Source organism: Manduca sexta, chromosome 18, assembly GCF_014839805.1.
Source record: "Manduca sexta isolate Smith_Timp_Sample1 chromosome 18, JHU_Msex_v1.0, whole genome shotgun sequence".
Lineage (NCBI taxonomy): Eukaryota > Metazoa > Arthropoda > Insecta > Lepidoptera > Sphingidae > Manduca > Manduca sexta.
The window spans coordinates 7,045,097-7,317,722 of record NC_051132.1 but is presented as its reverse complement, the minus strand read 5'-3'; the positions used below and the strand labels follow the sequence as shown (position 1 = coordinate 7,317,722).

The window sequence follows — 272,626 nt, the reverse complement described above, 5'->3', positions numbered from 1 at the left end:
ATTATATATTTAATATTATCTTCTGGAGGATAATCCTAACGAAGTATTTATTCCTCAATTTATGGAGAATAAATGATACATTTATATATGCTAAAACATTTTAATTTATTCCTATGTACTTATCACAGAAGTAGACAAAAATCTCAAAGAACATGCCGAGCAAAAGAAAAAAACAGTTTTGAAATGCCACGCGCCATTTTATGTATTCCATTTTATGAAAATGATTCCTCTGTAAATTTATTTTTAAAATAAAAATTATTTTTAAAATAAATTTTGCAACAAGCCCTTTAGCTATTTTGTCAATACGTTTTACACAACGCAAATATATTGCATAGCTATAGATTTACATAATAAAAAACAATAAAAATGAAGTATAAATAAACTCGATTATATAATAAAAAATAATATCCATATTTTATTTAATGTTGTGGAAGTATGTATAGCGGTTTTTTGTTTACGTAGCAAAAATAAGATAAATATAAGGAACTGATCAACATTATTTTGCATTAAAATAGTACACCTATGTCTTGGAGAACGCAAGAAGCAATCTTTGAAGACTACGCTATGTAAGTATTGTGTTAACTATGCTTTTGATTAATTTATGACTTAAAATATTACTAAGTAAATTATTAAAATAGCTCATTTGGACATTCAATTTTTTAAATTTATTGCTATACATTGTAGTTTGTACCTATATAATGAGTGTAGTTACCACATAGACTCCAAGATGCATATGCCTAGAATACCAAGGACCCAAGCAATTCTATATTTGATTTTAGACTTTAACACGCATTACCGAAGCGTCTAAATTCAGCGAATCTATAAAATTTACTGGTCTAAATTGTAAAAAACACATTAGTGCAAACACCATCAATTCTGCCCCCAAAACCCACTGTTATAAAATCAATCCATCTTACATTCATACAGATTTAGAAAAAAATATCTTACGCAATGGACGAAACGAGTGTTCACTTCCGGTATGTCAATAGACGAATGGAAACATGAACAATTTGTTATTTACAATATTTTGACTTCTGTGCTATTGTGTCTGCACTTGCGACCAGAATGGACTTTTAAGAAATTCCATAAAATATATCATTAGAATAATAGAATTTGTATAAATATTGTGCTATGGGCTTGACGTGTCTTACTTTAGTAAGAAGTTTCAATAACGTTAGGGGAATTAGCTTACAAAATAACTGTATAATAATGGAAGGACACCTCGACAACATCTTCGGATTCTACGGATAATAAAAATGTTTCTCCAAAAGCAATTTATGTAACAGGATTATTTTTAAATATTATCTCTAGATATCTGCTTATGACATTTTAATATTTTTACTATAGATACTTATAGTCTCATCTGTGTTCTACCAAGGCCAAGCCAATAATGGTTCGCCAATGATAGTTTTATACCATAATATAAGACATAAGCCTAACGGTGCATCATATTAGACATTAATTCCAGTACCAGGATTTTCTGCTTCGATAAACCTACTTTTTTGCCAGATGTTATTTTGACTAGACCAGTGATAATTCTGGAACGACTACTATCACCACATACTATAATTAAACATACTAAGTATTAACTCTCTATTAATCTATAGTCTCTGCCTACCCCTATGGGATAAAGGCGTGATACTATGTATGTATGTATGTATGTAAGTATTAACGATGGCTGTGGGATTATTCCCTGTTCGCTGTAATAAAGCAACACGAAACACTACGTATTAAACATTTATTCGTAACATTAGGTGCCCCGTTTACTCAATACCGGTTGTATTTTAAAATCTTTTCGCCCAAGGGTGAGACAGTATCAATAAATACCTTTTTGACATTGGTCTAAAATTAGTCACTTTCCCACGTCTTTGCCGTAAATTAAAAAGTCAATTCGGAAGTGATATTCGCTAAACGCAGCGTGATTCCGGACATATTGTAATCGAAGTGTTGTCGTTGCACGCAGCGTGACGCCTTATTTACGAAGATATTCTCAGTAGGTTAATGGGGATATCAGTCAACAGCTTTGTCATATCAAATAGCAAGTTGCAGCTTCGTTAAATGAATAAAAATATTATTATGATTGTAGAGCTATTAAAGGGCTTGCAAATAACAATACAAATATTTCATGTTTGGAAAACTAATTCGCCAGGACTTGTGTATCATATAAGCCTTGTGGTGGGCGGTGTTAAAAACTAAGAAACCTCTACGCAACGCCCAAAAATTTACATTTAGCTGAGAATACGGTTAATTATTGTATTTTTTATGTCAATATTACACGTTTCAGTTATTGTTAAAGTTTCGTTCTCACACCCAAACGCGACAATAAAAAACATAAATACATATCAACTGTAAAATTTAGTAGTTTTACCAGCATCAGAGTTTTTATTTTTTACTCTAAAATATACTAAACCCGCCTACAACCCGTACAAATTTGCTGAATAGATAATTTATTGGTCGCGTGTGAATCTCGCCAGTTTGTCTTTGGGATAAAAAGTATTTTGACGATGCGTGAATTCTTTAATAATCCTAATGGTTCTGTAGATTATGAAATGTAATATTACTTATAGAATATTAAGAATTACTTATTAAATTATAATAATATAAATATACAATGCGTTTACTTTATCGTTCTCTTCTATTAATTCTAAGAATGTGTATGCTATAAATAAGGTCAGGTGCCCTATTCCGTTTACGGAACCGAATCATTTTTTTGCAATTAGGTACGGGCGATCTAATCGAAGGAGAGCTTTGATAGATTTATCAGTAAATAGGGAATTTGTCAAGTCTACTATCACGTGGTTAATAATAATAATTATCTGTGGCTAGACGCATACGCTCCCGTAGACGGAATATGATATTACTATAATGTTTTGAGTTATCAGAGTGGCTAGATTTATGTTCTTACCTACATTACATATAAACCTTTTTCTATTACAACTTAAAGTAGACGGCGATAAATAAATTATGAGATACTATATTTAACTGTGGAACCCTAAAAGCAGATTGTACACTAAAACCTATTCATTATTTATTTTTTTAAAGTTTTTTTCCTAGTTTTAATCGCAGGTGGGGGATTCGCCCACTGAATGGACAAACATTAATGACCCAATGTAAACATTTATTGTTGTTTGTGAATCAATTTTTTGCCGGGAATAGATATTTTTTAGTATCGCAGCTACAATCGAAGAATATTCCACAATATTAATCAATGAGAGCCATGGGATATAAAAGTAGTAATTGAGATGGTAATAAAATCGATGCTTAATTTCAATTTGTTTAATCACACAAGTATTTAAAAATACATAATTATGTATATTTTCAACATGTCTTATTACAAAATTATTTTGCCAATATCAATATAAAAAACGCTGAGTTAAACATCAATAATAATGATCCGGTTTCGTCCATCCAAATCTGAAATATTACCCTTAATCTTGTTTAAAAACCACGCAAATATTAACATTAGTTAATCCAAATAACTGCACGATTGTCAAAAGATGTAATACAGAGGATAAAAAATAACCGTAACGAAGGTCTATCTCGTGGGAACTGACGTCAGGTGTCACGCCTGCGCTGTCTCTTTGTGCAATCACTACCTGCGGCCAGTCAGTTACTGTTCGTGGTGACCATAAAATAAGATTAAAAAAAAACAATATTTTTTACAAAATGTTCAAATATTTTGGCCCACAAAAGTTCCTCGTCTAAGCAGTGTAATGAGTATGAAACTAAAGAGTAATGACTAATTATTATATTAATTGAAAAAAATGTGACTAGGTCTTAAATTATTTTTTGTTGTCCATCTATATGAGTTTCATTCACTTCAATGTTATTGAAAGAATACTCCCTTATATGAATTTAATGAGATAGGTAATGAAAAATAATGCATATATTATAAATTAGTGATATTTATAAACGCAACATAGCTTGATGTAAAATGTGTAGTATAAAGTATTAACGTGTGGAAAATCTCTAAAAAATACAGTCATCCTACACTCCAAATTGTCCATTAAGACAGCTTTAACAATAAAACACGATTATTTACCGCCATGAGCTTCATTCATAGCTTCGAAGTCCTAAAGTAATGTATACATCGTGAGTAGGTGCTCGTACCCATTTTTGCGCAATTCGCTTCGGCAGGTTGGCGCACTTGACATTGACACTATGAATGAAACCTTTTCGGTGGTACTTGATCGATTTGACACGATTTTTGTGATTGCTCAATGTACAGACTACACGTTTTTTATAAATCACCGCGGTAAGACTCCCACGCATAAAATACTATAAAAACGCACCACGCATAAATTACTTTTAATATTGCTCCCTTTTGTCACGTTGTCGTATGATGGATTACTCTAACAGAAAATACTAAATCAAAGTCGATTAAATGGCCTGATGAATGTATACATAAAATATGCGCAATTCTCAATATATAGGAATAATAGAAAAAAAACGAATTTAAAATTTCCTTATTACTTCTCCTTACTTTCCTAATATGAGTTTACTTGAAATAATACCATATAAATTCTTTGCTATCATATTAAATAAATGTCGCATTCAGTAAGGTAAATTTAGACGTTACCGTCAGAGAATTATTCTACTATCGCATGTCATAAATATTAAAAAAAATACCTAATGATCCAGGGTCGGAAGGAAGTTCGGGAAAGGCAACAAAACCGAAATAGCCACCCATGGAGGAAGATTTGTTATCGTGCTAATTGACGCAACTCACCACATTCGTGTATTCTATGCGCATGTTATGGGATATCTGACAATTATATTACGAAATGATTATTATTAATATTAGCTAACGAGTCGTATGAATAGTGAAGACGAATTCAAAGAATATATAAGAAGATCTAAACATCTTTTTCGTAAACTTTAATACTGCGTACGTTGTCCTACGTTTATATTCAAGAATAAAATTTATTTACTTATAAAGAAAATTTACTTAAGAACTGATATTATGTGTCAGTAAATTTACTACATAATTATTTATTATTTTTAACCTACACAATCTCATCTCCTACATCAGTGACTTTGGATAGCTACAGCGTATATATTATTATTATGACTATCATTAAATATTGATTGCAATTCACTGATGAAGAAACCTTTTCTAGCCAATAAAATAACTTAAAAACATATCAAGAAAAGGATAAAGTACAAACACAGAATCCAAAAAATAATTCTTATATTACTAGCATACAGTAGTATTTGGTAGTAGCCATTTTTAATTTCCAAATAGAAAACTTTCGCATTCAGTAGTTTTGAATGACAAAGCCGAATATAATAAATTAAATTAAAGCTATCAACATACAAAATAAAATGGCGACAATAAATCAAAGTGCAACAATCGTCAGAGTTGCGCTGCGGTGCATTGTTAGTCGCTACCCATACCGTGGTCCCCTCGAAATATTGCACAATAGATATGCTCGTATTTGCGGTCGATCAGACCACATGTGGGGTCCCTGATTACATAAAACAACTCGATGGCATCTAGACTATTCATAAAGTTATCAAACCATAAGCTTCCTTAGCTATGTAAAATTTATGGTGTAGGCAGAGGTATATTACGGGCAAATTAGAGCTGAAAAACCCATTAATCCATTACTTGAACGTGGAATCAAACCAGATACGTCAGGACTCAGCACAGCAATCGCAGCGGGCACACAATAGAACTACACCACCGATACTGTATATTTTTTAAAACAAGCATAGCAATAAACATAAATATTGGGCCTGATGAAGACGTCTTCTCTCGACGTTGTATGTATATACCAGAGAATTCTTATTTTATTCGTTCTTCTCCTCTGCCTAGCTTTATTCCTAGTGTTTGAATACTTACTGTCTGAACTCCTCCTAGTCTTGAATATATTACTAGCTATAAAACTAGCAAAACTAGGTTACAAATTACAATGGTTAATAACCCATCTTTTATAATTACAATAAAAGAGTAGATATATAAACTTAAAATGTATTTTTATAGCTAAACAACAAATTAATATAAGGCTTTATAGTTCATCCCTTTTAGACGAAATTTTCGTGTTATTAACGTATTCTTCTATTACAGTTTCCAAATTAGTAACATTTACATTTTGCTCCCAAAGATAATCAATATTTTGTTCATTACGCACATACTTTAATAATGCATTGAAAAGTTCTACCGCCTTGATATTACCACCATATATTTTATTACAGAATTGTTTAATGTCTGTTATAATCTCAAAAACGGTTATTAAAACCTCATTATTATTGAAGTTCCAAGCAACTTCAAAAATATTCAACAAGCCGTTACATACCGTCGGTGTAGACATTCGTTCAAGCAAACCAATTCTTTGGTATAACCTTAACTTATCCAAATCCGCTTTAGTCCTTTGTATTTTTTCATTACGAGCACTTATATGTTCTTTTAGTATTTTATTGAATAAGTCGAGTAAAGTTTGTACAACTGAAATTTCCAATTTTGATACTTGGTAGTAAAATGGTTCCAAACCTTTGAGCTTCATTACCCGTGCTTGTATTACAGGGTTTTTAGGTAGCCATAGGCAAAGAACGTCTAAAGCGTGTGCCTTCAAAGCTAAATTTTTTTCATTCTCGAATATATCTAATAAGCCATCAACAACATTTTCAGGAATAAATGAAACTGTTGTAGGAGTGACTTCGAAAAGTCTTTTCGTTAAAAGAAGTAAATTCTTTCTGACATTATCGTGCGGTAACAAAAAATTGTCTGCAACTATGCGATGTAAGCCTTCTGCATTGAGAAACGTATATGCATTCTTAACGTCTTTGATCGAATCGATTAAGTCTTGGAGGATCCGAACCATCGCGTCGTATATTGCAGTATCTTCTATAGGAACAAATTCTCCACGCCGAGATTTCATAGCAAATTTTGCCAGATTTTCAAAGCTTTCAATATTCTTCAAGATGCCTATATTAGTTTCTGTGCCAAATTCTAGTGGAGATATATCCTCGTTTGCTGGAAAAAAATAATAATTTTATCTAATATTTTTATCATAAGGAGATAAACCCATTTTATTTATTTAATAAGAAATGTTGTGACTTGTGACACGGAACGGCAAAAGTAAACTGTGCGCACCATAGTATTAGGTATGCGTTATTTGGGAGTTTGAGCAGGAAATATAAAAAGAAAATACATTACTTGTATACTTTTCTTCTGTGACGTCGCCATCACAATATAACGTCATAATAATTATGAGAATGCAATTGACAAACAATACACGTAAACGTAACATACTATTCCCCATATTAACAAGGATTGCAATCCCGTATATTCTTGGTATTTATTAACTTTATGTAATGGAAATGTTCTTTCAGAATAATGAATATTTCAAAACTTAAAAATCAGAAGTGTTATAAATGCTCTTTGCTTCAAAATATTTTAAAATGATTCTGTATTCAGCAAAGCAGGTTTAATCAAAGAGAATATTATGACCTATAAGCATAGACGTATATAGGTATAGAAAAGTATATTATACAATGATAGTACTTTTGGTGTGATACATATGTATTCTCTTTATACGTCTATAATAAAGATCTCAGAAGTTTGTTTGCAAGTCTGGAGTTTTCCTAGTATGTATTAAGATTTTTATTTTTACTTCTATGTGCTGTTTGAACTATATATTCGGACTGAAGCTATGTTTACATACATGTAAAAAAAATGTCGAAGCACCGAAGCAGACTCATGGTATGGTTTTTCCAGAGATGTGCTAACTTGTGTACGTGTTTGATATCCACAAAAAAATATAATTTATCTTTATGAGCTTAGAACAGCTAAGTATGTCATCATACTTGCATTCAGGACATTTCAACTTGTACCTTGCATGTAATTTTACGTTTCTACTTAGACGTTCTAGAATCTAAACGTCTCCATTACTAAAATTGCATATACCTAAGTAATTAATATGAGTCTTCAAACACACGCAACTTGCGTATGGGGAACGGGGCGTTAAAATCTCAGTTAAAATACTCAGGTTAAAATAATGATTTTTGACACCCAATTATCAAAGCCCAATTTAAAAATCAATATCGTCACTATCCAATTTGTCAATATTTGACACTAGTGTAAACTACTGTATTATACAAAATATTTATTGTAATATTCATAGAATAAATGGATGATTCGTCAGTCATAACACCATGTGACGACGGCTCGTGCTGCTGCGTATCCAACAGGAGTACGGTTATAATCATTGCCACGCTTAGTTTGGTAGGACTTACTTTCAATTTGAAGGCATCTACTATGCCTTATAGTTGAGGGACTGCTTCGGTAGCGTTAGCGCGGAACGACTACCGTTCGGAGGTCTAGGGTTTGAAAACCGGATTGGACGGTGATATTGCGTTTTCTGCTCAACATCAGTTCGGAGTCTGGAATTTTGTCACAAAATATGGCGACAGGCTTACCACATACCGTTTTAAGGGTCGAAACATACATGGCGAAAATTGGGTGAATTGGTGTGGCACCTCTACCCCCATAAAAGGCGTATGTTGTAACTACTATCAATAGCAGCCTTAATCAACGCGAGGTTTCGGGCGGCAGATGTGTGCGAGGTCATCTTTCTTTGTGCTCCTTGCCTATGCCGGTCCGGGGCCTTAAAAAATTCCCCATTTCAACAATTTCTTAGGTAAGATACACAAAATGCGTTGGTAAACAAGGTAACCTAAAAAAGAAGTTCCGCAGTAGGACATCGCGCGAGGTCCACTAGCAAGGCTCCGGGTAATTGCCTAGATCGTTCATCTCTAAGGCCGCCATTGCCTTACATACCTGGCAAAATGTATTTATTACCTTTGATGTATCGAATAAATTTAGGGCTCTAGTCAATCACAAAAGGAACCTAAATTGTATTTTTTTTAGGCAGTAGCACTGATAGATATGTTGGCAAGTGAAGACAGTTGCGAATGCGACGAGCTGATGGAGTATGTTAACTCGATCAGGCAGCTACTCGTCACGCTGTTCCAGATGGCAAACACGCTGCTTCTTCTCGCCGCTATGGTTGTTAGTGCAGACGTACATTTATTTTTTGCACTGAATAATTCAGGAGAGCTAGTGATCGAATGTTGTTACTGCTTATGACTGTTCAATTCATTTTAAAAACCTTCTGGTATCTTAAAAGTTTGGTATTACATTTAATGCTAAGCAAATAGAATAAATGCCATAAATATGTGCAAAATACTCGATATAACTCGACCCTGAATGCAAGACCTGAAAACTTGCGTGCGGTCTTTAATCTTCGTATCAATTTATGATTCTATCGGGTAGGTATATCCAAGATTCAATAAACTACTAATTACTATAAGTAGGAATATCTCTAAATACGACCTTTGTTTACGCACTGTTGCACTTGGTTGTTTCACGTGTAAGATCGTCAGAAAATGTCCAACTAAATTGCTAACGGGTTTTTTAGTTCCTGTTATACTAAAAAGGGTACACCTATAATAATCTATTTTTCAGGAGAGCGCGTTTCTAGTACAAATATACATATGGTATGTCCTTGGTTTTGTCATAATGGGCCTCGTCGTGTCTCTACTTGGTTTCTTGTTCAAACTGAGGGTTGAGAAATTGTGGACTTCTATTAATTTTGTGTCGGAAGTCGCATTTCTTTTTGGTAATATATAATCCATATTACACGTTATTAGTACTAAGATGATTTATAGGGGCACTAAGCTGACCCCATTGTTCCTGATAGTAAGTGAAGTATGGTTCAGTTGTAATGCAGAGTTGTAATCGCACTCGCCAGTCGGCACGGTTATGTCGGCCTGTTTTGTGTTAAAATTTATGGGAAGAAATATTAAAAAAAAATAACCACTAAAAATACCACTGCCTGCATTAATTACTTATTAGTTCTAAAAACGCTAGACTGAAACTTCCTATTTGATTCTTTTACTAATAGAAAACGGCATGACATCGGGAAAATTAAAGACGTCATAGCCGTGAACAAAATCTATATAATATAAATACAAATTTAGAATTTAGGTACAGCAGTAACACATGAATACAAAATATAATTTCCTCTGTTATTCTTTTCAGTAATATTCCGATGTTTGCCGATAGTGGATTTGTACAGAAAACGCGTCGAAGTCAAGTGATTGAATGCAAAGATTTTTGTAAAAATTAACTATGTATTATTATCGAATAAATATTTTAAGTGTAGGTGCGTGTTTTCATTTCTATAATTATTATATTATTTGTTTCGCTGTATATTTAAGTCGGATGAAGTAGTAATTCAAATTATAAACATTTCGTGTGGCATAAAAAAATAATAAAAATTCAATATTATTTTTTAAATATTTTTCATTTAATATTTTTGTACTATCTACTATATACAAGGTGAATGTTAAATATCTATTGAAAAAAAAAACATTATCGTACAACAAACTTAAATCTAACTCAATACTAGACAACACTTCTGCAGACTTGCACACAAATCATAGTTTTAAAAAATATAACTTGTCTGTGGTTTAAAAGTTCCACAATACATTTTCGTGTAAATGATTTTTCTGTAACGGGCCGCATATTACGTAATTAGTATCTAGTTATAAAATTTATGTATTATTTATTAATTTAATTCATTCGTGTGGAATTGTAAGCTAGTACCACACAGTACGACCAATCGCGTAATTACATTATAAGGCAGGTTACACACAGTTTATTTCCGCCTTTGATGAAAGTTACAAGAAAGTTGGATGTCAAATCCGTGTTATAAAATATAAGGCTACCTAGAACGAGTCGCGAAACATCATTCAAAAATATTTTTGTTAGTTAAAATATTACAACTTAATGTTAGCTGTTTATGTAGCTTATATAGCTACAGCAATTGAAATGACATAAAATTTAATCCGTTGCAATTATGCGTATTAAACTCTGAAATACAGTGCAAATGACGTTTTGTATTCGTGATCGATTTTTTTTGATACATTGCAATGCTTGACACAAGGTCCTGTCATGTGTTTGTAGAATGCGCAGGATTCGCCATCGCATAAACTTTACTTGATGGTGTAACTATGCTATTTTAAAGCCAGCATATTGATTCAAGGCGATAAATCAATATTAAGAGGCATATATTCACTTGGCTAAAACTTTAAAAAGTATATAGACATTATAGCAGACAGTGTCTAGGTTGCCTTAATATTTTTCCAAACACAATTAGTTCTTTTGTAATATTTTGTCCTTCCTTCCACTGTAGCACAATTTTAAACGTTAGATCTAGATATTTTAATTTTACAAAAGCTTACTAACAAATAAGTATGAAGAGATAAGCGATAATATAAATGTTTAAAAATGCCTTTACAACACATTCATTGTAACAAGTTTTACGTGTAAATGCGGGCGTAAATAATATATTGTTGCGTAAAGTAACTGATGCAAGCAAATAACTACATAACGACGTAAATAATTCATAACTGTTATTCAACAGACTTAGATTCAATTTCACTGTAATTTACCGCCATTTTCAATAAGCGATCCCATTAGCTATTTCGATCTATCTCAAAAACGGACCAATCAGAACAAAGGATTTTCTGACATGCTTACAAATTAGTCATTTTGATTGGTTCATTCTCGCTATCAGATTGAAGATTAAGATTGGGATCATTTATTAAAAACGTAAGTTAGTTGTATTATTAAATTCGATTTTCGACATCGTAAGTGACGTGCATCCTTAATTTCAGGATCACATTATATTTATCAGCATTGTACACACAATACGCACCGCGCACGACAAATATTGGAATTTATCAATTGAATTATGTTGTATAACAAGCAGATAGTAACCAAAGCTCGGTGCGCATGAGTTGCCGACAAACACAACTTATTATAAATTAAAATGCTACACAAATAGTGTACGTGAAGGTATTTCTAGACATTTATGTGTAAGGCGATAAGTTAAATAAGTAGCGAAATTCGAATTGTCATTAATTGAACCGTTTTCTCCTTACAAGTGCCTTATAATCTTTTACCTTACATATATTTGAAGCTTACAATAAGCCGCTAGAACATTTTTCGTGAAGGCTACAATTTTATAAAATTGAAACACATTTTGGCACCAGTAACACTTATTCGTTTATGAAAATCGAAGTCATTTATGTTGCCACATGATAAGTAAATACAGATTGTGAAATTTAACGAAATATAAATAGAGACCAGATATGCAGTAGATTAATTGATTGACAAAAGAGGGAGCCTTAGGTGTGTTATTCAGGTGTGAGCAATATATATATATATATATATATATATATATATATATATATATATATATATATATATATATATATATATATATATATATATATATATGCCTGTAATATATTCTGTCCCTCTGCTGGGCACGGGCCTCCTCTACTACTGCGAGGGATTAGGCCTTAGTCAACCACGCTGCCCTAGGGCGGATTAGCAGACTTCACATACCTACAAAATTGTTATACAGAATTTCTCAGGTATGCAGATTTTTTCCTACAACGTGAAAGCAAACGATAATGAATGAACGCTCACATAATTTCAAAAAAGTCAGAGGTGTGAGCCCTTAGATGTGAGAACCTGAGGACAGTCGTATCGGTAGTCCGTTCCACTCCTAACTAAGTCTGTCGTCGCTTCAATATTTTTTGCAAATGAATGTGCCGCAGGAACGGCAATTAGACTTACTACACAATTCCAGTGGCGGCATTAAACTGCGGAAGTCTGGTAGATCTTTGTGAGGCCGTTTTTTTTTGTGCCCTTTGCCAATGCTAGCGCGAGGCCCCAGGCGGTATCACAATAAGAAATAAGACCCCGATTTCAACAATATAGGTAAATGCTTAAAATGTTAATGCCACAACTGTTGACAATTTCAACACTAATATGAATGAATAGCACCTGTGAGCACAGCACCACGTGCATACATGCCTATCTCATATTGCAACTGGTAATGGAGTTCTGCGAATTAACTCTTGCCCCTTCAATGAAATTGGCCATCTTATACACTCACACTAAGTCTGAAAATATGAAATTTATATATTAGAAAGAAAGAAACAGTTATTGCCACCGAGGATGAAACATGTAACAAATAAAGTGGAAAAAATAGAGTGGATTAGTTTCTAAAAGTAAAGAATACCCTCCAACGCAACAGTCTTCGATTTTCATCAACACACAAATTATAAAAATCGCCAATTACATTCATTTGGAAAATTTCACATGAGATCATATCTATATGAAAACGTTGTTTATTCCGCTAAAACACACGTAATCTCGTGGAAACTTATAAACAAAACATCGACAACTTATACCAACTAAACACTGATATCGATAAACATTTACGTCAATAGTTACATAAAAAAACAAATCCGTCTCATATGGCTCATGAAATAAAGATGGGTAGTGAACGGTGTTGTCGATATCGGTAATTAAATTATCGATAAGTACTAATAAAAAAAAAACTAGAAAAGTGCGTCAATCTGTTCTTACTTATGAGAATATTAAACTAGTGATGTCTAAATCAAAACATGAAATACATGATTAATCAACTTATCAGGTGTTAATTTGAAGTCGTACAGTACAAAAAATTTATTATTGGTTCTGTTCTTTCATTTATCGATATCGACAAACTCTCGATAAATCTTCTTTATGAAACATTTAGTTTGTGACGTCATAAACAGTCTGTTTCGCGTGCGGACATTACAACGGCGTACATCCATAAAACAAGCAGTAACATAGTGCATGCTAGATAATATTGAACTTTGGCTAAATATGAACAAAACAAACCATTTGACCAAATTATTATTTTGCGTACAATAAACTATGACTTATTTATCAGTTTGGGACTATTTGAAAACCAAAAATAACAAACAGTTGAATGCTTTTTGATATTGCTACAATATTTATAGGACAAAGTTCAAGTTTACCCAGCACATCAATAAACAATCTTCTAACACAATTACAGATTAAAACATCAACACTTTAGTCTGTAATCAATGCTAATAATATTTAATTAGCTACTAATATTGAATATATTACAAATATAGCTGAGTTCTTTTATCGGGTACTCCTAGGTTTAGTATTCTATACCCAATAAGAAAACCGTGCTCTTCACAGTGCGGGAATGAACAGTGAGTCTTATTAAAGTATTAATTTAGGCACATGTGTATCATAAGTCTCTGGCGTTGGCTTCATGGAATCGCCGGTAACCACAAACCATCAAATTATACTTCAATAGGGAATAACATTTGATGAATTGTTTCTCTAGAATCACTTTTAATTGAATAAGTCACTGTAACAATGAAATCTGTTGCAACTTACGTCTTCTATTGGTCATTTATAACACATTACATGATTTATCCTAACAAACTTAACCTTTTCAAGAAATCAACATTATCAATATTGTCACTAATGGAAGTGTTAAAACATTCACCTTTCCTATCACAATGCTCAATAAAACAATATATAGCATACAAAATATTGGTGAGACCAAGGCATATGATTACGAACACAGGATTACATACAGAGTCCACGAACTCGGAGACGACTCCCCGCCACAGTCGAGTGTACTCACTGTTCACACGCACACATATTTACACAACTTAACTAACACTCTGGTTGGCGATGGACACGACTGGCTGTTGATTTCCGGCGGATATGACGGTCGAGCCGGGCGGAATCTTCTGCGGCCGCATGCCGTCTATGTGCCGGTACTTCTTGAGCCTCGTCCATTGCCCATTGTTGTAGTTCATTTGGAAGTGCATCTCGGAGAGCATAGTGAGGTACGTGTCGTCAGATTGTAGAACATTCTCTATGTTCTCTGATAGTTTTATTGTCACTATGTTGCCAAGATTCGGACACGGATTGTCTGTGGAAGAAGTGAGATTCATAGTAAGTTTTAAGAAGTTTATGATTTCGCAGAAGGTGAAACATTCTGTTTAATGTTCACTTTTGCATTTCAAAATGTATGTGTGATAAAGATAAAACATTAGGGATATGTAATACTTGCCTCTGGATCCAGCCATGAAGCCGAGTATAAGCGCCTTCTCTGGCCGCGTCACGCGGTTCGCGTTTCTGAACATATCTTGTGCTTCTAACATTTGTTCTCGCTGAAATTAAATATCACTATTTAGTTTCAATGTTACTGGTGGCGGGTTTACTTCGTAGTCCTATAATGCTTTAATACTATTTAAAGCACAGATAACTAAGACTGTGAGAGCTAAGTCTAATTTTTACATTAAACTGTTATATTGGCATAAAACTTGGTGAATAAGTAAAAATAGTTTTCGAGGCGAGGTTGTGGTATAAATGCGAGCGAATAGTAACCGTGAGCGAGAGTCCTCGGCGCGGCAGCAGCGGCGTCTGCTGCGGCTGCGCGGGCGGCGACTGCAGCGCCGCGCTCGCCACCGGCGCCGGCGTCTGCACCGGGGCCGACATCTGCACCTGCATCAACATACACTCAGATTTATATACTACCATAATGGACACTAACAGTAACTAATTGATAGCTTTTGAAATTATTAATTATGTCTTTGCAGATAAAGCAGTAATGAAAATGTTGTATATTTGTAACTTATAATAACTTATAAAGCCAGATCCACTGTGCTCGTGCTATTATTACCCACTTCCTGAGCTAAAACATAAATTGATACAAAAGGTAGCAATAATGATTTATAAGAAAACTATAATGATGTAATAATAAGCAATGTATGCGGACCGTCTGCGGCAGCTGGTGCTGTAGCGGCGGCACGTGGTGCAGCGCGGGCACCGGCGCCGCCGCGCGCACCACCGTCTGCGACATCTGCACACACACAACCATAATAATAACTGCCTGTACCACTACAATTCACACATTCAACGAAATACCCAAATCCTGTTGCATAGAGGCTAGTGGTGTATTATTTGACAAATATTATTTTCGTTAATGGTCAAATCTGGTTAAACATGCATTTAGAACTTTAAAGCTATGCATAAGTGTCAGATAAACAATATTTGGCGCTGGGACTGTGTGTGATAGAAACTCCGTAGATAATAATTACATAGTATATCACTATTCACCGTAGTTTCCAAACAAACAACTATCCTTTTAAACACTAACGTAATATTACAAAACAGAGTTACGGGAAATGCTTTAGTCAATAAATTTACTTACAGGTTTGATATTCTGCAAGAGCACAGCCTTGCCGCCGGGCTGCAGTATAACCGCCGATGTGTTGATGAGGTTCTGTGCGGACAGTAGCACGGGTTTGCCGCCCGCCTGACCCGCTATTAGAAGTTTTGGCTGTTGTCCTATCACTATTGGCTTAGCAGCAGAGCCCTAGACAAAAAGTGTTTTTTTTTAGAAATCAGTAAATAATTTTCATGGTAACAAAATTGACATTTCAATTACTCGATTATTGTAAGGTTTAAATATTTTTAATTTTCTATATGGAGTTGATGCGCGTTCTAGACTACATAGCCCCATCCAATATGTACGTATACTCGGTAATGACGTGTATCGTTTTCTTGTACCTGGTGTACGAGTATGGGGCTGGCGAGCGGCGGCGGTTCGGTGCTGATCTGCGCGGGCTCGGAGGCGGGCGGTGCGGGGGCGCGGCGGGCGCGGGGGTGGGCGCGGGCGCGGGCGCCGCGGCGGGGGCGGGGGACGCGCCCGCCGCGCTCGGCGCCGGCGCCGGCTCTGTGCTCGCTGCAATAACATCACACAACATTTTAAATGGCTTGCAAAAAATGGGAACAGGTTCTCAATTCTTGAGTTTGTATATTTATGTGGTGTACATAAATATACAAACACATGTTCAAGGTATTTAGAAGTTAACATGGAACCGGTGACTATATGACAAAATCACCTTATTTCAAATAGTTTGTATGAGTTAATTTCAGGTAAAATCTATTATTAAGTATTATTAAGTATAGTTAATTTCAGGTAAAATCTATTTTTAAGTCAAATATTTTGTAAGATTTACCGGCCGGTTGTTCCTCTGTCTTGATGGGGAAGTTGTTGATGCCTTTGGCGTAGTCAGCCGGCGGTGGGGACGGTGGTGCGGCTGCCGGGGTCTTCTTTGCTCCCTCCTCCATTTCTAAAGGTATATTATAATAATTTTTGAGATGCATCACAAAATTTATTATATAAAAAATTGTGATTCATTGTTTTCTCTATGCATTAAATAGCAATAGTAGACATATGCCTAAATACAAAGTATTATTATACTACTATATCACATAATAGAAATATTTTAGAATAGAAATATATAATATTATAGTAGAATATTTGGCATCATTGGGTCTATCTGAACTATCCCAAGATAGTGTTATGTCGTGTCGTGACTGACCGAGCTTTCTCCTCTTCTTGATCTGCGCGTGCGTGGCGGGCTGCTCGGTGATGTCGAGCAGCTTGATGCCGGGGCGCTGCGCGGGGCGCGGCGCGGGCGCGGGCGGCGGCGGCGGCGCGCGGCTCGCCGACCGGCCCGCCCAGCGCGACGGCAGACCCTTCAGCGGAGCTGCACACAACACCAACGATATACTAAAGCTCGCTCAGTGCCACCATTTTCACACAGTTTTTAGGTGCCTCGTAATTACTGCTTTTAAAGTGTCACAAGAAACACGGGATAAACACAATAAAAGAAGTTTACTGGAATGTTCCAATGTTCGAAATTATACTTTTTTATTATTATTAAAGTTAAATGATTCTTTAGCTAATAAAAATCTATACTATTATATAAAGCTGAAGAGTTTGTTTGTTTGTTTGAACGCGCTAATCTCAGAAACTACCGGTCCAAACAGAAAAAATCTTTTTGCGTTGGATAGCCCTTTGTTCGTGGAGTGCTATAAGCTATATATCATCACGCTATACCCAATAGGAGCGGAGCAGTAATGGCTTATCTCAGGAACTACCGGTCCAAAGTGAAAAAATTTTTTTGCGTTGGATAGCCCTTTGTTCGTGGAGTGCTATAACCTATATATCATCACGTTATACCCAATAGGAGCGGAGCAGTAATGAAACATGTTGCAAAAACGGGGAAAATTATTAGTTTTGAGAGCTTCCGTTGCGTGCGCTGCGTAAACGGTTAAAGTTATGCAACAATGATGTATGACGGGATTGTTCCTCTTAAAAAGTTCTAAAAAATATATTATAAAACAAAGTCCCCCACTACATCTGTCTGCCTGAACGTGTTAAACTCAAAAACTATCCAACGTATTAAGATGAAATTTGGTATGGAGACAGTTTGAGACCCTGGGAAGAACATAGGCTCCCGGGAAACTACTACTTTTATAACGGAAAACTTTAGCCTGAAAAACTTTATAACGCGGGCGGAGCCGCGGGCAAAAGCTAGTCTATTTATATAGTCTGAGGGAAGTAATAATAAAATTATGTCCTTCAGAAAAAAAAATTATAAATTGTAATTTGAGCATAAAGTCTTTACTGGTATCAGTCATCTTCCTAGGCATGCCGCGACTGCGCACGGGCACAGTGGGCGCCTGCGCCTTCTTCTGGTTGGCTTGCGCCTCCGTCGCCTTCGCTAGCAACTCACTGCGAAGCGCCACTGACTTCGGCTTGCGTTTTAATGTGAAATGTTTAACTGGATTTGGTTGTTGGCCCACCTAAAAATGGAAGTATGAATATATTATCAAGGTCCCTATATGACCAGAGATGCTAGAAAAAAAAGTTACACCACCCACCTTTGAACTAACTATAAACTTCAGTGGATTCTAATGCATGTATTAAAATTATTGTACTCATAAAAAAAAACTGACAATAGTATTTCATATAGATACATATATACCTATTATATGACTGATATAAAACTGTTTATGTCATGGGCCACAAAGAGTGCAAAATTTTCGAAACATCGGGATAAAATAATAATATAAAGAACTGCAACAAATCTGTAAATTAGTTTTATTTGAATATCTAAAATTTGCATAAACATAAGAAATTACAAAATGACTCCACTGGTAGATAATGTTTTTGTATTATGTATATTATTATTGTTTATTGTATTATAGAAACACTGTCACCCAAAATACAGGTTAACCTAGTTTGGGTGCCAGGGGACACAAACCTTGGTGTATAAAACTATTTTAGGAAAATAAAATAAAAAATATTTTTTAAAAATATGTCCCAATGATTTAATTTACTTCACTATGGAATCCAATCCAGAAACTTATGGTATGTAATCATAATGCATAATTTAGATACTAGGATTACATTTAAATTTAATTTTGTAAATTAATAAGAAATCTTCATGTATATCAATTGAACTACTACTACTGAAACATTTAACATTCAATTTGACCAGGTATTCAGAAGTATCAGATCACATTATATCCCAGTTTTACAAATTTCCTATACTACCGTCTAGGATGTTAAGAAATATACACAATTTTTTTACTTAATACTTCAAGAGCAAGTTGAATATTAAATTAGAATCAGCTTTGATTCATTTTTATTACAATTATTTTTAATATAAAAAGCACTTTTATCTTGAAATTTAGTCAACCATATGAATATAACAAGAATTTTAGACCAATTTTACAGCTCTGTTTGCCCATCCATGTATCTATCAAAACAGCTTTAAAACTTCACATATAATGTTTAAACCAACTTACCACAGACACTAAAGCATTCTTATTCAAATATAGGCACTCAAGCGGTAATAGACCAAGTTCTGAATGTTTGGCCAAAGCCCTTCTCAGCTCTCCAATCATGTCACTGAATATTGGTCGGGTTTCATCAAACTGTGCTATCTCTGTATTAAGGGTGCCGGCAGAGGGAAAAGTCTTGAGAACCTCTGCCAGCATGGCCACCCACAAATCTGAGTCCACTGCAGCCACCTCAATGATTTCCTCCAGCTCATTTCTCCACTGAAAAGGTAATTTAAGATGTTTAATAAAATATATTAATATAATTTGACAGGATCCGTACAGTAGAAAGGTTAATAGAGTGAAGCAACATTTTTTATATTATTTAAACAATATTCGAAAAACACAGTAAAAATAGGGAGCTAAAATAAGTACATAAACCTCAATGTCACAGAAAATATTGTAGTCAATTAGCTTTGCAACTGTCAATAAGTTCTAAGGATTTTTAAATTGTTTCAATAGTTTTAACTAAAACCTTAAAAATATGGGGTTAAGAGGCATACAAAGAACACCACAGGAAAACAGTATTCAAATAAACAATTCAACATATTGGTATTGGACTTTCAGTTACATACATTTAATACTTTTGTTACTCTAATAAAGACCCCCATAAGGGTATATGTTTGCAATGTACAGACATGGGCCTGATACCATTTAACTATATGTAAAGACAAATCAGACTAAAATCTGTCTAAATCTTTTTGTCACATGTTTCAACAAGTATGTTTTTCACATGGAATTATGTGTAATATGTAAACTTTTAATTATTTAACAGAACTTATCAATTCACTAATAATAATTATGATTATGCTGATATTTCCTACTGCTGTAATCACTATACTGTCCTCAGTATTACAATATGCTACTTATACTTGACTATTTACTTAAAAGAGCAGTATTAGTATGTCTGTTTTATTTTACCCATATCATAGAGGAATTGAATCAATAATACTATGATGGGAGAAGTAGTGTGTAAATAAAAAATTCAAACATTGCATTTACAGTAGTAGTGTTATAAGAGTGTATCAAAAGGTTTGCTAGGTTTCAGACATAACTATAACTTCATAAGTTTATGGACTTTGGCTAATCAACTACTAATGTGTTTGTATCTAAATAAACATACGTGACAAAAACAAAAATAATAATAAACTAAATATAATTGTTTCTTTTAACTTCATTAACCTGTAGACATATTGTGCATTGAAAAATGCATTAATTATAGTTCGTCGTAATTGTATAATAATCAACAATATTGAAGTAAAAAGTAATTTTTATATGTAAATTTACTATATGACAACAAATAAAACTCCGACATACATATCTAAATCACACCTCTCACTCGAATTTATAATAATAAATGGGAATAGAAAAGGACAAAATACACAATACAGTTACGCAAAACCATAGAACATCAAAGAGAAAAGTTACCTCCTCAACATTTCTGCGCGGGATATGAAAGAAACTTAGCAATAATTTCAATTTCACTTGAGTTTGTAGATCTGGAAAACAATCCTTGATGTTTTTTAAAACTTCGGCATTTAATTGCGTACAAATTGAGCCACTTGTCCACGAATCATTCGATGTACCGAGTTTATTGTGGAGCCACAAAGATGTGTCACTATCCCGCACGTTCGCCATCTTGCAACTGAGATAGTGACGTAGTTGCCATGTGTCTTTTCAACTGATGAAGCAATAAAGAAAGAACTAGAATGAATTATTTTAGATTGCAATCAGGTCATTTTATTAATAGATTTTATTTATAAATTTATGGCATACGATGCCATAATTTGAATTTAATAGTGAAAACACTTGGTATTATATTTTGAAATAATATTCAGTAACAAATTAGTTACAAATTTAAAATATTTAAAATGAAATAAAAAACTCTAATGTTATATTGAAGTATGTAAATATTCAATTATACATTTAGGAATGTTATAATAAAATAGCTTTTGTGCACGGCTCTGCTGGTGGTAAAGTTTTTCAGGGATAAAAATTCAGCTTTACATTTTATGGGGGTAAAATAGAACCTATATTATAAGTTAAATATCTAGCAATACATCGGTGAAAACAACATTCCAGTTCCTGTAGTACTTTTTGCGTGATGCATGTATAAACATACAGATAAAATTTCAGAAAAAGGTATTTTAGTGTCTCTAAGAAAGACCTCAATATTTGTCTTTTTAAATATTTATAACGAACAGACAACGGCCTGTTGCAATGTGATTATATTATGTGAAGATATTTCTGACCTAAATCAATTTTATATATTTTTGTCACACATTTCACATGATAGTCAGTTTTACACTTAGAATTATGTGTACTACGTACAAGTTTTAATAATTCAATAGAATTAATCTCATCACTAATTATTCTCTATGGTTAGAGTGGATGACATTATATGTCGTCAACAAAATTTCAGGCCATATATACATGTATGTAATATATTTACAAACCCGTTTGTTTGTGCCTTTTCAATTATTACGTATCTAAATATAACAAGCTAGCCCTTATAGGTATTTGAAAATAAAAGACAAATATTCATGTGCAACGATTCTTATTTGACGTGGTATTCTCGAAGATGCGAATGAACGAAACAAGAACAATTTGAGCCAAAGATAATATTTTAATAAATAGCAACATTTAGATATTTTTGTTATTATGGTAATAATTTTGGGCGCCATATTCAAAATATTTACAATGACTAATGAGTAACATTTTGCTACGTAATTTTATTGATCAAACGTACCAAAGAGCATTATTACAAACGAACATAAATTTATTAAATATTACTTTAAATTCTTTCTAGGATTGATACGATTAGATAAACAATGTCAGAAACGTCAGATATATCTGTATCTTTGAATATTTACGAAGAGGATTTAAACGAGGACAAGACGTTAATATTATCGAACCAAGATCTGGAATCTGTGGCATCAATTAATAATAAATTGCTATGTGTAAGATCTAACAAGGAATTATTTAAAAAAAAATGGTTTAGTATATAATATTTTCAATTTTAAATATCAAAAGTTTCGAATTCACAAATAATATTGTCTGGAAAGTCCTTCAAACCGGAACACAGCATTTTTTTTTCAATTAAGTAATAACAAGAATAACGAGATGAGCATTCCGCTCCCTCGATGGTTAGCGAAACTACACCCAGAAATAGTAGCAACATCATATACAACTTTGTATTACCAAGTACTGACTGCGTGGCATGGTCGTGTCTCAAAATGACCAGTAATTTTGCAATATATACACGAAGTGCCTAGTTACCGGCAGAAATAGGCATCGCCTGATTCTATGTACCTAGCTATATATGGTGTGCAGCACAATATAATAATGTAACCAGAAAAAAAATAACAAAGCTATGTATTATGTAACCCTCTAAGGTAATTGCATCTAATAAGGGCCGGGTTTTTGGAAATCCTTATAAATCAAATTTGGGAAGTGAATTGCTATGTAAGACATTATGATCAAATAAACCGTTTTTATGTGAAGAGAATACATTGTACAAAAACAAGGCAGCAGTGGCCAGTTCCTTACAAAAAAAGTTCTTTGAAAGTTTGTCTATAGTTCTTATTGGGCACTGGAGCTCTAAATAAGGTCCATAATTAAACTGCAGGAACTTAGGCATTATATTCCAGAAAAATCACATCATAAGAAAGCATTGGTTTTAAACTACCATGAAGTTCGTGGATTTCGTATAATGAAAAGGAAATTATTATAAATTAGTGTCGTGGGCCTTATAAAGTATTAGGAAATGTATATATGTAACAACTATTTTATTTTCGAGTTATAGATGAAACAAATTGTAGTTTTATGCTATTTTTTATTGATTCTAGCTAAGAAAATCATAAAATGTACTAATCAATCAGTTTTTTCTGTTTTTGTCTTTGGACCTTATTGGGTATTACACTACTTTACTAACAGTCTGGACCTTATTAAGTGCTTGAAAATAACAAATATGACAACCACTGCACCTAGTAACCTAAAGATTAAAAATAAATATGCATGTATATTTTTATAGTACTTATATATTTTCTGCTTGGTTATCAACATAAATGTAATTAAAACAAACTTAAATAACTTAAACAATGGCAACGCTAAACTTATAATTTGTTCATCAAATAACTAAAAACTAAATTAAAGTTGTTAGAGAACATAATATATAACAATAATTATTATCATTTATAGCGGCGATAGCCTAGTTGGGTGTGGAACGGACTGCCGAGACGAATGTCTGCAGGTTCAAATCCCAAGGGCACACACCTCTGACTTTTCTAAAAAATCATGTGTGTATTCTTTGTAAATTTATCGTTCGCTTTAACGGTGAAGGAAAACATCGTGAGGAAACCTGCACATCTGAGAAGTTCTCTATAGGAATTTCGAAGGTGTGTGAAGTCTACTAACGCACACTAGGCCAACGTGGTGGACTAAGGCCTAATCCCTCTCAGTAGTAGAGGAGGCCCGTGCTCAGCAGTGGGCAAGTTATAATACAGGGCTGATATTAATATTACTTTTATGTAATTTTGGGCTTGGACCGTATGTTTCAGTTTAATTTTTTTGCTTGGATTTGAATCTATCTGGTTTAATCTTAAGAACTTTAGGCGACTTCTCTTGCCTTTAATTTTTGACCAGAGACGGCTCGTGAAATTATTTGATGGGTGTTCACAAAAAAATAATTGAAAACTAGAGCTTACTATTTATTTTATTTGTATATCTTATCTTTTCACACTTTTTAGTAAAAGATATACTGTATTGTTCCATTTTAACACAAAATATCGCGCACAAACTATTTTTTAATACTTATTTAAAAAAAAAAACTGCGAATTAACTGACGAAGTCGACGAGCTTGCTTGAAGTTGTTTGTGTACATAAGAACGACAACTGCGCATAAGTAGGATATTCCCTCGGCGCGCGCACGGAACGGCTGGCTGAACGACAACTGAGTGACGCGTGAGCGGCGCTCCGGATTACGCTAATTTCTCATACGATATCTTCTGTTTCACGCGTCAGCCCGAGCCGATTTATCTCTTTCGCACTCATTGAATACAGTACTAAGAGTCGTACTAAACTTCGTTTCATAGGAGCACAATCGCTGGCGCTCCACGCGTTACAAATTGACGCTACATGTACCTATATAGGTAATATAATAGACTTTTTATAGGCATAGTAAAATATAAAGAATGTAATGTAAGGATCTTATGTATTATAAATATATATAAATTATTAAATTAGCTAAGTATGTAATTTTCGTGGGAGTGCACTGCACCAGCGCTCTTTCGGATGAGCCGCCTCTGTTTTTGACCATTAGTATTGTTGTTATAATTTTTAGTCTGGCAGGGCTTTTTGTATTATTGCTTGACTTTTTTTGAATAAATCTTTGGTTATTTTCAGTCTGACGTAATTTAATGCTTTTCGTCTCGGCTTTGCCTTAGTTAGAAACTCTTTAAAAGTTGACTCTTGAGTATCAGATCTTTTTTTATTATTCTGATAGTGGCATGACATCATCAAAGCTAAGAAAACCATTTTCATCACCACGCTTCCAGATTTTATATGATTTTTTAATGTTCGCCGTGGTATGTTGTAGTTTATAGCTGTTGCACGCTCAGATATTTCGTTGTTTTTATATCATCTTGAAAATCAGTTTGAGACCATCCTGCGCCCCAATTTCTATTTTGCAAAGGTTCTATTCTTGCCTTTACTAAAAACAATATACTTATATTAATGGATGGACAATCATTAAAATAAAATGAAAAAATACTTTTGACAAAAGGTAGGTATTGTTAATTTGCGTAAATAAAATTTTATAAAACTTGAAAGCGAAAAAATCCAAAGCAAAAAAGATGTTTAGACAAGTGTTTTTTTTTGTGCATAGTGTACTGAACTGTCGTTATCGTAGCAAAAAAATGCCATGTGCTTATTTGCACTTATATAAATAATTGATCATGCTTATTTTAAAAATAAGTACCCCTAATAAAGTCCGGCCCTTATTGGGCCGAAAAAAGTGGACCTACATAGGCACTTAGATATGTCCTGAAAAACCAAACAAACTCGCGATAAAAAAGCAATAACTTTAGTAACTTACCTTGCCAATCCATGTTCTGAAAGTATGTTAACATTACTATTTCAGAATTATGACAAAACGACAGGGTTTTATTACTAAAACACAGAAAATTGAATCAGAACTTTTATAAATTGAGACACTTTGACCGCCTCTGAGGCTACGCTACACACAGTGCCACTGACAAAATGGTCGGCGCGAAAGCAATGAACGTCGGTGCACTTTTGTGATTGGTTACTGGGGAGGCGACGCGCGGTATCCGTTTTAATTTAAGTATTAACTGGGTAAAGTTTGAAAAGATGGACCTTATTTGGAACCGGCCCTTTTTAGACGCACCTACCTTATATAACAAACTCCTACAAAGTTGTCTTATACTGAAAGCTGATTATAAAATTTATGAAAACATATTAACATTTAATATAAATTCCAGGTACTTTACCTACAAAATAATAAATTAACATCGCTCACTGAGGACTTTTTTCCATCCCTTCCTAATCTGATGTACCTTGACTTGAGAGACAACCAGCTGACAGACATTCCGGTAACCATCCAAGGTCACCAGTGCCTTACACACCTGCTCCTGCAAAACAACAGACTTACATCACTACCCAACGAATTGGGATCTGTAGCCACCTTAAAAGTACTTCAACTTGCTGGCAATCCGTTAATGTTTCCACCCAGGGAAGTGATCAACAATGGAACAGCAGAAATAGTGCAGTACCTACACGATAAATACATTGAAAATATATTCGTGAAGTCTTTCGATGGGTCCGAGTCAATCACGAGTAGAAATGAAGAAGGCATCAGCTATAATTCAGTTGAACAAGAGCGTATGAAATCCAAGACTTTGTCGGTTCAGTTTAACGAAAAAGAATTCGAAGATTCTGACGACGAGTACTACTCTAAACTTAAAGGAAAGTGCCCTAAATTACCTAAAAGTCGAAAGAAGATATTGCCAGGGTACAGTCAAAGCGCGAAATGTTTGAAAGCGTTATATGCCGATAGTAAACACGTGCAAAATGAGAAGATCAAACAGAGTTATTTGAAGGACAAGGCTCTGACGAAGCACAAGGATTTGTTAGCGACCAGGGACAAAATTTTGCAAGACAGGAAGTATGTAATTTGGATCAAGTTACTCGATAATTGTGTACTATAGTGTGGGACGAGTGTACGTAATAATTTTTATTTTTCAGAAACTTAGAGCTGTTGAAAAACTGGCGGCAAAAATACCGACACAGACAATTAACAAATAATTCATCGTACAAATTGGAAGCTCAATCATTCCCTTACGATACAAATGCAGAACACATGAATTTCCTAACTCGAGAGGATATAGAGAAAGATCTTCCAGATAAATATAGAAGGAAACTAGTAAGGAAATGCAAACCAACAGTGCCTAGGAAGACTAATAACGATGTGCATTTAGCGATGAAAATCAAGCAACTGTTTGAAAATCTAGAGTCGATCGATTTGAATAGAGAAGGCATGACGCCGAGGACCGAGCAAAAAGTATTGCTTAATGAGATTCAGAAGGTGAGTTCGTAAGTCACTCGAGATATCGAGGGAGAGAATAGAGATCATAGATACGTGTCTACTGATCACTATAACAAGTCCATAGCCCTCTTAAGATTTGCTGGATTACATTTTATATGGCGTTTAGCAAAAACCATGGTTTCTATAATTATTTAATTTCTTCTTAAATTTTAATTTTACATGATAGTTTGACCAACGATATTTTTATTTTACAGATATCGGAAATAAAACAAAAGCTCATGGAACTTTCTACGACAAACAAAAATTCTGTTGTTACAGAATAATAATGAATACAATGTAAATAAACATAATTTATGGTATAAATCCCTTTTATTTGATGACTGACAAATCTGCCTTTATGCATATAAAAGACGAAAGATGTAGGAATTAATTGATATAAAAGAAAACAAATGATATTTTTTATATATTTATTAATGATTTGTCGCGACGGCCGGCACCATAAAATGTAATATAAATAACAAAAAAATACACGAATGAACTAAATAACTCTCGTTATATACGTGTACATATTCATAGCATTTATACACTGTAAGCAACATAAAGGAACACTTGTATATTTCAATGAATAATATTATGGTAGTCATAAATCAAATCAACCGGGTATTTATAGATTAATTTAAAAATGCTTATTAGCTGTCAGATAATACCCTTATATCTTTTAAAAACCTTTTGAATATTTGTTTTTCGTTATACAACATAATCGGAAGCGAAATCAAGATCCAAGTATAAGTTGTAAATCTTTATGCATTTTCATATACCAAAACAAAATAAGTAAGTAATAAACGACGGAATACTTGTAAGACGTAAGTAGTAAAACTATGGTCGTTAAAAAATTGGCTAAATATTAACATAGTATTAAAATTTTATTAATGTTCTATACACTTGAAACAAATAATAAAAATACAACATTTCATCGTGAGAATCTTTTGAACTTGTATATTATAATTACATATTATACTAACATGTCCTTGTTTTATTTTCTTAATCATTCCATTAATGCCAGAATATGTTTGGGGTAATACCTTTTTAGACATTAATAATCAAATTTTGGGTTTTACTAATAATCCAGATTAAAACGGGTGCTTAGATGGGAATTTTGCTCGTTTTTGTATAAAAGTTGCCATTAACAAAAATATTATCTTTACTTAACCATAGTTTCAAAAACAATACAATATGTGGACATAAACTTAAATCTAACAAAGCATAATCTCTTAAATGCGTTATTGTGCAACTAATATCTAATAGGATAATACTCTTAAACATAATATTTTACAAAAAAAATATATAATAAACACAATTATTATTCTACTACAGAAATAGGTTTTGAGGTTATCCGGTAAATGTAACACCAAAATATAAATGATTTAGAATAGTGATTGGCCGAATTGTAGCAAAAAGTATGATAGCTATTATTAGCACGTTGACTATGGCGTACACATCGGTCTAGTTTGGAAACAAGCACACAAGCTCGTCCGCGCACGCCATGCGTCGTGCGAGTACTAAATATATTCTTTACGCGTGCAATGACGCGATAAATTCGTATGCCCAACTACAAAAATGCCGATACGCACATTGTAAGGTTTCGCACCCGATTGTCTATCCATATGTGGCGTTGAATCAAATATAGTATTATCCTTGTTATGCCATGGTTGCTAAGCCGGGGGATCGGCTGTACACCATTAGCAGGGTACCCCAGGTGATAACCATGGCATTCCCAAAAAAAAATATTATCCTTGCAGATTTTTTCATTCTCTTGGCACGTCTTTAATAACTGGAAAGAATTTCATAAACGCCAACCAATAATATTTAGCATGGAGTATTATCCAATGTATCATAAGTCATAACAGTCAATATTATCTGAACTTGAATATATTGAACACAAGTTGAATATTCTTATTTTAAAAACTTCATGGGTACAGGTCATTAAACGAGCGACTAACACACCTACTGCATTACTTTGGCGCCAAAGTCAAATTATATTAACTCATGGTCTAATAAAGATATAGAAGCAGAACATGTAAACTATTATTTGTTCTTATAGTAAAACAATGGTAAGATATATGACGTAAGCAGCAGGGATGCAGATCGCGTTCTTGCGTAGCTGTTTAAATATTATGTTCTCTGACGCACCGTTCCATTGCCATCCCATGTCGCAAGACATACATAATAAACACAAAGCTTGTAAGCACCTTAGACGTTATGAATTAACGCGCTGTAATTATGCAATGTCTGCAATTATATAAGTTATTGCTGACATCGATACATGATTGCAATTAACAAAAATTGGAACAAATTCAAATTGCAAATTTATACTATCACACAAACGGCCATTTCAATAAATGATATTAAAAGCTTTTTCAATTCACCGCGAAAATGGACCAATCAGAAATCAGTTTACAAATGACTTATTTTGATTGGTTTATTCTCGTGATTGCATCGGTGAATAACATTTAGGTTGTTTATAGAAATCGGCCTTGATATTAAGCCGAGTTTTAAAAACCCATTCTGAGAATATTTCTAATATTTTTTTATGGACACATCATCCGTGGCATGCCCAAATAACCGGCGAAACAAATAGTCCCAACTTTATTTTGTACAAAGAAAATATTTAGTTACCAATCACAATCAATTTTATTCTTACAACCAATATTTATTTAATTTTTCTATTGCTTTCATTACTTAGCTTTACAATATTCGATTTAGAAAAATGTCACACAAACGATTATCGATATTATTTTCATTGTTTTATTACTATAATACAGCAGTTAATTATCCGATCTTATTCTTAGAAGATTATTTGGATATTCATTGCAACATGAATGCTAAGATCAGAGTATTATCACATTTAATCGTCAATTTCAATTCCAATATAGTCTTCACTTATATCGATATTTGTATCGACAGCAAAAATATAAATCTTTGCCTTCGTTTAACGGAAGCATTATTACTCTTTATGTCAAGGAATTTGCAATAGTTTTAATCGCTTGAGTAACATTAACTCACATCGTATTGTGAGAATGAAAATTTTTCTATATTAATAGAATTGAATTATATATACGTTATATTTATATCCATTTACATAGTAACCTAGTAACATCCACATTTCAATTTATTGTGTTTGCATATGAACTCTGTTTATCGACAAAATAAATTCAATAAAATGAAAATAGGACAGCTTAAAACACTTAAATTGGCCCCTTCCGAAACACAAAAACCTATCTCGTTTTTATTTCTTTGATGAAACACATATAATTAAAGCATAATTATCCTTATATTTAAACAACCTTTTAATTGCTTTACGATCATTACAAATATTTTATTTTTTTATCTGTTCAATATTCCACAACTACCAGTTTATATGCAATCACAATAGTACTTACATACGACGATACAAATAAAAGAACAAATAACGTCCCGAAAATGACTTCTGTATGAAATTCAATGTCCTAAAATATATATTTTTTAATTTGTTTAATTCATGACGCGCTTACTTGCGACGCACTATATGTCGAGTGTTTCGAAATATTTTTTCGCATATAATTATGTAAGTCGTATGTGTTTTACCCGTCATCCAGTTAAACAATCGTCAAGTCAGTCTTTATCCAAATATGACTAGGCTCGTTTGTCCACATTACCTCTCCAATTTCGCTATAAATATTGACGGTAATCCTTCACTTACGCTGTTTAATTTACCTAAGAAAATTTAAAAATGGGCAATTTTTTTATCTTTGTTGCTAACAAGTCCTTTTTATTAGTATAGCTATAAATCCGTGTAATCATAAATTAGATTTATTGCATAATAAGTTAGTTATAACAGTATTGCAAGGTTGCAATAAGCACTGATCCAATGATCGGAATTCGGGGACCGATAAGTGATTATAGCTTGCAATTCTTATTATAATCTACTGAAGTAAGCTAGTCATTATATGTACTAAATTGAAATTCATTAACTGCGGATTCTTAACTAGAAGCCAACTGATCACGGCATTAAGATATTTAAAAAAAAACGTGATTCAATATCCCGACTTGGTATTAACATTGCTTGGGAACTTGCAGCTTCATTTGCGTAGAGTTTATATCTCAGCGGTAAATGAGGGATTACGGCATTTTATAATACTAAATATTGTAATAAATTCCTAACTGTTAAAATGAAAGGTGAAAGCTGTACAAGGATGACTTAATGAACAAATAATAACAAGCCGTGTGATGTTGATATCTTAAAAATAACATTCCCATTTCAATAATGCAAGCTCTTAAATAATTTTTATATTTATTTTCTTTATTTTAATTGTTTTTCTTGATTTTCTACTTTTTCTTTACGTTTCTTACTATTTCACTATTATCAGAATTGCAATCAAAAAGCTAACAGCAAAGCCAAAATTATAATAGATATAAACAATACATGATTTATTTGTATCATAATTATTATAAATGCTTATAATTACAGATAGTTAGATGTAAATGTGTAGTAATACAATAACGTGCGCCTAATCGTTGCACGAATGAGAATTAACAAACCATTACAAAAACCGTTGATTCATTATTTTGTAACGAGAAATCGATACTAAAATATCGATGTTTTTACGGATTTAATCGATTAAATTGACATTTAAGTAATCGCACTTGAGTCATATTTTTAGATTGTCTGATTTTAACTTAATCGCATTTATTGCATTATTTAGAGTTAATAATGATTATGTCTCTAAATAACCTGAGGAAAGATTTAAAAATTACTGAACTAATAAATCAAAATCAGTCCGGGCATAATTCGTAAATGCATTTATTTATTTATGACATTTTCATAAAACTAATATAACCAGCGATAAATTTTACTAAATATGTTATACTTTAATATCGATACCAATTTCTTCCATATAAGATCTTAGACACCCGTTATTGTATTAGTCTCAGCTTCCTCCAGTCATTCACTTACATTAAAAGAGCAATTAGCTACTATCTACATATAACTTATTTATGGCCTATTTCTGACAAACAGTTGACAACAAAACTTTTTATTAGGTATCGATTCAAGAAAGCTGCAAAGCTAAAGTAAAAATATTAGTCTTCAAAACATAGTAACCATTTTCAACAGACTTTAGAAACTGGACATTAATCAGCTGCTTTATTACAGTTAAGTATAACACGATATGGATATCAGATCGATAGTATAAACTAACTTGCATAGCGATATGAACAACACATTATTGCTTTTATGTATATTTATTGCTTGTAGTTTGTGACCAGAAATGCAAAACTAGATTGAATTGTTTATTCTGATTTAGAATGTTCTATCGAATATAGGAATTTGCCTTATTCGTTTTACAAAATATAATAATTTTCTCATTTACTAACAAAGCTTTGTTTTTTTACTCTATATATTCTCGTCTCCTCTTCTTCCAAAATTTACTATGTCGATGTTAGTATACCATTCAACTACTAAAGATATATTTGTAGTCTTTTTCCAATCAATTAATCAAAATCGATGTTCTGTGAATATTTAAAAGTGCATTTTTGCTATGTAGGGTAGTGGAAAATATATATCCAACTCTTCTTTATACTTCTATCTGATTAATTCCGTTGCGGGTTAAGACTAATTAGTGCTGCCCAAGACTCGAAGAACTTCACCGCTCGGTGTCATAAAATGCGTGCAACTGTCGATCTTGGCTCACACACAAATAAGTTGCAGTGGTGTGTGTGTGAGGGCAGGATAGTCTCGTAAGTACACTTAAAAACATTCGGCTACTAATATAGAATTATTTTGCTGTCGAAGAATCGATATTGTAATTAAATAGGGTGTAAATATATTATGTATTTAAAAAATAGTGTATATTATTTTAATATGGCTATAGCCGATATGATTGAAGCTACTCGTAAAGATACAATTTAAAACAGTTGCGTTTTAGATTGTGATTGTAGATCTGAAAATATGTCAATATATTATAAAGTCAAAACTAAAGCTTTAAAATAAACGGATAATTTATCGATACGAATCAACAAACAATTATTAATTGGTATTAAATAGTAAAAACCATATTAAAATATTATACACCATTAATGGAACAATCGACATGTGTAGAAGAAGCATATTTCTGTCAAACTAAGCTCGATTATTAAGATTTCACATTCATAAATTATAAATATCAGCTTATAACTATTGACATGTTGAAATGTATATTAGCTATACTTTTTTTCAATCTGTATAGTAATATTGTTACATTCGAAAGTGACATTTGAATTAAGTTAGTATATTAACTAACAAGTAACCTTAAAAAGCCAACATAAATTGTATTATGTAGTATTACTCTATACGGGTATTTTTTTCCAAAACCTTATAATATGTGGCTACAGTTTAGGTACAGGTACAGAATGGAAGATGACGTAAGCCGTCCATGGAAGAGAAAATCAGCTAATGAGGGGTGTCATGGTAGACGAACCTGTCTAAGCTATTGTCAGTGTGCAAGCGGTCGGCGCCGCCTCGCGGGGGGCCTGGAGGGTCTGCTGGGGGGTCTGGTGAGAGGCCTGAGGAGGGGTCGCAGGGGGTGCAGCGTGCGCAGCAACAGCAGCGGGCGCTAGAAGGCGCGCGCGAGGTACACGCGCTCGGCCACGCGCTGCACCTCCACGAAGCCCAGCTTGCTATAGAACTGGTGCAGGTTCTGTTCGTGCGCGTTGATACACACGTGCGCACCGCTCGCACCTGTATAAAAAATACAGTTGTAATAATCTGTGTAGTATAGAAATGAAATGATTTATTTGAATCTGTAAAATGTTATACATTATTTAGATTCCGTCAATATTAACTCTACCACCAGTTCGGAAAGCAGTTTTCACCAGAGAAGAGCGGGCAAGAAACTCTGGTGTTGCTCTTTTCAATCAGTTTAGGGTAAAGACTACAGTACATGATAAAGTAAGAAGAAAAAAAAAAAAATTTAGAGCAGTTCATTTATAGGCTCGTGAAATAAGGAATAAATTAATTTAATTTTTTATATGACTGCACAACCCTCTCAGGAATCATGAAATTTCTCTATTATCCTTATAATTATTTCCTTCCAGTACCTCTAGCAATTAGAAATTAGAAATGTAAGCGAAATGGGCAGAACAGTCCACACAAGCAGCACCCGTTCACGAGTAGGACGCATTTGCCAGCCATCGGCCTCCTCAACTTCAATATTGTAGGGCCGACCCGTCACACGACGCCGCCGTAGGTACAGACAGTTAGAGAGTCATAATAATAGAGTATATGTAGTCAACTTGTACACAGTAGATTTAGTAAAAGTCTCTAAGCTTGGCTTTAAATTCGAGCAATATTTTAAATTGGATTTCATACATTAATGTCTGACATTTTGTAACCAGAGGGTCAGATGTAATAAGGAAGCTTAGTCCATGGTGAAACATGCGTGACATGCGCTAGTGTGGTGTTGGTGTTTAGGTACCGTGCGCGCGCAGGGCGGCGAGCAGGCAGGTGAGCAGGCGCGCCGGCGCGAGCGGGTCGCGCGGGCGGTCCGCGGCGCACACCACCAGCGCGCTGTGCGCACGCGCCACCGACTCCGGCGTGCGGCCCTGCACGCTCCACGCGTGCAGCTGGCGGACATACTCCTGGGAACGGGACAGTTACACTATATCACTGATTTCAACAATATAAACAAATTCACACCACCAGAGTAGTATCGTAGATGAACTGGGCCTCAAAAATTGAGGCACTTTTTTTTCGACATTGTTGAGGATTTCATACACCCTGACGAGCGTGTTTTTAATGCGCAATTTTGTATATAATTCAGCAATCCTAACTTTATTGCATTAACTTTGCGTATTAGTCGAGTTAAAAATTGCGTGTTGTCGGCGCATAAACACGACTAACTGGACTATATATATTGTTATTACCTTCATAAATCAATGCAGGATCTATATCCACATAATATGAACTTCAAGTTCTTGACCACAATTATAAAGCTAATAAATTAACTGGTCAAGTGGCCTACCTTGGCAGTGGGACTGAGGTCTTCCCTCTCTAACAAAGACTCGGGGTATTTGGCGCACATTTCGGGTATCCACGCGAGCTCCTGCCGCCTGTAGAACTCCTTGCTGTTGAGCACAGCGCACGCATATCCCACTATCTCGGGTTTGAGCCCTACACACAAAAAAGTAATGTAAAATGAAATCTATAATTTCTATTGAAAATTATAATAAAATTCCATGCACTACATAACATATATTTTAAATAAATAAATATATGTTATATCGACTTTCACACTAACAAAATAACGCGATTTTAAAAACAGTGTTACCTCAATTATTATGACATTTATAACTTAAAGAAATTTGTAGTTTAATTGTTAAATATATGTATATACGGTATGCATTATTAGTCAAGGGACCTATTTAAACACACTGCAGTTCATGGTTGTATGTATTTCCCCTTTATACTTACAACCTGGCTTAGCAGGGCAAAAATACCAAAGTTTTAACATTCCTGTAAAAATAAGATCATAATATATTTTATATATGTTTGGGATCAGAATCAATTATCGAACACTAAATACCCTCTTTAAACAGAACCCTCGACTAACTTCACACACACACACACGCGCGCGCGTGCGCTCTCGTGCACGCACGCACGCATTTATAATTTAACGACTACTTATTTATATCTTAATACACCCTGTATGTACAATCCATAATAAACGAATCCATCATACCGTTCACCCTCGGCTCAGGCGGTAGTTCCTTATCGTCGTCGCCGGGCTCCCCGTCGGGCGTGTTTGAGTCCACGTGCGGGCAGTCCTCGTCATCCTCGATCACCATGCAGAACTCCGGCGATAACGTAATGAAAGGTTGCACTAATCTGTCATGACGTAATTGTCTTTTAATACTAGGAACTTACAGTTACAACCGTTTTCAATAAACGACATCAATAGCTTTTTGGATCCATCGCGAAAATTTACCAATCGGAACAACAACAACAATTGCCTTATTTGTAATCAAGTCAAAAAAGCTTTGTTCTGATTGGTCCATTTTTAAGGTAGATCGAAAAAAGCGAATGAGATTGTTTATTGAAAACAGCCGTTGGATGCCGCATAAATCTTAAACGCATATCGTAATATTTATATGGCCGATGGTTGAAATTCTAAAGAAGGCGACGTAAAGTAACTCGTGGTAAACAAATCACCAAAAATACATAAAGATGTATAACGCTAATTATTTAAACATTATAAGAGTAGCTGGATAATATAAATATAATGGCTAAGTATCTAAGGAATCGACGCGATGGTGTAATTCATGTAAATATCTCACCTATCAGAAGGTAGCGACTGTAGGTCGCTGGGGAATAAGTCTGAGCCGTCGGCACCGTCACGACACGTCTTACGACAAATCGTACATACCTGTGGAAACATATAATATATTAAGTCATTTCAGGGAATTTAGATTATAATCTATTTTCAATCTTCAATTTGCTATGTTTAGCAATATTGACATAATAGCATAAGAATATTACTTCGATCGGTCTCACATTATAAAACCATGAGTCATGAACTAACTGACGCTTATTACATCAATACCAGTAGGAACTTCTTCGACTTTCAGAATTGCAGAGACATGCGTTTTATGACACCAAGAGGTGAAGCCTAGCGAGTCTCAGGGAACATTAATTTATCTTTATCCCCCAACGAAATTAACCAAATTAAAAGATAGAGAGGAGTTGGAAATATTAATCGTCAACTTCCCTCAAAAGCAAAGCAAGACATGGACTAATGATCTAAAAAGGTATTTAACTGCAAGTATAGGGACATTTACAACCAGATAAGCCAGTTGTAAAGCACCAGGGATACAAATTAATCGAAATGTAGAAGGAAATTTTATGTGTATCCGTACCGCGTCCTCGTCCTGGTGCGTGTAGGGGCGCACGCGCAGCGGCAGCGCGGAGGGCGCGGCGCCGGGCCGCAGCGCGTCCGCGCCGCACTCCAGCGGCAACAGGCGCCGCAGGTCCGCGCTCAGCCCGCCGCGGAACACCCACGGCTCCTGCGCGCCGCTCTCGAACGCCTCGCGCCACCCGCGGGAGAACCCTTACACATACACATACTCATTATATATTGCTACGCAAATTTAAACATAATATACATATTATTAAGATACCGACTCACTTTTATACCATTTAACTTCACATTTAAAACAATTATTGAGAGTTTTTGAGAAAGTCAAAACTGACATAAGTATAACAAATTTACTATTTGCACTAAACTGCGTATTTGGAATTGATAAATAGTTTAATAAAATATGGCAAAGAAATGAACTTACATGTATAGCTGCCTTGAATATTAGCTGCAATATTTGCGGGGAATTTTCCCAGTTCTGAAAGAAGAAAGTTTTTTTACGTGTCACACTTCCTAAATAGATGGCACCACTACCTCCATTATGTGTACTCTCATAAAATGCTGTTGTGACTCACCGATCCACGCAAGGAACGCGTCTAGCAGTGCGAGCACGGCGCACAGGTCCCACACGTAGGGCAGCAGCTCGGCCGCCAGCTCCTGGTTGTTGGCGCGGGCGAGTCGGCGGCACGCGCGCCGCGCCCGCCCCGTCCACCACGAGAACCGCCCGCGACGGCGACGCCATTCACTACTCTGTTGATGAACAGTTTTGTAATAATATTTCGATTAAGCATTTTGACATGTAACGTCATGATTTTTAACTTAAGTTTAATGGTACGACAGTTTTGGACGTATATAAAGTTGCATATTATATCCGAAAATATGAAAATTACACATGAAAATTATGATTGATTTTATACAAATGCGGCGAAAGCTTCTCGGTCTATTAAAAAAAAACGACATAAGTTAAGTACTCTCTGTACCTCGGTGCGGTTGGTCCTGGGCAGCAGCGTGGCGGCGTGCGTGGCGAGCCAGTTGAAGTCATGCAGCAGGCGCAGGCCGCGCGAGCCGTGCTCGAACGGTAAGTAGAACAGGTCGCACAGCAGCACCAGGTCCTCCGCCACCAGCGCGTGCGACTCCATGCTCTCCGAGCTGTCCAGCGCCCTGGACGAAAGCACGAGCTTATGAAGATCGATGGATGTTTGAATGTTTGTTAGAAGTATAATATACAGAGGCCACTGAACAAATTTATATGAAATTTGGTACACAAATAGACTATGCCCTGGATTAACATACAACAGACATTTTATCCCAGCAAACTGTTCCAACATTTGAATATCTTGATAAACTTGTCCATTTATAACTAAGATAGCACAAAGAGTCAAATCTTTTGCAATATCAATATAAATCACTCACTCGTCAGGTGTTTCTGTTTGTTCCACCATCATGTCTGAACTTATTGGGCTGTTACTCGGTTCCACTTGCATTGATCCATTCTGTAATAAAAAAAAGTGCATGTTATCTTACAATGATTAACTGCCAGAAATAAATTAAAACGTTTATTTATACAAGTAATAGCAGAATTAAGAAAAACAAAATTTCTTTGCAAGATACTTTTAAACACACTTATGTAACACTAATAGATATTTCAAAGACTGTGTAAGACTTACCTCACTAAGTCCATCATTCATGACAACATCAGGGTCTGTAGCGGTTGTTGAAGGTGGGTCCACATCAAGTGGTTCAACTCCTGGCTCTGGAATGGATGTTCGACTTGGGCTCAGAGTTTGAGGAGTATCTATGGAATTACGAAAAGTAAATTGATCAATAATATTATTATTTTGTATTAATTAATGTTCAATAATGATGTTACACTACAACTTCTAAAATGATGACATTAATAATTTAGCGATTATCTTTTTTTTCTATTAATGGTTCTAATCTCTATCTTTTTTAGATCGCTTGTACTAAAAGACTTTTCAAAATATTTTTTGATTAACAAGTTCACACATGACTTCTTTTTATTGGTTTACTTTTGCGATAAATTCAAAGATAACAATTGAATTCATTTACTGATTTCTTAAACAAATCAATTTTGGAGATTTTCCTGGCATATAGTTTATTAAGTCTCACCACCAACGCTCATCTCTCCATTCTGTTGCGTCTCGACCGTCGGCTCCAAATCATCAACCACAATTGTATCTTCATCCTCTTTCTTTTTCATTTCCTCCACAAAACTGGATGTTTCAAGTACACTGTCATTTAACAATGTTTCGTTAACGTTAATACTCTTATCGATATCTTTATCTCCATTCTCTTCAATCGCTTTCATTCCCAGTATAGGCACTGGTAAGGTAGAAACGGGTATCTCGGATGGTAAAGCCATGTTGGAGCTAGCGATCGGTATTATCGGATTCGGTATGGATTCGTTTAATATAACCTTCGTTGGCGAGACAAGCGAGTTCATGACCGGGTTCGATACAGGATTAAATGTTTCTATCGGCGATACCTGGAATAGAGAACAGAAAGGTACGGATGGTAATCAGATGCTTTCGCACCGCCATGAGCCGATAGCTAAACGTTTTAATTGCGAGTTAAAATATAATGAATTTGCGATATTTAACAACAAATTAAAAAGATTTCATCGAAATTATGATCAACAACGCAGTAAGTATTGTGGAAAAACGATCTGGATGTTCAAGCTGAATTAAACAAAGGAATTGACATTAGCCATGCGGCCGGTCCTAAAACGTAAGGCATACATTTCTTGCTACATGATTCAAACGAGTTATACCAATAAGGGCAGGTGAAAAAATTAAAATATAAATAAAAACATAATATGGATTCATGTACCATAAAGGTCCATCCATCACTTTTTACATGTCTGGTGGAGGTCATCTTTTTATCAAACAAGTGGTGACAATCAGGCGGACAGAACGAGAGAATCCCCTTGCATCCTTATCTATGCTATAGTCATAAAGGTGACTAACACTCACTCCTGAGGACAGTATGAGCCTGTCTATGGTCAAACAGTCCTCGGCCAGTGCCTGCACCTGGCTCATGGTCACAGTGGTTATGGTAAGGCCTAAGGACTATGTACGCCGAACTAGTTACGACCAGAAAAACTCCATAAATCCTTATCCATATAGTAGACATAAAGGTGACTAACACTCACTCCTGTGGACAGTATGGGCCTGTCTGTGGACGAGCAGACCTCGGCCAGTGCCTGCAGCTGGCTCGTGTTCACGGTGGGGATGGCGGGGCTCATCTCCGCCGTGCTGGTAGTCGACGTGTTGCTAGTAGAGGTCACGAGGGACATGCACGTGTTTACCGAGGGGAGGATCGGGATGATCGGCACTGGGGGAGCTGTGGACAATAACCATAATTGGCTTTCCTCAAATCATAATAGAAAACAGTTGAAAATAATATACTACGCCATATCGAGACGAGAAGGTCATACGAGAGATAATAATTATTGAATAGTGTTACCTGGTATAGCTGGCTGTGGTTTTATGACTGGTCCTTGAGCCGTCTTCGGTATCGAGAATTCTGGCAACCACTCGTTTATTGCTTGCCTGTAATTATGCACTGAATTTCTAAAACTTGTTATATCTCAATACAATTATATAAGTTAGATAGATTTTATAAAAAAAATGTTAGGTAAAAATAGTCTAATTAGGCATGTCAGTGTGATTTTTTATGATGTATAAAACAATAAAATAAAAGTAATAACAAATTTAAGATACTGATGAAAAATTAAAGTTTATACCTCAATGCTTGTCTATGATGGTAGACATGTTTGCCGAGTGTCACCGGCGTTTCATCTTCACACACGCCTTGCTCGCTTTCTCTTTCAAGTTTTATATCCCATGATACTGCCTCCACTGAAAAAATACTGCAGGGTGAGCAACATATCCGGCCAGTTTCATTTAAATTCCCATAAAAATATACTTACTGTGCGCAGGCGCGTCTAAGCTACAGCTCGCCCAATGTGCCAGAGTCCATATCGGTATCATATTAGCGTTGTACTCGCAGTTTGGGTTAGTAAGGACACCTCGTAATAAGGGTATTAATTCTGGAGACCTGCCGCAATATGGCCCTAAAATACAAGCAAAAACCAATCTTATGATGTGTGATCTGAGCAAAAAAATAAATGAATATCTACAACTTAAATTGTGAATATGCATAGTTCATTCATCAGTGAAAAACTACCTTCATTTTTATGAAATGCTTTAAAAACAGAAGTAATTTACCAAGGAAAATCCTTTTTTGATCGTAATCATTGGCATGCAGATTATCCCATATGACAGGCGGTCGTCGCAACACCTGCGTTATTTCCTCTATGCACTCTGTTGTCAGGGTTTTCGATATCACTTTCGGACCTGTGGATAAAAGTAACATTCATTTATGTATCACTAACTTTTGTTTATGACTCCGCCTTCGTAAAATAGTTTCTGGATTTTAAACTTTCTCTATATCAAATTTCATCGAAATAGGTTCTGTGGTATAGCCGTGAAAGCGTAACATACAGTCACACAGATTTACTTTCAGATTTATAATATAAGTATGGAATTTTGGGTAATCAGGCTGTCAACTAAATGTTACCAACGTACACATAATTCTAGCCCTAAGATACAGCTCTCATGTTGAAAGTAACAAATTACAATCAACTCTCGACAGCGCTCAGCGCCCTGGAAATACGAATGCATAACATTATGTAATAAGAACACAAAGACAGTTATGTGGGCAAAATAAGTGATATTTTGCCCATTCTAATTGTTTATACCTGCTTGTCCCTAAAATTCCTCAATATTCAAGGAATCTAAAGTATATTTTTATGTCAAAAAATGTTATGTTTCTCCTACAAACAGAATAGTAATCATAACCAAAGGATCTAATTATCACAAGTTTATTACTAATAGAAACACTGTAAATCAATGCTTGGACTTAACAGTTCATTAACATGTCAACATTTATTTTGCCATCACATCATTTATATTCATGAGTTGTCATGTTATTTTTCCATAGCCAGTAAAGCTATTTATAAGTTAAGCTTCAAACAGCATAATAATGAATAATTTAAAAGGTAAATTTGAATGAGATTTTTTTAACAGCCATGTTGTATTGTAATTTATGGCACAAATTGAATGCTATTTGTGCAACAGTTATTTATGCATATAATGATATGCATACATATATATAAGCCAAGTCTTCCATCTTTCTCGGGACAGGTATTTAGTGGATCCGTATTCAAATTGCCACCATAAGCTTATTATTAAATCTACACAATTGGCTTGTCTGCACCAATATTTTAAACTATAATAGGTAGTAAGCTAACGTTTTCACAGAGTAGTTATTATCGTGGTTTTACAGCAATCAATAATGAACAAAATAAATGATGAGATTTATTATCTACAAACATTACTTAGCTAAGTACAGAGCATAGCTGTGATGATAAGTCGGTTTCTCTCTTGACAAGTTTGACTTTTCAATTTATTAATCTTACTTCCACTTCAATAGGTTTATTGTTATTTGTTACCTGTCCACATGATGTCGATCTGCTGCGATAGTTTGGTGCCAAGCGTGTTGAGATACTCCGAGCTATTCACAGTGGGCACGGCGCGAGTGCTACAGTACTGCGTGGGACACAGCAGGAACCGACAACAACCCAGATGCTGGTGGATTTCATTTGTTATAGATACCTACAGAGAAATGGAATAAAATTCAAATCAGTGTCTTTATTTGCATACAATGTAAGACTTTGGTAAACCAATGGGAACACAATAATAAAAAAAATGGAGATTTGGTATATAGAAATAGGGGCCATATTAATAAATCAATCTCACCTTTGAGTAGGATCTTAAGTAGACATTTAATGTATTGAATTATTTAATTAACATAGCTTAAGTTGTTGTTTAAGAGTTTGTTAAACAAAACTCAGCTGTTAAATTCTTATGCTATGACTTAATATGTTTAAGAATGCAAATATGGCCCTTAGAGCAATTTCATTGAAGTGCCATGTCTAAGCTTAATTAAACCAGTCTTGAAAATATGTTACTTACTTGAGCATGAGCAAAGCTTTGAAATGTCTGTTTGTCTGCCTCACTCATTTCAGGTTCGATATCGTCAAATAGTAGAGCGAAACATGTACAACCAAACTGGGATACCTGAGAAAAAGTAATTGATCAGCTTATTTCCACCCATAAATAAAAAACATTTTAGTAATAATAAATTATGTGCAGTTCACAAATCTACCAGCTTGTGGTAGTTTCCATCATAGCTATAAGAAACTGGGAGATGCTTACTTTTATCCATTGACATACATGTTATTTACTATACTGAGACTTAATTTATCAAGCTGTCTTCAATTACAGTTACTCCATCAACTCAATATCTGAATTTACCTGTTCCAACTTCCGTTTCAAAGTCGTTATCTCCTTCTGACTGCTGTAAGTGATGTCCAAGCCTGGCGACAGGGCATAGCAAAAGATGATGCCCTGGGCCTTTGCTGCTGATATAAGCGATGTCAGGTGTTCCGCTTCCTCCACAGTGTACAATTCGCGCCAATACGCGCGGTGCTTGTAATCATCTTTTGGAGCATATACATACATATCCATGCCCCATTTTTTGAGTCTATAAATGTAAAACTTTAAGTAGGATTTTTTATTTTATAATTTATAATATAGGTCTTGCTTGTGATTTTGCAGATTGACCATCTTTCCTGGGATAAAAGACCCAAATCTATTATGTTAATCTAAAACATGCTATATTTTTTTAGGGCAATGACCCCATTGTACCCGATGGTAATTGGAGTGGGGTCCAGATAGAGTTAACTGATATAAGATATCTATGCCTTGCCTTTCGACACAATTATGCAGCTCTGTTTATGCCATGCTGATCATGAAATGTGACAAATTTACATGGGGCACTGTAACAGGTTTTACATCATCTGTATAGTGTTTGCTATCTAGACTGATATAAGTATGCTATCACCAGCAAGATTGTTTGTATGCTGAGATTTTATTCATTAATCCATTCAGAACTTTCTGTGTCTTACTTCTAATATCCAATTTTTAAGCTAAGAATCCTTTTCTACCAGTCAGATATACAGTTCACAGAATAATTTCAAGATTCCAATACCAATAATATATTCATAGTGAGGGTTTAGGACGAAATTTTGGTGTAGTTATGTACAATTACACTCTTATCCTATAGAGAAAATAAAATGAAACAAAATAAATAAAAAAAGCATTATATTTTTGTGCACTGTGTGGATATTACTACTTAGACTTTTTACTGTATATTGAGTATCTTATAACTTCGCTAAAATATTTCTTTAAAATATAACCTAATGTTATGATAAGTACATAAGTAATAGATAATATGAATGTAAATATTGTGATTATGTAAATACCAGACATAAACAATAACATGTAAGTACTCACTTTTGAAATAGATCCTTTCTTTGTTCCGTGGTCCATGGCCGACCGTAAAAGCCTGAAATAGTTAAGCTTAGGTCATTCACTTAGTTACAAACTTACTTTTATATATAGATATACTAAATCTATCACAGATCACATTTCACAAGTTTACACAAATAAGAAAAGATTTTCACCTTCAACAACGCCGCAAATGAAGTCCTTTCGCTTGGAACTTGGCTCATCTGGTGAACTTTCGGTCATATTTAGAAGAAAACTAAGTAAACTCTGAAATTACACAGTAAATGTAAAACGGTCACACGCTTGTAACTTTCCACGGGAATATCGCAGTATGTACCCAATGTTAGATGACTCACTAGTGGTCAATTGCAATATAACTAACTGTTTAACAATGTGTTTATCTATAAAAGCACCGTTTAGACCCGTAGCAGACGATAATGACCAAATTACTTTAGTCTCGGCATAGAAATATTGCGAAGAAATCATTCATGATGTGTCAAACAATTAGGTGTTTTCTGTAGCACATTTCAAAACGTTGCTTTGTGTAATCGTAATGTAATATAATTACAAGAATGAGTTAAGTAATATATTAGTATATTTTTGTGTAAGCATTTCAATTATTTTTGTTATAAAAAATTCATTGAATTTTTTGTTGTGATTTATTACTATCAATTCTTGGGAAGGAGAGTCCTTGATCCAATAAAAGACTTTTGTTTCGTGTAGATGCGTTCTGAAAATAAATATAACAAAAACATTTTTTTCGATATAAAATAAAAAATCTGCGTTTATATATTTTTAAAAAACAAATTAAATCATGGAAAATTCATTATGCTGTCTTTATGAAAATAATTTCACAACGTATCTGATTTTTAAGAGTTTATCGTAATTTTTAGGTAGTCTAACTTGGTATCACTAAAAAAGGCGGCAATATTCAAATGTTTTAATACATCTTTAGATAGTTTATAAATTATAATCCCTCAAGACAATGAATATTAAATAATATGCTAAAACATAGTTTTAATTTAAAAGAAAGCTTAAAAAGTCGGAATAATACGGAAAATAAATAATATCTAATTAAATTGGACAAAATTTGTATGTCGGGCCTCGAGAGGTTAGAAATGCGCTGCAGCACTTACGAAAGTAGATAATCACCTTAGATAACGACGTAATATCATAAAATGAAATATATGTAGTTTAATATAAACTTATTAGGAAATAAATACGAAAAAGTTGTTACGCAGAAAAAACTTAAAATAGGATGAGGTGATACAAAAACATTCAACAATAGCCAGTAGATATTTACGCAATTTTTTTATTTATTTTATAGTGCCTATGCTGGTAATAATGGCACAGGCGGCCTTACCGCGCTCCTATAATTATTTTTGCACTGGGTGATTACCGAAAAACAACTAAGTACCTACATGTTGTTTTTTTGTGAGACATTGGGGCACCTCGATCAAGTCAGCCCATTCGAACTGTGGACAAATAAGCAGGTAGGTACTTATTGTATGCCTAAAACGTGGCTTTACATCGTTGGTATCATAGTCGGTAGAAATGTGTAAAAAATGTAATTTAATAATTATTATAACATAAATAGCATCACACCTTTTCTCTTTTATGAAATAGAAGATACGAGTAAACAATAGACGAGTAACACACCAACATTTCGCTAAGAAGCTATGGTAAGTCCTACGTGATGGAGCGTTTACTGGTGGTAGAATATAGTTTATATCACCGTACACAAGGCGTTAAAACCTCCCATAGTGGCCCATGTGTGTCGCGTTTCGGGAACAGCCCGTGTTCATCCGGTTCCAATAGGCCGGCACAATTGTCGACTGCCGAGGGGTAAATATTTCCAGTCATTTGACATTCAATCGGACCTCACTTCACTTACCGTCAGGTGCAGTGGGGGCACTTTGCCGTACTGTATAAAAAAAGCGTGAGCTTGTTGCCATTTAATGGGACGATCGCACATTTAGAGCCGATACTGAGCAGAAAAACTTAATACCTCTTTGTCCGGCCCGGGAAACAAATCTAAGACTTCAACGCGATAAAAACGTATATGCATTAAATAATACTCAGGTACCAATGCCTACAGTTTTGGCAACGAGGCATGTATTTTACGAAAGGATATGTAATAAGTAAATGCTGTTTTGTTTTTATTTTTTAGTCTTTATTATATAACATTGCAAATGAGATATCGAGAGTAATATTTTGTAATACTGATATAATTAGTGATAGTAGGTATATTTTAAACTACAATTTTTTTATCTTTGCGTGTGCTCATTTTTCTTACTTAAAATAATGTTTTTACTTCGAGTAATGACTAGATGGTTACATTAAATACTGAAATGGTTTTTCCTATCCTACATTAGCTTTTTAAACACTGACCATATTTGAGCCTACATTAACAAATTCTATTCTTATAGATAATAACATTACTTATTTATTTACAAAGTCCGTATGTACATTATTTTTAATCACATGGGTATTTGATCTTTGATCTGATTTACCAGTATGGCAAAAAAGCGTCGTAAACTCCGAAATACCTAGCAAAGGAAATTATACCTACAAGACTTCATCTTCTTTCGATTTCTTCGCATTCGATTTACGATTTAACATTCTACATTTAATACAAACTCTGTGACTACCAAACTGCACAATTTTATCGATATTTTTTGTATACAATTTACGACATTTACTTACTTCTCATTTACTTTTATCTCAAATTTCATTACAAATTACATTTTGATTTTATAGTACCTAGGGATATGCGTTGTGTAATTTATATCTTATGCTAGTCACATTGTATTCCTGAAGATCATCAGCTCATGAAATCCTTAGCACGTCATGCTTTAGAATTCCATTCATTTTCCTCCATCGACTCTTCTCTTCTAGGAGTATACGGCGGATATGCCGCATCTTTGCAAATGTCAGCCGAGCATGCCGCCCGACATGTTGCCATGCACCCGCATGTGTCGGTTCAAGTTCCCCGATTGAGAGAACCTATTGAAAAAAAAAGTTAAAATAGTAGTTTATTGTCAGTTTGTTCGCGCATTACGTAAAGTTGTTGTGCGGTTTTACATAAAAGGCCCGTTAATGAACCTTTGGATATATTAAAGTTAAAAACATTACGAAAAGGAAATAATATGGAGTGTAGAATACTACTGCGCATTTCGGAACACACGCACCACGCATTAATTCCCGAAGGGATATGTAGAGGCGCATCCAGGGCACCCACTTTTCGCCAAATGTGTTCCGTCTCATGGTATGATAGGAGGCGAGCCTATCACCATGTCGGGCACAAATTCCAGATCCCGGTCTGATGAAAAACCCAAATATCACTTTGCCTGATCCGGGAATCGAACCCAGGACCTCAGAGCGCTGCCGTACCGCGCATGCAGTACAACTACGCCACCGAGGCAGTCTTCGTATTTTTATTTATTTATATTATGATTTTCGCAATAATAAAAGCAAATAAATAGACAAATATAGAATACAATGTGACCCACGATACAAACCTTAGTAAGCACAGTTTGCATTGGTATGGTTTTTCCCCGGAATGTATCCGGAGATGTTTTGTCAACGTCGAACTATCCGAGAAAGCCTTTTTGCAAGATCTGCATCTGTTCGAAGTAAAAGTAATGAAATATCTCATTGCAACACAAATCTTGTTGATGCGTGTCGTAAAACCTTATGCCAATAATTAATATTAAATCACGACGAATAATAATACCTATATTCGTGATATTAGGTTTAAATCTCATGTTGGGATAGTTTGTAAAAATGTTTGGATATTTGTAAGTAAACGCAGCATCAAATGAACGGATTTGGATAAAATTTGGCACACGAATGGACCATGTCTTGGTTTAACACATAGGCTTTTTACCCGCTAATTTGCTACCATGGGAAATAATGGAAATTATTATCTGATAATAAATTGGTGGTGTTGACCTCGTACAGATAGATAGTGCTATGAATAGCTAAAGAGTTTGAAGGATTTACGTAACGGGAAAGGCTTTTCATGCGGGCGAAACCGCGAGCAACACCTAACTTACGATAACTAGATCATATACCTATATAATTTACTAAAAATCACGTTAAAACAATTTTTATAATCAATAAGATGAGAATCTTTAGTAGAAGTTCGTAATAAATAATTGAACGCATTTTTATATGTAGAGTTTGTATTTCAGTAACACATTATGCTATCTGCGGTGGATCATCTTTGGCTTATTTATTGCCTTAATTTCGTCCTATATTTTTTTGGTTATAGATATCTGTAAGATAACATAATAAAATAAACTAATTTTTTAAAAGTTTTTGCCTTCCATTAATTTAATATAATATGTTCTAGTATTAAAACAAATCTCAAAAACTCTTAGTTTAGCCAAACATACTCACTGATAAGGTCTTTCACCAGAATGCGTCCTCATGTGTGTCGTCACACTAGAACTTTGACTAAATCTTCTATCGCAAATTGGACACCTGTAACAAAAAAAAATCAATCTAATGACGCTTGTAGAAAAATAATTACCTCCCCATAAATATTCATCGCGTATTCACAGTCCGTTAAAGCTCCCTTGCCAGGAGCATCCTTCTGTAATGTCACTCAAATTCCAGCTTTACTTTAATGAGTGGAAAATCGATCATTACAATGCTAAATTTGTAATCAGAGAATTCTAAGATAATATACAGCAGACATTGGGAAGATTGTCATACAATAATTTTACGCTCATGCGATGGTTACTCGATCTATCGTGAAACAGTAAAACACAAATGTAACTAACTGTACTGTTTAATATCTTTGTTTGTAATGATAGAACTATCAACAAAGGGGTCCGGTTATGCCTAAATCTATCAACCCACAAATTATGAAAAAATAAATTATTAATGTTAAACACAAATATTTCCCGCAACCCTCTTGATCACAATTGAGACTCGCCGCCATGGCCGAAATTCGCCTAGGAGGGATTTACATTTTGACATAACTCGGTGCCATTGTTAACATTATACCAGAGAATGAGAAAAAACCGGACAAAACAGTCCGCATGTAGAGTCGTAGCCGAGGCAGTACCATTATATATAATTCTCAATTGAATTATACATTATTACACTACAGGCGAACACTCCCGGTGTGGTCACTTTTACTAGATGAAATCACTAAAACATCTTTATAATTACCTAAAAGGCTTCTGTCCTGTATGAGTCCGAACATGCGCCGTAAGGTTGGCCGCTTGAGAAAAGCTTTTGTTGCAATCTCCGCAGCGGTACGGTCTTTCCCCGGAGTGGGTTCGGAGGTGGGTCTTGAGTGTGCTGGGACGTGCGTACGTCTTCCCGCATATACGGCATAGATTTGGTTTTTGTTCGTCGTCTTCTGAACAACCACTAAGTGCACCGACCTAACGTATAGAAACAATAAATTTAAATGTTAACTTAAATTACTTATAGTTTTTGGAATTATGCATACATAATAAAAAAAAACTCTCAAATGATGACATCTAAATCGTCCCATTCGAAGAATATTTATTTATTATAACATATATCAAAAATGACTTAGCTTATTTTCTTGTTTCCTAATTAACGTAATCTATCAATCGATAATATATTTTTATACGTGTGTTTTTTGAGTTTCAGCAATCCAATAATGTTTCGTCTGCATAAAGTACCTACAATAATGTCGCGCAATATCATAACGACTTATTTTCCGTTTTGATCTGGGGCCTTTTCTTCTATGGCGGTGTTAACAACACACAGGGCCGTGTTACATTATTTTTGTAAGATAAGCCTTGAATGATATCCTATATGCACGAATTTCTATTGTGTTAAACGCAACGCGGTGCGTTACGTCCTTGTTCCGTACTATTAAAATAATGTAAGGCATAGACAATAAGGCCCGAGACGCGTTTGTTCGAGCTGTTACATCCCTTGGATGTATGTATTATTGCTGACTTCGACGCGATCATCTGTCAGTATAATCACTTTTACTATAAGCCCGAACACTAGCCGAGTCCCTTAGTTTAAATTAATCTTAATACAAATTCGTCGCCACGCTGCCATTTTTCCGTCGGAACAGTAATTTGTGTTTTTTTAAAAAGCCCTTCACATTTCCTCTCTTAATAGCGCGCCCTATTTCACTTCATCACAAGTAACGTTATTTTTACGTAATGGTTATAGTCAAGTTCTTTGATATCGGCGATCAATATGGTAAGAAAGTATATAATTTTATTTATTTCATTAACATTTACCTATTCATGATGAAAACAACAGATTTAATCATACAAACCATTTTTATACAAGTTATTGTAAATGTACTTTAAAATAAGAATTAAGTTTAATTACTCATGATATAACAATATAGTTAGTATTCAATTTTTACGTATTTCTTACACGAATGTCACATAAAATATAATCTTAACCCTAGCATTCCGTACTACATTGTTTCGTATGCAGATGCAGATTAAACATTTCCGTCAAATAATGACCCATGTGCTTGTATAACATCTATGGAACGACTTTCTTCGGTAAAATAACGTTTCATGTGCACATACGACACGTAATATGATTATAGGCGTATTTTTAAAAATAAATAATAATAACAAATAAAATGGCTTCTCCTAATATCGCAAAAAAGAAATGACTGAAGAGCGCATTATCCAAGCTACAAGCAAATATCTGCACGCAAAACATATAGAGGCTCTAAAGAAAAGTTAACATTTTCCAGATGTAAGTTTATTCTTCTAATGGGTGGAAATAATTTAGAAACCTTTTTAATATTGTTGTGCATGTTTAAATTGCTTAATATAAAGTAATATATTAAATTCATTACTTTTTTATAATTATTACATATATTTGTTGTATTATTACGTTTATTATAAATTTACACATGCCTCCAACTATTTCCGCACCACCATAAGGTTGACTGGGAGAGAATGCCGTATTCTACAAATAATAACTTACCTGAACTTTCCCAGACGCATTGACACACGTCGTGTACCCATACTCTTGAGGATGCATCTGTCCCTGATGGTTCAGTAGATATCCGCCGCCTATATTCTGTTCCTTCTGACTCTCTTGCACACACATCTTCGGCCTTTTCATTGCTACTGACTTTTGATTGCTAAAGTTCGGTTTTTGCTGGAATATGTAGTTTGGATTTGGTTTCGGAGGGCTCTGGAGTAGTGGTTTGAATGTGGAAGTGGCAGTTATCAGGGGATCTGATTGGTTGGGCGTCCTAAAGTCAGCTGTGAAAGAGTAAGTCGCTGAAGGATATGAAGTTGGACTTATGACGTTTTGTGATTGAGGATATACTACATTCACTGACGGCGATGACGCATTCTGATTCCATTGTACCTGGAGAAAGAAACAATTTCAGAAAACAATATCTGAAATTAAAATTTCAATCGGATACTTTCTAGGCGATATGTCTACGCACAACTTCATAAGTATAAGTTTTATTTAACTTATTCTTGGGAATAATATTTTTTCTCTACGTTTCGAGTATTTGAATAATATTAGTGTTACTTTTTTATTAGGGAAGAATATGGCATATTGGCCTTTGACGAAGTTCTTAAATTTACAGGTTTATGTTACGATGATTATGAGTGTAACAAAAGAGCAGTGCCAAACGGCTAGATCTACACTCTATTCATCGTCAAGAACATCAATAATTGGGGCCTTTTTTAAGTACCTGAGAACACAGCTGATCTGGCGGACAGCCATGCATGGTCATGTTCATGGACACGTTGACGCTCATGGTGGGGAAGAGCGGCGCGGTGCCGTAGTGCTCGTAGTACGGATACCCGCTCCCACTGTTCACCATCACCTACCATCATACCGATAAGTAAATTTAAACCTTATTGTTATGGAACTAAAATACAAAATGTAAATCAATGTCTGTCCAATTTAATTTTATTTCATATTTAATCTTATAAATGCGAAAGTTTGTAAAAAAAATGCATATTTGTTGGAAATAAACGCAGAAACAGTTAAACGGATTTAAGTTAAAGGCTATTTATCCCAGTAACGTGTAGGAAAATATTAATATATTTGTTTATATAGATGATGCTATCGGAAAGCTTGACTGGGACTTGTCACGGGAAAAGCTTTTCACGTGAGCAAAGCCGCGAGCAACACCTAGTTAATTATACTGTCTATAAGAAGCTATATGTGTCAATTCGAAACAAAAATATTTTATAAGTATGTATCCGTTGTTTAAACATTTACTTTTTGATTTTCCTGATTATTTTAATAACATTCAAACAGATCCATAAAGAATATTACCGTAGTAAAAAAATAAGACTAAAATCCATACGGCGTAAAACCAATACAAGTTTTGTACGTGTATGAAGATTTCGTTTTCTAAAAGTATTCAATATTTATACTTTAATTTCAATCGTTTAAAATGAGTAAATAGTTATTATTAAAGCCTATTGGCTTTAATCCCGCAAGCTTTTGAACACTACATAGTATGTAACTCCATTTAATATCGCCACATATATTCCTATAAAAAATCCGCTACCCAGGATTCTTAGGTACACTTTATTTAAGAAATACAGGTATACTTCGCACAGATACTATTTACCTATACTATGGAAAAAAATAATTGTCTCTTATTGTGGGTATTGAGAATATTGAAAAAACGTGAGCATTCCGTTTTATAACTCTACTTGCTACCCATTTATACAATAGAAAAACATTATAAAACAATTGTACAGGTGTTTAATTATTGATTTATCTTTAATAAACAAATCGATAACATCATATTGTTCAAATTAATATTTTGCCAATTATTTATGCGAATTTATAAATCACAATAATATTTTGATAAATTAAAAGTGCTTACAAAGAACTCAAGAACTCTTTACCTAATGTAACCAACATGGCATTATGCAATCAAGGGCCCTCGACTCATTAGTAGTGTAAAACATTTTTTTTTTCAAAGAATGACTTCTTTAAGGTGACGCGGGTTTACAACTCGAACTCTAATGGCCACCTTCAGCCGCCGGCACTTGGAATTTATACTGTATACCCTTAAATTGCAGAAATGATTTACCAAATTCCATACACATTTATACTATTTAACTATCATCTTTACAAAAGAGATGCCATAGCAATAATAATAGACATTGGTTAAAGTTAAACCATTTCTACAAATAAAATTCTTACTAAATGGAAACTCGACATTGCTAGCTATTTTATTCAAGCGTTTCCGTTTTTAGAAATAAATAGTTTAAAATATCAGAACTTCATGTTTCTATGGTTAGCTTTTAAAATATTGTTATACCCTCTAAATGAATTGAATGTTAATAAAAATTCCTTACAGTACCCACTATTATTTTAGGTAAGCTCTTTATTCTTCTAAAAAAAATACTACTACTTCGAGTATTATAATTTTATATACCACATTTTACTACACTGTGATCTTAGCAAAAAGGCCGAGAAGCTACATATATATAATTATAAGCTGGCATAGTTATAAGTTACAACATTTGTACAAGATTTAATTTTAAAACTAATTGAAATATCACATTTTACATAAATTCTTACTAGTAAACTGTTTATGGGTATTTACGTATGAAAAGAAAATTACTTATATTTACAATACCCATCAGAATAAAATCCGTCAAATGAGATGTATCTAACAATAAAGAAGCCATATACCGATTCGATATTAATTACAATAATTTCAAACAGAAACCCAATATAGGGTCCCAGCTTTTCACAGATTTCCTTCGTAAATCAACGCGCACCCCTGGATCGTTAGAGAGGGATCAATGTACGAAAAGCTTAGTGTTGAAAAGAGATAGAGAGACAATAGAAAAGTTTAGTCGTCCCTTTTTGGCCTAACAGTTTGTGTGTGGGTATGAAAGGGAGAGTACCTGCGGGTGTACATTGTCGGAGGAGCAATCGCCGTGGACGACGGCGTGCTTGAGGGAAAGGAGGACGTCCGCCGCCTCACCCCCTCCCCGCTCACGACATTCTCCTGCGTTGTTCCTGTTGAAATTACGGAACTGTACGAACGGGTATACAAAGTACAGTATAGCATGATGTGGTTTTCATTCATGTGAAAATCCGTCGGATAACGCGTGGCGCGGCGCCGCGTCCGTCCGCGCCGCGAGTACAGGTTTTGTCGTATTATTTTGAAAACATTATATTATATTCCAAAACTCTTTTATTCCATCAGTGAGAAAATTCATAAATATATCCTGTACAGTAATATATTACCACAAGCATATCTATTCTGAATACCCAAAATTTAGCTAATAAATAAAGGAATAGATAAACAATGTAAAATAAAATCATAGGAAAAAAAATCCTGATTTGGGGGCGCCACTTTTGCTTTTTAATTTTAAAGTTAACATTGTCCGTACATTTACTTACTACAATGTTTATTACAACATGGCAAAGTATTTTATTTTTCTAATCCGGTTATATTTTATTTTACAACAAATGATAAACTAACTGCTGCTACACTGCATACTGATATATTTCAAAACAATACCAGGCACAAAACTATATTATTAAAGCAAAACTGCAAATCATGGCGGTTACAGCGAAACTGTAGCCCTTAAGTCAAGCCAGCCCATTCGAGTTATAGACGAAAATGTTATTTTATATATGCATGACACTACATAATGCCGACTAGAGTGTCGTTCAGTTTGAGTAGTTAGAACCAGTCAATATAATTATGCCGGTTTTTTCAACACCAGATGTCTACAACAATACTCTAAACTTAAAATATATTATATACTAGTGCTGCTACCAGTGGCGAAGGGTCAAACTATTCAAAAGGTAACCCAAGGCAGAAGAGAAAATGCCTTAGTTAACATATCGCAAACAATTTAACAGTAAACAAAAAGAATTACGTAAATAAACCTAAAAGTGAAGCCGGTAAGAATCGGGTTGTATGGACGCTTCACCACTGGCTGCTACTCTGCAGCTCAGTATTAATCCTGACGTCATCATTCTTTTGCACCGTCACCGGTCAAATTCTTATGCATAGCTAACCATAAAGCAACATTATTCGTTCTCTTAGATCCAGACAGTTTGTATAAAAACATTCAAATCAGTACCAGTTTCTAGGGGCAAAATGTGCTCTATGTTCTTTGGCATATTAGAGAGTTAATGCCCATACAGTCGCTTTGGCTCTTTCAGCAGAATGATCTTTTCTTTGCGATATCTATTAAGTTCATTCTGGAGATCTATTCTATGCGATGGATCCATACTAATATCATAATATTATAAATGTCAAAGTAACTCTCTACCCACATGTTATCTCTCACGATTAATCCGTTGAACTGATTTTGATGAAATTCGAAGTATGCTTGAACTTCAGAAAGGATGTAAGCTACTTTTCTTTTCGAAATGTACATAGTGGACCTTTTATCCCGGAAAAATCTTTTCACGCGGTCAAAACCGTGTCCAACACTAAGTTTAAAGTAATAATCCGTGAGGTTAATAAACAAGCACTAAATTGAATATTAATACTTATTTCCTATCAATGTTAGTAAGATTTATAATTAGACAGATTTTTAAAGTCGAGTATTATTTCAAAAAGCTAGGCACCCGTTGATGTCTATTTTACTGAAATGTGTAAGTAGCACTTGTATAAACTTAATTCTTAAAAAATTGAAAAATTATAACTTCACACTCGATTTATGATTTCTAACCAAAGAGTTAAATAATATTAGTCGTATTAATATTGGCAGTTATCACCTAAATACATTTAGTATTTTCCGACCTACATGCCTATTTATTGAAAAGACTTACTTATATCCCGGGCAAGGTGAGAATGGGAACAGCGAAGGCAGCGGGTCAAGCTCGAGCGACGGCAATGAGAACGAGCCCATGTCTTCCGTGGGCCAGCCGTCGCCAGCGCCTACTTCGCCTAGCACATCGCACGGCGCGATTCCGTCGCTTAGAGCGTTCAGCTCCGAGCCATTTTCCGGACAGCAGGTCTCGGCTTCTTGCTGCTAGAATTAAAGTTCAGTTTAGTGTGATTTGTATTTACAAACTCTTATTTTAGTGGTTATTGAAATTGCTATAGGTTCAGCTACTACTAAAATATATCTAATATAGGTGGCGTAATGCAGATAGGATATTACCTCCGCTTGTCCCTAAAAAGTATAAAGAGCGTGTTGCTTCATAGCATACTTATGTACTAAAACTAAAGACGTCCAATTTTCAGTTTTTAAAATGACTTGTTATGTAAGTGTGTCGACTTCAAATTTTCATTAAATGCCGGTCAAATTCTATTTTGCTCAAAAATATAGGTCCAAAAAGATATGAAGTCAAATCTATAACGAATTTGCGGTAATAGGTCTAACGTAGAGAGAAAGATATGACTGCAAAGCTTTTTTATAACAAAACCATGTACCAAAAGAAAAAAGCTCATGCTTTTGTTCATAGTTCAATTGCTATTATAACAAATATGGGGCAAAATGAGTAGCACCTAAATATCAGCACTTATTTGACTTCTAACATGAACTCTGATGTCATTAACCTTTACTAGCCCACACCAATGCGGTCCTCAGTACAATCATGCAATAATGTGAGATTTGGTACCTACCTAGCTCACAACGATCTGATTTTACTGGAGCAGCAGCTGCTCACAGCACAAATATCACAATCACCGTAAAGTCTTTACTGTTTAATACCTGACAGCACTGTTCGGGAAAGTCCCTGACCAGGCAGGAGCACTGCAGCGGGTCGCAGCACAGCCCGTGGCAGCCGCCCTGGCAGCACTCGCCCCCGCCGTACTGCGGGTTGTTGGGTACGTAGCATTCCATGGCCCCGCCTCTCGTGGCCGCGCATCTTCATAGCGCATGGGAGGATCCCATCTCGGATGCTGCCCCTCAGTGTTTCCGACGCTTGTAGTCGCGCAGCATTGCTATAATGCGATGAATGTTTTGCTAATGAGTATCCGAATGTGGTACAAAATATGTGATATTTCATGAAGAGCTGAGCATTTAAAATTGACTTCGCGGTGTTCGCTTCCAGAATGTAGCGATGCGATTGGTTATAAGTTTCTCATAAAATCAAACTAATCAACCAATTTAATCATTACCTATGTTGTATTGTGTAGATCAATCTGAGTATTTAATTCTCTATGAGTATGTACAAGTTCTGAGTAATATTTTACCCAATAAATTTATTATACAGGTATTGTTTTCTTATTCTGTGCCATAATTATTAGATCATGAGACAAACATAAGATAGGCAAGTTAAATAAATGGTTGCACTTTTGATAGTAACTACTATACGTACTACGCGACGAAAGCAACAGTTATAGTTCGCGTGAAAGGCGAATTAGTTGAAATCTTTTCCCGGGCGATATAACGATCATTAAGTCCGGAATTTAAATTCATGAATTAAATTTTCTTGTTAATTGTAATTTCGTTGATATTAGCAGATTTTTATCTGTTTCACATAGTTATGACCTATGCATAAGCACACAAAAACTTATTATATGAATATAATTTGAATCTCTCGGGCATCGTAAGTTTCCCGTCGCTACTGAGCGGTGTCAGGTCACATCTCATTCTGATTGCGTGAGGATTATACTCTTTAATTAACAATTATAGAATATAATATTTGTAGAAAATTATAATATAAAAAACTGCGATAAAATCTCTATAAATTATTATTAGACTAATTATCATGAATAATATAGTTTCCGGGCTAACGTTATAATAAAAATATATTGAAACAGTTTTTTTTCATTGCTTAACTATTTCTGCTTTGATTATATAATATATATTTCGATGTTTAACCAATGGAATAGATTTCGATATAATAAATTAGTTCTGTTTAACTAAAAATTTTCATTTTGAGGAATAATATAAATATTAATTAAAGCTAAGCCTTGCGTCGATGTCAGAAAAGAGTCATAATAAAAAACGACCAGTCCGACTTTAGGCCGACCAATCCTATTTAAAATCTAAATGAACCAATAGATTGTCTATAATTATTAACACCTACTAGTGACCGCGAGAAATATATAAATTTCACAATGGCGGTATTGTAGATCACTCGAGTGGTTTATTTTCATTTCAAGATGAATTTAAGTGAGGTAGCTGATGAAAATACGAATCATTGAAATTAAACTAATTTTCCGGATTCTATCGCGGTAAATTAGTTTAATTTCAATGTCTAACATTCGCGTAAATATAAGAAATCATAATACGAATCATTGATTAATAACGGGGCCAAGTCGTAAATGAAATTGGTAAGTGTTTATTTTATATTTTGTATTTTGGTGGCAGGCTTTCAAGAAGAATGTTGAAGAATGTGCAAGTGTTTTTAAGCGACACATTAATTGATTTAATAGGCATTGTTAAATCTTTTCAAGTGACATAAAAATTAGGTCTATGATTTGTACGGTCTTTGTACTGTGCAAGATAGTTTTTATATTTGATGAGTTTTATTAAAGAACATTATTACTAAGAATATAAAATTAAGATATTAAAATTTATTATTACGTAGAAACAAGCGAAAACCGTTTAATAGACGAATAAAATATACATGTAATAATTTTCTTTAAAATGTTTCGTTGTTTAATAACAAGTTAGGAAAGGGAATTAATAATTTTTATAGTAAAAAATATTTAAAACACTTTTCAACACCGTTTCCACCTGTGTCTAAGTTGTTTATTAGTGCTAAATAGATGCAGCATCACTCAGAAACGTAATTACGTTGATTATAATTTGACTAAATTCTAGAGGTATTCATACCTATGCCTCTATCAGAAACTTATTATTTGATAACTAACATAAGTCTCAACTTAAATAAGATTGACCTACACATTAAGATTTTTAAGAAAGCTTCATGTTGGAAAAATATCGTTTTTGTTATTCCAAATATTTTAAAATAATCGTAATAGACTTAACGTAGAACAACACTTGTACATCTAGAGAATTGAAGTCATAAGTAAAAATTTAATTATACGTATTTATACTATAGTCCGATCTTTAATTCTTGGTATAATTTCCGTACTCATTTACCCATTGGCATTGTCCTTCCTTCTTAAAGTTCTAGAAGACCTATTAGAAGTAAGACCTCGTAAGTATAAGGGTAAACAGGAAGCTAATGTCTTGTAATATACCACTACATATGTTTTTCATCAAAACCGATTCAATTCAAACTTTTTGTTGAAGGAATATTTTAGTTATTGTTACTTTCATCTTGTCTGTCTACTAACAATTGGTAAGAAAATATTTACCTTATACATTATGTACTTTAATATTTTAATGGTTTTTGTGATCCCTTATTATTATATTACTTAGGGTTGTATTAATAAATTAAATTTAGCTCTCATGTGTGATATCTCATAATCACTAACGTTGGCATCTTGAAATAGCCGCTATTAACATCACCTCAAATGATGTTTTTAAGTTATAATATGTTGCGGATTTTGACACCTGACTTTTGTTTATGTAACAACGCCGACTCAGCTGAGATTGTTCTCAGCCTTAAAGAGCTCTTAAAGAGAGCTTAAGCTTGAATTATCAAATAGTTCAATAAATCTATGAATCGACTTTCCCGAAAATATAATTCAAATTGACTGTAACTAAATCGCTTAGATAACCACATTTTTTAAAGCTATGTGTATACATAAACTTGAGTAGCAGGAAAATACTATTACTACTTCTATCACATTTTTTAAACAAATAACCGCAATAAACAAGAAATACTCAGATCTTAGCCAGTATAAATAAGTAAGTGTAAGCCCAGTTTTCATAAGTCCTTCTAAAACTTTACGAAACAATTTTAAATTATGCGGGCTTGTAATACATCTGCAAACAGAAACGAAATTGCATTTGCGACTGGGCCAAACTGCAATTTTGAATATACATATCTGACATTTATTCTGTAGTGCACCGTGACAGAGTTGTTAAGTTGTTATTTTCATAAAGTAAACTTTTTTAATTATAAGAAATTAAAGTATGCATTGTTTACACTATTGCAACTGTCTTGTTTGTTCAATATTGAATAATTATTAGTAGGTATGTTTTATTGTTTTTTACTTATACTTATTATTTCACAATATTTTACTGAACTAAGGTGAAATTTTCCAAAAATGATCCACCACAAGTTTTCCAAACAAACAAAAAATCAATGACTGAATACTCATCCACTTTATTTTTATATTGTTGCCAAATCCATACATTATGCTATATCTGACATTTTGTAATTCAAAGAGTAATATCTGTTTCTATACAATTTTTATTTTGAATACTATTATTAAAAGTTACGACCAAGTTTTTAAATATTTTGTTTACTTTTTTAATATTTCGGAAATATAATATCCGTCTGACAATACGATATAAAAATAAATAAATACTAACATGTCGATACCTAGCATACATACTATTATACATACATATTAATATAATTTTACGGTCTATGTTTAACGGTTTTACGGTCTATATCCCTAAGATGGACCACCAGCCATATTTTTGAAATCTTTTTTTGGGTTATAATGTAAAATACATGACGATATTGTTTTTATCCTTTTATTATTAAACATTTTGTAATATTTTCTTTATATTTTATCACGAAAGGACTTTATGAAAAAAATAAGATTAGGTGAACCATCAAGCATCCCATTACCTTATATTAACTGTCATAACGTACATGTTTAAATGTAAAAAAAAAGGGGGAGGGTCTCTTACAATGGCTGTAATATAGTAGTGGACTCAGTGTAAAATTTTCGGTTTTCCATTAAATATAACCTGCTAATGTAGATAGACAATTATTTTCACGATTTAGGCTCGAGCTACATTTTTATATTTGTATTATACAGTCTAGGTTAGAAGTCGCTTACGGAAAGTTTAGCAAATAATTTATATCTAAAAGGAATTTGGTATAAAATATTCTTTTAGAGCTATGTTTAATATGTTACATAATTTTAGTATCTAGTATATGCGATAATATTCAAGCGAACACGCATACATAGAGGGACTCGTTTAGAAAATATTACTCTGGCGTTGTAGTAGGGTTCTACCTATGTATATAGTTATGTTAACTAATGTACCTATTGATGATGGCTGTAGGGAAAATTAACAAATAGTTTTTCAACTTCCCACTAAATTAAAAAAGTTGATATTATTTGTGTATTTTAAATATTGAAATGTGCAATTCTATTTTATATGTAACCCTACTAGCTAATTGCGCCCGTTACACTCAAATTTACCAATTGTGTTAAGTAATTATGACTATTTATAATTAAAATAGAGACAAACATAATATGAATATATATAAGCGACTATAATGTTGATAATGAGTTTAACGTTTCGGCGAAAATTTAAGCCCGACCTGTGTCTGTGTCTGTGTGAAATCTCATTACTATTCCAATTCATTCTAGAAGTGTAAAATAGATTTGATATCAACTAGGTATTTACTTAAATATAATTATTACAAAAAATCTATAGTTACGGCAACTTTGAACCTTTTGTCAACAATAATTAAATTACCTACATGCGCGGAACTTAAATATTATTTGGAATCAAAATCCAACATACTAACCTTAATAAATAAATCCAAAAAATATAAAAAGGTAGATTATCCAAGTAGAATAACACTATAAAAACATTTAATAACACATCACAATTCACATTTTCACATTGTTCACTAATTGAATTATACATAACGAGGCATGCGCCATTGTAAGTAGCAGTCGAATTAAAAAAAAAATATGTAAAAATTTTATTTATATTTTAATTAACCATTTTGCGGAGAAGATGAGTCTTTAATGCTTTATCGATGGTGACTGGCTATCTTGCTAAGTGTGCACCCCGCCCCTGTAATTGGCTGTTTGTATCCAACCCCTCGGCCTCGTTAAAAAAAAACATAACATATTGTGCGCGGGAAAGTCGCCTGTCACCGGGTATCAAGTGAACATAGCCACTCGGTAGCTTTGTTATTGCGGTGAGGACCGTTTATGCGGTTCGATACTGTTTAGATAGTTAAATTGGATGATTAATTAGTCGAACTCGTTTTATTTTCACTGTTTACATATCTAATAGTCACTATATATAGCAATTATCCTATAAAAACATACTTTGAAATGAACTTACTTAGAAACCAATCTATCTTTATATTTATCCATATGCCGTACCTAAACGCCAATTCTTTCAGTTTTCCTGCTTTATGTTTTATTTACAATATTGTCCCCAAACAGTAGACAGAGCCGCACGCGCAGTTCTCTGTGGCTAAAAACATCTTTTCAGAAGTCGGGCTTAAATTTTTGTTTTGTGGCTCTATACTCATAAAGTAGCAGTAAGTATTTACTTAAATCCTACTATAATTTTATTGTTTATTTTTATAAAACGACAATTTTAAAAACAGCTCTCACTTTATTTAATATCGAGATCTTTTAAAAAAATATTTCATAAAGCATTTATTTTACTTATTTTCTTAATGGACGCGACTCTATTTTACGTAAATATATATTATACTATACTTTATATTTAAGTATTATTTATTAATTACATGAGGTATTACTGGTGGAAAATGTTTATAAAATTGAATCAGGCCGCTAGAATCTAAAACCACTGCGTACATACTTTCTCCATCTATTTTATTTATACCTACTGTAGGTAAATTTACCATTGTATCTTAAATTCAAAATAAGAACTAACAACGTGTTTAAGGGAGCAAAGACATTACTTGCATTTAGTTTATTGTCCTTATTTATATTATAATTTGAACTCAATAATATCATTACACATTCAGTTATTTTGTTAATCTAAGTAACTATAAGTTACTTTTCCTGGCTTAGTTTATCTAATAATAATTGTTACTGCTACCATTTCAATGCATGGTGTGGCAACTTTTAAAAGCAGTGCACTCAAAAATTTTGAGATTATATTGTGTACTATCCCTAATATAAGTAAAATTGTAATTCCTACGGGGTATTCATAAAGTATAAATATTATATTAATGTACCTACTTACATGACGTGCGTTATTTAAATCGTTATAATATTTAAATATTTCTACACAAATAAATAGAGGTATAATAAAAGCCTAATGCAATAAAGTAATGCAATTACGATATCTTTTATATATTATTTAATTATTCAAGTAAAAAAGTTATTGCACCTTATGGTCCGAATTCTGCTCATCACAGATCTGATGTCATCCATCCTCGTGGAGTATAACATGATACAACATCAATATGGATTAATTTGGGCAGGGTGATCACGCGGGCCCACCCAGGTAGCGGCGTAGCGCGCGCTCATGTGTGAGCCCGTCCTGCCAGCCCGAGGAGACGGCCCGTCTGCTGCATTGGATCTGCAATAAAAACTAGACCAAATATTGTTAGTAATAAGCTAGCGAATAGCTTATAGCGATTTTTAATAATAATAATCCTTAAAAAACACTAATGCTTATTATAATGAATAAATATGCGGCAAAAAAGGTTTTGTATGTTTGTTTCATGTTCATTAAAAATGTATATGAGGAGAGATTTATAATACATAGGTAGCGTTCTCCACGGTACTACTCTCATGGCCCATTTTTCCGTGCAGAAATCATGTAACTTATACCTTGCTTCCAAAACCGACGATATTGAATTAAGCTTACTCTTCGGTTGATTCATTACACACTAGGCATCGTTTATGGTTAGATCTACTTGTGTATTTTTAATGAACCTACTTTAATGACAATTTTATTTTATTTTTTTATTTTATTTATTTGGAAAACAAACAAATAGATGACAATTAAAATATTTTTTTTTTTTACAAAATTAAGATACTGTACACTCCACAACGTTACTTAAAATACTTAATGTAATTACTATAGGTACAGTGAGATTACAATACAATATATTTGCTTTACGTGTTTTGGAGCATCATTAATGCATCTACAATTTGTTTTTTAAATACTATATTTCTGTTAGCGAATATATATATGGTAGTAAAATGGTTATTATAAATTTTAACTAATCTATGAAGGGGCGCACGTTCACCCGCATTTGTACGACATGAAGATGTAGCAAATAGCGGATAATCGCGCGCCTCTCGCCTTATTATATGGTCCTGGGCACAATATAGAAAATATTATTAATTATTTCGACGATTGATGAATGATTACGACTGACATAAAGAGTTTTTTTTTGTTTTAAATTGATTACTGGAAAAGCTACAGAAACAGCGATAGCCATATAAATTATTCACAATGGAAATTAGCTACAACTTCGAAAATTAACGCTTTAAATTTTTCATCAATGTAATCCGTAAAACCAATCAAACGCAAACTTTTTTGCCCAAGAAGCCAAGTAACGAGCGGATACCCATACAAAAACTCTAAGTTCACGCGAAATTTCGTTAACATCGGAAAGTAGCACCGTGTGAATGGTACAGTTCGCGGATGCCTCGCGCCCACTCGGCTCACTGGGCAGCGGTGCCTGGGAGCCGCCGATATGGCCTGTAGGTGGTCTTACCCCACACGTAGCTAGAGCCTGCACTAACTCTTTTATTATATATATGTACATATTATTAATGTACTTCAGTAAGTATATCTCATGAGGTCAATTTTCATTTTTCTTTTTGTTGGAATTAATTCTGTTTCAAAATATAGAATATTCACGCAACAAACGTGTCATATTTCTGTGTGCAGTACAGGAGGTTTTCGTAAACTTACTAGAATTGGACCTATTAGAGAAAACTCTCTTTTTAATAAGGAAAAGTCTTAATGATTTGTTATGTTTACGCGAATGCTAGACATTAAAATAAAACTAGGCTGGCTGGTCTGACTGAGTACCACCGTGACCAGAAAGGCTGCAAAGTTTTCGAAACGGCGGGAGAAAATGATAATATAAAAAACCGGGATAAATCCGTAAAATAGTTGTATTTTAATGAGATAATCTTATCCGTAACAATCACTATGAGGCTGCAGTGTAACTGGATATACTGGTTGTTCCTGAAAACAACTTACAGAAAGTAGCCTGGACAGGATTGTAATCAAGCGATCAGTATCCTTCCACGAGCACGTAATAAGTAGGTTTTGGACGCTTCGGATAGAATACGTCTTAAACCCCTTTTTGAACAAATATTTTAACATAGGACTTGGCCTGTCTGCATGTTAAATAACTAAATCCATTTAGCGCTTTATGTCTGACTTCTAACACAAATCCAACTGCCATCAAAACTTTTCACTTTATTATAATAAGAGGAGGACGATATATAGTCAGTTTCCAGGACATGAATGACGCAAAGTTGAATTGACGTTATGGCAATTATTAGCCATTACCTCTGCTTTTTGTGTTTTATGTCGCATTCCTACGTTTTTATCAACGAATATTTCGAAACTAAATAATAATCCGACATACATATATGAATATTAATTCATGACTTAAGCAAATTAAATGGTCGTTGTCTTACTACATCTGTACATAACAAAATTCTAATTTGAAATCCGTTGATCTGTCTGAATCTTCCTGCTAGGTTCTTTATCATACTCCTCCGTTAGGATACGAGGAGTCCTCCCCTTTTCCCGTGACGTCATGTCACAGGGGATCATCCTCCGTGTCCGGTTACGGGCCGGATAGGACTCGACACCCGACACTTCCGTTTCCGAACGATCGGCTTTCCGACAGGTGAGCCTGGCGCGATCGATTTTACATTCAACGGTATGGGACATTTTAAAAAATTTTTCACATCCTCCTCTCTGGTATGTCTGGATGTGGACTAAAATAATGATAATTGTGTAAGTCTTTAATACTACTAAAATGTTGGTACTCATGTTAATAAACCGAATTATGATTGTTCGTCTCAAAGTTTTGGAATACAATAATGGGCGGAACCATTGAACGCTCACTTAATTTTAAAATACTCATAAAATCGTGTCATGAAGATATATAATGAAAGTCTTATAGATTGCAACATATCACTAAATATTATAAAATTTAGTAAAAAAAGAACTAACAAAAAACCGTAGCATATTTTTGCAAAAAAAACACATGGATGGTGGGCTATGTTAGGAACCGGGCTATCTTCGGTCACACTAATTCATAAAAGCTATTTGATGTAGCAAACAATGAGGCAATAGTGAAGCAATAGGCCGTGTGTGACCCTCGTACGAAAACAAATGATAGTGTCTTGTAGTTGCCGATACCAATGTCATAAGAATTTTGTCGTGATGTTAAATATATAGTGTGAATTACATATTGTACAGGGTATTTTGCACATTCCGTTATGAAATGAAAACTCTGCTAATTTTGTGTTAAAAATCATCCAGTAATAACGAATATTTTCACCAAAATCTCAGTTTTACTTTTCTTATTCCTTAAACTTGTTTCAAAGACCAAAAGTTTATCTATTCGTCGTATTTTTTTTTTGGGTTTGTTAAGCGATAATCGTTTTAAACCCTGTGGTTCTACTTAAAGTATCCTTTTTGGGTTCAATTTCGTATAGCTACGGGGTAACCTCATTTTAATTTCATTGGCGTTGGACCTTGAAGTTCCAAGATGCAGAGGGAAGCTCCTAAACTCAGATATCATTTTGATAATTCTATTTGTGTTGGATTCAATATTACTCCAAGATACTACTATAGCAAATATCATAACGTTGTTTGACCTTGAACTTCTAAGATGCAGAAAAGAATTCCTCAAAATGAAATAGGATGAGAATGATTCCTTTTGTATTGGGTGCAATTAGATGTTTTTTTAACTAACAAAAAAACATAATATGAAATATTTTATGACAAAAGAAAAACCGACTCCAAGAAACAGTACAATCCAATAAATTATTACATTTTACATACAGTATAAGCTATATAATCTTCTTCGTTTTTAATAATAATACTTTATTGAACACCAGTAAGGTTCCAATACCTTCATGTCATGTGGTAACGCCTTCCTTATCTCTAATTAATTTAACAATTATCTTTCGAAGTCGTGTTTGTATGTTTATATGCATATTATTATTTAATTTATAATTTTGGAGTAATATGCGTATATCGCATCTTTGCGGATGTTTTTCTGACTGAAATTGTGATGTTGTTGTTGCGAAGAATACTCTTAGAGTAGTCCTAGTGGCATTGGGAATTATAAAATAAAAATAACTTTTTATTTATATTAATTTGTTCAAGACATTGACTTATTTATTTTACATCTACGGTTCGATTAACTTCTCGTGTTATTTTTAAGAATATAGGTATGTGGTTTAATTTAGTAACGCAACGTTAAAATGACAATCAGTGTATGCATTTAATTACCAGATTTATGCAAATGATTATTTTCCTTGAGTGACTCACAAGTTCTCGCTTTCCCTGTAAAAACAAACTGCATCTAACGACTGGGAGAGTACTAGATGAAATAGCCCCCGTATCCTTACTCACAAAACGATTGATTGCGTGCTGCAGTTAGTATGCATCCAGCAAGGCTGGGCGATGTAATTCTGACTACTATCGTGATATGTAACATCTAATGTTATTTTTAGTCGACATTAAGTATAATAATTTTTTCCTCCAAAGTTCACTTAGGTTTCTCATTGCGTCTAGTACATAATTTTGAAGTGCGTCGCAAGATAAAAAATAAATTCGTGAGAATTTTACGTAATCAACCCCATCAACAATTTAGCAGCACGCTCTTACACAATTGTCAAAAGCCGCTGCACTTTTATAGAAACGCACCTGTGTTTGCCCTCGGGCTCAGCGGCAAGTGTTATTTGTAATTGTATAACAGGTAATAAGTTGTGTTTACTTATGGGGTCGTCAATTAATAGGAAGGTACATCAAACATATTTGCTAATGTGAAGTTACTCTATTGTACGAAATAATAAACATGTTTAATGATTATTTACATAATCATGATCCCCTCGCCAATAAATTGTATCTGTTCGTGTTACAGTGATTCACTGTTTCGACACTATGTTAGGTGAGACAAATATAAAAAACAATGAAAATTTTGTAATGTTCTGTTATTATTTTTCTTTTTTGTTCTTGCATACGTCATATATATAGTTGATTTGTTCTTTAGCGTTACAACAAGGCTACGATCAATTTAGTCGACCTGAAACAAAAACAAAAAAAAAATATGTTTAACGGTAAGTTCTGCTAGAATATTAAGTTTCAGAAGAAATAATTTTGTTTGGCAATTCCATTATCCTAGAGCCCATTTTTTGTTTTCCATTCGAAAGGCCTTTAGAAGCTTTTTATTATGTCTAAATAGATAAATACTATTTGATCTCTTCTCATACGGGAGCTTTTAAACTAAGTAGGGTAAATATGCGTAATTTTCACGCCTTTAAACCTATAAACACATACTCGAACCACGGTTACAATAAAATGACAATAATTATCCGGCTATTATATACTTCTCCCGCTAAAACCCGTCGTCAAATCTTCGACCGCACGCGACCGCCACGCGCCTTTCCCCTCACCGCGATTAAATGGAAATCTATCGAGAGTATCTTTAAAGATAAGTTATGAATCCACAAAGATATTAAATTACACACATTGGTATCTTTTATTTACGTTTCAGATTGACTGTATCATTTTACGCTCGGACGATTAGCGTGATTGTTTTCATTGTCTGTCTGGGAATATGAGTTCTGTTGTTTTTGCAAATGCATCTAATTTTAGCCTGTTTAGGGAAGGTAGATTATTTTAAGTCATTAAATGATACGTGGGTATATAGAATTATATATTTATATTTAATAGCTTACACTGAATATTGTCCACTTATAATTTTTTTTTGCCTTTACATAACTTTATTGCAAATATATTTATTTCATTAAATTAAAGATGTTCCTATAACGGCTCATATTATTTTACTCAACGGATAGCGACATGGTGATGTACTACACATCCCGATTCGGTGAGACTATGACGTGGCCTAACTACATATAAATAAATAAATCAAATTAAATAATGTATTCTTAGTCTAATTTAGTTGCATTTAATAATGAATTTAAAACAATTTATTAAATAATTATTTTTCGATACATATAAAAATATTTACGCATACGTAGCTTATAAACACTTTTGATTGAATAGTTTTCATAATATGGCGTATATAAAAGTGTATTAGAAATGTGAAAAATTATGAAAATTATGAAATGACTGCCTCGGTGGCGTAGTTGTACTGCATGCGCGGTACGACAGCGCTCTGAGGTCTTGGGTTCGAATCCTGGGTCGGGCAAAGTGATATTTGGGTTTTTCTGCTCAGTATCAGCTCGGAGTCTGGAATTTGTGGCCGATATGGCGATAGGCTCGCCCCCTATCACATCATGGGACGGAACACACTTGGCGAAAAGTGGGTGCCTTGGTTGCGCTTCTATATACCCCTTCGGGGATAAATGCGTAATGTTGTTGTGTGTATTAGAAATTTAAGTATATTATTTTTTTTTTTCATTCTTGAAACCGATTATTACCTTACCGTTATTGTATGCCATAAGCCGTCTCAACTCGACGCTCGGGGCCGCACGGCGTCCCCGCGAGATCAAAGCTCGCTTAGTGTGGACTGGACTTATGAATGATCGGACATGCGTATTTGTAGCTTGATGTTACGACTAACTATTACATTTAGCACGTATGATAACTTTTATCAATCGAGTAGCATTTAATTCGAGGCGTGGCGCCGAATTAAAAACTACATCTCTGCCCTATATCGAATTCAAGGACGGTTTGTTTATGCAAAAAACATTTCTCTGTACATGCCACTAATCTATATTAATGGATTCAAAAAAATATAATTGATTTGTAAAGAGTAGGTATTTATAACTGGTTTCGCGTCAGAAACACGAGGTCACCGAACAAGTTTATTTACAAGGTGGCTGAGGTATAGCTAAGGTTAAAAACTTGGAACAGTTTAAAACGCTACAGTCGCAGCAATGTGTACTTCGGAGAAATTTTTTTTTATGTTTTTAATACTACTTAAATATCGTTTATGTATTGATCACACGAGGCGAATAGGGCACATCTACGAACAGCATGTTGAAACGTTACAGATTTAATCTTAGTCCACACTATTGCGATAGAGCACATCATGAAATTGGCTTGAACAATATTTCAATGAACTCGTTCACTAACCTATAGTACGTACCGTGTCGGTATATACTATTAGACATTTCGGGCATATGGGTCTGACTCCACAATTTTAATGTTTTTAACGTAGAGTCGAGCAAGGTCCATGCTTGTTGGTAAGCATCACGACTACCAGTCGTGAAGGCAGTAGGTGGACAGGTACTCTTTATTTATACCAATAAAAGGTACATGTCCACCTAATTCAAATCCTAATTTACATAGCACTACACTGCTCTATGCTCGTCATTCAAAACATTAGATTTTAAGCCCAATAGAGCCCAGTCATTACGCTGGTTACAATTCTGCTTCGTGGAAGATATACAACACCGTGGATTGCAATTGATTACCTTCGTAATAAAATTATTCAAAATTAGTCTGTATTGGTCTAATGACAGTATTTACCTAGGTAGGCTTTGAATCGCGAGATTTCGGAAGTAGCCATAAAAAGGCAAAAAGTTAAACCAAAACTGCCATACCATGCTATTTTTCTACAAAATACATTGCAGTCCCGCTGGGTTACTTTAGTACATTAAATTGTAGTATTGAATTTTAATACAAAGCTATAATCGTTAAATGGAAAGTCAATATTAACAAAATATATAAAATCATACGACCATTGTAAGCCTTTGGCCGTAGCAACCGTTATGGCGATTCAGAAAGATACCATAAAATTAACCTACAAAGCTGATTAGTAATTGACATTTCTCGTGTGCGATTGTCCTTCTTATCTACTTTTTCCACTAAGCAGTTGTGTTCACGTTTAAAGGCATCTAATTCGGTGGTATTACTCTACTGGCCAAAAAAACGTATATTCAACTAAGCTGTAATACCTACATGAATAGGCAACCTAGCAGCTTAAATCTTTAAATAGGTATAATGGATTAAACTGCACCACATTGTTTAATGTATTACGCTCGCGTCGTCCACCCTCGAAAGTTTACCACAAAGCCCACACTCGCACAAAAACGGTACATCAGAACGTTTTTAATTTACCTACCTATGAACCGTTGAAGCCGTATCTTCGAAGCCTTACAAAATTCTCATCGATCCAAACGTGGACGGGAAGCTTTTTCAAAGTTTGTGAGATAGCTTTCTTCTGGAGTTCGTATAAGTTTAGAAGGATAGATACCAATAAAATAGCTAAGTAGAAGGCGTAAAAAGTATTTTATGTCTAAGTAGGTTTTTGTCTAATGTCAAAAAAGACGGGTGTGGTAACTAATTATATTATATTTTAATCCAAATCCTAATCAATGTGCACAGAGTTTATTATTCATTTTTTAAATTTCTTTAAAAAAAATTTTTTTTGTCCAATAAAGACTTGCTGCTAGAATTATATAAAAGACTATCTCAAGCTTACCGGCGGCGGAGAAATGAGTTTCTATTCGTACTCTATCGATTCTTCCAAGGGGAATGCTCTGAGTAACTGTTGGAACTGTCAGCGACATTTTATGATCTCAGTTTTACCATTGGACTACCCGTTCTCCGAGGAAAGTTCAGTACTACCTGAAAATATCTACTGCCTGCATTGCCCGTTTACAGGTATAATTTTTACCACGAAACTGTGTGCTCTGGATTGAACGTCCTCCCAGGGTGTTCCAGCATTATGACTTGTCCGTCTTTAAACGAAGTTTAAAAAAAGGGTTTTACGGCAGGCAGCAGCTTTGCCGACATCCATGAGCGACGGTGACCGCTTATCATCGGGTGGGCCATTACCTCGTCTAAATTCGGAGATAATAAAAAAATGCAGTGCCACGATAGAACGTTTCTAAAAAAACCGGCGTTTTTTATTATGAATAATATATAGCGTAGATACATAATAATGAAAGGACAATGCCCAAAACCAGGCTATCTTTGCGTCAGTCATGCGTCTTAACCAAATATCCACGAAAAATCATCATTTGAATTATTACTTCACTTGTATTTATATCAGTCATAAGCGAATGGGGGTTTAAAAGATATTAAAAAAAAAGTTGTTTAATTGTTGCAAATGAAACACCGGATAATTTACTGCCAATATGGGGAATTGGTACCAATTCATAACAAATTCCCTTTTTAAATGGAATAAAAAAGTAAATATTTTGTACAATAAATGTACCCGTACTTGAATCTATAATATATGTATTAAATATATTATTCATCTCAAATATATTGTTATAAAATAATATATTTTACTTAATAATTATGACCAAACTCCAAATAGCTGGTAAAAAAAGAGAAAATATTAATCGTTCCAATAACAAACAAATGGCGACATGTACTTGCATTGACAGAAATACAAAAGTCAGCTAAAACATGTCTGGACTTTATTTTTAATTAATGAATATATGGGTACAGATTTTTATTACACTGGCAACTGAAATTAATGACATATCGACACTTCAGATTTGTTTGAATGTTAACTCTTTATACATTATTATTTTATCATTAAAATATTTTAATATATTTTATCTTACTCAAGATCGGGGTGTTTTTCTAATGTATTTTAATGTTGAGTCGAAAAATCCTCTGTTAATCCTTAAAAAAAAAAAATAACGTGTATAGTGTGTGTTTCGAACTTTGAGACGGAAGGTATTTAGTAAGCAACACAATGTCGTCTAGAGCCTAGACCCAGGACAGTTAAGGTGGTAGCTCAAGGTCCATTTTCATACATTTTGTTTCGGCTTTAATCTGGGTAACTTTCAACTGCGAGAACTAATCACTAACTAGACGTGAATTTAAATTCTTTACTTGCCAATACTTGTTTAGTTACCCAGATTAAAGCCGAAACAAAATGTATGAAAATGGACCTTGAGCTACCACCTTAATCGAGACGGCATATCCCATCGGTGTATTAACTGCACCTTTGCGGCGCCACAGCGACGACACGTATATTTCTTGGACGAGCTGTCCAGTTTGTAAGTTATGTAGATTATTATTAACATACCCACAATGTGGGAAAAATCTTGCCAAAATTAAAGGAAACAGTTTAACAATAATAATAATCTGAACATGTTTACTCAACTTCTACATTATATTTTAGGTTTCAAGGCTGGAATGAGTTTGTGCTGCCTGCTGAAGATCAGCTAATAGATAGGTTCACAGACAACAACAACAGGACATGAACCGACCAGCGCTGCAAGAAGTTATACACTCACTTCAGGAGCATATGTAAACGTGCTGCAGCTATATCAAGTTCTTGTTTTTATTTTGGGATGCCAAGAATATATACCTCTATTAAAAATATACATCTATATAAAAATATGCATCGGATTTCGTATTTCTGGTTTTATTTATCTTTCCCTATGATAATTAACTATTAGCCTAATCAGGCTTTTAAGTGAGTTCCTGGGTTCGATTTCCAGGCCAAGCAACATTTTATCTCGGTATTTTTAACATGAGTTGCCTGTGATCGGAATCCTCCAAAGAGGGTTCGCGTCAGGCATACGGCCTATCATAAAAACTAAGCTGAATCTATTCTACAATATGTGTTGACCCCATATTGGAGTGAGATAATAGTAGGTGGAAATAAAGATTAGGTAATCCATGTAATAGAATAAGTCGTAAGTTAGAAAAACATATACACAAAAGGTCAGGCAACATATGTATGCTCTGTGAAAAAACTAATATTCCGCCATACTATCTTAGAAGTTTTATTGGAGTTTCGTCTTATCAGATATGTTAGTAGTTAGTACCTATCAGTTACTTATGAGGGCAATTAAAGCTAGGTGAAAAGACCGTCAAATAATCGCTTATAGCAATAACAAGTAGGTACTGCAATATTGAACTTAATTAGGCACGTAGTGTACTTTATACCTTACATTATTCCATACTTAACCTCAAAATAACCGCGCTATAAAAATTCTAATTACTCGAAACTCCCATCGAATATCTAATAGTTTTCAATTTGTATACAAATTAGGATATATTCCCTATAGTTTTGTGAAGTTTTTGTACAGACGCAAGCGTAGCCCAACTCTCATACAAAAATGGGCATTCTCCTTTAACTTTGAACCAAAAAAATTAAATCCTTGATATTATTCAAATCTTAAATGTCTTATTAAAGAATATCTTTACATATAACCTGGGGATAATAATCTAGGTAGTAATATATAAATACATTGTTTTAATAATATTTCAATTTTTTTTTCATGTTAAGTTCGATTTACGGTAATTATGTTCGTAAACAGTCTGAGTATTTTCCAACACCGGCACTTATGTAAAATCATTACAACAACGGAGGCGGACAAATAGTGTCAAATTAAAGCTCCACGGTAGCAAATAGTTGAATTCTAAAGATAGCGACAAAAGTTATTAAAGTACGACAGTTAATCTAACAGCAATTTTATAGCTTACTCATAATAAATTATTTTGGACTACATAAATAGCAAAGATTTTATATACTGCTGTTTTATCAACTACCCTAGTCACCAAAACTAATGACAAGCACCAAAGATATTATTGAATTATCCAACTCCCTTACATTGGCGGAACAGCTTCATAATCAAGCTCGTCGCCAGTAATCAAAGAAGAAGAAGAAGAAGGTCCAACTCCCCACACTTCGCTTCATCTACAACTGCTGACCAGAGACCACTGCTGACTTCATAACGTACTTTCGTGTAGTTAAACTCTTGAAGTTGATTTTTGAGTGGAAATTTGATGCTTCCTGCTGGACACTTTTTCATCTTGTCCCCTATATAAGGTGGTGTTATTTACTTTTACCCTCCATACCTAAAGTTTAAGTTATTGGTCTCTCGTACATAAGAGTTTATTTGATTACAGTACCTAATTACCGCCGCTTTGTCCATTACTGGGCGACAACCTTTTAAAATGTCAGTCTGAACAATACGGCTACTAGCTACCTTTAATTAATTTACCTAAGATATAATCGATTACCATAACAAGGTTTATATATTCTTGATGGTGATACTAATAATATTATGTTTTTAGTATGATTTTTTATAACTGAAATAAAACCTACAATCTACCATTCGTCTCTAAGATATTTATTTACTGTGTATATGGCAATACTTATCGAAATTAATTTTATTGGGCAACATCTAAATTTGTGATGTCAAATTTTTATTGTGGCAAAAATTTCAGTCATTATTATCGTATTATTATTACGTGACATCAAATATTAGAAAAAAAATCAACATCCACAAAACAATCCTGGTAAACATCTGGCTGTATGTATGTGACAGTGCGTGTGCGTAGTTCGGACCTTAGTGAAATTGAATGTGATAGATGCTTGAAGTTTTTGCATAAATGAATAATGTCGTTGAGGTCGAAGGCTCTGGCACTCGTGGAGGTGCTGCTGAGGGTGCCGCCTCTGTTTGTGGTGGATGAATTTCTTAAGATCAGCTTAGGACTGCCGGTGACGAGCGGCGAAGAAGTGCCCGTTCTAAACCTCATCACAGTGGACAATGGTGACGCTACGGATGGCAATTACTACGATGCCAATTTCTACAATGCGTTTTTCTTCACGCTGCTAAAGTTCCTCGTGTGTTGTATAGGTGAGTTGATATTTTGTACCTAAAATATAAGCGCCACAAGCAAGCGAGCGCCTTTCATTTTAGTTGTTTCGAAATTTCTCAGCGCGGCTGGCCAGTGACACGCTGTAGTTTTTTTTTTCAATTATTGCACTGATTGCAGTTTTAGAAATCATGTTGCAAGGCTGTACTTATATTTAACGCATGGTGGATGAGATAAGACCATGATAAGGTTTTGATTATTACCAATATTTAATGCCATATTGTAATATGTGATCACTATGATGTGATAAAACATGTCAATGACCTTACCATTTTTTGTCAGCACCCGGAATCAAAATCAATAGCAATGACAGACAAAAATACTAAAATGTAATTTTTGTTTAGGTCATTATATTAATAACACTGTCACAGAATACATCACTATGTTGTATAAACATTTACTGATGTATTACCTTTTCATTATACATTTATCATCACATGATTATAAGTTTACTGAATCTATATCTTTTTTGTATTGTTTTTCTGTTTTAACAAATCATCCAATATTTCTGTCTGTTTGTTATATTTGTTTCCTATTTTTATGTAGTTTTGTCTCATTGATAAGACTTAAGTCTGAATGTAATTTGCCTCCAAGATAGCACTACTTAAATTCACTTAGTGTTACAAAAGTAAGATCCACTTTTCACAATTGGCTTTTTTAGTTCAAAGAGTATGTGCCTTCATAGAAACCATCTCCAGTTTTCTAATATTAATTAAATTACATTACTAATATGCACAAATTAAATAACAAATGTTGAATTCAAGTATTGGTTTATGTGCATAGAATAGATAAAATAAAACAATACAATTATATTTATGAACAAACCAGCTAATATACTTTATTGATTTATGATACTGCAATACATTATCAAAGTATTTTTTAGAAGAAGTAGTGGCTTATGTTTTGTCATTTAAATTAAAAATATATGTTGAACTTTTTGTAAAATTTTCATTTAACATGGAATAATCAGTGTTAACAGTATTGATACATGATGTAACTAATGTCTTATGAAACTACAACATTGGTAATATTTATGATATCAAAAATATTGTTGTGTCATGCTTAGTTGCTGTGATTCGATAAAGGATTTATGTTATGCTATTATTTATGAAAAATAATTAATTTACAAAATCAATGTATTTCATATCGTTAGTATTAGGATCAGACTTAAGTTTAATAACCCAAGCATGTTTTTTCAACATTTAACACAATGGATGTAGTAGCGTTTACTTTTCTGACAACCATCATCTCAGTCCACATTGTGACTATGAAGGAAGCAAAGACTTTAAAAAGTTGAGAGAAAATAAAAATATAATAAAACCATAATAATCTAAGACTAGACTTGAAAATGAATATGGTCAAGGTGAAGTTAAACACCAAAATATGATTAATTGGTGTATAAAAATTTTAAGGAATTATAATATTTCAAAAAGCCATATATGTTGCAACCAATATTGAGTTAAAAAGTAAAAGATCTCTGGAATTGTCATCAAATTTAATTTATCACACATATTTCTTAAAGTATGTAGTCTTGAATGAAGTCTATGTATATATAAATACACTCATTCAATTTACTTTACACTTCAATTTACAAAAATCTCTTATGATAATATTCCTCCTTCGATCAAAAATCGTGACTCCACATATACTTCATGAGAAGCGCATTTCCACTACATTTAGTTGACTTTCAAACTTCTTCTGTGAAATCCAACATTCACTTCTGTACATAAGTATCTGTTCCACTCATGCCTGGGTCATTTTTCTCCAATCACATATCTTTACAGCCTTTATGTTTAAAAACATATATTGTAGTAAATACTTTTCTATTAGCATACAATATAAATAAGACTTGCATTTCTATCTTCATTACACCAAATTCGTATTCCTAGTTTCTTTATTTGCCTTTGTTCATATTATGAATGCTAATGTGATTCATAACTAAAGTTGGGTTTCATTTTGATTCAGTATTGCCATTTAATTTTGTTATACTTTGTTTATAATATCAGCCCTGTATTATATACTTGCCCACTGCTGAGCACGAGCCTGCTCTACTACTGAGAGGGATTAGGCCTTAGTCCACCACGCTGGCCTAGTGCGGATTGGTAGACTTCACACACCTTCGAAATTCCTATAGAGAATTTCTCAGATGTGCAGGTTTCCTCACGATGTTTTCCTTCACCGTTAAAGGAAACGATAAATTCACAAAGAATACACACATGATTTTTTAGAAAAGTCAGAGGTGTGTGCCTTTGGGATTTGAACCTGCGGACATTCGTCTCGGCAGTCCGTTCCACACCCAACTAGGCTATACTTTGTTTATATTTTTATATTTATTTTAAGTTGTGTATGAGTGAAATTATAGTCCAGCGCCTGTGAATTCCACCTTTTGAAGGCATTACGTGTTATAATTATGATATTTTACCCGAGATATAATTTTAGCCTTTTAAAACTTCTCTGTAGTTTTCAACAATTTCCAAAGATTATCTGACGATATTCTGACAAAATACCTTTTTAGCAAAATCTATATTATTGAGTTTTAAAGAAAATAGCTTAGTCCCCATATCACAAAATAGAATGGAATACACATAGAAAACAGTGGGTGCACCAGTTGCACCTCTGTCTTACGGTAATAAAAGTTGTACGTCCCAAAAAAGTTGGGAAGTTAGAAAAGAGGGTTTAAACATTTTTGGCCTAAGCCTCCAGCACATTAAACTTTATAGATAAATATTTGGAAAATTTGAAAAAAATCTAGTTTTCCAAAAAAAGCTATGATCTCTGGAGATTCTGCAGTTTTATTACAGCAAAATCCTATTTTATATTGATTTAATTATTATATGTATAATAATAGTATTGAGGTCTTTAATTGCTTCTTTTTTAACACATCAAAGTATAACAAATGTGAAATATGTTCAATGTTTATTTATATTGAGAAAAGGTGTTTTTCATTTCTGTGGTATTTCATTTATTATTATTGATTTTGAGGATAAAATGTAGCATATATTGTAGTTATTAAGGTGGTCTATATGAAATCCGACTCGTCAGACCAATTTTAGGATGAACACAATTCCAGCATGCTATGGCTATGGTCATAACAACAACTCAGAAACTAAACTTTTCCTAAATCTGTAGCCTTAATACAAACTAATAGTGAATATCACGTATCAACACTACCAAGTACCGGTTGAGATTGGTTAAAATCAAGGATCCATTTAATTCACACATCCTCTTTGCTATAATTTTCCCGACGCGCTCGTATAAACTACGTAATGTTAACTCTTACTGTTGTTTGGTAGACTCCGTAATGTGTACCGTTTATTACTTTGACGCAGTTGTTAGTAATAAATAGTCTACCTTCTTCAACATTCTCTTATCCTACTGTAACGTGAGTTCAGCGCGGCATATCGTTCAATATGATCTTGAAAGGATTTGACTTTGTTTTTACGATAGGCCGTTGGATAACGACCCTCTCCGGAGAATCCAGTCCTAGACAAATTAAAGAAAGTCTACGTGGAATGTTGCCCGGACTATGATTAGAATCAAAAACCTATGCGATCTTAAAAAAAAATATGTATTTGCTATGTTTAAGGAGATAAGGTTGGCCTTCGGGGAATTCCAGCCTGGTATTCCCTGTCTGTCGCAACAGGCGATTTACTGCGGCAACCTGGGCGCAACAGTGCAAAAAGTTAATGCACTATTTATTACTTAATGTACATTTTGTCGCTGATACTTATGGTGAACCATTGCCATTATCAAGTTGTACTTTTTTATTAAAGACAGATCTTAGTGGTATTGGTATGATTCTGAGTAAAAAATGAAACCAAATATTTTCTGCAAGATGCTCGAAAAATTATCGCACTACCTCACGGAGTACAATATGAACAAAGACAATTTCATTACGTAGTATTTGTCTCTAAACGTAGATTTTATATTATCTATGCCGTGATAAAGTAACAATTTTTTATCATAGATTATCGTCTAATTTGTACTTCTACAAAATCGATTTTCAGACATTTTAATGATACGTTAATAATATTCCCGGAGTATTTAAATAAATTAGTAAATGAAATCAATGAAATAAAATGTTTGTAACTTATAAGTGGATTTGTCGTGCTTGTATAATTTTACAAGACTGCCTCGGTGGCGTAGTTGTATTGCACGTCCGGTACAATAGCGCTCTGAGGTCCTGGGTTCAAATCCCGGGTCGGGCAAAGTGATATTTGGGTTTTTCTGCTCGGTACCAGCCCGGAGTCTGGAACTTGTGCCCGATATGCCGATAGGCTCGCCCCCTATCACATCATGGGACGGAACATACTTGGCGAAAAGTGGGTGCCCTAGTTGCGCCTCTGCATACCCCTTCGGGGATAAAATGCGTGATGTTATGTTATGTATGTATGTATAATTTTATTATTAAACCTTGGAAAAAACTGTGGAAAGATTGAGACAAGAGCATATGACGTGCACATCTTATAAAAAATCTGAATTCATTAATTTATTTCAATAGCAGAGACGTTAACTGTTGACGTCAATCATAAAAGTAATAAACTAGTTTTTGCTTGCAGCTCCGCCCGCGTAAAAGTTTTTCCGGGATGAAATGGAGCCTATATTTTAAGTTAGACCTCAAGTAATACATTGGTGAAAATTGCATTCAATTCTATAGAGAAGTTTTTGCGTGATGCGGATACAAACATACATACAGACAGGCAATAAACAAATAGCTCCCCCACCCCTTATTTATCTATAATGTATACACATCGGCCTGCATTAATTTTATTAGTATGTATACATAAGAAATGATGTTAGCTTCTAAGTGTTAATTCGACATATCAAGCATCAGTATGCCTGATACAGAATTAATGATGCTGTTCTATGTTCACAGGTATATTTTATGTATAACACAATTATAATGTATTTATGAACATTGATTATAGTCACTATTATTATTACTATGGTCAGATAATCCTCACTTGACATAAGAAAGCCTATTACATTCACTGAATGTGGCTATCTAGCATGAAATGGTTATCTGACGTCTGTCACGATTTAGATTCTCCTTCATGATTTAGATAACAATTAGTCTTACGTATAAACTTGTTTTAGCGTTAAGAGGTGATTAAGAATTGCTTAAATAGCTGTCAAACACATAATCAGTTTCCTAGTTTAAACCTTATTAAGAGGCAAGATGGTGGATTTTGGCTTACAGAGCTGATCGAGTAAATTTGCGTTTTAACTAAGCATAGCTTGCGAATTTTTTATAAGTATAACTGAATATTTATAACATATATTTCCTACAGTTATGTGTTTTCTACTCTATTTCCATAAAATAAGAAACACTACGTAATACAAAAAATGTTAAGCAGGTCAGGTATAAATTGGCATGAAAAGTAAACCCACTTACCATCAAGATAGAAACCAAATTAACGTAAAATAAAAACTCTTACACAATTTATTGATTAGTCCTTAACGTTTAATGTCCGAAAGCAAATACAGTGTTAAAACATGAAATCCTTAAAGCCTATCGCACACAGAGGCAGTTGCAAAATGTATCGCCACTAAAATATTGAACATACCAGTGCCGGAAAGTCCATTTAACCCGATTCCTGCCGGTTTCCCTTTCATATAATAATAATAATATCAGCCCTGTATTATATACTTGCCCACTCCTGAGCACGGGCCTCCTCTACTACTGAGAGGGATTAGGGCCTTAGTCCACCACGCTGGCCTAGTGCGGATTGGTAGACTTCACACACCTTCGAAATTCCTATAGACAACTTCTCAGATGTGCAGGTTTCCTAACGATGTTTTCCTTCACCGCCAAAGCGAACGATAAATTCACAAAGAATACACATGATTTTAGAAAAGTCAAAGGTGTGTGCACTTGGGATTTGAACCTGCGGATATTCGTCTTGGCAGTCCGTTCCACACCCAACTATGCTATCGCCGCTGTCATAATATATGTAAAATCTAAGTATTATTACAACGATTTGCAGACCACATTTATAGATATTAGTACCCGCATCTTGTGTCGGCATCCCTGAGGGAAATATTTCACCCTTCGTCACTGGAACATAAAAATCCTTTTTTTATCGAATTATTCCAATAATCAAACTGCCAGGGTAGATCTGAATAGGGTAGCAGGATAAAGATTTTTTTTAATTTTGAAAACACAGTTCAGCCACGGTCAATAAATGGGCGCAGCAGGCCATTGGCTTTGATTACGGTCAAATTGGCCCGCTCTATATTCATTGCAAGCGATTCCTTCATCATGCAGTATGATTGCAGTGTACAAATATAGTTTTCCTGAAGTTTTGTTGCAAGGTTCTATGCTACGACTGACCGCGCGAGGGGCTTTATAATCCGCTTTATAGGTCAAGAGAGGTCTCTCATCCGCCGGACTGGCGGATTGTTCAGGTTAAAAATGGAAAAATAAAACAAAAATAGTTTACCATGTCTTTATTTTGCCTGAAAATTACTGCAAGTGCTAAATTGCATTTTCAATTGGAAAATATTTTATGATTACTATTAACATTTTACCAATAAATTTTATGTTACATATATTTTTCTGCATTTAAAGACACACTATTTTATTTTGAGTATGGTAAACAAAGTTGTTCTGGACAAGTGTCCAGTCTAGCAGATCATTATTTCGGTATACTTTGTTTAAAAAATCTAAGATAGAAGACGAGCTTCTCACTGACCACTGTACTGAGTGGTAACTTCAGTCCCGAGCATATTTTAGATTCGGAAAACCTACTTATTATGTCCTCTTACATTACCGACTAAGAACGCTACCGGTACATAAATGTACTTACAACTTAAGTTAGTGAATATTTAAGGTTAATACTAATATTTTACTCTAATCATAAAATGAACACACATGCACACAATGCACATAATAATAATTATATGTAATTTAGTTACTTACTAATTTATTTCGTAGTTTTTTACAATAACTGTGTGAAATATTTTATAACGATGACCGCATCCTTATGATAAGAATGCTAAAAAAAATTATGTGTGAATTATATTTACGATTTTCATTTTGTATTTTACTAAGTGTTGCACGCGGCTTTGCCCACGTGTTAAGCCTTTCCCGCTACACAACATGCTTTAGATACTAGCGAATCATAGCGCCACTGGTAAGACACTAGCGCCATCAATTTAATATTAACCATTAACTTCCATGAGAGCGAACTATCGAGATAAAAATAGCCTGTTTGTTAATCCTGAACATGGTCTACCCTTATGCCAAATTACATCCAAATGCGTTCAGTTGTTTCTGCGTTTACTTCGGACAAACATCCAAATATATTTTTAATTTGATTTTTACAAACTTTCGCATATATTATATTAGTGCGATATTATAATGAGATAGTTATTGTTAATAAGAAGTAAGAAAGAAGTAACGGCCAATTTTACTTATAAATGCAAATGTTTGGATTTTTAATGTAAGCACAAAAATCGCTGAAAGGTTTTGGATGAAATTCGGCACACGGGTAGACCATGTTCTGGATTAGACTACTTTTTATTCCCGTAATTTACTCCCGTAGGAATAATTAAATTGTTTAATCTGATAGCGTTATCGATCATTAAAGTGATGTAGTGACTTCTGCGGCAGGAAACTCAAACCTCTATTATGATTACGGTTTTTATTGATACTTAATGATACCAACAAAATAATGCATTCATCTCTGTTCTTATAAAGCGTTACCTAAACTTAAATATTAAAAGAAAGTTATCACTATGGATTCTCTGTACACGTGGACTGTACATCATAGACAGTATGGTTTTCCTCTTTGCTCGTCATATTTATAATATCATATTAGAAACATCATTGTTATTTTACACTCGTATGCTATGCTTTCAATAGCACGACAAAAAGTATAAAATCCATTTGCACATATTTTATCAGGCACAAAGATGACAGACTGAAGTCACATACTATATAGCAAGCTTACATATTTAGATTTGAACTGATGTAAATTGAATGCTTTAGTCCGTGACCTACAAAAATCGCTAGTCTAAACTGCAATGGCCACTCAAATGTCTACGTGAATATAGCAAGTAAAAAGAACACTGCTGGATGACCTTTAGAGATCATTACCAAGGGTTGCATCCGATTAACCGGCTTTCGGCGCCAGCCGCAGCCACTGATAAATAAGCAAGATATTTAATGACGGGTTAAGCAATCGCATACTGTTAGCGATTGGTCAACGTAGCAGGCCACTTCGTTTACACGGCTGACTTTTTTGTGTACATATTATTGATTAAAATTTAAAATATAAAAGTTGGAGTAGTTTACGCCGATAGGCTTGTAACAATTATCGTGTTTAACTTATCTTTCATACGTATTTCAAAGTTGAAATATCTGTAAATAACTTTGTACATTTAATTATTTTCATTTCAGTTAATGTAGGCTGGTGATCATGCGCATTTTGACGTTTGACATGTAAATTTTTTTTTTATATTGCATTTAAAAAACCTGTGAAATAAAAATATCTTTTACTGATTCAATTAGGACACTTATTTTAAAATAGTAAAATTGCATGACTAAAAATAATTTTGTAATAGGTAAGCACCGTTGTTGTTTTTGTGGTTAACCATTGTAAATTACCCATTTCCTTTAAGCCAAAAAATATTTATGACTTGTAAATACAATTACCTGATTTTGTAAGGAGCAACACTAGAGTTTCTTACCCGTTCTCTTCTGATGTGAACTTTTTGAACTGATGGTAGAGTTGATATTGATGGCATCTAAGTAATGTATAACATTTTAAAGGTTCAAATAAATTATTTCATTAAATTATCCAAATACGCAAACTAAAGCCCATTAGCTTTCGTTGAGTATTATTTTAAGACATCACCTCATCTTTTATTGTCATCATGAAGTGTCGTCATCAAATCTCCCAAACCACAAAATGGCTGTTTTTGTATAGGTGTTGTCGAGAACATGACAAATTTTAGCTATTTTTTTTCGTACATATTGAAGAAAAGCTTTGGAAAGAGTTTTCTGGGATATCTTTTTTTCCGACTTACTTGATATGTATCATTATATTATGACCAATTTACCAAAAAGCATTATAAATTGTAGCCTATGTGCTATTCTGATGTATAACCAATATTACTATAAAGTTTAATCCAAATCCGTTCGGTAGTTTTTTCGTGAAAGATGAACAAACATACATACATCCATGCATCCATCGTTACAAACCTTCGCATTCATGATATTAGTAATATATGTCATGGCTTACCCAGTATTTGTGAAAAGAAAGGAGAATACTTCGGAGTCTGCGATCCACCGAAACGACAATTTCTCGGAAATCGAGCGTTTGGTCTGGCTTTTTGTACTGTAGTAAAAATTTAAAACAGGCTCCTTATAATAATGATACTTTTTATTAATTCTTAGAATCGATTATGGTATTATTAATGTCAATGATTGTTTACGGGGAATTTCATAAGCGAATGTCGCGCGGAGTCACGAAATATATTTCCTATCGTAATGGTGTCTTCAAGGTGGTGGTTATATATTTTTTGCAAAAAAAAATATTATCTTTTTTATCATTAGAATAAAAATGAGGAGCTAAAACACACAGTAAAATATATTTTACGATAATATTGTTTAAACATTAATTAGGAGTTAACGTTACAATAACAAATTCGATAGAAAAACTTCAATGTATCCCATGATTTCATATTATAGTCGACGTGATTCCAGTTATCGACAATGCCTAGTGATTGACATTATCGAGAAACTTCAGCGACGCGCTCTACTGCAGGGGGCTTGAATGTAACATCTTTAGTTTATTATATCCACCGAATAAAAGAGTAGAGAAAAATCTAACATGGTATCTACGTAATATAAAATTTAAAAAAAATAATGTGATTGTCATAATTCGTTGATTATTGAAGAAAAGCGGTTTGAGAGAAACAGTAATTAATATTTGCCTTGGCGCCAAAAATTATAATCTTGATCTAATAATAAAAATAATTTAACACGTGTTAGTACTAGAGGCCGGATTGTATGCATTTACATATGTGCATATACATTTGCATATTTAAGCCAGTCTTATCGTTAGTAGAATATTTTCTATAAATTATATTTATGATGCATATTATCGATACATTTTCAACATTTTTGCCAGAAACTATAACTGCCATTCAAACATCCTACCCTCTTAATTACAATATTGTAACTCGATGTAGACTACTACAGTATACATAGTACCCAAGTTCAAATTCTGCCCAGTTTCCTCAGTAGATGTGGAACGATAGTTTTCCACTTATAAAAATGTTTTGAATGTTCGAAGAGACAATCTTACTACTAAACTAAATCGAATGTTATTGTACTTATTATCATATAGGTATCAATGGATGATGGATACTTTACTAATCAATTATAGTATCCTGACTTTGAAATAAAAAATTAAAACATAGTTTTATTTGTGTTCTTCCTAAAACTTATCATATAATGTTGCATATTCTGATAGTGTTCGTGAATATTTGCATGCATAAAGCTTTTCATGTTGAATATAATCCGGTCTCTAGTTATGACAATGCAAATCAGTTTATTTATTTCAAATATATTTCATAATAAGTAAAACATTTTTTATAAAAAAAACATCACTTTCTTACATGTTTACGAAAAATAATTTTGTTGGCAAATACAGAAAGTGCGCGCTTAGTTTTTAGACCTCCTCTTTTTTATGAAAGAGTGGAATGCGTTGAGCTCTGTCTGAATAACAGTTGAAAGAACACTGATAATTTTCAATACCGTCCACATATAAAAAAACGCTTTATAATCAAGACAATTATAAGTTCATAATATATACTTATTTTTTTTTTATTATAGATAAAATGTAAATCATGAAATGCTTACCGAACATAGTAGTAGAACCACCGAATGTAGCGAACATTATACATAAAATTTGTTTAACACACAGCGTTGGCAAATAATTATTTCTTGTACGGTTTTCCTTACAATCATAACCCTAATGTACGAAAATCTTACATTATATTTTATCGTACTTCTTGTCAAGGTGTTGTATTCGGACTATTAATGTGAACTAACCAATTGTGTTCCTAAAATAACTAATTAAAGAAAATATGTACGTTTTATATTTTAAACATAATATTAAATATCGTCTAATGAGTTGAATGGTCAACCATTTCCCTTGTATGTTACATGTAGCTGTTATTTGTATGGAAATAGGATTATAAGATTACCTCGTAACAAAATCATGGATCCACAAGTAGACAGGTATCGCAATAGACTGGATACTTTTTAATGTTATGTTTTTGAAAGGCGTATGTGTTATTTCAATCGAAAATAACTGAAGAAAATCTTGAGGCCGGAACACCCTGCCCCCTTTTGTGTTCCTTCTCTTTCCTTCAAGGCTCCTCCCTAAGCAAACAGCCTTGAGCATTTCCGGGGCACGAGTCACGGGCGGAAATATGGAGATATACAAATATAAAAAAAAATAATTATTAGGACTTTTTGAAAAATTTTAACTATCAAAATATTCATTAATGTCTCGTAATGTTTAGGAGTGTTAATGTTTAGGCACTTTAGGAGATGCACGCAATCAACAGTATTAGGGGCTTTTGTATTATGAAATTAGGTAATGAAACAATATCCAATAATAAAACATTTTAAATAACCACAGTAAAGATAACATATTGCAGAAATAAGATTTCTATATGTGTTAAAAATACGTGTTAAAATCGTATAATGCTAACAACTAATCAGTTACTGCAAAATTGAACATTACTGACTTAACTTGAAATAATATACGTTATACATAAATCATTATGTATTTCACAATTGTCTGGTAATGAGTTTGTATCGATTAACTTAATTATATAGACAGTGTAGAAATGACAGTGGCCTTGAGAGTTGCGACTTTATTCGTTGTAAAGAAATAAACAATTTCACGATACATTTTATATAAATAATAATCCTTCTTTTGGGATTTAGAACTGATAATATAATTGAGTTATGATCTTAGAGAAATCTTTAAAACAAAATACAACGTTTGAACATGGTAATTCTGACAAACTTTAAATGATTTTGTACTATCAATATTTTTAAAATAAATCTTACAAAATAAAATAATGGGCGTGTTTAATCGTGGTTATTCTGACAAACTAAAATAAATAATTGAATTATTCGTTATCATTATTAATAAGCAGTAAAAGTATCCGATCAAGCCATATTTATATTGTGTAGAGTAGTATGTATAAGTCAAAACAAAGCTGTCTACAGCGGGACTAACACAAAAACTTGAGTGCCGATCTATTTCTACTGTACTACTTGCCTAACACATACAGGTCATTGACCAGGCACGACTATTTTTGTAGCAATAATAGCAAGTCATGTACACTAATAAAATGATAAATAATAACACATGACACTATGTACTTTTCAGAAATCGATTTATAAGTTTCTACGTGATATCATTCAATAAAAAGAAAACATTTAGTAATACTTCACTGTCCATATAACTGTAAACTGTATGATTTTGGTAAATAGTAAATTACAGTAAATTTTGCCCGACAACAGCGCACGCGCGCTAATCAATGCAGCCGTGGTCAAAGGCCTCGTTCGTTACCGTTTTTTCGATGTTTTTTATATTCGTTAACTTTTTCATTTGTCGTCCGATTGAGTACCCTTTTTGACTTCTGATAGTTTAGCAGTACCATAAGTGTTTCTTTTTTATATAGCAGGTCATTAAACTAGCAAATAGGCCACTTGAGGATAAGTGCTTACTTTCGCTGTGAAAACCGTAATGTCACACAAATCGTTATTCGTTGATGTAAAGCCGACCACTAAGTAAATGAATGTGAATCCCCAAACGGGTATTTCATTATCTTCGGCAAATTAATTCTTATACTTACTGATCGCAATTTATGCAAAAACAAAATTGTTATTTCTAAGCAGTTTGATGTTAGACTGTGGTTCCAACCCAGATGAGGCGCCTTATAACCATTCTGGGTTAAATTAGTGTAGTTTTAAGTATACCAAATTAATACATTTTAATATTGTAGCTTGACCAGAAAATGAAAAACCAGCTTGCGGGCACCACCACTTTTGCATTTTCGTTTGAAAGTTATGGTTTTCACCACAAGAAATTACTTCCATATTTTATCACAGTATTACTAATTATAATATATAATATTTAAAATTCAATTCTACGGAAGTACTTTTTTCATGTAAAATTATTTTAATAAAAAAATATTACCAATTATCTTTAATCAGATTACCGCAATGCAGGCCGAAATCATTAACATTGGATAATTGCAAACGATTTGTATAACACATCATTTGTATGCCTTATTAAAAACAAAACACATATTATTACGATACAATATGTCCTTTCATTACTTCCAATTTTCTTTCGGAACTCTCCGCTCAACGTTAACTAACTTTTGACAATAATTCTTAAGACGTTACAGTTGCTACCTGTATCCATGGTCTATTATACAACTTTATTATGTAACAAAAAAAAAAACTCAAGCATTGTCCTTTATATTACGCAATCATAAATTCTGCTTCCTTTTGTGTTGATTTCATCGTTTTTTTAATGACCTTTATGGTGTAGCTGATGATTACGCTGTTGTTTACAGTGAAAAATGTATATAGAGGATTCTTAGTAAGTAGACATTTTCATTCGATGTTCATGTTATATCGAAAAAAATCGGACAAGTCCGTATTGGTCTCGACAGCCGAAAATTCCGTACAAACTAGCTTTTTTCTTATTAAATCAATATTTACGGTTTTCAGATGTTTTCCTTTACATATACTGTAATTCATTTCCTCTTATTAAATTTAATGATTCTATACTAATGAAAACTATCCTATAGGTTTTGATCCCTTTGTGAAATTGTTAAATATGCTAGTTCAATAGTCATATCTTTTGATCTCGTTAAGTTACAAGTTTGATTTTTTCACAACTTAAAGACACTGTAGACCCGAGTGTCTGATGTAAATTTCACGCGTTCCTGAGAAAATGGGTCTTCACTGACGGGCAGTCAGACGATAAAGTGATTCTAGAAGGAAAAGGAACCCTTCCTTTTGAGGTACAGAATCCTATTAAAATGTCGGGTGTCGTATAAAAATCACTCAGTATTCTGTGTAATATATTTAATCCTAACGTACATATGGTCAATCCTAATTATTCTATTTATTACTAATTGCGGTTGACAACAATAAAACTTCGTGAAAATTATGGAACAAGATTTTATGTTACCGTTGTCTACATTATAGATGTAGAGGCGAATATTATAATTAATTAAAACCAAAAGTAATCAAGTATTTTCATGTGACCTTTACGAAAACAAAGATGAGAATTGGGTCTGTAATATTAAAATATTTCACCATCAAATGTAACCTTATATCACAATAGATGGATGCATTACTAAACGGAATTATTACGATTCATATATTAGTAATTTTATTAGTAATAAGATCAAAAAGTGATGTATTAAGGTGATTATTACCTTAAAATAAAAGACGTAATAAACTAAACATCTTTATAAAAACTACATCGCATAGCATAACCTAATTAATGATTTCTTATGTTTACGCGAATGTTAGACATCCGTCAATGTTAAAATTCGAAAATAGTTTTATTTCAATTACCTAATTAAATAAAAAAAAGTTGCAAAAAATCAGTCGCTATTTTTTGTCCTCATATTGTAAATTTTCTTCCAACGATTTCAGGTAGATTATATATCTTATTAATGTCGTTTATACCACTATAATAGTATTCCAATATTTTTACAATTTCACTATATGATTGAGATCCAAAATAAAAATTTTAATGGTCTAATTTTCAACGGCACCATGTTATTGCCGTAAATATGACATATTGGAGACAACAATTCCATTACTATGTTTTTCGTTCGATTATTTCGTTATCTTTTTATAATGGTACGGCAAAGTGTAAAGTGTATTTCGTCTTTGTTAATTATAATTATTGTTTTATTCTGTATCTAGAACATATAGGTGTTCTTATCTTTTTTATTTTTTGAACTTATTCACTCATCATGGATACGCTGTATTATGTTGTTATATTTAATATTGTTGTCTCTGTTCACTGCAGCTGTGATTTCTCATAATTTATTGAAGATCCTTCAATGAATAACTAAGGTGACCTAACTTTACCTGATGGTAAGCGAAATGGGCACTTATTAGAGTATCCACTAACGAGTGATAATGATCTTTCGCCAGGGTCCCATTGATTATAAAACATTCTAATAATATTAACTAGTGTTTTTTTTGTATTTTCAGGATGTTTGTCAGCGCTATGCATATTCGTGTTATACACGAAGCACCTAATCATCGTGTACCTCTACCTCACGTCGCTGGGTATCGTGTTCGTATCCTACTGGACCAATGTGTCCGCCATCAAGGAGATACAGGACCTCACACTAGTCTCTGCCTCGCCGCACTTCTCAACGAGCATCCTCGAAGACTTGCTCAACTTAAACATAAAGAACCTACTTGATCTCGATGGCCCTGCTATTTTGGTCACACAAAACTTTGCCATACAATTCATGCTAGCAATCATATTTAGAAGTGTGCACCTGGGTCCGCGACACCCGACTATCCAGAAATTACTACCGATAAGCTTCATGGCGCCGTCTTTTTTGGCAATGTTGCCGGTGCCGCCCAACTTGCTACATCATTCACCGGTATTCTCTGCACTCCTGCCCCTGATCCTGGTGAAGTACGTGCTATGGTCGTCGGCGTACAGTGTGGTACATGTGATCTACGCGGGATATCAACATGGAAGATTGTTCGTCAGTAATTACGGACTGTCAGCCCTGGTTGAAACAGAGTGGATGCGACTCAACGTGCCCTGTGTTCTGAGAGTTTTCTGGGTACTCAGAGTCGCTGAACACGCAATACTTCTTCTCATGGACAATTATGAGGACGACTCTGAAGACGGCTTGAAAGTTTCCACATTGCTAGCTGTACAATCGTTGGCATCTATGGCTAAATCACTGCTAGTGACTGGATGTGAGACAATAACGGCAGTCCTAGGCATGACGTCCGTGATTTCATTTTTCTGCCATTATATTGGCAACTTCTTCCAATGGATTCTTCTAACTGACGAAGAAGAAGACAAGAGCATTGGCACTGTGTCTGCTATTCTCTTCTACATATTGGCACTTCAAACTGGCTTGACATCACTGAACCCGGAGAAGAGGTTTATTAGATTATGCAGAAACTTTTGCTTACTCTTTACAGCTCTCTTACATTTCCTGCATAACATAGTAAATCCGATGCTCATGTCTTTGAGCGCATCACACAATCCGAGTATGCACCGACATATCAGGGCGTTGGGCGTATGTGCATTCCTTATTATATTCCCAATATCGCTCTTAGTGTACTTGTGGTCGCAGCATACGATATCGACATGGCTGCTTGCTGTGAGTGCCTTCAGCATTGAAGTAATCGTTAAAGTGGTGGTCAGTCTCATGATATACTCGCTATTTCTCATTGACGCGTACAGAAGTACCTTTTGGGAACAACTTGACGATTATGTTTATTACATCCGCGCCTTCGGAAACACCATAGAATTCTGCTTCGGCATATTCTTGTTCTTCAACGGCGCATGGATACTCCTCTTCGAATCGGGGGGAGCAATACGAGCCGTGATGATGTGCATACACGCGTACTTCAACATCTGGTGCGAGGCGAGAGCTGGCTGGTCCGTGTTCATGAAGCGCAGGACTGCGGTGAACAAAATAAACTCGCTGAAAGAGGCATCCGCGGACCAGCTGAACAGGCTGGACGACGTATGCGCGATATGCTACCAGGAGATGCATTCGGCGAAGATAACTCGCTGCAACCACTACTTCCACGGCGTGTGCCTCAGGAAGTGGCTGTATGTGCAGGACCGATGTCCACTCTGCCACGACATACTGTACAAGATCGATAGCGACGTGAACAAAGATAACTCGGATGCCGGCAACGAGGAGAACAGCAACAACCAGAACATGCTCCTCGAGGAGGAGCCCGACCTGCTGCTGGGTGACGGCGTCAGATGACTGATGGACGACGACCAAGACCACTTACATTAAAAACAATATACTTTGCAATCGACTAATTTGAGTGGTACACTTTCGACTTGTATAGTAAGTTATAGTTTTTTTTTTATGATGATCATGTTCGTATACATACCTGTGATTTTACGATTTAAAATTTGTCTTGTGATGAAATTTTTTATTTCAGTCACTGAGTGAACTGTTAGTGTAAGCTTAGTGATCCATTGGGACGCTTGATTTGTGATTTTCCACGTATTGTCCTATCTACGTTCCGTACTGTACTCGTTTGAAAATTTTCAAGTCCATTCATGTTTGTGTATTTAAAAAACTGTTTTCATGAAACATGAGGCGGATTAGATTTGAAGCTATTTGTAAATAGTTAAGGTGTTTAGAAATAGCTTTTAATATTTGGAAGTAACTTAACTGAAAAAATATAAAGGGATATAAACATAGTAATTTTTTTCATAATGAACTGTAAATAAACTGTTATTTTTAGTAGTAATTGTCGTTTCTTATCAGTAGTTTTGTTTATTTACCTCAAAGAAAATACGTATTACTAAGAAATTATAAACCACTCCCGTAATAGGTGTTGTCGCACGTCTAAATCATGTGAATAATAATATTAAAATGTTTCCCCTTAAAGATACATTATCATTAATTGGAAATGAGCTAGATTTCAAAAAACTATCCGTGTCCGATTAACATCGTAATGTTAGAATCTGCCATTTAAATAACTATATTATTTATATATTAGCGTAATCAAAAAGACTTTATTATAAAAGTGTTTTTATCGTATTTTGCAATCTAAATTTGATATTTTGTATATCTATTATAAATTAATTGTGATTTTTAAAATCTAAGCACTTTGCATACTCGGACTTCTGTTTTCTATGATAAAAGTAGATAAAACTTCTGGTGATTAAAGTTTGCATATTCTTTCGAAAGTTCTTTGAGATGATATAGGTAATCATTGTGTATGATAGCATAGTAATCATATTTTTAAACACAAATAGATTAACTTCTCATGTCTTACTAGTAAACTTAAAGTTTTATGTAATTATTTGTCATCGGTCTTACTTCAGTCATGTTTTAGGATAGGATACAAATGACTACTAAATGGATTTTTGGAGTAGCTATAACAAGTTTTTGTTCGCTTTTTATTAGTTGTTCCTCTTATAATAGGTCAACAGAGGTAAAGTGGGTAAAATGTTTAATTACAAATACAGTACCTTCTATCTACCTTCAGTTAATCGTGGTTAATTTCGTAGGTATTCAAGCCAAAAACAATACGCTAGCTATACGTAATCATTAGTTGACGACCTTATAAGGATTGTAGAATATGGTGAATACTAAAACAATATTTTTTAACAAGTTTCTTCTAAGAGTAAAAAATTGTTTTTCTGGTCCTTCGAACCAGCGTAATAGATTGAGTAGAACTCAAAAGGTTCTTGAACTATAAAACTTATAAAACATTTTAGGGTGCTCCATAATTCTAGCAAGTGTATTTTAATGATGCAATAAATTAGATTTGTTACAAACTTACTGAAATATTTGATATATTTTTTTGATCGTGTGAACTCCACGTCTTTGGCCCTGTAATGTTTGAGGCAGCGGTAATTATAATTGTCGCCTTAACGATAGGTATATTCGTTATCCATACATTTATTCGAGTACGATGTTGACTTTGACAAGTTCTTTTTTCTACATGATCAACAATAGTGGGTACATTGCCCCATACCATTGCTACGTAACAGTGACTCGAACAATTTGTATTCAGTATGTTTATGCTAAATTACTGGTGAGTCATATTTTTTTCCAAATTAAAGTTCAAATAAACGAGTTGCATATGTAAACACTTGTATTTTTAAAGAGGAAGCCATTTTAATAGGTATTCAAAAGGTTAGATTCATCAACAAGTAAAAATTACATTACTAATAGGCATTGGTATGTGACGCGTACATGTGACAAATAGCAAGGTAAACCATTATCACAATGTTGCAAGGTATTACTGTCTCACCAATGATTTCGAAACAGTGACCTTAGTTTTAATAAAACACCATATATTCAGCAATATGATTTGTCAAACACTAAGGCTTAGCAAACGAAGTATAAGAAACACATTCTTAAGAATTTTAAGAATTAGGGTAATCAGTTGTAAAAAAACATGACTATACTTTAAAGAAAGCTAGCGGAAAAGCAAACAAAGTGTATTTTATACAACATTTATTCCAAAATCAACACAAACTTAAACATGAAAAAGCACCTAGTACTAGTTGAATATAAGCTCTTTGTAGTTGGACAGAAGGTAGTAATTGGAGACGCGGCAGTTGGTGGAAGTGCGCACCACGGTGGTGCGGTCCGCGCGCTCGAAGTTAGCCTTCACGATCTCGTAGTACCGACCATCGCTGGAAGATGTAGATATAGAAATGAATACAGGTGTCAAAAATTTAAACGAGGCTCAATTGGTAAGTACATAATGACTGCCTCGGTGGCGTAGTTTTATTAGGATACGACTGCAGTGCTGAGTGCAATAATCATTTTGAGTTTTTATACTCAGTATTAGCCCGAAGTCAGTTTGTGCCCGATATGACGATAGAAAAACAGCATCACATATGACGGAATACACACTGCGGAAAGTGGGTGCACCAGTTGCGCCACTACCTACCCCTTCAGGTAAAAGGCGTGACCATACCATACCATATATGTAACTGGGTATGTATGTAAAGAATGACCATCATCCTTGTTATTAGATATTGTCTCCAGTCTAAAATAATATTCAGAGGAGGAATAAAGCGATATATAATCATAATAGTGCCTTTTAAATTAAACATAGCATTTGTTCTGATCCCCAATCCGATCCGATCGGTAGATTTATTATTGTAAAGCGGATATTTTTTTTTCTCTCAAATATATGGTATACTATAAATGAGACTATAGGCATTTATTGTTATAGTACAAAATGCTAGTAGTATGTAAAAATAATCCGATCTGAAGATGCAATTTTATCAATGAATTTGACTGAGAACAATCATAAACACTAAAGATATACTAACTGTAGCAAACATGTTCCTGAGATCAACCCTATGGCAATGACGGCTCTGTCACCATCTGCCTATATAAGTAGTAAAAATGTCTTTTCTTCTGCCATGAAAATCCGGAAATGGTCTTATAAACCAGTTTTGAAATTACTTACCTCAGTACCAAGCATTTGAGTTTGAGGCACTTCACACGCAGAATATCGATAGCCTTTTGACTCTTGTCACTAAAGCGGAGGTTCTCTGGATCCCAGCGTAGCTCCAGCCTTTCTAGATTTGGGCAGTTGTTCGCAATGCCGTCCATTAGCTGATAACGAACAGAATATTATTATTTCATCATGTAAGTTATAAATAGGTAATTTATAAATTAAATAATAAAAGTTCATTCGATATCTATTTATGAATGGTCTTTTTTTAAGGTTATGTTATCATGGCATATTTATATAATAGGTATTAGCACTTGCCTGATCAACGTGAATATTAACTCCCAAACGCTCCTGAGTTCCCATTATGAGTATCCTGAAATAACATTAAAGTTCCTTTTAAATATCGTCCAATAACGCTAACAACCTTCAAATCATTCAATAAATTGATGGCTCCTAAGTAAACTATAGCAAATAAAAAAAATAGCTGTATTCTTTTTTTTAACGTTTCGTTATCTAGGTACTGTTTACTACCAAAACACATTAAAAAAAAGTGTGTTAATATTTTTAAATGAAGTTTTTTTTCTCATATATTAACTTTTGAAACGTTAAACAATCCTTTAAACCTGAAGTCTTTTTTCACCGCAATTAAAGGATTTCTAGTGTTAAGATATTTGGATCCGCCCAAACGACCATCGTACACAAACATAGTAGCCCACGTAAGTGTGCTCCGTTGCAGGTTCCGCCTGTATATCCCAGATTTCAAACAGGCCGGCATAACTGTTTCGACTAGCGAGAGTCAGTCATCTCTCATCAATCGACACTATCTGGACCCGACTCCACTTACCATTAGGTGCAGTGGAGTCCCTGCCATGCCGATAAAAAAAAGTATCTCACTTTGTATTGGTAAGCAGTTGCATAACGCTCTGCCACAACTGGTCGGTGATGTGCGGCATGCCGCTGAGTACCAGCCCGTGTAGCTGGCTGCCGTGCCGCGACAGGAACCGGTGCAACGCCTCATCGGTCAGGTTGTCTGAGGAGTCCACGTCCAGCGCCACCAAATTCCTGGAATTGAGCGGTGCGTATTATTAGTTTCTTTCACATAATATACTAAAGACTAAGTGCAACAGATGCGAATTAGGTTGCAAACGTAATGTAACGTTATATCAAAACCTGTAGAGCGCGCAATTCTGAAATAAAACCGTGCCGCATCAACTAACTTAACCTAACATAAATAGCAACAAGGTTCATCATACTGCTACGTCGACGTCTCTAGGCCACATGTTGTCACCTGGGTTATAGAAATACACCACGCTATTTTCCGTAAGAGGTACAGTGTCTAATTCAATAGGCCTTGGCCTAGGGGCCGGTATAGTTACAATCGGGGACCATTTTATTTTCGATGCCGTAAAATAGGCACGCATGCATGCGGGACGACACAAACTGAGCTATATTTTATAGCCTATATTTTAGGAAGGTATAAATTCGGCACTGAAGGGGTGACAATTTCCAAAATTCATTATATGAACTTATGAGTGAAGTCTTGTCGCTCGCTTTGTAATAATTGCCTAAGATACTCAAACAGTAGCTTACCTAGCAGTACCAGCTTCAATCCAAGCTTTGAGCACTGAATCATTGAACCCGTTGATCTGACCGGCGCTCAAGAATCTTAAATTCTGTATCCTGGAGAGCATGTCGATGAGGCACTCGGTGGAGAGGTCCGTGGCTGTGACATCCAACTCTTGGATGGAAGACTTCTCCCACTCTACTTGCATTACGTATTCTGATTGAAGACCTGAATATTGACGAAATATTCATCTTTATAAGCTAATAAATTACATGACATACTTATACCAAAAAATTCAAAAGACCTTAATTCAAATTCTTAGGCACTCGAATAAAGTATGGTCAACATTATTTATTTAAAAATGAAAATATGTATTGTGGGTATGTAAGTACATAACAGACGTAAATATTTTACTTTTAAGTATGAACTAAATACAATTAAATATAATATAATCTACCTTATTGATTTGAACTTCGAAACACTCGTTATATTTTGTTAAGTAATAAAAAAAATAGATATCCATCTATTTTAGATATGTTCGTATAGTTGGAATGGAATGGACTCACTGCATCCGTTCATGAGAAGGCAGGTGAGACGCCTAGAGCGCTGGAACAGCGTCTTCATCGTGGAGCCCGTCACCTTGTTGCAGTAGTTTACTGCCAGGCACTCCAACTGAAGTGATTATAGAAAATTTACATGTAATTGGGATCTTTAGCATTAATCACCGCACTTATCCTAGTGACATTGTGGTACTGCTATAGAACCGATGACGTCAATTTCAGTCTTTAGTTGCGTTTATTAAGATTTTTAATAAGCACCACGTTAGTTACCACGGACTGATAATATTTAGTGTAGAACGTAGCAATAGAAATGAAAATACGCTCGGCGAACCGCTTGCTCTACAAATGTCTGCAGCGTACTGTGGTTTTTACCTCCCGCGCGGACAAAAAATTTGGCGCCACTAGGCGCCAGGGGAGAATAATAAAAAAAACTAGCTACTGGTACATAGGAGAGACTTCGAAGACATTTTGCCTCTAAGCACCTTCTCCCCCATACAAGTGGAGCCTGGGACGGACCACGCCTACCTGCTCCACTACGCTACACTACTGAAACAGTTCAGGATTAGGTACAGATAGATGCAAGCATATGTAATATTTTTTTTATTAATCAATTGCACCACAATAGATTGTTGCTCTGAACTAAAGGATGATCACTTAAATACTTGGATTTACACATAGACTAATTTTATCCCGGAAATTTGCTCTCACGAGTAATATTTGAATTTCTAGGTCTGATTTTTAAAATTTCCGCTATCGAGCAACGATCAGTATACTGATTTAAGGACTTTTCTTGAGCAACATCTAGTGAGCAAATTCTAAACAACTTGCCTGAATACAGTTAGAGCTGAAGGCGTCAATATGCGAGTCGTCCACGAAGTTGATTCCGTAGAGGTTGATGACGCGTAGATTGGGCGTTGCGGACTTGAGTTTGTGCACGTTTATAACCTCATAGATCTCCTCCTCTTCCTCTTCCACCTTTTCGTATGTACCTGAAAAATATTATGCAATCAATCAATCAATTATCTTGCAAAAGAGCTAAACGTTAAAATATAAAATATCAGGTAATATTATTGCGTCTCTTAAAAGTCCACTCCAACTTTTGAGCTCTTGTTTGTGATTCCCTTAGACATTAAACAATAAGACAAGACTTTGTTATACTTATGAAAACAAAATAGATATAGTATTCAATATAATATGTATGAGCTTACCAATAAGATGTAAAATCTCCAGGCCGTTTATAAAATTATATATTTTCCTCATAAAACCCTCCATGAAGATGACCTCCGAAAGACAAATACATAAGTACCGTAGTTTCGTTGGAAACGCTTGCATTTCGGAGAAATCGTGCAGTTGCATGGCTGAAAATGTGAATTAAGTAATCATATAAATGTTCAAAGTAACAATAAAGATAGTTAAGGCTCTAGCAAGAGTTAAAATGTTTGAATGTAATTTAAGTTGAGTCAGTCAGTTAAACAGAAAATAGATATATATGTAAAATTAAATAAAAACATTAAAACCCATTACATTTTGCAAGTTACAACCCATGGACAATATACAACCCACGATTTATGGTGAAAATATTCGTTACTCATGGATATTTTTTGGCAAAATGCAGAGTCAAAGTAGATTATGTGATTTCATTTATTAACGCAATACCAAAATGACCATATATGTTGTTTCATTTCCTCACATTGCGTACTGCATCAAAATTCTTAGTGTTATATTGAATGTCTATAAAAATCATATTTTTTTACATTCTACGTACCTGTACTGAAGTCAAGTAACATGTGTGTCAAATTAGGACATTTTGCCGCCAGTTCATGTAGCACTGTGTGTGTGATTAACTCTATAGGCAGCTCTATGTAACGCAGAGATGGTCCGAATCTTATTGAAATCAGCGCCAGCAAAGACTCGAGAGACCCTAGAACGTGAGATCAAATATTTATTACAAAGTAGTGATAGCTTTTGTATACCAAACAAAACTCAAAATGTAAACATACTGTTTCCGGAATACGCGTGGACCGGTCCAATTATGTCACGCGTGAAACAAAATAACATTACCAATAGGGGAGTGCGATAGAGACAAACAGCGCGCACTTCCAATTCAGTCTATATAGATTGTAAACAGGCAGTACTTAATGGTGCAAAATTACAAAATAATTCGTCTATCAATACTATATATATATATATATATATTTGGTAAACAGTTTTCCAAGAAATATAAACATACTAACCTACATGTAAGCCAGAAATTTCAGGTCTTAAACTGACATGAGTCCACAGCCGCGTATCGTATGCCACCATACGCCATCTTTTGCAAACAGTCGCCATACGACATATTTCTCTATGTGATAAATACGAAAATATATTTAGTAGAACTTTATCCGGAAGCTTTTCTATAGTCTGTAATAGAAAAAAAATTAAAAGATATTGTCCGAACTATTAAATTATCAAAACGGCGCCTGTGGGAGAAAAAAACATGTCTACTAATTTTGGAGGATTTAATTTAGAAAAGAAAATTTTGTGCCTAGGCTTAGAGCATATTTTACTCAATAGCCACAATAAAAAACTATATCGTTTAATGACTTTGATAGCTATACATAATAATATTAAGTCATAGATAATTTCTAGCAACATACATAACTCTACGTGAATCCCTATTAATACATATAAATCACTATTTATCAGACCTAGTTACAATTAGAGCTAGCCGTGATTATATGTACACTGCATGTGATGCAAGAAAACATCAAAGTATTTATGTAATAAAACACATTTCACATTACCGTATTGGCAAACGGACTCCTGACTTGGCCTCCCTCAGTCAGATATACTTGACTGGCCTCTAGAGCCAACTGGCCCCACACATCAGTGGGTATATCCATGTTTATTAACTTTTACACACTTTATATGCACTAAATATGCATTTGAAATACCAATTTGTAACAACTGCACTGTTTTTGTCTAAACCATACACGCTAAAAGTTGACCGCGAGCAAAGAATAAATGGAACGCTGAGGATAATTTTGGAATCATCTGGGAGTGTACGTCGAGCGTGAGCGCGACGAAATATTTTAAGAATCTGACAATTATTTGCTCTTTAGTATTTTGTAAATTGAAAACAACATATTAAATTTGATTCCATAATTATTTTACGTTATAACAGTATGACAATTTAAAAAAAACTTCATTATTCGTAAATTTATTTCTTTTAGTGTTAGCGGTAATCCGAATATTACGTGTATGTGTGTGTGTGTGTTATCCATTACGCATTATTCGTTATCGGATAAAGGTTCTTATGTATAATGTGTATTATTATCTAATTGGTAGTGTAATAACGGGTGTTATTATGTAAATTACGTAATACGCTATTGATGTAAAAAAAATAATTACATTAGGTTTACGTATAAGAAAAAAGTATAAGCTGTCACGTTTGTTGTGCATATTACATGAAACGTATTTTTTAAACTTAGGTTTAGGTATATTTTATTTTATTTAATTATAATTGGGAAACTTACAGCTACAATTCATAGTAAAGGATACAGTCAAAGAAGGTCAATATGTAGCTAATAAGTACATTTTGTTATTTTATAAAATATAATATGACCAAACTATTATTGACGAATTGTTTTTTTTTTACCTGACTATGCTTGTTAGCCTGGCAAAGCCTATTTATACAAACACACCGGACTATCAGGTGAGCGTTTTACGCTTACGGAACCCTTGAAAATTAAGCGACTATGACGAGGGCAACCCACTGACGTGTTACAAACCTGGACCCAGGACGGTCACTGGGAGAGGTTGAGATATCAACAATTATGTGACGGATACAACGAGATTAATAAATGATCGTGCTATCACGGTCCTATGACGTCACCGTCCTATGACGGTTCATGGAAGTCTACACTTTATAATTTACAAATTACGTTTTACTTAGCATCAAAGGGCCACACTAGGTACCTATTCAAATAAGGTAAGAAGAAGATAGACATCGAGTTACGGGAGTGTCACATAATGTAATTAAAATTCCAAAAAACCCTCGTTTTTATTTATAAAATTAAAATCATACACTTTGAATTTTTACGTTATAGTTAAAGTAATGCATAGCTTTAGGCGAAAAAATATTATTCAATATTGATATCATGTTGTTTTCATTATCTACTTATTCATCACTCAGAATGTTCATTTGCAGGCTCTTTACCTACGTTGTAGTACATATTAACTCCATGTTGCCTACATATTGATGATTACAACCCAATGCTTACGTTATTATGTAGTTAAGGTCACGTTTAGGCCCCTTCTTCATAATTTTGTGTTAAGGTCTTTAAGCATCAAAAAAGTCTGCTATGACTGTTGTTATTCAAGCACATCAACCAATCACGTTTCATCATAAGACTTACAATAGTCTTTCAGCTAGTTTACAAAAGGGCATGTTTAATTTTACATGTTTCTCAATAAACTTACTAAAATAGTTATGTATGTACGTACGTATATGAAATAACTATATACACAATGTTTTCAAATTTATATTTCATCTCCACATTTATTACTAATAACGATTTTATTAACATAAAATAATGCAAATTGTTAATACACTGGTTATTCAGATTAGAAACATAAAATGAAAAATTATTAATTAAGAGATGTAGTATGAGAAAATATACATTTTAATATATTGGGCTATGATAAATTATATTTATTTGAATAAATAAAACCCGGCTCTTCCCATAGCTATCACTTCTGAAAACCTCTCTCCTACACGAAGATGAAATCTGCAGTACCCAAATTATAAAACATGGTATTTAAAATGAATGCCTTCGAACATTACAATTTCTTTATAATAATATCAGCCCTGTATTATATATTTGCCCACTGCTGAGCACGGGCCTCCTCTACTACTGAGAGGGATTAGGCCTTAGTCCACCACGCTGGACTACTACGGATTGGTAGACTTTACACACCTTCGTGCAGGTTTCTTCACGATGTTTTCCTTCACCGTTAAAGCGAGCGATAAATTCACAAAGAATACACACATGATTTTTAAGAAAAGTCAAAGGTATTTGGGATTTGAACCTGCGTACATTCGTCTTGGCAGTCCGTTCCACACAAATTTCTTTAGATTTTAATATTATTTCGTGGCACCATTCATGCAGAATAATGTTTATTTGATAGGTTTTGGGTTGTTCATGTTGTTCGAAAAAATGCATCCATTCACCTACGTGATACAAGACTTATTTATCGATATTAATATTTTCTGCGTTGGAAATAATAATAATTTAATACAAAATAGTTTTATACAAACAACGCTTCAAACACGGTGATCTGTGCAACGATAAAATTTCTAGTCATATGATTATGTCTAAAACAGATGCCACTTAAAATCAACCTGGAATTACTAAACAGATCTCTACATTTTTGGCACTGTTTGATCCTTAGTACACGAAACTGCGCATGTGTTCAAGATTTAAATAGACAGGCAAATGATAATAATAATATCTACTCTCTATTTTGAATTAATTTACACGATGTACTTATTTATCTTTATATTTCTAAAAAAAATCGTATATTATAAAGAGTATAACATATAACAGGACCGTCTTGGTTATTCAATAAATAGAGTTTCATCGTACATAACAATAAGAAAACCACACGCGTCGTCTGAGAGCTTTTACCAACAACAATTTGGCAACCGTCGAGGTATTTCCTGGACCAGTGACTCATATATTTTGTCGTCTGGCAAGTTTATTGGATTGACAACAGCTTTTACACGATAATCCATGATGAGGTAAATATTTTACATTAATTATTTCTTATTGTTATTGTATAACGAAAAATATAATTATATGTGTGACGCACGCATTTTGAAATTGCTAATATTTAGCATCATCATGGATTTGCGTGTAAAAGCTGTTGTCAATGCAATAAACTGTTGCCAGACGATACGATCTAGTAGGTAGCTCTACTAACAATAGTAGAGCTGTCTACTAGATCGGCTTCGTCTCTACTTTATCTTGAAAGATAATTTCTTATGTTTACACGATTGTTTAGTCATCATCATTGAAATAAAAATAGATTAAGGATTTTATTGCGGTTTTTATTTTTCTGTTTTCTCCCTTTTTTGTAATAAAGCATAATTATAAATGTCAATTATAAGACTCGCAAAAGGGTATTTTATCAATTAAATTGTTTGATTTAAAACATGCGCATAACTACTGAATACAAGATTCTGGCATATACATAAATTGATACAAAGCATTGAGAAACAAAAGTCGTTCGGAAAAATTCTTCGAATTACACATGAGATATTTTCGCTAAAAATATATCTAAATGAATACGTTTTAATTAGATCACTAATGAGTCAGTCTGTTGGATGTGTTTAGATGGTCGGCATATATTGGAGTAAAACTGCGTGGAATTTTTGATATTTTATGTAGGTATGATTATTGTTATAGAGATATGAGAGAATCTGTTATAATGGAAGACAAAGTAAAAATTAACTTAAAAACTGAGACAGTGTAAGTAAGTATCTGCGGAATTTATGCCAACTGCGCGTTTGTATTCCGTATCAACAAATTAATACTAATACTTATGGAATCGACCTTACAGGTATTTTTTATGCAGATAGGTAATTTGCACAACTAGACCACTTCATCATATATAGTAATTGCACGCAAGGTAAGTCTATGTTCTTTACTTTTATTACTGTATCAGTAATTGTTCTCGTTTCAATAGTTAATATTTAATAATAAAAGTAGAAGGAAAAAGGCAAGAATGACTACCAAAACATAGTCGCATTTAAATTTATTGCTATTAAAAATCATAAGGCATTGAACAAACTTTGTGAACTTGTTGCCGAAAAAGTATTACAACATTTTACGACTAAAATTATTACAAGTGCACTTACTTGAATCTATAAAGGGTTAATTAAACGTAGTTTTTGTGTTCGTCATCCCATAAATGTTTGATTTAAAATATATTTATAATATATTAAATAAACAAGAGAATAAAACAACAACTATTGTAACATTAATTTTGAAACTGTTTCGCTTTATATTCGTGAACAATATAAGTACATTTTATTCTTAATATCAAAATAATATGTTTACAAACGTGCGTCTCCAATTCCCATAAATAACGTCAAGGAATAATCTTAAAAGCATCATGCATCAAACGGATTCGTACAAAGCGAATGGGCAAATTAGAGTGGCGCCCACAAACCTCGGCCAAGAGTCAGCATGACCTATTCAGAATTGCAAAGGATTCAATTTAAGAGTTCTTATTTTGTAATAAAGACCTTCCTGAATAATTATAATCGGGCTATGTATTGTCTGTGTGACGCAAAATAATGATAGTTAAGAAATAACTGACAAAACGGGGATAACTTCAAAAAAATAATAAACAATATTATTCGGTATTCAGTAAGCTTAATTTACCTAAATTCCTAATTAAATTTTAAAATAAAATTGAATAATAATTAATGATGTATTGGTATCATTAAACCTTCCTTAAGGCGATACCTCAAGGTCCATTTTCATACATTTTTTCAAATTTAGTATGACGAAATTTTAAAGGCTGAAATATCCATGATTATTAATTATTTTTACGTTTTTCTTTCAACTGCGAGAACTAATCACTAACTAGACGTGAATTTAAATTCTTAACTTGCCAATACTTGTTTAGTTACCCAGATTAAAGGTGAAACAAAATGTATGAAAATGGACCTTGAGGTATCGCCTTAAAGTAAGGAAACTAGATACTCTTTGTAATCGACAAACTTAACTCTTTTTATTTTATTATTTTAAATATTGATTATAATTAACACAAGTTACACATTAGACGTAATGGTCCTGCTTTTTCGTTACACACGTATTGCTTATTAGGTTATATTATACCTACATTGTAGCATTCCATTAAAACCTCGTAAAATAACGTTATTTTTTTAATGACGTCATTAAACTCTACATTAACAAGCTAAATTGTAAAAATGACCTCTTATACACTTATTAGGTGTTAATTCTATTGGGTTTCAAAATATTAAAAACATACGCTAACGTGTACATTATGTATGTATGTATGATTATGTACCTACTTGTATTTATACCATAGATTTATTCATCAAAATAAAACTTTTTTGCGGATATAATCGCGGTTTTTTATATTATAAATTTGCGTAAAAATTATATTATAAAAAACCGCCATATAATCGGCAAAAAAGTTTTCTTTTCATGTTTAATATTCGTGTAAACCTAAGAAATCATTAGATTTATTCAATTAAACTTATGGTATATAGCATAGTTTCAATAATAATATTAACGAAATTTATAATGATCAACTGTATCAACACGAATACTTACATATTTTTATAAAAAAAAAAAAAATTGTTTCCTACACTTGCAGACTATGGGCGACGATGAAAAATAAACACCAAATATGTATAAATTCTTCTTACCTTTATTTTCGACATATTGATGAATTATGAACTAATGAATAATTAGGCAAAACAACACTATCCGTAGTCCGTATTAGGTATAGAATTATGGATATACTCGGGACATGCGGACCTACCAACTCAACTGCTTGCTATGAGGTTGTAAAAACGATTTCACGTGTGTTACGCACAGGCGGTTCCTGAACATTGACGTATCGAGACTTCATATTGGGAGGCATTTTCATAAACAATAATTTCTGACTATATTCTATCAGCCATGTAAGAACCAGCTTCGTCAAATTAATACTTTTTCATGATTTCATGGCATTGTAATAGACTGGGGTTTGAAAGCACATGCGTTTTATTTCTCGATAAAGCAACAATTTGTAAGAATTTCTTAACACGCTTTGCCTGGGACTGAGCCCTCAAGGTGGATAGCAGTCGTAAAATCAAATCTATCCATCCATCAATACCTGCTTTCTATAACGCCAGATGGATTGACTTAAACTGAATAATAAACTTAGTTCTGTTTTGTGTAACTATCTTTGACCTTAGATAATTTATTGTTGTACCACTAACTGACAAAGTAAAATACTACAATTAGGGTGCTCAACTTTGAGGGCTGACCCCCTAGCTTACTAGATCTGAGCCTGGATTTAAGTTCACCTATAGAAATGTACTCACTTACAGGTTGATGGCAATGATGATGAATAGATGTATTAACGATATATGTTCCGACGCAAACGTATTAAATAAACATCATCTTTTAGTTCACATTTTGACATAACACATGGAAAATGTCGGTGTGTTATTAAAATAATGTGATTCATATTCATAAATATGCCGGTTAATTTCTGAGAATTCTTTTCGTACGTTTCAGGGTGTTGGCAATACAAACTCGGCTGGCGGGTGTTCGTATTACAATTCCGGCATTGAAAAACAATATTTCACTGCCCAAAAATATAAAAATGATACAACATGTCTAGAATATAACTATAAATATTTAAGAAGGCTTTTATTCTTATACAATATTGCGTATTGGGTGCAATATGTGTGTGTATTGTGAAATACAAAAATGTAAAAAGCCTGCACACCCTCTCATTTACATTATACATTTCCTCACATTTACATTATAAAAGTAACGACAAATTAGCTTATACCTACTGCACGCTATCGTAATTATTTTGAATTTCGGTTAGGTATTACATAAATTTACTGTCATTTTAATTGACAAATACTTGTCCTGCCTCCCTTATGCTAGAGCGCTGCTGGCTACCGGTACCTACCGCTACAATATGTATTTCTGCCACCAAGCACCATTGTGCTGTAAGCATTGTTATGTTTCAGGTTGAACATATAGACAGTATACTTATTGGGCATTCTGAGACTTATCATCTAATTTCTCAAGAAGACGAACACAGTGATTTGTTAGTCAAATGACCATTAGGTCATAATCCTAATGTTTATGACCGGTCGTGATGCTTACCATGGGTCTAACGGCTTAGTTATCTTGTCAAGTCGCCATTCAGTTGCATAAATAAAATGTAAAACAATGTAGAGTATGACTTGAGACGTAGCAGTAAGATTCACCTTTAGGTATCCATGACAATATACGCGTTTAAAATATAAAAAGTAGTTAAAAAAATTTAAAGCCTTGTTCAACGTCTATGGTGTATTTTATTCTTTGTCTGATACAGTGCGATACATCACGTAGATATCTTTGTGCGCGTTACCTAGAATAATATATTTTAGACTAAATATATAAGGTTATGATTTAACAATGTTCAATAAAGGCGGTATAGGTTTATAATATTTTACTAAGTATATTATATAGTATTATTTGTGATGACAAACGGACAAAACAACTTTCGCTGGCTGCATTCATAAATCCCGTCACTCATGTCCGCCCAACGCGCCAACGATCACTGTTTTGACATATTTATGAATTAGTATTTTAGTCTCATTTCCCCTCATCATTTCAAATTACTTTGTAAATTTATGCGAGAATATTTAAGTGTTAAATTATAAATTAAAGTATTTATTTTTCGTGTTACATTCCTCATTGTAATGGGTAGCTACTATACATGAACTATATAACAACTTTAATAATTGAATTACTGTTTTATTCAAATACATAATGGATTTGAAATTCTATCTAATCGATATCCAATTCTTTTATACATCCAATTTTTATTACACTCTAACATAGAGTATGGAAAATGTAGTTAAATGTATGGAACTTCAATCTATCAAAATATAATATTTTAAAACTCAGAAAACATTTTCAAATTCAACTACTTTTGGTACTTATCTTGACTTCTTTCACTTAAATTTTTTAAAGTACGTATTTACCACCATTTGCTTCCGACGAAAACTCGATGACATCTCATCTCTGGTGATAGCAATTGTGGCTGTGTCCACATTGATCATGCCCCACGAATCCATCGTTAATAAAATAACTTATCAACTTGTCCACAACTTATCACTTATCACACAATCACGATTTATTGGCGGTTCACTACACGAAAGCGGTTTGTCCGTCGGTCCACATGGACAAATGTGTTCTTGTAACACATGTACTATATTGTATATTCAATTTGGCAGGCCAAAATAAGTCCGGCATTTTGCTTGAACTGGGCGAGTGTGCGTAAGCGCTGCCAACAGGGCTCGCGTTGCATTCGTCTCGGGGACGACGGCCGAGAGACGACTTCAATCAATTCATGTTTCAGCAAAGTATATATATAGCTGTAGAGTATGTGTATAGGAAGTGGTAATTCATGAGGATTTCTGAGCATGGGCGCTGCTCTTCAGGAGTTTGAGCAAGAAGCCTAGAGAAACATACTGAAGACAAAAGATACACTTGCGGCTGGAAGACTTTGATTTCCTAAAAATTGTTACACGTACAAAGTATGTTAAATTTTTAACTCTTTGACTACTAATAGTATTGAGTTTTCATGTTACTGTAAGATTTTACTTGTGTTTGAGTTATCATGTTACTGTAAAATTTTACTCTAACTTAACCGATTTTACAGTCATCAGGCTCCTTCAAAAATACTGGATTCTGGATACCTACATTCCTTGATTTGAATGTATCTTTGCATTTAGCTTGATAAGTGTTTTTGGTACCAGTAATTTCATATTTGACCTCTAAACTTTAATTCACGGTCTGATGTGAACATGAATAATATTACAGATGCATGATACAATAATGTCAATATATTTTATGACTAATGTAAGTACTTATTGCAACAAATTTTGCTTATTCTATAAATTTCACCCTCAAACACCGACATTTCAGCCAGGATGTAATGATTTTCGACATACAACTCGACATGATTACGTAACATTGATAAATTATTCACATCATAAAAATGGACCATGGAATATGTATTGGTAATCAATAATCATTTTTCCATCAACCGTGAGAGTGACAAGATGTGATGAAGATAATATCACACCCAACATATATTTACGAACCAGCATGTTGAGTGATACGCGAGATCGTACCAAATGTTCTTAATCAATCAAGATGTCACTCAGTACTTATAATTAGATCGGTGACAATTGACTGTAACGACGTTGTTTTATTAATTGCTGGGAATTACCATTCTGATTATTTCTTATCTGTTCCGTCGTATACTAAAATTACAGCAGTCGACTGTACCAAACTATGTAGGAAGGTATTAATAAAATATAGATATTGGAAAACGCCTTAATTATATTAACTTGGCTACCGAAGAAATAAAACCATGTTTAATTAAAAACGATCTGAAATTATAATTCGAATTTGTTAGGTTTTATAAATAATATAATTATTGACTTCTCTACATATTATCTACTTATCCTCAAATCAAAATCATTCTTTTATCGTATATTTTAAGTACTTATATAAAAAAGCGGGATACTTATAAAAAAATCTAAGATATTACCATTTGTTTAATAAACCAATTAGATAGGGGATTTAAGACCTATAAGTTAAGCTATAACATTTATTACAAGCAATGTTATTAGACGAACTACAATTGGCATCAAGATATTAGGTGTTAGTTGGGGTTTTCTAACTTGTTATATTATCTATGTTTGTGATGATATAACAAGTTAGAACAAATAACTTCTAGCAAACAGGACGTGCTGTTGTTTGGCAACATAATTAGACAAAGCGGCGCTACTGATCCAGGCTTGCTCTCATATAATTATGAGAATACAATCTACTGGTAATAAAAAAAATATAAGTTAAGTAATTTATTTATTTGCAAATGAAGTTTTTTAGAAATCTAATATTATAAAGGTAGCCATGTTGTCTATCAATACAAAACAAAAAACTGTTGCCATAAAAAATGTCTCCGAGAAAAGCATGTAAGTTTTAAATTGCATACCTATTTAAATACCAGAAAGACGTTGCCCAAAGCGAACTGTCAATGACAGAAAGGAGGAAAACCATTTGAAAACAGTCCGATTGGCTCTTGAATCTTGGTAGGTAGGTACTCATGGTTTAAGTTCCCGGAAATTTAATGGGTAGGATAGAAATACTTAGCGTATTTTTAGAAGCATAACAGTTCAAATGTAGATGTAGGTACAGATACTATGAAACTGTTGGGAACGATCCTCCTCTACTACTGAAAGGGTTTAAACTTAAGAGTCTAAAGTTTAGCCATAGTCTACCACGCTGGGGTACTTAATAGAGGTTGACAAATTTATATAAGTGCCGTTAAAATTCTTATGAAGAATATTCTAGTAGGTACTCTATGTAGAGTAAGTAGAGTAGTAATAAGCTAAGTTTGATCGATAAAGCCAATTACTGACAAACAATCATGGAGTTAATATGTACCTGGAGAGCTTACTACGTTTGACATTAATACTGAAAAGATATTTTATGCCTATAATATAAAGTTCATTTTGCATTAGCAATAGATGTAAGGCAAAAACGGTCTCGAAAGAGAATCACTTTTTGGTAGCCGTGTCCCTCTCGCACATGTTGCCAACGTTCATTACCTTCTAAATTAATAATATTAATGGCAGTATTAGTACATAAATAAAAATCTATATTAGACTACAGTAATAAAAAATAAAATAAAATAATATTGTCTGCTTAAATCCTTAGATCCTATACTTTATTATGTTACAAATTTAATAAATGGAATTATTATAGCAGTCGTATAGTAGAAGTTATTGTAGTTTACGTTTCGGCAACACCGTGAACTGAAAAAATGAATGAATTCTATTGAACAAAATGGCGTTTGTTTACACTTGTGGTTTGATGATAAAGAAGGATTGAATAACTTTTAAGCTAGCTTTTTTTTATATCGTAGAAGTTACTGCGTAATTATGGTGAATACTTGTGTTGTAAGAGGATGTAAGCAAGAATCCTATCCAGGTTGTGGAATATCCTTTCATAGGTAAGTTTTATTGATAAATTGTGAATAGTGTAACCATATTTTTTATATAGTGGGATAAGATTATCCTATTATCTTTGTTTATATAATGTTTGATATGAGACGTAAAGGGTAAAAAAATTAAAATTTTGCAATGTCTTTATAAGAATCGTCACGTGATGTATTTATTACACTAAAATATGTCAGCTCAATGATTTTTTTGTACTTAAGGTGGTAGCTCAAGGTCCATTTTCATACATTTTGTTTCGGCTTTAATCTGGGTAACTAAACAAGTATTGGCAAGTAAAGAATTTAAATTCACGTCTAGTTAGTGATTAGTTCTCGCAGTTGAAGAAAAATGTAAAAATAATTAATAATCATGGATATTTCGGCCTTTAAAATTTAATATGACGAAATTTTAAAGGCAGAAATATCCATGATTATTAACTGCTAATCACTTAGACTTTCTACTGCTACCTAAAGATTAAAGCCGAAACAAAATGTATGAAAATGGACCTTGAGCTACCACCTTAACAGCAAACTGTCACTTCACCTTATCGGCCCATTCACGCTATAGACAAATATATAGCATTGATATGCCATCTAAAGATGCAAATGCAGTAAACACCATATTTATTAATAAATTAACATTTGCTGTCTGAATTAATTTCTCACAAAGTGTAAAAAACCATGCATCATTACTAGTTATTATATTATAGTCTAAATTGCGCGTTCTTTTTCAGGATTCCAGTTAATAAAGAGTGGAGGGCCTTGTGGGTTGATGCCATGAACCTTGACACTAATGTGACAAAAACTGCATGTGTTTGTAGCTTACATTTTACTGATGATGCGTATTTAACAGTAGCTAAGAATAAGTCAAAGACACAAGCAGTTCCTTCAGTATTGCCTAAGGTAGTATTTTGTGCTAACATACATATATTGTAAACCAAAACTTTGATATATTATAAATCTAATATGTTGCGAATGCACAAGTTACTGTCCTGTACATCATACAATTTAGCTCAAGGGATGTCTCATGTTTCTATGCATTTTATATTATGAATCTTAAGTTAATCTTAGTCAAATTCATATAACCGAATGCTTATAATTTTGTTATATCCATTTGTCAAACCTTATAATATCATAATTTGTACAACCTTCTCAAGAAAATAGTACGTAATATTTTTCCATATCTAAAGTTTGTTATGTTACAGATAGTTCCAGAAAGCAAAAAATTTACAGTTCTGCGTATTCAAAAGTTGAAAGGAGGATCTTTTGTACATACTTCATATTCTAGTCATATCACAGTAGTAGGAACTTCTTATGAACGAAGAGGACCTTCTAGTAAACGGGATGATGTAGAAATTTCTGGTGAACCGCCCAATAAAAAAAACAAAAAAGAAGAATCAAGCAATAAATATTATATATTGGTTACCCATTGTGTTTTATTTCCTACAATGTTGGTTACAGATATAAAAATCTTTAAATCTCAAATTTTATCGCATTTATAATTAAAACGGTAAGTGTAATCTATACAACAATAAATAATTTTGTCCTATATTTTAATGTCTCATTGTCACCATATTAGACAAGGACACAGCTACCAAAAAGTATTCTCTTTCGAGACCGTTTTTCCGGCATCAGTCAGCTCTCCAGGTGTACGTAGTACATATTAACTCCATGCAAACAATACACTCGTAACTTTCAAAAAGGCAGAGTTGTGCGTCTTGAGTTTTGAGCCCGAGGACATACACCTCGGCAGAGTAATTGCACATCTTAATGTCTCTTAATCTCTTCAGAAATAGGTAGATTTACTTACTAAAATTAGATGGCCAAGTGCTCATAACATAATTATTTAATAAAACGTAAGTAGTTTATTTTACCCCTTTCCATGAAAACTTCATCCAACAGTTGGTCTGTAAATAAAGATTTGGCAGGGAAGTAGCAGGGAAGGCAGGTACAGGTAGCAAGCAAACTACTTACTATGTTCATCAACCAGTATGGCTGTTACTGATTAGACATCAAAATAGAAAATCCTTTCTGCCATTAGTTTAATGTGCAGCAAAAACTTTCACGTGATGTATATCGTATCGTATAAGTATAGATGGTGTAAGTAGGCGGAAGAACTTTCTGGGAGAATTTTTTGTGTAGTGTATATAGCAAAAACCGAACAGGAGATCTGGCTGTAGACTAGATTATATCTTGATTGAATATAATATCAGAAACTTTAAGTACCTATTAGATTTTGCCAACTCTAATTTATGTAGATTTTATCAAAACTACAAAATATCCAAATTGAAACCGCAACAGATTAAACATATGTATATTATTGAATTTGATGAGGTACTGAATTTAAAAAAAAAAACTGCTGTAAATTTAAATGTATGCAATTTTATTACCACGACAACCTAAACAGACCACACACCTTGCGACGGTCGCATGGACTATATTTATGTCAAATTTCGTGTACGCTTTGCGCTGTGCGAACTACAGGTACAAACCGTATTCATAGATTTATCATGTCAAGGGATGAGCTTATAATGAAATTAGAATCGATTATTTCTATAAATGAATCATTATAGAATATTAAATAATTAAAAAATAATATATACTGCATAAAAACACTTTAAAACGAATATATCATATTCTGCTAGTTATTTTCTTTTAAATACTATTAGTTATGTACTATTAAATTATCAACTCAGACATGTGTTTGTTTTGCTTGCTAAATCGATAACTTGAAATCAATGGTAAGGACTCAGAGGTAAGGAAGTTACTATTACCGAAGTTGCATCAATAACGTATGGCGTTTTTTGTGCACGTCATATCTCTGAGATCATATCGTTCAAAAATATAAAATGTTTATAAGCGTGTTTTTAAGACCGCTGTCACACTGACAGGGCTGATGTAACAAAGTTTACAACGAAGACAAAATAAACTAGGCTATACTCTGAGGGCTATACATACTATTTTGATAATAATGACATTGGAAGAATAGTCGACATTTATACGCTTTCTCAGTCCTGCTCACCAGCCAGGAGTCCTACTTAGGGGTTGCCCCTAAATTTAGGGGGAAAATTTAAATTACGTTTTTTTAGGGGTAAAATATTTTTATGTGTATTGTTCAATTTTTATTTGACCTAGCGACTTGTAGTACAATTTCACGTTACGAAAAAGGCTGACTATTGACTATTGACTTTGTCTATGGTAAAACTAGATACATTGTTTCTAGTTTGTTTGTTTTGTAATGGTGACACACCCATAATATTCATAGAATCAACTACAATTATAAGTATTTTCCATATCCAAATATATCATTGAAAAATAAGAACAAGAAGAAAACGGTCGGGATTTTTCACTAAAATTAGTGGTAAATATATTAAGGAGTTGGTTATCCTGTCACTAGTCACTTCTCACTGGGCTCAATGAACTTGTCTCCAGAGCCGTAATAAATAAATAAAAAAAATATCACTTCTCACTCTCACAGTCGCATTTGTTTCAATTTGTTTTGCTTTCATCTTTGGCGGGTGTCGTTTGTTTTTATTATAAAAATTAATTGCGCATTTATGGATTAATAAGTAATAATGATATAAAGGTGCTGAGCGTGGTTGCTATCATATAATTATTGAGTAAAGATAAGAAACGCAACGAACGGACGTACTCAATCTCAGTGAAGATTAGTTCGTCTGGGCGGCATTTTTTTTATCTCGGAAACACGAACATCTCCAGTGATGCTGTTGTATTAGTTTGACGCAAGTTTCGTTACATTACAGTCGTGAAAAAATGTGCTACTGACATTTTTTGTAAACAAAATCCATAACTTATTAGTCTGACTGAATAGTGTTTTGTTAAAAGAAATAATTACAATAGAAGTGCCAATGGCGGGATATTTGCCGGAATATTTTCACACTTTTGTGGACGAGTTAGATGAGCACCCATGGCTTTTCGCTTCTCTAGGTTCGATGTTAGTTGGATTGAGTGGAATTTTGCCGCTACTTATTATTCCTTTGGACTCCACAGCTTCGTTTGAAAATGGACGTAAGTACATTTCAATATCATGTGTTAACTATTTATAGTTTTTCCAAATCATCTCAAGTCTCGTGTATATTACGTCTACGCTGGCGCATGCGCTTTGTGTACGCCTGTCGTCTACGTCTATAGTAAAAATTTAATAACAAAGAAACTTCGCATGATATACCTATGTACATTTATTTATTGTATTTTCCACAATACAATTTTAATGATAAATAATTATTGAATTATGTGTGAAGTTAGGACAAAGGAATTAGAATATTATATGCCTAAGTATTTAAAATAAATCTAATGGTGGCATGAAATTTACTCTTAATATATTTGTGTAAACTCTGCCAGTTCTATTGAAAAATATTTTATTTTATATTATGTCCTTTAAGTAACATGATATAGTCCCTACATTTACTATATCACATAATAAACTCAAACTATGGCTTAGCACTGCAATTTAAATTACTGATTTAAAATATTAATTCTCAGTCATATAAATTTCTTTTTTTTTTAAAGTGTACTGGTCATACATTCATAACTCAAATCATTTTCTTAATTTAAATAGAGAACAAACTTTTCTAATGAATAAAAAAATGGCTAACTTTGTAACATTGTTGAGACAATTTTGTTAAAAACTTTATTCTTCGAATGAAAGAAATGATTCCTAGTTCTTTAGAGTTTCTTAGTAATTGCTTAACTTTGTAATGCAGACAAAGTTATTTTTTTTGCTGCAGTCTAGTTTTAGTAACTGTATTGGAATCTGATTCTTATAGCAATTGTCTGTTTAGAAAATAATAAATAACATAATAAACATAAGTTGGGAGGTATTTTTAAAATATTAGTTTTTTTAACAAATATTATACACATATGTGGATATTGTAGCTAAACATGTCTGCAAATTAATGACTTAATAGGAAAAAATACAAATATAATCATATTTTTTAAATATTAAACTGTTGATATTCTTACCACATTCTATTACATTGAAATAAACCTACTTTTCTGGTTTTATTGTGGTTATTTATATTAAATTTTTCTCGCAATATTTTGTAGACTTTACAACCTTTGTGATTACGAGGGAATGAGGTGTTGATTGTCCAAAAAGACAAAGTTACAATGTCAACCTGACATATTCTTTGTTAACTCCAAACATTCTATTTTAATATTTGTTCTTTGTTATAAATAATGATGACTTATTTCAACATTTAATATTGAAAGGAATACATATTATCAATGTAATCTTTTGTTCATGATGACTTGACTATTAGTTCAAATACAAATAAATTCATTGTACAATAATGATGTTGCTTCTTTATTCTGTAGATAACTAGTTAATAAAGTTAAATCCACCAAGTTAAAAAGTTAATGGTTCCTTCTTTGGATTATGCATATTAAATAAAAAAAAGTAACATATATTTATTAAATAAAATTATAATAACATTTAGTATGTAATAGAGTTGTTATATGATTTCTAGTCAATTATATGGTTATACACAAACTAATATATTAATAAAAACTATGTTTACTGGAAAAAAAATCTGAATCATCCAAGATAATGTAAACTCATATCTCTATCCATGAACAATTGCAGAGATGCTAATACTAATGTATCCACACAACACCCAGCTTATACTTATTCTGTAATGTGCTTGAAGACAAGTCAGTGCTTTTTTTGTTGCTCTACCATGGTATCAAACCCAGGGCCTCACAGTTTAAAGCCAATAGTAATCAATGCTGCCCTGAATTAAAGAGGCATCACAGAATATTGCTTTTATGCTCATCCAACAGGAACACAATAATTAATAATTAAGAGCGTTTACGTGCCGCGCGTGATGTCAACTATAGGTAATTCTTCGCAAAATTCACTCACACAGAGCCGTTGCGTAGCTGTGTGCGTAGAGTTAGCGCGTCGGCTATCTTTATAGTCAGACCAACCAATTTTGATCTTTTCGCTTTAATTATCTAATTGGAATGTAACTTATGATATATGAATTTATGATAAATGAAGAATTCTATTATTAAATATATAAGAATTCATCATGAAATAGTTTATATGTATCATTTTGTAATTATAAAAAAATAAACATTTTTAACAAATTTTAACGGCAATTTTACAAATTGTTTTTTCACTTTTAAATGCAAATGCATTTGCATTTAGAAAGTACCCTTTAGTAAAGTGGAGCTCATCATGAAGCCGAAAGATAGGCACCAGAACTCCGTAATCAGACAATAAATCAGGAAAATTACTGTGCTACGATGTTTATAATGGACCACATAATTACTCCATAGATCTGTAGTTTTTAATATTTAGCGTATTGAAAGTTTAAATTAAGTCATTAGAAATTACATATTGGAATTTATATTTTGAGTCAGAAGGTGTATGTAATGGGATGTCATTTTTAGGTGTATAACTAAAAGTGAGAAATAAAAACTTCTTTTTCGGAAGTTGGTTATATTTTTGGATAGTTTTTTTTAATAGGTATTGCTATATATCATATCAGAAACGATCACGATGGAGGAAAATGGCGTCAGATTTCTGTAACCACCCCTCCCCTACCGACTACTGCAGTCGCCCACCTACTAACCACAGAGCGCGCTGGTGCTACCGTGGCCCGCACGATTCTAATAGTTGGCCGCCAATACAGCGGGTACCGCATACAACCGCGCACCCCGCGGGCGTAAAACGAGTTTTGAAATGTGCGTTTAGTCCATTGAAATGTTACAATTTAAGGACCGAATATTGCATTTCTTGGAGGACACAATTTTATTTTTGGGCCATGTGTGGGGGTCAATAGAAGCTTAACCTCAAGTTTGTGGGGTCGCCACCCTTGTCCTCCGGCCGCCATCTTGGAAAAGGGTTGAAAACACTTTTTTCGCGATATCTCGGAAACTATACGTCTTACAAAATTTTTGTAAAGCCATACTTAATTTGTAGCAAATTGTTTTGCCTGCAAATATGTTTTTTTTTCTCCTTTATCCCCAAATGGTAACTCATACCTTTTCTACCTGCATAACATTCGATAAGTTAAATTTGGTAAGTTCTATGGCAAAGAAAAGAGTTAGGAATAAATAAGTAAAGTTGTACGAATTTAACAAAAAAATCGTAATAATATATTTACAATAAAAAAATCAAAAATAAGTTAAACATTTTGTTTCGACCGGATTCTCATGAGCATTGACGAACCCGGTAAACTTTGGAGCGCTGTAACAGCGTTTTAAATGAATGAAATAAAAAAATATAGGGAACAATTTTCCTCAAAAGATCATTTACAAGTTAGTTTGAGGTAATTTTTTGTAAAATGTAAAAAAAGTTATAGAGCAAAAAAGAAAACTTTTATAAACATTTTCTCACATTTTTGCTTATAACTTCTTTAATTTTTAATTTAGGGCAAAAAGTTATATAAACATATTTGTAGGCAAAACAATTTGCTACAAATTATCACTTTACAAAATTTATGTAAGACGCATAGTTTCTGAGATATCGCGAAAAAAGTGTTTTCACCCCTTTTTCCATGATGGCGGCCAGGGGACAAGGGGGCGACCTCACAAACTTGAGATTAAGCTTCTATTGACCCCCGACACATGGTCTAAAAATAAAATTGGGTCCTCTAAAAAATACAAAGCTCATGTAACATTTCAATGGGCTAATTGTTTTTAGCTTAAGGTTCAATTTTTTTCCTTCGAGTAACTATGCTCAAGTGTTTAATGAGTTTAGTACATCAATCTTTTAGCTTTTGCTTTAGCCGAAGTTTCAGCGTTGTTACGTTTCCTTTTCTTGCCTAGAAATAGCTTTACTTCCCATTGTGTCTGAAACATAATAATATAATAATAATTTATAGTAACTACTAAAATTATAGTCAATTATTAAAGAAAAAAATATTTTACTTACTAAAGTACTAAGATGTGGCAATCACTGTATACACGTGACTATTTTTCTACGCACAGCAAAGTCCAACCGGAGTCTCGCCGGAGCGACGAGCGATACGTCCTCTCTCTAGAAAGCCTCAAGGCGGACTAATTTGAAACGATTTGCGCGTTGCGTTTTATAGTGGTATTTAAAATATTTATAGAAAAATAACAGAACTAATTTTGTAGAATTTTTAAATTGTATGTTTTTAAGGAGATGTTCTTCTATTATAGTAATCCAATATTATATTCAATTAAGTAAGATATAGTGATAAAAAAAAATCATTTAAATGACCAACATTTTTGAAATTTTCGAATTCTTTGAATTTTTATTTCTCATGAATTAAACATAAAAAGATATTTTTTCTTTTTTCTTCAGGATCTTTTTAGTTAGATAAAAATAACATATTGTTATGTTCCTTAGTGGTTTAAGATATTTTGAGCTTCGAAATAGACGTTCGAAGCGCAAATTTGAAAACCTCTGTTCAGTAATCATTAAACAATTTACAAATACTCAATAAATCTAAAAATTTTCTCTACTAACTTTTTAGACAACAAAATTTTCTATAATAATTACTAATTCATATGTTTTTAAAATAATGTTTTGATGGATATTATCTCCTTCGAAAAGTGCTGTTTTTGAGACATACGGCGCGCGGATGCGTAAACGCTCTTAATATAAATAAAACTATTGGTTGTACTGATTTTTTTGCATCTGCGAAATGTTTCCACATTGTACAGAGGTTATTGACATGATTAAGCAGTGGTGTGAGAAACATTGTTAACTTCACATTGCATTAAGCTGTTTGTATCTTCAAAATGTTACCATAAGCTAAAAAACTAACAGGTTTTAAATAGCTATCTTTAACATAGATAATCTTTTTTATTATGTCTACTGATTCCAATGTGATGTTAATGAATACTAATAATATTATTAGTATAGATAAGGCTAAAACTTTGTTGGCTAATATCATGATCTACTTAACCTATTTTGAATGTCTTTTCACTAATAGGAAGCCATATTATAATGATTTCTTATGTTTACGCGAATGTTAAATATTTAAATTAAACTATTTTACGGATTTTATCGTGGTTTTAATATTTTACTTTAACTCCCGACGTTTCGAAGACTTTGCAGCCTTTATAGTCACAGGGAGAACTGCTATATAGCTATATTACTCCCAAGAGCTAGAGGCAACTTATTATCCTGGGAAAATATTTAAGTATCCTGGATACATTTGAAGCGGACTGAGCTGCAGTAAAAAAAAAAATCATACTCATTCAGCTATTTTTGGTAAAAATGTTATCAGTGATTGATAAACAGCTGACACTCTTTAGATTTGAACCTCACAAACATGTTCTCATTTCAATTAATTAATCTTAATGCATCTACATATAAAGACAATAAATTATAAATAACGTCAGCTACATTACTGATTGAATTTTCATAAACTGAGCAATAATCCTAGAACATAGCTCTTTCATACAAACATTATGTTAGAATTATACTAAATTGAAATGTGAAAATTTTATTAAACAAAATTGTATTTAAAAATAATCTGTGATACAAGCCAATGCATAGGAATCCAGTAATAGGATTAAGAAAAAAAAATTAAATTCAGATAAATCTAATCCTGTTTTACTTTTATTCTTTTATATCGAAGTGGTGTGCAATGGTGCACCTATTCAAAAAGAAAATCTGGTTAGTAAAAATGTTATAAATTGACTTCGATCAAAAACGAACAATAACTTCGTTATCGGGCATCTCAAAATATCGTTTTTATCTAGTTGTCGAGTTGTCTGCTCGTCGCGTGTTACGAAACTTTTTACTAAATCGTTTTGCAATTGTTGGACAGGTGACTGATTTCACTAGTATAGATAAAATAAAATTAGGTATCAATCATTTCAGAACTAAGTGTATATTATAAACTAGCTGGAGGATCGAAATATCTGTAAATATTTATTATCTACAGCAACCACGATTCCTATTACAAAATACGTGGGTACTAGTGGCGGTGGCGTTCATTTACCGTCCGACCGACTTGTTTTTTTTTTTCTACATATAAATTGGCTATAATTAAGTATAATAAACTCAAGACTATTACATTTGCGTAGAGTGCTGTCATCGAAAAATATCTCATAGATACAAAAACATACAACCTTTATACTAGCTAGCTATATAAATACAATACAGAAACACATCCTTCACACTAGGTATAAACCACAATCAATTTACCAGCTGGTTGCATCGCACAGGCCAGCTGCGTTTGCGAGATAAGGGTGAATTCCCTCCGGTAATTTATTTACTACATAATTAGAGCAACCTAGTGTTTACGTCGGCTGACATAGCACCGTGACCTGCCTGGATCATCTTACATAATATTTCGCAACCTTCTTATCATTTTCACTGAATAATGAAATATTGATTCGGTAGTATTTGATAGATATGAGTAAGCTATCAGAGAGTGTATGTTTTAATAAGTAATTTTTATTATTTATGTATGTATCATGTTTACAAAATGATTATATTTAAAATATCACATAATAAGCATTAAAAACACCACTATTATGTCATTCCCAAATTATAAAGATTGTAAGACAAAATACTTCTCCGACTTCTTGTTAAATAATTAAGTGTAGCGCCGGACTCCATACCATAGCACATTAAGGCGCTCCCAGAGCAAACGGCCTTGAGTATTTGTTTCATACATATACGGCGCAAGAACACGAATATGAAAAAATTACAAAAAAAAATCTTAAAAAAAATATTTTTAGGTCTCTTTGAAAATTTTAAACTACAAAAATATTCTTTCCTTCCTATAAACTGTCTATTTAAGTTTTGGTTGTAAATTAAAATGATGTATACCTTAGATGTACAGAATCAACAGTATCAGTGGGATTGTCATTATAAAGTTAATGAAACAATATCCACATCATAAAGCTTCTAAAAATAGGGTTAGCACGACGTTTTACTGGGGGTGGCGTCTTAAGTCATTAGCTAAAATCCTAGAAAAATAAGCTACAGTGAAACAAATATTCTAGAAACTATAAATATTTTAGTTTCATGCTTTAGGTATGTTTGTTCGTGCTGGAATTACTAATAAAAATAACACATGGCGATCGCATCAATGATATCAATTAGAACGATGGCGCGATGATGCAAGCATCGTAAACTTACTGCTCTACATTCTACTGTATTTAATGTGAATTATTGTAGACAGACAGACAGAGTGTTCAGACAAAATAAAATATAAGTAATCCACGTAAAGATTCTTTAAACTTCCGTATATAGATAGCCGTGTTGTACCAGAATTGTTATACCGAGTGAAATTTAAATTAAATGTAATTATAATATTAAGTTGTTTGTATAAATATATAAGATGAAGGATACTATGTTTACACTTTATTCACGGTAAACATATTCTTCTGTTTCGAAAGTTCATTAAAATAAAATCCTAAATTTCATTTCATATGTACATTCCTACGAAGTCATAATTTCGACTCCTTGAAATCATCTGTAATATCTACTTTACTTTTTCTTACAATATAATATTAATGTTGTATTTGTATATATTTATACCATCTTTTTCTGATGCCAGGCAGGCGTACTTAGTTGGAATAAAATTGCAATTTTGCACGATCAATAATAAATACACTGACCTAACTCAAGAAAACAGTTTTTTGGTCAAATCGCAAAAAAATGTTTTGCCAGTCATTACCTGCCTTACGAAATGGCATATAACTGGATAAAAAAACAACACAATAACAAAGAAATGACGTGGCGTACTAATAGTTTATGAAATAATTATTGCTACAAAAATGAGTTTTTGATGAATTTGACATCAAGTTAGACTCCATAATATGTAAAGTTCATATTAAACGTATATAAAATAAAAATATTTTTTAGTTTGAAGTGGGTTTTTGTATGTATGTATAATTCTTGATACAGAGAATAAAAAATACAGTTGTTTTGCTGAATATATTGATTCAACTGTTGGCAAGGCTTCAAATGCGTAAAATGATGTACTATCTTCGTGCATGTACAACTTTGTCATCGTTAAGGAAAATTGTTTCGTCTTTGAAATTTGGCTCTCCATAGTAGCAATTAATGACATGAACTGTGTAGTCTATACATATTGGGTGCATGTCGCGTTTTACCAAATTTAGTATGACTATGGTGAAAGATTTACCCCCTTATTCATAGACGTTTTTTATCTACGGACGGAGCATTGCTGTGTTAACAAGTCTGTTTCTCAGCTTTGTTCATCTGACAGCTTGCTGTTTATTCAGCTTTCTTTATCTGACAACCAATTAGATTCAAGTTGTATCTCAAAATTAGCCAATCACAACGGTCCTATGTCTACGCACTGCGAAGGCTGCCATGCCGTCAGCACTGAGATCTTGAAATCACTGAAATCTTTCCTCTTAATCAGTGTGCCATTTATATTTATTAAGTAAGAGTAGGTATCGTCTGCACCTCGGGTATGTTTTGCAGAAATATCATATCACTTAGTCAACTTTTGTTTTTTGTACATTCTTGTGACTTGACACGAGAATGATGCCTGGATTCCACTAAACAAAACAAAACTAAATGTAATATTTTAAATATGGAATGATAAATAAACAATGAATAAACGTGATGGCACGTTTAAATGTAACCAAATTTATTTATTCGAGAGACTTACTGAACACAAATATTTTGGCAGATTAGTAATACCCAGTTTATATGCATCGTGCATGGGAGACCGCTGTGCCATGCCATTCCTCCAATAACTCCAATTATGCTATGCCAGACTAGGGATGGCGAAACAATAAGGCAAAAAACCGGCCCGTCAATAATTAAACGTGTAAAGCTACAAACACGTTGGGTCCTTAAAAATGTCGCCAGCTTCCGAATAGCTGAGGCTTATAAATGTTAGGAATCTCTGGTATAGACGACTTCTAGTTGGGGTTCCGTAGGTAAATGAACCTTGCACATGTTCTGAATTAATTCTCAAACATAAAGAAATATTTAATCATAGTAAATGTTTTCTATGGAATATGATAATAGCTACAAAACTTTAACGATCAATACTTTCGAAAGAAATAAATTTCTCTATAAAAGCAATGTAAACATATTTTAATGAATTATGGTTTAAAACACAAAAATGTACAAGTAATGTTCGTAATATTAATTCCCCTTTGTTCCCAGCGCATTATCAGCCATTATCGCTCGCGCACGATTTATCTGAATACGTGAGCGGAGGCACTAGTCTCAGATACCGATGGCTGTACTCTAAAGTAACTCTGTCGTACAATGACAGTTGACCGATTGGCTAACTTAGTATCACACCACGTGTATCTATAAACCAATGCACATGTATTGTATATAATTTTATTAACTTGAACCAAATGGACAGACCATTTAGTTATTTCATGCTTTAGAAAATGTAGTCATGAGGAAATATAAAATTTAAAGTGATAGAGTAGCGTTCTCGTATGTTGGATCGAGGTAATTCGGGTCGGGACTCTAGTGAAAAACCAACATAAAGGAACAAACTGGTTGTCGCGTTTCATCTATTAGTTACATAAGCATAGATTCTTCAAAGAATCGAGTGGTTCATCTGGGCGCTTAGTTGGCTTAATTGGCAATAGGGATCATTAAACAATTATCCCTATTGCCAATTATAGTTTGACCAGGGAAACAAAAGCTTGTTTAGGGGCGTCACTTTTGCTTTTTCGTTTTAAAGTTAATGTTAGTACAAGAAATTAGTTCCTTTTTACCACATATGGCCAGGATTTTTATTTACCTAATCAGACTATAACATTCAAAATACTAACAGAATAATGGGAGCGCTACCTGTATCGGCAACAAGGATTACCGAATAAAGGCGGGTGTTTATGGCTCTCGATATTTTCAGAACCATAAGATTTTTTTAGAACTTTCTTATTTTATTACTTCATTAAAAATGCTCTAATAATATAGCTTATGTTCTTTTTATATTTAATTACAATAATTGCTTTAATGTAGTGTAAGTGTAGAGAATTTGTTCTTTATAAGCTATATAACTTATCAGTAAACGGTTATTTAAAATAGCGTATAATTATTTGCCTGTTAGTCGCATACTGTAAAGTAAATAAGACAAAAACTATATTACAATATGTTATCGTATGCCGTTGATATGAAGTATCAATTTAAAGTGCACGTTAATCAATCATAGCGATTCATGCATGTTTATCAATATTTATAACAATTTGTAGTTACGGTATACATAACCAAGCAACTCGTAAAAAAATCTATAATTTAATAGTTGTATGCGTAAAAATTGTGTTCAATACTACTCATATTGTTCTACTTAACAATTACAGATAGACAGCGAACAGCTGAAAACGGTGTACATGACATTCTGCGCGTAATTTTATAGTCGAGTACTAATAAAGTATTTTCAATATTCATCTCTTAATACGGTTAAATCCCGTCAGATACAATAATACAATGAATAATACGTAATAAACTATAAATTGGACTTAATTCCAATAAGTTTGCAAGAATACTACGTATAAGTGTTACCTGGGTAAATCTTTATACTATGTTTTATGTAAAATTAAAATGGATTTTGATACAACAAATACGTGATAACGGTATCCACGTCATGAAATGAATAACCTGCGTCACTGTTTAGGAGCTGCTTAAAATCGGACTAATAATATTAAATACAACAAACCATCCGGCTGACCGGAGCGGTTCCTCCTTAGCCTGCTAAGCTAATAAAAAAAGATAAATAATTAAAAACCTATTGACTCATAATCTAATGATAAAAGCAATCGATGCTATCACTAAGCAATCACTACACCGAATTATCCCTCAATCACTTCATTGCCTTGTTAAAAGATAAATATATAAACAGTTTTAAGCTCCATAATAAATTACTGATAGTGTAAAATAGTGGCGATTTAACTCTTTAATATAATAAATCTGTAATGTTTTCGCATACAGTTACCTTAAGGCTAATATCATGTTCATTTAGATGTTAAATGAACCATAAATTAATGTATTATTTAACTATAGAATTAGTTCTTTTTATTATCTCCATAATATGTATTGAAATTGAAACCTTAAATGACCTCTATTTTGACATTCATCAATCCGATAACAGGTGATGCTATTGACGTGTCATTGTTACTAACCAACATGTGTCATATCAAGCTATCAGCGATAAGTTATTTAAAATATATGTACATACATTACAAAGTCACAAATCAGAAATCATGACAAATTTTGAATTATTTTCAATTACTATTAACAATAATGACTATTACAGACCTCATATAGGGGGTCTTATTTGAAATATAATTATATTTACTTAGGAAAAACATATTTACTAACTTATATAGCTTTTACTCGCGGCTTCGCCCGCGCGAAGGAGTTTTTTGGGATACATTTATTTCCGACTTAATTGCTATGTATCGTTATATTATGACCAAAGTACACAAAATCATTATAAATTATAGCTTATGTGTAATTCAGGTTTATAACTAATATACTGTTAAGTTTCATCTAAATCCTTTCAATAGTATATTCGTGAAAGAAGAACAAACATACATACATACGTCCATCCTCACAATATTTCGCATTTATATAATAATATTAGTAGGATAATACAACACGTGTGCAGTCCGTGGTTATAAGTTCAATAAATATATTTTTATTGTTTACACATACGCTTAGTGTTATATTAATAATGTTTGTTTTAGCCGGTGCCGACACGCTACAAATTCTACTCAGCTTCGCTGTCGGTGGTTTATTGGGCGACGTGTTCCTGCATTTACTACCAGAAGCCTGGGAGCATGACTTAGCCAATGCGAAAGGTAAGAATTCAGACGAAACCATGTATGATTCTAAGAGATGTATCTCTCAGGAAACATATTTTAATTAATTATACAGAGTCATTTTGACATTGCGTTACTAAATGAAACCACATACTTATCTACTTGGAAATAACACTTTACAATATGTTACTTGAGCCGTGGATGTAAAATAAAAATGTGTAAGTTTCGATAAAAAAAAAACAACAAAATGATCAAAAAATTTGAAAACTAAAACCAGGATTTTTGGTGAAATTATTTGATATTAATGGATGATTTTTGGCACAATGTCAGCAAAGGTGAAGACGAGTATGTGGTTACATTTTGTAACGCAATGTCAAAATGACCCAGTATAAGCACTACAAATATGAGAATTTTTCACTATTTGTTTTATTCGCAATAAATTTCATTTTGAAACGTGATATGGTTATAATCTTTATGTTTTAGTTGTGTATTAAACACAAGGACAAATAGTACATTACTTAGTCAATATAAATACAAAGAACCTTTTCTCTTACTAATCTGATAAGAATGATACTAATATTATAAATGTGTCGGTCTGAAAATGTTTGAATGCTTTTGGATGATGTTTGGTACACTGAGAATAGACCCAAGTACTAGATAACTATAGAGACTATATTTACATATTACTTTTATTCGTAACAAGAACTTTCAAGTCAGTACTATCACGAATACTGAATAATACTAAGTTTATTATAATAATAGTATAATAAGTATTTTTTGATCTATGAGACTGTCACACTGCAAAGTCGAGTGTGAGCAGGGAATATGATATCTATGCTATAAGTCATTGGCGGAGGGTCCATATAATCCTGCCGGCTTCCGTTCAGTAATTTATGTAAAATCTAATGATCGTTAGAACGATTTGCAGACCGCATTTATTCACATAAGTAGCCATATCTCGAGTCAGGTTACCTTTAGGTAAACTTCACCCTTCGCCACTGCTATAGATTATATAGAATCCGGTAACACGAGTAAATTATTCAACCCGATCGGCCTTAACACCAGACATTGAAGAGTAGGAAATAAATGCATGTGGCATTGTACTGCTGCGACCTGCGTTCGTGTATTATTGTATTGATTTACATTTAATAGCTTTGGAAACATGCGTGGCTGTAGTGTTTAACTATCATTCATGTTTGAATGAAAAATATAGAGTTACTATAGTTAATAAACGTTATCGCATTAAGTATAAGTTATACTGTTTGAAATTACAATATAAACAAAAGATACTTCTCACTTGCAGTTAAATAAAAAAGGTTATCTCATAAATTATGAGGTATCTTCGAAGTTCCAGGAAATACGAATAACTATAAAACAGGACCTTGGTATTACAGTAAAAGTAAAACGAATCATGTCCATCTTTGTCGAAAACATCTCGTAAAAAATATCATAAATAAAATGTCAGTTTGAGGATTGTCTTCTTGTTTGAAGATAATTAAAAAAGTACTGTGCCGTGTGCGGCATTTGTACTACACTAGTCTAACTGCTAGAAGCTAGTTAAAAGACGTTAGTTCCGAAATCTATAAAATCGTGTGTATCGACTACATCGATATGTGGTTAATAATTTGATTTTTTAAAGTTCTGTACAAAAATACAGATGACAGATGTACCAATTGAAAAGATCCGGAACACTTCCTTAACAAAATATTGATTCAACAGTTCAATGCTGCCGCTACAAAACACGTCAAACGTAAACACAATGCTTACAATGACGTATTGTTTGTAAATACATTGCCGCCTTGACAGACGATACGACACAAAGAAATCGATCTTTTCCTCAACTATATTGTGACTAATCCAAGAAACTTTCAGTGTAGTTAATTGGAATCGTAATTATACTAAGAAATGGATCTTCCACGTAATTTCGAATGATAGTTGGTTGTCTTGATTATGGTAGGTGCTTGGATAAATGAAAAGGATAATTTTCCCTCAAAAAAGTAAGAGAGGATTTTTTAGGCTCCCAAATGCCAAAAATCGCATCGACACCACGAAACAACAGCACCCAAACTTGACTGTTCTACTTTCAAATGATGTCTATTACTCATATTAACAAAGACTGATAATTCTTATCACAGCTATAACATGGTAGCCAAAATAAGACACGACCTTAATAACTGACATTCATGGTTTTATTTATTTACCGATGGTATTTCTAATTATTACAATAAAAAATAATAATTAATTAGTTATTCAAAATAAACTCAACTTTATCGAAATATTTAACTGTAAACTAAAGTTCAATGTTCTGTTTTTTCTTTTGTCTCCATAATGATAACTCGGTTTATGATTATTTATTTAATAACTCATTTCAATACGTTCGCGCAATACTTTTTTTTACTGTTTCGTTCTGATTTTCATCCTTTTCATTGACCAGGAGAGCCCCGTAATCTTAAATCCGGGAAGAGCTCTAGTCTCCCACATGTCATTATTCAACTAATAGGGTATGCCATGCCGCAACTCGTTTTTTATAAACCAGCTATAGCCGTCTGTCTGAACTCCCTCGGGCAATCCAATCCAATTACAGAAATCAACCAACAAATTTTTCCTCTAGAGACAATCACGGCAAAGTAACTTCTGAGAATTTTTTTAGCATGCAGGACTTGGCAAATTGTATCTTTATATAAGTAGTGAATTATTGCCGCTAATGTAAACGCATTTGGAAGTTCTTCCGCAATATCTCGCTGCGAGAACTTGCTAGACCAAACTTGCATATACAAAAAAATCCAATACTTGGAATCTAACCCAAGACCTCACAGTACACACACGCGGCCACAAGACCAACAAAGCGATCAGGAAAAACGCTTCTAGTTATTATATAATCGTAAAGTATAAATACCCGTGTTATTTGTGTGAAGTTCATTTACACACGACGTCCTTGATGTGTGTTTAGTCGGACAAGTTCGCGGTTTTTCTTCTGACCTTTGTTTGATGGTAATGTAACTTTATCTTTATATATAGAGGTGGGTACATGAATGCTTTTATTATTCCTTTCTTAACGATCATACACGAATTTAGTAATGAAATCTTAAGTATCTGCAATTAATAGATATATGTATAATTTCATAATTGTAATGTTAGTAGAACATCATAAAGCGGTAAATTAGGCAAGAAATTAAATTATGAATATGAAACATATACCGTAAAACAGCCCATTACTAATTCAAACAATGCAATTAACTATTCATATAATAATATAAAATTCTAAACTCATTGACTATCGTTTTCCTCATAAACATACATACTGACCTGTTTATAATGTTTACATCGTTGAGGTTTTGTGTTATCAATACTACTCGCGTATAGAACAATGGCAACGTATTTTATGCCTTATTTGCTTTCGTATGAAGCAGAAATTGTCATAGCAATATTTACGTTGAGGTTTAGCGTTCTGAGATTGATGTTGTGACCGAGTGCCGGTGGAAATGGTAAACACTAGTGAATCATGGCTTCTGGTAATCTGTATGTATGTGTCTAATCAATTAAAAGGAACTTGAATAACTCTTGAGTCGTGATGTGAAGGGTAATGTGAAAATACAACAAGGATAATTATTATAAAATAAGTACATGATAGTATATAAGTATCTCAATTAATGACAAAGCAGCGCGCGTGGAAGTCTTAGAAAAATTTACGCAGGCACCATAATTTTTGCAGGCTAAGTAGGCTGTTTCATTCTGGAGCCTTATAAGCTATCTAATACAATAAAAAAATAGCATAGAAATATGATATTTTGGAAGTTATGGTCAATATTTTATAAATTAGGGCGAGAAAGACCTAGGTTTAAATGACGGAAGATTACTTGCGTGAGGTTTTCAAAGTTTTTAGAACATAAAATTTTAGTCTATCTTATATTTTTCCGGTATTAACCAAGAAAGTTCTAATTTGATTTATGTTGTAAACATAAATGAAAACACTAAAATTTAGAAGAATTACGAACGTAGAGTTTGCCGAAACAAAGAGTTGTACAAAAACGAATTTGAGGAATGTCTTGGCTACCAACTAAATCGGCACTTTAATCATTAATTTGCCTTCAAAGTGGCTATTTTAAATTTAACTGTCGTAAGGAACTACAATATTATATACTTATAATATTGCCTGTATATGCCTAGTTTAAAATCTGTGATATACTAATTTATTCCATTTTTTTATATATTTTTAACAATATTAATTTACATCATTTTCAGATGGCCAACACATATCACTAAAAAGCGGGCTGTGGTGTCTGTGCGGGATGTTAGTGTTCATAGTGGTGGAGAAACTCTTCGCCACGACAGAAGAAGCCGACGAAGAGAAAGAAGAATACGATATAATGAAGCACAACGGCTCCATACAGCAGATAGAGATCGAGGAGATAGAGAAACTGCTAGCAATAGAGCGGAAACACCGCGGGCTGCCGAAGGGCGAGGGCATCTGCGGCAGCAACGGCACCGTCACGGCAAAGCAGCTCTACGACTCGTGCGTCTTCAACAATAATACTAAAGGTAAACCAACTGCTACTAGATTAAAATATTCTTTAATGATATTCAGTTAGGTACCTGCAACTGAAGCCTATAATGTGGCCTGTATTTAGGCTTGTTGAAAATTATATGCCAAAGACGTTTTGTGTATTAAATTTACAAGGAAAGAGATTCGAACTCACGGAGGTTAATATTCAAGCTTGATACAGCGTATCGATAGGACGCTTTATTTACGATTGAACATGGTCTACTGACGGAATGTCTCGGAGTGGGTGTTATGTGATAGGGCACGGCTTGTAGACTCGTGTCGTCATACTAATCATAACATATTACACAAGACAAGCGCATTGCAGTGTCGTTTAGTTTTATTTCTTTGCGTGACATACAAAACATACAATATTATTCATGTTTAAATGTATATTTAACATGAAAAAACATTCGTTCACACGTTAAATAAATTATTTATGGAACTAGGAATAGCAGTTTCAAAATCCTCATATTATAATACGGTTTCTTTGCGAATTTGTCAAATTGGTCCTAAGAATTTGTTTATTTTACTTCTTTACCCCATCATATATAAATAAATACGAGGTTTTGTACAGACGTTACGATGGTGATAAGTTTATTAGAAGTCAGCGCAGCAATAGGGTACCGGACTCATTTTTGTTCTTTACTGTTAACAAATATTTACATAATATAAATTATAACACAGAAGGAATTATTGAAATCCGGTAAAAAATTAACAAGTTATAAGTCTTTGAATTTCGGTGGAAGGGGTAATTAACAAGAAACAGAAAAGAGACGAAATACACACATGTGACGTCATCGGGAATTACTACGCGTGCAAAAGAAAGAGATGAAGCGATATCCCCACATCGCGCCCACTTCTGCACATTACAATATTTTAAAAATGAATTACTCGCTCATTTTTTAACCAATATTTATGCAGTTTTCGCAGCAGTGCTTCTTTTTCGTATTATTAACCATTACATATAGATTAATGTACAAAATCAAGCATAGGCCGGTCCCCTATCGCTGTACGGATTTGGGTGAAATTTACACGTGTACACAATGTCCAGAATTAACACACAAACCACATTTATTCCAAAAAATACACTATAGGCCTTTTATCTGTCAATCTGCGAGAGAAGCCGTAAGTCACACCTAGTACCTACTTAATAATAGATGTTTCTGCATCAGACATCCCTTTGAAGTATGTTGGTCGTTGGTTGGTGGTTGGTGGTTGGTACGTTGGTCACTAAGCGATAGTGTGAATGCGTCAGGTGAGGGCCTGTGCTGCAGCGCGCCGGCGGAGGGCGGCGGCGCGGCGCGGTGCGGGGCGCGCGGCACGCGCTGGGTGGGGCGCTGTCTGCTGCGCGAGGCGCGCGAGAAGGCGCACCAGGCCAGCAAGGAGAAGACGGACAAGAAGGATGTGAGTCACGTGTCCTTTGCTTGTCGATACATACACACCAGGCGAAGGGCCATATAACCCGATTCCTGCCGACTTCCCTTTCTAAATTCATATCAATTTAATTGTTATTAAAACGATTTTCAAACAGTTACCTATATGTCGTGTCGGGTTCCCTTTCCGAAAAATTTTCCCTTCGCCACTGATACACATCACTTTATCCCTAAAGGATCAGGTGGAATTGGTAAAGCTACAAAGCCGTGTGTATATGCCATACTATATTCCATTAATTTTTATTACGTACTATAATACTTATGTGCTTTTTACTTTAGTGAAATTGATTCTTACAACATCATACTTTCTCTGTCCCTTCCACTTATAAACTTTCATATCCAGCGTCATTAATTACAAATACTGGTAAAGCTGTTTATTATTAAATAACTGTCGTCACTTGCAGTCATAATTTACTAAAAAGTAAATGTTATAACAGGTAGCGGGATACCTGAACTTGATGGCGAACTCCATCGACAACTTCACGCACGGGCTCGCTGTGGGCGGGTCGTTCCTGGTCGGCTTCAGGGTGGGAATGCTCACAACTTTCGCTATACTCGGTAAGTAACACATTGTAGATTCTTAATTCTTCAATGTTTGAAAGTAGTTAAGTGTGTAAAATAACAAAACAAAAGATTTAAGAAAAGAATCACCAAATGACGGGCACAAGGCTACCTCATAGGATCATGATAATTGATCTTAGCCATATCATGCCCATTAATAACGTTATTTTTTATGAACCTTTGGTTAGGTGAAAACACACCGAAAATTATAAGGTTGATGCAGCCTAGAAATATTACAATATTGTTCTGTTTGTTCCAGTGCACGAAATCCCGCACGAAGTGGGAGATTTCGCTATACTACTGAAGAGCGGCTTCTCAAGATGGGAGGCGGCGAAAGCGCAGTTGGTGAGTTTTTAAGAATAATTATAATCAAACACAAGGAAACCAATTCTAGGAATTAGTTTCATATTTATGTTTTTAATTTAATATTTATGTGCAGTACAGTATATCAGTGTAAATTATGTTGTACTTAATCATAAAACAAACATAATAAATTATATGTATCTGGTATTCACTGTATTAAAAATACTATAATATACAGATTAAATTTAAGTATACAAAATGATAATAGCATGCTGAGGAGTGTAATTATTAGGTGTTCAACTCCAATTACTTGGTAATTTTTGGTTTAATTTTTCAGGCGACAGCGTCTGCTGGTTTGATTGGCGCAATGACAGCTGTTATCTTCAGTGGTGCTAGGAATTCTATTGGTAAATATTTTTTGCGTCATATTGTTGAAATCATTATAATATATTGTCGAGTTATCATTAACACGATAATTTGTAAAATATGTGTTGAATTGTGTTAATTCGAATTGAATGAGTAAGTTGGAAAAGAAAAAACAATATGGGTAATGAATGCTCGCTATAGGTATTTGGTAAGCTTCGTTACGTATATTATACGTGGAAGCATGAAGTAAGTTGTCATTGTGTCGTGCAGAGGCGCGCACGTCGTGGATCGCGCCGTTCACGGCGGGCGGGTTCCTGCACATCGCGCTGGTGACGGTGCTGCCGGCGCTGGCGCGCGACCCGCGCCGCGCGCACGCGCTCGCGCACGGCGCCGCGCTGCTCGCCGGCCTGCTGCTCATGCACGCGCTCAACACTTACTGCCAGTAGCACCGCCCACCGACCACCGCCCTCCACCGACGACGAACTAACCCTCTACCATCTACCGTTTTAAGGTATTGATAACAAATACATAGTTTTGTAATCAAAGATCCGGATATAGACTTGTATCATGTTTGCCAATACATTAAAAACATAAAAACTAAATTAACATATTTAAAAACTATTTTCTCTGTGGAACTGTTATTACTATTCACTTAGTCATGTGTAATCGTGTATGAATCATCACTTATTCAATGTGAAAGAATATATTGTATTTTTATTTACGATTAAATTAGTCATCCGCTGCGGCATACTAAGTATTATTATATTATTATCGAATATAAATCGTAGACTGAGATATATAAAATGAATTAAAACGTAAGTATATATAGTAGATAAAATCTTGGTACATTGAAATACTCCCGTTATTTTACTGCTTTATATTAGTAAGGTTCATGCAATAATTTTATCCAAGTCATGCATTAAAGTGATTTAAATCAATAAATCGTATGTTCCTTACATTATCCCTAAAGACAGTTTTCATTATAATTCACAGATATCCACACTATATCTGGCTATGAACAAGTGTTATATAAATATATACCGACCGTCTATCAACTTGCTTCTGTTGATCCACCGATCTTATAACACCCTGTATATGACTACTGCATGTGTCCATGAAATATTTTCTTATAATCAGTATGTATATATGATTTAATGTAAAGTCAAGATTCCACTTGAGTTCGTTCGATATGGGTATAAATGCTGTAGACATGATTTGTAATAATAAATGGCCAAAAAGCGTTTGGTACGCGGTTTTATCATCTTATTATGCTCAACCAGGCCATGTTGTAATTTATTAGTCCTGTCCACAGTATAAAGCGAAAACAAGTTAGTCTAAGGTGTAGTTATAGTAAAAACTGTACAAACCACTCCACTGTTATAAATGTGATAGTTATTGTAGATATATTTTCTTTCAAGACTATTTCTAAGAATAATGTATTAAGTTACTTCTGTTTAGAATGAACCATATTATATTTTTCGATAAAACTGCTATCGAAACTACCCCGTGCATATCTTATTGTGCACTTTTAAACTTATATTTTCTGAATACTTTTTCTGATTCGACTTTCGGTCACTTAATAAACATCATTACATGTTATTTTTACAAGTTATGTAAATCTGTAAATTTTATAACATAGTTTACGTACATAATAACTTGTTATTTTTGTTTTTGTTATATCTTTTTTGCGTACTCTAAATAATAAGGTTTTATTCGTTATTAACTAGTTTAATTAAAGAGAAGTGACTAAAAGCGAATAAAATTCCTAGTGAATACGTATCTTAAGTCATATAGCCGTTGAGTAAAAATGTGATAAATAAATGCCATTTATGAGTATTTACGTCGTTCACAACGACAATATGTAAATAAGTAGTTACTGAGAATGATTAAAAAATAAATAATCAATGTTGGTTTTTATTTATTAAATGTGTTTCTATTACCAATTTAGCAGCACTCCCTCTTTCTAACAAGGTACAGGTCCCTTGGCATATTTTGCAGTGTCAAGCGGACTACGGATACAAACTGCTAAGTTGGCGGCAAAATATTTTTGGGTAATAATGGAACTTTTGGAAAAAAAATACTTTTGGGCAGTTCTCTCGTACATTCTTAATGAACAGAGAAATACCTCCGGGCACTGTGTTATCTGCTTCCAACACTGGGCACCGGTGACCAGACATTTGTTGGTAGGGATTGCAATTCGAAAATCGCTAGATCCAACAAGATTATAAGTCTACTGAATCCGGTAAAATTAGATCGGATCCGAAAATCGAAAAAATGCATTGCCAATATAAGTATCTACCTTGACATCGAGTTGCTTGACATATCCTTGGATTACCCATAAACAAGAGATGTTAAGTCTTATGTCCAGTAGTTACTCTGACTAAGATGTCGGTTAAACTGGAACACAACAGTGACTACACGCTGCTGTTTGGCGGCAGAATAGACATTGCAGTGGTACCTATCCAAGCGGACTCTCACATATGAGAGACCTACCACCAGTAAAGATTTATGGAATATCCAATAAAAGTAAATAATTTATGATTTGCGTTTATTTCTCAGTATAACAAGTTATGGTTATGATACAGTGAGAATATTTTATATAATTTACACGTAGCTACATATTTAAAATCTTACTTATGAATAACAGTCCATTAAAACTATACTGTCGATAAAAGTTATATTTTCACATAAGAACTTACCAATAATAACTAAAAATACTCTTAATTTATTTCGACATTGGAAATATCATTTTAGTATGGCAACATTTTAAGTATAAGATTTCAAATGCTACCAGGCACAAACTAATATCGACAATACAAATATGAAAAAAGATAATCATATAAAAAAATACCACATGCGAATATTTGTTTAAACTAAAATTAATAAGAAAAATCTGCTTTATAAAGAAAAATGTGTTTTCTGGGTAAGATAAAAATGTAACGCAATTTTATCTGACTTTTTTGTCCTGTATGACAAATCTGATTTATCTGATGATTAATCAAGACAAATTAATAATTTCGTAACTATTTATTGCTATGCATAGCCACAATCAACTTTTTCAAAGAGTTACTAAAATGAATTAATTCAATAACAATTTTTATATTTTACTACAAAGATATATCACCTAGTTAGTATTTTTTTAATTCATTAAATGAATGTATGAATAATTTTGCTGCTAACATTCATATATTGAAAACACGAGATTCATAATATGATTGTAATATGGACTGTCAGAAGTAAAGAAATAGTACAAAATATTCAAATCCCAAACAGCATGCCCTCTTACTGTGATAATTTATAAAATTATATTTTAATGATATAACAAAAATATATTACAAAAATAGGTAAAAAATATTCTTTTAAACATTTTAATTGCCAAATAATGGTATCACCAGTATTTAGAAGGCAGAATATTAATCATGGATAAAATATTTATTTCTGATTTAAAAAAACATCCATTTTAAAAAGTAATTTAAGATAAAATAAAATACAAATGACAGTCTCGAAGTATTTTACTGATCAGATAAAGAAACTGAATAGTTGTTCATGTTTTCAAAAGTTCCAACTATCCTAAAACTTCAATATCTTTAGTAATGAAATAAAAGTGTTAAAACAACAGTAAGAGGGCATCCAAGATAAAACCTTAATATTAACAAGCGTTTGATATACACAAAGCGCGATGTTTACATAACGTAGACTTTCTCGACGCGCTTCATGCAGAACACTTCCTTTGTCTTCGGGCATATGATGGAGCCGTGTTCTTTCATCATTTCTTTTAGAGCCTGTGAACAGAATGGGAGGACCTTAGATTTTTTAAACGTAGTATTAATGAATATTAATATAGACAGCGGAAAGTGATTACTTAAAAATAAATTTAACAGAACAAAGTTTCAAGTCCTTTCGACGATAACACACATAAACGTATTAGAATTATCTACACATAAAGATTATGGGCATTTTCAAGATACGATGCTAATTTTGATCTTTGATCCAATTCCGCGAATAAACTAATGAACATGCGTGACTTGTTAGCATATAAAATAACTTCGTTCTGATTAGTCCATTATCAGTGTATTGGCGACGTGTATGAGTCGGTGAGCGCGAGGCGTACCTTCTCGCCGTAGACCTGTCCGTTGGGCAGCACCATGGGGTGGTTGTGCTCGTCGAGCGGCGCGCGCGAGATGCGGCACACGAGGCGCGAGTGCGACACGTGCGCGTGCGGCAGCTCGCGCGCCAGCAGGTGCAGCGGCGGCGCGCAGGCGGGGCAGCCCGCCGCCGCGGCCGAGCCGGCGCCGGGCTCGGCGCAGCACTGCGGCGTGTTGAGCGCCGCCAGCCCCAGCTGCAGCGCCGCGGGCAGCAGCGGCGCGCGCGCGGGGTGCAGCAGGCGCGCGTGCTCCCAGCGGAACTGCCGCACCAGCGCGCCCCACCGCGACGGACACTGCAGCGAGCGGTACGGCTCCACCTCTGCGGGCGCCCTCTCATATTTACCCTTCTACGTACAACTACCGTCACGAACACACTGGATGAACGCATTTAATGCGCCTTCTTGGCCAAATGGTCTTGAGCTTTCGTTTTACTTGGTGATGTACGAGTTACAAGACAGGAATGTCAAAAATGTACGAATAATTTATTCAAAAAAATATATTTTAGGATCTTTTTAAAAAATGTATACTACCAATATATTCGATTATTGATCGATCGATCGATCGATGTGCACTTTAGAAAGAGAGAGAGAGAGAGATATACACGAAATGAAACATTTTAATAATATTTTTATTACAAAATTAATGAACACATAAAAAATTTGAAACAACCAAAACATTTTTTTCTATAATATAATATAATAATATCAATCCAGTATTATATACTGTCCCACTGTTGGGCACGGGCCTCCTCTACTACTGAAATTAGGATTAAGCCTAGTGCGGATTGGTAGACTTCACATACGTTCGAAAATTCCTATAGAGAATTTCTCAGGTATGCAGGTTTTCTCACGATGTTTTCCTTCACCGTTAAAGCAAGCGATAATTCGCAAAGAATACACACATAATTTTGTTTTTTTTTTAGAAAAGTCTGAGGTGTGTGACTTTTTTTCTATAAGTGTTATAAATTTCCAATAGATAGTTCATCATTTTATAAGGAGGAGAGAGCTTCCAACAGTTTGTAATCATCACATCACATTCGCTCAGTCAAGACAAAAAAGGTGTCAAAAATCACATATTGAATGCTTTATGCAATCCGTTACCCAACTCATCTGCACATGAACTTAACACATATTATGGTCTGTGTATCGTACCAGTATCCTTAGGGAATGCCAGCATGCCCATGCAGTGCTGTATATCTTGCAGCTGCCCTTCCTCGAAGTTGGAGAAGTGTTTCTTGGCGTAGCGTACCGCTTCCAGGCGCTTGTCTTCGCGTACCAGCTCGATGAATTCCTAGAATTAACATATAACGTAATGGAGCTATTAATACAAATCATAGTGTTAAGATAGAAAACAAGTTGTTGGGCTGTTTCACATCTGAAAAGAAAAGATGTGATTCTAATCGAGATTTACTTTAGTCGAGACTAGTTGAGACCAGTAAAAATATTATTTAGTTGTATCTTATAATGCAAGGTTGAGATTATCGAGAGAACTTGCAGAAGTTGGATTCCGCAAGCTATTTATACTATGGAAACAATCACGACAACCTGACTTCTGCAAATTTTGATGTTTACAGAAGTCGCATGTGTATATGTAATTACTACTATTAGTAATTTTACCACTAGTGAAAGAACATCTGAAACTTCTTGTAATATATTGCTACGGGAAATTTCTAGTAAACTCAGAGGCATTTGAATTGGCACAGAGGCAGTCCTGGGATTTGTAAACAGACCGTATAAGCCGCGGCCTATGGGCGGCAGCCTCTTAGGGGCGACAGATTTCAGAGGACGCACACTCGATTTAATTAATCATTCGTTTATTTAACTTTAGGGCCTTCCGTAATACAAACAAATGGAAAATTATTAAGTATTTTAGAAACCTAGATACATACATAAACCTACCTACATGAAGCGGCGGAAATAAAGTGGCATACACTCATAAAAAATATAAATCCGGCACTGCACAGAGGAGTAGGACATGACATGCCTGTATGCGTATGTTGAACTCCATGGTGGAGTTGAGTTTGCGCAGCTTGGACTTGTTGTCGGCGCACCACTGCAGGCAGCGCGCCGTGCGCCAGCTCGCCAGCTCCGCCTCCACCTCCGCCGCCGCGCAGTAGATGTCTGACGACACGGAAGCGCGTCAATCAGTGGCGAAGGGGGAAATGTTTCAAAAGGTAGCCCGAGGCAAGAAAACTTGCCTTAGTTATCATAATCGCGGCTAATTTAACAGAACACAAACTTAAAAAACCTTAAATGGAAGCCCGATAGGAATCACTATGTATACAGCTACAAATAGCCGCTGTTCACTATGTATACAGATCAGGCAAGGAAGGCTGTGGTCCTGCACGGCGCATGAAAGGCGTGTCGACAACTTTTTAAATGAAAAATTTTATAATAAATATAGTATAAACTTCAAAACTAATCTAATTTGAGGAATTAAATAATAAGAATTGACGTGGCGGCAAAATTCCGGTCGATCCCGTGCGGCAACCAACCAGTCTACACCACTGATATATCATCAAAAAAACAACAATTATACGTGAAGAGCCCCGGAAATCCTGAACTGGTATTGCTGGTACATCGCGAGCAAGAGAGAACTGCTACCAAATAATTTAAATATTCCCTGAAAGATGTCAAAATAAATAACATAAAAAAAATCTTACTATTTTACTACGCTGTAGTAGAGTGAAAATACAAATTTAGATTATTAATAACACATATTATCTTTATTACCCGTAGCGGAGTAGTGTTTGAAAACAATAATATTTATGCACCTAAGCGAGAAAAATAATTAAATGTAATAATTGTTGTTTGTACTAACCAACATTTGTGAGGTCGCGGAGGTCACGTGTATCGGCCAGCTTGTTCGCTGACTCGTAGTAGCCATTGCGCAGGAAATAGTCCACCAGCATCCGGTCGAGACGAACCTTACGCCACTGATTAAGCGCAGTCTGCAATGCAAGGAACCATGTTGTCTAACTAGCCAAACAAATTGATCTACCTAGTACCTACCCTTACAATATGGGCCATACTATATATAGCTATACTTATAATAAATCTGTAGAGAGGTCAATTCTGTACATGAAATATATTTCCAAAATAACTATCAGGGGATGATTAGGGATCGATCCTGATGCCAAAAATGCAATTAGTAAAATTTTTGTCTGTCTCTCCGTCTGTCTGTATAACCGTTATAGAAACAAATACTACTCGACGGATTTTAACGAAACTTGGTACAATTATTTTTCATACTCCTGAGCTGGTTATAGTATACTTTTCATCACGCTACAATTAATAGGAGCAGAGCAGTGAAGGGAAATGTTGAGAAAACGGGAGAAGTTACTCTATTTTTTAAGCTTCCGTCGCGTGTGCAACCTTAATGGTTAAAGCTACACAAAAATTATGTATGACGGAAATGTTCTCTTTAAAATTATGTAAAAAATATCCCACGACAGCATATGTCTATCTTTTATGGTTGACTCACAATAACACGTGTAACTCCCGATAGCTTAGCAGTTCGAAGCTTTCTCATTATATTTGTCTACTCTTACGTTTATAACACTCTCAGTCATCCCTAATTAAAAAAGTTAACATTATTAAATATTCCATAAAAAAGAATCATAGAAATCGGTGTATAACACCAAAGTTATACATGAAATACGCTAATAATAAGCCATCACGCGTGAATACTGAATCATCTTCTATACGCTGACGAAGTCGTGGGCACAGCTATTAACAATAATATTGTGCGGTTCCGTATTGCTATGTTTTCCACAGTATTGTAGATTGACATATTATATTTTCCTACTAAAATACAAAAGTTAATCTGTCTGTTACATCAAAACCACTGAACCGTGAGGAAGGACATAGGCTACTTTTTTACGAAAAGCGACGGAAACGCGGACGAAGTCGCGGACAACAGCTACGCTATATAAAATACCGAAATCGTCATAGGTTTGCCTATAATATTAAGGAGTTCGTTCGATTTCACAGAAGAAAGCATAACTGTATGCTAAAAACCTTAGATAAATTACATAAATACAGTATACAGTACCCTGACTTGCGGCGTGTTGGGTTCGGCGAGAGCGCTGGCTTGCTCTTTGAGGTGCTCGAGCCGCTTCTTGCACACGTACGCCACTTGCAGCTCCTCGGCAATGGCCTCTGATGCCTTACGCTTCATCGTCTTCAGTTTTTCAACCTAAAATCACAAAAGCGAAGATTGCAGTAGGTAACTGTAGTAGTGTAGCAGATGTTGGTTTAATGTAGCAGTTTCATTTATCGCAGGGTTATGATATATTTCCCAAAGACCTGATGGCGCCCTAAAAATTAAAGAATATACACATTATGTTACTGTAACAATGAAATTAATAAATTAATGACACAGACAAGCCTCTTATATTAAAATATTGCATTTTTTTAAATACCTCAAAAGCTTTCGATAAAACCGTACGAGCACAATTTACAACCGCGATTCAATCTGATCTGGCCAATGTGTTAGTATAGGTACATACAAAAATACAAGTCCTAGAAATGAAATTTGGGACACTGCTGCTAATAATGAAAGCGCTAGATTCTGTGGTTTGTGGCCGACACATTGTCTTTAATATGACGTCATGCGTCCTGATTTACTAGCAGCATGATGATGTTTAGATGTTGTTAGCTATAAATGTATACCGTGACTTGTTTTTCTTTATACACGTAACTGTAAAAAAAAAAGAAAATAACTCATAACACATTTTTGTTTGTTAATAGGAAGTTAAAACTTAAACATCTAGGATTCTTCTTCTAGTCTAGACTTCACCTGCTCAAAATGTAAAAATAAGATATTGAAGAAGGTTGTAAGGTTGTACAAATAGTTGAAAATAGCAGGTAATGTCTACAAACCAAAAAAAGTACAAAATATTCAAGACTTAATAACTGTTATGAAAATGTAATCAGATCAGTCTATACAAGGATGAAACCTAGGAATCCCGATAGAAATAAGTCTCAACACTATAGATCTTACCATGCCCCCAAGCAGCGACTCAATCTCAGTTGTGGTGACTGGTTGATTCTTACAGGCTTCAAGTTCACTAGCGCTACTGGCCACCTGCCTTGCTTCCACGTCGAACACACGCTGGGCGTTGCGATATTTTTTATTAAAAACTTCGTACGGCACCTATTGAATAAAATACGAACATAAAATAATCAATATATGCAAAAGTATTTGTTAACATAAAGGACTCATTATTATACAACAACATTTATAATATTCATGGGCATTTAACTACATTATTAAGCAGTACAAATTAGCTAATGCAAGATCTGATAACCTAAAGGAAAAAATAATAGACCTTAGAAATGTCATAAAGTGGGTAGATGTAGGAAGAATAGTCCTAAAATGGAATTGGGCAGGTCACCTGAGAGAAATGAGACCTAAACGGATGAAAAAGGTAACTGAGTGGATACATCAAAGTAATGCAAAGCAGAAAAGAAGGAGACAACTCAGATTGTGAACCGATGACCTAAAGAAGGTTGCTGAATCATTGTGGATGAGAATGGCAAGGGACAGGGAAAAATGATGAATGTTGGAGAAGGCCATTAAACCATGTCAGAAGACAAAAGGATAAGCTTTAATGTTTTAAAATTTAAGTTTGATTTTGACAGCCCATCCAATCCATCCCAAAAAAACGAACATTAATTTTCCCCTCTTTAAAACAAATATTATACCATACAAGGCAGATCATCATATTTTCTCTTTGATTTTTTAACATATCCATTGACTTTGTTTACTCCAAACATTTCCATTAATAATTTTCCCTATCATGGTATTTTTCCATTTCTTTACAAACAGAATTTAAATGCTCTATGTTTAGGTGTCATTGCCCATGTCATGCACCCTATGCATATACTGTTTTTTAAATACCTACATTTTATATGTAGTATATATTTCGACATAAAATTTGTCTAATGAAAATTAATAAGGGCAGTCAATACTTACAATCCATATAAATTATTCTATAATAAGTGTGAATACTGTAAAATAGTTTACTTATGGTTTTGATTTCTTTATCTATAATAGTAATTATATATCCAGTGAAAGTGCTAATACATTTTGCAGTATAAAAGCGACCAAAATTTTGTTTTGTATTCCCTTCCCTATAAAAATGTAACTAAATAATTGACATAAAAAATCTACTTATTAAGATAATAGTATCTATTCATAATAAATGGTACCTACGTGCCTATTGCGGTGTTAATCTCCGAAGATAAATGGCGTAGTTTTATAGTCTACCAACTTACTTACAATTACGTACCTACCCACAAATTTTAATTCGGAATGCGTAATTAACACGCTTATAATGTTGTTACCTGATCGTGACAACTAATTAGATACCTTTTAGATTTCTAATATATACAAGTAATGGACAGACATAATTGGACATCGTATACTTAGATCATAAAAATAACCAAAGAACTTATTTGACTAGATACTATGTTACCTTCAACGTAGCATGTTCCATTGATTTTAACTCGTTCATGATTAAAAATATTATTGATGTCTTTCCAAAAATAAAGATGCAGGTAATCTGTCGCAGATGTGTGTGGTACCTAAGAAAATGAAAACAAAACACAGCTGATTGATCAATGGGCAACATAGCATATATACCAAATGGCGATATTCATGTATGATTACTTTTAATTTTAATAAAATACTCCGTAAAATAAATCAAATGTACTGTATTTTAGCGTACGTTTTTAAATTTGTCAACAAGAAATACAAAAAATCATGAAAAATATTTCTATGTACCTACCTTTTACCATAAATATCTACGTTTTATAATTTCATCACTGTCCACAGACTACGACATTATTTTATAAATTTCGCAGTCTGTGGCTGCGCTTATACATCTGGAATTGCATTCTGAATCAAAAACTAAATTGAAAATCTGAATTCAAAACGCTCTGGATCCCATACTATTTGGCGACACACGAGCTGAATTTTTCTGAGATTTTCGTGAGTGAATTATGATATATACTGCGGCCCACTGCGCTTTTTGAAAAATCACTAAAACTAAAGACACTTTTCCAAAGATCATCTAAACTCTATTCTTATAAAAATAAAATCATTTATTGTGAATACTTCTCCGAGACTCCATGCTCCATAATAGGCCTGTGTAATAAGTGACTAACTGTCGTTGACGAGTTTCTGAATCCAGATTCATTTTGTTTCCCACAATTTATGTTTAACAGTAGTAAGGATGCGTTAAAAGAGCTAATAAGTGGATGAATATTTTATTTTTATGGGATGTAAAAAAAATATTAAATGCAATCAATCTTCTACACAATTTTAAAGAGACTCAGCCAAACGCGTTTATGGTAAAGTATATTATGTTAGAAAGAAAAAATTAAAATCAGTAGAATGGCGTACACTAGACGGGTTTAGTATCAAATTTTCTGGATGACCCTTTCGGGGACATAATATCTACACAAGCCGGTTTCCCGCTAGTCGAACCTTACATACATCGAGATCCCTAAAACTTGGGGAGCCCGTAACATTGATACAGCTGATAGGCAGTAAAATTACGCCTCTGAATAAAACTTATATACTAATTTTGTGTAGGCGTTGAATAATATGTTTGTAATGTTAGACAGTTATTATTCCGTTCATGATTTATTTTTTGAAGGCCGTGATCATTTACAGCTTTTAACCTATTAATAAAATAAGGGCTAGTCGTCCAAACTCATAATTGCGTATCATATCTTAATATGAATAATCTTACGATTTTGTGAAAAATGGATGTTCCGCATTTCATTAAAAATATTTTAAGTAATAAATAGTTGAGCAATACTTACATGTTGCGACATCATTTACGAAAACGGTCGAAATCAGAGACCAATAAACTAGAGTCGAAATGGCCGACCCTGTGATATAAAATGTATTGCAATTATTTTTATATGGATTAAATTTCCAAAAATTTTGCGGGGCAATGAAACAGAACAATTCAAGCACTGGAAGATGCATATATATAAAACTATAATAGAACCTAACGGTACTTACGACGTGCGTAACGTTTATAGCCTATTTTATAAACAAGATTGTTTTTTTTAACCAACTTTAATAATTTCAATGCGTATTATTGCTAAAATAGAAGATCGCAGCAAGTTATTTATTTATATAAATTTTAGATTCTAGAAAATGCTAAATAATTTCCATTATATTATACGATAAAAAATATTATGAACCAAAGTACAACCTTTCTCTTTATAAGTCTGTGGTATCACGTTTTATTATCTTGAAATATGTATCTAAGCGCAAAACAGTTAGAAAATTTAAATTATAAGTTCTCAGCAGTTTCTTAGCGTTATCATTCATGTGTTTAAATTATGTACCGTTTCCTACTTTTCATGTGGGGTTTTGTTTATGAAAAACAATTTATTTTTAAGTTTGAGGGAAAGAAAAATGTTGAAGTTTTAAGTTAACCATAGACAAGAAGTTAATAGAGCATGTGTTTGTCGGCGCGTCAGCTGCGTCCACTTTCATTACGCAAATCCCGCCATTTTGTATGTAGCTGGCGGTGCTTCGCGGTTTACTTTCTCAGTTGAGTGATTACACCCACGAAAAACTAAAAAACTTTTTTCTAATTGACTTAGTAACCTGACCGTGGACGTAACTGACTATATTGTGATATTATTTTACTCCAATACGTTGTGCTTTCGTGTTTTGTGAGTGCCCTATAAACGGAGCGCGTGGCTGGTAACTCTTTGTTGTTGGATTCAACTTATTTACGGTGAGTTTCTTATTATTTACTAATAAACATATATCACAAGTGGCGTATGAAGTCGAAGTGAAGTTTTTACGCACAATAATTAAGATATGCCGGTATAATTCACGAGATTGTGTTAGCGTCGATACGGTTGTTAGCGGCGCGCTGCTTCGCCGTGGCGGTGGTCGTCGTCCGTCGACATTGTTCCCGGCAGTGCCGACGCGTCACCTCTTGGTCGCGTGAGAAACGTGTTGCTAGTGAATTGGTTTTCTAGAAATATCTGTGAGCTAAAATTTAGATTGCCGGCTCTACAGTCACATGTGATAAGGTAGTGAAGTGACCGGTTTAGTGATAGGTAGTGAAGTGTAATATGATTTTGTGAGTTGGGAGATTATTTTGTGTGATACTGTGGATGTTGAGGAAGGAGAAATTTCCTTAAAGGTAAATACAAACTACACAAATAAGTCAAGTTTTAAAATATAACCTTGCAACAGTTTCCTGTGAATTTGATGGCGTAGAAGTAAAAAGGAGAACCAAATCATTTACACATAGAACCAAAAAGCCAAATTATCAGATGTGTGCTGTGTCATATTTTGAATTAAAAGTTCAAAATGTGACACATATTTATTATAAACAAGAAGTCTTTCATAATGATTAGCTGAAACTATGTAGTGTGTACATATTAAGATACGAAATAATGTTTTCTAATAGTTAAACCTGCAGGAATTTCTTTTGGATTTAAATTATGTAAACAAACAACAGTATTACCCAATATTCTACTATAATATTATATTACAGCAACATTAATTTTATTACATGTGAATTTAAAATAACATTATCTATATCTGATATTTATGACCTAAGAATATGTATGACCTAAGAACTAATAAATATCACATGAGAGTTTGTTTTTTAATTTGTATTTAGCCTGGAATGAACACTGGAAATAATTATTAGAATAATTAAATTTGAAAATTACCTATATCAGATCTATTATACATGATCCACACAAATAAAAACGGTTTATAGGATACAAATCAATCATTCCACTTCCTTTAATCTCATTAGGTATTATTTGTTGGCAATTAATTATTGCCACAACAATCATTTTTAAAAAAGAACTGGTAGTTTTATTCAAATTATTTGACATCAGTGATATAACATTAGTTTAACACCTAGGATTTATATTTATTGTAGGGGGTATTGTACAAAGAACAGGTTTTTTGTTCCAAAGTAGATATAGAAATGGAAGGAAAAATGTAAACAAATAGTATCTACTGTACAATTCATTGTTTTGTTTCGTATTTGTGTAAAATACTATAGTGAACATTGCTGAGTAATTGTTAACATTTTATTTTTCCTTGAATATGGAATAGATCATTTTCCTATGTGACAAAATTGTAAGTTTCCATTATTGTATTAGTGGTGAAAGATATTTAAATTTATGTTTCAATGATCTAATGGAGCCATTTTTAAAAAGCAGAAATTTAAATTAAAATGTATAAAGATCTAAAGTATGACTTTAAATGAAATATTGTACATTATAAATACTATAAAGGATCATTTAATTTATAAGCTTTCAAATAGTGTCTCCAAATTTATTAGATTTCAAATAGTGTCATGCTCTCAATTAACTTAATATGTTCATTTCAGAGAATGATTTGTATAACTTGATGCAATAATAAAGTTTCACCACTGAAACAATCATAAAAAATCTATAAATCACAAAACTTTAGTTCAAATATTTAACATAAAATTGTTGAATTCACATTGTTCATGTACAGAAAAGTTAAATTAATGTTGAACTCTCGCCTAACTAAGTTTGAATTGGGTAAAAACTTTGAATGGATTTCGTTTGAAAGTTTTCACCATTCATTATTTACCTATTTAGCTCCGACTTTGTTCTCCTTCAGCTCATGCCCTTGTTGAAATTCTTTAAAAGTTTTATTAATTACTGTTTATCAAAAATTTTGCTAACAATGTTTGAATAGAATAACAGACATGGATATTTTAACAAAATTGTTAATTAAAAAATGTTAGACTAATGGGTGTGTGATGTCTAGAATGTGTTATTGGTTTTGTCTAATCATCCAAATATGTTATGGAATGCTACAATTTGTAACAAGTTTTGATAGTTTTATATATATTTAATCAAATATCAATTAAATCAATATGAGGTACAATGCTTAGGTTGAGCAATTAGGACATTTAAGATTTTCTAATAAAATATTGCACAGCATTGGGAATTCAGTTATACTGTTAATAAAACTGTGGTGATCATGCAAATATTTAGCATTGGTAGTTTTACATTTTGTACGATCAGTCAAATTGCCAGAGCTCCAAGAGTTTCATTTTGTTATGAAATTTAAAGTTTATAGGAATCAGCAATAATATTCACAGTACTTGTTTGCTTGTGACATAATTTATATAATATCAATACATATCCTATAGGAAGCTTATGCATCTATTTAATTTTGTGAATTTTATAGACTATAATGTTGTAAGGATAATAATTGTAATTGTACTGATAAATTATGATACATTACAAAATATATTCATTCTTTGACAAAAATTTACACTAAGATTTTACTAGATAAAATTATCATTAATGATATTGACCGCTTATTGTGACACATATTTGTTTTTCATAGGTTTTTTTCTTTCTTTTTCTGTACATGCACTTTTCAGGAATGTAGGTATACCATAGATTTTGTTTTCCGATTTGTTACATCTAATTGATCTGGGTACACCACCACAAGCTAAAACTTACTAGGTAGAATGTATTGCTTTGAAAGTTAAAAAAATGCCACTAATTACTTCATTGCAATTCTTAATTAGCTTTAGAGTGCCAATCTTGTACTATTATTACATTTGTGATTTCAATAAAATGAATTAATCTTGAGTTGCTTTTAGTGTAGATCTACATTATACTTAAAATCTTTAAATCAACTTATTCACACTGGGACCAATCCGTTATAAATTTAAGAATGCTATAAACCAAGATAAACAGACGAATATTCTTTTAACTGTTTTAAAGTTGGTTATTTCAAATTATCCTATAAATTTGTAATAGCTATCTCTCGTATCTCTACTAATATTAAAAGCTGACGAGTTTGTTTGTTTGAAGATGCTAATCTCAGAAACTACTAAACCAATTTTGTTTTTTTTTTTCACTAATCGGAAACTTTGTTATGCTCAATGCTATACACTACTGTTTATCCTAGAAAAATAATTTCCCAGATAAACTTTCACGCGGGCGAAGCCGCAGACAAAAGTTAATATTATTTGTAGATATTCTTATACTTAATTACTCATTGAATGTGATGCAATTAACTTTCTTATTTGCACTGCTGATGAGTAACAGCTCGTAACAAAATTATCGCCTTGATAAACCAGAAGATTATGGTTGTAAATTATTACCCCATTTCTTTTTATACGCACACGCTTTTCAAGATGAGTTTACAGTAGTTGGAAACTTTGTGGGAGACCACCCACATACTACTGAATCTGTTTTGTACTTCAGTCATCGTAGTTTTATACAATCATTAAGGGTTCGTTTAATGAGAGTCTAGTCTAGGTACGTACGTATAGGGAATTGGTATTACTTCCCTCCTAAGCAACTGACAAAAATTAGGTACTTGTCGAGATTGAGTGAATAAGTATTGAGTCATGTTGAAAAAATAGGTATTTGTACAAGTTAGCACGAGATTAAACTCTAAAATCTTGAGTATTGTAAACAAAAGTAGGTATGTATGTAGGTACCTACGTATGGCGTTGTGCGTCGCCTCACTCGCCGCTTCGGTCGGTTCGCCTCGACCTATCTTAGTACGTCGTGTTGTGAAGTGGCTATAGCCTTTTAATATATCGTTACTCTACGTATCGGTGTAACTCGGTATGACTCGATGCCTAGGGCTGTCCATACAGAGTGCTTCTTTTATTAAACCAACTATGAATTTCCTAAATGATAATAATTCAAGAGGTCTAATCGTATTTATACTCTCATCACGATTGTAGTCAGTGAAACATACTTTTGATTCTGATCGACTTAAATACTGTAATTGAACCCAAAATGTTGACTGATTTCGTATAATTTTCGAGAAATGATTATAAGTTGATGTGGAAATATACCGTCACAACTAGGTGTTACATTTTTGTATGAAGTGTATGCCCTAAGTAGTTCCCTTCACTGACATATCCCCGCGCTGACTTGGAATGAATTCGCTCTGAGCGTAATATATGCAGAAAATTTTATTTTCGCAATATTATAGTTATAATATTCAAATAGGGTTCAATTTTCAGTATTTAATCGCTCGAAATAAAGAAGTTTCACTGACTACAATCGTGATGAGAGTATAAATACGAAACCTCTTGAATTATTATCATTTAGGAAATTCATAGTTGGTTTAATAAAAGAAGCACTCTGTATGGACAGCCCTAGGCATCGAGTCATACCGAGTTACACCGATACGTAGAGTAACGATATATTAAAAGGCTATAGCCACTTCACAACACGACGCTCAAGATAGGTCGAGGCGAACCGACCGAAGCGGCGAGTGACACGCACAACGCCATACGTAGGTACCTACATACATACCTACTTTTGTTTACAATACTCAAGATAATAAGAATTTTAATAGCACCATAGTTATGGTGCTATTAAAATTGGTACTCATTGGCCATTTAATTTTTTTTAATGATTGCTCTTCTATTTTCGCAATTTGCTCATGTTGATAAAATGTTGGTTAGCCAATATCACACAAACTGACACTTAGGATTGAATTTGCCCACAATTATTTTCTGTTAAGGTAATCCCATACACGTGTTAAGTTTTGTATCTTGAGATTTCACACACTGCATCTTCATCATTAGAATTACCGCTCATAATATTAAGCAATATGGTAAATTCGTTTGTTGCTTTTGATCCCCTCTGACGTCGTCTATACTCTATCCTATTGAATTAATATTTTGTACTACTTGACACACGTCTTAAACTTTCTAACATAGTTAGTACCTTTAACCTGGAATTTGTGGTGTGAGAGTTTTATTATTATATTATCGTTCGTACATTCGCGCAACGAGCTACTTGCATGTACCTACCTAACATTACCTAACATTAAAAAATATTCAGATGTTAAAACTATGAAGTAAAAGCAGTTACGTTCCTATTAATAAGGCTCATCGTAAGCCGTATTTCGATTAATCATATAATTGATGGATAAAGAATTTAATTTAATGATTTGAGTACGTTCGCGTGGCATCCATGACGCTGGATACTTGGTAAATAGACGGACAGACCACATCCGTTATAGGCTCACACGCGCTCACACGTGTGTCGCACACACACACCGAGTCTCTCCCTCACCCATACACACAACGCGACACAACCGGCCCGATCGCTTGATCTGCGATCGATTGAGTTCCTTTTAAATACACGCCTACACCCGCTGCTTCTATTTGGTTTTGTTTTGATGCTCGAGGTCAAGGGAGGCGGTATCTTCGTTGCTTGGTCAAAACGTGTTTTTCGTATTACCAGTAAATACAGTGATATTTTTTACTGTCATTGGGTCTGAATTAAGTTATCTGTTTATCGGATTTAGTAACGCGCTTGCAGCATGCTTTGGCACGTTTGGTTTGTTTTACATTGACCTAAAATGCTTGTTAGTTATCTAAATAGTACTGACATGTACATTTGAATGTGTCACTTGTGCAGTGGCTGTTATCATGCATTAACTTAAATTATTTTTTTAACAGCTGAGTAACGTTTATACAATTTATTATTTTTAATTGACAAAAATATCGGCATTAAATACGATGCTACATCGCGTGCAGTTTTTTACTGTCCAATCTGTACAATTAAGTCACGAACAGAGCGTCGCGACGCTCGCATAACAGCGGGTTTTTCCCAGTCGCGGCTTAGCAGACGTTGAAACAACATTATATGTATGTACGTTAAATATACTATCTTGTCGAATAGAGTGCTTAATGCTTATTACCCAGCTCTTGTTGGGTATGTGCGCGTCATCATCGCCGTGTAATATTCAGACTATTAAGCCTTTATTATTTCAAATTTCAATATATGATTATTTTTTATTCAAATGAATTTAACATTTAGGTATGTGGTCCATATAACTTTTATATGAATTGAAGAACTTGTGTAAGAATTTTACTGCACGGACTAGATACTAACTTAGTATAGTAAAAAATAATTAAATTCTTGTTTTTTTATTATTTTCGATTTTTTTATTAGTAGTAGTATTTTTTGTTGTAGATCGTTGAGCCGTTAGTTTTTATGCGCCCACATACATAATGAACGCATTGCGAGCGTGTTATCTGCCTTGAACTAGAAATAGATCTTTCCATGACATAATCACCCACTGATTTTATAATTTTAGCTGCGTATAAATTCATCTATATTAATATTAATGTTGATTACATATGTCGCAATATATTTGGGAGAGGCACATTTAAATTTTCATAGCCAAACGAGGGACTATTACAGTTTCGTTATGTCTGATCCATACGTTCTTCCGTTGATATATTATTATTCAACCGACAATAGAGTAAAGGTTATCTATTCAACGTATTTTTTTTTTAATGTTTCTTTAACGATATTTTTTTACTTTGTGATTCGATATAAACGATTCTTTTTCTGCTCGATTTCGTATAGCTTCGAAATGGTATTTTAATTTCACTTTAGACTTCAAATATGCAGAGGGAAACTCTTTATAATCGAAAGGGTTTTTGATGTTTCTTCTTGTATTGGGTTAGCATAGTTTCGTCATATTACCATAATATATTAAATATTGTTTGACCTTAAACTTTGAAGATGCACCACTGAACTCTTCGAAATAAAATAGGATGAGAAGTATTATTATTATACTGTGGTTCATTACAAGTGTTTTATAATTTACAAAAATGAAGTATGTAAAAACTTTTTAACAACGACTCCAAAACCACTATAATCGAAAAAAAATTGAAGTTGCCAATTGGACTAATAAGAAATTATTAAAGCACAATTAATGTAATCTTTCCAATTCCTGTTTTTATATTTATAAACACACAAAATATTTTTTTGGCAATCGGTGCATAACATTTTTATTTCATGCACATTCCACATATAATATAGTTATAGCACTGAAATATGGTACACGTATATAGTAATCAGAGGTTTTTCACTTATGTAACATACAATATATAACGGCAATAAAAAAATTGCGTTACAAAATATACTTGAAATATTATGTTTAAACAAATGTATGTATGCTTAAATTATATAAATGTTAAATGTGTTCATGAATTTGTAATGACTACTTTGGTATCGCTTTATCATTTAATTGATTTTGAGGTAATGTAAAACCGGTGAAGTTATTTTGGATTCGAGTTTCGTAATTCTGGGGCATTGCATGCTGTCTTCTGTGGTGATGCAGCGCGGTTTAATTATTTATATAGGAAATAAAAAAACATTCCCATCATGCGTTATATTTAAATATTGAAATGACAAAGTTTCACAGTGTACGAATAACTTAAACACTCCTGGGAAATTAACTGCGAAATGTGGTATTACTTAGGTCGTTTGTTAGCCGTTTCTAGCAACTCATTCGAGTCGTATTTGTAGCGTTTTGTACGACGTAATATTGTGAAATGTTGGATTGTGGTAAACGTGTTATCCACAGTAGAGTTTATGAAATCGTTATTTATTATACAGGCGTATATCATTGCGATCTGTACCTTATATTATTAATTTGTGCTGGATGAACTGGTAGCCTCTGATTGACCGATATTAATGTTATGTGATATCACACAGGTAACAGATTTAGCCATTACCTGCAGAACTTGTTTACTTCAATAATGTGATAGTCGATAGACATTCATATTATGATAGTTGTGATAAGGTCGGATCTTGTCATCATAACCGGCATTGATGCACCTATGTAAATATGCAGACTAAATATTATTTACAGTACTATTCGTAGTTTCTCGTTGGTATTTTCATAAATGCGCAATATACACAGATATAGATATTATGATCCAACACACAAGCATACATAAAAACCACACGGGTACTGTATAGATTGGCTAAAACGATGGCACTACGTCGGAATAGAACAATATCAATACCATCAATTCACACCGCGGCAACAAAGCGTTGTTGAACAAAGGTTAATGTGATTTCAATGCGAAAGGATGGGACATGTTTTTAAAAAATGCTCACATTTAACCAAGTTTTTTTGTGACTAAGTTTATGTGTTAGCAAACTCTGCTCGAAACTAAGGTGTCACAGCATTTTTAATCGCTAACCTGTACTTTTATTTTTTATCATGTTTAATCGGTTGAAACGCTTAGTATGACGCCACGCCGTAGACGAAATATGTATACATATATGGCCTTGAACTTTTGTATTTAAACATTTTTCTACCTAGATCACCTAAATCGTACGCCAATAATCTAGAATAGAATGATGTTTAGTTGTAAATGACACCAAAAAGGATACTAAACAAGGAATCGTATTTATGCACAACAAGATATTTGCATTAATGAAACATACCAAGATTCCCATAAAGTCAATCTCATTCCGTTGATATTGTTATAATACGAATTCTTGGCCGAATACCTTAATATATATTTAAGGCAAAAGTATTCGGCTGGACGATGACTAAATTACTGCTGAGAAATTGCCTTACACCACAATTTGCCACTTCTAAATTTTAATTATGATAATTCAAGTGCATAGACATTGGTCATTTTTATAATAAGGAATTTAATTATGTTTGCCTACTTTTATGAGTATGAGAAAAGTATGTTATTATAAAATAAATGAAACTCTTTATTTTACCAATTATCTGACTACAACAAAACAACTTAAGTTTTCGGTATTAGGCCGACTCGAACCAAGAAGTTCGGATTCGGACAAATGGGATAAAAGTATTCAATTAGGCCGAATAATGTTGATAAGTATTATTTTTAACCATTTTAAAATCTAAACATGACAAGTCTATTAAATGTAAGAAAAAATTGCAATATACAATGCAGCATTTCAAAACTATAAACATATTTTGTTCTGCTTGACAGAAACGCTGTTGATTTGTTATAAATTTTATAATAAACATCTACAGCATATATCTCTTACGTTAATACGGAAGTGTGTGCTAACGTTTTGCACTGAAGAGTCTGCTCTTGATTAGCTGATAATAATTGAGATCATGTTTAGTAGTAGACACATTAATATTTAACATTTATAGATTTACGATAACTATTGTAACAGCAAGTATAATCTTTTTTTCCCTAACATTTACAGTAAAACCCTGAACCTCTCATCTTAAACCTTTGGTGAAGTACGAGAAAAACATTTTTTTTTATTGGAAAGCCTAAATCTTTCCTTTATAGACTAAACGTTTGATCACAGGTATTATATAATGGCGTAAATTACGAACAGTCTCAGACGCAACGAGACGTTGTGTACGGAATGTTTACACAACGTGTACTCGTGCACAGTGATACAGTTTCCTATTTTCAGCGCGCGCTAATCATTGCCTAGTGGGCGAGTTTGATGGCGCAATGTTTAAGGTTATCTAAAAATATATATGTACGAAGCGCGTAGAATGCGATTGTGTTTGTAACAGATTTTGACACGTGGTCCTTTATGTTATGTGCATTATCAAGTGCATTCATCGTTCTAGTGCCCTCCCAATTCACATTAGCGCAGAGCCTGCACGACTAACAAAAACGATTTGTCCTAGTTTTTATGGTACCTGACTGTCGACGTGTGACATCAACAATCCTAAAAGACTTCTAAAGTCAATAAAAAGAGAACACATTGAGAGAAAAGGTTTGTAGAGCAACGTGTGATCAGATAAATATCATAATATGTCTGAGAGCAAGATCGCAAGTATAAATCTGGGCAAAACTTTGTTATTTATATGTGGTAAACTAAGAATGTTGTTATAGCTACTTTCGTAATGTCTATAATTATTGGCAAATAATCGGCTAAATTGCTCTAAGCCAGTCTGTAGATGACCATATTAATTGCCTTGCCACAATTCTTGAACAAGATTTAAGGATATCATTCTGATATCATTTGCGTAGCTTACGAGTTAAGACCAACTTTTTAAGAAATTAATTAATCGTTCGCATATCGTTGCGAACATACATAGTCACTATGACATAGCGAAAACGCAGTTTTGAACTTTTTTGTTTTAGAAACAGACTATCAACATTGATTATAATTTGTATGTATTTCCTAATCTATAACGTTAGCGAACAGTCATACAAAGTATACTTTTGCGCGCACACATAAAATAAATACCAAACATCTTCGTAAGTGATTGTCGTTGAGTCTAAAGATATAACGTGGTGCATTATCCATTTGAACACGATCATTCCATTGTGCGCTGCGCTTGTAAAATTTATTTCGCCTCCATCTACATTAAGCCAGTAGACTAATATATTTGTTAATGTGAATGTGTCAAAGATATCCAGATCCAATCAATTATTTTGTAATTGGTCTACCTAATAATTACTTAGATTTATTTGGTCTACGTAGATTGCCTATAAGAGAAATATAAAAGCGCGGCGCGAATAGTGCTCTCGTCGTTGATGTGTCTTTTATTATGAGTTTGTGATGTTGCTCGTGATTTCACTAGAGTAAATATTTTGAATTTAGAAATAGTATCTTAGATTTTTTCCGATAAAATGTATACAAATACACATTATCAATAATCATGCGTTTAATGAATTTCATTCTTATCTATACCTACGGGTGTCTTCTGTAGCAATTAAACTTAGATTGTTGAACCAGCCTTTTACTGAAAAAAATAATAGTATGTGTAGGATAAACAGACTTTGAAATAGAAATCAAAAAGTGCGTAGCATCTTTAAAAAAATTATCAGTTTTCGCTTTTTGTGTAACCTATTTTTGCGTCGATGTTACTTTTATCCATTGGTTGGAGCTTTTCAAGGGTAATAAATGCCAAGTGAAATAGCTAATTGGATATTCGTTTGTTTCGGAAACCCTCGGTGAGGCTACGTTTCCGCCAGTCGATGTTATTTACCTTTATAGTTCTTTGCCATTAATGAAGTCTGTCTGTAGACTTTAGGTACAGCTTTTAATTATTATAACCAAAAATATAATAGTTGTGACCCCAAATTTGTTGACGCTTCATTATCCACGATTACATCGTCATGGAAAATTATCTTTTATAAACTTTTAAGTCGAAAATACATATTTTGTCAAAACCATATTATTTTTTTTTACTTTAAAAAAATGTTAATATTTCAAACAATTCTAAGAAAAGTTCACTGTTTGCATTCCAAGTCGCATTTTTTTTTTTTAAACAGGGAATGTGATGATAATTTATTCCTAGTCGTGGCTCACCTTCATCTCACACTACTGTATCATCGCCATTACAGAATGCTTTATCGCCGTAAAAAACGAGCGTTCACAGCGAAAAACAAGCCAGTGGTGCCGACTCGTCGAATTTGACCCAAAGCTTAGTGCTGAGTCATACAAGTAGCGACTGCGGGCGGACGATGGAGAGGCCAATGGGAGGGGGAGGCATGACGCCGGGTGTGGGGTGGTGGTGGTGCGAAAACCGCTTGGCTCAGCCACCTATTGTAGTATTGTGAAGGCACGTTGTTTTTACGGAGAGTGGTGTGTCAGCGACAGGCTATAAGCAGGCGCGATCGAAGAGCACTAGGTCTGCAGAGTGCACAGCTGGTTTAAAGATATGTTGCAAGATTTTATATGCAGTGCGGAGTCGCCTTTATAACACGTGTAAACGTAGTATTCTTAATGAAACATCGACATTTTTGTTATTTATCAAATTAACTTAGGGAATTCAGCATTAAATGTTGCCAATAATTAATAAAGTTAGCATTTGATACCACGAACTTTACGATTTCAATATTACTTAAGTCAATTAAACAGAAATAGAAACACGATTGTCACGCAATAATTAGAGAGTTGAGCAAAGTTGTTATTTGTAATTTAAAAGTTTATCTAGAGTTTTGTATTTAATAGTTCGGTGCATACCTAGTAGAATACAATTACGGCTCCAACGCGAATACATATAAACAAAACGTCGTTTACGCATTAAAATATTGATATGAGATACAAAACGTCCTTTAATGGAATAAATTACGATAATTTCACATCTATAATTATAGGTACAATCCGACTTACTTCTGTTACGCATCGCCGACATAATCGTGATGGTGGTTCAGTGATGCATGAACGTGTCTTATAATAAAGTTCGTTTTAGCAATGTGTATCACGTACCGGTCCTACGACCAGTAGCTGCAGTTTTATCCCGCCACGTATGTATCATTAAAACGTGTTAAAAATTAAACCGCACTGCAAAAATAATTTCATACCATTTTGTAACATTTCTATATATAATATTATACAAGCACACTAATATGAATTATTATACTAGTATATTATTATGTATAGAATACAGCTGGATACGAATTCGACGCGGTGCGGTGACTATTTTCGCGTATAAAATAAAATAAAAAAATATAATAATATATACATGCATGTAACAAATACCTATTATAAGTAGTTAATTGTATAGTTTCTCTCTCTCTTGAAACTTTGCCGTGTCCGACAGGGTCCACGATTATGTCACGTGTATTAAAATGTAACATCTTATCTTATGTATAAAATGATTGTGGAGTGCAATAAAATTTGAATTTGAATTTGGATGTTTGTATAATATCAAGTAATATGTTGTCGTGCACCACATTGCAAAGTAAAATAGGCAAGCCCTCCACTACGGAACTGTCCAGTATGGCCTTAAGGCTGGAGCTGGTTTGTATATATTCTCTAATAACACCTATGGTAGAATGTTAAATAGTTGTTGGACAAGTCAATTTTTCGTTTCTATTATCCGTTTTCATTTGTTGGTTGCAAATAAGAATTTCGTCACAAAACTATAGAACTTTATTTTTTGTAGACTAATGGCGAAATTATGGCTAATCCTTTCCTTTTTCTATATTAATTATAAATGTGACATAAGATTTATAGAAGAAAATCTATGTTGTTAATGAGCTTAGTTTATGGATTTAGGTAAAGTTAATATAAGATTGTTATGAAGTATACGTGTTCCATATGACTAATTATTATAATTAATGAAATTTACACGAATACTGGATCATAATTTATATCACAATTAGTGCACGTCTAATGTCACCAATATTCATTAAATTTTCCCATAGTATACTTTAACGCTTATCGCAAGACATATTGCAGTTTGTTAAAAAAACAAAATTACGTAATTACGAAAATAGCAGTCGAAAATAAGTCTTGAACGTTACTTAGGAATACAAAAATAGTAATCATTTACATATTATAATCGAGACGCTTCCGACAATGACACAGCTGATAACTTCGGTTTTTATTTAAAATTCGAATACTTATTGGATGAAGTTAAGGTCACAAAGTCTATTCAATACAGCAGACAACATTAAAACACATCCTAAGGGCGTTAACGAGCATGTTGTTAATTTAAACATATCCTGCCCTTTGAGAGCTGGGAGAGACGCACGATTCATGTCTGCCGACTTCTCACTGGTTCGGTCAAGTCAGCCACTTTTTACTGCCGCTACGAGACACGATCCGAGCACATAAAAGAAACGTCGTCTCCGCAAGATTTCCGCCGACACCGCACCAACTAGCTCTCTATAGTTACACATTTCACACATTGGTATTTCAACATAATGTCTTTAGGCTGTTTGAAAGTTTCTTAAAGAATCGTGCAAATAATGATAAATTATTCATATTGAATCACTTCTTTCAATTATGGTATCGGCTCTTTTAGAGCAAGTTCGTACATTCTTTCCAAATGGAATGACGAACAGAAGCTTGTTTTAATAACATTTTCAAATAAATAGAAAGAATGCCGTATGCATAAGTCTTGAGGAAGATTTAATTTTTATTATTATTGTTAGTAACGTCATAAATTATAATTAAACACGTAATAATAAGCATCAGAATTGCCTCTGATTTCACTGACTACAACTGGAACCAAATTCGGCGTGAATTCAAACGGTAGTTATTAAAACCTAGCAAATTAAATCCAAATTTTATACATTAATTCCGCGAAGCCACTTTTAATGAAATTCTAACAATCAAAAACAAATTTCGTGGAGAGAAATAACGCCACTTCGGAAAACAATTCCATTGGAAGTGGATACAAATCGTTTAGTTTACGTCAGCCGGGGCATTGGGGAAATGTCGACGTCCGTTCCCCACCCTATCTCTCCCGTCACATAAAGCTGCCGAGACGGACACGTAAGCAGAATTTAAATAGACGTCTTGTGTATCCAGCCTACACCCTTGTAGATGCAGGACTTGCTTATTTTGATGTTTCCTGAGAAATATGTATAGCAAACATCTCATGGTATTTCCAGAAGACAATATTTTAATACACTGTACGTATATTTTTTATCTTTTATATAAGTATAGATTTTAATATAATAGTTTCACACGCTGCCAATATAAATAATAAAAACTAATTAATAAAATAAATTAAAAGAATAAAGATATTCCACACCAAATGATGATTATATAAAAAAATATCTTCTGTAATTAAACATAAATACTGCGTTCACAACTATGATTTGTCATTAATACAAGAGTGATCTGTGAAACTACTAAATTGTTTTAGAAAATTATATATTACACTAACAGGAAACTTAATTATCTCTAAATGTTATAAGTTTATTTCGCATACTGGTAATAATACAACGATATGTCAATTTATGCCTGTAAATACTCAATTTCAAATGTGCAAAATCGACATAAAACCCGATCGAAGCCAAGGTCAAACGTGTAATCCAGTCATAGGTATATTTTAAATTTAATTATGCATTGGCATTTCCTCTGTATAACTTTTATTTATAATGTATCGTAAGCAATCAATTACAATAGAGGCCGTGCACGTGTCTCTCATATTACGCTTTCAAAGCGTGGATCTTTTATTGCTTCGTATTTTCTAAGCTGATAAAAATAAAACGTGCACGTATTTGCTTATAGGTATTGCTTATAAAAAAAGTGATGTCATGTTTATCCTTAGTGATTGATATTTTTTATAGATTTATCTTTAACCTGGATATGCGCTTTGCTAGTGGTAGGATATATTTTATATCTACCCGATAGCGACTGCCGTACACAAGGTGTTAAAACCCGCCATAGTGGCCAACTTAAATGTTTCGCGTTCCGTGATCAGATTGTGTACATCCGTTTCCTAGAGGCCGGCAACATTATTTCGACTGCCGAGCGGTAATCGTCTGTGGTCAGTCTATATTCTATTGGACTCCACGTCACTTATCATCAGGTGCAGCTAGGTAACTTTATCGTGCACGTATAAAAAAAACAATGTGAAAATTACTTCACAGGTTTAATGAGTAATGAATCCTAATGAGTTTATTTTTTACTTAGGATGGTTATCACAAATCCTTTATTAAAACTATGAAGTTAAGGAAAGATACGCATCGATAACGTATATTTAATACAGAGTTATTTTCGTGATTTCGACCGCCTGGAAAGCCTTTCCTGCTACCAACCTGCTTACCTTCAGTAACGACTTTTGTCGCTGGCCCTATGAAGTATAGCTGCTATACGTACGAAGTCAATTATTTACTATCGAGGAAAATTACCAGGATAAAAAGAAGCCTATTGTATGCTATCTCGGATATGGTCTACATTTAACCGTGTGCCAAATTATTTTAGCGGTTTCTGTGTTTCTCTCAAACGAAAATTTTATTTTTTTCTTTTCGCGCTTATAATATTAGTCAGATAATTTGATTGGTATTTAAATTAAATATTTTGTTTATATTTTATGAATTTAGGTACTAGTTTTTTTTTTTTATAAATGTTACCATACATTCAACTAAAGCAAATAATATGCTATCTAAACCTCAGGTAAAGGCCGGTCATGTATAATTCTGTGTAGAGTTTTGTATGAAAATGGCGAATGTTTACCGCTACAGATACGATCTATGTGTTGTGCTCGCAAAGTGGTCGTTACTGAGTGAAAGCTTTTGTTGATGCTATCGTTTCGTACTGCCTGCTTTCAATACACACGTAAACATAACAGTTTTATTAACTATTTTTTGTTTTGAAAGAAAAAAAAATCGAATATCTTATAGATATATGTATTATTTGCAATATGCTACTATGGGCAGTATTAATAAATTATTTCATCTTTGAGTAGAATCTCAAGTTGACAGTTAATGTCTTAAACTATTTAATAAACATATTTTATGTTGTTTTCAGTTGAGTCGGGCTTTTAAAAAACAAAGCCAGGTGTCTAAATCCGTCATATACTGTAACTTAAGATATCATTTGGGATCTTATTGCTATCGGTTTATTAAATAGCGAGGACCTTAATGCTTGATGCTGACTTTAATTTGACAGCGTCTCGGCTGATATCGCACTTCAGAGCGAAACCGAGTTGCATCTATTACAGCCATATGAGTATCTGTAAAATGAAATAAAATCTGCCAATCCGCACTGCTGGAGCAAGGTCTCAACCAGCCTGTGCCCATTAGTGGGACAGTATATAATACAGGGCTAATATTATATTGAGTATATTGCCTTAATATGAATTATTGAATATTATATTACTAGGTTTCATGAACCTGACGATGATAATATTAAAGACGTGCAATGGACTCGATGCAACGTAACGTACACACATGACTCATTTTTCATATTTGTCGTATTAAATTGCATACGAATCAAACTAGCAATAAAAGTGATTATGCTGCAACGATAACGGTTCTTAGAAATACAATATTATGCAATCTATGCAGCACTGCCACGTGTAATGTTTTCTATTAGGTAATTAGTTATTCCAATGTTTTATTACGTTTTTTTAAGTAAGTTTTATTGTAGCAAGGATTTTACCTTTACCAAATGAAAATAATAACTTATAATAAACACTACATATCAAATCTCTAGACTAATTGATTAGTAACTTTTCTCATATATAAAAAGAATGCAGTAACATTCATTGAAACAGTTACGCTCTAATTGTTTCTTTAACTTTTTATAAAATAAACGAAGTCACATTTACAATATTTATATAGTATAAACCCGACGATAACTCGATATTAATCGTTAAAACGACTCAAGAGGCCCGGCGACACAGCTAGGTCGCAGTTAGGTTACGTAGACAAGGGCGCCGACCTTGGAACCACCCTGATCACTCCTGAGTCGCTTGGCGCCCCTTCTACCACCCCATTCTCCACCCGCCTTAGGATGCGAGATGATTCGAGGAGACCACTCCTTTGGACGTTGCCATGTACATATAACGCTTCTCGAAAGCGTTTGTCGATAACTTATCTTTTATATATTGTAGTTATATTTTTTGTTTTAGGTGATCTATTGCTAAATACTTGTTTGTATTCGCTGCTTTGAGTGTCGAATAACACAGGAACTCTAACATTCAAATAATATTGGCCTTTTCGCGCTATAAAAATGAAATTTTACAAAATAAGGGATACAATTACATATTACACTATCATTATACTGGCGAATTTTCTAAAAATATTTTTCATAATATTTTTTTTAAAATGGTGTCTATGTTTAGATGCTATCGTCGCGTCGTTATACTTACGATTTAACTAGGGATATATAATAATATAATATATGTACGTATACCTATTTAAGCTACCAAATTGTCGAAATGTCTATTATGTTTTCTTGGTCACTCACTTATCCAAATCACATTACTATTACAAACGGTAACATAACAGATATTGATATTCGTTTGCATATTTTGTTGATAATTTTTAGTAAACTAGTGTTTTGATTTACAAATGCATATTATTATTAAGTTTATTCGGCCAGATTGGCGACTAATTATAGCATTCTTCTAAACTGGTTTTTTATATTCCTTAAAGATGCATTTCCTAATTTTCCTTACATGGTTTAATTCATACAGATTGGATACATCTAAATAATAGGTTATGCCTGTAACGTGGCCTCTATGCAAAAAATAGAATAGCGCAATTGGCAATTATCTATTAGAATGTGAATTCATTATAATTTCCACATTCTTAGTCTATGTTTTGTGGTACAAACGTACAATATAAATATAGAACGCAAGTTTTATTTAAAGCGTGGAATTTTGTTTCGCACAGTTGGTTGTAGTATCACAGTTATACTTCAACTTACTTTGAACTATATTTTAGTGAACACTCGAGCGAATTGGTCCCAGGAAGTTGACGCACCGAATTGCGCCTCCCTCTGCAGTCTGTGCCAGCCCCCCCGATCGCCCCCTTTGCTAGTAGTTTAGAACAGTTCTCATAACATTACGTACATCAAACAGTATGCACGTGTGCACATAAAACACAAGTTTGCGTTAACTTGCGTTTCGAAGTTAGCTGTATTATATAATCTTCCGTGCTTTTCCAACCCAAGTTAGTCGCTCGCATTGTCGTATGCGGTAATAACAGAAACTCCTTTAATGTTACTTGAAAGTTGCTAATGCCGCTCTAATTTGCGTTACACCCTTTCCGTTTGCGCGTGTTTCCATTTGCGACTATGGGTTTTTGTCGGCGAAACCGTCGCATTAATATTTCATGTAAGTCGTTCACCTTGCGCCTGCCTGGTATTCCACGTGTCATATATTCAGTGGTGTTCCATATATTCATATATACAAAACATTTGTACGTGGTGCACGACATCAACTAGAGATGTTTTTGGTAACTTATATAGTATTTTGCACACGACGCGACGCTCGGCCTCTTATTACCGTAGGTATGATTGTTAAGAGGAAAACCTGACTCGACACAGCGCGATTGTACGACGCTGGGTCGCACACCGGCGGCGGCCTCCATTATTCACTTTTTGCAGCCAGCGTTTGACAGATGGCTAGTTCTGTTGACGTCAACTTTTTTGTGCCGCGGTTTAATGCAGGCAGAATAATTTTGATATTTTTTACGATTACTAAAATTTACCGACTCTCTATAACCACAGCACCATTCTAAAAGAAAAAACAAGTACATGTGATTCCCTTTAATATACACGTAGTTTTGAACAATTACATGTTTCTCGAAAATGGAAACTGGTAATGTAAAGTTACAACTTACAACTTTATTCTTGAAGCTTTTGAGCTCATTTTCTTTTTCTTAACTTGCCGGCAAAATTGCACTCGTTTAACTTCTAAAATGGGATTCTTTAGAACAAGCTGCGATAACATTCATTGGAACTGGACTGTTGCTCAATTACAACGTGTTGTAATGGCGCAGCCGCGTTTGATTTGGATTCTGTGCCCCTGAAATGCTCTTCCGTCAAAATGCGAAGATGTCGCTTATGCTCAGGTGTTTATGGTAAGAGAAGCATTTCGCTTTTTCATATTGTTGCGCAATTCCCGCTGTTTTATTGCACGTGTTATCTCAGTGTTCGAGAATGTTCGTGCGTCCGCGTGGCATTGCGCCCGCGCCCAGGCAGAGTCCGCCACTACGACGTATACAGCAAGCGGCGCGCAAGCGTTCAACATCATGACTGTGACGAACTTCGTTCAACGAGGTTCGTACATCGTTCGTCATGTCTGGTGGTTTCGTGTACCGATCATAAATTGTGTTTTCGCCGCCATGAAAGGAGACCGCGCACTGCTGGCATCCGGCCGGTGCATTCACCGCTTGCTGTTTTGAATTTATCGCGAGATCGATCGCGCGCATAACCGCCGACGCGCTGCTCCGTGTACACTGTACACGCTTACCTGTGCCTAGTCGCCGCCGACGTCACCACACGTGGCGCGGCGGGTACGGCCGACCAGCCGGTTGTATGTGCGCGCTTGTCTTAGTGTGCGCGCCACGATTATATAGAATTCAGTGATTACGCCACCTACCTACGTACGGCGTGCGAGTGCGTCCGCCAAGCGGTAATAATAATAATTAACCGCCTCATTATTGTTATTCGAGGCGACAGTGTTCGCTGTCACCGACGGATAAACGTTTTGCCTGACTAGACATAGGCCGCATGTTAGTTTGGCGCGCGTATTCATGTATGGTATACACTATATACTATTACTTTTGTAAGAGAAAGAGAGCGACCCCTTGTTATATGTTGAGGTATTTTGATAATAGCAGTCTACTTCCCCGCGTGATTGGTTAAATTGATTCCAAAGAACTATTAACTTTAGCAGGTATGTACAATGTAGCGCACTTGTAATGTAAACAATGGAGCCATTAATGTGAATCACGTGCAAAAGACCCCTTCCAGGTGACAAGCGTTATAGGCGCGTTAGCAAAACGCGCATTAATAACCTATGTATTAGCGCGTGAACGAAACTTCAAAATACATACATAATATTTGCTCTCTAAGCGCAGCGTTTTTTTACGCGCATCTATCGTTTTTCAACTGAACGGGATCTTAACCACGCGAATGACATCTGAATTCTGATATAAGAGCTTCTGTTGCTAAAATCTTGTGAGCAAGTACCTTGTGAGATCATCTTAAGTACAGTGTACCGAGATATTCCTTTGGCCTTTATTAGTAAATACACGATTCCGCCAGTTTTGCATTATGAGTCAACGTGAATTAATTTAAGGATTTTGGAATTCATTTCTATATAGTATTATGTATGCTTATTTAACCACAATGGCCTACTAGCAGTGTTTATGAATGGGCTATATAAGTACTAGGAGGTACTGGATATGAGTCCTAATTCGAGCAACGCTTCGTGTCGGCTTTCTAGGGCTTTTCACGGAATTGAATCCCCCAGAGGTGATTGACGCCAGGTGGAAGGTCGTAAAAATGCAAAATATATTGAGTTACATGCTTAAAACATGAATATGGTGTTAACGTCCTATTGAACTGGGATGAGAACAGAGGATGATGAGTGAATGCTTGTTGGGTCACATATGAAACTTTATAAAACCCATGGATTACATTTCTGGACTTTTGTAAAAGGTACAAAGCCGGTGTAGGTGGTTCTTCAAAGTATTTTTAGTCATAAAGATAACCTGATATTTCTTTGTATTTTTCAGTTTCATTGTAAACATGAAAACATACATAACATATGGGGGCACCTACATATACAAGGTAAAAAAAATGGTTGCATAATTGATAATACTAAGGCATCGGATCGAGAATGTGTCAGTGTAGCTCACGGAGAAAATTTAAACAATGCGCCTGACGCACATAGACAGATTATAGAAATTATTCGTGTTTCATTGATTAAGTTTAGTCGTATCCAATCTGTACTTGAGTATTTTACACTAACGGTTGTAATAATATTGTTTAAATTATAAAATTAATAACATGTTCAATGTGAATATTTCTTATTTCATTGATTAGCTTGTTTATTTATGACTATATTTTAAAGAGTTTTATAAATATAATGTTTTTAATATACATGCTTAAACATTTTTTTTCGTTGTATGGTATTACGTATGAATTTTAATATTTATATATTATCTTTTGAATATCAGTGTGTGCAGGCTATACATTCGCATAAATTATGTAGTACCGATAGTATTTAATTACTGTTATCATTATCTAACAAATCAATTTAATGAATTGATTATAACACAAATTAATTGAATAAATTTCCTTTCTATGTCATGACCATCATGATCAACATTTAAATTTAAACTCTTGCCAAGTCAGCGTAATGTGGTAAAAATCAATCTAACACACACATTAAAGACAGGGACATGTTGGAAAAATAAGAATAATGCTGACTATGTGAAAACTTGCGTGCGGAAACGTGATGCTCATCGCAAGAATAAGTTGCGCGTACGTGTCCATAGTATAATCAAATAAGAAATATTTTATCCATGATGTCATTAGCTTTGTGTTACTAATTAGCTGCACACATAATATAACTTAGACGAAAATTTTAAATGGTGGTCGACAATTGGTATACGAATATTAATGAAATAGGGACAGCGATAAAACTTACAAATAAAAAAATCGTGTACACTTTACGGGTGAACTCACTGTCAGCTTTTGACGTTCCATTCCGGTATCTGACATTCTGAACAGTCAAATTGTGATAATAACTTACCACGCTAACATAAATACTCTTGTATTTCTATTACTTTAAGTGTTTTGACATAAACTATAATATCTTAATCTGATTTTGAGTTATTTTCTCATTTCATTATAAGGAATTTTAATATTATATTAATGATTGATACTTTATAATAAAAAATCTATACGAGAAATATGATAATACTATAACACATACAATGTCCGATCTAAAACCAATCAGTTATACGACAGCATCGAGCCACGGTGGAGCGTTTAGAGAAGCTGCTTACAAGTGATACCCATATCTTCTCGGTTACGGAGTGTACTTAATGCACGAAATATATTCAAATCTACTCATTTTGATTGAAATTATTAGATAGGCGTCGTCGTTTCGTCTTCTTTGTTGTATTATTATTGTAGCATAAATATTTGTATAGTTATGTGTCTCTTGTACATATGTATGTATGTATGTTATTTGGCTCAATTATACGTTGACTAATAACTAACTCTTAAGGCAAAGGGTAATCATGTTCACTTTCATATGTTGTTGATTTGATGGATTGTGATTGGATTGTATTTTTTTAATAAACTAGTTTTTTGCCAGCTTATCTGCCCATACGGCAGAATTCTAAAACAAGTTAGGACGTTAGATTTTAATTGACTCATTTTGGTTTTTTACTCTTAACAAATATTAACGTTATTTTCATAACACAGAAAAAATGATTAAAAGCTAATTTATAAAATCTTAAAAAATAACTTATAAGCTGTGAATTTTAGTAAAAGGAGTGAGTGTCGAGAAACGAGAGAAAAAAATGCGCAATACGCGCACGTCATCGGGAATTATGATGCGTGCGAAAGAATGAGGTGGACCGATATCCTCACTGTGCGGCCCACTTCTGCATATTTCAATATAAATTATTGTCTCATTTACCTTCAACAATTTTAATGTAGTTTTCACAAAAGCGTTTACTATATAGAGAATAATTTACAAAATCAAACAGAAAGTTAAATACCATAAAAATACAATTTTGATTTTTATTTATAATACAAACTAATATATTTTGTGCTGACTTTTTAATAGAAACTATATATTAATTATTCAAATCAAATACAGTAGTTGGTATCATTGTAATTCAGATCTACAAAAATCGACCCCCACGGGTATACACAATTATTCCATACACACAAAGTGACAAAGTGTATTTGTCTTGCGTTACACTCTTATCTATATTACTATATTCACTACCAGGATTATTTGGTTGACATGAAAGCCTGGACCTATGGTACGGCGACTTTCTTTGAACGTGCAACCGTCGTTCTATCTTATATGTTGTGTATTTGTATTGCAATGAACAGTTTCTAGACTTGTTTCTCTAGGCAGCGGGCGGTTGGACCGGTTTCAATGTGGGCTTAACCCGGGCTGCAGACAAAAGCTAAAAATTACTATATACTTCAACTTTCCCATGTCGTGCTTGATATTCAATTTGATTTTAGAGAGCACATAAAATTGTCGGCTACATTGCGGGCCAAATACTTGTTTTGATATTGTACAAAAACCTAATATCACTTTGCACGACCTGGGATTTGAACCCAAGACCTGGGAATGTTAACGTACCACATATGTTATACAACTGCGACACTGAGGCAGTCATACTACGAGGTAGTCGGAATACTAAATGAAAGAAAAATGTTTAAGAAATGATATTGACATGTTGATATTGATATGAGAACGAATTACCTATGTTGTATACAGCTAAAAATATGTAATACGTTTTATATATAAAATAGTCACATAATCCTGCAATCTTTAATGTTGATATATCTAATGGAGTGGTATTTAACTAGATTTACATTTAATATGAAGCGTACTGGTATAGTATAATAGATCAAATACTAGGTTAGACTTCTAATATTCATTATATAGTCAGTCATATACAAAGAAATTGTTAATGTTCTGATGGGTTTACATTAAAAATTAAAGATAAGTCTGGGCATAAAGCAGTTCATTTTTGTACATTATTCAAAATCAATTATTGTTAGTGCTAAGTACATGTACCACACTGGCCGCTGTACATTCAAGTATATCCGTTCCCATTGTATTTGAATTACAGGATGCTTTTAAACAAATACTAAGCGTAGTTAACCCATAGCCTCGTGACATTTCACCGTTCGCAAACGACGCTTTTACCCTACTCGCTACGTGGGAACATTCAATAGTAATAGTGCGCAAACTTTACCACAGTTCAACTCTATTAAACTTTCCATTTGTCTTTCGCCAGTATTTTAATCTTTTCTCCTTTTTTTCCTGATCTTCCCGTCTACTCTCGCCTTTCGAGGCTATCTGTAGACTTTTTTTGCAGTTTGGTTAATCTTATTTTTTTGTCCTTAAATAGAAAAGTAAGTTTTGTTTTATTTGCTTTGAGAATTTAGTTTTCCTAAGAAATTGCACGGAAGTAAACATTTCGCTAACGGTTTAAAGAAATACTAAACTTGTCAGTTTGTTGAGTTCTTACACCGACAGTTGTTTCATATTTTGTAAATGTCAATTACGATTTGGTGTCACACTTAAGCATGTTACAAGTACGTGAATTGAAAAAAAAAGATGAAAAATAGTTTATATTGTTAAGGTATTGATAACTGTATCAGAAAATCCACTTAACAGTGTGAATGCCCCGCATAATACAGTATCTCCTACTATACCGAGTACATATACCTAATTCCAAAGTAATATAATACTTATTTCATTGTCAAGTGGAGTAATATCGGGAACGATTAATGATGATGTAGCGTTTTTAGGGTCAACTCAGGCAAGTCACGCGTCGCCGGGCGCGTGAGTGATTTCTAACAAGGTAAGCTAAGTGATGGAACGTGATTAACGATGTTACATTATTTCCCGTGTCTAGATGCCACGTTAAAAGCAGTTTTTTTCGTTTCACTTTTACTATTTATTATAGGGTTCAATCTTTCATATAGGAATATATAATTTCTTTTAACCGACCTTAAAAGTGAAATAAACCTATTTTTTTTCGGGTTCCTGCAAACGATCTTAACCGCTAACGTCGATTTCATAGCAACAATGGACCAATCACAATAAAGTTTGACATGTTTACAGATGCTTTATTTTGATTGGTTTATTCTTAGCATTAAATGCATCTTATTATGGGGCTAGAAGCCAGAACTCCGTGACTTTAGGGTCGTTTTATCTATTTTTGCATAATATGGCAAAGTGTACGGGTTTGTACAGACCCGTTAAAAATAAAGTTGCGATGAATCATTGTTTGAATAAAGGCTGAACCTCAGACAATAATATGTTTCAATTATTTTATATTAAAATATGTATACACGATACAACACGAGTATTTCTTGCTTAGTCTAATGATCTATTATAATTAATAAAAAACTTACTTTATTTATTTATTTGATTATTGGGTGTTTTTAAGCATAAACTTGTAAAAATAGTTAAATTGCTTACGATCACTTTACAGCATTATGACTTACACGGACTTTGATTCGATTTTTATATTGTAACCTCTTGAATATTTAGATAATGACCTACTTTTGTGACACTAGGACATTACAGTCGTAAGAAATTTTGTATACACTAAAGCTGCGGACATTTTCCCTTACGATTTCACTTAATTTGTATTATAGAACGTCTATAATCATCCTAATAGGCCGTGTTCACGCGTTCTCACAGACCAATGTTTTGACGAATAAATGATAAATAGTTTTTGTTTATTCTCACGTCGCGCCGAGGCGAATTTAGTGATTGCGCGTTTCAAAATTGCCCTGTCATTCGCCATCTAAAAATAGTACTCTTGGCACTGAATTAAACGGCGTTTATTTTTTGAACTATGGCCAAATTGTAACACTTTTTAGATGGTTTAGTTTTTGTTATCCGTATATTATGTTCTATCATTATAATCGTATGGTTATATCGTTTGCGTATAAGCAGTTTATAATTAATTAAGTATAATAATCATATACATATTATGGTTAAAAACACAAACAAAATAATTATATCAATATTACGTTACCTGGCACGTTTAAAGTAAAGGTCTTTTTAAACTCATATTACTATATTATAGATTTCTCTATAAATTATTATTTTCAATTATTATTTTATATAATGCCACCTAAAAAATCAAGGTTGCGAATCTTGCGGATGTGATCCAATTAGCGACCTATATTTCGGCTGTCCTTTTTCATGTCAATAATCCATCTCCGCTCAGTGCTTGCGTGAGCTATACTACTGCTACTGTATGCTGCTTTTATAAATATGACATGATTTATGTCTGTATAGCAATATTTTTATCGTCTCCAGTCTCATTGGTATTTCATTAATTATAGTAATTAGTCAATGCTAGATAAAATTAAATAATGTTGACATAGAAGTTACCGTTCTACTTTTAATTGAATTAACTATAATCATTGAATAGAAATAGCTGTATGTAGCTATACAGTTGCAGTATAGTGGACATAGATGCATGCTTAGGTTTTTCGTTTTGCTGTTTTGATTACTTTTATACGTTTAACGAGATGTCTGTGCAAAAGTATATCCTTGTGCTTGAATTAAGAAATTGTATCAAATTATAATTATTGTATAAATATATTGCGTGCCTCTTTATATTGCAATGTTTACGACGTTTAGGGTAAGGTAAAAAAATATAGTGGAATACGTACCTACTTGACAATGTTCATCATAAAAAGAAACCTTCGGTTTGAAAACGATTCATTCGTCCACTGCAGTATTTTATAGTGCGTAGAGTGTATTCGGCTGGGAGGCAGGCCGGTGATCCGAGGGGCGCCACTCGACCTTCACGAAGGCCGTTCCCGGCTTTTATTGATTTTTTATTGTCCATTTCGGTCGTCGTTCGTTACTACTACGCCCCGGGAGCGGTGTCGCTAGGTTACTAAAAATGTACTCGTATTTCTGTATTTGTAATTTTACTGTGTGGCAGGATTCTTATGTACATTATCTAAGAGTACACCTATGTTTGTAGGTATACCGCTTCGTCTATTTCTCTGGCCAAGCAACAGTGTGCAGGCACTATTCTTTTCAAGTCACCACGTCGCTGTTTCAAAATTGTCCAATTCCGTCGTAATTGTTATAGCATGTCGAATGGCTCAAATATAAAATCGAGTAATTTTCATCAATTACTTCGTCCACAGTTATTTAATAGCAGAATAGCAGATGCGATCTATACGTTAAAAGTCTATTTCTATTGACAGCTCCGAAATATCATCTAAAATATTATACTCTTGTCGCTGCTCTTCACTTTTAATTATTTAACAATGTTCATAGCTAATTATAATCAATTTTTTTTTGTAACCAGTGTTAACAAATTTGCATTTTTGTTACAGGTTGTGTACATAGCAATTACGTGGAATATAAAGTAAGTTCTTTTAGAGTTTAATTAAATATGGAAAGTGTTATATGAAATTTGAGAATTGTAGTGGTATATTGTACACCTTAATTAAGTCTGTATTAGACGAATATGTAAATGTGTTTCTTTTTAAATTCGTGATATTGGATTTACCAAGAATGACATTGCCGGAAAGAGCCAATATTCTCAGAAATTCTAATTTGAGACGAGTCGTCGGGCTCGTGGAATCCAGTCCGTACACATGGTTCATGAAAATTCGCAAACTCAGCTTGCCGCGCGTTGACTTTAATATTGATGACGCGTGCTTTGTGTTTGTATCGAGACCCGCGCCTGACAGTCCGTTATGAACGTTAACCGCGCCACAAATAATCGAGCCCGCTAACTCGGTTTGCGAAAACGTCGCAGTCTCCCCCTGCAGCCGGCGCCACCCCCGGAGTCTCCTATAGCTAGCGCTAAACTTCGTAACGATACAATTGCGCTCTCCGAACGAATATAACACGAGAATGCTGTGACGTAGGTGTTAAAGTCGCGTGCACGTTTTGCTGGACATTCAGCCGTTGGTTGCACACTACACGATCATTAAACTTACATCTGTTAATAATAATTGCGTTTGTCTCGTTGTACGTGCTTGCAGAGTTATGGCGCAGTTGCTGGGCGGCTTCTGAGAACCTCTTTACCCGTGTACTACCCTCTAAGCTGCGGCAAGCGTCGCATCTTAAGACGAAATGGCATTCAGTTTCGTTTTGCGACGTTTGAATAGGCGAATGTATGAATAGCGATTACTGTACATACGTACATACTTATTCGCGTGTTGTGTGCGTTTTCATGTATGAATCAGTATTCTCTTCGCGATGTTGTAAAATAAAGTATGTTTATTTTACAAGATCGCTGTTTTGGTGTTATATGTCTTTTAACAAGATTTATACATAATGCCGATTTACCCCCGTATTTATACCTTAGTTTGTTTTAATATAATATCTTAACTTTGTATTGAATATTGGTGAATTAGGATCAATATAATTTAATATTATACATGTACAATTCTTGCCTTGAAGTAGTAAAAATGGTTGGCTTGTCTGGAAGTTAGGTTACCGCACGGACAAAATGACACGATTGATTTCGTTTAAACTCCTATAGAGGCTCTGGTTTCAAGAAATATGTCGTAATTAGTGCGCGGGTAGAGGAGTAAGACAAAAACACATGCAGGTAAAGTGAACTGCGTTATTGCAAGCAGAATTTTTTGTTTGGAGTAAAGTCTTAAATGAATATATCGCAAGAACTCGCTCTCCAGATTTAAAATATGACATTGTATGAAAAAATAAGTTGCTTTGTAGGTGTAGGTATGTTGCTTTCACGAAGTAACGTGTTATATAGTATATATACATATGTTTGACATTTCTAATTTATCCATAAAGTTGTCAGATATAATATTTACCATCATTTTTATATTAACATGTACGACTGATAGTTATGAGTTCATAGTCAGTTAACTGTGGAGGTGTTTAGATTAAACTTGGTTAGAATTCAAATAATAACACTCATATAAGCATGTTAAATGTTCGAACATTCCACATCTACATATGTATAAGTATTTCTCAAAATTCAATTTAAATTAATTATAATTAACACTAGATTTTGAACGTATTATTTTTGAGATTACACATATTATGTGCGTGGTATTTGTTTACCTAGTATAACATATTAAGGATTATTATAGAATTTAATATGTATACAAATTATATACTATACGTCAGACAGGAATTACAAAATAAATTTACTTATAATTTTAAAAAAATACAAATAAACGTTACGTTAAATTGAATTTAATCTTTAAATGATGAATGAATTAATAATTATCAATTCAACAACGTCGCGTCCAGACGATAAGTTGTAATTATGAAACTAAAACGTTCGTCATCGTGCAATGGAGGCCTTATTTTTATGTATAAAATTAGCACATCAAAATCCAATTTGGTGTAAACATTTAATTCCATTAATATTACGGATTTGGTACATAAAAGGCTTCTAAATTACTCGAATCTAATTTCGAAGCTTGTAGCTACGAGGCCAAGTGGGTCACTTAACTGACTGAAGTGTTTTCGTTCATTTATTAAACGTGGGGTGAAACGAATTAATTTTATAGAACATGTATCCATTTATTATGGAACCATTCTTTTACAGCTAATTCATTTTGCGTGAATAGTTACCAATTTAAAGTAGGGGCTGAAATACCGGTACATAATACATCGTTATAATATTAAATACCGTTCATACATATCGTGCGTATTTAGTATAACACTGTGAGAGTAATATTACAAACATTTTCTCCCACACTTTGAATGATCCTGATGATAACTGCTGATTAGAAGTTAACAATTCAGGACCGAGGACTTATAATGATATCACAAAAGTTGCGTTATTTGTGAGAATAGTTATAATAACCATTATATTAGACATCATCATCATTATAAAAGACATACACTTTGATTATAAACTATTTTTGTACAATGTAACGACATGGGGAATTTAACAATGTAATTTTTATATAGATATTTAACGTCTTTAGTCGAATTACAGTTACGGAACTCCATTCGTCCACTTTGACTGTCTATCCACTCATGGTTAACAAAACACGTACGAAACACAGCCTTGAAAAATATTTTAATTCCAATGCGCATGGAAAATATTATAAGCTATCAGATTCATTTATAAAAGTTCTTATAGCAAAATACTTTTGTTTTTTCCTTCGGTAGCTGCAAAGCAGAACTGTGCTAAAGAATGCACATTTATTTTTCACTGCAAAATATCTTTTAACTGACACTTTTGCGTTTTATGAAATACACAATACATGTTGTATTTATGCCAAACATCCCGTCTTGGTCAGTGTTGCATCGTTTATAGCAGCCCTAATACAGTAGCTATCATAATATCTATTCTTAGTCATACAAAAACAACGCATGCGTTTTATGTTAGCATCATAACGTCTCAATATAGACCGTACCTATACGAAGACGGTATGATATCGACGTGTCAGCGAAAACAAAAAACCAGTTTAACAAATATAAGTATACTTTCATTGGTGCGAAACTTAGGGTTGTCAAGCTGTGGCCTTTGAGGACTGTTAATGTTTTTAAACAGTCCGTAAAAATTTCCTTTGTGCATTCGCGTCGTGGAGAATATTTATAGGTATTTTCATCTTGTAAGAATTTTGTTTTGAGACTCAAATGTTTTGACGTAATGAAAACGGTGATGGAACAGCGATAAATATTTCTTTTTTAAATATTTTTGTTAATTGTTGACGGCGAAACTTATTAAAACCCTACCCTCAGAACACACCGTAGACAATCTATTAAAAATAAGGATCGTAGAGTGTTTTATTGATCACCCCAATTTGCGACCAACTTTCGGTTGAGAACTCAAAGTAGCTTCACTAATGTTAATAATGCGTTTCATTTAAAAACTGACAAAGTAATGAATCATTAGCGCGTTTGATTTGTAACGCGCGGCTATTACTAACTAATGTAGTTTGCAGGAATTTATCGAGCGCTTGTAACTCCTTGTTGTTTGTTTTTCATTGGATTACAAGTATGTACGAAAAAAAATCAAACGTTACATAAGCAAAACATGATAGTTGCTGCCAAAGTTGTTTGCAAGCATTGTAACCAGTATCGAAAGTATAAATCTTAGTATTTTTTTAGTCGGTTCGACATGAATCCATGTATTTAACAGCGAAGTAAGCAGTTTTACGAACGAACGCATGTGTTATAAATTATAATACGTGAGTGATACACGTGTGTGACTTTTTGTCGATAGATAAGCATGATTTGCGAAATAACTAGGTTTTGCTCGCGACTTCGCTCGCGTGATATATCTTTCCCGCTATAGAAGTACGTCAAATACTGTAGTGATTAATAGGAACGCCAGCGCTGTATATATAAAAAAAACCCATTATATTCCGTGGAAGCAAATTATCGGTAAAAAAGTAGTGTGTGGTTATTCAAGACATGAAACATCCAAAAGTTTTCATTAACTTTTGCGTTTATATCGATAAAGGTTAGCTTGAAGGCAACTTATGCTTTTATCGCAGTCTTATATTAAAGAATATAAGTAGCACATTGTTAGGACGTCCGTAGGGAGGTAATACTTTGTTTTCCTTTTGAATCTTGTAGATCAATACAATAAAATATGAGCACGTGATTGACTTATTTTGATTGATATAAAAAATGAGAAATTCGTGTGAAATTTTTCTTTATGGAAAAGGGGCTAGGATTTAATACTTGCCAGTACCTACTTTACAAGCGGGACCTTACAGGCTTTGTTGTTTATAAGCAGTGACAGTGTTTCGTGATCAATTCCTCCAGGAAGTTTTAGTTTAAATACGACATAATAATATGTTTCGGGTACATATTCGGCTCATTTTAGATATAAATACACAGAACTCACACAATATGTTTCTGCTGTTCTGCATTAGACTCCTATCACACATGTATCGTGATTCGTGTCTCTGAAGTTATAATAGATGTCCATCCCCTTTCACCTAGTGCTGAAGTCAAACATTTGGTGTTTACAATAAACATTTGACCTGTTGCGGGGATTGGGATTTGCAAACTCTTAGTTCAATTCGGATATTTAGTTATTGATATAGTTGCTTTTACCTTTCATTGTGCAGATTTATATTGTAGTAAAAATTGCCTATACGTGTCGGGTAGATAGGATAATACTGCTGTCTCATGGAAATTGTCATGGATTTCCCACTGATTGTGAGATTCCTACATGCTCTAATAAAATACATGGATATAGATAGCCTTTTTTTCTTTGGAAACATTATTTGAATAGCTAATGTTGTAATTGCGTTGAACTTAAAAGTAAACACTATATTCGCCGCTTAACGCGTTAATATCGCATAACCGTTTAAAATAAAGAGAGCGTCTAACGTAATGACGTGTGAAAGAATAAAACGTGATTTGTGTTTACCACTTCATTCGGACAATTTTTACTGTTTGTTATGACTTTGTGTACTCTAATGAATAAAAATGTGCATTACACAGAAAATAAACTGAAAATGTATGAAGTAAATAATGTTTTATATGTGCTACGGCTCTACATACTACGTACACATTGATCTATGTTATTAAAACATATTGTCATTATTATTGTTTTTAATTATGTAGGTATATTATATTTTAATGTACATTATAATTACAAGTATAAACTTTTATTTCCTACTAGTTGACCCGACAGACGCTGTCTCGTCTTAACTATGAATTTGCAGCGCGCATTCTGTCAATCGCTGACATTTATTTTAAACAATTGACAGTTATAAAAAAATAATATTTTCGTTAAGTTTTCTTAAATTTTCTAATTTTCCGCGCAATTTTTTTGATTTTTTTCTTTCAGAAGAACCTTCTCCTGCCAGTAACAATCACAACAAATTAGTGAAATCGATCCAGCCGTTCACGCGTGATCCAATGGAAACAGGGATTAATTTTTATATACCTAGTCTTGCCATAAATATTGTAATAAAGAAAAAAGAAAATTGTTAACTGCAAATAACATTTATTACTTTTACAGTGTGTCAGTTTAATACATAAATATAAAACAATTAAAAATATAAAAAGCTTATTCGAAGTGGTCTCCATTGGCTGCAATACAGTCCTTTAAACGATGAGGCCAGTTATCAATAGAAGCACGCACTCTTTCCATGGGAAAATTCTTCACTGCCAATCGTATAGATTGTTTTAGGGACTCAAATTATCATGGCGTTTAGAGCAAGCTGTACTCTCTAAAACTGACCACAAATCATAATCCAGCGGATTAAGATCGGGACTAGACGACGGCCAGTCTTCAGCTCTGATGAAGTCCGAAACGTTCGATTCCAACCAAGACTGCGTGGACCGAGCTTTATGACCCGGCGCCGAGTCTTGCTGGAAGGACCATACTTGGTTATTGAACATGGTGATGTTAAGGGGCTTAACTACCTTCTCAAGAATGGTATCTTGATACACTTGTGCCGATGTTTTGATACCTTTTTCACAAAAATATGGCTCAGTCACTCCTTCATAGCTAACACCCCACCAAACCATCACTGAAGTCGGATAATGTCCACGTTGCACTCTGTCGACTAATTGGGAAGCTTCCTTAGAGCTTTGAGCATAAATACGGTCATTTTGTTTGTTAAAATGTTGCTCAATTGTAAAAATTTTCTCATCCGTAAACAAAATTTTTCTGTGACCTCCCTTTGCGTACCGCTTCAGTAGTTGTTTCGATTTTACCACCCTATTCTTCTTTAAATTATCAGTTAAGAAATGGCCAGTGCGTCTCTTATAGGCTGCAAGTCCTAAGTCATCTTTTAAAATACGCGACATGGTTCTAGGTACTATCTTCATTTCCCGAGATAAAATCTTTTGCTTTCGGACAGGATTTCTTCGAATTCTTTCCCTTACTGCTTTGACCACCTTTTTCGTACGAACACTACGTGGACGGCCAGATCTTTTTCTGTCACAAACAGAGGAGGTCTCATTGTACCTATTAATAGCCCGGTACACAAACATTTTACTAATACCAAGTGTATGGAGAGTTTTAAAAATTGCATTTGGCTCCATACCTACTTTGTGTAATGCTATCACAGCGATTCGGTTCTCTTTATCACCCCACACCATTTTAATATCGCAAAATATTTTACAATGTATTGGCGCCAAAATGAGAAAACACAATGAACAATCGTATAAAAATGACAGATTCGAAATTCAAATGTAATATTTTTTTATAATTAAGTGTAACAGTATTTATGGCCAGACTAAGTATATAAATTCCAATAATTTCTTTTTCACATGTATGTAACATTTACAGTTTAAAGAGGTGTGTAGAAAGGTACAAATGAAAGGTCACAAGACACGAACATGTCTGCGTTCGGCGCACTCTGGCGGAATAGTATCTATCGTAAAACTTTCGAATGCAACAGACGCGCGTGCATTATGCGCGTATTACAAACGCTCTGTACTTGTGATTTATGCATAACGCTCGTGGAAACTCGTTACTGTTTGTTGTTTGTATTGTACGTACTACTCTACAATTATTATAGTTATTTTATACGGTTTATATTAGTCTTTAAATTATAATATATACAATAGTATGACATATAGGACCGATGAATACTACTATCGTACGATGTGAATAAGTTGCCAAGGCCAATGCTACGCTTCTTTTTGCGTTATTGGGAATTACGATTGGCGTGGGTCAGATCGGTCTTTCCACATGGCGGGATATAAGTGAAAAAAAAAAAGAGGCTGTCACGAAATAATCTGTAGCGTCTCGTCACGCATTGCACAGTCGTCTGTGTTTACTTATTCATTTTGGTTTAGATTTTATGATTATATGTATATTGTATATCCATAAAATCATTATAGTACAGGTGCCGGACGGTAATTCGGATGTGGTTACTGTCCCAAAGAATCATGTATATAGAAATGGGTATATGGACCTTTTGACGGCATCAGAAACGCTACTTGGTAACAAATGGAGACTGGCCGGTGTCTCCGACTCGGCCTATCTCTCGCTGGGATGGGCACGGTATTTGCCGTGAGCTATTCGACGAAATCTGCGCAGATTCCTTGTGTACCGCCCAGTTCACCAAACTGTCTTGATAACAAGTTGCCTCGTGAATATCATTGGGTGAAGGTATACCTAAGTCATTTTAACATAAAATGTCATAAAATGCCGAAGATATGGACTTTTATATAAAATTTAATAGCTTTATAATCGACCATTTATGCGCGCACTTATGTTTAAACTTCAAAGTGTGCCGCAAATATTAAGTTAGCCTCATGATAAGTTAACGTTTCCATTAATAAGAAATGTATTTATTCAGTTTTCATGTTTAATTTGTGTTGTCTGGCTGTACTGCAGTCTCGGCTGTCTTGTTATCACTGTTTTGGTATGAATTTTTCAGTTTGCTTAAAAGTTATGAGTAGTATTCTCGCTATGCTACTGTTAGGTTCTCGGTTCTAGTGTCAAATCAGGCATAAGTTTTTACATTTTAAACACTTATACCTACCCCAAGTTTTTATATAACTAACATAATATTATGTAATACTAGATGTTAATCGCGGCTTCGGCCGCGTGAAAAGCCTTTCCCGCTATAAAAGTCCCTAAACTACGGTGGTGAAGCTTAGCGTCATGCCACATGTGTTTAAAAAGCAGATCAAAAATTTCATTATGATAAAATAACCAATGTTTTAACCCAGGACACGGTACATCCATGTGCAAAAATTTCATTTGAATCTATTCAACTGTCTTTGCATTTACTTCTAACAAATATTTAAACATTTCACAAAGTTTCGCATTTATCATATTAGTAAGAAGTAAGATAATATTTAAAACTATGTGAAATTTCTTTTACATTCTATATTTCATTCGTAGTGCATTCTCTTCTAAAGTGTAAGTTAGAAAGTTTAACTGAAAACCATCAAAAGACAAACTATAAAAGAACCAAGTTGAGTAGTCAAGGAAATGCATATTGACTTTCAACTTGAACGAAACTAATATAATAGAACTTTCAAAATGACTCGCTTTCTGTAAAGTTTATGAAATATGGCGTTCTCAGTAATATACATGTATGTATATATGAACGATCGTATACCATATACTCTAGTTTGTATTTTATCTCTTATTTTGTGGCAAAGATGAAATTAAAAATAACGGTTTTTAAAATATTTTATTGAGTCGTTAACCTGCTTTATAGAGACCCCTGAGAAGCTTTGAGTTTAAGCAGTCTTACATGATACAGAAGTTATGAATATTTTACAAGAGATAAATGAAAATTAACATTCCAACTTATCTGTCATTCGTTTTTCATCGCTAACTACTCACTTATTTTTATTATTCTTTCGTAAATGCACTTTGAAGTAACGTCTTTTTTTACGATTAAATTACTATTTCTACTTTAATAACCACGTACACATGTTAAAATGCAATAATTTAACTTTTTTGTAATACTAGTATGTATCATAGCACAAAATGAAGGTTAAAAATATGTAAAGTTTCATTTTAATAAATTTGTTCTTTTTTATATCGTGTACAGAATTTTTCCTAAAATTTTTAGTATTGCAAAATACAACGTGACAAGGACATTTGTATAAATAAAACTTTTCATCAAGTTTTAGTCATTGTTAAGTATACTTCAAAATGTTTTTGTATTACATACAAAGTATATATTTTAACTCTTATATTATTCTTGTGAAATATATTTTCCCAAACTAATGTATATTGGCGATTTATGGATTTAGAAACCGTTCACAAAAACTGCAGAGGAATAATGTTCCTATGATATTAAATACAGATATTATACTGGACTTTTATCTTAAGTATTGTGTAGTCATGTATAACTGCCTTATTACTGATCACAAAACCATGTCTTGACCCTGTCTGTTAGTAACAAACCACAAGCGGCGCACAATAAATCGGTGTCGAATAACGGTTCGAAGCTTTCGACGCGCCTCTGTCATCGTGTCTTTGTCAAATAAAATTATGTGCACGCAAGCCAACTTTGTAAACGTTTCAGTTTATGACAACGGTTGTAGTTTCGAAAATAATTTTTACATTTTTAGGACATGACTGGGTTAATTGGGCGTATCTTCATTGGGATCGTTTGGCTTGGGATTGTTGTAGGTATACAATAGATATTATTTGGGTTCTACTTGGAATACAGTTTGTTTTTTTAATTAATATGCATAAGATATAATATGTACCTGTTTTTATTAACCATTTTTAATTGACTTTTTCTCTCGATTCATTTTTTACAGTTCTTAAGGTTAATATAGAAATTATAGACTGTGATAATATCGTTTTAACTAAAATGATGTTTTATTTATATTATAATTTATGTTATGACTAACTTTTAATCCAATATTTTTAAATTTGCTCTTCGTACATTAAACATTTAACACTGTCCCATTGTACGAAATAGTCATCGCTTTGATCTCCGCATACCCAATAACGTTACATTAACCAACATTTGAAATCTTAAAGAGCTATTTCTCTAACATAGACATAGCTAGTATCGCGTTGCGGAGCGGCCTGGGATGTGAATGACCGTCTCTGCGAACCGAGCTGGCGTCATAAGCGCTCTCTAGCCGACCTCGCGTGCCCCACTACATTGCGTTCTATAAAACATCTTAATATGTTTATATGTCTCATACGAAGCTTGGTCATTCATGATTTGCATAAAGATTGCTGGTTTCTAACAAACGAATCTAGTTTAATAGTGTCCTTACAAGCTTTGTAATGTTAAAGTGGTCAGGATTTGATGGAGAGCTGGCAATAATTATAAGACCTTGATGCGGGGGTAACTTAATATTTTTCTGATAAACTTGAAGAAAGTTCACCTTACATACCAATAACTTTTTATGTAGAATTAAGTTGCATAAACCATAAATTCAGAACATTATAGCTGCTTTACCAAGTTGTGGTATTTTTCATAGAACTTTCAGATTTCAAGTAACCATTTTGCAGTTCAGAATAAACAGAAATATAATTTAGTTGAATCTATTATTTTGTAATATAGTAACGTGTTTGTTTACATAATCTCCAAGAGGTGTTAAAAAAACTTACAATCAGAAATATATTTTTTGGAGTTTCTTGGCTGATCTTTATTGTATTTTACGTTTCACTTTTGCAAATGTTTCGTTAACTTCTCGTCACTGAAGTCTAAATATAATAACATATTCTAAGAATGGCGGAATAATTTGAGTCACGTTGTGCGTTGTGACACGATCCACGCTGTGAATGACCGTCTGCGAAGCGCGCGAGCGTATGCAGATGAGCCGTTAGCGCTCTCTGGTTGGCCACGCGTGTCGGCTGACTTCGCAATACATGCCGGCATCGTATATAATGCAGTTGGTCGGTTATCCTATTGAAGCATGATGTGATAGGATTCTCTCCGCGTATTTTATAATCAAGTACTACTTGAAATACTTCATATTGTGTTTCCTCGTACACTTAGAAACATTCCAATTGTGGGCACAGTAATCAAGATATTAAATTTACCCTCCGTTTAAATATACGAAAATACTTACGCGTATTAAATGTAGCAAAATGATTATGAAATAAACAAAATTTATAACAAAGCATTTAATTTTTACAAGGAGAATCATTATAATATTGTGTTTTTCAAGTAACGGATGTGGGCAGCTTTTTGCCGACGTTTTCCTGTTCTTTTATTATGTCGGTTGTTTGATGTTTTTAGGCATATTGTGCGTCCCTGTCAAGATTTGTTTGATAGCGTGTTGAATTGAATGTCTGACAGACGACTTGTGAATTAACTATTTACAAAATATACATATAATATAGTAGTGAATAATTATATCGAAATAAAGCATACGCATTGATTTAAAAATCTTTTCGTTTTATGAAGTTTGTTAAAAATATAACAAAACCACGGTAAAGTATAATCATATTAATAGTAAAAACTTAAACTGTCTTTGTATGCAAAAGTCTCTAGACGTCCAATCCTTGTCAGAGTGGGCCGGATTAGGTATAAATTAAACGATGTCAGGATTACTTACCTTTACCCGAGAAGGATACTTCCATAAAAAAACCGATATCCGCAAGGATCTTAATTCCTAAAGCCCATGACATACTTTTATAACGGAACGCAAAGGTGACTCAGATTCATATTTCCTTCCAATTGTAGGTTAGTCGTGCTCATGTTTTGTGCAACTAATGTATGTAATACTTAACTTGTTATTCCCAGAACAGGGAAAATATCATTGTTAGCATTGATGTCATATTAAGCTTTGTACATAAGTACAAAGCTTAATATGGCATCTATTACAGTAAACAAGGTTATATCTGAAATTCATAATTTTTTTTTAATATTTTCAATATATATCAGTTATTTTATTGGGTGGATAACGATCGTGTTTAATGATAATTATTTAGTTAAATGATGCTCAGTGGAGCCCCATGCGCAGATGGGCATTTGCCTTTTGTAACTAATTTTCGTTTTCCTATACAATCAATTGGAAAATCCGACGCTATCAGATTATTCTATTTCTGGACACTAGTCTCAGTTCAATATCAATTTTTTAAAGGCCATTGCTAGTCTTAACAATGACCTTTGAAAAATTTATATTTGAATACTGGTATGATCCAGTTTGTGTGGCTTAAGTACGTGTTTCTATAAGCTGTCTGCTGCTTAATAACTATTAAGTTTAAGCGGGACGTTACTATTAAGTACCCGTATTCAATGGTACTCATTTTCAAAATCTTCAGGTATATATTATAACTGAAAATGATCTCGTTGCCTTGGTTTCAAATCGACCACTCTCAACTCGACCAAAACTCTTATTAACTAGAAGCGGCAGTGGTCTATATAAAATATCTATAATTACTATAACCGCCAACGGAAATGATAAAATGAAAAGATTATGAGTTGTTTTTATAGTGATTTCAATTTGCCAAAGTCATCGTTGAGAGATAAAATATGAATATTAAGTCAATGACTATTCATTATCTTTAACCTCGTCCTCAGATTTGCATTTTCTCTTAGTAAGCTTGCCTAGATCCGTTTTGCGTAACAATAGATTCTATTGGATGCGGATGACTGGTTATATTTGCGATAAACGCATTAAATCAACAATTACATAGGCGCGATTACAACAAGTGGCACTCCGCTGCAGTATTTCCCCGATTACATTCGTGCTCGTAATCTGCCCGCGTTCCAGCAATAACAATCAGTTTAGCCACGTATTTTCCTATGTAAAGATTTAAACTGGCGGCTTGTACAATTATGTCATCCTTTGAATTAGCTCCACATATTTGCTTTGTTTACTGAACAAATGTGGCTGAACTTTGACAATGGTGTTTAATTGTTTTATAGGTTAATATTTTAGAGTTTCATACCTAGACGGGCAATGTCTGATATCTTACTTTTAAAGTACTTTCAAACACGGCTCTTGTGTGAAATTAGAAAAAGCACTATATAGAATGTGTATAGTATAATATATTTTAAATTAAAAATCGCGATACCTGGTTAATACTTCATTAAGAAATAACAAGGAACCGATTATTATACGAGAATACGAAAGATATTGAATTTCAAACAAATTTTATTTATATTTTAAACCTTAGACTCAAAATTCCGTTAGTACTAGCACGCCTGTGGTAGCTAGGCTTCCTCTTAGCTAATACTGTGTCTGTTTAGCACGAAGCACATCTCCGCCTTGAGTTTGGGTAACCAAAACAATTATAATTTCTCATATCACAGTAGGCGAGCAACATAAAAAAGACGAAAACTTACGTTATTCGATCTAGTGATCTAAATTACTTGGTTTAAACATGTTGTGATTTTTGATGCGCCATTGTCAACGGACATAAACAAACTGACAATATATGTATGCAGCAATATGACGGATTTTAGAACTATTGACATTAAAAATAAACCGTGAATGACAAACTATCGACCGACGTATGAATGCGATGATATAAAATGTATACATCAGTGTAGTGCTCCAGACAGCGCACAGTCCGACCACCGGACACTAAACTGTTGTGTATGTTAAAAATGATGTAATTGGTTTGAACTAACGCGGTGGATCAACCCAAGCTCGAGATCACAGATAACTACCGCTCTCAGCGAATGCTTAGCCTTAATTGACATTTACTTTGCCGATAATTTATATCGGCTTTAGATGCGACCATACATTTTGCAGTATAAACGACTAGAATTTCAAAACGCGTGAGAATAGATGCTATAACTAAAATGTTATTTTATATCAGCATTGTTGCGGCTTTGCTTAGTAATCAGGTTTTTTTTTTATATATAAGAATTACCCGCCGATGTTAAACGCCTTAAGTGCCCTTAACAACAACATTCAGAGCTCTAAATTACAAAAACATAGTATTTTGGCACAGTATTGTGCTTTTCACCCTGAAACAAATAAACCATAGTTATTGTAATTAATATCATCCATAGGAAGACATATTATTACCAACACATTATTTTTCGAACACATAACCACTGTAAAATCGCAAACGCTACAGAAAACAAAGTTAAATAATAATGTTAATGGCTGGTGATTTATCCAAACATATTTGCTTTTATTAACCTTTTCAATTTTCACTATACATAGTTTCTGATTTTGTCAAACTCAATGATTAATTATATTTTATATTTATTTGCCGGCAGTTTTTAAAATAGGTTGTAGAAAAAGAAAACTGAATTTTTTAATGTAGACATTCAAAATTCGGAGAAAATTGTGCAGTTATAATATTCCCCCAAAGGTTGTTCAACATTTATGAAACACCGAATCTGTTCTGCTTATTAGAAAGACTAACTATTACTCTTATTTGAGTAAAAATATCACGACTGTCGACCTAATAGAATAGTTTAAATAACAAAGTTAAGTGGTAAGATCGACATTCATTAAAAAAATACCGCTCTAATCTAACTTTTAAACTACGTAATTTCGGGGAATATGGATGAGGGTTAAATCGATGCACATTGAGTTCCTCTGTCGATTGTGTTATATCCTATATACCCTTACTTGAATGCAGATATAAACAATGCCATGTTACCTATCCAAATAAGTGCGAGAAACTTATCGCCTACTATAATTTTTTATTAGATATGGGAGAGTTTCATATTACTCGCATCAACGCCGAGCGCGTGTGCGGATTCTTTGACCTGACCTCGCTAACACATGCAGTGCAAATGACACGTGTTATTACATAGGTCTTCTGATACAGAAGTTCTGAAGATACATCCACGAATAAACTAAAGCTTTAGCAGCTATGATTATTGTTGGCACAAATGTTACAATAATAAAAGGTAACAAACATGAGATAATGATGCATACCCCATTTAAGCGAATGTGGCAATTATCGTTTTGGCATAACAAACCAATACTGTTTACATTATTAAAAAGGTTTTGTAATTTTCATAAGACTTTGAAATATTACGATGCAGCTTGGAAAAATAAAATGTCTGCAACAGAAAATTATGGTACCTAGAATAACAAAATAATAAAGATTTCATTGCCACCGTGGGTCATGGGAAATGTTTATCTTGAATATTAATATTTCGTAATCGTAATAATTTAAATTCGCAAATGATTTGAATCTACATTTGTTGAGATTAAGTATATATTAAAAAAAAATAACAACTTTTGAAGCTTCCGTTCTATACACCGACAAATAACAGGTTTTTCTGTGAAATTGCTTTACTGATTTATTTTTTCCACAAATTAATTATGTCCAACGATTGAACAGGTTACAGACGAGATAATGTTGTTGTTAAGCGTCTAACGTGTTGGGAAACTCCGAAAATGTTGTTTGTACATCATTTTAGATATGTAGCGTTAACTGGGAATGCCCATAAAGTGGTTATGCAAAGAAAGGCACGTATGTATTTAAGTATCAGCTGTGGTCTTAGAGGTTTAATAGTGTCGAAACGTGATACTTAATCCAAGCGGGAATGTGCTTAAGTAAACAAAATATCTAAGTAAATATTTTACTATTCGCTGAACACTCTTGACTGGCATTTTCTTCGCTGTTTATCGGCTATGTGAGTACGCGCTGTACCCACCTACCGCCAGCTTGTCTCACAAAGCAATCATCGCGGAAATGCTAGTGTTTTAGAATTAAGGACCGTAATTTCCATTAACACAGACTATTAATGAAAGCAGCATGAATGATCTTATGTCTAAAATATGTGGACATGACATAAAACTTAATTTGTTTAATTACTTGCTCCATTCGAGAAAAAGAAATATTCGTACCCACAATGCTCAGACGGATCTATTAATAAAACATTAATATGCTATGCATATTCAGCTCGATCGACGTTTAGGATCGGCCAATTGTAATTTCACCGTCTTAGTCAGTCACACAGTGAGTCAGCGACAACCGTTCGCAATCTGTGCTAACCTGATTTTCTAGATTTATGTTCGGAGCACGATTCGATGCTATCTGCACGGTTGGCAGCTCGGAACATTTTGTTTCTTAGCTAGTAGTGAAATATTTGCAATTCCGATTAGTTATTACAGTGATCTGTCTGCGCTTTTGGACGTATCTCGAATACGATTGACACGCTTCGTCGCGTTGTGGCCGAAATTGAACATTTCGGGAGGGGTTATCTTGGGAATTTGGTTTCGTGCTATCTTTTATGTATTAAGGACATGGCAATAAAAAGTCATGGTTCGTGTTAATTTGATTTACAAACTTTACACTCAAGAATGAATGTAGAATTTTACTCTTTGTGATTAGAAGAGCATTTTCCTCTTATTGTATGGTAATTTTATAAAATACATGTAACTCAATAATCACAAAATTAATATGTGTCTGTTTTACAGATTTTCCAAAATTTTGAATATTTTGTGCCCATATTTCACAATTTCAATCAACAAGCGTATCGAATCGATCGAATACAGAGCTTTGCCAGAATATATAAAGCAATCACATGTTTTTGGTAATTTTGTAACATTGAAATCTAGATTATACATAGTGTGAAAAATAATTCACTTGATAAGTTTGCTTAGGTAAAAGTGTTGTGTACATCTGTATACATAGTCTTGTTGTCTGCTGATTTGGGTCAGATCACACAAAAACTACGACATGGAATTGAATATAGTTTTCACCGACCTAACTTAAAATATAGGATACATTTTATTTCGAGAAAATATAAAGCGGAACTTTGATCACGAAAAAACTTTTCACACGGGCGGATCCGTGAGCGAAATATATAGTATTACGTAATATTATAATATTACGTAATACCAGGAAAGGAGACATTTTTCGCTTTTTATGTGAAACATTCTAAACACTTTAACAGTTTTGTTTCATTATAATTTTCACTCTATTTTGAATAGATTGTTATTTGTCATGCTTATTGTATACAAATATGCATTTATTATGTTTTTGGTCTGTAATTGTTCATCATACAGTCGTGTAGATTTTAGATCGTCAAATGCAATTATTCTCGTCTACTTATCTTGTCGGACTTGTAACCGTTCGCATGTCGCAACTCGCAAGCTTTAAGAGCGCGCTAGCGTCGCCTCGTCGAACTATCCGCTTTCTCGCGTGACCACAGCGGCCGTCAGCTGTGCCTAACAACCTAGCAACAAGAAGCAAATAACCAACTTGCGCACAGTGTGGCCTTTCCGTATTGGCCCGCTGAATCGGGTGATATGGTATTTAGCTACGTCGTACTGAAGTCCGTCTCACTGCCTTGATGGGTGACGCACGAGACGAACTGTTGATTTTGGCGAAACATGCAGATGACGCCAATTTTTATTAGTGATTTTACAGATAGTATTATACGTTGCGTGTACTTTATATTAAACTGGAATTTCTATTTGCACTCTTAATTTAAATGCGAAGAATTATTATAACAGTATGCTTGTTGGTTATCTGGTATAATTTTTGTAGCCCTGAATTTAACCAAAGACCTCAAACTATGTGTAACTGGTGTATCAAATATGATTTCAACTAAACATCGCTCACTCATTAATGGGTTAAAAGTAACATGGCGTCCACAAACCGTCAGGGGATTGCACAAGCTAGACCGGTGTGCGGGGTCGGCGCGACCTGTGCGTTGACCCGTGACCCGCCGCCCGGTGCCTCGGAGCCGGCGCCGTCGGCGGCTGCACCAGTGCGATCTTTGCACTCCGTCAACCGTGCACTTGTTAGAAACACAACATACGGGTACTGTACCTATAGATAGAAATATATTATGTGCAGAACTATAGTTTAAACTTATTATTGATTTTAGAGTATGACCTCATTGCCATATATCATGTGATTTATCATTTAATCTATTAATTGTTCGACCCGTCAAAAATACCTCTATATTTTATGCCTCTTAAAGTCGCTCTCAAGGGGCTGTCGGCAGTCATTTATAATTTGGCAAATGTCAAAGTCAAATGATTAGTTCATAGTAAAAACACAAAAGATTACCATAATGATGTAGTAAGTTTTTACAATCTGCTTTATTATTCAGGATCAGCACACTTAATAAATAAACGTAACGTTACCTGCAATTGTTACAAACGCTCTACTATTACTTCACGAGAAAAGATAAAAATCGATATTACAATTCGTAATTGAAAGTATGTCCGAAATTTATTTTATATTGTTTATACATATGTATGTTTTTAAATATTCACGAAGACTAAGGCCCATCACACACGCCAGCTATAATGTATATTAATATACATTTCATGCCGGAATGCATAGCTTTAATTGTCTTAAAGTATCAAATATAGCAGGCAATGTATCTTTTCTTTCAATTGGTATACGCCTCGATTGACGTAGTTTCCATGAAGGGTGATTATGGAGGGTGCAGTCTTCAAAACGGCGGGGGAAAATTATATAAAAGCCGCCATAAAATACGAAAAAGAGTTTTATTTCAATTTCTAACATTCGAGTAAAAATAGAAATCATTACGCACTTTCCAGCTACTAAGATCTCATAATGTACATTTTCGTATTGCTCTGTGCCTTACTGTATGATGTTGAAAAAAAAAAATACATTATAGCTGTTGCGTGAGGTTCTGAGTTTTTGTTTGGAAAGATGTATTGAGATGTGTTGAAATATATCGCGCTTTAATATAAAATTATATTATTATTATATATATTTTTCATTTATAGCTGCTGTGTTCACACATATGATATTAAGCGTATCTATTAAGCGTATCCGCTTTATAGATTGCAGTGCATATCCATAACTTAATATGTACCCTCACCATGCTAGTAGATGATAGTTCAATCACTATTGTACTGTTGCTGGGCTACACAAGTTGAAGTATGTCCGTTTTAATTTATTGCCAAATTTGCTAATTAAACGTTGCCATGACCGATTCACCATTAAATACATAAATATAACAACCAAATAATAATTTACTGACCTACTTTGCGAACAAAATAGGTTAAACGTGTCTTAACCAATTTAAAAATTAACGACACTATGGTTTTATTATAAAAATAATGTACAGAGGACATACATATGGTAAATTACGAAAATATAATAAATTCACTAAAATTTAGTCTACTCTGTTGTGTACAGAATTGTGATTACATTATTTTGTGTATATATTGAGTAGTTTTATAACATACATTCTTTACATATAAACTATATTATATGTAAATACTTTACAAACTACCTTCATGTTGCACATTTCTCTGGTGTTATTTGACTTGACACAGATATTGTTATTGAAGTCGATGCGCTGTGAAATATATTTTGCGTGTTACATTTTTTATTTCGTGACGGCGACATGAAGATCTAAAATAATATACAGCTGAGACACATATAGAGCAACGCTAAATATATCGAGTGCATCGGGACACAGCGGTGTTTCTAACGCTCTCCCCAACCACTATTCCATGTCCGCCCGCTGAAACTTTTATATTCGTATATATTTGCCTATTATAATAGAGACATATCTTCGAGGTTAACAACCTGAATGGGAAATTAATTGTGGCTTGTGCATTAGATTGTGTCGTTTTGAGTGATGTGTTGTACGATATTTTGGGATATATAGAACGAGAACAATAAAGGTTTGCTTTACGTAAAAATATGATCTTATTAATTTCAAGTTTTGTCAGGGCCAAGTAGTGTGCAGTAGGTAGAATAAGTTCTCCGCGTGAACAAAAAGATCGTCGGCGGTGTGGGTTTGGATGTATTGTGTTGCCGACACAATGAAATATCTCCTTTATTGCTATTGAAACGTCATAGATGGAATTATGATATTGATCAGTCGTGTCTATTTAAAAAAACCGGTTTATGATTTTTACAAGCATTGTCGTCACTTTAAGAAATGTAATGTAAACATCTTAATGTTATTATCGATAATGTAAGCTGGAATACCAAATACAAAAACATAATATGATGTGAATGGAGGTCACAATACTAAGCTTTGGATCTTGTTTCATTGAAGATGTTTGTTTTTCCCATACTTGAATTTTTGTATATTATTATCGCAAGCACGGTGGTAAATTCTTTTTACTAATGCTTAGCCTAGATGACAACAATGAAGCGACTCGCAGACTTTAACCAATTCCGACGTCAATTTATTCGTCCATTCAATAAGTCTTGCAACAATGTGTATTATTGTGGCCGCCGCGTCGCAATCGAGATAAGGCCTTGATTCCACTGTCCCCATTAGATTCTTACTTGCATTATGTTTATTAAATGACGATAAAAAAAAACATGTATGTACGTACGTACGTAACAGACGGATGCTTTGACGCGTGTACTAAACACAACAATTTGAATGTTTATAACAAAAAATTGCGGAAATGCCACCTAGTATAAAATACGCCGTAAGTAATAAAACAATATATTTCTGCTTTCTCCTGGCTACCTCGCGCTACTTGTCCGTTACGCTAGGAAGATCGATAAAACAAATTACCATGCATTTTTTGTAGATTCCGGAGCTCATTTTATTCACTATGTCTATCCAGTTGTTCATTACTATGGCGTTTGTAATCGAGATGAAACCTTGGCTCCAATGTGTGGAGTAGCCTTAATATATTCCTGCTTGCATCGTAAGTGGCTAGTAACAATTCACGGCGCGTGACTTTTCCACTACTATGTGTAACACAGTACTGCGTTTATATCTTGGCGCGTGTTTACTTGCATATGTATACGTTGCGTTGTATTCGCGTATTTCTTATACTGCTGAATATAATGGACAAATATAATCGCAACCTGTTGTAATTTTATTTGTTTGTTGACCTTTATACTAAATAAAACTTTTCATCCAATTATACCGTTCACGTGAGCAAAGACTGGTGATATGCTCAAAATATAAACAGAATAATCGCTTAGTTTTTTTCGGCGCGCATGTATATTCGTTTTTTAATTAATGATTAACCCAGGCCACGAAAAATTACGATCGGCATACGTGATTTTAATTGTACTTATTATCACTTCGGTATGTCGGCTCATTTTGAGAGTAGAGCAAGTTGAATAATTTTTAATAAAATGTATATAACGCAACTACTACCATTATAAACAAGTGCGACAAAAAGTTATTAAATATTCTCGCAAAACTGTTATTATTCATGCTAATTTATATTTTAATCAGAAATCGTTACCTACTCATAACAATTACAAAAACTTTTAACCCATTTTAGTATATAATATATTTTTTTGGAAAATTTGATAAAAATCGCAGCCGCTGTCCGAGCCCGAATTATTAACTTATTTATAGGAATGACGACTATAGGGTAAATCATGGTCACTAAGAATTACGACAAATCATCGATCGACGATATCTAAGCTTAATAGGTTTTGAGAAAAAATTACTAAAATATATCACATAACTGATGTACTTAACAAACATACTTAAAATTGTTGCGGGGTGTCTGTATTATCTATACGAGACAATGAAAATGTTACACTAAAATATTCCTTAGTATTCTTTATTTTAACTATGCATCGAAGTTTCTTAAGATAACTTTATGTTCCAATGAAAACTCTTTTATTAGCGCCACACGTACCGAAGTGTTCTGGCGTACCAGTTAACAACGTTCTATAACACCGTAACTGTTTACGGTCGCCATCAGCTCAACAAGCATTTTGTGTCTACGTCTCTCTCTCTGACCGTCCGCCAGTTAGGGTCGACCGCTAAAAATATTCTGTCTGTTTTAATCATAGAACCTTTTACTAGTGAAATTTTAATGAAAGTGGTGCGATATAATATACTACATTTCTTATTTAATAAACGTCTAAACACGTATAAGTTTTTAATTAAATTAACTACATTTTTTTCCGTCCACGTGAATATTAAAATTTTTCATAACCAAAAACATTTTTGTAAAAAAAAACTATCGTAAATTCGTCGCTTCGTAGAGTTTTGTTGCGTATTCGTATTACCTTTGTTACCATTTCAGGGCAGTCGCAGTTTCGGCTGTCGAATAGAAAGCCACGTCGACAAAGGTATCCGAATGTTTGAAAGCGGGGGTAACGCCCGCAGGCCGCCGAGCCGCGCAATAGCCGCGTAAAGCAAATCGTCGTGCTTGCCGTTCCCGAATTGAGTCATTTAACACACTGCGTAAACAACGTCGCATTATTGCGCTGCGACTATCAGGAATTCTGTGATGTAATCGATAATATTTTATCGGCTAGATATCGGCCCCTTTGTTGTTTTGCGTATTTAATATCAAAGTTTGTATAAGCAAACTTTGGAACCCACGCACCCGAGTACTCCTGGAAGAATACAATTTTTTTTTGCAATTATGATCCTCTACATACGGATTTTAACACCTTACCTAATTATACAATATAATTCTGTAGCCAGTGTAATTATTGGACATAATAAGACATCTCATGTGTCAGGATGGCGAGCGCATTGGAATACCAAACAATAATTTGTAATTCAAGGTGTTGGATTGTGTTTTACTGTTTAATGGGCGGTCGTATCGCTTATCATCAGGCGACCGGAAAGCTTGCCTGAACGGAAAACGTGTATCAATAAATAACATCACATACAGACTAGAGAAGTAGTGATCCAGTTGAATATTTTCAGAGATACGAACTAACATACCTTCAGAGGAGAATCGTTAATTAAACTTAACACTACACTAAAATAAATTCTCCACAAATAGCAACGCGGGGACCGCGCTCGACGGTGTCGACACAATTAAACGTACCTACATCAGTCAGTTTCATTCAGCCGTTTATCGCGGGTTAAATAGGGCGTAGGGCGCACCCATAGGGTTGACAGATACATAAATAAACATCTTACGTATACACTGTACACACTCAATTCTCATACTAGAACTCCCGCGGAAGTTGATGATTACAAAATAATCACGATTTGATAGTAGATATCATAAATTCTGCAAATACATAAAAAATATACTCCTGCGGGCTAAAATTTGATGTTATGTTGCTATTCAGTATCAGAAAATCCAGAATGGTTACCACTTTACAAAGCATTCTTTCCTCTTATTTCTCAAACGTATTTATATTTTTCAACATAATTGTTGGAATGTTATCCCACATTCATACGTGGTCATGCTGGCAACCCTACACGCACGTGCACCGATACGGAATCGATTGTGAGAGTTGTGTGTTGCAAACGGTGGACGAACTTCCCACCTGTCTGTGACCCGTTTATGCGTAGCAATTCTCATGTGTATTGGATATGGATAGTGGCTGAATGTTAACAGGCATATTCATAAACCCTGTGTTGTGTGCGTTGTTATAATTTAATGTGAATGTGTTGTGATGGTGATTGTAAAGAGTAACGTGCGAGGCAAAATCCAACGAACGTGTACCTCACTGATTTTGTTTCTAACATCTTCCTAGTCGAACTCTACATCGAGATGTGAATGAAGTATACATGTTTTTGTTTTGTCAGCATAGGTACAAGTTAATGTTGATACCTTTTATTCATAGTAAACTGGGGGCTGATTAGGTATTTAAACAAATGGCTCTACTGTGATAAAAAAAATTAATAACATGATCCCAATTCCAATCTTCTTAGATTGTGTTATTAAATTGTTCACTTTCCATTTATGAGATTTTTATCCGTTACAGAAGTGGATACGGGAATGAATGTTGTGTTGATGAATATTTTTAAATGTTGGTTTTTGAAACTTGCCTTTTAACTAACTAAACATTTACAAGATATATGTCGAGGGTAACAGTTAGTTTAATAATGTAATTTAGGACCTAACATATATAAAGGTTAATGAACGCAAGGTTTACAGAGATGTTTGCAATCTGATAAATATTATTAACTAATATTTTTGCCATTTTGTTGAACAGTTCACAAACATACATTTACGATGACTACACCGCGCTAAGGCAATTTGTTTTAAAGGTAACTATGTTCGATACGTCTTGATGTTCTGTTAATTTACAAGTTTTAACAAACATAAACGCTAAATTACTATATTATAAAACACTTAGATATAATTTCTCGGTAACGTTTAATTATTAAAATGACTTTATAAAAACCAATGTTATATATTATTTGGCCGTTTAGTTCCATTCACGTACTTATTTCGTTACTATCTGATCGCCATTTATAAGTACGTCTGCCGTCTGTACACATACGTAATAATGAAAAGAGTCCCTGCTTTTATATTGTGTACAATATAAGAAATATTAGATATTATAAAGAACATTTATGTAAACTTAAATTATGCAAACCTATTATAATCTCAATATAATACATATAATACAATTTTATTTTAAAAAGATATGATAAATTGTCAAAACCACTAACGTGTCTGTTTCTTCTTTCCAGAATAACTTATTGTTGGTGGGTGTGGTTGAAGAGTTCCTGACGGATTTTTGTTTGGAAGAAGTGTGATAAAAAGTAAGTCCATTTGCTTTGTGTTTTTATAAGGCACTTTTGAGGCTATATTATTTTTTATTTATTTATACTACGTATTTTATATTTACGTATAAAGGTAAAGACAAAATAGAGACTAAATTTCTACAAGAAGAACATATTACGGAGGCAATGGTACTATGCTGGACACTTCTGTGTCCGTGACCCAAATACTCTGCGGGTAAGGGCTATTTAACTTGGTGAAGGTCATATGACTACATAAGTCATTTAATACTTAAGGTTTTATAACACTTGTTACATAGCCTTTTTCATTATTCGTTGTCTATTCACAGAAGTCGAACAAGACAATAAGCCAATTTCACAGAGAAGTATGATAAACGTCTATTTTTCATTCAATTATTTATTCAATATTTGTTCGTTCATACTAAAAAATAACAAGCGGAATGGATTTTGGGACGACCCTTGTACACAATCTTCGAGAGAGAAAGAAAATATAAATTACAATACAAAAAGTCCAAGATAATTAATTATCTTTTTTATTCTATAAATATTAAACAGTCTGGATTTTACCAGTTTTAACCAGTACGTTCTGTCAACGTTTTTCTAGTTATTATAATGTATACGTAGTATCACACAATGACGCAAACGTTATCAAACGTATAACTTTTTTACACGCGCCGCACGTTATGATAGTGGAAAGTTGGCATATTTGACTTGCATTAATTTAGCCATACACTGCTACACTTAAATGATTTAATTGCTAGAATAGGCTTGTGTGAATTACAAACATGTTGCTAAGCAAGATGTGTTTAACTGCATATTTTAGTCACGATTTCAATTAGTGTACTCGTATGTCGTGTCAGCAGGGTAAAGCGGTGAAGCGGTAAGTTTACTATTAATGTCTATTAATATCTTACAAATATAATAACTAGAAATACGACTCGACGTAATATTACGCATTACTTTTTAGCATGTTAGTTACATACTCGTTTATCGATGTTCCTTTTTAAGTCACTCGAGTTAGCCACGTAATTTATTCACTGACACACAGTTGGGAGGGTGTTGATTTTATATCGCGAGCACCCTATTGAAAGTGATGTTTAGAAATTTGACTCATAGGGGAAGAAAGTATGTGGAAAAGTTTGTTTGAAATGTTATAGTTTTCTAGTTATAACTTAATACCCGAACTTTAGATTTAAGTTGTACATATTATAATAACTAATTAATAAAAAAATCTATCTTATTTCAAAACTTAACATTGCGTTTCGTCAGGACAAAAAAGACAGTAATGTTGTTTTTTTTTTACAAATACTTAAAAGGTTGTATTAAAACTGGGAGTAATTCAGTGAAAAATTATTAAAGAAAAATATGAAATTTTATTGTCAACGATAGCGATTTCCAGTGAATAAAACACCTCACACCATTAGCCTCCGAAGACATAAACAGTTGTTATGTTTCCAATAGGCTATAAGAGAAAGCTTCGTTTTGTGTTAAAAATTGAAACGTACGATATCTATATGGAGAGCGTAGTGCAAGTTTTACGATCCTAATGCCATGTAATCGAAGCATGTGTCGTGTATCGTGTGTAATAACTGTGACATCAATACGAGTGGCCTGTGAAACGACGCGCGCCGCCTACATCAAAAGGCTCACAGATCGAGGGGTAATGAGGCGACGCCGAGTTGGCCAGTGCCGTTGCCATCTGAGCTTTTAAACACATCTAGTTATACACACAACATCGTGTACACTAACACACTTTACGGTTTGTAAACGATAACCTTATACTGTAATTATAGTTTTACTTGACACTTAAAACATTTTGAAGATTAAGGTTTTTTATATAATTATTTTAATCAGGATTATAATTTTCGTGAATTTAAGACTGTTCATTAGTCTATCTAAAGTTAAACTTAGACTGGCAAGTTCTTACAACGATATGCTAAGAGAGAGCCTCTAGATGCTTACACTACCGACAATACTTTAATAATTCTATAGACATTTGACTAGCTGCAAGACCTGCAAACTTCAGAATTTGCAAAAGCCGCCATTGTTTACACGGTAAAAATCACTTGCTAAAGTCAATTTCTGTTAGTTTTCTTACTAATAAAAACCTCAATCAATCAATATAACAAAATGAATTATGAAGTCTGATAAATGGAATGTTCGTAATTCGGTGAAGTAAAAGGTGGCGACGCGAAGCGAGATAGCATTGAGTCGTAGAAACAACGTGGTCGGTGTTATCCGCGGTGTCCGGCGCGGGCGAACGTAGGCAGGGTGAACGACCCGAGCGCGTCGCGTCCCGGCGCAGCGCGGTGCGGCGATCGAACGCTAGCCGTTCGCCGTTCGCCGCTCGCTCCGTCCCATTTCCACGACAAATTACTGAACTCGTACCCGGCCATCGCATCGCCTGCCACCGCGCCGCACTGTGCTTAACGCGCGGGTGTTTTCGTAACCGACACCGCTGTGCCACCGTCGCGGACCAGCAGTTTATTAATTTAATTAATTGCATTATAATTACTAATAGAAATTTGAGACGGTTTTAGAGCATGATTTGAGGGATCCCATAAGTAATTTGTTAGGAATTTTACGAAATATTTTTGCCATTTATGAATAAGTTTTATTTTTATAGGATTAGAACTTACCACCAGGAATAATATTTATTCTATTAAAAAATAAAAACATGCCAATCAGCCAATGAAGTATGTTCTGGAATTGGTAATCGGTGTTGATATTATTGAATATTAATGTCTTTATACACAATTATAATATTATTTTATAAACATTAAGCTTCTGAGTGTGGGCACGATAGCTACGTACTGTGTCAAATGCGCACACAAAAGATTTATCTTAATGCTTGTATCTAAATCTCAGTAGGTGGCACTTCTTTGTTTTTTAACTTATCCCGTAGTAAACCAACACCCTTGTTATATTATGTTATCGCGTGCCGGGCGGCCGCATTATGCTGACTCGGAAAATATTGTGTAGCTACACTAGGTTTTATTCAAAGCGGACCGGTCAAGTGCAGATTTGAATCGCCTATCTCGTTGATAAGCAATATATTTAGTCAACGATTGAATACAAATATTGGTGGGGTGTGATATTTATCATCGCATTATTCTAGGAGTGCCGCTGTCCGGTGACCGTTGAAGAATAAAATGTAGGTTGATAAGCTATAATGTATGTTTTTGTATTACCGTAATTCATGGTATAGCACGTTGGACGAATTACACGTAGTAAAATCGCGTTCAGTCATCGTGCAGATATGTAAATATTTATATTCTGTTGAATCACCTTCAAAAAATTATGCTAGTCTCAAATGGAATATTACAGTGAAAATTTCTGAGGTCGCCTGACCTACGTAATTTTAACAAGGCCGAGATATTTTACGATTGTACGGTAAGTATTAAATAGCATATTTTAAAGATGTTGGAAAGCATTGTGAAAAAACCTGAATACCTGGGTATTCTTAAGAATTCATGACATATAACAAGGTATCATTTCGCAATTGTAACGAGTTTTACTTAATTAAACAGGGGGCCGTAAGACTTTAAATTCCTACAAGTATAATAAAATACCTTAGTCGTCTTATTTGATGTGCTGGCACGAATGAGGAAGGTGCTATTTGCCTCTGCGGGATAACATGCAAATAATGAGTTTTTATCGGGGCTATAACGTAAACCGTATGGAATAGCTTATAATGGCATACAAAACCGCAAACAATGGCAACGCACGCGTTTCCACCTTAATTAAGTTCCGTCATGTACGAAATTTAATTGACGGCCGCCAAGTTTCCGCGCAACTCGGACTTTCCTAGAATTACGATCGTGTTTAGTTTTCTAATACCAAAACCGGCACGTGTCTTTTTACATTTCTGGCACGCGTTTGTATTAAAATGTTATGTGGCACGAAATAAATCCGAGTCTATGTTACATTACATATTCTGTGTGTGCAGGTCTCGGCGAGGACACGTGCACCGACACGCCGCACAGACGGCGGTTAATGTGTGATGTGCGCTTAGTAGCACAGTTTTGCGAATTATTTCCCGTTGTAAATATTCAATGCCGGGTTGGCAGCCCATTTTTGTACACCGCCACCGACACATACGCATTATTGCCGAAGCGAAGGGCTAGACAGAGGAGCAACTAATGCATCTTCTTTTCGCTGTGTGTATTCGATCCTCCCTCCCGCGATGTGATAGCGGGAGCATATCGAGCACAAATCTCAGGCCTCGGGTGACACTAGAGATTCAATACAGAAATCTTAGAGCGATAGTCGCTACACGTATGCCACCGAGGCAGTTGAGTTGCTACTTAACGCAGGCATAAGAAACCCTACCATAACCTTAACATATTATAAGAACCAGTACATACTAAACTAAAACATTGTACCTACATACTAAATCATAATTTATTTCACCACAATCCACATTACTAAAGTTGTATAAATCGGACGTACTGACTTCGCGAAGTGGTCTTGTCTAGAGAGGCTTACAAGAGATTCCATGTAAATTGGTTCAAAAACACACTCCACATTAACGTGAGGATTTAACTACATTGCACTAGTTTAGTTTCGGGACTTTGCCGTCATGTCTGCGGCGCGGTGCGGGTCGGGCTTCAGACGTATCTCGTTATAAAGTTTTCACTGGTATACATCTTGTGTAGATGTTTTTATGAGCTAATTCGTCTAGGGCTTGAAGTTTTTAGTAAGAGTATAGTAATGTTATGTGTTAATGAGCGCGCGTCTTACAAAATATCAAGCTCCCAGCTCAAAAAAAAATAGTTATAAAGGTATAAAGTTAAAAAAACAATGCTATCAGTGATGGATATGTTTATGTTTAAAATTAAATAATACAGAGTATAAATTAAGTGTCCTAAGCAGAGATTAAATTTGCAACAATTATTAATATATACAAAATTGTGTCGTCATTTACATACATTGTGTCTATGTTCTGTGTTGTTTATAGAACAGAATATTAATTACCAAAACAATGAATGTCATCATATTATCGAAACGTGCAATTACGGTTGCAAAATCAACATGCGAGAATCTAATTTTAAATTAATATCTATTTGCGAACAGTTTCGAGTAGATGACGTAAAGTTATATGTTTCGCGGTACTCAACCCTGCGTGCGTTGTCTGCGCAATGCGATTATAAATTAATTATTTAGTCGTTTATTAGTGCGACCATTATCGGAATGTATTTTGTAATGTACGACGATAACAGCCACACCTCGAAATAATTACATTACCACTTGTACCAGCTTACCTACCGACAAATGTTCTTTATAGTTTTTGTTAGTCATAAAATTATTTCAAACTGTAAACTTTAATAAACATATTGGGTATAAGATTAATATTTTATACATTTTTTTCGGGCAACATATTGAGTTTGGTTATAATCTAACGGAGACTAAACGACTACACAAATTAAGTTTTAGTTAAAATTTGTAGGTTTTTAGCATATCTGAATGGTGGCTCCTTCTTGCAGCATCCCCTGTCAATATCAGAGTTGTTTTTTAAAAAGCGGCCCAAAAGTTTCATGACCATTACAGATATAAAGAGCAGCGTAGCAGCTCACGTGGTAGGAAATATAATTTCTTACTACAAAAAATTTATAGGGTCGCATCCGCGAGTTTTGATCCGTACCGCACTAAGTCCTTGCTCTATTGACTTTTTAATATTTTGAAATCGAGTATTTAATTTTATAGATTCGAATATGGCACATATTTTCTCATATTGAAATAAAAAAACATTGATTATGGTTTTATTCGGCCTCAAGCCCGACTCATCTTATAATTATGTATCAACGGCAGACTACGTCAATTCGTATCGCTATTGGGGGCATGTCATGCGTCGCGTCCAATCAGAACGATATTTTCTGACAACAAACGTTTTTGGGAGATATATACCAATGACGGCCTGATTTGCCTTGATTGTTTATGCTGTTTTGGTTCGTGTGTTCTTATGCAGCGAATTACGGATCTGACCACGGAATTCATCAACTCTAGACTGGTCTATACTAGGATTCGTGATTAACACGACATGCATTGATATTAAAATCGTAATTCACTCTAAACCTAGCCGAGTATTTGCGAGAGCGTTTGTATTAATTTGAGTCTAGCCAAGAATTTATGTAGCTGCTTAATTACACTTAGATTTACTTGTATTAAAATTATGGAAACGAATATACTTAGCAGCGTATTTTTATGCGAATAAATATTTTCTGAATAAACTATCTAAACAACTTTAAAATTTGTTTAAAATATTCGCTCTCATAAAGGTTCGTTAACATTGATGTCAGGTTAAGTCGACAAGGAATTATAAAACTACGTCGTAAATAATGTGTAGATAGTATTCAAAAAACCTACTCACGTTTCCCCACACAATTTATCTTATCAATAACTGTGTTAATAACGCATACTTTATCCTAGTAGTCTGGTACGAGCGTATGTACGTGACCTTTCTACGTACCTAGAAGCTGCAGGAGTATTCAATGTTCGAATATTATGTTCAGTTTTTTCTTATAAATGAAAATTTCGCTGTCGGTGCAGTCGACCATACGCTTCTATTTTCAAAGCTTCACTCCGGATCTGTTGTGCGCACGTATAACCACAGTTTTTGTGGTATGCCTAAGGGGGAGCACACAAGAGTCAGCGCGGTACGAGAAACTTAGTTGCAAAAGATTTAATGGAAGTTGAGTCTCTCTTTGTCTAAGTTTGGCACTCGTCTGGCCGCGCCGCATAGCTCTCGTTTCATAACTTGACGCGATTGTAGGGCTGTCGGTTTTACTAACTTTCATTTGTTTTTCATATTTTATTACGAAAATAAACCTTACTTTATTCACGAATGACCAAACATGAACGTTTTTTTTAAACAGTTTATCACTTTTTTGCTATAGGTTGAAATTTAAACTGTTATACTTAGAAATATATCGTTAAATTTTAAAGTGTGCATCAATGTCAATGAAAATAAATATGTGCACCAATTATTCGTCGTAACTCGTATATGTTCCGTCCCATAATGTGATAGGAGGCAAGTCTATCGCCATATTGAGCACAGATTCCACACTCCGGGTTGAAATTCAGTAAAAAAAACAAAATCACATATCCTGCAATTCGATCTCGAGACATAAGGGTCAACTACGATTGAAATAAAATTACGCCACGGCGGCAGTCGTACAATACAATAAAATGTACTATTGCATGTATAATATATTTTTATCAATCCATGCGTACATACATATTTCACCCATTGAACTTACGAGTGATGAACGAGGTGCTTAGAATTGTGAGATCACTGTTTACTGTAAACAAATGCGTTGTCAATTGAAATGGGGCGCTAATCAGTAACAAAAGGATGGCAAAACTTTGAATTCAAATTTTTAGATCATTCACTATGACCTTATCGAGGCTATATTTACCAAGTACTTTACTTTTATATGAATATTCGAGTTTTAAAGCTATTACGCTACGGCCACAATAAAGTTTACAACAATTACTGTAAGACGTGATTCATTCAATCTTACAATTTAATGGTAATTAGGAGTACAACCCTGCTTTTAAATGTATATAATATAGTAGGGTTAGTCCGAAAGGGAAGTTTTATCGCTTGTGAATTTCATTATAACTTGGATGGGGCTTCTCTTCTTAATGCCTTTAAACGGGATTGTTGTCTAATTTGTACGAATTATGTCGAATTTCGTTAACGGGATTGTCGCAAGTTTAGTAGGCAATGTTATAATAACTTTAAAAGTAGAGCCTCGCTTTGGCTACATTTCTGTAAGGCATAAATGGACTGAATCGATCGGCACAGTACGTTTGTCTCATAGAAAGCCGATGTGAAGTGACAGCATGTTTCGTCTCGAATGGCAAGATGTTCAGAATTGTGTGTACATTGCAGTTCACGCAATATAATTTACATTGTTATTTTACAGGTTATATATAGAACGACTGACCGACTAATGGAAATGACCAATTTGGCTACTTTCTTACCTTGTCTAGACTTGTCACTGTATACCTACGTACGTGTAAAGATGTATTAAAAGTTTAATAATAATTTAATAATGGTTTTCTGTGTATTAACATACGGCATGCATACTTCTACGGGATCCAGAATATTTTCAAAAATTAGATACAATTTTCTGCACAAGGTTGTTGACTATTGCAAAAAGTAAAAACATATTAGTTCTCTTATTTTCCAATTGAAATGCTCACGCGTCCGATGGCAATAACCAAAGTAAAGTGCGTAATACACAAAGTTTGTCATTGAGATTAAAATTGAAAGGAATATAGAACTTCCGATCAGCTTTGAAAGTTCCTATGTTTTGTCGAGTAACGAGCTCAATTCAAAACTTTCGGCCTATAATATAGAACACGCGCTAGCTTACGTTTTGAGAGCTTGCTCGATACAACGTTGGCTGTGGGCGGTTTGTATACTTTACTATTTAAGATTGTGAGTTTCTGCGTTTGATGCGATTCTATCTTTAGTTGCGATAGATACTTATGTGTTCCTGATTGCGTTTATATGATTTCACTTTGACTTTTATACGTTGTTGAAGAAAATAATTGAATCGTTGAACAAACATAACTTTTCAAAGTGTGGTTTCACTTGTTTACATTTTTCACATGCGGGGTACTAGATGAAGTGTTTTGTTTTAAACCTTTATCCAAACTTAAAATGGTAGGCCGCAGGTTGCAGTATACGGCGGACGGCTAAAAATATATATTTACGTTGTGTTAAACATATAAATATTATTTCAACTAAGTTACATCTATTATACAGACCGGAGAGCATACCGATGTCGATGCCTCTTATAATTTGGTACAAGAGTGGCCGACTGTTCTAACGAGAAAGTCAACCAAGCGTAATCATATTGAACCTCTTCAGGGATACGACAGAAATCCAATCAAGCGGCGTGTACATCGTTCGTTGACGTATTGCTTTCGGCTCGATACTGTTATATATTGTATTTAACATTTATAGTAGTCCCCTCAAAATATATATAAATAAATTTAAATATTAAATACCCTGAGAGGCTTCCGCAGCCGGTTACGTATTGTTGATTTATTTATTGTAATAAACTAGTTTTACTATTATTTTTGTATGCATATATATATTATTATTTATTATATATTATAACACCGGAAAACCTTTAATTAACGTGTTAATAATTTAATATGAAAATCCAACATGAAGTATCGTAATAAAAATATTATTATCAATAGTATTTTATTGAAAAAAAAAAGAGGAAAAAAGGGTCAATTGTCATTAAGCATACAACCAACACAGATGTCTTAATCTGGTCGTGCATGTGACTCGCAGAGAAGAAATGGCAGTTAGATTATGATGCGTCACAAGTTGCCCGTTTGGCCTCGAGGAGAAAGTTTACTCGGGCGAGTTTGTACGAATTCCCCTCCCTCCCAACATTTCCGGTCCCCGTCTCCAACACCCCTGCGGCAACACCCTCTGCAGCCCGAACTGTCTGCACAGTTAGTAAGATCTTCTACACACCAGTTGAAAAGTAAAATTTAATGCACGTAAAGTTTTGTAGAACATGACTAAGTAATGTGTGTATAATGTGTTTTTTAAATATTACTCGTAGCTGTTCTGAACGTACTCGTTACCAAATGTATTCAGGTTGGATATTTTACTAGTCTGAATTTTAACAACAATACACCGCCTTTAAATAAGTAATGACGGTTTTTGATCTATACTTACTGGAATCTATGCCGCTTAGAACACAGGAAAGAATTTAAGGAAGGCAAAACATTATTATTGTGGATTCTATTTTTAGTTAGTTTGAATGTAAAGATTTAATAGCTATTGGATTTAATTATGTTCTATATAAACAGCAAGTCTGTTTACAGCCGTGTAACCATTGTTCAATCGTATCGAGGGGCAAATATATGATGCATTTAAGGAAAAATTATCTCTCGCCCCGCATCCATGAAATGTCCCCTTAGTTGTTGACTCGTCGTTGACGCATCGCCAAAAAATATGTTTTTTTGGTTATTTTATTCTACTAACAATAGTTGTGCTAAATATGTTTCCAAGCTCAGATATGTAGGATATCTTTCTGATTGAAATACGATAATTTTGTCGATAGTTGCATTTGTAAATGTTTAATGACATGGTTATGATACATATTTCATTTTGCCATAGTGAAGCTTCACATTTCAATACGCTGAGTTTGTGCTGAGATTTATAACAATGGAACGAGAATTTTTGTTTGTTTTTTGGTCGATAAACAAAAAGTTTGTGCCGCGTTGTTTTCGAAAGGGTTGTGCTTACTGAAGTGCCTATTTTTTTAAATTGAGATAATTGGCTTATATAGCTTCTGGAAAACCATTGCTTTATTTGAATAGCGTAACGGTTGCATTTAAATATCGAATTATGCTTAGTGTTAAAACGAAACAGGTGTGTATAATTAACAATTTGTTAAGGGCCGCGCGCGGTACTTTCTTTTTAATTTTCGTTACATTAATTTATATTATTTATAAAGATATAATATGTAGATGTTTTTTTAACTTGATTATGGACATCACTGCATACATTAAGTGCAGAAACACTCTTTCATGTAATAATGAATAATATCTATTAATATTTCCGTCACAGTGCTAACAAATAACAGTTCAATGTTACATATTAATATTTCGATGGGGCCATCCAAGTCGACTCCCAATCATACGAAAACATAATACTCAAAGTTTTTGTAATAAAAATTGTTACTGTTATCACCTCGATCATAAATCGGAACTCCGCCGTCGTTAATCTTAAGGAATGCATGCCGCAAACTGCCAAACTTTGGCAAAATTGCCTCCGTCGACGTCCGCTCGCAACTTGGCGCAAGCCACCCTACACTTGGCTCCCTTGTATCTTTGAATATGACTGAGAGCTTGCGCTATCAAACTCTGTTCGACCGTTGAATATTCAAATCGATTTCGTGTTGAATTAAGCCGCAAGTATTATACTAAGTAATTATACTAAGTATTGTACTATTTCTTTCATTATGGAATTATTTTATAGTACACACACATTTTTTTAGTACATTTTCTACCTATATTGAAAAATGAGCTCGTAAGTAGTTCTTAGTAGAATTTACATTTTTAATTTTTTTATTGTAGAATAGTACATATTATTTCCTCGTCTTATGGTAGGTGGACAGTATCTTATTTTAGTGAATCTACGTTGCGGCAAGATATGATTTAAAACGATCTCATGAAAATTGTCACGAAAAAAAATTCACATCAACTTTTTTTTAGCATTATTTCAACTTAGCCAACAATCTATATTCAAAATTGTACCACAAAGTACTGTAAATAACCGATACACTTGTAATACCAGTTTCGTTTCCTCTGCACGGACAGAAACGGGGGAGAAATGGGAAACGCAGCACTGTTAACTTTCGATCTAGAATAGGGTTGCCGAAAGATGCAACAAATTGTGGCTGCATTTAGTATAAACATGGCGTGAACTTACATAATTTAGTTTCTTGTTACATTGTAGTCACTTGACTTTGGTCTATTGTTTGATAATATGATAAGATAGTCCACTGTGTTTTGGCGACGCAGTAGCAAAATATTTTATTTTACTGGTATTAAAGCATTAATGGATAACTAATTAAACTATGTACTTTTAAAGATTTTAGTTATAATTAAAAACTAATTTATTAGAACTTTGTCTAACACAACATAAGCATAGATTTTAAAAAAACTATATAAAAAATTAAAGACTTTAACCAGGAAGTACTCAACACAACAATGGACTAGTACCAATGTGAGGGTAATTTACGTCAGTAAAAATTCAAATCTGACCTTTTTCTTGTTGTGTATACGGCAACCCTAATGTCGAATCAGAAGTTGGTTCGTGAGCATGAGGCAAGGGCGTGGGGTTGTGCACCCCACTGTGTGACTGGTTTTTAGGTCAACGGGAAACGCCGAGACAATCGTCGAAATTGGCACGCGTGGTTCGCAGTCGGCAGTCTTGCTTCTAAAACAATGTTACGTATTTCCAAGCGTGTAGTAATTGAATTTTTCTGAGATCTTTGCTACGTACAATGAACAAGGATGTAATTTTATACTTTTATATGAAATTTAATAAAATCGGAACATAGGTCTTTGAAAAAAAATGAGCTCTTGCCACAACCATTGTTTATTTACGTTCCAAACACTTGATAATTAGAAATCTTGAATTAAACAAACATTAACAAATCATATTTAGCGATTTCACACCTCAGAATACATTCAATGGGGAGATTCGTTTAATTTTGTAATTGGCCTTCCAACGTGTGGCGTCACTTAAAAACCATGAGAAACGATGGACCAAGCGAGTTACGTTCACTGCGTTTGTGTATAACTGTAGAGTCGAGTGTGGGAATTGCCAAAGCAATCAATACGGTCGCAAGGGGACCACTTGTCAGTGGTTGAGTACTGGTAGTTGTAAATTGCCGCCTTTGCATTACCGAGCCTTCTGTGCCACTAGCCCGGAAGACTGCTGTCGGGATGATTCGTATTCAAGTTTCTTTTTTTTAGTAAATTGCGTGTTTAAAAATTATTTACATTGATATTTATATAGCACAGTTTTTTTAACGTTGTGTTGTAGGTTGGAAAGTGTTTCGAGTGCACAGGTTCAATACAGATGTATTACAGCACGCAATGTAAATGATGGCTATTTTTTTAATGACACTAAAACATAATTAAGATTCCCTCCTATATAATTTTATTGTGTTACGCATTTGGTAGATGTATAGGTGACGTGAATCCAAATTCCATTAACTGATAATGCTACTGAGAAATAAGAAAGTACAAAATTTTATCCGATTCTCTAGGCGCAAGGGTTGCGTTCCACAATGTATTGAAATTATTTAGAAAGGCATTTTAATGAGTTTCGAATGTATAGTGAATAATTTTCGCTATAGAAAGTAAGCGAAACCTATTTAAAAGGATTTAATGATATAATGTTTTTACATTTAACATTTATTCTTTGCTCTCGTATGTGGTATCTTGATGTTTATCAATTATGTTTGAGGAAATGTCTAGAATTTGAGCCAACGTCTTAATGCAAACTAGTTGTGTTGTTGTAGGGTATAGATTTGTAGGACTTGACAGTCCTACAAATCTATACCCTACAAAGACTTCGGTTATTTTTTGTCGTAAAATAAATTTAAACGTTACACTCACGTCATTTAAATACGTTCATCGTCAAGATAGACATAATAATTGATGGAGACAGAGCGGCCCAAATGTTCAATTCACATTGCGGTACGTGTATATTGTCTCTGAAACCTGTTCGGTGCTTCGATGCTCCTCGACAATTGATAGTGCAACGACCCGGGACGCGCGGTAACGATTTATCGTTTTCAAGTAACCCATCGGCGGCGATAACAAAACGATCGCAGAACATTAATTAAACTGTGATAGCGTTCTGGATTGTGCGATAGAGATGTGCCGCGTGCGTGTTTCGACTGCGAATATTCAATGTTTATTATAAATGAATACTTAGCATCACTTGCGAATTTTGGAAAGATTTAAGAAACCTGTTCTTTTCGCCTGCATTTAAGATACGTAATTTTTTTTAGATCAATTAGGGATATATGATATCTTGTTGTATTACGATATTTTTATATTAATATACATATAATTTATACATTTTACATATCAGAAGCGACACTGTAGACCCGAGTCAAATCAATAAAATTACGGAAGCCACAGTTTTAAAGCAATCCAAGAATCAAACTGACACTATTTTTGCAACTGCAAAAATGTGATTCTCTACCAAACTACTACCGCTACCCGTGCACACGTTCATAACGTGCCGCAATTTGGTGGCGAGAGTACATTCCGTGTGGGCAACGTGTGCGACCATTCTTTACGTGCCAAATTCCCGGTGTTGTACCGCCGGAGCCGAGCGGAATTCCAATGGGCTATGGCGACGTAGTCGTAGCGAGCTTCCTCTGATGTGGCATTAGGACGTGCAAAACCGCTGGACGATACTGGCAAATATTATATTTCCTGGTTTAGGGATTTGTCCGTGCTATTATTGCTACAGAAAAATTGTAGGCTTCGGAAATCAGAAAGTGGTTTGGCTAATAAGTTGTTGCTCATATTTCTTAACTAACGATCAAGTATAAAAATAAAACATAGTTACAGTGTCTAAAAGATTACTGTCGCTCTTATTATCAGAACCTTTTTAATCTTTCGTGTAAAGAAAATCGGCAAATTTTTATATGTTTTCCATAAAGAATATGAACAAACATTTATAAAAATTACGATGTCTCAAATCTTCCTTCGTAGCGGACTGGCAAGGGCGGCACTACGTATCTTTTGATTCGCGTTGTCATCGAGGCTGGAGGCGGATCAAAGTATTCGTACGGAATCATTTTTACGAGGCCCTTTATTTACTACTTCATATTATGGTTTAGTACATTTTATGTTTGTGTTGAAAAACGGAGATTTATTAGTGTTTGCACCATTTTGTTGAGATTATTTGGTTTGAGAATTTATGAATATGTTATGTATTTATATTCAGTATTATGAATTTCCGCACAGCTTTCCCTCATAATATGATGAATGTGTCGCGTTTTAATGATTTTATATCTATAATTGATATAAATCTGTGAAACATCGTATTCACGTTGCAATCTTAACTTGTTAGATAATTTGGTTGCAATATGGTTTTAAATAAGAGATTTTAATCGGTATACACAATATTTATGATATTTTTAAAATGGCGTCATATTATATTATATATTATAATACCAAAAAAATTCGTGAATTACAAAGAGTCTCTTTAGTAACGCGTTTTGTGGATTCAATGCACCTAAAACGCGCGATTATGAATTTTTTAAGCGTCTGCAGGGAACAACAGCATACTGTGTAAAGAATTATCAAGTAAAGTTATGAAGTGTGAAGACATACGAGACATTAAATGATTGGCAAGTTCGTCCATTAGTCTGTCAAATTCTAAAAGAAATGTAAAGTCGTATAATAGACTAACATTATTTTAACCTTACCTAGACTTGCTAGAATTAAATAGTTTCAGAGGTGTACGCGACCTAGTTATGCTTCTTTATATTCAGGCAAAAAAAAACGTCGCAAAAACTAGTTTGCGCGCTAAAACTTCGACCTACCTTTTTTCTTTTTTGTAGTAGCTGGCGGCAGCTACCAGAACCTTACATTAGCATTTCGTAAGCCATTTTTCTAATGTTATAAATGTGAAAGTTTATGAAGTTGTTTGCATATTAATTTCAAACTTAAAGCTCCGGAACAGTTTTGGATAAAATTGGAAAACGGACAGACATTATTATTATCTTTGAAAAGTACACCGCAGTACTTATTCCGGGAAAGGACTATCACGCGGGCGCCGCCACGAGCACCGGCCAGTACAGAAAATAGATAAGCCGTGTTTGCACAGCTATGTGTACTCTATTCGTTTGCTTATGGTGACGTCCTTCCATATTTTATTTATTTTGTCGCTGAATAAGTAGTTCACAATTATTATTGTGTCTGTAATTAATGAGAATTTCATATAAATGTTATAAGAACTCTATAATATAAGACATAAAGGTAGGTTGTAACTTGTATAATATAAAGACGAAGAATACAGCGTTGTTATACCACATCAGTGACAGCGTCGATTGCGGATAACACGTTTTGTACACGCTGTTGTTGGTTGCTGCGCTGATTAGCTTCATTGGCTTTCGACTGGAGGCGAACGTGACCTAACATAACTCCCTGTTGTAGGCTGAGCGGATAGATAGGTGGCTGAGGATACAATTTAACGAATCTTTATCTGATATAGAAGCGATATAGAATATATTTTTGACTAAATGAAATTTGTTTACGGGTAGATTTAAAACTCGCTTGGGAGACTAATTTAATAATTATTGTATTCCAGCAAAATAAAAACGAAAACTTAAACGTACCAAACATTAAGTGGTAGGTAAAGCAAGCAATAAGTTTCAAAACACTCTTTATGATGTAAAGGCTTAGTTAACACGACGATTGTTTATAACATAAATCTATGATTAATGTACAATAAGATCTTTTATTTCACCGATTGCCATAAAGTGTCCAGTATCAGAAAACACACAGCTATTTTTATGAGCTAACTTGAATGGAATCTAGTACTAAAGTTGTATTTAATTATAATGATTTAACAAACGGCAGTGGCCCTAGAGAGCGCGCCAACCCTATCGTCGGATGCGATCAACGGCCCTTTCAATTAAAAGTTTCTCCCGTGCCACAGTTTGTGGACTCGGCCGCATTGTTCGGCCGAGTTGAGTGACGGCCAGATGCTTCGGAAACACTGTAGCACTTGCCCGCCGACCGACTCCGCTCACAACTTCCATCGCAAGCACGTTGACGATTTTACTTGTGTTTCATCACGCTGTTTTAATGAGCGACTGAAAAAATAACCGACATTTTTTCATTGTCTCCACCTTTGTGAGTCGTTGTACCGTAAAACTGATGTTGCAAAGGAAATTATGTTAATTGAAAGTACGAAGCTTCTGCTAACAATGTTACAAAAGGTATTTATTTACTTTTTTGCAAGTTTTTAATTGAGTGTAAGTAATTCTGAATATAAGTTTAAGCGCAGTATTCTAATAATGTTATAAATTACATCCCGTTTGAGGTTTCATTGTGGCAAATTAATAGTTCTATTATAGGTTAGAGTCGCTGATAAGCGCCTTGTAAATGTAATATTCAATTGAATATTACCAAAACAGGCATTGCCTATTATTTTAATCGTGCAGTTAATAATGAGCATTTGTATAATGTATAGTTTAAAAGAATGGTTGTGTGCTTAGTTGGAATCACTACAAGCATGATACATTTCCGTCCTTGTTTTTAAAGCGCAGCAACGATTGTGGGAACAAAAAAACACAAAACGCAAGTTTGACGAACGTGTAATTGAATTCTATGTTTGTTTCTCAAATAGAATGTTCCCGAAAAATGTATTTATTTGTTTCTAGTCCCAAACGGGTAGTCGTGTATTGAAAAAAAAAGGAAATAGGTTTATTGTTATTGTCAGAGATGTGGATCTATGGCGCTGTCTAGTTTAAATACAACGAAATAAATTATTTAAAATATTACGTTAAATTATTATTTATGCATAATATTTGAAATCGATTTTCGTAGAATCGAAATAAATATAGGCAGACACGAGAGCGCGTGTGGTAACAATGCAGGTAATGCTCGCAGCTATAAAGCTACAGTGTTGTTTCTACAGTTTATGGACCGTAAAATATTACGTCGATCTTCAGGCGAACGAGGTATAACGTGAAACTAAATAATAAATGCTTTCCACGCCCGCCCCCGCCAACATCTCGTACTGTCGGTTTTACAGCTTATTATGTAATCTCTTTCATGTATATGCCTCCTTTATGATTCTGAATACCCGGTCGCGCCATTCATACTATACCGTACGCGTTAAATGAATAAAGTGGCGGTTCTTCGTTGTGGTGTTGTCGTTTTTTTTGTTCTGTGTAATATATGTATTTTTTCTAAAGAGTGGGAGATAATTGCAGGCCTATAATATAATTAAAACATGTTCGAATATGTGTACAATTTACGTAATTGTTTATGTTTCTTTGTGTATGTATATATTATTTCTTGGAATTATGAAACGTGTGATTTGTATTCAATTAGTCTACATTTTCTACCGAGCCTGTATTGACAATTTCCTCCTCTTGTACTATTTACTGATTATAATTTCAGTTTTTGATTGATTTTTGACTGATTATAATTTATTATAAGTTCGAGAACCGTAACTAAGATAATATTTTCGTTGTTGCAGGTGCAGTGAGCCGGTGTGCGGACAGTGCGGACGGTGTCGCCGCTCGTGCAGTGCAGTGCAGTGTTGTGTGTGGTGTGAGGTGTGAGGTGTGGGGTGCAGCTAAGTGCGGCTCAGTGCGGTGGTGTGTTGTGCGCGTGTGTGCGTCCGTGTAAGCGCGTGCGACGTGGCGCCGACGCTCACGTCAACTCAATGCCGGTGCGCCGATGGAGCGGTGATCGCGGACTGACTACGTCACTACAGCAGCGCTGGTGAGTAGCGTAACTCTACTAGTCTCATCATAGACATCTTTAATCCCCATACCTAAGTTTCATACTTTATGTATACCTTCGGGTATAACAACGGCTTTATATGTCGTGTGACGCGTCGTTCACTTCTCTGCACCATGACTGAGACCACCTATGGTTGTCGTATTGAGTATGTCCGTTTCATAAAACCCATTGTATTAAATTAGTATGGCGTTTTTATTTTGGACTGCTGCGCACTAGTGTCTTGTTCTTCAGTATACCCCAAAGTTGTTCGATAGGTATAGATCGGGTGTCTGCGCAGACCAGTCATTGCATTGTTTTTGCCTTCTAAAGTGGTGAAAAATTGGCAAATATGTGTTTTAACAACAGCGTTTCAGACCGGCTTAAAGCACATTTACGTAGTTATGATTGCTCATACGCATAAGATTTCGCTGACCCCAACGACAGCCATTCAGCTCTAAATTATAATGCTGCCACTACCGTGTTTCCGTGCTTTCTAACAAACCTGTCATCCGACGTTCTGTACTATACCTGAAAATGTGAAAAACACTCATATTGTATATAATTTTTTTATATAAAAAGAATATATACAGTCTAATTATTGTTGTTTAAAGCAGTAATATGAAACCTTAAATACATCAAAAATTGATTCGACGGACAAAGCCACATTGGACTAGTTTTCTTAAGAAAAAGGTTGATGTCTTAGACTCCATTATTAGCGGTTCTTTTTATTGGAGTCGGAGAACTGTAACTTCTTTTTGGCCCTGCAGCGTTTTATGGATGCTTCATTAAGTCTTCTTCTTATTGTTTAATAACTAATCAGTTTTATATGCCCTCCCATAAAGCTGCAGCGAACTTTTTTTTACAATCTTGAGAGTCACGAAAGTTTTCTATCCTGGCGGTCAGTTGTTATGCGATTTCGGCCTACCCTTAATTTACTTACTTGAAAGCACGTTTTCGCTAATCGTTTAGTACAGATTTCGTTGCGCAACGGGGACATTAATAATTTACTTGATGGGGTGTAGTCTTTCATTGTTCGTACAACATCTGGATTTTTATTCATTTTTCGATATCAATCTCGCGTTATTCGTGGTTCTGTAAAATTCTTCGTAGAAACGACCACACACCAGCTTCCTAACACTATGAAATTTAAATAAAAAACTAACAAATGACTAACATTATTTAAAAACAATATTATTAACGTTTTGTGGAACAGATCTTTTATAGTACCTAAAAAAACTCTTTATATTATTTAAAATTAAAATCAGTAGGGTCAAAAAAGCCTTTTTACTAGAGTTAGGTAGGTAGGGCTAGGTTTGTGTCACGACTCAACTTCGAATTATAAGGGTGTGTGTAGTGTGTGACAATGTACTGCGCTAGTCTATTCTGAGACGTAAGATGTTAAGTCTCATAATTCCTACAAACTATACTAGCTACAATGTATTTGAAACCTTAACAATATGCAGCTTACACAATGTTGTTTGGCGGCTGAAATAGATTTGCTATGATGGTATCTTTCCAGCCGGATTCTTGAATATAATCTATTTTCTGCGACTAAATTGAAATAAAGTCATTTACCGATCATTTTAAAGAATAATCTACGTATCCTTATCTCACTCGAATGTAAGATCGGCACGACATATTACAATTTTCATATATTATGTGAGTACGTGTATCAATAAAATATGCTAACAAAATGTTTATTTGATGCATGATTAATAAACGGCAGAATTCTTTACGATTGTCGAAAGACGTCTCACAAACTCTTATCTCCATTTTGTGGCCACAGTCGTCATATCTTAATGTATCACTGGATTATTGCGCCATTATAAGCTATACACCATTATACAATATACACACTTATCGGTCATCAAAGAGGAAGCCGTCGATTATCTCTTTCGTTACAGATACTTCACAGTTTTTTTAGGGACCTATTGAATGATTTTTCCTGATGAAATGATTCAAACTCGTTTTTAATGTTATGTTAGAAGTCTAAAAAATAGTGGTTTCGTTGTAAAGAGAACGGAAAGGAAACTAAAAAGGTTTTAATTTTCTTATCGTAAATATGTATGTCGCTGTTGCTTTATTCTCGTGCCGTGTAAGAATCATCCTTCACTCAACTGAACTTGTAATTAAGATATAGCCGGGTAATGGTTATACCAGTAATGGGCATAATAAACATATATATCGGCCACTAACGATTAAAATGTATGTAAATGTTTTGATTTTATTATCCTGTGCTTATTGGTGTACCGCGAATTAAAATAATACAAACCATGATACATGAATAGGCCCACTGTCGAAATAATATTTTTCTTGTTATCATAGAATAAGTGCAGTTCGTGTGTTATTTAATGCTTCGCAATTTAAATCCGTTTCATCCAGATTCGTTCAGCTATTACACTAGCGTCTATCTTATTGTTTTTCGCTTGAGAAGTCCCGATTAATTTGGCTTTGTCCTTGGTTTACACGAGTCACATTCAAAATGACGTTAAAACATAACCTGCCTTCTCTCTTAGTTGTTTTTGTTTTAAATTAAAAAGTTAAGTTTCAATACTTGGAATTTTGTTTTGGATAGAAAAAGGGAAAGAAAAATATTTTCCAATTGTAAACGATAAAAAGAAATTATGACATTACATTTGTATAGTAATATCTTTTTGTCATCACTAAAATAGTAGTGTTGCCCGCGAAATCGCCAGCGCATTTGCCCCTTCAGGAATGATAGCTCCACTATGCAATTTCCCGGTTTTTATTTACTAATACTTGAGTAACTTCTGCCTGTTAAATCTGTTTAAGAAAAGCCTTCTTAATCCAAATTTTGGTATATCTCTGCAGAAAATTTCATTCAAATCCTTTCAAAAGGTTTCTGAGTAATGAGTATACCCATTGGCGTAGTTACGGATTTTCGCTAGCAGTGGCAGCTGACGGGAGAAAAAACTACCCTAATTCAACAAAAGGCCTGCACCACACGAGGCGCTTATAAGCACAGGGTTTAAATAGGGTGGCAAAGACGTTTCTAGGGTAGGGCCGGCCAACCCTTGTCCCTCCATAGCTACATCTATAACTACACCAAACATACAAACACCTGCACCAATTTTGAAATTAATCATGTGTATAATACTTTTTAGTAGAAATAGAATAAACTTACCATGTCAAGGGAGTAATATGAGTTTATAGCCAAACGTAACATATAAACGATTTATCGCAATAAATACTAAAATAATAATTTTTCTCGTGTAATATAATGATAAATTCTCAATATGTCTCTCGAAAGTTGTAACTATTCACCAAGTTTGTATAAATCAAATATGGGATACTGATATTCCATCCAAGCAATAAATAAGTTATTCGTTCGTTTTTGGGCGTTTGGGAGGGTTATCTTATCGCCGTTATATTTAGTTATTCAAATAAAACGTCAGTGACAAATTCTGTTGCAATAAACAGTTCGTTTATTAGTTTTATGTGCCCGCGTTAAGGCCTTATGAGTTACAAAAGTCCCTAAAACACTAGCGATTCCTAATGCAACCACCATCTATTTAAAAACGGATTAAAATATCCCAGTATTTCTCATGGGAACAAATGTCTGGGATAAAATTGTCTTTGTGGTAATCTAAGATAAGATCTACATATCGTCATGATCGTAGAAAAATGTCGGTTTTGAAAAAAATACGAAATTCACTTTTTACCTAATTTAGATACTACATGGTCCAAATATAATTACTGCATTAATGAAAAAAATCTATGTATTTTGGATTTCAAATTAATTAGTCGGTATACTGACGGATTTGATAGATGCTCATAGTAAAACGCCGGTTATGTATGAATGCACGAGGTATCGTGGCCGGCAGCATTGACGTGATCATTTTTCTACTGATACCCAATTATGTATTTTTATCAATTAGCGCTGCAGATTATGTTATTAGACTTCAGTATCTTTAATCTCATGCATAAACCTAATTATGAGTTTAGCTGACATTAATATTCATAAGTCAAAGCATACCTATTAATAATTTGATGCGAAAAATTTAAATACCTAACTCAATCTACATTGACCGATAATATTTCAGTGTATAATTATTTCACTATCAATATCACTGGAAAGTGGAAAAACTAATAGAATTTAAAGTGAGAAGTTAAGACGGCGCGGACGAGAGCACGTTTCCGCATGATGCAGCCGGTGGACCTTTTTGTAAGGAGAGAATAGGTCACATTTAGTATTTCAGTGTATAATTATTTCACTATCAATATCACTGGAAAGTGGAAAAACTAATAGAATTTAAAGTGAGAAGTTAAGACGGCGCGGACGAGAGCACGTTTCCGCATGATGCAGCCGGTGGACCTTTTTGTAAGGAGAGAATAGGTCACATTTTACACGTATCTCGTCTTAGTACGACGCGCGGGGAGCTCCCGCCGGCCGCTCCCGCTCCCGGCGTATCCGCGCAATCGCCATTATCCATCGAACTCGTCGACGCGTTGCACCAGATTTAATTTTGCACAACAATTAAACTAATTTATATTTGTTTACCAGTTTATAAAATTATTTCATGCCTAGTTTTTTTATAAAGTCTGATAAAAACTGCAACAATGAAAACAGGGCGATCAAAACATATGTTAAAACTTGTAGAAGAAAGAAGTAAAGCACAAATTACGCATTTTAACCACGAAGAGTTAATCGTGGCGGAGGATTGCAGTCCAGAAACTGCAGGTAAGTTAATAAATTATATATTAACATTTGGTATTATTTAATTCTTGTATTTATATAAAATTTTGCGAAGTAAATAATTATAACGTAGGTTCTGACTATCCGTCGGTTTTCTACGGAAAATTAGAAATCGTTTTAAATTTAATTTACATACAAATAATATTCGATATCTGATAATAGAATTATGCGATTGAGTTTGTATTATATCTAACAAAGTTTAAAATTTTTAAGTAGTATAAAACCTTATAACATTTTTCTATGGACATGATAGTGTCGCATGATCACAACCGACGATATTCTGTGAACACGCTTTTTATCCAACGGTCGTATCTGACCATCCCACTTTGTTCTATGAACTAAATTCTCTTCCACCTTTTTTCTATTGAAAAACATTGTTTATTTGTATTTATATAATATATTTTTCTATAAATTAATGATCTGATCTGATTAATTATTTACCCGTATAAATAAAAAAGTTATGTTTTTTTTATATTTTCGGATCTTTTTATTGTGAATCGGTGTAGGTTTTTAGTAAAGGTTAATCTGCGATATTAAGTAATAATAATTATATACAGTTTACTGATATCTTTTCAGAATGCCATTCGCCATTACCCCCAGGGGCACGCAGCGTAATAGAAAAGATGAAAGACATTTATGATGAGGTTTTTTCAGACGACGTACACGGAACAAGCGAAAGCATAAAATCAACAGATGAAAATATGGACCCGAACATAGCATATCCTACTTGTGCTCTTAGAGAAGATCCTTTTATAGCTGGGTATCAAAATGCACCCTCACCATGTTTACTTCCTTCAGAAAATCAGCAAGGTGTTGTGTCATTCTTAAATACCACTTCAGCTTTAACCCCTTTAAATACCTCCGCCTTGATATCAGATCTATCACCTTTCCCTCAACCGATTACCCCAACTGTTGACAACAACGACCAAACACCTATGCCATCACCAGCAAAAACACACGGTGAAGAATGTAAGGATTTGTTTTGTCCCACTCACGATGGTGTGGACTACAACAACGTTCCATCAATCAATTCATTTGTATCTTCATGTCAGTCATCTCCAGCGTCTCTTATACGATGTAGAGGTAAAAAACGGGTCCGAAATTATGATGGTTGGGAAGAAGTAAAGAGAAAGCGCTTAACGAATGCAGGAAAAGAATACTGCTCCAAAAAGGGAGTTATTGTTTCAGCAAAAACTATAGGTAGGCCTTGCACGTGTAGATATAGATGTTACACTATGTTAACTCTCGAAGAAAGACAGGATGCATTCGAAAAGTTTTGGAAATTAGGTGATCGTGAGAAACAGTGGTTGCATGTTGCGAATTATACTTCAAAACAGAAGAAGAAAAGGGGTCTTCAAAGAGATTTAAAGCATAACCGCCAATTCACTTACAAGTATTTTTTGCCAAAGGGTTCATCAAAAATAGAGATCTGTAAAACCATGTTTTTAAGTACATATTCCATTAGTGAAAGGTTAGTTCGGACAGCTTGGGATAAATATGATGGAAGCACTTTGATTGAAAAAGACATGAGGGGGAAACATAAAAATCATAATCGGATTGTTGACGATGAAATGGTAATGTCGGTTTGTGCCCACGTTAATTCATTTGTACCAGTAGAGTCTCATTATAATAGAGCAGCGTCCAAAAGACTGTACTTAGATGGTGACTTAAGCATCGCTCGGATGTTCAATTTATACAAAGAATGGCCTGAACTTAATAATCATTCAAATACAGCTTCTAGTCTTAGACAGTACAGAGACATAGTTAACACTCATTTTAATTTGAGTTTTCATTTACCCAAAAAGGATACCTGTGATCAATGTCACAGTTTTAAACAAACACAAAATCCGCCTGAAGATCTTAAAGAACAGTACGCAAATCATCTAAATAGCAAAAGAATGTCTAGAACCTTGAAAAATACAGATAAAAATGACGCTATTAATTCTAATGGACGCATTGTTTGTGCTACCTTTGATTTTCAAAAGGTTTTGTCATGTCCTCACGGGCAAATGAGTGTATTGTATTACAAACGAAAGCTGTCATGCTACAATTTCACCATATACGATATGGCTGTCAAACAAGGTTATTGCTATATGTGGGATGAAAGTGTTGCCAAACGTGGGGCAAACGAAGTAGCCAGTTGCGTTTATGACTTCATAAAGAAGTTTGTATTAAAGGGTGTGAAAGAGTTTCGATTCTGGTCAGATAATTGCGCTGGCCAGAATCGAAATCGCATAGTTTTTTATATGTATGCGCATGTAGCTAAAGAATGTGATATAACTATAACACATAGATTCCTAGAAAAAGGACACACCCAAAACGAAGGGGATTCTGTCCACAGCGTGATAGAAAGGGCTGCTGAACATAAAACAATTTACACACCTGACGAATGGAAAATACTTGTTCGTTGGTCGAAAGTAACAGGTGATTCTTATGAAGTCATAGATGTAAATCAGTCGTTAGTATTTGATTTTAAAGAACAACTTAAAAATAATAATTGGGCTAAAAATACAGCCAACAACAAAGTAACTTGGACAGGTATAAAAGAAGTTTGTGTCGACGGGACTCAAAGTAATAAAATCCAATACAAATATGCTTTATCTGATGATTACATGACCCTTATACTTCGAAAGGAGACAAGAAATTATAATATTCCGACCTTACACAATGCGTATCTCCATTCAATTCCTATCGATAATGATAAATATAGGGATCTAATAAGTCTTTGCGATTCCTCAATAATACCTACCAAATACCATAACTATTTTAGAAGTTTAACGCATGGACGTCATATTTCTGATGAAAAAAATGATTCTGACTGAATAATATGTGCAAAATTGTTTTATACTTTTTGTTTAGTTATTAATATTTCTAGTTGTTTTGTTCTTACTATGGTGATCTCTAAATTTGTGATTTATATGTTTTTTTAATTTTTTTTTTATAAATAAAGTTGTTACTACTCTATATTGTGATAGCTATGCTAATACATTTAATATTTAAGTTTGAGATTAGTATTTACCAAATTAGAAGAAATCCGTTCCAAAAAGCTTAATAGTCATCTTAGCCAAAAATAATACTGTTGATGTTTACTTTATTAAAACTTTATGTTTATTATATTATTATTGATTTGAAAATGGTACAACCAAATAGTGTATGTTTTATTTAAGATACCCGGTCTAATCATACTACGATATTGACTTACCTATTTACTCACCCACTATCTACCCACCTACTTACTTATAATCAAAATAAAATAATATGACAGATAACATATCCGCCAAAATCTTACTCAGTAAGTCAATAGAACATAACCCGAAACTAACATCCGTCACTTTTTTAAAAGTAACTTCACGAAGAACAATGTCGGATAATACTATGTGACTGTGTTGACTCCAAAGTAAAATGAAGCATGTGACTTTTCTAGAAAACTGTATAATTAAAAGTTGATGTTATTTATTCCGTTTTAAAACGAATTCTCTTTTTCACTTATATGCAAAATTTCGTAATTATTGATTTAGAATTAAAAAAGTTATGTAAAAAAAACTAACATAATTATTTCAAATGGCTGTCCTGTAAAGTTTAATATTTGTTAGATTCGTCATTATTCTACGACTATGACGATATCTACCCGAGTGCTAAATTTTATCCAAGTCCGTTGAGCTGTTTCCTACGTTTACTTTGAACAAACTATTGATTATTAAAAAAAAAAGACAAAGCTCAGCAAAGAAATTTAAGCTACAAATTATACAGAATTACGTAAATACGCATTACGCACGCGTTTCTAATAGCTTTGATATTAAAAATATATATCTATTGTGATGTGCTGTGTTTTATACAATCATCGAACTAGCTGAAAACGCTACAATACCTATGTCTACTGAGAATAGTAATATGCCCCGAACTTAAAAAATACATATAGTTGCTACGATGCATGCCCCTATGAAAGTGTAAGCGGAAGTGTAATTAGGGCACCCACTTTTCACCTGTTTGTTCGGTTCCATAATGTGATAGGGGGCGTGCCTATCGCCATATCGGGCACTAATTCAAGACTCCGGGATAATATTGACAGGATCCAAACCCGGGACCTCAGAGCGCTGAGGTACCGCGCATGTAATACAACTACGTCACCGAGTCATATTAAATGTCTGCAATATACTGTAGACCGGAAAACGGCACTGCACTGGTCGCATTGCTGTTTGGGGCTAGAAATAGACAAAGCGATAATACCTACCTAGAGGCGATCGGTTATAAACCAAGTCAAAAATCGCATTTTGTAGTCCCAAGAACTGGACACGCTTCTGTATAATACCTGAATTGAATTATGCCTGCGTATTTACTCTCTGTTTCGCATTCCAAATCAAGCCAGTGTAACGTGCGTGTAGCTAAGCGAGTTACAACTCTCTTGACATTAAATGTTTGCTCTTTTTATTAAATTACCGTTCTCTCTGTAAATTTTATTAAATTATAATCAGTATTATGTCCGCAGAGAATTGTTTCATTTTGCGTAAATTTTTATATCAGTTATAAACACGTGTAGTCTTAACTAGATTTGTAGGTCACGCGGTTCGATCTCGCCACTTTGACCCAATCTGTGAAGTTGAATACATGTCAGAGCAATCTATATCGAAGCAATACCGTGGTAGCTTTTTAATCAAATTACACTGGGCTACTTTTTTATGTAATTCCTATTTTATTGCCTAATGTGTTATTTTGCGTATACCTACGGATTAATAATAATAAAACTATATTTGGAGATATCATTTTATTATTTAGGGAAAGCTATGCTTTAGAGGTGGTTGATGTCAGTATGGGGCTGAATAGTAAAACAAATTCAAATTGTTAGAATATATATTATAGTACATATTACTCGTAAACTGAAACGCAAGAGCAAGCTTAAATGCGTTTCCTTTAGGCTACGTTCAGCGTACACGGCGTCGATATTATACATTTTGTTACTTAATGTGAACTCCTCTTACCGAGGTGGTGAATCCATCTCAATAAAACAATCTTGACCTTGACTTGAAAATAATATCCAAAAACAGTTAATAAAATAATCTCAGTTTCAAATGTAGTTGTAAATCGGTATGATGATAAGAAATATTATATAGATCAATTACTGTTAAATTTTAAGGTTAACTGTCTATTATACTATATTTATCTTGAATAATATGAAAACGGATTATGGATAATAACATCTCAGAAAAACATCGATTAAGAATTATCATGTATTATATACAAATACGTCATATATGTTTATGATGTAATTGTATATTATCTATTATCTTTTTGTGTGGGTTTAATCGCATAATAAAATTATGAGGGCTTTTCGCAAAACCATTCCTATTTGCTGGTTTTTTTTACGTAAAATTTTATGAAGTGTGGCGATGATTATTTAATCTAAAATATATAATGTAATATTTTTTGTATCGAATTATAATCGTATAAAAATATAATATTTGATATTTAAACAATTTTATTGTTATTGTTTGTAAAGTTGGTAATGGATGGCCTTATAGTTTTTCATTCTTAGTGATTGTAGTGTGTTGTTTGTTTACAGGTGACGCGCTGCGGAGAGGTGGTTAAAGCGGCTTTGCCGCTTTAAATGGACAAACGCAAGATGCTGCCAAAGAGAGCGCGTATGGATAGCATGCGGGGTCCTATTGCAAATGGACCCTTGCAATCAAGGTGAGAAAGATTGTGACTTCTGGGATTGAGAATTTCAACGTCAATTATTGTGTTTTCCACAAATTTCACTTTTTATACCGACGATAAGTAGCTCAGAATATATGTGAAATTTGTAACATACTCAATAATTCGATTATGTGCACTTTTCAGTTCTTCAATGCATTTCTATTCAAATATATTATGTAAATTAATCGACCTTATAGAATTTTGTTATGTTTAAAAGTGAATTAGAATCGCATTTCCTACAAAATATATGCACAAAGGTGTTCGTAATTTCTGATCTTAAACTACTCAAACCTGTCATGTAAGTAAGTAAGTATTTTGAACCTTATAAGCAACAGGATCAACTGGCTTAAAAAATTGCATAAATTTCCCCTTTATTGATGAGATGACATTTTTTCAAAATCTGAATGCAGGTCTTAATGTCTACAAAAATGATGTTTGATTCCGAAGAAATCTTCTTGTAGCTACAGCGGTTAAGGTAGCGAGCGGTCTTTACTGCCTCATCTCAAAAATCAGTCGTACTTATATCGCACAAATCTGTTTACCGCTAGCGAATTTGATTATTTCACAACGAAGTAAAATTTAATATTTTCTATTTCATTCAATTACTAAACAAAATTATCTGAAATGACAAATTAAAGGGAGATTTTCTCAGAAAATCAATTTTATACTGAACTTCCCGTAATACTAACTGGTATAGCACTGTAACACCATAGAGAGCGCAGCTCGGTGGCCAGAAAGTTAACAAAGCAACCTCCGGCTATTGGGCTCACTTGGCTTATTCTTTTCGCGCGCTAATCCCATTTGGTTTCCATCAAAACTTCTCCGAAGGGGTTGTGTCCCCCGGAGGGTGGCGCGTCGGCATGAGGTGAGGGACGAGTAACGCCTAGCTCTCGACGGCCTCTTTGTTTGCCACCAAATCTGTTTTCGTCTGCCACCGGGAAAGTTTGGCGAAATTCGCGAAAACTCGCACTGCCGTCGATCCTGCGACGAATTACTTTTCAGTTTCACGGACTCCCCTCCCCTTTGCGCCCGTGAGAGAAACTTTCTCTCACCCGCGCCGACAATAATAATAATTCCGCCACGCTATGACGAAAGTTGAAATTATTAGTTTAATCTTACTGTGGAGCGCTTTAATTATCCTAGGGGGAGGCTGGATGGGCCGGCAAGGGCACAGCGAGCGGGGTGCTATGTAGGTTCGGCCCGGGGACGTCCTCGACCCGTGATTAGCCAATTCCATCGCTGCCGGCGTGTTTCCAATATTTGCCCCCTCGGATTTAATTGGGTTATACATTTAGATATGTTTTTTGTTACGCTCCAGTTGTTTTGACCATTTACAATCGTTCCCTGTTGTTTGTCTGTGATGAATGTCTATCTTACGCATAGTGACCGGATTGACTTCTGATTAGACTGAGATCAGTAGTATCATTTGGTTTGTTGAATTATTTGTTTACTTGATTTATTATGAAGTAGGGCTATTGGTTTATCTTAGTACTTTGTATAATATAGATATCTTTATGTGGGTTGTTACGAGACTCGTCGCGTCCTTGGCCTAGTAGCATCGTCTACGGACTGTGGGACCCAAGAGTTCTAGACTATCAGATCGGACAACAGCTTTTGTAGGATTTTCTGACACGCTTAAAGTGATTGCGGTTAGACATGCGGCCCGCCGCAAGCAAATCGTTTTGCGAGATGCGTAAAATAATTTCATGCGAGAAATTCCTCAAATTGGAGTAGGATACATACAGTTAGAAGTATACTTATTAAATTAAATGTTGTTACAAAGCTAAAAATCACTTCGCCGTATTATTTATTATCCTTTACAATTAATATTGATGAGTTGCCAGTATTCAATAGTTAATTACTGAAATACATTTGCTTTATGACTATCGAAATAACCACGAAATATAAGTTCCTCACAACAATAAAGACTAACATAGTGACCCCTTAACACAACAACCGCATATAATGTGATCAGGCATTGACCATCTATTTAATGGTAATGCAGGGTTCCTTTTTATAAACACCACTTTGATTTGCCTTCTAGTTTTTACTATTTCTATGTATAGTTATTTCAAGATATTTTTAACATGACTGATAAAATGGAACGTCCTAACAGTATAATGGATTGTTGTTTATTTATAATTATAAATTTGCGCATTGATTTATCAATTCTTCTCGAATATCGTTAATAATTTATTCTTTTCCATTGTAGTTGTTCGCATATAGACTGATAATAAAATTATTTCACAAACAATTGAGGAACCCTATGACGAATCCTACACAATGCTTGATGTTTACAAAGTAGGTACTTTTCCTTTTTTTCTAAATGCCTAAACGTTAAAAATCTATATTTGTCTGTTTAATCTCTTTGCTACTTATATGACCAATTGTATGACAAACATCGCATTTTTATATTTCGTTCACTTCACCAACCCCCATTCCTTTATTGAGAACATCCTGGCGTACATCGTGACATTCCCGGCTTAGCTTTTGTGCATTGCGTTCGCGTGTCGGGTCATATTGCCGGCGGGCGTGCGACACTCGTTTAGCCAATGATACGGTACAATTGGCTCGGCTTTATTGCATTACGCATCGGCAGTCGGCACTGTTCAAGGGCCCTTTGTGCCCCTTCTTTTCATGTGACGTCCATTTGAACTTTAATAGATTGCAGTAACGGGTTATGTTGGGTGTTTTCTATTAATATGATTATAAAACAGGGCGGTTATTCCATTGAATCAGTGCTGTGGTGTGTGGTGGATCGGGGGCTTATCATTTCCTTTACTCTTTATTATAGGGTGTTAACTATATAACAGTAAATTTGCGTTTGTGTGATTTTTGTGAATGTAAGCATAATTGTTTATCTCTGAATAGGTAGACTGAAAGACGCAGGGTTGGAATTCAAAATTCTAATCTAACCGGGTTTTGCTGTTTGCCGCATTCGAATAATCAGGCTATATACTTTTTAATCTCAGATGTTATAAGTAAGCTAATATTCTATATTCTATTAATATATTAGACACATAATATACTTATCATTCAGGTAGCGTACATATATGTAGCGTAGACACATATATATTATATAGTTTTTGTGACTAGCTATATTTACGTGAAGTACGCAACACATCTAAATCTATTTGACCGGGTGGGTATGAGTTATTATTGTTTCGTAAAGATTCGGCATGAATCATAGGTGCAATTGCCTAGCAAAAAAAATCTTAATGCTTATTCCTACGCCTTTAAAATTGGCAGATTATCCTTAATTCCTTTTTTTTGAGTGAAGGTGATACCTAAGTTACCGTCGAGAAATAAACTCAATAAGTATATAAAAAAAACAATGCTCGGTCGTATTGACCTAGTTTTGAAAAGACTATGGTCCATCAAACTGGAGCGTTGGACTAATGTAGGTCGAGCGTCTGAACAATGAAAATGTAAAAGCTCAACACATTCTTGTTTATACATATAAAAAACAACCTACATTGAATTCAAATGGCAAAAGTTTTCGCACAGGTACAACAAAGACGGCCGCCGCGGCGCGGCGCGGTGCGGCGCAACCTTGGTTCAGCAAGTCGGTCGTCGACATCGCGCGAGTCTGTGGCTATTAGTTGCACTTGTCCCGAACTAAACTCGCCGATAGGAACGATCGACTCAGACGATCGCGCTTGCACACTGATAAACAACCGTGTTATAAATATTTAATAAGCTTACGTAACAGCTCCGTGATTGTTATTATTAATCTGTGGGTATTTGCATTCGTAAATCGTGATGCTTTCGAATTAGATTAGCATAATATTGTTTTCACAACTTTACTAGTATAAGGATACTAAAAATTATATTTGGCAGCGATGTTATTGCAGATCCCGTAAATTAACGTTTAAACGAGCGAAGAAATTGTATATTCTGCGAACACAACTTGTTATGTGTGTGTCGATACCTATTCTATGCACAAAACAAAGTCAGAATCTACGTATATATACATTTTATGTATTAGACACTACGATATCACAATTTAATACCATTATATCTCCAACTGTCATCTAGATAACATGCGATACTATCGCACTTAAAACTTATTGTGCAATATACAACATGCAGTCATTGAGAATAATACGTTTGACATTCAAAAATTCGTTTAATTTGCTTTTATAGATATGAATTGGCGGTATGTTATCAATATTCACGTACAGCCGGTTCTCGGTGGTTTGGTGGGCGACCGATAAAACACCTGCTATCAGCGACGATGACAGATAATGAGTTGTCAGTGTCAGCGTATTATTGAAAACTTCGTGCAGAATGACGATACTACGTAACTGTTGTTATGTGCGATACGTGTAGTGTATATTGCGATACTAAAATCGATTAATCGATTGCGATACTACCATTAAAATTAAATATGATTATCATTTTACAATTTTCATAACGGTTGTCTAATCAAAAATTATGCTAACCATATTTTGTGTCCTTTTTTTCTATTTCGGTTATAAACTTGTCTATTTTGTGAATTAAAACAAAATATAGTATCAATTGAATGCAAAAATATACGCTGAATTGGCACGAAGGCAACGATATCACTTTTGTATGCATAGATAACGGATCGAGTAATTGTGCTGCGTAAAAGCCAACATTATTATTAAATTAAATTTATGATATTCTTACTTATTGTAAGACCAAAAAATCCGCGGGCGCCAAAATTTTAACACTCGTTTAAAATTCGTAAAAAAACATTTATTTGCTCTGCAATTTTATCATAAGAAAGATCCGGTTTTACTGGTTAGTGCCATTGTCCTAAAACCGGCACAAAATTTGTAGTTGCCTTTTATCGTTCATGCATTAAATGATGTTACTGTGCAGACAAACCAAACTATAAATCGCTATTCCTTTCCTTAAAATCTGTCATCTACGCTAATGTGGCCCACACGTGGGCGTACGTAGGCGATGCTAATCACTAACCATCAAGTTGACACACATCCTTTGATTGTCGGGCTCCTTTTGTTCACACGAAATGCAGCTTTCTCTTTTTTTTATTTCAATGTTCTGTCCCATATACGGAATTAATCTCGTAAAATAGAATGTGTTTGTTTTCCACGCTTCCTCTTAACGAACCATTTTTTTTTTATTCTTGAATCATGACACACATGACACAATTCACACAGCTATATAACTTGCCAAAGCATGCACAATTAAGAAGTAGATAAATCTAAAAAGCTTGATCTTACGTTAAATTATGAACATGGTTACACATACACCCGTATCATGTAGATTCGGCAAGATATTCAAACTAACAAAATTGAATTTTACAAATATGGTATCTGGAAATTTATTTTCAGTCCGAGATAAAACTTTTTAGTTACTTTAGTAAGAATGTTGATTGTTATTCAATGATGGTGATTAATTGTGACCGAAGATGGGAATCAAATATATTGAAGTGCATCATACAACATAGTATTAAACCTTACGAAAAAAATATTATAGTAATTTCGGTAATAGAATAAATTAATAAAACATGTTTTTATTAAATTGCAGGCCCTTGGTGGCGTTACTAGACGGACGCGACTGCACCGTCGAGATGCCGATATTGAAGGACGTGGCGACGGTGGCGTTCTGTGACGCGCAATCCACCTCCGAGATACACGAGAAGGTGCTGAACGAGGCGGTGGGCGCGCTCATGTGGCATACGATCATACTCACTAAGGAAGACCTCGAGAAGTTCAAGGCGTTGCGGATTATCGTCCGCATCGGCTCCGGCGTCGACAACATCGACGTCAAAGCCGCCGGTGAATTAGGTAAACATAAACGTTATCACCTATTCTAACTTAATTACTTTCCAATGATACATTGTGCAAGGTAAGTCGGTTCGGCATCATATATGTCATTGTGACTTTTACATTTATATGTCTATTGTAGTCTACAATTTGTTTTTGTATTGTTACTGCATCTTACGATTCCACTATTGTCTTATTGTCTCATAAATTAACAACGGAGGATAAGTGTACAATATAATCGTAATTATCGAATTCAATGATGGCTATTCACAACAATAGTTATTTACCAGCCTAAATTATCTGCATTATCGACTCACTATATGCATTTCATCTTTTAGTTGAAAACTGAAGAAAAAAAAATGATTGTGCCGTCGCTCGTTACTAAGCCGGTAAATTAACTACATTTCTGTTGATACTACTTTCACAGAAAACATAGTCGACACCTTTATGTATACTCATAAATAGCATAAACTATGCCTATACTTACTCTTTTAAAGACTTCTGTAACTACATTCAATGAGACGCGTCGCAGATGCGGAAACCTGTTTGTAACCAACGGTACATTAAATACGGGCGACCGGTCCACTGTAACTATACTGCTCTTATTATTTCGACGATAACTTTCGTTGTTGTTGCAAACAGGATCATCGTGTTTCGGTATAATAATATGTTCTAGGAAAAGAATGAGGTTTTTGACGTAGCAAAATTTAATTTTTTGTAGTAATTTTTTGTGTGGGCTATGGAGGTTTTTTTTTGTTTAGGGTGTAGTTTTACACTGATAATTATAGCCATTATAGGAAATTGATATGTAGACAATCAAAAAAATAATTTATGGACTTATACCACATTTTCGTTATTTGAAATTTAGATTTATTTACATCAATTTATTGTCTCTTGTTTCGTTTCTGGCCATATCTTAGATATTATGTAGCGTTTGTAAACTGTAACTTATTGGTTTTTATATACGTTTCAGGCATAGCAGTATGTAATGTCCCAGGCTACGGTGTCGAAGAAGTAGCGGATACGACAATGTGTCTCATATTGAATTTATATCGACGGACATACTGGCTCGCGAACATGGTGCGGGAAGGAAAAAAATTCACAGGTAAAACTATAATAACAATAATATTAAAAAAATTCACAGGTAAAACTATTACTATGTTAATTTTAACGTCTAAAATATGGCGGCTAGTGATCTTTATGTATAGATTAATAAGAATTTGGTAATCGCTCGGATGTTATAGTTTGATTAAAATTTATGTTTATTGTTGTTGAACTATTTATTTGCATTGCACATCAGTGTTTCTATTATAATGCTTGTCAGTGAGCAACTAAATATGATAATTAAGTGGACACTAATCAGTGGTCATGTATCAATGAATAAAAACTTATCCCAAACGGTGCGAATTGTGTGACACTTATTAGTCACATGTCGGCTGACATCATGTCGTCACTAGAAGGGAATTTCGGACGGCGACTGACTTTTAATGACTAAGCCGGTTCAGGAACTGTTTAGCTTAAAAGGTCATACAACTTCCACAATTACTGATTATACGACCTGGAAATTAAACTTGGGAGTCTAGTCGGTTTTAATGTTTAAGTACGCTGCATGCAATGATAATCGCACTCAGAATAGTTTTTTAAGTAATTATTCCAACATTTGATTTAGCATCTAGGCATCCCCTCTAGATAATGTTGGTTTGTTACAATATATTACAACCAGTGAAAGCAGATTTTATCAGTAATGAAATTTTATAGTAAAAATTAACTATATCTATGATACCTAAAATGTTTCAAAAAGGAACGCTCTTAATGAAATAGTTATTTAAAAAAAATAGTGTAGTTTTTTTTTATTACTATGAGGCACATGTACAATTTACTAGATGTAGAAGTTAAATAAAGTTCAAAATTAGAAATATAACTAAATAAAGCCTTTTACAATATCCTCTTTACAAATGTTGTACATCATGAAACTTTTTCTGCAATAATTTCTATTGGAAAATAAGTTTTTCATAACATTGTTGAATGTAATTCTTAAAATCACAAAATATTAAAATTTTTATATGCAACTCAGTCCAAAAGTTGTTACGTAAGGGAAGACGCTCTCGGCTTAATCATAAAATTATATTGCCACACTACACACAGCTCATATTGCATCCCTTTCCATATTTTAAGATGTCCGTTAAAATATTTATTTTTATTGTTGGAAGAACTTTCTCGTATGTTACGACTATGCCGTTCCGCTCGTCCACTTCGATCGATGCCTACATATTTCCCATGATGTCTGGTGCTGCTCTTTTTTACCCTTTGTCAGTGTTCCGTCGTAGCGTATGACAAGTGCATAGGTCTCATTAAAAGGCATGTGCTTTGTAGGTCCGGAGCAGGTGCGTGAGGCGGCGGCGGGGTGCGCGCGCATCCGCGGCGACACGCTCGGCATCGTGGGACTCGGCCGCATCGGCTCGGCAGTCGCGCTGCGCGCCAAGGCGTTCGGCTTCATCGTCGTCTTCTATGACCCCTACCTGCCCGACGGCATTGAGAAGTCGCTAGGACTCAACAGGGTTTACACGCTGCAGGTACACAATACAACTTGTATTGTTCATGATAGTATTGCCTAAGACTGTATTTTGGGTTGGCTCATGTACAAGCAATAAACCAGTGCCTGTGTGTTGAATTATACTACTAGATTTTATTTTACAAAAATAATAGTTGTAAACTCGATTAATTCGATGGAGTAGTTTGAGAACTATCAATACACAAATGTTGTCAATTAATTAAGCTTAAGAGCTGATCCTATCGATAGAATGAATTGGTTTTAAGATATTTTGTTTGCATATAGAAATATATCATATTAATTTCATGAAAGGAAACTGAGTAGAATTACACGGATACCTCCAAAACTCTTATTTTTATCTATGTATTAAATACAAAACTATAAAAATTATTTTAACACTTCATAGAATTTGTTCATTTTTACGAATGTGAATGCGCAATATTAAATCAGAAATTATTACAATGGGGTGTTACGCAAATCTTTTTATATTGCAAACCTACAATAAACGAATATAATAATTTACAATAAACGAATGAATATTGAGTCGATATTGAGATTTGGTAACTCTTTTAATACTATTAAAATTATTGTACATCTGGCAACACTTTACTATCAAATTACTCCGTTGAATTAAATACTCGACTAGAGAAATAGTGTTTTTTAAACATAGGTATTTTTATAAAACTTATTCAATGCTTTCAATGGAAATTGCAGCATATCTGCTTATAATGATTGTGAAACGTAATTCATTAGAACTATTATATACAAAATAGTTTCTAAAGATTCATAATGTATTTGTATTCATGAAATTATTATTCTTTAAATTTAACAACCTAATGTACTAACCAATAAGTCCATTTGATTTTCAATGTTTTATGGAATAACCTACATTTGTCTTATTTCACGTTCCAGGATCTCCTATTCCAGAGTGATTGCGTATCACTGCACTGCAGCTTAAATGAACACAATCACCACCTCATTAACGAGTTCACTATCAAACAGATGCGTCCAGGTATATTATATTTTAAATAACACAGTATATAATTTACACATAATATTCAGTTTGATTTATAAATTAGCGTACAATTTTGTTAGGTGTCTACTGTCTAGTGGATGATTTGTAACTAGGTATCCCAAAGCATCGACCATAAATGAAATTTTAATTTTCGTTTTAGACGCTGTAACTGCTTTTCTTCCTGCGTAATGTGGTTGCAAACTAGATGCGTACAAGTATAACATTAGGAACATAGGTCAATTTCCAAATAAGGTTGGCTGTTACAGGCGAAATTTATTATGGGGCGTTTCGCTGGGTATTGTTGACATTTTGCAGCTATTCTGAGGTCAAAATTGTTACAGATTTTCTTTATCTACGATAGCGAATATCGAGTATATTTGTCTTGTTGAATAAGTAAAACTGCCAAGTAATCTCTTAATTAATGATGGGCATGTAATTGATACAATATGCGTAATAAGTATTTTTTACACTGACCGCACGAGGTTCGTGAACCAATTTTGTTTGCGTTATATAGCTAGTCATTTGTTTATATGACTTTGGCCGAGCTAGGGCAATCAACTTAAAATTAACGTCCACATTGTCTCGGCAATATAATTATTTACCCTCTCTTCCTTCAATAGATGTTTTTTTCTATCCAATGTATTTAAATAATTAGCCCGTATCCACCTTTTGCTGCTCAGGATTCCTGTGAATCATGCCACTCTCTCTGGTACAATGTGAGCTTTATTTACCGCTAGCCGGCATACCTGGCGATCTGACCGTCGGACTGGGGGTTTTCTTCGCATTCATGGCCTTTTCTCGGTACCCTACATTTAGCCACGTGCCCCTCCCATCTCCACATGTGGTTGTTGGTAAATGTTATGTATGTAACAGAGCGTGTATACTGTGTATGTCAGGAGCGTTCTTGGTGAACACGGCGCGCGGCGGGCTGGTGGACGACGAGGGGCTCGCCTCCGCGCTCAAGCAGGGCCGCATCCGCGCCGCCGCGCTCGACGTGCACGAGAACGAACCCTTCAACGTGTTCCAGGTACGCACCACTCACTCGCACATACAAACATACTTCAGTTCCATATGTCTGTCGGAATGATTAGTATGAGCATAGAGCATATACATAATATATGCCTGTTGTAGGCATAACGTTTTTAGCCACCATAATATTAGACTTACGATTAATTGTTTTTAATTTCTTTAAAATTTTATCAGGTTATCATTAAGAAAATGTTCAGACAATAAATATTTTTTTCTCATTCTTGGAGTGTGTGAAACTAAGTTAAGAAGTTAATTAAGCAAGTTAAGAAACATTTCTGACAATATAGTTTTTGGTGTGTATATTAAAATTGGACGATATACAAGTATGTCTGTCCCGGCAGGGTCCTCTAAAGGACGCGCCGAACCTGCTGTGCACGCCACACGCCGCGTTTTATTCAGACGCGTCAGCACAGGAACTGCGCGAGATGGCCGCCTCGGAGATCCGTCGCGCCATCGTCGGACGCATCCCTGATTGTCTGCGTAACTGCGTCAATAAGGTAACTCACTTTTTTTTATTATTGACTGTTATTAGTTTTCTTCGGGCACGTGTTTTTGGTTGTTGAAATTGAGGCACGATATTGATATTATTTGCCAGATGTGTGGGTTCTTACTCAACCCCAATCATTTGCAATTACTCTGTTTTTTTCTGTGTCTTGTATACCTATTAGTCACAAAGCATTGACACGATAGTTGTTTTTCAATCTCGGAAATAAGATAAGTCAAGGGAAGCTTTATTAGTTTGGCAATTTTTAACTCTAAGACTAGTATTGGTATTTTAGCAACACAGAATGAAGATTTTGGTAGTGTTTTAAATAGATTGTTTTGTATTGTTTTTTCAGGATTACTTTATGGCGAGCGGTGGAGGCGTCGGGTCAGTGGGTTCGGTGGGCCCGGTGGGCGGCGTGGGCTCGGTGGGGTCGGTGGGCGGCGTGGGGTCGGTGGGCGGCGTGGTGGGAGCGGGCGTGGTGGGCGGCGCGGCGCCGGCCAGCTCGTACGGCGAGAGCATCAACGGCGGCTACTACAGCGGCGCGCAGGCGGCGCACTCCACCACCGCCGTGCACGAGCCGCCCGCGCTGCCGCCGCAGCCGCCCGCGCCGCCGCAGCCGCCCGCGCAACCGCCCATCACACTGGTACGCGTCCACGCACCTCCACATCTCCAGCACCCGCCTCACACTCCCGCTGTACAATGTTACTAATGTTTCAATGTTTTGTCGCAGCCGATCAACACGACGGACCCGGCCAATCATCAGTTGAACAAGCAGGAGAGCTCGGACGTCCACTAGGCGACGTGGCGACGACGATACGCTACGTTACAGTACCGTGATCACGCCGCGACAAACGACACATACAAACAATAGTTTTATTCCATCGCAATTATGTCATAAGTACCTACGTCGTAAGCCAACGAGTGATATGATATGGTGGTGGAGTTTGCACCGAGACACGGCGATTTGTGCAAATATGAACGCGTATGTGGATATTGGACCAATTCTGTAATAGCGTTGCGGACGCGGCCGATGTCTCCAATGCGAGTGTTTAGTGAAGCTTTTTTTAACATTTCTATACCCGTATGCCGATACGGCGGCGAAGATGCGCATCGCATAGACTATAAGCGTATTTGTAAAATTTGGAACAAGTTGCGTCGATCAATGTATCGCGGGATCTAATGGGATGATGTCAGTTCAAGTTAGTGAGCGGAAACGATTCGCAATAAAAACAAGTGCCAACGCATTTGTCCGTAGTCCAGGAAACGTATTCGACATTAGCAAGTTAGGCTACAAGTCTTAAGAAATGTACAATGCAGATTACCTTGGTTGGGTGACTAAAATGGACCTCAGTGTGTTATCAGTGATGATTGAGAGAAATGATTTGTATGTATTTCGGTCGACAATAAAACAAAGGGACAGAAAATGAGTAAAAGAATCTTCAGATAGACATAAGCTTAGAAACAGGGAATGTTATAGTATATGTGGGGTGGAACACAACAAATAAAAATGTGCAATAAATGCAATTTTTATATATTTTTGCTGAATCGTATAAAATGGACATAGGCAGAGTAATGGCTTACAGATAAAGTGTGTGTGATTGTTGTTAGCTACGTTTCAGTGAGATTCGTTTTAAATAAGGGGTTTTTATGAATTTATTTGTAAGTACACTACTGTCTCGGTGCAAACTTCGTTGAGGTACTCTGTGGGTTTCGTTGCGAAGGTCCAACACTTGATACTGAGCAATAATCTGTCGAATGGTGGTACCAAAACACTTATTGACAGCAACACATTTGTTGATTCTTTTGATGATAGGTATTATCTATTTTTAATTAAACTATTAACTATTAATAATACCGACATGGATAATATTGTTATAGCGTGTTAAAAGCTTAGTGCTTGTTTAGACAGTTGACTCTTGTGAGTTGTTTCCTATATTGCTGCATAATATAAAATGATATGCCGGCTCCGTTCAGGTCGTCGATCTCGGCAACTAAACTCCGGTGGTACCTCGAAAACAAATTAATATTGAGCGAATAGTTGATTCTGTGTTTGTATCGGTAAGTTGGGACAGCTATAATATAAATACAGTAATGTGTAATGCGTGTGATCGCGGCCGACGCGTGCGGGCGGCTCCGGCGCGGCTCCGGCGCGGCTCCGGCGCGGCACCGGCGCGGCTCCGGCGCGCATCCGGCGCGACGCGGACACTCGGACGTTCCGACGATGCTAGCTATCAACATGGTTCATCATATTTTTATATGGTATATCTGGTTCCATTAGAAAATTTTATTATCTGGACTATATTCGAAAACATTAGTATAATTGAAGGCGCTAGGTAACTCAGGCTCGTCTAAAGAAACATCTATGTATTTTAATAGAATATGGCCAAGTATCTGATTCACCAATTTTGTTGTAACTGTAATAAAAATGTCGTTATTTGTGTTAAGATTATAAAATGTTCAGCTTTAAAGTTAAAAGTGTGTCTGAGCATATATTAGTATAATAAACGAAATGGACATAACAATAATACTCTTACAATTGTGTAAGGGAATATAGAAGTTTTGCCGGGAAAGAAGCTGGACAATCTTGTATGAAAATACAATAATGACAATACAATGGCAATGGAATTATAGAAAGGAAATAACATGTTCCTTGAAAGTTGTATGTAATCGTGTGACAAAGGTTCAAGAATGTTGTACGTGGTATTGTAGTTCGACTGGGGCATAGTCCAAGTGACCGCGTCGTGCAGTGTGTTTGTAGCAAATCGCCAGAGTATACTGTCTACTACTAGGTTTCGGTGAACACATGGTCCCAGCATGTTTATAGCATTTGATCGCATTTGTACGTACACTCACACCCGGTCAGCGACACCGACGCGATATTAGCGCGTACCAACTGTTTATTTTTTAAGTATACAACAAAAGGACTGTAGAATTCTATCATCACATTTTAATAACGACAAACAAGCAAACAAAACAGGAGGTCTTCGTGTTTCATTTTTTTATTTTTTTGAAATGTACAAAATCATGCTTTCATTTGATTTTTTTTCTAAATAGAGTTAAGTGACGAATTTGTACATGAACGAACACCATAGAGATAAATTTTAGTACCGAAACGCAATAGCGGGCGCCACCCGGCCACCTCTGTTTGAGAATCGTGAGAAATTGGTATTTAAAATTAGTATTTACTTACAGTTTAGTTTAATGACAAAAACAATGTGTATATTTTATGAGAAAGTGAAAAGTTCTTAAATAAAACTATTGTTTTCGGATTAATTACTCTATGTGTTTTATTTCTGTCGTCATACAAACCCCGAATCTGTTCTCTAGAAAATAAATTAAATATTTATATAGTGTTTTGTCCAAAAATATTGAATGTTTGTAAGTATAATCGGCTATTAATTATTTCGTATCTTCGTCTATATTCTTTATTATGTATTCGGATTGCTTTCAAATTTAGTATTCATTATTAATTTTTCATAGGAAATAGGAGTTGTTTTCAAATTTATTTATTTTTCCTAGGAATTTATGTTATAGATACAGACATTATGATAATGAGATTATAATTCGGTAATTTCTTTTTATTTCTTAAACAACATAATATATTTACATTACAAAGATTTTTAAAATATATGTAAAAGGTTATTGCAGTTCATAAGTCCTATTGGCACATGTTTATTGCACTTTAAATATAATTAAGAAATATTTGATCTAAAATCGCAACAATCGCCTAACAATCAAAATAAATTCGCACCAGCAAAAAAAATATTACTGAGTGAATAATAATATTTAACAATATTTGTTTTTAAATATTTAGGTTGAGATGTTATGGCGTCAATTAGAATATATCTGATTTATAAATTGCTCTGTCCTTTGAATTTGTATTTACTGGCGAAGCAATTTCAATACTTTAAAAACAGCGAAATCACTATAATTATAAATCAATATTATTCTGTATTTCAACCTTCGGCTTGTCCTCGATATTAGTACTTTGACTACCCACAACATTCACAGCAATGGCCACAAACATTTTCGACATGTCATCGTATCACAAGCACGTATCTAATTTGGCGTATTGGCACCAGGTGGTGACACCAGTTTCAATCTTCGAGTCTCTTCGGCATCCAAAGCTCTTTTCATTTCGTAATACTTTTGTTTGAAAGAATGCAGCTCGCCATTCACTCGCTCTAAGTCGAGACGTAGGTCGGTTACTTGACGCTCGCGCATGCTCATCTCTGGAATATCATTTTCCAATAAAAAAAAAATAAAAATATTAGACTACATCCATGTGGACAATAACGAAAAATCTTATGGTGGTACCACACTTGGCGTATTTGAACAAATTATTTTTGATTAATCTAATAATAATACATTATCAACACAATGACGTATCACTTTGTCGCTAGGCGCCAATATTTTTTAAAATACATGTGTAGCGTCATTCTTAGATGGAAACTTAATTTTCTTATTTTTTTTTTCTCAAATGTATATTCATAATGTTCAAGCTTACGTTATTCGACTTTAAAACTAATGATTAAATATAAAAGCAACACTGAGAAATATTGCTACCACATACATGGTTGTCTGTAAGAAATTGCCTCGAGCGATAAGACCGCCAATTGTACCTCCTTTCAGCCTTCATTGTTTTAATATTAAGCACAGTGTTTTGTATATGGTGTACAATAAAGCTATGAAATAAATAAATAAATTGGTAATCAAATGAATACTATCTGGTATTAGTTTTTAATATTATGTGAAATAGGGGATAAGATTTACATGCATTTTGTGAAACAGACCTTAAATCTGAGTAGTATTATTTCGTACAATGACGTTGCTGTGAAATTATTTGTTTTTATGTGTAAGATAATATACATTCTTACCAGCCACTAGGCATTTCAATTTAGTCGTTCTCTGTGCCAGAGCCCGTTGTGTGCGGTTCAAAACTATCTGAAGGAATGAAGGTGAAAAACTTGTTAGAAGTGAAATCAAGAAAAATAATCAGGCCTCGAGACTAAGGTATGTTCATCCCAATAAAATAAGTATGGATTACAAACAATTTGGACGCTATAAGAATTATATAGTAACAGGAATGATATGATCTTACCTGTATCTCAGGGCTGGGCTGTAAAGCCAGTATATCCTTTACCGCGCTGTACAAATTGCGTGTTTCCTTTAGCTCGCGATCTTTGAGCACCAACATCTCACTTTGAGCAAGCACCTTCCTATAAAATTTTGGATTATCAATTTCGTTTGAGTGTTGTAGGATTACAGTTTATAAATAATAATATAATAATATCAGCCCTGTATTATATACTTGCCCACTGCTGAGCAAGGGTCTCCTCTACTACTGGGAGGGATTAGGCCTTAGTCCACCACGCTGGCCTAGTGCGGATTGGTAGACTTCACACACCTTCAAAATTCCTATAGAGAACTTCTCGGATGTGCAGGTTTCCTCACGATGTTTTCCTTCACCGTTAAAGCGAACGATAAATTCACAAAGAATACACACGTGATTTTTTAGAAAAGTCAGAGGTGTGTACCCTTGGGATTTGAACCTGCGGACATTCGTCTTAGCAGACCGTTCCACACCCAACTAGGCTATCGCCGCTTACATGGATTACAGTTTACATCGATCTAATGTTTATGTCCAATGTATGAAATTAACAGAATAATTGTATAATATATCTACGAGAAATAAAAATGGAATTACGATAATAATGAATCTAAAGCTCTATCGTCACACTGCCTTCTCTACACTTATTACGATGCATCATTATATTTTACGGTCTCCTGTCATTTTCTCACGTATAGTCACCATAGTCTATAGTTAATAAATTATACTTATAGTGAAAAGGCAAGAATTAAAGCCTAAATTCCGCTAAGTAACATCATTATGACGTCGCGCGCGTCTGCGTCCCTTATAATTAAATTATAGCGCTAATAATTTTTGACGCGTAACTGCACTTCTATTAATTATAATTAAGACAATATTGGATTTTTAGACACAAGTGATGACTACGCGTTTTTGACAATGGCGAAGAAATGAAACCTGTAAAAGTAGTGGAAACTTACTTTTGCGTGAGCCGTAATTTTTGTGTGAGCTCTATGCTCTCAGGGTCCGTGCCTTGCAACTTCCTCCAGCGGTGCACGTTGAGAGGAGACTCGAGAGCCTCTTCTAAGGCACGCACTCGGAGACGTTCGCGACCTAGCTCCCTTTCTAGATTAAACACCTGGGAGCATAATAATTGTAAGTCTGAATTAAGTAGTGTCTTCCCATATTATGAACATGGTTGGCTTATTAAGTATCAGTGGAATACAGGATATAGGAATAAGTTTTTTTATAATAAAACTATTATCACGTTATTCTTATTTTGTATATAAGTATTATATAGTGTGGAATTTTTGCTGCATAACAGGATTACGCAGACTAAATGTAATGACTGTGGCGCTCCTCGTGGCTTGCTTGTACATAATGTGGTTATTGGTATATTAATCGGTATAACCACGCGGGTTGAAGCTAGGCACCTGTTCTCTGCGTCTATCGCTTGGTATCTAGTAATTTCCACAGACGAGGCCTAACTTCAAGCCGGCCATGACTTAACGGCCACGCTGTACGTGTAATGGTGTTAAAATAGTATTTTTTTTTTGTACAAGTATTTGGGAAATAAATTATTCTACGTTAGTAATTATCTGAGTGTAATATTATGTTTATTGTAATGATTTGAATGTTAGCTAATTGACTGTTTGAGAGGTCGACCAAAATAACACCATAAAGTCTGTCCTTGTCATGCACGTGCCTATATTTTTAACAGACAAACACCCTAATTACACATTTGTAATTGTATACTACATGCCGGTACAATTTATTTTTTTAAAGGAATTGCTAACACGGCCTGGCATTCAACTTCCACATTCCTCGACAGTTCAATTAATATATTTTAATTATAGAAATAGAACATATTATTTGTTTAATAATTTAAATATATTATTGGTGTATGCTGAACCAGAGTTTTGCAAACTTTTTTCCCATAGACCACGTTCAACATTGTGCTGGTCCAGTGGAACTTTTTTTTTTACCTTCCAGTCTTCGCGATAGGCGATTGCCTTACGACCCCTATCAATTTTATCTGCCTAAATTGATACAGGAAATCAAGCCAACATTTTAGTCCTCTAGTATCAAACCAGATAAATTTTCGTGGACCCCCATTTTTGGTCATACTAACGTAAACTGTCAAGACTCCCGTGGACCCCCCACTTTGGGAATTAATGCTCTAAACTATAATAAAACCTCTGTGGCCGATAGTGCCCATTGTCATTCAGTGAACTATTTTTTTTGGAATTTGTTTCGGTCAGGGGGATGCACGTGCACCCCCTTGACCTCCCCTCAAGGTGCTCATTCTGTTATTATTTATTTTAATAGTATCAAAATGGAATGGCGGTACTTTATGTAGAATACATTCCAAATGGTACCTAAAAAATATTTTTATCGTGGCTTTTACAGCTTCGACGGACCAATCGACCACGAATTAAAAGTTCTATATAAAAAACACTTGGCAGAACTTTATGGATGGTAATACGACGAGGATTGGAATGCCGTTGAAACATTACTGCAACCAGAATCATCTATTCGAAAGTTTTTATACTTAGCGGTACGTACTATGTCTAATCATCAGTATGACCATCTGAACAAATGTCTCATTGTAGTGAGAGGCGATAGCAGTAGATAATAATGTGTTTCTGTGGATGTGTCATCTGGTCTCGTTTTATTTCTCACTAATATTAATGCGAAAATTTGTGAAAATGTTTGGAGGTTTGTTACAAGTAACGTAGTAACCGCTGAACGGATTTAGATGAAATTGGGGACACGTATAGAAAATTTTCTGGATTAGCCCATAGACTCTAGTTTTTATACCAATAATTTGCTAATGTGGGAAATATTTAAATTTTTTATTGACTTTTCTAAGAAGATGGCGCTAGCGTCGTATCTATGGTGCTATGGATCGCTACAGTGGTTTAGGCATTTTTATAGCGACAAACGCATTTCACACGTTCGAAGCCGCGACCAACACCTAGTGGGTAAATATCTACCTCGAGTCGTAAATCCGTCATGTTCTCAATCCCTTTGGACAAAAGATTTTTCTCTTTCCGAAGCCTAATGATCTCCAAGCGCAGCAGACGGATATCTTCAATACGCTGTTCATATTGACGTTCACCTAAAGTATAGTTTTATCATGAGAGGGTTTCTGGATTATTCTTTTTTAAGTGACATTGAAAATTTGTGACGTTTGTGGTTAGTTTTGGCAAATCTTGCAGATTTCAAAAAAGTAACATTTATAATGAAAATAATTTTAATTCGGCAAAAGCAAGCGTTAAAAATCAGTATTTTTAATTTCTGCTGCTTATACAGCTAGAATGAACACAAAATATGTAGCATCATTTTTTTCCTTTATGGCTTTGCAGGTGCATCAACTTAGGAGGTAATCATTTGGCAAAAAAGTCGACTAACCGTCATCATTTTGACAACGTTAAATAAACTGGCCGTAAAAACGTTAAAGTTATTGTTTTATTCCACTTATTAGGATTCATGCAACTAATTAGGACATGAATTGTAGTGGTCGGTACTTCGATGCACGAAGAAACATTCAGAAGATCTACCTTTAAAATTTCACCTGATATGATACCTAAGTAAGCAAAGACAAAAGCAATAACACACCTCTATGAAGAGTGATTTCTAATATCCGTATCTTTTCATAAAGTAAGGAAATTTCATCGTTTCTTCGCACCAGCTGGGCTCCCACCACGTCTCTCTCATTCATCAGCCCTTCTAAGTCCTTAGTCAACTTGGCACGGGCCGTGTCGCCTTCCTGTGATGTAATATCTTATCTTATAGAAATCTAGCACTTGATACAAAGCAAATTACCTCTTATACATTGCAGTATTTTGAAGTATGTAAAAATATATAAAAAGCATAGGTGTGCCCTAATGTGCGGACATATCTGAGCTGGTATAGAATCTAAATCGATTTCTTGGTATGTGTTACACGTTTTGTAAGCTATGGTACAGAGTAATAAATATAAGAAACCTAGTTCAATTTAAAGATCGCTAAAACCGATGTAAATGTGTGAGTTTTATACACTTAAAACCTTGTGTTTCTTTTATTTTTTAAACACTAAAATAGTTCATCAAGAAGCATCAGAAGATTACCTGTACAATTCTATTAAGTCGCGCTTCTTCTTGCTTAAGAGCGGCGATATCTGCTCTTGCTTCAGACAGTTTCGCTAGTCCAGCCTGTACTTCGGAGCGGAGTTGTTCATTCTTCTTGTTGCATTTTGCGAGTGTGCCTTCACACGTCTTCAGGCCTGCTTCCTTGCCGCTTATATCTTCTTTAAGCTGCTCAATTTGATATGCCAGCATCTACGGAACAAAATAAACATAACATGATGTATAAGGTTATAAATCTTATATTTTACACCACGCAGTCGAAATGTATGGCAATTAAAATACCCGCTTTGATATGTAGATTAAAGTTGCTTTTTTACATTCAAGTCACAAAGTTGTGATATTATTATTATGCTCTGCTGGTTATGCATTACGTAAAATAAAACCATTTGTTTCTTTTTATAATTTACTTAATCATCAAGGTGAGTTTAAATTTAAATAATGGCTTTGTTCTAGCTAGTGTCTAAATATATTACCTAATTTAAAGTCCTAAGCTATCTGGTCGGTGGTCGTTGGGTCGTGTGGTCGCTATCCGGGGAGATACCAATACCCTACTACCAGCAATTATGTAACCATCATGAAATTGCTTTCTTGTATCTTATGGTTTCGTTCGTAGGTATGTTTAACACAAAATGCATTTTAAGTGTCCACACCTAAACACAGAATTTAAAAATTTTAACATTCTTATAATTAACTAGCTGTGCCCGCGGCTTCGCCCGCGTGGAAATCAGTGTGTCACAAAGTTTTTATCGCGTAAATCCCGACTGACGACATTTTTTATAACCACGCGACCTCTTCAACAGTAATCGTTATATTTCAGTAAATTTACATAAAATCGTAATCTACTATTAATGTACATCTTCCCCAAGAATTGCACTATCTTTTAGTAAATACCGTACAAAAACCCGTTCAGTAGATTTTGGGAAAATCGATCCCATACAGACAGACAGCTTTTGAGGACTTTGTTTTATAATATTATGTAGAGATAAATTGTGAGAAGACAATTTGAATGTAATATATTGAATTATTATCAAATTAATTAACACTTGTAGTGTTAATTAATGCATTAAAAAAGTTTCCTTGCTCCTGCAACTGCGAATGCATTAAGTCACACCTTATTTTAAATTGAGGTCGTCGCTTCTATGCAAAATTTAAAATGTACTCCATTAGCCATGCTAATGGTCTTTTTAACTTTGTACTAATCAATAACTATTGGCATAAGTATATTATAGAGGAAAACTATTGCTACTATTACTATTTTCAAGGTACTACCAAAAAGTCTGGACGTTGTAGTAAACGCAGAAATCGCTGAACGTATTTTTAATAAAAATAAGGTAAAAAAAATTGTCCGGTGATAACATCGTAAACGTTTTAGATATTAAAAGATAGTTCTGATATTGCTGATAGTTGTCATGACCAATACTTTTTAAGTTCCTGCGCATATTTGCGTGTATTTTAAAAATTTGTATCCGTGGATAACGGTATTTTAGCTAGCGGAGGCCAGTATTGTTCTAGCTTTAAGTTACAATTATATTAAGTGTCTAACCTGTTCTAAAAAAATCCAATCCTTATCAACGACGATTTTGACTTGTACAGTCAGACACAAATTAAGCTGAACAAATTATTTATACATTAACTTTAATCGATATATTCTTTTTTCTTTATGTAGAGGTAAATTGTTGAACTTTATTTAACTGAAGAAATATTAAGAATTATTGATACGTAGATAAAAAATTTGTCGAATAGTAATTTTGATTTTTTCAGCTAGTTTTCTAGTTCAATGTTCGAATGTACTAAATTTTGAAGATGAATTTCATACTTCATTGGCTTCACATGCTACCCCAAAATGCATTGCTATTTATAGACCAGTAAGATGAATACTAGAAATACATAAACCTGCATAATCAGTTTTAATTTTTTGCGGCAAAAATAAAACAATAATTAATCATATTTTTATTTCGTACTAGCTTCCGCTCGCAGCTTCGCCCGCGTGGATTTCGGACTTCTAAAATGGAGCTGGTCGCGAACGTTCGAGAATGTTCGTTTTACAAAGCTACTCGCTAGGTGATTCGCTAGCCTCTAGGTGCCAAGCAAGCCGTCTGACTGTGCGTTCGCGACCTTATATATATACAAAAATAATCCTTATAGCATGATTCAGTATTCACGCATGATGGCTTATTATTAGCGTATTTCATGTATAACTTTGGTGTTTCTTTACCGATTTCTATGATTCTTTTTTATGGAATATTTAATAATGTTAACTTTTTTTAATTAGGGATGACTGAGAGTGTTATAAACGTAAGAGTAGGCAAATATAATGAGAAAGCTTCGAACTGCTAAACTATCGGGAGTTACACGTGTTATTGTGAGTCAACCATAAAAGATAGACATATGCTGTCGTGGGATAATTTTTAAATAATTTTAAGGAGAACATTTCCGTCATACATGATTTCTGTGTAGCTTTAACCATTAAGGTTGCACACGCGACGGAAGCTTAAAAAATTGAGTAACTTCTCCCGTTTTCCCAACATTTCCCTTCACTGCTCTGCTCCTATTAATTGTAGCGTGATGAAAAGTATACTATAACCAGCACAGGAGTATGACAAATAATTGTACCAAGTTTCGTTAAAATCCGTCGAGTAGTTTTTGTTTCTATAACGGTTATACAGACAGACAGACAGACAGACAGACAAAAATTTTACGAATTGCATTTTTGGCATCAGTATCGATCCCTAATCACCCCCTGATAGTTATTTTGGAAATATATTTCATGTACAGAATTGACTTCTCTACAGATTTATTATAAGTATAGATTGCATTTTTGGCATCAGTATCGATCCCTAATCACCCCCTGATAGTTATTTTGGAAATATATTTCATGTACAGAATTGACTTCTCTACAGATTTATTATAAGTATAGATTGCATTTTTGGCATCAGTATCGATCCCTAATCACCCCCTGATAGTTATTTTGGAAATATATTTCATGTACAGAATTGACTTCTCTACAGATTTATTATAAGTATAGATAGATATAGATTATACATTAAAATTGAAGTGTAATTAAAAGCGCGTCTAGTTAATTATTGATGTAATGATTTATGTTAATGTGCTATAAGTAAATTACAGGTAATGTTTTAGCATTTTAGTTTATAAAAACAGCCTTGTTAAATTGTAATTTATTTGTAACTTCAGATAAAATTCCTATAATGGTCTTCAAATAAATTAATGGAATCGCAAATCATTTGATGAATTATACATTAAATTGAGCTAAGGTTTCCAAATAGTCCCAATGAAACTTTGAAGTGTTATAAAAAATAAAAACGTTTTATAATAGTGTAGAATCATTTATAGTCCATTGAAAAGTTACATTTGGGGTTGCGTTTTTTAGAGGACGCAATTTTATTTTTTTCGAAGTGTAGGGGGGGTCAGTCTAAAGCTAAAACCAAGTTTGTGGGGTCGCCACCCTTGTCCCACGGCCGCCATCTTGAAAATAGGGGTTGAAATGGTTTTACGATGTATCTCTTAAACTATTTATCTGACAAAAAATGTATAAACATTTTTGTTGCAAATTAAATTCTCTACAACTTTGGTTTAGTAACTTTTGTCGTAAAACCATAAATAAAAAGTTATAAGCGAAAATGTTAAGAAATTCAATGTTAAGCAATGTCCATTGCAACGTCATCAGAACGTGTGTTTATAAGGTTCATAATACTTTTTGTACTCATTAATACCCAAATACCCAAGGGACCATTAGGGAACAAAAGAACATCTGCCTGCTATTATTATTATTATTTCTAACCTCTCTTATTGTAAGAATAGCTGATAATATTGTGTTGAAGTTGTCCTAAGTAAGATTTTCATTAGCATTTTGACTTTTAAAAGACTTTTAAAAGTCAAAATGCTAATAAAAAAAAGTAGTTTTCACTAAAGTTAAAATCGTGTCTAAAATCATTCGAAATCGTCTGCAGAATGAAAAACAGAATAAAATACATTCGCACGTACAGAAATATGTAGCACAACTAAAAGATATAAGTTGAACGACAACTTCAACACAATATTATCAGCTATTCTTACAATAAGAGAGGTTAGAAATAATAATAATAATAGCAGGCAGATGTTCTTTTGTACCCCTAATTGTCCCTTGGGTATTTGGGTATTAATGAGTACAAAAAGAGTATTATGAACCTTATAAACACACGTTCTGATGACGTTGCAATGGACATTGCTTAACATTGAATTTCTTAACATTTTCGCTTATATCTTTTTTATTTATAGTTCTACGACAAAGTTACTAAACTAAAGTTGTAGAGAATTTAATTTGCAACAAAAAGTGTTTATACATTTATTGTCAGATAAATAGTTTAAGAGATACATCGTAAAAACCATTTCAACCCCTATTTTCAAGATGGCGGCCGTGGGACAAGGGTGGCGACCCCACAAACTTGGTTTTAGCTTTAGACTGACCCCCCTACACTTCAAAAAAATAAAATTGCGTCCTCTAAAAAACGCAAGGTAAGGCCTAAAAAATGTAACATTTCAATGGACTATTACTATTATATTGACTTTGCGGATGAACAACACCTCAGTCCCCCCCTGACCACGAAGGCTGCAAAGTCTTCGAAACGTCGGGAAAATATTAAAATATAAAAACCGCTACAAAATCCGAAAAAAAGTTGAATTAATATCATTCATAATTCACTCCTTACTGTTATGGTGTCATATCTATTTATAACAAATTTCATTTATAAAACTCGCCTAATGTGGTTTTACAGGCTCAATAAAAACAATACCTTAAGTTTCTGTTTCAGATCGGATATCTCGTCGAGCGCTTCGGTGTAGTTCTTGTGCAGCATGTTTCTCTCGGCCCTCGTCGCGTCCAGCGCCACCGACAGTTTCCGCGACTTGATCGTCTCCTCGCGCAGTGCTTTCTTTAGGTCCAGAATATCAGCCGTACGAAGACGGACTTCCTCTGTATATAATAATTTAAATATTAGTCTAATTATTAGCAACTTTGAAATGTAGAGTGTTGAAAGAGACCATTACTATGAGTAGTTGAGATATTATTTTAACAAATTAAACTTCTATACCTGAAATTTCGTCTATTTTCTCATTCAGTGCAATTGTCTCTTCTAGCATTCTGAAAATGAGATGAAAATATTTAATACCATAAAAATTACAGATTCTTGTTTTAATATTGCATTTTATGTTGAACTTTTTTGATATTACTAAACTTTAATATAAATTTTGTTTATGATATGATCTGTTACCTGTCTTTATCCTTTTCGAGTTGTCGTATGAGGAGCCGTTGCTTGGTGATCTGCGCTTCGTTCATTTCCAGCTCGTGTTCGAGCTGCTTGCGTCGCTGCTCCTGGAGATTCAGCATCTGCAGGTTCTCCAACGCTTCATCTGTTAATTTAAAAAAATATAATTGAACGTTACCAAGCTTGACTTCGGAGTTGTATAGGAATTATTTAGCTTAAGTCTTTGTATTTTGTTTTTTTTACATGTATAATGTACATATCTTCACTCATCATTGCTCTATGTTACAAAACATATGAGCGTTTTGTGGACGAAATAGCCTTGCAACTACATTTCTCGAAGTCTTTTTAAATTTATAACGTATTTTGATTCAAATACAAAACTAACAATAATATGTACTCGTATGTCAGTCGGTATTATAAAATCGTTAATATACTTTGAATCGAAGAAAATTCTTATTTCCTGACAACAAACATTCAATAACTCATTACCAGACTGCGTCATTAAAGGGGAATGTTTAACCTTTGTGATTAAAGCACGGATCAACTTGCAATCCATACAATTATTCAGTATTAATTACGATTTATCACGCATTGCGTTGTACGCAGCCTCTTGTGTCCCATGAATTATGGATTCTGTTACGCATTGAATTTGATTATATCTGATAATTTTATATAAATCACGATTGTATAGAAGTAATTTGGATGTAACAATCACTTCTATTAGTTATGGTTTTTTAAACACAAGGTTCTCTTGTCCTTATTCCAATAGAATAATTAGCCGCGTCGGATCCTAAATGAATACTATAAATTACTGCGATTATTATTCAGATAATAGAATAAAAGCGACGGAAAAGGTTTCGTAATTATCACTTTTGTTGGTTATTATTATTAATAATTCAGTAGTCTTTGGGAAATTACCAAATGACCACTGATGACCAGAGTGGTTACAATCAGTAAAATTATGTTCCCTGGTGTAATCTTAAACAAATTCACCACAAGTTTGGTAATAGTTTTTTTTTCGAAAAATTTAACAAAAAATCCTAAACTCTAAATAAATGAATTTTATGCATGAAATTTTTTTTTTGTACTCAGTTCAAATCTAACCTAATCTGTTTACAAAATCGGATATTACATGACATTAGTTGATTATTTGATTTGATTGATTTACCCTTAATCTTTGTAATTATTAATTGTAATTAGTATATTTTATTCTTTATTTTTATACATTTCACAATATCCTGTACTCAATATAAAGTGTGTTTATAAATAAAATAGCTAATAATTATGAACACTCCATAACACCATAATATCGAAACTTTGTTTAAAAGTAGTTTTGCCATGAACCGAATCAACAAGAGATGGATTACTTACGGTAAAACAAATATTTTATATACGGTAAAACTAAGGTCGCGATACTTTAACGAAAATTATTAATGAAATACAGAAATTAATTATTCTATAGATATAATATCTATTTATCTTTGCAGGCTTTACCGACGTCATGCTCGGAAACCTTTTTAATTTGTTTCACGGAGAAAGAGTACTTTACCATTACCGTTTAGCCTGCAGGGGCGACTGGACAGTTATGTTGGGGTCACCGGCCTTACGACCCGACACATGTATCAAAAATTATGCCGGTCTTATAATTCATAGATTTTAGAAAAATGTCATATAGGCAAAATGTACCTCAAACGGCAATTCAATATACTACTTCTAGTTTCCCCACCATAAAGGACGTCACCAGACGACATCAAATATAAATGACTTACTCTGTATTTTTTGCATATTCTTGTTTAATATATCCTTCTCTCTGTTCAGATTTTCAATTTCTCGTTTATCGGACTCGGCTTGTTTCTTACTCAACATGATTTCTCGCTCCATCACGCTTACCTGCTGCCGAAGTCTCTCACTAAGGAATACAGTGTGAAGAATTTAATTCATTTAAACAATGCAAACAGAAAAAAGTTGTTGAATTTCATTTATATATTTTGGTTTTACCGATCTGATTCCGTATTCGCCTTGGCTTGTTCGAGGAGTTGAAATTTTTTCATCTGTTGCGCTGCTTGTTTATTTAATTTTGTTACTTCATTTCGCAATTTAGTTCCTTCGTCTGTCATGTTCTGCAAGCGTAAATCAGTACGATCATAAAATTTAATAATTGTTAATTATAAGTATATAACCTTTGCATTGTATACATAAATGTAACTTTATCGACATCTCGCTCCTTTTTGCATAAAAAGTTTACTGTTTAAAGTCCCTTGACAGTTCATGTCTACTCTCAAAATTTCTACCGGTTTAAAACAATAATGAATATTTATGGTTATACTTAGTTCGTAATGCATCTTTTGTTACCTTTAATTCCTTGGTGGTTTTGATCAACGTCTGCTTAGTTTTGTCGAATTCAGCATTGGTAGAGTCCAATTGTTCTCTTAATTGTGCTGCCTTTGCCGAAGCGGCCTCTTGTTCCTGCTGGGCTGTCTCCAACTTGTTAGTCATGTCACGCAGCTGCTTGTCTCTGCGTTCTATAGTCTTGTCTGCTTTTGCTAACTAAAAAAAAAAATGTATTTGACATATATCGTCGTAAAATTTTGCCAGTAGACAGGCGGCTATGGTGAATCAGATCACTTTAATCCGCCTGCGGGATGTATTTATATTTTTGCAATTACGGGCGTTCTAATTAAAAGCCAGTTTCTATAGCCATATAGGTAAAAAAGCATCACTTTTAAGTTTGAACAAAATCATCTAAGTAGCATAAGTCGTTTTGGGAAACAATTAAACAGGGATTGAAATTCAGGTGCAAATTTGTTTGACGTACTTATAACATTTGTAATATTTAAAAAAATAAGTTTGGATTCTTTGATCGAACACGTACATAAAAAATATTCATCTGGGAGGAGGATAACAAAATAAAATGTACACGAATTATGGGTCATCCAATGTGAGTCCCAAAAACTATACCTGAATTAGGCCCCCTGGCTTTGTAATGACTATTTCGAATGGAATTTTTAGTTGTGTCGGTCGTTTTTACGATCTTACCTTATCGTTGAGATTTCCCATAGCTATTCCTCTGTTTTCGACCTCGGCTTTCAGCGTATCGCTTTCTCCTTTTAAATGATCCACTAGACGATTTTGTCTTACAGCGTTGTTATCCGCTTCCTGAAGTCACGAAGGAATGATATAAAAAAAAATTGCTAACATCAAGCAGTAAAGATTGAATATTGATGAAAATACAGGCACAAATAATTATAAGATATTTTGGTGAGTCATACATTCATCATTATCATCAGCATGACATTATTCGCTCCGTTCCAACTATCTAACTAGAGTCCTAAGTAAACATAACAATGAAAATGTGCCATATGTACAAAATGTTATTTGTACATGAGAGACTCGGTTAACGCGCCTTTTAGTAGAGTCTAAGATGTGGATATCAACTCCTTTGTTGGTTCAGTATCATACCTCTAGCTGCTCTTCCAACTTTGCTATCGTCTCGGCGCCCTCGTTGTTCTGTTGTTCCAGTTCCTCTTGATAGCTCAGCGCGTTGGTTAACCTCAGCCTAATGCCGTCCAGCTCGCCTTGGAGACGCGCCTTCTCTTTTTCAAATTTCTCCTTCTCTTTCACCGCTGATGTTGCTCCACTTGAAATAATTGTAGATATTGAAAACTAGCATTTGTTTTGTGGAATATTGGATTATTTACGACTTATGTCACTATATATTTTATTTGCTTATCAACGGATTATAGTACTCACGCGTCGTCATCTCCAGCTTTTTTCCTAGCGTCCAACTCTTTTTCTAATCTGGTCACCGTTTTCTTCATAGTTTCCAAACTTTCCACGCTCTGCAGTTCTCGTGCATGCATCGCGTCTGCCAATGCTCGCGCCTCGTCTGGAAACGGCAATTAACACTAAATAATAATATGCTATAATGCTAGTAATACATGGATAACGATAATGTTAAATAGAGTAAGTAAAATAAGGCGTTTGAATTTATTAAAATTAACTAAAATATAGTCCTTTTTCGGGACGTTCAGAGAATAAAACCATTCATGACCATGGATCTGTTATGGAAATTAAAATGAAGCCCAATACACACACATACACGCATAGGAGACAAGCCTATCACGATAACGAGTACGATTTCAAGACTCCGGATTCGAACCCGGGACTTCGGAACTGTCATACCGTGCACGGAATACAACCACGCCTCGTAGTTAGTCTAAAATATAAGATGCATTGTATTGTTATTTTGTTGATATGCAATTTCTTGCAATATTAACTTACTTATATCGCTACGCAGTTTTTCAATTGTCTTATTAGCTTCAGAAATCTCGGCGAGGTAGTCTGTCACGGTGTCGTCAAAGCGACTGAGTTTTGCCTGTAAACATATTTTTATAAATACTTTTACCGATGGCATATCCAATATGGTAAGTTAATTGGTATTTTTAAGAGCCACGTAATATAATGCTGAGTATTTCTGATATAAAAAGTCGGCGATAACAGAATCCATTCCTGTAGTACCTATTCTTCAATAATTAAACTTACTCTGAGAGAGTGAACTTCTTCCATATGCGTCACATTTTCTTCCTTAAGCTTGTAGTAGGAGTCGTACAGTTTTGTATACACATCGGAATACAACTTCAGTCCTTCGGCTTCTCGCAATTGTTCCAATACCTATACGAAAATGTTACATTAAAACTTGTGAGTGTGAACTTCCAACGGCCTAAATTTAAAAAAAGCATGGATATCAAAAAAAAAATACATACTATTCTCGCCTCTAGACTCATCTGAGTACAAGGTTTTTTTGTTATATCTTTACCAAAAAAGCGGATTGAGTTTGATAGATATTCAATAGAAGGTTGCATCTTTACCTCTTACCGAACTCATCATAGGGTTTCAAGAAATTGCTTGAATTGATAACAACCGCTGGTGTTAACCATTGGAAAACAAAATAATATTATAAAATTATGTTGTGATTTTCTTTGTAAACAACTTTTAAATGATCTTAAATTTTAGTGAAGTTAATAGAGTAGTTGAAAAGTAGAAATAGAAAATTATTAGAACATTACTACTACAAGTAAAGTCAGGCATAATTACTACGCGTTTTACTTCTGTAATGGTAATAATAGTGGAAAACCATACGGCACATTAATGAGTATTAAAGATTGTGTGGATTTCTTATTCTGTGGACTACCTATATAAAAAAATATTAAAACAGTAATAACCTTTTCGAATTCCTTTTCAGCCTCTGTAGTCTCTGAAGCTATGACCATCGCTCCACCAAAATCTTCTTCGTCGTCCATCTTGGGATTAAATTGAATCAAAACGCAAATGAAATGAAAATAACGTAAAAAGCCTTGTAAATATAATGGTATTTGACAATGTGAAGGGAGATGTTATTAGATTGTCATGGTTACGCTACGGCGCGATATGATAAAAAGATTTTATGGAAGGGCAATGTTCGATAGCAAAAGTGATACGTATAGTGCGTATAGGTTTCAACAAGTTTACCTCGCAGCTCCACTCGTATCAAAATAATCCTATTTTAAAAAATTGTAGATAAACATGAAATAGGAGGAACATTTTTAACAACTGAAATACGCTATCATACAAAAAGATATTCGAGACAAAATACACCGTTTTTAAGACGGTTGATATTAGAATATATTTTGGCCCCGTATTATGTTCATTCAGCACCGGACACATCTATGACCAACCAAAGGTCCAGAGTGTCTATCCTGTAATGTATGTTAGTATATTTCTTGATCACATTATCGAACTCAAGCAGAAGAACATATAATTTAAGCTGATTCAAAATATTTTTAAATGTTTTAATTTCTAGGCATGGTCAAATATCAGGGACTTCCAGATAATTGTACAAAAGTTACTCCACTATCATCAAGTCACAGTTGCTTACCCCCTCCCATCTTAATCAAAAGGTTGATATCACAAACGCAGTGTTCCGGCTTCACGAAAGTCCATTAAACAAAAATAACTATGATTGCAGAATAGGCTACTTCCTCATTACTATACAGTAATCATTTATAGACCCCTGTGGATTGCGTATTGCCTCGTTCCGGAATGATGCTCTCTCTTTCTAATTTTCTAGTGATGAGGGGGACAATAGGTCAAAGGAGTTTGAAATATTGACCAAGTTTTTGCTGTCTCAATTGGTTTTTAAATATAATCCCTAAGAAAAACGGTATCTAATGCTACGTTTATTACGATGAATATTGCTAAGCATAGTATTGCAAGTCGTTTGTCACTTCTACCCATGAACTGTATTTTTAGATGTATAATACAATGTACTAAAAAGCCCAATGATTGGTGACATTTATAAAAAAATCAATACAGGTATTTAAATTGGCGTAGAAATTGTTTAATATGAAAAAAAACACGTTCCGGCACTGGTCTACAAGCACTATTATAGTATAAATGCAATAAACTTCAAGTAGTTGAATAAGAAGACACTTGCTGCGATGGAAGCTTCAGGTAATTTTGATGAAAGTAGACTATAAATATAACAGTGGCAAACGATTGAATATCTTACTAAAGGCCACGGATTTTGCCTATAGTGATATGCCACATGACAGCAAAAATGGCTACACATTGAAAAAATACACGTATTAGTTTAATGAATATCGACAATTCTGTCAATGTGTTTTCGGTTCAGTCTGTTACCTTACACAAGGTTTACCTATCGATTTGTGCGGTTTGCAATTTGAACAAAATATAACTAGCTATTAATTAATCAAGTGAATATAATAGTGCAATGAATGCTTCAATTACCAATAGATATTAGGAAGTTAGGAATTTTATATCCTTTTTTGTTGTCGTGTCTGTGTAATACCAACAGCATTTTTAAGGGTAACTGTTGCACAAGTTTTAAGTTTTTATTTGATACTTATCGTATGGAACACCTAAAGTAGATAGAACTTATTTTATTACTATTTATTTGGGAGCATAGATTAGAGCGTGACTTTTGTACTTGTTCGACTTATACATTTTTGTGACGAATACAATATATATGTGAAAGTCCTTTTAATAAAGATTTTATTTTTATACAAATTTGGTCATTGTGTTCATAAACTCCCTGAAGCTTTTATGGAAGGAAAAGGAGATACAATTTAGAGGTACTTAAAACTCTGGTAAAGGCGTTATATTTAGATAAATGAGTTCCATCTAGTAAGCTACATCACACTGCCAGGATTATAATTATCGTGTCCGTATGTTGCGAAAATTTGATATTGAAAGTGGCGCCTGCTATCGCTGTTGTAATATACTGCATTTTCATTATTAGTAGGCGTTTTGTGCGCATGCTCAAACATCGTGCAATTCTATATGCCGTCATATTAAATCAAAATTAAGATTAAAAACTTTTCAAAAAGATATTAAGTATAAATATATTATATTTTTTTATTCAATTACGTTGTCATACATCATTGATATTTGAATCACTGCATCGTTATTCTGTCATATTCGTGGTTCTGGTGCTGCATGTTCATGACGTAGAGACTTTAGATCGTTATGTAGAGTTGCAGAACAAAGAAAACAAACAAACAAAACGACCAAGAGTGTCACAATTATATAATACTTCTAGTGGTCAAGGATAATCAAAATCAATTTAGATTATTTTAGACAACATATTCTTATGAATTTGATGTAAATATTACTTTGTCAACATTACTTTGTCCTTTTTTTTCATTTGCGTTCACATCTCGAAATAAATCTCTGTCCCATATACCATATGAGCCTGACCAGGAAATAGAAAAACAAATAAATTGTGGAACTAATTTGAGTCCATTAGTCGTTAACTACGAGGTTTTAAAGTTACCCAAGATATAGTTCTAAGGTTAAACTAAATACAATTTATCCTTTACCTAAAAAGAAATACAATCATTTAAATACATTATTTAGAAAGAAAGAGGAAAGACAGGGATTTATTTGTGACAAACAACGATAGTGTAGTTAGTACAAGAAACAGACAACATAATATGTGACTGGTATATAGACACAAAAGTGTGTGATTTGAAATTTTAAATTTTTTGGCTGCTTATGTGCATTATGTGGGTACTTCGACCGATGTATTAAAACTCCTTATTCCTTAACTTATTATAATTAACAACACATTATTGTGCCCAGTATATGATTAGACTATTTCGTATAACCAAATATAGCTGAAATATGGTTTATTAACTCTTCTGCCTACCCCTAACAAAGAAAAAGAGGCGCGATACTATATATATTTTATGGAATATGTTCTTAAAAATAGAGTTACAGTACTTACAGTTCATTGTCCCACCATATAATGTCCGGAAATAACATATTAATTACCTTATAATAAAAATTAACATCATATTATGTAGGTTTTAACAGTAGTTTTCCTCGAGATAATAAATAGTTGCATTCAAACAATTTTATTTTTTTTATTCTGAGCAATTTTAAATAGTTTACAGCCAAGATATAAGTATTAGACGTTATACACAGATTAGTCATCTAGAAAGTAGATGACAGTCGATATTATAAGTAACTAGCTTTTGCTAGCGACTTCGCCCGCGTGAAGAAGTTTTTCGGGATATAAATCCCGCTAAAAAAGTATGCAATTTAATTATATTTATGGCTCACTATTTTGGTCAAAGTGCCTTCCACATAAAGGGTAGATATATACTGTCGCGGCCTTTTATTTAGAACTATTAAATGCAAATAATCCTACGGTAGATCATTTTTGTCTAATTCCAACGGTTCAGGCAGCGTACGCCAAGATAGCATTTTTTTTCCGACTTACTTGATATGTTTCGTTATATTACGACTGAAATCATTATAAATTGTAGCCTATGTGTTATTATGATGTATAACCAATATTACTGTAAAATTTCATCTAAATCCGTTCAGTAGTTTTTTCGTGAATGAGGAATAAACATACATACATACATCCAACCTCACAAACTTTCGCATTTATAATATTAGTAGGAAGTAGGATTATGTGAATTAATAATCACTTGCGCAAAGACGCATTCGGTGCCTATAATATGACAGTCTCTTATAATATTATTATTATAGGTAATTCACAATTTAATGCTTATAGTTCGGCTTGGTTTTAATTTAATTCTTAATTTTAGTGCCAATGACGTAAGACATGAGTCGTAAATTCTAATGGTAATTATTGCGTTTTAGCAAAGACAAGTACCGCTACTTTTATTACGTTTCACATTTTTTTTTTATATAAATTAGTCGGCAAAACCTAGGCATTAAAGAAACTCATTAAACCTGATGACTAATTACTTAGAACACATTCGGATAATGATTACAATTCTTGTTCTATGATAATAAATACATATACAAAAAACCCTTTTTACAAGTTTAGCTATTTTAGAAATACAGACAGACATCACCCTTTCTATCCCTGAAGGGGTAGGCAGGGTCGCCACCGGTGCACACGCATTCCACCGTCCAGTATCGGCTTGGATCCTAAAATTTGTGCCCGATATGGTAATAGGCTCGTCCCCTATCAAATCATGGGATGAAAAACGTACGGCGACAAGTTAGTGTCAGTTGCGCCTTTGTCTATTTCTGCAGGGTTAGAAGGCGTGAGTGAATTATCGGGGATTTTGAGATATTGGTTTCGTCCGTTGATCTAGGGAAAGCCCATCAATAGATGTTTCGCTTCGACTCGTAGTCGCTAGCTTTCTTCGGCATTACTTATTTAAATGCTACATTAACCCCTTCTTATGAAGCTAGCGAGAATTTCATCGCACTTACATTAAAAATCTTCTAAAGTGTCAAAGAAATAACAAATTAGCTGTGTTGATCGTTTGAACTGCTACACTATTTAAATTCAATGTCAATACACAAGTAGTTCAAGTTGTAGTAAAAAAACAGCTTAACCTAGGTTTCATTTAGTCGACTTCGTTGTGCCTCGTGCTCGACCTTTACAAAATGAGTGATCCTTGCGTGAAAACCTTCATCCTTCATCCTTACATTAAGATGCCTGACGTATAACAATGTATAAATTAATCGTGATTATTTTTAATTTTAAATTTGTGAAAACTTGTTCCGATGAAACAATTAAAGTATTTTTAAAATTATAATTATAGTTTGAAAGTTCTTTGTTGTATTATGAATATTCAGGACAGGGTACATTGTTTTTAGTACCTAAGTATTAACGGTATACTTTCTATTGTACCTTGTCGTTCAATGTATTTTATTGAATTCGTTTTGATCTCTCTTTGCATGATGGAACCTTACTATCTTAAACTGAGTAACTTCCAGTGGCGAAGCGTCCATACAAGCCGATTCCCACCGGGTTACCTTTTGTAAATTAATTAAAAATAATAAAAGAAAAACATAACAATATAACTGGAATAATAATAGTATATTCAAAAAAGGCATCTTATACTTATTCAATTAAATCAATACTTCAATGAGTTATCGTTATCGGTAGTTCATATAAATTCGTTCAATCGTAATTCGCGCGCAGTGCCCGCGCTTTATAGTGTTCGAAGTGAACCCGGCCCCGCATAGCTTTCCTCGCGATATTGTTGTCTCTTTTACACGTAGCGCGGTGTCTTTGTCTAATCTTTTGGAAGTGACGTAAAAATACATGTGTGCGTGCGTGTCTGTGTACTTCAGGGTAACCCGAGAATTTGCGGCTTCATGTTGAACCGTTGGTACGAAATGTTTTTAATAATTTAGAATGTATAATTAGTGTTTGTGTATAGTGTGCGTTATTAATTCTTGTTGGACTCTTTTAGGTGTCTATATTCAAAATATGTGATTAATTTTTAAATTAAGAACTAGACACAATGTTTATGTCAGAAGGAAAGAATTAAGTATTATATTTTATTGATTTTAACTATGTAATTGATATTATGTTAACTGTATAAAAAAATATTACCTCGGCTTCCCTTTTGAAAATTTTCACCCTTCGCCACTGGTAACTTCCACGTTGATTTGATCTAGTTATGATTAAATTCATACAAAATACCGTGCGGCAATTGTAATTAGAAGTTGTGAAAGTTTTATCACCTTTCATAATGGACTACGATTTGCTGTACGATTTGATTTATTTAGCGTTGCCGCTGCACTATTTGCAGTTAGGTATATGAACATAATTTAGGTTTTATTGACTAGTTTTAGATACATTGCAGATATACTCGTACTATTATGTATACGCATCTAACATATACGGGCTATTAACTGCGATGCGAAAGATATCTGCGTATTAATTATTATGGTTTGATCCAACAATCCTGCGGAATCACAAAATATTCCATTTGGTGCGGCTTATGTATTAATAATAATAATTGGATTCGAGGATAAGTCGTATGCAAAACGATTAAATACCAGAGACTTGTAATAAAATGTTGTGTTATGCAATTAGGTGCAGACAAGTAATGCCTACCATCGCCTGCGGGCATGTACACAATGATTGTCTCGTGCCACTAATGCGTCAATGGCAAACAATTAAAACAGAAATTGTAAAAATATTTTTAGAATTAGCGACAATTTGCATTATTTAATAAATTTCTACCGATTAAGATGTTCTTGTCACGAGTCGGTAATGGAGTCAAACGACAGGATGTTTAGGTTTGTTTTATAATATAATTGAATAATCAAAAATATAGTACGAACAAGTAAAATTAGATCATTAACCGGCGTCCATAATATAAATATGATAAATAAGTATGTATTATATAATTTATTTATTACACTTTATATATAAAGTATAAAAGCTGATTTTATGCCTTCTACCAGTGAACTTTTTGGTGGTGCAAAGAGGAGAGAATGTAGTGGACAAAATATTAAGAAAAAAAAACACTAATATAATTATGATTTTACCCAAAAAACCTCGGTGTACATACGTGCATACTAAGGATCATTATGTTTTATTGTAAAAATGCATTTAACGCAGGTTAATATGTTGTGAACGGTGTTCGACCTTACTAAATATAGGTACATAAACCGAGTAAAAACTTGCAATTGTGAGTAAAACCGTGGCTAAGGGTTCTTTGTTCAAAGCTGTCATTATAAACACCATGTATAAGGTATACAGACAATAATTATGTAACGTTTAATGTATTGTTACCTACATTTACTTAATTTAGCGATATTACTTATATGCATTTATGTAATTTAATTATAATGCCCTTAGTAAGTATATTTGGTCTTAATATTTAATAAAATGAGGATGCTTTCTAGCCAAAAGAATAGCGACTTTGTGAAATTTATCAATTGTAGGGGATGCTGGCATAGATAAATAACTCTTTATTGAACACCACATAATAAGTAAATAAATAGAATATACAAATAAATATATTGTAACATCAAGAATGAATGTATATTTCTTTGAACTTTTCTAGTTATCTATGAACGACCGCCGCGATAGTTCTAAGGGATATTAAATAAATCATTTTGTCGTAATGTATCACAGTAAAATAAATAAAGAACATTACAACTAATTAATGTTAAAATGAATACTATCTTTACATATTAAAAAACAAAGTCCCCTTTTCTGTTTGTCTGTATGTTATCGATTTTCTCAAAATCTACTGAACGGATATTCACAAAATTTGGTATGGAGATAGTTTAAGACCCTGGCAAGGTTAAAGACTACTTTCTATCTCGGTTAAATATATAGCGGGAATTTTATCCCGGAAAACTCCGTCACGCGGTCAAAGCCGCGAGCAAAGGCTAGTCCATACAATTTTTAACAATCAGAGCACTTTCTCCTTGAGCAGTAATAGAATTAAAAAAAACTATTTTTTGTATAAAATGTTAGTCATCAATATGCAACGTTAAAAAATGCCAAAAATATCCTAATTTCTAACTTGATCCGTGTTGTAAGTAATTGGTGTATGTGTTCTTAGTTATTTATAAAATAAAGTAAAAAGATGTGTTATTTACACGAATGTTTATTTCAGAGTAAAATAGTGTAACTAGGCAAACAACAACATTCAAATATTTACAAAAAATAGAACACATTAAAAAAAGAATATTGGTCACAATAAAGGTTACAATCTACAACAATCCGTATCTCCTAGCCAAGAGTCCCTTATATTTAATGCAAATTATTACAGCAATATTTTCTTTGTTTTATTAATTCCCTGTATTCTACTAATATAAAGCGCATAATTGTTATTTATAAGCTCATGTTACATAATATATTATATATGTCTACAATGTTTTAAAAGTTAAAGGAGTTATTTGTCACGAGTGGAGAATTATTTTACCTAATTTGTGATTAAACCGATCAGTTTTAAAATACTTGACTCTAGGAAGAAAATGACAAAAGAGTAAAGGGGTGCATTGTCGCCTTGCTAGTTCAGTAACAGTTTGTATGTGGACCTGGAAAACATTTTGTATGGGTTTTACAAAAAGATTGGACCAGTACGTGATACCCCGAAGGAGAATGCGGTAGGCATGCAGCCGGCCGTGTAAGCTACTCCAAATCCATTCTGCAACATGCTTAAAAACATTTGAGTACCAAGTAAGGGAAATTGGAAGAAGAATTAGGAATTTGAAATTAAGTCGCTGTTTCGTCTTTGTTCTTAATTATTTTAACAATACATTCATGCTATTGTTATGGCCCAGGCGAAGGTGTTAGTAAAATAACAACCACTATAGCGAATCAATAAATGTATTTATATATAGTACAATTAATATATTTTTCTACTAAAGAAGTTATTTATTATAGCAATATAATCATGAGTAATTCTAATCACACCGGGTTGTCAACCGCAATTAATATCGGCTCATTGTGACGTCACTCCCTTCTCGGTTGACATTTTAATGAGAATTGCACCGGGAGGTCCCATAATCATTTCCGTGGAGGTTTCCGGGTATTTGTGTGGATTCATTTTCCTATTTTTGATTATTATGAGTAACCAAAATAGTAATTTATATATGCATGGAAGTTATAGGTCGTATATTAAGTGCCACAAGATATATTTGGTTATCTATTTAATTGTATTCGTGTTAGCAGCTATGCCGTCCTTGACTATCTAGTTCGCTAATAAAAATGTGGATTACAATGATTATAACAATGTAACTAGGCCTAAAATGTCGATACAAAAAAGCATTATTTCCAATATCGAAGTTTCGTAGAAGGGGAAATCTACGTATTCAATAGCGGATCCTTCAGTCCTACTACCCAATGGCTGAAATACAACTTTTATATAAATATTTTACTTTGTGAAAATAAACACAAGTTTTGTAAAATCATTAATAAAATATAAAAATAAAAATCGTAGGCACTACATATATGTTGTCACAATCAGGTAACTGGCTGTTTTAAGTGCTTTTCTTGGTCAGTAGGTATACAGATTTGGACATAAGAATTGTAATTCCATTTCCTCAGTTAATTAATTGAATCATAAAAATAAACGGTAAGTAAACGTTAATTAAATTTTGTTATAATAATTGATCAAGGCCATGTTGACAGGAGTTAAAGCATGTGCGTGGATTTCTTATAATAAAACACAGATATAATATTTTCCTTTACTATTACGTAAAATATCATAGATGTGTGACAAAAACATGGCCTGATCTAACCACTACCAAGTATCGATATTGTCTTTGGTACTGAGAAACGCACTCATTATCATGTATACGGAAATTGACTAACTGCTAGAAGCTGAAAGACAACGTCGTAGTTGCTAGAGGTGTATATATATTTTTGTAATAAATCCTCTTTCGTTAAAATATAATGATAAAACAGTCCAAAAAGCCCCTCAAAAAAGGACGTTAAATGCAAAACCAGCTACGTCGGTTCCATTTATAAAAAATAAATGAGTCAAACGAGTTATATCCAGTAAAGCCACTGAGGTTGTTGACACTGCACACCGTATGAGCGACGAACGGCGATGCGTTTCATTGTGGATATCCCCAAGAACATTTTAAACTATAGGGCGATTATCTAAAGGCGGCGCATACAAAACATTCACATGTTGCGTGTGTTAAGTCTTTGAATACGTCAGTTGTCATACATCCTAATGTTCACATACCAAAAAAGTAAAAAATATTGCACAAAGTCGATGGCACAAACACAAGAAACTTATACTCAAAAGAGCATTAGAAATTGCATGACCCTTTGTTGCTCTGTGTATCTCTCCCTTGAATTATAATAAAAATATAAAAAAATACATACTGTGTGAAGTTGCATTGTGTGTGAACGCGCCAGCTTTATTTATCCGACCCATACAAAACATAACATTGCGCTCATTGTCCTGACTCGGTAGACATTAAGTCTTATAATATCCAGCAATTACGCTGGCTACAATATCCTCAAGAATGGCACAAAACAGTATTTGCACAATGTATGGCGACAGAAATTATGGATATTTCGGTGGTTCTTACTCAGCCGGATTCTTCCAGCAGGCCTCTCGTAAATCCTTAATCGAGTACTTAACGCATCAGTCCTTTATGTGTGAGAGTAGGCAGAGGTGCCACTAGGGCTCCTACTATGTGTGTTCGGATACAAATTCTATACTCCGATCTGAAAGTATTGAGCAGAAAACCACAAATAACTTTGCCTAAATCTAGCTTCGACAAGGCAAGCTATCGAAGCAGTCTACCTAGTAAGGTCCCACGTATTCGAGCATATATTGTAACACAAATACGTTGTATCTCTTCCTCAAGTGATATACTTGTTGCCTATTCTTCAGCTTTAGTCAAACAGCGGACGAGGCGTCGACGCGGACGGTATGAAACGGCGATGAGTTTAACGCCAGCGTCACTCTCATTCCGTCCGCTGTTTGACGAAAGCAGATCCCGTGCAAATGACAAGGGGAAATGCACGTCAGTAATACTTTATTACAATAACACGTATTTTGTATGTATTTTGAAGTTTCTTTCACACGCTAACGCGCTAAAGTACGACTTGTCTTGACTTGTCGACTGAATGTGTCCTAAATCATCCAACTGCGAAGACAACTGGTCAAAGTCAAATAAAAATATCTGTATGTTGGCGATTGCGATTTTAGTCAGCTTTTTGTTTGTTGTTTTTAGATTGCACAAAACTAAGCATCTTGTTTTGTATATTATTTTGTTGAACCAAGCAAAAAAAATAACAAAAGTTTAAAAATGATATTAACGTTATTTTTATGCAAAACCGAAATATTCATGTGACGACACTCGATAATTATATTTTATCTTTGGGATTGACGTAATAATAGCTTGTTTAAAATATTATTATAAAGACGTACCTAGCATGCCGTTCATCAGACGTTAGAGGCTAACCCCCTTATTCATAAACGTTTTTTATCTAAGGACGGAGTAAAGCTGTGATAACAAGCCTATTTCTCAGTGCCCAACGGCACTGAGAAATAGACATAGGGCCGTTGTGATTGGTTATTATTGTTGTATTTCAATATTAGCCAATCACAACGGCCCTACGTCTACGCACTGCGAAGACTGCCATGCCGTCAGCACTGAGAAACAGACTTGTTATCACAGCCTTACTCGGTCATTAGATAAAAAATGTTTATGAATAAGGGGGTTAGACTATACGTAACCGTTGCAATAACCCGAAATTTGAACGTCAAAACACTGCGTATCACTGCACGCGCTCCTCATTCTGATATTAAATGTATATATAGTCTCATGTCCAGTACTTACACTGGCTATAATATTTTTTAAACATTGTGGCTCCTTCAACGTGAGACAGAAAATTTCACAAGATGCTGATATTTTAAGCAGTTACTAATTATAAGTATGTGTGTGTCTACTCTCAATCTTCATGTAATTTTTTGGCATTATGTCGTTAACAAAGAGTTCTAATATTATACTTACAGAGCGGACATTGGGAAGATTGCCATACAAAAATTTTGCGCTTATATGATGGTTTGCACTTTTTTAATGCATATTTTCTGTAAATATATTGTTTTTGTATTAATATCTAATGATGCCGATACATCTTGTCATATGAACATATCAAATAAGACAGCGACTTATTACCAATTGGTAATAACTTTTGGAACAGAAATTGGGCCCTGATGTCCGGTCTATAACTAACTATATAGTTTAATATTCTCGATCTTGAAACTTTTTTTTTAGTCAACCAATTTTCCTTGATTTGATAAGAAAAGGAAAATTCATTGAGTTTCATATTTAGAATTTACTTAGAGTTATTACTTTGAATATTTATTCATATATAGAATGACGCCTCATTCCGGCAGGGGTAGGCAAAGTCTATGGATCGCCACTTTGCTCAATTTTGGCACACTTTTTTCGATTCAGCACTTTTGACCTGACTTCTATCAGTAATGTCAAATGTCTGATATATTGACCCTAACAGAGTCTTCCATCCACACTCGCTTTATAATATATCCTCCTTGCCAGTCTCCCATCATTCAAATAATGTTCCTTCAAAAAATCAATTTGTACAACTAGCTTCAAAAGACAATTTGTACAAGTGTTAAATAATAAAAATTACTGCATATCTTAAATCATCTTGAATGATTAACATAATAATGTGATGTGGGTAATAAAATTGTGGTGCCGTGACCTTTTAAGCTAGACAATACCTACATCACCTAAAATCTAAAACAGGTTAGATAAGTTGTTTTATACAGAAATAGCCATGGGCTTTTGAAAATAACAGCCATACGGACGAAAAATTATGTGAACATATGTACTACGTTTATTGCTTTTTCGATCGAAACCTAACGGCTAACAGGTGCGATAGTTAACATAGCTTACTTCTTGATCAACTATCCGATAACACAGTACTCAATGAAAGTTGCGTAGTGTACACTGATTCACTAAGTATACACAACTATACTTTTAAGGCAGTCATTAAATTCAGAAGTGGAAATTTGTCATTTTCTGCATTACCGTTCAATAACTCGAAACTGCAATTAGATATATAAAATCTCCAATCCAATTTTCCAGTAACAGGTCGGCATATTTTCGTAATGCTTTTTACTATATAGTCACTTAGCCGTGCAAGTGAAGGAAGACACTAAATATTGTTCAAAATTTAATGTACTTCACTACTTTAATTGCTTCAACAGTAATGCTACTGCATTACTGTTGAAGCAATGCATTAGCATTACTGTTTAAGTATTCCTTGCTGTAATATTTTATTATGGCGTCCATGAAGTAAAGTCCACATCACGTTTTATTAATTATGTGCCACCGACCAGTAATAAGTAATACCTTAATGAATCACAATAAGGAAGAGAGTTTAGTTCATATAGTACGATAAATAAATGCAAACGATTTTAATAATGTTGCCGTTTGTAGACTGTTATATAAGATCATTCATGTTCGCGAGTTCCATTCCATTTAGAGATCTGCTTATAAGGTTACGGTTTTTTTCGATCTATTCATACGACTGTGAGTAGGTATATTTTAATGTAATGCTTGACACTGGGGAATTCCTTAATACAGACCAGAGTATAATTAATTAATTTTACTTTTTGCCTAAAATCTAAACGCACCACTTTAAATTAATCGATGATCGAATTATTTCCTCGCAAGTTAATCAGAAGCAATAATGGTGTTTTTTACTTGATGAGGGACTGTGTGCTCTGATAGAAATACGTTTAGAACGATTTTTTTGTCATGCCATCTTGAAGCTGGGGAGCGGACGAATGGTTATGTCGGACTTATCGGTCTTCCGACCCAGATATCACCTTAATGGCCTCTGGTCTCTACCAATACTATGCCGACATACCGACTAAAACCTGCTTCAGCGCACGTCAGACAGGTCTAGGACATCGAGAGTGTATCAAAAGTTAAAGAAAATATAATCTAATAATATGAATAACTCACACGCATACAGTGTAATAATATAAGTGAAGAGAAATGTAGCGGTTTGTTACAGATTTCCCACAATCCATGCAATCCATTTAGCCTTGTCCACTTTTACCTTAAAACTATTACAAGAAGAATCATTGTTATGGTATTTCCTTTATAGTGCTAGGTAGGGAAAGGATCATATTGATCCGAGAACAGTCATACAGCTGCCAGTATTGTAATCTGTATACGTTAAGCGAAGGCAGAAGACCTTTGATTGTTATGCTTGAATATCTTAGTTTTTTGGTTCCAAAGCATTATTAGTTCTTGGCGCCGATAACTATTTACACATAGGCATGTATTCGTCTTAGTT

At 34.1% G+C, this 272,626-nt stretch overlaps 14 protein-coding genes and 1 long non-coding RNA gene across 26 annotated transcripts; 7 read left to right on the top strand and 8 right to left on the bottom strand.

Moving 5' to 3' along the window:
* Positions 1-5,960: 5,960 nt before the first annotated feature.
* LOC115455426 lies at positions 5,961-7,434 on the bottom strand. Its single transcript, XM_037440156.1, has 2 exons — positions 7,160-7,434; positions 5,961-6,976 (listed from the first exon to the last, which is right to left on the bottom strand). The coding sequence occupies exons 1-2, from the start codon at positions 7,263-7,265 to the stop codon at positions 6,012-6,014; spliced, it is 1,071 nt and encodes a 356-aa protein (XP_037296053.1). The 5' UTR covers positions 7,266-7,434; the 3' UTR covers positions 5,961-6,011.
* A 697-nt stretch (positions 7,435-8,131) lies between these two features.
* Positions 8,132-10,168, top strand: LOC119189652. Its single transcript, XM_037439922.1, has 4 exons — positions 8,132-8,200; positions 8,873-9,013; positions 9,470-9,623; positions 10,046-10,168. The coding sequence occupies exons 1-4, from the start codon at positions 8,132-8,134 to the stop codon at positions 10,102-10,104; spliced, it is 423 nt and encodes a 140-aa protein (XP_037295819.1). The 3' UTR covers positions 10,105-10,168.
* A 2,148-nt stretch (positions 10,169-12,316) lies between these two features.
* Positions 12,317-21,253, bottom strand: LOC115451654 (negative elongation factor A). Its single transcript, XM_037440103.1, is given in 12 exon segments — positions 12,317-14,831; positions 14,973-15,072; positions 15,290-15,406; positions 15,681-15,764; positions 16,116-16,280; positions 16,475-16,551; positions 16,554-16,649; positions 16,927-17,040; positions 17,293-17,460; positions 18,385-18,562; positions 19,571-19,825; positions 21,032-21,253. Coding segments are annotated over 12 exon segments (1,830 nt in total). The 5' UTR covers positions 21,242-21,253; the 3' UTR covers positions 12,317-14,565.
* A 1,029-nt stretch (positions 21,254-22,282) lies between these two features.
* LOC115451656 (probable serine/threonine-protein kinase roco9) lies at positions 22,283-27,532 on the top strand. Of its 2 annotated transcripts, XM_030180017.2 has the most exons (5): positions 22,283-22,314; positions 22,413-22,563; positions 26,104-26,786; positions 26,867-27,206; positions 27,422-27,532. In XM_030180017.2, exons 2-5 carry the CDS (start codon positions 22,435-22,437, stop codon positions 27,488-27,490), a joined length of 1,221 nt encoding a protein of 406 aa, XP_030035877.1. In that variant the 5' UTR covers positions 22,283-22,314; positions 22,413-22,434; the 3' UTR covers positions 27,491-27,532. The 2 variants fall into 2 exon arrangements, with proteins under 2 accessions (XP_030035877.1, XP_037295782.1); XM_037439885.1 differs by lacking the exon at positions 22,283-22,314 and having other exon boundaries at positions 22,518-22,598.
* LOC115451657 lies at positions 24,802-26,095 on the bottom strand. The gene is made up of 2 exons (XR_003939397.2): positions 25,698-26,095; positions 24,802-25,313 (listed from the first exon to the last, which is right to left on the bottom strand). It is a non-coding gene; the product is annotated as an uncharacterized LOC115451657 (long non-coding RNA).
* An 88-nt stretch (positions 27,533-27,620) lies between the features above and the next one.
* On the bottom strand, positions 27,621-45,062 carry LOC115451650 (protein O-GlcNAcase). 2 transcript variants are annotated; one of them, XM_037439883.1, is made up of 23 exons: positions 44,886-45,054; positions 44,706-44,796; positions 44,536-44,587; positions 43,495-43,723; positions 43,153-43,257; positions 42,630-42,792; positions 41,344-41,472; positions 41,046-41,189; positions 40,860-40,974; positions 40,580-40,665; positions 40,260-40,456; positions 39,224-39,599; positions 38,761-38,888; positions 38,507-38,586; positions 38,074-38,254; positions 37,669-37,843; positions 37,518-37,571; positions 37,095-37,285; positions 36,516-36,604; positions 35,921-36,066; positions 35,204-35,352; positions 34,658-34,820; positions 27,621-33,921 (listed from the first exon to the last, which is right to left on the bottom strand). In XM_037439883.1, the coding sequence occupies exons 2-23, from the start codon at positions 44,770-44,772 to the stop codon at positions 33,797-33,799; spliced, it is 3,144 nt and encodes a 1,047-aa protein (XP_037295780.1). In that variant the 5' UTR covers positions 44,773-44,796; positions 44,886-45,054; the 3' UTR covers positions 27,621-33,796. The 2 variants fall into 2 exon arrangements, with proteins under 2 accessions (XP_037295780.1, XP_030035871.1); XM_030180011.2 differs by having other exon boundaries at positions 40,266-40,456; positions 44,706-45,062.
* Positions 45,063-46,820: 1,758 nt separating this feature from the next.
* On the bottom strand, positions 46,821-62,291 carry LOC115451652 (protein glass). Its single transcript, XM_037440140.1, has 10 exons — positions 62,059-62,291; positions 57,189-57,421; positions 56,302-56,504; positions 54,411-54,525; positions 52,220-52,354; positions 51,490-51,882; positions 49,714-49,931; positions 48,934-49,017; positions 48,051-48,155; positions 46,821-47,535 (listed from the first exon to the last, which is right to left on the bottom strand). Exons 2-10 carry the CDS (start codon positions 57,318-57,320, stop codon positions 47,463-47,465), a joined length of 1,458 nt encoding a protein of 485 aa, XP_037296037.1. The 5' UTR covers positions 57,321-57,421; positions 62,059-62,291; the 3' UTR covers positions 46,821-47,462.
* A 13,286-nt stretch (positions 62,292-75,577) lies between these two features.
* On the top strand, positions 75,578-94,661 carry LOC115451648 (protein TRC8 homolog). Its single transcript, XM_037439909.1, has 2 exons — positions 75,578-76,054; positions 91,360-94,661. The coding sequence occupies exons 1-2, from the start codon at positions 75,814-75,816 to the stop codon at positions 93,123-93,125; spliced, it is 2,007 nt and encodes a 668-aa protein (XP_037295806.1). The 5' UTR covers positions 75,578-75,813; the 3' UTR covers positions 93,126-94,661.
* A 669-nt stretch (positions 94,662-95,330) lies between these two features.
* LOC115451649 (F-box/LRR-repeat protein 2) lies at positions 95,331-110,354 on the bottom strand. 3 transcript variants are annotated; one of them, XM_037439910.1, is made up of 11 exons: positions 101,214-101,312; positions 100,662-100,830; positions 100,193-100,348; positions 99,636-99,785; positions 99,256-99,416; positions 98,434-98,539; positions 97,894-98,095; positions 97,198-97,365; positions 96,622-96,676; positions 96,316-96,464; positions 95,331-95,527 (listed from the first exon to the last, which is right to left on the bottom strand). In XM_037439910.1, exons 1-11 carry the CDS (start codon positions 101,310-101,312, stop codon positions 95,392-95,394), a joined length of 1,551 nt encoding a protein of 516 aa, XP_037295807.1. In that variant the 3' UTR covers positions 95,331-95,391. The 3 variants fall into 3 exon arrangements, with proteins under 3 accessions (XP_037295807.1, XP_037295809.1, XP_037295808.1); XM_037439912.1 differs by lacking the exon at positions 101,214-101,312 and adding an exon at positions 110,333-110,354 and having other exon boundaries at positions 95,392-95,527; XM_037439911.1 differs by lacking the exon at positions 101,214-101,312 and adding an exon at positions 109,208-109,557 and having other exon boundaries at positions 95,392-95,527.
* A 1,541-nt stretch (positions 110,355-111,895) lies between these two features.
* LOC119189651 (THAP domain-containing protein 1-like) lies at positions 111,896-114,172 on the top strand. The gene is made up of 4 exons (XM_037439921.1): positions 111,896-112,251; positions 112,971-113,139; positions 113,442-113,686; positions 114,139-114,172. Exons 1-4 carry the CDS (start codon positions 112,181-112,183, stop codon positions 114,170-114,172), a joined length of 519 nt encoding a protein of 172 aa, XP_037295818.1. The 5' UTR covers positions 111,896-112,180.
* A 1,533-nt stretch (positions 114,173-115,705) lies between these two features.
* LOC115451651 (zinc transporter ZIP13 homolog) lies at positions 115,706-137,076 on the top strand. Its single transcript, XM_030180012.2, has 8 exons — positions 115,706-116,265; positions 127,891-128,004; positions 132,208-132,504; positions 133,764-133,912; positions 134,379-134,499; positions 134,762-134,847; positions 135,143-135,212; positions 135,442-137,076. The coding sequence occupies exons 1-8, from the start codon at positions 116,106-116,108 to the stop codon at positions 135,615-135,617; spliced, it is 1,173 nt and encodes a 390-aa protein (XP_030035872.1). The 5' UTR covers positions 115,706-116,105; the 3' UTR covers positions 135,618-137,076.
* Positions 137,077-137,705: 629 nt separating this feature from the next.
* On the bottom strand, positions 137,706-146,205 carry LOC115451653 (E3 ubiquitin-protein transferase MAEA). Of its 4 annotated transcripts, none has more exons than XM_037440081.1 (9): positions 146,110-146,205; positions 145,798-145,906; positions 144,321-144,473; positions 143,370-143,513; positions 142,137-142,266; positions 141,300-141,436; positions 140,468-140,606; positions 139,283-139,635; positions 137,706-138,953 (listed from the first exon to the last, which is right to left on the bottom strand). In XM_037440081.1, exons 2-9 carry the CDS (start codon positions 145,834-145,836, stop codon positions 138,855-138,857), a joined length of 1,194 nt encoding a protein of 397 aa, XP_037295978.1. In that variant the 5' UTR covers positions 145,837-145,906; positions 146,110-146,205; the 3' UTR covers positions 137,706-138,854. The 4 variants fall into 4 exon arrangements, with proteins under 4 accessions (XP_037295978.1, XP_037295979.1, XP_037295980.1 ...); XM_037440082.1 differs by lacking the exon at positions 146,110-146,205 and adding an exon at positions 145,992-146,098; XM_037440083.1 differs by lacking the exon at positions 146,110-146,205 and adding an exon at positions 146,050-146,072.
* Positions 146,206-147,763: 1,558 nt separating this feature from the next.
* Positions 147,764-242,314, top strand: LOC115449436 (C-terminal-binding protein). 5 transcript variants are annotated; one of them, XM_037440227.1, is made up of 13 exons: positions 147,764-148,086; positions 175,415-175,446; positions 199,697-199,768; positions 217,542-217,789; positions 228,064-228,191; positions 233,718-233,977; positions 234,930-235,061; positions 236,330-236,529; positions 237,420-237,519; positions 238,419-238,549; positions 238,893-239,048; positions 239,391-239,681; positions 239,769-242,314. In XM_037440227.1, exons 5-13 carry the CDS (start codon positions 228,109-228,111, stop codon positions 239,832-239,834), a joined length of 1,419 nt encoding a protein of 472 aa, XP_037296124.1. In that variant the 5' UTR covers positions 147,764-148,086; positions 175,415-175,446; positions 199,697-199,768; positions 217,542-217,789; positions 228,064-228,108; the 3' UTR covers positions 239,835-242,314. The 5 variants fall into 5 exon arrangements, with proteins under 5 accessions (XP_037296124.1, XP_037296125.1, XP_037296127.1 ...); XM_037440228.1 differs by having other exon boundaries at positions 228,046-228,191; XM_037440229.1 differs by lacking the exon at positions 147,764-148,086 and adding an exon at positions 148,479-148,503.
* Positions 217,813-228,006, top strand: LOC115448488. Its single transcript, XM_030175914.2, has 2 exons — positions 217,813-222,491; positions 223,083-228,006. The coding sequence occupies exons 1-2, from the start codon at positions 222,371-222,373 to the stop codon at positions 225,326-225,328; spliced, it is 2,367 nt and encodes a 788-aa protein (XP_030031774.2). The 5' UTR covers positions 217,813-222,370; the 3' UTR covers positions 225,329-228,006.
* Positions 242,315-242,904: 590 nt separating the features above from the next.
* LOC115449437 (cilia- and flagella-associated protein 58) lies at positions 242,905-258,937 on the bottom strand. Its single transcript, XM_030177261.2, has 19 exons — positions 258,741-258,937; positions 258,061-258,189; positions 257,800-257,893; positions 257,269-257,404; positions 256,978-257,155; positions 256,555-256,674; positions 255,871-256,065; positions 255,517-255,638; positions 255,288-255,427; positions 253,525-253,663; positions 253,345-253,394; positions 253,048-253,226; positions 248,240-248,449; positions 247,749-247,899; positions 247,124-247,248; positions 245,108-245,265; positions 244,140-244,257; positions 243,916-243,982; positions 242,905-243,270 (listed from the first exon to the last, which is right to left on the bottom strand). The coding sequence occupies exons 1-19, from the start codon at positions 258,816-258,818 to the stop codon at positions 243,098-243,100; spliced, it is 2,562 nt and encodes an 853-aa protein (XP_030033121.2). The 5' UTR covers positions 258,819-258,937; the 3' UTR covers positions 242,905-243,097.
* Between the last annotated feature and the right edge of the window lie 13,689 nt (positions 258,938-272,626).

Coding starts and splice junctions, on each gene's coding strand:
- LOC115448488 (XM_030175914.2), top strand. CDS start 222,371: ATGAAAACAGGGCGATCAAAACATATGTTAAAACTTGTAGAAGAAAGA. Junction 222,492..223,082: donor TTGCAGTCCAGAAACTGCAG/GTAAGTTAATAA, acceptor ATATCTTTTCAG/AATGCCATTCGCCATTACCC.
- LOC115451649 (XM_037439910.1), bottom strand. CDS start 101,312: ATGGATATACCCACTGATGTGTGGGGCCAGTTGGCTCTAGAGGCCAGT. Junction 100,831..101,213: donor GGAGTCCGTTTGCCAATACG/GTAATGTGAAAT, acceptor TTTCTATTACAG/ACTATAGAAAAGCTTCCGGA. Junction 98,540..99,255: donor TCAGCTCTAACTGTATTCAG/GCAAGTTGTTTA, acceptor TAATCACTTCAG/TTGGAGTGCCTGGCAGTAAA.
- LOC115451650 (XM_037439883.1), bottom strand. CDS start 44,772: ATGACCGAAAGTTCACCAGATGAGCCAAGTTCCAAGCGAAAGGACTTC. Junction 41,473..42,629: donor GATCGACATCATGTGGACAG/GTAACAAATAAC, acceptor TTTTATCCACAG/GTCCGAAAGTGATATCGAAA. Junction 37,572..37,668: donor CGCGTTCCTTGCGTGGATCG/GTGAGTCACAAC, acceptor TTCTTCTTTCAG/AACTGGGAAAATTCCCCGCA.
- LOC115449437 (XM_030177261.2), bottom strand. CDS start 258,818: ATGGACGACGAAGAAGATTTTGGTGGAGCGATGGTCATAGCTTCAGAG. Junction 256,066..256,554: donor TGGGAAATCTCAACGATAAG/GTAAGATCGTAA, acceptor TTTTTTTTTTAG/TTAGCAAAAGCAGACAAGAC. Junction 243,271..243,915: donor ATTGAAATGCCTAGTGGCTG/GTAAGAATGTAT, acceptor ATGATATTCCAG/AGATGAGCATGCGCGAGCGT.
- LOC115451653 (XM_037440081.1), bottom strand. CDS start 145,836: ATGAACGAGTTAAAATCAATGGAACATGCTACGTTGAAG. Junction 143,514..144,320: donor AGTCGCTGCTTGGGGGCATG/GTAAGATCTATA, acceptor TTGTGATTTTAG/GTTGAAAAACTGAAGACGAT. Junction 139,636..140,467: donor GGCATTCCCTAAGGATACTG/GTACGATACACA, acceptor GGGCGCCCGCAG/AGGTGGAGCCGTACCGCTCG.
- LOC115451656 (XM_030180017.2), top strand. CDS start 22,435: ATGTCAGAAACGTCAGATATATCTGTATCTTTGAATATTTACGAAGAG. Junction 22,564..26,103: donor TTAATAATAAATTGCTATGT/GTAAGATCTAAC, acceptor TATAAATTCCAG/GTACTTTACCTACAAAATAA. Junction 26,787..26,866: donor AAAATTTTGCAAGACAGGAA/GTATGTAATTTG, acceptor TTTATTTTTCAG/AAACTTAGAGCTGTTGAAAA.
- LOC115451648 (XM_037439909.1), top strand. CDS start 75,814: ATGTCGTTGAGGTCGAAGGCTCTGGCACTCGTGGAGGTGCTGCTGAGG. Junction 76,055..91,359: donor GTTCCTCGTGTGTTGTATAG/GTGAGTTGATAT, acceptor TTGTATTTTCAG/GATGTTTGTCAGCGCTATGC.
- LOC115451652 (XM_037440140.1), bottom strand. CDS start 57,320: ATGGAATGCTACGTACCCAACAACCCGCAGTACGGCGGGGGCGAGTGC. Junction 56,505..57,188: donor TTCCCGAACAGTGCTGTCAG/GTATTAAACAGT, acceptor CTTTAATTCTAG/CAGCAAGAAGCCGAGACCTG. Junction 51,883..52,219: donor CAGATCAGCTGTGTTCTCAG/GTACTTAAAAAA, acceptor TTCTTTCTCCAG/GTACAATGGAATCAGAATGC.
- LOC115451651 (XM_030180012.2), top strand. CDS start 116,106: ATGGCGGGATATTTGCCGGAATATTTTCACACTTTTGTGGACGAGTTA. Junction 128,005..132,207: donor TGACTTAGCCAATGCGAAAG/GTAAGAATTCAG, acceptor CATCATTTTCAG/ATGGCCAACACATATCACTA. Junction 134,500..134,761: donor CACAACTTTCGCTATACTCG/GTAAGTAACACA, acceptor TGTTTGTTCCAG/TGCACGAAATCCCGCACGAA.
- LOC115455426 (XM_037440156.1), bottom strand. CDS start 7,265: ATGGGGAATAGTATGTTACGTTTACGTGTATTGTTTGTCAATTGCATT. Junction 6,977..7,159: donor CACAGAAGAAAAGTATACAA/GTAATGTATTTT, acceptor ATTTTTTTCCAG/CAAACGAGGATATATCTCCA.
- LOC115449436 (XM_037440227.1), top strand. CDS start 228,109: ATGGACAAACGCAAGATGCTGCCAAAGAGAGCGCGTATGGATAGCATG. Junction 228,192..233,717: donor AATGGACCCTTGCAATCAAG/GTGAGAAAGATT, acceptor ATTAAATTGCAG/GCCCTTGGTGGCGTTACTAG. Junction 233,978..234,929: donor CAAAGCCGCCGGTGAATTAG/GTAAACATAAAC, acceptor TATACGTTTCAG/GCATAGCAGTATGTAATGTC.
- LOC119189651 (XM_037439921.1), top strand. CDS start 112,181: ATGGTGAATACTTGTGTTGTAAGAGGATGTAAGCAAGAATCCTATCCA. Junction 112,252..112,970: donor TGTGGAATATCCTTTCATAG/GTAAGTTTTATT, acceptor GTTCTTTTTCAG/GATTCCAGTTAATAAAGAGT. Junction 113,140..113,441: donor TTCCTTCAGTATTGCCTAAG/GTAGTATTTTGT, acceptor GTTATGTTACAG/ATAGTTCCAGAAAGCAAAAA.
- LOC119189652 (XM_037439922.1), top strand. CDS start 8,132: ATGGATGATTCGTCAGTCATAACACCATGTGACGACGGCTCGTGCTGC. Junction 8,201..8,872: donor GCGTATCCAACAGGAGTACG/GTTATAATCATT, acceptor TATTTTTTTTAG/GCAGTAGCACTGATAGATAT. Junction 9,624..10,045: donor GGAAGTCGCATTTCTTTTTG/GTAATATATAAT, acceptor TATTCTTTTCAG/TAATATTCCGATGTTTGCCG.